This window comes from Cinclus cinclus, chromosome 9, assembly GCF_963662255.1.
Source record: "Cinclus cinclus chromosome 9, bCinCin1.1, whole genome shotgun sequence".
NCBI classification, from domain to species: Eukaryota; Metazoa; Chordata; class Aves; order Passeriformes; family Cinclidae; genus Cinclus; species Cinclus cinclus.
In genome coordinates this window covers 1,815,777-2,060,667 of record NC_085054.1, presented here as the reverse complement: position 1 = coordinate 2,060,667, position 244,891 = coordinate 1,815,777, and the positions used below count along the sequence as shown (strand labels likewise).

At 42.3% G+C, this 244,891-nt stretch overlaps 2 protein-coding genes across 2 annotated transcripts; one reads left to right on the top strand and one right to left on the bottom strand.

The window, feature by feature from the left end:
• Positions 1-3,028: 3,028 nt before the first annotated feature.
• C9H2orf69 (chromosome 9 C2orf69 homolog) lies at positions 3,029-5,768 on the bottom strand. Its single transcript, XM_062498593.1, has 2 exons — positions 5,469-5,768; positions 3,029-3,868 (listed from the first exon to the last, which is right to left on the bottom strand). The coding sequence occupies exons 1-2, from the start codon at positions 5,766-5,768 to the stop codon at positions 3,029-3,031; spliced, it is 1,140 nt and encodes a 379-aa protein (XP_062354577.1).
• A 100,724-nt stretch (positions 5,769-106,492) lies between these two features.
• Positions 106,493-234,461, top strand: SATB2 (SATB homeobox 2). The gene is made up of 10 exons (XM_062498186.1): positions 106,493-106,676; positions 126,092-126,268; positions 161,354-161,480; positions 163,575-163,698; positions 168,428-168,530; positions 180,848-181,320; positions 193,599-193,811; positions 198,374-198,529; positions 210,286-210,483; positions 233,431-234,461. The coding sequence occupies exons 1-10, from the start codon at positions 106,508-106,510 to the stop codon at positions 233,884-233,886; spliced, it is 2,196 nt and encodes a 731-aa protein (XP_062354170.1). The 5' UTR covers positions 106,493-106,507; the 3' UTR covers positions 233,887-234,461.
• The last annotated feature ends 10,430 nt before the right edge of the window (positions 234,462-244,891 follow it).

Here is a 244,891-nt window from a genome sequence, read left to right as displayed (position 1 = left end):
AAATCTGAAGAATGTCTTGTCTATTATACAGGCATGTAATACAAAGAATATCAGTCATTATTAGGTTGTACTAAGGACTGTGTCATGTTGCTCACTCCATTAAAAAACAGAAGTGTCTTGAACTACACCACTATAAGCAGGAGAGTCACCAAACTTCAGGCATTTACATCTAAGCTTATTAAAAACTGCCTTTACAGTTAATGCTGGAAAATGGGCATATGCAAAACTATGACCCATTTCACCCAAACAGAGAAATGTCCCACCCTTGGCTGCTTCATGCCAGTTTTCCTGTGACTGTGAGATACCAGTAAGCTGTTTTAATATTATGGATGCTGACTACCCAAATACAAATCCTCCTGGAAGAAAAGTTATCAGATAAATCTGATTTTTAAAACTAGGTCTCTACAAACACCTGATGAAGCTTAATCCACAAAACTGCACATTCCTTGCTTAATGGTTTTATACTCACATCAAAGTGGTTTCACCCATTAGAAATAGTTTATTTTCTACATAGTTTGCAAAATTTATTTTTAGCATGCATTGTAGTGAATGACAGAGGCACATTCCAACAGAGTACTACAGCTGTTTAAAGAATTAAAAACAACCAGTCAGTTTTCCCTCCACAACACGAGGTCTCATAACAAGATTAGTTTTACAACAAAGTGCCTATTCTACAAAGTAATGCAGCAACACTTAAACCTATTTAACAGTTGTTGTAGGCAGCCTCCATCAAACAGGTTAGTATTATTTTCATAGGACAGCCATCCAGAAACTTTTGAAGGCAATGTCAATATTTTAATAGCTATTTCCAAAAGCTTGCAACAACGTAGTCCTGTTGTTTCGGCAGGCACAGAATTGTTTAGAAATTCATCTCTGATCTGCAGTGTTATTGCATTGGGCAAGTGTTAGCATCACCAACTTAGCCCAGTCAGTCTGAAACTGAGGGAGCAAAAGCAATAGAATATTCTGGGATTTTTGTTGGTTTACTTTTGAAAATTTTATTTTCTAAGTGGATGGTCAAACACATTTCAAGCCATTTGCAGGCTTTCTATTAAAACCACGTCTTTAGGTGAGCCATATTTCCTTTACAGAAAGAAGTCCTTACATATGCTGCAAATGTTATCAAAAGGACCAAAAAGGGGGGGAAATGTTCCTTGAAACACATTTAAAAGTTGTTATAAGCCTCTTAAGATAGTAATCAACAGATAGGATTTAACAAAATCTCCAAGGAACAGCATAAAATAAAAAAGCAGATGGAACGAAATTTCAGGTTCTTTAGAGTTTGTCTGCATGTTGCACTTTTCTCCATCAATTAAAATAATTTCTTTGATGAACTAGGTACATGAATCCAATTATTAGTGATAGAGTTCTCTTTCAAATTGTAAGGTGCACACTGTATGCATAATCCTTTCTATCACCTTTAATATTTTGAGTGCTAAGAAAATTTTCTTAGGAGTACAACACACTTTTCTCATTGTTCAGTGATCTCTGATGTGCACGATTTCTGCCAAAAGTTTTCTACATGGAACCTTGTAAATTTTAATGATGCCACCAGAAGAAAGGAAACAAGGAGCAGGGCAGAGATTCACTAAACCATCAAACACAGTTGAATGAAATGCCTTTTTTCAGAACTTAGCAACAGTTGTTTGTGTAATCTTCACAGTGTTTTGCTAACTTGCTTTTGTATTCCTATACATCCAGGAAATCCAAAACCATTTGGAGTTACTGGTTTATTGTTAACAGCTACAGTTGTCTTTAAGAATGACACTAAGCTTTGTAGATAAATGGGAAGTTACTTGCAACAGTAGAAAAGTTCCATTAATACCATCACTGTCCATCTTTCAGTACTTCTTTCTTAAGAATACTCAGGTTTGGTGTCTGAACCAGATTACATCTTTTGCATCAAATCTGGCTGGCTTTCTATTTAATTAGGTTGTTTTTTTCTGTTGGAAAAATTAGGCTCCAAAAATAAGATCTTTGGATGACTCTAGAAGCAAATACTGCAATACATTTAAAGGAGATAACAGATTTTAAAACAGGCATTTTGAAAGAGCTACAGTCAACACAGTCTGAATTTTTGTTAATGCAACTTGTAATATATTATGTGTTTATGGCTCAATTTAGAGCAGCATCAATGCAGCAGTTACCAAGAGAAACCCTGCCACCCCAAGGTAGGGATGTCACCCCTTGGTGTGACAATAAAGGTATCATTGCTGGTCCTTACAGAAGTTAGCAAAGCAGCAGCAAGGTGTGTTGAAACAGGAACAAGCTACAACCTTGTCAACATTCTTGGTTACTGAACATAGCTACATCAAAATTTTCAAGCCCCCAGGTAAAACGGCTGTTCACTAGCAGATACTACACAATTAATAAATCAAACTTTAGAGTGGCAGAAATGGCAAGGTGCAGGTAAGGAAGGAAAGGAAGAGAAATGCATTGGCACTGTTATTCCAAAGGTGAGTATTTGTGACTTTGTTTCAAACAGGAGAAATGTTAAAAAACTGGAAGATTTAATTAGCTAATAAAACAGGTCTCAGCAAAATATATAACTAACATTCTTCTTAAAATTAATTTCCTTAAGCCAAAAAACTAACCTTGCATCTGTTACTGAGAAAAAAACCAATACTTTTAACCCTGGAAACCACACTCAACTGAAGTATCTACACATCTGAAATTCTCAAGTACTTTAAAGTCCCATTAAATGCAGTATATGGTATTAGACATCCAGGACTAAAAATTCTGCCAACAGTTTAAGAATAAACATTCATATTTAACAAAAAACATATATAGCATTGTTTTTCATAACACTTTTTTTTCCAGGGATCAAAAAACAACATCTGTTATAGTTATGAGGTCCCAATATGCCTTTTTTAAGCTACAGAAATTTATATATAGTATCTATTAGCAACACAGAACTGATTTAGTATTCTACTTAGAAAGCATCTGCTCAAAGCTGAAAGTCTAGATGACAACATTTACAATGTTAAAGTGCTTCTACGAAGAATATACTGTTCATACACATACAGTCTCAAAATACTTCATGAACTCTGAAATGGTTGTCTAAGGAAGGAACTTCATCAGCAAAATGCAGTTGATCATTTATTTCCACACCAAATTCTTCAAGTATCTGTACAAATTTCTCATGCTCCCTCCCAATCCATGACCTCATTGTGTCAAACACTTGGTACGGTGTAACATGAGCATGAACTTCAATTCCTGTCACTGCGAGTTCTTTCAGCATTTCAGGGTAAGTGACCCAAGTATTGCTTCCTCCTGAGTGACCACCATCGAGCCAGTAAATTGCTTTTATGTTTCTTAAGAAGGCATCTGTATTCTTGTCTTTTTTGGCTTCCTTCAGCTCATAAAGCAGCTGGTTCAAAACCACACAACCTTTACTGAAGCCAATCAAAGTAAACGATGCTGCACCTACAGCAGATGGTACCATGAAGTTCACAGCAGAATTATTAGAGCATTCACAGTCTCTCTCCCTTTCTTTGGATGAGCAGCCATTTGTTGTAGGAACAGACTGCGGCTGTGATTTACAAGCAGCTATTTTTACATCCTTGCTGACACCGTGCACACTTTTCTGGGACAGCAGAATATTCTGAGAGAGTCTGAATGCATTAACTAGCAAAGCCTGGAGATGCTTGAATGCTCCAAAGTCAGTGCTGTGCTCTGGTGCTCCAAACATGTTACTTGTCACAAAATTGTCGTAACAACTGAATTTGTGCAGGTGCATTCGAGAACACTTTATGACCCAAATAAAGCTGTTGGGGAACCGGCCAGCAAGTATGGTAGCAACATTTTCAAAACTCCAGCGCTCCCACTGAAAGTTTTCTGGGTGGCAAGACATGATGTCATGATAGTTCTGAAAAAAAAAATTAAATAGAAAAGATGCATTACTACATTATGAAAATATTCAGCTCCAATGTACTCATATTTATAAGAAAGGACTGTAAAAGAAAAACATGCATTAGAGGCTCTCATTAGGTTTGCAGGACAAGAAACACATTAAAGAAACTGGTATATTTTGATTTGCTTGCTTTTAATGTTTTCACCACATATTTTTAATACCCCCAAGATCAATACAATAAAACCAGTACATGAAATTATTCATAGTTTTTGTTGACTTCACCCAAAAAGAAAATTTAAATATTTCACTTAGTATGATACATAATTTTACTGTATTATCTCCATCTACAGAAATACTGATTATCTTATTACAAAACAAAAAGACTTAAAACTTGATAGCAAGTTTTCTGGATTTTATACAGAAACAAAAATATCCCCTCTCATTCAGCTGTAGGAAATTTTTATTGCCTTATTCACATCCATAGAGGGCAGAAATGGAAAGAAATTAACCCCCAGGTCATGAATGAACCTCATATCTGAAATCTTAATGGCAAAGAATACTAGTTCTTTTTTTTTTTTACCGAGGAATAATGAAGCCATATGCAAGAACAGTAATCAGACAAATCTTCACTGGCCATCCCAATCCTTAAAATAAAAGCATACAAAATTCTCCACTTTAACCTGACAGAAGGGAAAGCCTTCTCCCTTGAAGAAGGCAGCACTGCTTTTGAGGCAGGAATGACAATTGATATTAGCTGGCTACCAAAGCATGTTATGTTACACATGTTCAGGACAGCACTTCAGAGTCTCTGCAATTTCCTGCCAGCTCAAGAGAGCACAAATGCCTTCTCAGGACAGGCTGAGAAAGCGTCAGTGCCTGTTGAATTCCCAAAGGACGGTGTCCGGGATGTCCATACACCTGCACCAGGCACCTCAGGTCTCCTCGTCTTGTCTCCATTGCCACCCCCTGCCAGCGTTCGGACACCGCCATCCCTCTCACAAATAAATGTCACCCTCAGGCAATGCTAGAGGGCTGGAGTGAGTCCAGAGAAGGGCAATGGAGCTGGTGAAGGAGCTGGAGCACAGGTCCTGTGAGGAGCGGCTGAGGGGGCTGGGGGTGTCCAGCCTGGGGAAAAGGAGGCTCATGGGGAGCCCTCCCTGCTCGCCACAAGCCCCTGGGAGGAGCTGAGGACACATGGGGGTCGGTCTCTCCTAGAGGACAACAGGACGTGCCACGGGAGGTTTACGCTGGAGAGCAGGAAGCACCCTCCACAGAAAGGATGATCAGATTTTGGAATGGACTGCCCAGGAGGCGGTGGAGTCACCGTTCCTGGAGGTGTTGAAGTCAAGGCACTTAGCGCCAGGGTCTAGTGGCCGTGGTTGGATTCGATGATCTCCGGCCGAAGTAAGTCATTCTGCGAAGACGACTCTCCTGCCCTCCACTTCTCCAGCCCAGCTTTCGGAGGGCCCGTCCCCGCTCCCGGTGCCCGGCCGAGCGGGACAGGGGGATGCTCCGACGGCCGCGGCGGGGGCCGAGCAACGCCCGCCCGCTCAGCCCTTCCGGGGACGGCGCCGCCTCCCCGCTCCCGCCCGGAGCCCGCATCCGCACGCCGTACCTGCACGTCCCCCGGGAAGTACACGACGTGGTGCTGCGGCGACGGGCCCGGGCCGCGCGGGGCCGGCGGCGGCAGCAGCAGCAGCAGCTCGTTGGTGCGGTGCGGCTCGGCGCCCGGCACCTCGGGCAGCCGCAGCCACGGCGGGCTTAGCCGCGCCGCGGAGATACCCCCGCCGCCGCCGCCGCCGGCCGCAGGCCCCGCCGGCGCCCCACAGAGGCTCATGGCGCTGCCCAGGCACAGCGCGGCGGGGCCGCCGAGCCCCCGCAGCAGCGCAGCGGCCGAGCGGCAGCGCCGGCTCATGGGAGCGCCGCTCCGCGCTCCGCGCATGCGCGCCGCCTCGCCCCGCCCACCGGGCCCCGGGAGAGCGACCGGGCAGGGGGCGGTCGCGCGTGCGCCCGCCCCCGCGATGACGTCACGAGGCCGTTCAAAAGGCGGCGGCGGGAAGCGCGAGGGGCCGTGAGGGAGCGGGCCCTGACGGGAGCTCTGAGGGGGAGACTCGACTCGAGGGGGAGCGGGGCCGCAAGAGGCCTTGGCATGGGGGAGCGGCCGCACAAAACCGGGTCCGCACTGCAGCAAAACCCCGCGGCGTGTGCCTGTCGAAGTTACGGCACCACGAGGGATCCAGCGCTCCACGTGAAGTAGTTAAGTTTCCGAACTAGAAGGTACCCCTTATTTCCGAAAGGTGCTGGTTGTATTAAAATAAATAAATAAGAACGTAGCTTTGAAATGCTGGCTTTGATTACGCTCGTTCTGCTGCGTTGGAAGAAAAGCTTTCACGTGCAAGAGACCTCTATATTTTACACGGCAAACAAAGCAAGGAAACAGCCTTTAGTTTATGTCGAAGCACTCAGGGTTACTTTTTCTAGAATTGATGTTTCACATTTTTATTCCGGTATTAAATTTTCCTAGTCCACTTAAAAACACTTGTATGCAAACCTGCAAAACTACCAAATACCAAGCCTGTCTCCCATTAGCTGAGGCACTCAAGAGAGGAGAGTAAATTGAACACTAATTGCTTAATCAAGTAATTAAACTATTTGCTGATTTCATCTCGTTGCAAAATTCAACAAGCTGAAGGAAATACGGTGGCATTAAGGCTATTTGTTAGTGTAGCAAGCTGGAAACCAGCAGAATACTTCAGGCTGGCTTATTTTCTTGAAGCGCGAGTTCTATTGTACAGGGGTTTGTGGGGACTGCCCACGAAGGTTCAGTTCGAGCTACGGTGTGGTCATGGTCTCTTTGGCACATTGGTGTTGTCTTTGGGCTCCTGCTGAACCTCAGCGATTCTTCTATTCCAAAGCTTGTCCAAATGCTCTTCCAGAGAGTGCAGCTGCACCCTGTCATTGAGGGTCCCCTTAGAATCGCAGAAGAAAGTTGTGATGCGTCCTTTGAGCTTTCACGCCTTGTTTAAGTGTGTAAGCAATAAGTGTTTTTCTTCAGCTGCAGAAATCAGAACGAGGTTGATGCGTGTCCCTCTTCACTAAGGGAGAAAGACATTGTGAAGGGTTTGTTTCACTTCGTGCGTTCATGGGAATAGCAGAGATTAATTCATTTTTTCATTATTTAAGTTTGGTAAGTTTTTTATTAAAATATCTTTTTTTAAAGCTTACTGCTACTGATTTTTTTTTGTATGAAAATTATCCTTGGTATGGTTAGGTTTTCTCAGAGACTAGAGGAAAAAAAAAAAAATCCAATTTTTGACCACCAGAAGATGGCACTGTGCGGCTCGATTTGGAAAGTCTGTTCCAGAACAGCCAGAAACATGCAGGTGTTCACTTCGGAATTTCCCCAAGCACATCCTCTTTCTCCTTGTTTGAAATTTTGCGGCATCGTTGTAGAACGTTTTTTAGATTTTTCACTGTGAGCACGCCCTAAGGCTATGATACGAGTGGAAAAATTTCACAACGCCTCTGCTAATGAAGCAAAATTTTGGAAAAAATCTCTAGCTCCTTCATTCAACTGCTAGTTTCAGTTCATGCAGAAAGATTTTCTCAATCCAATTTGGAACAGTTCAGGTCCGTGCTAACACTAAAACTTAATTAGATAGGCTAATGGAACCTTCTCACTTCTGTTCCCTGTTATGTACTGTGCTGAAGAAATGCTAGATAAGATCTACTAAATGCATACACATAAGAAGAAACTAGTGCTCTGCTTTTTTCATATGAAGCAGATAATTTTTTTAAAAAATGCCTACAGAAATAGAGCAAAATGGCTGTGCTCTGAAAATCTGAGTATTTGGATGGCTGGGGTTTGCTTGCACATGCACAGCTCTATTACGGTTATTGATACCTGATGAAGAAGCAGGAATGCACTGAAGTGTTCAGGCAAAATAAAGTTTTCCTTTTAGTAATTATTGTTGAGAAACATGAATGATTACTCTCAAGTCCATGAAAAAAGAAAAAAATCTGTGCTCTTCTTCTCTTGTGGCTTATATTCTCTCCAGTGATTTCTGCAGATGAGAGATTAGCTTGCCCAGAAGGGTTTGCAGACATTATTCACATTGTGGGGGTAGTTATGGTAACCAAAAGGGATGTTGGTCCTTCTGCCCAAAAATACTTATTTAACTGTAGTGTGTTCTTGGTACAATTGGTACCAGGTAAATAAAGCTAATACACAAGTTTGTAGACAGGCTTTCATCTTCATCCAAAATGCTACAGGAGCCTTATGGGAGAGCATAGAAATTAGTCCATATCTTAGTCAGAATTCAGACACACACCACCATGACCAAAATTGTGAAATGGACTATATTATATGAAATAATGGTGTATATGACCTGTTTTTCTCTCTTTAAATAGAAAACACCAGTTTATTCCTATTCTCAAGAAGGTTCAAGAAATCTTCTGTGGCATACTTATAAATTTTAATGGAGACTGATTGCACTGACTTTTCTTCTAATCTTTGTTGTGTGGCTATTGCAATATGTAAGTAGATTCAATAATTGAGTGTATCAATTCTTAGACATATCACCCAATGGAGGGACAAAATACTGTATTTTTAAGAGAGCTTTTTCAGCCTTCATGTTTGTCCTTTTCTCTGTGGCACCTCATGTCTCCACTCCTCTATTTCCTTATTCTTTGCTATCTTCTCCATTATTGTAAAAGGAAAGACCTTTTCTTTTTACATGCTGCTTCTCTTACATCATCTGCTCTTCTTTCCCCACAGCAGCCTGTCCTGGTTTGAAGGACAGGTGTTTGCCAAGGAAAGCAGAAGCTTCCCCTTGGACTGAAAGAAAATGTGATTCTTCCGATTATTATCATTTTGGAATTAAGAGAGCTCTCAGGCAAAGATATGGGGGTAGGAATAACAGTTCTTTACTAGTATATTTAACAAGACAAACAAGAACAACAACAGCTATGAAATTACCCACAAACAGAACAGTAACTCAGTCCCAGTGTTTTTTGGCTGCAGGCACCTTTTCCCTGAGCTGCAGTTCCCGGTGCTGGGGGCGGGCGGGTCCCGCAGAGCCGCAGGAGGGCTGGGGGTGATGGCAGCGCTGTCCCAGGGGGAGAGAGAGATGGAGAGAGAGCTCTCCGCTCACGGTGTGGGTCCCGGTGATCAGCAGAGTGCTGGATGGTGGTAGTTCACAGCGAGAAGACAGCTGGGCAGGGTCTGATAGTGGTTTCCCGACGCTGGGATGGCGGAGATGGAGGAGAGGCGGTGATCGTCCGTCTTGTCCGAATTCCGCGGGGGAAATGGGCCGAGGCCCAGCCTTCCGCTTCCTCTTCTGGCTGTTTGAATCTCGCGGGGCTTGCTTCTTCCCTCCCGTCCCCTCCCCCTTGTCACCGGGGCCCAGTCAACAGGTATCTTAGCATGACAATGGGGAAAATTCCACAGAGGGAAAAAAAAAGAAAGAACTAACCCTCAACATTATCCACCCCAAATTTTCCCCTACCGTCATGCCAAATCAAATTAAAAATCTTCAAATTATAGACATCCATACAGTTACAGATACAGGCACAGTATTGTAGGTAGTTCACCCTAAAACAAGGTCTCCTTGGGGTATGCATCTGGTCTTTCCATCCCTTTGCACGATCCACCAGGTACACCCTGGCCCTTGAGCAAAAACCACCCCACGAATTGGATTGTCTTTGCTGGAGGCAGGGTTCACCCAAACAGTTTTTCCTAGCATACCTCTCATATGCACCACTGGAACCTTGTCCCCATCTGGTGTTCTCAAGGGCTCAGACTGGGCAGGGCCTGCTCGATTAGTGGAACCTCGGGTGTTCACTAACCATGTGGCCTTTGGTAGATTAATCTCCCAGTTTTTGAAAGTCCCCCCACCCAGTGCCTTCAAGGTGGTTTTAAGCAGCCCATTGCACCGTTCCACTTTCCCAGCCGCTGGTGAGTGATAAGGAATGTGGTACACCCACTCGATGCCGTGTTCTCTGGCCCAGGTGCTTATGAGGCTGTTCTTGAAATGAGTCCCATTGTCTGACTCAATTCTCTCAGGGGTACCATGTCTCCAAAGGACTTGTTTTTCCAGGCCCAGGATGGTGTTGCGGGCAGTGGCATGAGGCACAGGGTAGGTCTCCAACCATCCAGTGGTGGCTTCCACCATGGTCAGCACGTAGCGCTTGCCTTGGCGTGTCTGAGGCAGTGTGATGTAGTCAATCTGCCAGGCCTCCCCATAGTTATATTTGGACCACCGCCCCCCATACCAGAGGGGCTTCACTCGCTTGGCTTGCTTGATGGCAGCACACGTCTCACAGTCATGGATAACCTGGGAAATACTGTCCATGGTGAGATCCACCCCTCTATCTCATACCCACTTATAGGTAGCATCTCTGCCTTGGTGACCTGAGGCATCGTGGGCCCATCGAGCCAGGAACAACTCTCCCTTGTGTTGCCAGTCTATCTGTGACACCTCTATCCTTGTAGCCTGATCTACTTGCTCATTCTGTTGGTGCTCCTCATTAGCCCGACTCTTGGGGACATGGGCATCTACATGACGGACCTTTACGGGTAGCTTCTCTACCCGACTGGCAATGTCTTTCCACTCATCAGCAGCCCAGATTGGTTTTCCCCTACATTGCCAGTTAGCTTTTTTCCATCTTTCCAGCCAGCCCCACAGAGCATTGGCTACCATCCATGAATCAGTGTAAAGGTAAAGCTTTGGCCACTTCTCTCAGCAATGTCCAGGGCCAGCTGAACGGCTTTGAGTTCAGCAAGTTGACTTGATCCACCTTCTCCTTCAGTAGCTTGTGCAACCTGTCGTGTGGGGCTCCATACAGCTGCTTTCCACTTCCGGTTCATCCCCACGATGCGACAGGAACCGTCAGTGAAAAGAGCGTAGCAAGTTTCATCTGCTGGCAGTTGGTTGTATGGCGGGGCTTCATCAGCCCGGGTCACTTGTTCTTGCTCCTCTTCATCGGCAAGACCAAAATTTTCACCTTCTGGCCAGTTTGTAATTATTTCCAAAATCCCAGGGCGATTTGGGTTTCCGATACGGGCGCGCTCTGTGATAAGGGCGATCCACTTGCTCCATGTGGCATCGGTGGCATGGTGGGTAGAGGGGACCTTCCCTTTAAACATCCATCCCAGCACTGGTAGTCGGGGTGCCAGGAGGAGCTGTGCTTCTGTGCCAATCACCTCTGAGGCAGCTTGAACTCCTTCATAAGCAGCCAAGATCTCCTTCTCTGTTGGGGCGTAGTTGGCTTCAGACCCTCTGTAACTTCGGCTCCAGAATCCCAGAGGTCGGCCTCGGGTCTCACCAGGTACCTTCTGCCAAAGGCTCCAGGACAAGCCCTTGTTCCCGGCTGCAGAGTAGAGCACATTCTTCACCTCTAGTCCCGTTCTGACTGGGCCGAGGGCTACAGCATGAGCGATCTCCTGCTTGATCTGGGCAAAGGCTTGCTGCTGCTCAGGGCCCCAGTGGAATTCGTTCTTCTTCCGGGTGACCAGGTAGAGAGGGCTCACGATCTGGCTGTACTCAGGAATGTGCATTCTCCAAAAGCCTATGGCACCTAGGAAAGCTTGTGTTTCCTTCTTGTTGGTTGGTGGAGACATCGCAGTGATCTTATTGAAGACCTCAGTGGGGATTTGGCGCCGCCCATCTTGCCACTTTACTCCCAGGAACTGGATCTCTCGGGCAGGACCTTTGACTTTGCTCCTCTTGATGGCAAAACCAGCTCCCAGCAGAATCTGGATGATCTTTTCTCCTTTCTCAAATACTTCCATTGCCGTGTTCCCCCACACAGTGATGTCATCAATGTATTGCAGATGTTCTGGAGCTTCACCCTTTTCCAGTGCAGCCTGGATCAGTCCATGGCAGATGGTGGGGCTGTGTTTCCACCCCTGGGGCAGTCGGTTCCAGGTGTACTGCACGCCCCTCCAGGTGAAAGCAAACTGAGGCCTGCACTCTGCTGCCAGAGGAATGGAGAAAAATGCATTGGCAATGTCAATGGTGGCGTACCACTTTGCTGCCTTGGACTCCAGCTCGTACTGGAGTTCCAGCATGTCCGGCACTGCAGCGCTCAGCGGTGGAGTCACTTCATTCAATGCACGATAGTCCACAGTCAATCTCCATTCTCCGTCAGACTTGCACACAGGCCAGATGGGGCTGTTGAAGGGTGAGTGGGTTTTGCTGACCACCCCTTGGCCCTCCAGCTCACGGATCATCTTGTGGATGGGGATCATGGCATCTCGATTTGTCCTGTACTGCCGGTGGTGCACTGTCGAGGTGGCAATTGGCACTTGCTGCTCCTTCACCTTCAGGAGTCCCACTACAGATGGGTTCTCTGACAGTCCAAGCAAGGTGTTCAATTGCTTAATGTTTTCTGCCTCTACAGCAGCTATTCCAAAAGCCCACCTGAGTCCCTTTGGGTCTTTGTAATAGCCATTCCTCAGGAAGTCTATGCCTAGAATACACGGTGCCTCTGGGCCAGTCACAATTGGATGCTTCTGCCACTCCTTCCCAGTCAGGCTCACCTCAGCCTCCAGCAAAGTCAATTCCTGTGATCCCCCTGTCACCCCAGCAATAGAAACAGGCTCTTCCCCCACATGTTCTGATGGTATTAGGGTGACCTGTGAACCAGTGTCATCTAATGCCCTATGTTTTTGTGGCTCTGACGTGCCAGGCCATCGGATCCACACCGTCCAAAAGACCCGGTTTTCCCGTGCCTCTCCCTGGCTAGAGGCAGGGCCCCTCTAGCACTGGTTATTATTTCCTTCCTGGGCATACATGTTGGAGGTTCCCTCAAGGGGATCTGACAAATCATCCTCCCTTTTGTAATACCCTGCATCTTGGTTATGGGAAGTTGAGGCTACCTTCAGTTTAGTGGAGCTCCTTTGGTTAAGTGTTTCCCTCCTTGAGTTGACGCACCCGCGCTGCCAGGGCAGAAGTGGGTTTCCCATCCCACCTCCTCATGTCTTCCCCATGGTCACGCAGAAAGAACCACAGGTCAGCTCGTGGGGTGTATCCTCTCTCCTTAGGTGGGGGACGTTGGGCTCTAACTCTGGGATCTGTGACTCGCACTGGTGCTGCATTGACCTTCCTCATCTCCTCCCTCACCCCTCTTATCTCCTCCTTGAACTCCTCTCTGAGTTCCCTAATCACGGCAGAGACCTGAGCCTGCATTGGGCCATTCATTATACTCTCAAAATTTCTGAGCTTATCGGCAACAGAACCCACTGTCTCGTGGTTGGTGTCAGCATTAATGGCTGCAATGAATGTGGTGTATTGAGATGGCCCCAGGTGTGCCAGATTCCACAATATCTGCCCTGTGCACCTGACCTTGTCGGGGTCATTGTCATGTTGTCCACCCCTCCCAAAGAGTACCTCCAGTATTGCCACTTCTCTCAGCTGTTGGATCCCCTCCTCAGCGGTCTTCCAGCGCATTCTATGGTGGTGCTCCTGCATTCTCTCTCTATGGACAAACCTCTCTCTTACACTCATTAAAAGCCGCTCCCAGAGGGAAAGGGGGCCTCGTTCCCTTACGAATATGTGATCCACACCTGAGTCCTGGGTTAGGGGTCCCAAATTCCTTGCCTCAGTACCATCCAGCTGCACACCTGTACCCATAAGGTCCCAGACCCGCAGTAACCACGTTGTAAAAGCCTCACGGCCCCTTCGTACAACATCTTTACGCAGATTACGGAGACTCTCGCATGACAGGGACTCTGTGACGATCTCAACCTCTGGCTCCCCTGCTGGTTGTGAGGGCCCTGCTTTCTGATCCTTATTATCTAGCTGCTTTGTTTTCACCTTAGACTTTCTAGTTTCCACGGGGGCAACTGCTGCTGGCTGTGAGTGCCCTTGCAGTTCAGCTGGAGCCTGGAGAGATGTAACATTTGTGGGTTCCACTGCTGCACCATCAGGTTCTCCCTCTTTAAGGCAGAGGGAGAGTTTCTCAAGAGCTGGGGAAAGGTACTCCTTCAGCATCTGGCCCATCTCCTTCACTAGAAACCCCACCCACTCTGGATGGTTCCTTTCTGAGGTGAGCTCTGGGGCAGAATCAGGCTCAGGGGCAACATCCTTAACCTCTGGGGCAGAATCCTTAGTCTCTGGGGCAGAATCCTTAGTCTCTGGGGCAGGGGCAGAGTCAGGCTCTGGGACAGAATCCTTAGTCTCTGGGGCAGGGGCAGAGTCAGGCTCTGGGGCAGAGTCCTTAGTCTCTGGGGCAGAGCCAGGCTCTGGGGCAGGGCCAGGCTCTGGGGCAGGGCCAGGCTCTGGGGCAGGATCCCTATTCCTTGGGGGACGTATCAGGGTTGTCATCCAAGTCAATCTCCCCTCATCTCGGAATGTTAAATAGAACAGGTTTACAAGGCCTATTAGCAATGTCATCCACTGTATGATATCATTACTGCTTAGAAGAGATTTGAACCCCTCAAAAGCTGGTGGAGCAGACCCAAAAAACTGTGTAAGGGGTTGGGACAAAATTTTCCCTGGTGTTATATCCTCACAGTATGTACCATTATTAAAGTAGCCCCAAAAACATACAGTTAGAGTGTGATAGCTCCGAATCCATGTGCCCACCTTCCAGAGGAAGTTAAAAATCCATGAATTTCTCACATTATCAGCCCACAAAAGGAACTGGATAATAGTTACAGCAGCCTGAGTTATAGGACCCATGTTCAAGTAAGGGATTGCAAATGGGAGAGATAAAGCTGTGGCCACATGGAGCCCAAACCACGGTAAGCTGGACAACATGATGCCACCTAACACAGAACTGAGGTAACTCAAGAGCTGTTATTCCTTTTCATCCTTTCCTCTCAATGCCCTCGGGCCCCACGTTGGGTGGCCAAAATCTGTCCTGGTTTGAAGGACAGGTGTTTGCCAAGGAAAGCAGAAGCTTCCCCTTGGACTGAAAGAAAATGTGATTCTTCCGATTATTATAATTTTGGAATTAAGAGACCTCTCAGGCAAAGAGATGGGGGTAGGAATAACAGTTCTTTACTAGTATATCTAACAAGACAAACAAGAACAACAACAGCTATGAAATTACCCACAAACAGAACAGTAACTCAGTCCCAGTGTTTTTTGGCTGCAGGCACCTTTTCCCTGAGCTGCAGTTCCTGGTGAGGGGGGCGGGCGGGTCCCGCAGAGCCGCAGGAGGGCTGGGGGTGATGGCAGCGCTGTCCCAGGGGGAGAGAGAGATGGAGAGAGCTCTCCGCTCACGGTGTGGGTCCCGGTGATCAGCAGAGTGCTGGATGGTGGTAGTTCACAGCGAGAAGACAGCCGGGCAGGGTCTGATAGTGGTTTCCCGACGCTGGGATGGCGGAGATGGAGGAGAGGCGGTGATCGTCCGTCTTGTCCGAACTCCGCGGGGGAAATGGGCCGAGGCCCAGCCTTCCGCTTCCTCTTCTGGCTGTTTGAATCTCGCGGGGCTTCTTCCCTCCCGTCCCCTCCCCCTTGTCACCAGGGCCCAGTCAACAGGTATCTTAGCATGACAATGGGGAAAATTCCACAGAGGGAAAAAAAAAGAAAGAACTAACCCTCAACACAGCCCTCCTAGTTTTCATATACCAGATCAGTCATGAGCTGACCCCTGAGTTGCCAGTAGAACAGCCTGTCCTGCATGTGCAGTTCACTGCTCATTTTTCCCTCCTTCTGTAGGCTGGACAGGGAAGTGAAGTGTGTAGTATTTTTTTGGACTTTGGGGATGTTTACTGATACATCTCGGGGAGTTTGGCGGAAAGAATGTGTATCATGATAGATTAGCAGTGATGAGAGACATGCATGTAAAAACTAATTCCTCTGGTGAGAACTAATGGCTGAGTTTCCATATAGACCTTTGCCTGCAGGGTGATTAATTAGTTTAACTTGTCAGAGGCAGCCAAATCTGCAGTTTCTGTGTAGAAAGGATGGCACAACAGAAATCGTCCTTACTACAATCAGAGCACTTGTTCTGAAGTTGGCTGTGTTTCATTGCCTTTATAGCATGTATGCTAGTCCTGAACATTTTCTTACATCAAGAAAACACTCTGTAGCTTGTTTTAACCAGAGCACTTAAAGCATTTTAATAGGTGCTTCACCAAAAGTCTAGGCGAAGAGCATCTATCTGCTGATGTGATATCTTTAGCCAGGTATTTAATGTATTTGAATTTCTGCCTCTTCATATGTAGCAGCTGTAATATTTCAAAGGACAAGCTTCAGAAAAACATGCTTCCTGCCCAATTAATGTGCAGTTTACATATACACATATTTGGATATCTCTATATTACATTTTAGTTTCCTTTTAAACATTTTTTGATGCATATGCATTGAAATTGCTGGTTTGTGTTTTGGCAGAGGATGGGAATAGCTGTGAAAACACCTGTTAAATACTGATAGGAAACTCCTTAGCAGTTGATATGCACCTGTCTTTCACTGTTGAGGGAAAGTGCCAGGCCTGGCTTGTCATTCTTTCAGATATAGTAACACTTCCAGGACTGAGCTACCTGCATCTGTGGTGAGGTGTGCACAGAGAAATTCCCAGTGGCTGCACAGTGATGAACTCTTAGGTCTTGGCGTGTAGTTTTATTAATGGCAACAGTTGAAATGAAATTCCAGCTATTATGCTGCACTGTAGGTACTAAACAATTTCCTTCTGCTGAAATTCCTACTGACAGCTCTGCCTGCCAGCATCCATGTTATGTGTGGGTATAAGATATGCAGGAGATCATAACTGAGAATAAATCACTCTCTGGGCAATTTAATGAGTTGTATGAAATTGAGAATAAAAGCTTTTCAGCATGAAAAGTAAATTTATGTTTCCTTTATGTCAGCTGTGTGGAGAAGCTGCTAAAAAAACAGGATATAGGATTATTTTGGTGTTTTTAATGCTGAAAAAAATTGAGTGTATAAAGTATTTGGAACTGCACTACTGTTTATTTTTTCTGTTTCCCTGTGGAAACTGGTTTTGTTTAATGTTGATTCTGTCTACCTTTCTAATACCTTTCTATCAGTCATTTTCAATGCCTGTTGGCTGCTATAAGTGAAGAGTAGAAGTTTCAGAGCAAATAATCTGGAAGGATTGGGAGAACTGCTGAATTAGTAGATTAGGATGATTCAAATGAATGCCTTCACTGAAGGAAATCTGGGGGGAATTCAACTTTTATACAGCGTGTTTGAACCTAATAGGTTGAAAATTCAGCGTGGTGGCTGTGCACACTGGAGCCTGCATGTGCTGTCTCTGTCCTGCTCCAGTGCTTAGATGACGTGGTGAGTAGAAAGGGCTGAAATTACTTCAGTAGAAAAATTAAGAGCAAAGGGCAGGAGTCCCTACAAAACAAATAAACAAACAAAACAAAACAAAACAAACAAAAAACCATCAGTAGTTCTGCTGTTTGTGGAACACATACTTGAATGACAAGTTTCTGTTCTTTGCAGTCTGTCTAAGTGTACAAGAAACTTAAGGAAGCTTAAAGAAGCTGTCTGTTGCCTGATGTGAGTTAATATGAATTAGGATATCTGTGTGGGGTTTAAAAGAATGCACAGTGACCCAGGAAGTGTAACACAAGGGAATTTTTTTGCTTAAAGAATTGGACAAAGCTCAGCCCCCAATCATTTCTGCAGTCTGAGGTTTGGCAGTGAAATTTTCAAATGTTGGCTTGTGTGTGCTTGTATCCCGATTTCCCATCTCTCTTCTTTTCCTTAGAATATTCTGGCTTTGTGGATGGGTACATAGCAGTTTATTCAGCATGACAGTAACTTCTGCCGTTCCTTTTTTTTTTTTTAAACTTCAATAGATGCATGCAAAAAAAAAGGTCAGAATTTGGCCAAAGACAGTATCTTTGCACCACGGGTTTCTGGAATTTATACCACATCCACTCTAGTTTTTCCTTCCAAAAGTGGTTTGAGATGCTGCTTGCATGGTACATTACACAAATAGTAGGCAAGTAGGTCCTTAACTTGAAGTTCCTGTTTTGTCAGAGAACAGTATTTTCTTAGGAAGAACACTGCATAAGCTCAGGACTCTGTGCTGGCTCATTTGTTGATGGGATGCTGTTCTAAAAAAATATTATTCAAGTAGAATATGTTTATATGAAATAAGGGACAGACTTAGCCATATGATATCCAGTGGACACAGATTATTCAGCTTCCAGGTATGTTCTCCTATATGTAATGACAATGGAAAGTATGTACAAGGCAGTGTTTGTTACTTTACAGTATCAGGCAATTCTTCATTGCTCTTAATGCAAGTAATCTTGTCATAGTCAGTGCTTCATGGGGATGAGGAATATCCCTTTTATTTGGAGAAAGACTTGGAAGATTTTAGCACATGTAATGCATATAAGGCTGTAAGTAAAAGTATCTCTAACTTAAATTATTATTAATCAAAGTATTTAAGCACCTGCTTCTGTTCATCTTTATCAAAGACTTGTTTTTAAATACAAGCAGAAAGTGATGTGCTTGTGCAATATGGAGAATTGAAATCATTGTTATTTACTTCATACTAAAAATCTCAAATTTATATCTTCCTCTAGAGCACAGTAGTCAAGTAGCAGTGGTAAGTACATCTCCAGATGAAGCCTAGAACAATCTGTTTTAAAGCAGCTCCTTTTGATATGTTAAGGATGTATCTTATTTTTTTATGTTCCTAAACAGTTTTTAACTCTTGTCCCAAAAGGAACTTCTGGGATTAGAAGATGAGGCTTATTTCCCACTTGTCTGATGTACAGAAAACTATATTTGAATATAAGGAAAGACTTCTTTCCTGTAAGGGTGATGAAACACAGGGCCAGGTCTCCATACTTGGAGCTATTCAGATGTCCTGAGCCATCTGCCCAAGCTGAACCTGCTATCAGAAGTGACTTGGTCTGCATGTCTCAGGATGGCCCTTCCAAATTCAGCCACGCCGTGATTCTCTAATTCATCTCAAGCAAGTACATGTGAAACCTAATGAAAAGAGTTTTGCAGGCCTTGTTGACCTGAAGCTAAATCTGCCTGTGGTACAAAACTTCTCTGATCTTCTTGCTTGTTGTTCTAAGGCCTTGTGATGTATGTGCAGAAGGATGTTTTGCTCTGTCAGGAAGTCCATATCCAGACTTTACTCAGCTGCATTTGGAATAAAAATCCATCTTCAGAATACCTGGTGACATTCTGTGTTTCTAGCTGGTATAGTTTTGCCCTTTTGTGTTTTTCTGAGGAAAAATAACCAACTAAAACCACAAATCAAACAAACATTAAAAAAAACCCTATAACATAAAACAAAAAAACTCTCACCTGATTATCAAGATTTATTTGGTGCCACCTTAGGAAAACTTTCTTTTGTTGAATCTGCCAGTGGAAGCAATGTGACTGATAGCAATGTGAATTGACAAATTTTGGCAGGATGCTTTGGCAGAAGTGGCTGCTAAAAAACCCCTCACAGTGGGATAACAGGGTGGATGTTTTTTGCCTTCCTGGATCATGGTTTTCCAAAGCCTCTAGTTTGGCTGTGTTCAGCCTTGTACGGCCTTAAAAATTCAGAACAATAATGACCAGAATATTTATATCTACATATCTCACAAAAAAGACTTAGCTGTAGAACTGGTTTTGTACAGCATTAGCAAACACTACAGAAGGCTTCAATAGGAACAGGGTTCATATAGTTTCATATCATTTCATCAGGTTTCATATAGTCCTGCTATAGCCACTTGCAGCAGACAGCTGAAATCCTTGGATCCTCAGTGAAAGGATGTACCTTCAGATACTGATTTAGAGCCAGAGATCATTTTGAGAGACTGTCTAGTAAATAGATGCCTCAGTTTAGTTTTGAAATACTTCTTTAAGCTGCAGACAGTTTTCATTGTGTTCCTTACTGAACTTAAGAGGTCTCAGTTCTGCCATGTATTTTTTAGAGATATAAAGTCTTAAGCCTCAGTTAATAAATGCCATAAATGCATCTAGATTCCTGGACCATTTAGTACCAGTTTATTTAAAACTGAAAAATGTTTGACGAAGATAAGCAAAATGGGTATTGAACTGTATTTCTCCCTTTTAATAAAACAAGGACTTGGATATGCTTTAAAAATATATCTTCTCTGAAATTTAGTTTTTATTGAGAATGGCAGTGTTTGGATCCATTTTAAGAAATGTTATACATAAACAAGTTTCTGAGAGGAGAATACACGATTTTCTTCTGTAATCACTGCTTTTAATTTTCTTAATGCACTTTTCACTGTTGCTTTGTCTGAATGCATTTTATTTTTGTTCCTCTAGACAGGATTCTGCCACAAGCATTTTTAAAACAGACATTAATAGCATAGTTCACAGTTGTTACTGCCAGTGCTCAAACACAAATACTGCATTTGTGTTTGGAGGAAAAAGCAAACATCAGATCCTTGTTATGTGCATTTGTGCTTCTGTGCTTAAGCAAGCTGGCATAAGGAGTTTACATCACTATCAGTTAACTGTAGTCTGTAGCTATCAGGATCACCAGCTGGGTGGTTTGCAGTGGTGTGGGGGGGTTTGTCCTATTTTTTTTTCCTGTTTTTAAATAGCAAGATTGGCAGGGAAACTTGAAGCTTTGTGTTTACTTTATCTATAAGGAAATTAGTAGGACTTTAGTACTGAGTGTCTAGCTGAAATAATTTGATTTATTTGCAGGCTGTTTTCAAACAGTTTTTGGGTTTCTCTGTGGGATTTATTAGGTGTGAATAGGCCAAGTATTAGACCAGAGATCAGAATTGTATCAATCTGCAATATAACCTCTTGTGTTTTTTGTGAATAGACAAATTATGAGTGGATTGTCAGCCCTTTGGGGCATGGATTAAGTCTGTCACAACAGGCCTCTCCTCCTGGGATTTTTAGGCACATTTCTAGTGATAAGCTTTAAAACTTGAAAAATGTACATAGGTAATTTAGGCTTTGGATTGCTGGTCATTTATTAAAACCCATTATTGTGTTTCATCAGCCTCTGATGGATCAGAATCACATAATAATTGTTCCTTCTTCCACTTTATAAGGTGTGGGAGGTGCTGAATGTCAACATAAGTAAACTCTCATATAAAGACATTTATCCTTTGCAAAGCAATAGAAACCCAAAATCTTTATATGCTGAAAAAGATAAGAAAAGTTACACAAAAAGTTCTGTTGTAGATCTTGGCCAGATGTCATTTGTAGAAAAAGAATAGAATTGGGCCAAGTAAGAGCTGAGTGCCAGTGGGTGCTTAGAGAACCTCCAACAAGGATGTCTGATCAAACCACTGCTCAGAACCAAAGAAATATCAGCTAAACCTAGGAAGGATTGCATGCCATGCAGGACCACAGGCCTTTAGCAATAGAATTGTGGCAAATAAATCAGGAATGCTGTCACCTGAGGTTCCAAGTATATGCAAATTTTACCACTGAAAAATTAAAACTTCAGTGCATGCATTTGGGTCTATATAACTCCACTCTGTTAGTCTCTCATTTTAGAATCTGGTCTCCTAATGTGCTAGTATTTTGGTTTGGATTGATGCTGTACACAGTTGAAAATATTTTAAATGCTTTTTAAATATATTTAACTAAGAATATGAATTTGATGTAGTTGGCAATGAAATGAAGAACATTTAGAATTTGTTGACTTATCCCACTCTTCATATAAATAGGAGTCATCATTTAGTCTTTCAGTTAGAAGCTTGGTTATAATCTGGAGACTCTTGTTAAAGTGTTTGCTAAAAGGAATGTTACAAGCAAGATGTTTTCATTTTGTGTGCAACTAGGAAAGTTTTGTTTAATTTGCTGTTGTCCCAAAGCTGTAGGAATAGTTTATTTTCTGCAGTGTGAAGTTGAGTCCAGCAGACTGAACTTGAACATCTTGCTCTTGAGCAACAGGCTTTGGTGACTTGGAGAGAGAAGCACTCATTAATTGTACTTCAAAGTTTTGGAGCTAGAATCTTGAATATGGATTCAGTTTTGGTCATTCTAAAACACAGTGATATATCCATTTTATTGTTCTTGCCCAAATAAAAGTGTATGCCTGTCATTACTTGCCACTGGAAGGAATTGGGGTAGCTATCTCTTAGGCTTCATTTTTAAGCAGTGGAAAATTTAATCTTTCTGAAATCAGCTCATTTTTTTCCTGCTCTTTCCTGCAGAACACTGAACAGGGAGGCCAAGAGGAGGCCCATCTTCGGAAGGTGAATTATTATTTAGGTGTTACTTTGTAACATGACAATGAATCTGGTGTGGGTGGATAAAAGGGGACTAATGAAATACATCTTGTCTGTTTTCAATAAAGACCTTTGTATATGCATAAGGCCTTCGTTTTTAGCACACTGCAAGAAAGGAACAGAAAAGGTAGCAAAGTAAAAGAAATTGTGCACATATTGGATATTTGTGATTAAGATGTCACCTGGAGACAAGGAACTTAGAGAAAGTAATATAAACTGAATGTAAAAACCAATGGGGCAAGTGAATGCAGTATCAGTGCAGAAACTCTTAAATTCAGATGGATTGCCAAGAGGATAGGTTTGGAAAATCTAGAAATTGATTTTTTTTTTTTTAATAAAGTTGCAAGAAAATGTAGAACTGGTGAGGATTTTTGTTCTGACAAATCTGTTTCTCTAATGATGATAGGTATTGGAGTCAGCTCATATGTATGAGGTGCAGTATGGCTGTGGACACTCAGGAGCTGGCTTCACAAAGAGGAGATTGCAAGTGCTATCCAAGGCAGCACGACCGGTGGAGTGAAGGACCCATGGAAGATCACTTTTTGTCCCCAATGTGAAGATTCAACAAATGTGTGGCGTGGAAAGTTTAAAGATTAATGCACTGCTTTTGCATGAAGACTGAATATTTTAAATACTGTGCTCTTGAAAATACCTCCCACGTGTCTGTCCTCAGTCAGCAAAAGGGTACTTTAAAGAATTGGCCCCTGACCATGGAAAGAAGACTTGCTTGGATGGCACTAGTTGGAATCTCTCTGAAGGTCTGTAAGCTTTGTGCGCCTTAATGAAAGGCACCAGGTAATTTTGCACAAGGAAAAGCAATTTCCATCTCACTTTATAAGATGCATACATGTATAAAATAATCTATCTTAAACATATGGATTTTTCAATCTTGGCATTGAAAGCTTTCCTGTATTGAATTGTAAAGTGTATGAACATAAATAGTCCTAAATTGCTGTGTTCGTGGAAGCACAAATGAACAGTGTGATTCTAGAATCATTTCATGTTAATTACTGTGTTTTATTCCAATGGTTTAATTAGGGACTGGTGTCACGTATTGCCATGGAATATCACAATTTACCTGACAATCTTTTGGCTTTAGTAGCAAATGAAAGTGTAGTCCTTTTTGGAACGGCTTTGAAGATGTGAGATGAAAATCTTATTTAAAGATGGATAAAATTAATATATCCTTTTGGAAATTCACACAATGAAGTTAACTGACCTTCTCAGGATAGATTAGTAAAGTGTGTCAGTAGTCAAGAGCATTTAAATTCCTGACTGTGTCCCTCTTTTTAAATCATTCTTTCCAGATCAGTCTGCAGAATGGTGCTCTCACCAGTGACTGAGGCAGTCAACAGAACTGAATTACTTGGTATATATTTTTCCTACAATGACCTTTCTTCTTGTAAGTAACCTACCTCTTTAGAGTTTTTTTTTTTTGGGTTTTTTTTGTTTTGGTTTGGTTTTTTTCCTCTGAGAGGAAGACGAATGGGGTAGATAAAAAAAGGTGGCAAGTTAAATCTGAAAGTTTTTGCAATTCTTATTGATACTTATACTTCACAAGTAAATGGACATCACTGCAAGGTAACAAAATGAAAATGCATGTATATTAAAAGGAAATTTTTGTTGTTCTTGCCAGGAATAGAATGCCTTGACTAACCATAATTGGTTTCATGTTTTGGAATTGGGTCAGTGGCCAGGAAGAATTCTTATAAGAGATTTGCAAGAAATTTAATTTTCTTCTAGGTGTCTAAAGCAGGAGATCATATGTTACACCTTCTCCAAATAAACTCCATTGATGATTTACTTTGTGGGATGCAAGATTCAGTCTGTGCCTTAAGTCCATGCTTTTTGAAGATGTTTTTGAACCTTTGTTAGTTATAGTTTATGTAGCAGTGATGAATTCTCTGCTGCACAGTGAATTAAAGTTGGTGTCTAAAAATTAAAGTTTGAATTCTGGATGAATATCTGTGAAAGTAGGCCTCCTATGACCTGAAGTTCTTTCAAAAGATCTAAATTGCCTAGAATTACATGCAAGAATATAGTTTTGCTTTTAGAGACTCTATGCTGTGTTGCTGTCATTTAACTCTTGCAGGAGATGTTCTTGAATGCCCACGGAATGAAATTTGTTGTAAATAATCCTGTGTTTAGTAGTTGTCTAAACCAGAGAGGGATTACAGTTAGTCAGGTGAACTGGATGCTGTTTTAGCAAGGATACAATGACCCAAATTACATTTTCTATTGAAATACTATTAATGATTGCTCTGTTTTCATCTGTACAGCAAAGTTCAGACTCACTGAATTTGTAGGTACTGATTCCAGTAGTACAAAATTACAATTCACAGTATGGCTGGGGATTCTGACTTTCCCTTTAAGTACCTGTTACGCTTTTTAGTACTCCTGCTATTGATTACTTAATTTTTTTTTTTTTTTTTTTGGTTGTGAATGTTTAACCTATTTTTTATTTACATGTTATGTTTATTTTTATGGTAAATCCCTTTGCAGCTACTTTTTAGCAAGCATTCAGCAGACAAAGACCAAGTGGAGATAGTCCTTGTAACAGCCATGCAGGACACCTCCCAGCATGGCTTGGTGTCTGGCAAAGTTAGTGCACACCATGGCACAGGCACAGGACTCATTGATCCCACTCATGCTGATCTCTGTGATGCTGTGTCTCCTGTGGGGCACTCCAGTTCCATACCATTTCACAACATTGAGCTTACCTGCTTCAGTGTTGTTTCTTTGCCACAGGTACAAACTCTTTTTTTTTTTTTTTTTTTTTTTTTAACCTGTCTGGTTGTTTGCAATAAGAATCATATAAGGGGTTAAGTAAGAGACATGTTTCCTGACTTGATTTTGGCTTGCAGTTTGCTTTTTTGTCAGATCTGACAAGTATTTTTCTTGAAGTCCATTCTGTTTAAATGTAGCCATTACTCATATTTTCCACTGTAAACTTGGATAGCCACTGTGGAGCAAGCCACAAAAAATGTGGGTTTCATGACAAAATTGTAGACCAAGAATTTTAAAGGTCAGGAATCATCTTGAGTGCTTGACTAGCATTGAGGAGCCCAATTTCCAAATATTACTCTATTGTCTGGTAACTCAAGCACTTCTCATATAGCATGATATGCTTACTCCAAAAAGCATCTGAAAAATTTGAAAGCTAGGGTTGTAAAATTGATCTAGTTAAGGAATCTAAGTTTTATTTCAGAATTCAAAATTCATTGAGGCAAATATAATCTTCTCAAGACAAATAAACCTCTTAGTGAAATCATGCTTTTTAGAAAAGCACTGCCTTTAACAATATTATGCAGCTTCAGGTGCTTCATGGTTTTCATCTCCATGTGTTTAATAGTTAACAAGCTAACACAGATGAACAAAGGCTGATATGTGCTTTTTGACATCTTGGGATGAAGTGAGTGAAAAGCAGCATAATTCATATGAACAGGTTACAGGGAGATTTGGAGTATTGTCATAGCTGTTACCACTTGGCTGATCTCAAGAGTTATATCACCCTAACTTCAAGGGCTGGATGCATTTTGTGTCAGCCATTCTTATTCTAGAAGTAAAATGCAGGGTAGTTGGGCTCTCAGAGGAAATGAAATGAATGTGTGAGGGAAGAGCAGAGGAGCTTTTTGTTTATTAAATTCGATGTACAACTCCTAAATTTCTAATAACAGTTTGTTAAAGGGCTGGTCCCTTCTGATAGTGCTACATTTTCTGAATCTTTATTTCATGCATTAAAGTTGTCTTGTTTGCAAGTCATATTAATTTCAGTCATCTTTCAGTTTATACTTGGAACATGGATTTCTTTTAATTGGTTATTAATCCCTTCTAAAACTAATCTGACCAGAAGCATAATTTGTTGCTGTGATCTCTTGAGCACTTAAGCTTTTCAGCCTCTTCAGCAAGGGAAGCAGAGCCTGGCTTTTACCCTCTTATTCCCTAGCTTAATCAATTATACAAAGAAAAGCAAAGGAAGTGGTTACACTCACCCTAAGTGAATGCTGTTAACTGCTCCAGTACTTTTCCCAGTATCCTGGCCTGTGTGGCTTTCTCTAAAGCTGCATTGTCAGAGTTCAAGTCTCCAAAAATTGCTTCTATTTTTGCAGTCTCTACTGCAGGATGCGATTCCTTAGCAATACATAAGTTAGAGCTGATATAGTCCTGTGCTCCTGTTTCCTTCATTTTACCCTTTCCTGCCAGTACTCCTGACCTTTGTGTGATTAGGGCCTCATTCTGCTCAAGATTAGTCACTCTTTTGTTGGTTGGTTTTCTCCATTAGAATTGAGCATGTTTCTTGGAATGGAGAAACGTGTAGGGCAGCAGCAGTTGAGGTTGAACTGCTATGGGACCTCTCACTGAGAGCACACTGATGTTATAACCATGGGAGGAACTATTCTGTCTATTGCAGCATGGTATGGCTCAAACTTTAGAGGTTTTATAACAACATCTTTTATTTTCGGTGAAAAAGACACGATTAAATCTGTACTGAGCAGTTTGGAGCTCCCAAATTTTACTGAAAGACTAAAAAGAATAATAATCAAGTTACACAGATGGCAAAGCTGCAGTTTGGAGAAAGGAATTTAGCTGTTCCCTCTCTTGCCATGTTGTCATCAATTTACTTTCTATAGCTTAGTATTCAGAACTGTTAATGAAATAACTGTGGGCATTTGTTTGTGGTAGGTATCTTGCACATGGGCAATTGCATGCATTTGACAACTCAGATTCTGAGCTGACATTTTTGATTGGGTGTTTAGGCCATTCAATGTATTTCCTTTCTCAGACTGAATGACTTCCTTTCTTTAAATTAAAATTTCCTTAGTAAGTGTTTAGTTCTTAAATTATCTATAAATAATTCTTTATAAAATTCCCTGTTAATCACTTGCTGACAATTGAAAATACTGCTAAGTTTCTATAAGCAATGGCCATGACTGGCTGTCTGAAACAAATTTGAGCTAATATAAGTGGGTGAAATTAAAACAGATTTTCACTTGTCTCCACGTTAAAGTGTGCTCTAGTGCTGCAGTGCATTTTTATGCAAACAATTTGTTTTTCTGTCCTAAACCATTTTCTGTCCATGGAACATTAGTGGATTGTAATAATTTCATCGGAACCTTTCATCTTAGTATTGATTGAAGATTAAAATATTACTATTGTGACACATAAATGTGGTATAAATCTTGCTGTTATGCAGTCTGTTACATATATGCCTTGTTCATCTTTACATCTGCCACTGGAGAGATGTCTGATAGTACTAAGCTCAGATATGAAAGGTGAAGAATGTCCCCAGTTCCTCCTGACTTCATCTGGAGCTAACACTACTTGTGCTTTTGTAGACCACTGCAGGATGAGCAGTGCCAAGCAAATCACCATTCTGTGTCTCACTGAAAGTCATCACTGTTTCACTGCCTTCATAGACTACAAAGTCAAGAAAATTCTGGCAAAGTGTGTAACAATGTACTGACTCAAAAAAAAGAAAATCTAAATTTATATACAGCTTTCAGTTTGACTTGTCTTGCAGAAAGAATTTTGCACAATTTAGTAAATGTTTAAAAAAGAAATTAATGTTTCAATTTTATTCAGACAGATGGATACATTCTGATGTGTATGTCCAAGCAGGAGAGAATGCAAAGTCTCCATCTCATGATGACCTTCCCAATGAGATCTGGTCATGGAAGCAATTACTGTGGCTCTTTGTTTTCTGAGAACATGGCAAACAGCTGCAAATTTATTTTCTACCACATGTAGATGAAAGAAAACACTCATTTTCATATGCTACCTGATTTTGCTTGAAATTTTACTGTATTTCGATAATGAGCTCTGTCTGAGTACTTGCAGGGCTAACATGGCTTAAAGCAGAAAACTTTGTGGTAGAAAGAACCACTGTGTATTCCATAAAATACAGCATACTTTATTCTCCTTCGGGAAAGGTTTTTTTTTTGTTTCTCATTTGTATCTTATCAGGATAGGATCAGGTGCACCCAGCTTTGCAACTCTACCTATTGCTGTGATTACTAATTTTGAGGTTTGTGGAGTAAGGAAAAAAGAGATGAAAAGCACTGTGCACAGCCTTGTACTTTATGAAATCATTAGAAGATTTCATGTGGATTAGACCAAAAGTTGAAGCAGTTTTGCAGAGGTTAAAGTAAATGTAATGGCAGTGTCTGAATTAAACATGGGTGTGTTTGCTGTTGTTGCAGCAAATTGTTTGCCACATTGCACTGCAAACAATGCTTGAGCATTATGGAAGAAATCAAGGGTTTAAGGAACAAGAGGAATGCCAGTTATATTTGTATTCTATATATACAAATAGAATATATCTTATAAATATATAACTGGCTGGTTACTTTGAATACTATGGCCTGTGAGGGTAGTGCATCTAGCTTGAAGTGCAAGAATTAAGTTTTTCTAAGAGGAAGAATTGGAAGAAGAATATATGCCCAGCTTAAACTGGGCATATTTTAATGCTGAATTGTAATAAGAGGCTGGATTACAATAAATCTTGTGTATAGGCACTCCTTTTGTTGTTATCCAGTTTAAAGGTGATCAGATTTTCTCTGATGAATCTGTCTTTTCTTTTGCAGATATTTAAGTCTCATCCACACATTGCACATTGTTATGCATAATGGCATTGTAGAGCTGTTTCCAGTGTTACAGTAGTACAACTTGAATGATTTCTGCTTTGCAGATCTGTGCAGTGAGATCAGACCTGGGTCACTACTCAAAGTGTTGTTTCTCTCTGTGCTGCCTGACTCATTCAGTACAGAATAAGATACTGGAAGTAGCTCTTTAGCATCTATTTGGAGGGAGGTTCATCAATTCACCCTCTTTGTTCTTCCATTCCAGATAAGATCTGACAAAAACATCTGAAATCCAAGATAATTTACTTCTAGTAAAGGCTTTTTTTTGGGTTTGACCTTGATTAGTTGTGCCTTACAGAACAATGCTGGTAGCAGGGGTCTTGGTGTTAGTCACTTGGTACAGTACACTGTGGCTCTGGGAAGTGGAAGAACAGATGGGGAAGATAGCCCTCTAGACCAGAAACTTTGTATTTTAGAGTTTTTTATTGAAATAATTCCCCAAAATTATTATTAAGAATATCTTAAAGTTTTTGGTAGCAAGAGGGGTTTTGTTTTGTTTTTCTTTTAGAACAGATACTCTCCTTTGCAATGACAATTAATCCTTTCTTATGTTTTAGTTAAAATAGGAACCCATGGACATGGATTTCATATAAAATTTCACATTCTAGGAGTAAGCACTTAGACAAGTTCAGCAAGGATTCTTTGGTAATTTTTCCCTTTAACTCAAATTTTGGCTTCTGTTTTGTCACCTGTATTTTTATTTACCTGTCCTTGTTCTATTTCTGTAAATGAATTTACTTCAATGCCTCCTCATTTATATCTTTGCAAATGAATATTGCGACAGACTTTGAAATATTTTTGCCTATGTTAGACTTCATTAAGGCCCTGAAAATTAGGGTTTCCTCCTTCTCATTTTGCTCATTCGTTGTGTCCTTTTTGGAGCTGAGCAGGGTGTGTGGGAAGATGAGTAGCCTGCAACTTCGATCACAACACAGGCTGCAGTATGAAAACCTTGCTTGCTTTGGCAGTCATTTTGTGAATTGGTTTGTTGAGCTGTGCAACTGTAATTACTTTCAGCTTCTCAGCATTTAGTAAATCTAGAAAATGTCATTATTCTGGGGTCTCAGCATTTGTGGAGCAGCCTCTCCTTCGGTTACATCAGGAGGCTGCAGCTGGCTCCTCATGTGAGTCCCACGGGTTTAGCAATCCTGCCTTTCCCTGTCTGCCTCCTTCCCACCTGCTGGCAGAAGGTGGAAGCCTGCAGCATGTGGAAATCAGACTTCTGCTTTTAGGGAAAACTCTCCTGCTTTCATTGGGCACAGTGGACCGACTCCTACCTATTTACCAACAAATCTAGGCTCTTTGTCTCAAAATAAAACACCAAATTGAAAATCCACAAGGATTTCCAGAAAGATTCAAAGCTGTTAAGCCTTCAGCTTGAAAGAAAAGAAAAAAAACAAGCTTTCCTGTCTCTTTCCTCAATATCAGCTTAAAATGGTATTGTGTTCTGTGTTTGAGGGGTGGGTCTATTTGCTGATGGCTTTGTGCAATTTGCATGTATTAAAAAGTAAAGTAAATATAAAGTTTGCTTCTGGCAACTTCAGTGTTGTGCAGTAAAGTGGTCACATTATATCTTTTCTATTTTTTTTTATGTTACCACACATTGGAAAGCATTGAAAGTTTCTGAGAAATGAAACAGACAACAGTACTGTGTGAAGGATACTGTATGCTGAGTTTGGAGGTGTTCTTTTTAATGGCAATCATAATACTTTAATGCTCATAACTATTTCTAAACTACTTTTAAATGCAGCCTTCACTTCACCTTCAGTTCTTTATAGTTTAGTAGTGAATTGGTCCTTTCACACAGTTGGAACAAATTCTGTAAATGTAGAAAAACTGTTCCAGCATCTCTTGTGACATATAAAAACTTAGTGTTTGTAAAAATGTGTGCTTTTCTTTTTTTTATTTTTTTAATTACATTATCCTATTTTCATGTAATTTCAACTGCTGTTCATGCAGGGAAATAAGCTATATTATTTTAATAATCTGTTTTCTATACTACTTGACTATCACAAAAACCTTATGGCTTCCCTAAGGATGGTGTTTCTAAGGCAGTTACAGGACATCCATTAGTGACTACCAGTAGTAAATATATACTTATCTGATGCAATGTAAAAGCAAGCATGATGCAGCTTCTCAACACTTTCCCATAAGGAAGGCTGCATTCTTAGAAATTTGTAATATAATGAAATGCATGGTGTAATATAAGCAGAACTTTTGGGTTATGTGTATGTATAAATACAAAGCATATGGGTATGCATACAAATATTCAAGCATACCTCCTTCAACGAAAACTATTGCTTCATCATATGCTCAGAAATGCTGTCTTTAGTTAATGCTGTTTTGCTGTTGGTTCTGTTATGATGCTTAATTTTTAATGAAATTTAAATGTAGGTTTCTTTATTCTTGGACTATTTCACATTGAATTACTCAAGGAACCCTGCAAGGGCAACATTAGGTTTGCATTAGTGTTATTTTTCAGATCATGCACATTTTGCAGTCATTGAGGGTTCAAAGCCCATGACACTTTAAATAAGGTGGTCATTTAAATTGTAGACCTGAGAGCCTTTCAATATTTAATGTTTGGTTTCTGACTAAGAAGATGCTGATATAATTTGAGTTACTGGATGAAATACAGTGAGCCACTCACAATGAAGTAGGTTTCATTGAGGTAACCTTGGCAGTGGGGCTGATGGGATTCATGCCAGTTAATCAGTCTAAGTATATGAGTTGGAATCCCCAGTTGTGTGCTGAAACCTGGACATTGGCTTTGTATAATTGTGTCCAAGATCAGACAACTGGATAACAATTACCAGATAGACAGGTTTTCTAATTGCAAACAATTGCTGCCAGAAGGACATTAATTCTTCCAAAGTATATAGCCAAGCTGTTAATCTGTTACACTGTTTGAGCAAGGCTTTCCTGACTTCTCAAAGATCTGAAAACATCTTCAGCTTGCAAAGTAACTTTGTAATTCCACAAACTGCTTAAGCTGACGAGAAGCAATGCTGCTGCTCGGAGGTAATTAAACTCTCATCCCAACCATCTGATCATTCCAATCATTTCTCTCTCCCTTGTTCTATTTCTAACCAACTGTTTATGCACAAAGCTCTCTCTGAACAGATTTACTATCTTTAGGAAGAGTGAACTGGCTGATCCTGGAGTAAAAGGATCTGGAGAAATTAGAGCTGGTAGCATGAATGAGGAGTTGCATTCATCATGTGAAAAGAGTGATATGGCCAATTATTGAGTCATTCGTGTAACCAACAACCTAATCTTCTTTCTAAGAAGATGGTATGATGATAAAACAGTATTCATACTGCTCTTCAGGAGACATGTATTAGCTAAATCACCTCAACATGAATTTTCAGTAAATGCATGCAATAACTGACAGTTCACTTTAGTGCTGCAACTATTTCATTTTGGTATAGCAGGTCAGAGCCCACTGAAGGCATGTGTTGCACTCTGTCACCTTAATAATCTAATTAGTCCTCACTAGCAAAATTAAAATTTTCTTGAGCTCCAAAAAGCATAAAAGCAAATAGATGTTCTGTTTTTTTCTTTGGATTTGCTGAGGATGGGATGAAAACAAACATACATGATGTACTACAGACATTGTACACTGTACTTTCAGTGGCCATATTTTTCCAATATCCTTCTAAGTACTTAAAACTGGTGTAACACCAATCCAATGACAAAACTGTCTAGTTCACTGCAGCTCACTGAACTGTACACCTGTTAGTTAAGGGAATAGCTCTGCTATTCATTTCCACTGTGATTAGTTGGAGAATGTTGACTACTTTCATTTCAATATCAACTGCTCATTGTGCCTTTTATGGGTGGCAGTGCAGTAAAATCCATCTTTAAATATGGCTGAAATACTTTTACAAGTCATTCCCAGTTGCAGCCTAGAGTGAATTTGAAAAGTGAACTGAAACCTTGCTCATTGTTGAGCTGTATCCCACAAAATAAAGGAAATGTTACATTGCACGGAGAAGAACAGGATGTAAAGGTTAAAATGACATTGTAGAAAACTAAGACTTGCATTTATTTGAATTGCTGTGCTCTGCTAATTTTTGCAAGAGAAAACTTGTGGGTTTGGAGACAAAACAGTTGGAAACCACCAAGTTTTTAACAAGAGACTGGAAAATAATGAAAATACTATCTTTAGTTTCAAATGTGGATGAATAAGAAAGTATGTGGTAGTCTGAAAAGAAATAACTGTCATAGATTGATAAGGTGGAATCTTGTTTCCCATTTCTCATATTGAGAGGAATCCACGTAGTGTTAAGTGAAACTCTCACAATGTGTAAGAGCAAATTTATATTTAAATCTTGGACTTATGTCACACAGTACCAAACAACTTGATTCTCAAAATTTACAGCTGTTCTGTGACAGTGAGAATTATTGTTCCATTGCAGTGGGCAGGGCTACAAAGAAGAGATCCCCAGTTTTTAGGACATGAAAAGGATTTAAACTTTTACTTCAATCATCTTTTCCCAAAGTACTTTGAGTTCCAGCTACTACTAAACATAACTGCTTGTCCCAAACATGCTTGAATTATTCCTATGGCAGTTATACATATAAGCATCTCATTTTATGGCAATGTGCCATTTAATTCCAATTGATTGACTTTATCTCAACCCAAGCAATGAAAATAGTCTATAAAACTGCAATTTTGTTTGAAAATTCATATTTTTCTTTATTTATATGATCTGACCCAATCCCATTCCTTCATAATTATGTGCATGTGTGTGAATATGCAATTATATTTGTTGCACATTTTTGTGTGTAAATTTAGTGCATATGTGTTTTTATGCATGTGTGTATTTATTTTCTTGCAAGTTATTAATGGCCTGTTTAGCATAGCAAAGTGAAAATGAAGAGAGAGTGTAACAGCTTTCTATATGGAAAAACTAGAAATGAAATAAATGCTAAAGGGAAAATCTTGTTTCAACTGACAGAAAATGTTGGTAAAGAGCAAAAGGACAACATGGAGACAAGTTCTGTCAGGTACTTTGCAGAAGGCTACAAACTGCCATTAGAGTGAGGCTTTGGAGTAGTGAGGGTAAGGAAACCCTGCTAATTTTGAGGACTTGATGAATTCAAGTAGGATAAGATTAAAACAGCCATAGATTGAACCTCTAACTTAAAAGGTCCTCTCCCCAGTCCTCTGTCCCTGAATGAATAGCTTCAAGTGCTTTGATATTGTGTGGATCTAATATTAAATTTACATTACATATTATAGTACTCTTAAAAAAGTTGATACAACATATTGAAATGACAATCTCTCTTTAAATTTAATTGCTCAGCACATTTTTGCTAGATGAGAGAACTGTTAGAACCACTCTGTAAAACTTCTGTGCAAGTTGCCATAGCAATTAAATCAGAGTTCTCTGGTATTCCTTTCTTAAGTCTTATTCTGTTAATGATTTAAAATAGCAAGCCAGTATCTCATATTTATTCTCACTTTTCTGGCTTGTTAGAGAATAAATTCAGAAATTCTTGATTTCTTGTGTTCCTTGCCCTAAATGTGCTAAAATAGATCAACTTTTTAATTTGCATGTAGTTTAGATTCTTTGTCTGCTTAGATTGTTGGACAACACGGGGCAGAGCCAATGATTTCCAAAGATCTCTAACAACTTGGGGATCTGTTCCTGTACTTGTAACATTGTCCCTCAGTATGGCTCTATTTGGCAGTACTTCTAAGCTGTGTTTCTAATTAAAAATAATAATTGACAGGCCTTTTTATCCTCTTTACTGTTGATCCTAACAATTATTAACTTAGAAAAAAAATACTGACAAGGTTTTGCTTAGGTTTTTACTCACTGTAGCTTTTCCCAGAGGCTAAAAATTAGCACAGAATGAAAGATAATTTCTCTCCTGGAGTGTTTAAAATCATCTGAGAGACTGAGAGGGAGAAGGGAGCATGATAATGTCTGTATTCAGTATTTCTGCTTAGTGACCAAGGGGGGAAAGGGCTTCTTTAGTTCAAGCCATCTCCTATTCTGAGTCATGCACCCTTGTTCATGGAGACATGGAGCCCTGTGTTATGTGGACAGTCACTGTGATATGAATGGGACACAAGCTACAACTGAGCATGGCCCAAGGAGACTGAAATGAGAATTAGTGGGAATTCAGACTTTTTGTTCTGTGGAACAGGTATTTCAGGAAGCTGCAGGAAGATATGCTCTTTGGGAGAGGGGAAATTATAAAGCTTTTTGCACAGAAAGGGAATTCTACAAAATTAATATTCTTGAAAACCCTGAAAATATAAATTGTTTTTCTCTTGTTACTGAAGGGGAGCAGACACCTGTTCCCAACTCTTGTGAGACTTCTTATGAAATCCCCTTGCTTAAATAGATCCTCATAGCAAAACTGATTCTGAAGATCCTATTCTTGTCAGGTCAGCTGACAGCAGAGTTATCAGTGTTGCAGCAGAACTTGGTTGAACATACAATATGTTTCAGGAAATTGTTTTTATCAGTCATTCTCCAATGAAAATCAATTAAATCAGAAACTATCTAGTTCTAATTAATTCCCAGCTGTAATTGGAACTTTTCCTAAAGGCCATTCAAGAAATTTCTGCCAAGGTTGAGAACTGAAAGGAAACCTTTTTGGGGTCCTTGCCTTATTGGCAAGACAAATTTCAAATCATGAGAAAATAGCTGCTTCTCTTTTGTACTCATAAGTTGATTAGCAATGACCTTTGTTAGAAAATGTGTTTAATAGAAAACCTTTCCAATCTTGTGTGGTAGGTAAGCAATATTAGATTTTTTTCAGTAATTTACTTTGTATTCAGTTCTATTTAGAAGTTACCTATGCTGCTTCTCAAAACATGAATGGATTGTTCAATTTCTCATCCCATAGGTTTTTGGTTGAGAGATTGTATCTTTATAGATAACAGAACTCTAATCTTGTTTTCTCATAAGCTATTCTGTGTTAGTCATAGCCTGATGTCTTCTGGAAAATAGAAGTACTTAATTTTGGATTTTGATTTAGAAATTTTTCTTCCCATTGAAGTGAGAGCCTGTCTGGAGAAGAGGCTTCCTTGTCTTCCTCTGTCCTACATTTTGGAATAGTTCAGATGGAACTTCCTCTGATTTCCTTAGTCACTGATAATGGCCTGTGTATTCTGGCATGTCTGTGGAGCCCTTTTTGGCTGTGGAAAAATGATTGCACTTTGCTCTTTTCCTGAGCCAGGCAGAAATTGCTATTTTTTTCCCCCGTTTTGAAATCTCAGGAGCTTGATATGAGTGGCTTTTGTGGTTTCTGGCTCGAATATTTCCAGGTATGGGCCTTTGCTCATCAATAGGAAAGATGTGTTTTTCTTGGATGATGTCTTTAGGAGGAAGGATAACTTGTGCAAACCTCAAATTCTAAGCAAGAGAGTATTACATGCCCCCTGCCCCCTTCTTCCTGAGAAAACAGGTAGGGAAAAGCACTGTGTTTTGCCTTTTGGAGAGCCTTCTTTGCAAGGCTTTCAGCTGCAGCTGGGAATCTTGGAGACTAAGCTGAAGAAGCAAAAGTCTCTTGGTGTGTTGTGATTGACTTTTGTAAGGTTAAAAATAGAAACCCTTTGTAAGGTCTGAAATGGAAACCCTGCATACTTGCCTATTTCTAAACTTGTTTGTTGTTGGGCTTTTTGGAGTTAATATGTATTTTATCTGTAAAAGTCATCTGCATTGCACACTGTTTTTCTAGAGGCTTGTGGTACAGATGTGTAGTGTTGTAAGTATCAGGGATATAAAAATAAACAAGCAAGGAACAATTTCAAGAGAACCATATGTACATTACTCTAGCAAGAGTCTCATGTATAGGATGGGTCTTGTTTATATTGATTGCATTTAGGAGAGAAATGGGCTCCAGCTGGAAGCATTTGAGTAGTCATCTCAACAAGTCTTGTCTGACAATATTTGCTTTACAAATAAGGCACATGCCTCTTTTCTAGCATTGAGTGATGATCAGCACCAAAAAAAAGGGGCAATTCAACTACTGATATATTTTTAAGAATAATAGCTGTTCTTTTCTGTCAGAATGAAGAAATTTCCCCATGACAATGCCAGAGAGAAATTATTTTCTGAAGTATGGTAAGTGGCAGTCACCAGCTCAAAATTGTGCTTCTATCACGTAGCCTCTGCTTTTGCCATGCATTTCAGAAGTGCCTCTTGCTGACCTTTTTCAGAGAATGGCTTAGCAGCTTCCCCCAGCTCAGCCTAAGCATAGCTGGTGTTGCAGTCTCTGCCCTGGCAGGCCTTCAGCCAAGACATGCAACAGCAAAATTGGTCTGTAGAAGTGGAATGCCCTGTTAGCAGAAACCAGAATATGTAGTTACAAGACATCTTATCAAAACAACATTGTCTTTTAATAAAATATCTCTACTGAATGGGGAAAAATTCTTTGTATGAAGTTTGGTTTTGGGAGGGTCCTAGACAGCTGAAGAGCCCAGATACCTGTGCACTGCATGTTGCTCATGTGTGCATGATTGTACCTATACAGACTTACACGTGTGCCTATATATGCACATGCATACAAAGCCAGATATAAATTACCATGTATATATACTTAGGCATCGTCCCAATCTGTTTTCTCAGACTTTTCCTGGGAAGGAGTGAGAACTGAGTATGATTCTGATACTGATGGCTTGGAGAAGCCATCTGTTGGCTCCAATCCATTTCGTAAACACTTTTGTATTGTTGCTGTGCCAAATGTAAACCATGTGTTAAGAGAGTGACAATTGATGCATTTACAGCACGGGCATTCTTATATGTAAACTCTGCTTAAAGTTTAATTTTGAAATGTAAGACAATGTCTCTTCAGTCATCCAATAGAATTTTCTTAATCTAAATGAAAAAAAACATGCACTCCTCTATTTATACGGACTGTCAAAGAGCAGCTGATCCTGCAGTACAAAGCTGAGGGAGACGAGACGTGTTGTACTGGCTGAAGACCTTGACTTCAATTTGATGTCATTCCATTTTGTCCAAGAAAAAAGTGGCTGTAGTCAGGTGAGGTTTGGTCTCTTTCTCCAGGCAGTGTCTGACAGAAAGAGGACACAGTCTTAAGCTGTGTCAAGGGAAATATAGGATGGTTATTAGGAAAATGTTTTTCACTGCAGGAATAATAAAATACTGGAATGGTCTGCCTGGGGAGGTGGTGGAGTCACCATCACTGGATGTGTTTAAAAAAAGACTGGATGTGGTACTCAGTGCCATGGTTTAGTTAAGATGTTAGGGCATGGGTTGGACTCGATGATCTTGAAGATCTCTACCAGCCCAGGGAAACCCTCTTTCAGCTACCACCTCAGGAAACATTTTTTCTTTTTCCCCCCTTCAGAATCATGAAGCTAATGGTTATTGAGAATACACTTGTCTCTAGGGCTCTTTCCTTTACTCATTTTTCATGCTTTGCTTGTCCTATACCTTTGTTCACAATTCAAACTCTGGATCAATTTTTCAATTTCTCTTGCTCCATATGATACCATACACTAAAGTTTGAAAAAAAAAATTCATTTTGTAAAGAAACATTGCAGTCTCATAGCATGAGAGCAGCAGTCTTAACTTCACCACTGTTGCTCATCTCCCACAATGGCAATGTATTTTTGCAGGAATTTCCCAGCAATGGTTTGACAGTGGAATGGGAGATCTGGTGTTTCTGAGGGGTTTACCTCAACTCATGTTAGACTGCAATGCCCTTCTATATATGAACACAAAGCTTTGTTTTAAGGGAAAGCCCCTAGAGTATACTATTTGAGACATGACCTAAAGCCACGTGGCTTGAAGAAGTAGCACTTGTCTGCAGAAGGCTTTGGGTCATGAACTTTAGTATCTTGGAAGGGTTAGAAACTTGGTGCAAATTCTTAATTTGGAATATTTGGTTTTAATGGATTCCTAAAATCTCCTTGGTCCTTCCTTTGTGCTACTGTAACGAAGTTGTGCTTTTCAGTACACATTTTGTATTGATAGCATTATTTTTCCAAATGGAAGCTTAACAGCAAGGCAGTGTTGCATCCTTCAATGCACAATACCATAGTTATTAAGCATTTTCAAGGTTTTTTTCTGTGTTTCTGCACAGTTCAGTGATGTGAAGATAGGAATTGTTGCTGGCTGTAGAATCAGTGGTGGTAACATTACAGACAGCAGTGCCTTCAGCACCAAGTGCCTTGTTGTTGGACTGGAACTGTCATCTCCATTGAACAGCTATTTAACTGTGATTAACAGCCACTACTTGACATGTCGTTCAACTCTATTGTGTTGGACTTATGACTGGCACTCTATTTATACTGAATAAGCAAGTCTATAGGAAAACTGTCATGGCTGGATTAATAATTTTTCTCCCAGTGAAGCTTGTGCTCTTTCCAGTGAACAGAATCAGGTGTTTAATGATGTGGAATGTATGAATGACTAATTTGTAAGGCAGGCAACCCTGGAGTGCTAAAATACCATGGGCTGCTTATGCTGTCAAAATACTAGGGAGTTTTGTGGTGGTGTACTCTGTATGGCTGGATCACATGCTTGTAGGTCTTATTAGTATGCTTGGTCTCCTCAGCAGAGTGAAGAGAGAATAAAAATGATACAAATAATGATGTACTCATAGCTGGTATTGAGAAGGGACTGAAGCAGTATCAATGACCTGATGTGACAGTAGCTTCAGAAAGAGCTAATGTGTGTGATTGTTCTACTGCTTGGTTTGTCATTCCGTAGCAACAGAAGTGATCTCCCAGTGACCTGTTTTAGTTCAGATTTTTGAAAGACTATATTAGTAAAATGGATTGCATAATGACAGTCCTGAAATGCTGAGAACTGAAGATAGAAATGAATATTATATTTTTACCTTTTTAAAGGCCATCAGTTTCAAAACATAAGATATTATTTCTCTGTTCCAGTTCAAAAAAAGGACATGCCTGGTCATTTTCCATTTCCATATCTTGTCCCAGTTTTGAAGGGTTGAAGGACTTTCAACATAAAGAATTACTGTTTTCTATGAATTCTGAAGAGCAAAGGACAATGTAGGTCTTACCATCTGAGTGATAAAGGGTAATTTTCAAAGTTGGCTGGGGATGGGAACACTATAGGAAAGCTCCTTGTGTTGTCTGGTGCAATGTAGCTCTTCCTGTCAGTCCATCAGGCACTGGCCTCTGGTGGTTTAACCTCAGCTGGCAACTAAGCACCATGCAAGCATTGGCCACCCACCACTGGGAGGTGAATCAAAAAATGTACAACTTGTGGGTTACATAAAGTTTAATACCTGAAACGAAACAAAACAATTCTAATGATAATAATAATAGCCATGAAAAGGAGAGAGAGAAGAATAAAACCCAAAAGAAACAAGTGATGCCCATCACGGTTGCTTGCCACCTGCTGGCTGGTGCTCAGCCCACCCCTGAGCAGTGATCAGACCCTCTTGGCCAGCCCCCACAGTTCTGTGCCAGGCATGGTGTTCTATGATATGGGATATCCCTCTGACAGCCAGTCACCTGTCTCAGCCATGCTCCCTCCCTGCTTCTTGCACATCTCCTCCCAGGCTGAGCGTGGGGAACTGAAGTGTCCTTGATTTGGGTAAGCACTACCTAGCAACAACCAAAACATTAGTGTGTTATCAGGGTTGTTGTCATACTGAGTTCAAAACACAGCTCTGTGCCAGCTAAGAAGACAGTTAACTCTCTTGCAGCCAAAATCAGGATGCCTCTCCCAGTGGCTTGCCCTTCTAGGGACTGTTTACCTTTTAATTTGAAAACTACAAATTGTAGCCTGCTTCTTCTCCATACTTTCACACTGAAAGTAGGAAAACTTCAGCAGGCCAGATCCTTGTACAATATATGCTGTTAAAAGCAAGCACTATAGTTGTAAATGGGTCTATTAACTTTTAGGTAATAATCTGTGAATAATACAGCATTTACCTGTTCTTCCACATGTATGTAAGGGTTAACAGTGATCAACAACTGTAGAACTTTTTCCTAAGGGCAGTAAAGGTTTCAGTATCTAAGCATTGCTTGGATGAAAGTGGTCAGAAAGAAGTCCCTAAGTAAATGTCCTTAAAAGCCACTTTCATATAGGTTTATTCACTTTTGAAGCATTATAAATAATGCAGATTTAGTGTCCATCTGGACACTAGGTTTTTGCCAACTGCCACCAGACCAGCTGCAAAATTCACTGACTAGTTTTGCAGCTGCCATGTGCAGTCAGTGCCAAGAAGGAGCACACTGCAAATTATCTTTTGAGTGCTTGGACTGGTATGCTGGACTGGAAAACAGGTCAACGAGGAATGAGACATCAAACAGAAAAGTTGGGCTTTTCTGTGGGCGTTTACCTTTGTTTTAAGAAGGCTGCTTGCAGAGAGAAGCCAGCTGAGATCTCATCACCTTTGTTTGCAGTGGCCCTCATGATTCTTGTTTACTTGTTTCCTACTGTAATGCATATTATCTGCATTTTATATGGCATGTTGTAATAACAACAGCTACGGAAATGCATAGAATCTCTGCGTACCTATGATTTTACCATCCTACATCTGGATGCTTTTGTTTTTCAGATTATTTTAGTCTTCCCTGATTTGTAGGCTGCTTATGTGAATTAACTGGTAGACATTCTCTCTTAGGGACAGTTTCTCATCAATATCTTCAGACTGTTTTGACCACTATGGTTTTGGATATACAGGACACTCTTAAATTTTGAGGAACCCCCCAGTTTCCTTGAGCAACTAGTCTGCTTTGTTTGTCACTCAGGATTTGTTAATTTTGATTTGTTCTTCCAACTGCTCAGTATTTTGGAATGTGTGTCCCAGTAGGCCTGAAGATGCTGATGAGGAGCCTAGGGCTAATACTGTGTAAATTGAAACCCAGAGCTCATAGGAAAGGTGATTGAAACTCTGACAACAGGGGAAAATACAAGGTCTAAATTGAAGATGGATCTAAGATTATTGCAAGGTTTTTCTCATTAAGAAGATTCTTTACCTTCAGGGAGAGTCCATACTTTTTGGCCATTGATATTAAGTTGGCTAATATATTTAGATCTCTCCAAACACAAAGCTTATGCTTTGGATAACCACTGTATATATCAGTTTTATAGAAGTGTGTTCAGTTAATCAAGGAATAGAGCTTTCTAATAAAGAGCTTAGCTGGACAATGGTAGGTACCTCAAATTTAAGGCACCTGATATTCACCTATGTTCTGAAGCTACTTTAAGGTTCAGAGCAGATTTTCATCTGGCAAAAATCAGTGTGAGCTTTTTCTATTGTATTGGACCTATGAAGGTTAACATGAGTTGAGAAGCAAAGCATTACTTTGCCCTCTTGGTGTATGTGTTTGGGTGACTGTGGTGTTCTGTTCATGTGGTCCAGCAGCCCTAGCACTTCACTTGGTAATTTTCAAGAGAAGGAGCAAGGATCTTGAATATTTATTTTGTCTTCTTCCAGACCACAATGCATGGTCTGATGGGAATTAGCCTTCTCTGCTACAGAAAAGAGCATCATAGAACATTAGTGGGAGGGCTTGCATAAATATATCTACTTAACTGTGAAATTCATAGCTAGCCTCTTCAGCACCAAACTTTTCAAAAAATCTGGATTCTGGGAAATTGGTATTTTATTGGTGAGTGTTTCAAAATTTTTCTGAATGTCAGCCACATAGTTCATGAAAAGGGATTTTATGAAGGGCACTAGGATAGGCTCACATAAAGTTCTGAACATCCCAGGTTTTGTGTTCATCTCTCAGTTGCAGTGCTCTGGCTTTTCATACCCTGGTTATGGGGGCTACCCTCAGTCCTAGACTTCAGAAAACACAGATCATTACCTCATTCATGGTTTGCCTCATTTCCACTTTTCTTTTCCTTTGGAAAGGTATTAATATTTCATCATGTAAATACTTTACTGTGCCATAGTAATATTAATCAAATTATTTTTGGTCTTATCTGGGAAATTTTACATATAATGAATCTGGGTTTATTAATTTTAATAAACCTCTTATAGCTACAGTTGTGTCCTGAATGTTTGTAATTGATTTAGATAAATATTTTATTTCACTCTGACAGCAGGTGTGACTCAGAGCTCAGGTGTTCATGCAGTGTCAGTTGATTAGCAGAGGTGTAGCACAAATACACAAATATCTGACTTTACAATACACAGAGAAAGAGGACACTGTGGGAATAGCTGAGCTGTGTCAGTGTGAGTGCCCTTGGCTTCAAAGTTCAGGATGTGTTTGCCTGCTGTACTGAATGGGAGCTCCAGTCCTGCCGTACAGCTCAGGCTGAAGGATGTTGACCTCTCATTTGTGCAATCTCAGCGAGGAGAGCCTGTGAAGTATAGTCTGGGTAATACAAAACACACATACCAAAATGGAAACCAACCAGCATAAGCAGGAGTGATCTGTTGTCACTCCAAATAGTGCACTATGGAAATATTAAGAAATAATTTCAGTCAAGGCAAATCTTTCATTAACTCTCTGTGAGCATAACTGTAATGTTTATTTTTTGTGAGCAGAAAAAAGGAAGGTGGAAAAGTTTTCTGTATGCAAACTGAATTGGGCCGTTTCAGGTGAACATGAGTCTCCTGCAATATGTATTATACTTGCCTATTGTAACATTAATGACTGTAGGGAGAATGTTACTTTCTAATGGAGACATTATAAAATTTTAGTTCTTCTATTGCAGTCAAGTAAAAGCATCATACAGAAAATCAACAGAATTCTTTTAGAACTGAACTCAACCTGGAAGCATTTATCCCCAAAGAAAGGTGCTGGAGTGTAGAGGAGATGGATTCCTCTGCAGATACCCCTGTGAGGTCCCTTGGTATTCTCTTTGAGATAAGAAAAACTACTTAATTAGAATGACTAATGCTAGAAAAATGTAGAACCCTTGGCACTTTTTAGAAGATGGTTAGTTAGAATTGATTTTTTGTAATTGGTTATTTTACACAAAGAATCTTGATGTAGCTGGATGGTGCTCCAATCCTGTACCTTATTGGTCTACTTTTGATCCCCCCCGCACCCTATAAAAGTATCTGCAGTAACCCATGTATTTGGATTTGCTGCCTGACCTCCCCTTCGTGGAAGAATAAAGCCTGTGGAAAAAGTCTGAGCTGCTTTCCCAGTCTCTTTCCATCGGCTGAAGAAGGTCCCTGTGAGCAAAGATGAAATCACAAATTGCTGACTGCCTCAGATAGGCAGTGCTCACAGACCTTGTGGCTGAAATCTGCCCAGAGAGAAGAGCAGGGAAAAGCTACACTGGAGCTGACTGCCTTTAAAGATTCGAAACTTCAGCTACCTCCAGGTTTCTGGTGTTCATGCTTACCTGTCCAGTGTATATGGAAAATGAAATGCACTTCGAGCTGTTCATTCAAGTAGTTTGTTAACTGCAGTTCAGTGACAAAACAATTCAACCCTGCAAACTGTGCACATCAAGACTTTATAAAATCTTCCCATGTTTATGAGGGACTCAGCCAGCCCTCAGAGCTGAACTTCTCCAGATGCATTCAGCTTGGCCCCATTTCTATTAAAATCCATTTTGTGAGAACAGGTGCTAGTATCAGCTTGTTACTAGGTACAGCTAATTAGTTGGAGACACCCATCATGATGATGGGGTGAGTGTTGAAGTCTAGTCATGTGCCATTATGGCCTCTAATATGTGCCCTAGAGGAATTTATTGCAGCTGTGAAAATAGGACTTTTAAAATGTGAAGCTTATTTCTAAGAATTTACAATTAGTCAAAGATTGCTTTTGAAGAAAATACTGCAATATAAAATAGCTAATTGAGCAATACAAGCCGTAAACACCTCAGGGAAGCTCTTAAAGGACACTTTTAAAGCTGACTTTAGAAATCTGCTGGGCTCTTTTAAAGTATTCCTGCCTCTAGCAACACTTCTTTGAAAACTTGACAGGCACTGAGGGGGCTGGAGACAGAACTTTGTTTCCAGGAAAGGAAGTGGTAAATTCCCTCTGACTCCTAGGATCCGCTTTCATAAAAACAAGGAGTTAGGGAGGAGGACTGACAGATACTGGGGGAGTGGGGAATAGCTTTGGGAGCTTCAGGAGGCTTCCTTTTTACGACTTTGTAAAATGACTTTTATAAAGTTATTTTCACACAGGTGGGGTGGCGAGGACAAAGGATGTATTTTTCTCTGCTCATTTTTGGCTCTAGGTCTATATGGCAATAGGACCAGAGATGATAAAGAGATTCATACATCGATTTGAGGAAATCTTGCCTTCATTGCAATCGGTGACGAAACTGGCTCTTCATCTCTGCAGAGCCAAAACTTTACCTTTAGTGTTTGCACCTTTTATCAACTTATTTAATATCTGCCTGCACCATATGCAAAACGGAACAATATTTATGTAGTTCCCGTGAACTAGTTTTGGTGGCAACATTCTCTGCAATCAGTAGGTTGAGGGTGTTACATTGTTTGCATTGGGGATTTTTTACCAAACAGACCATTAATCCAAGTCAGTGAACTCTAAAGCTGCTCTAGGTTACCTGCTATTTTCCTCAGACTCTCTGTTCAACAGAGTATATTGCAAAAATGAATCAAAGTTTTTAACATGTTCTTGTTTTTAACATACTTCAAAATTGACTTCCTAGCTTCCAAAATATGTTTGCTAAAGTTTTGCACTGTTTTCATTTTTTTTTATTGCTTTAAAGTTTCCTAATTTTATATATTATTCCTTAACTACAGTAGGCTTTAAAAATATTTTTGCAAAGCAGTTTTGAATAAATTTGAGTTTTTGAGTTCTGTTAATGGCGAACATTTTTGGACCAAATTTATTCCGTTTTCATGTAATATATGAAAAAAATAGCACTTCTACATCAAGTAATTTTTATGATACTGAAACATGATGGGCAAAAACATATTTTGAAAATGTTGACTGACATTGCTCTTTTCATGGAAAAGCCTTGTTCATTGTAGTGTGCCAAAGTGGTTTGACCTGACTGCTTTTCAGGTGCTCAATGGGGCTCCTCAAAGGGACTTGTAAGATCATGGCATTCCCTGGTGAAGCAATTCTTCCAATGTTATTGTTATCACTCTTAAGGTTGAGATGTGCAAATCATAGAACACCCAGTTTGTTTGCATTCTTCCAGCTTTTGCTTAGTTCAGGAAAGCAAAGGAGGTCTCTATGGAAATCACTATTCACACTTTAACAGCTGCCATGGGTGTATTCAGAACACAAATAGAAGCTATTGAAGCCCCTGTGATATGTGGGCTCTGGTGTGGTGGTTAAATAATTCACCATCAGTTTAAAGACCTGATTTGATGAACTTGAGGAACTATAGGGAATTGTGTGAGAAACTGCCAGTGTAATTTGACCCATGTAGTAGGATTAATTATAAATCCCAATCAATGTCTCTTTGGAGAGGATACAAGTTTCAAATGGGCCCAAAATGAGGCCAGAGATTTGGGTTGAGATTTCCAGTGCTACTTAAAATATTTGTGTATTCAAATCCCATTGAGTTGAATAGAAACTGGGCATCAAACACTGTCTGTGGCTTGCAAATCAGAGTCTTGAATATTAACAGTGATCTTGCAGTCCTATTGAGACTTATAATAGGAGGTATTATAAAGGAAATAAACGGGCTCTAACCCAAGTCTGGCATCTTTGTTAAGACAGGCTATGCCAGAACACATGTGCAAAAGTGCAGGCTCTGCAATCCACATACTCTGCCTAATGGGTCAGTCCTTTTGACTTCCAGTGATGTGCTGTCTTTATTGCAAAGTTACTGCTTTGGCAAGGAGCTGTAATATATTAATAATCAGTGCCTTAGGCCAGGTATCAGGTGGCTTTTATTATGGCAGTCTGTGTGGTCCCACATTTAACTCCACGGGTCAAGAAGTAGAGAAATCACTCTCACCTTCATTTATTTCTCCTATCAGATAGCTGAACAATTTCAAATCTCTGTTCCATTTCTTTTGGTAAGAAATTCCCTTCTGCATTATTGCAACGAATTTCTGTCTGGAAATAGATAAAAATAAATGGTTAACCATAAATGGTTATTTGAATGCAGAAAATCCTGTTGTTAGCATCAAATAATTATAATTATTCTGTCTATATTTGTTTTTTAATCCCCAAAAGCAACTTTGTACTGTTTGATTTTAGTACCTGCTAGTGTTGCAGTGGTCCTCAAGGATTTATATCAGTTATCACTGCATATATCACGATTAATTTGCACCCTGAAGGAAGCAGATAATGCCTCCTCTTGATAATATTTAATTAGGAAAAATAGTAGAGACAATTAGAAGTAAAGTTTCATTTTTCAATTAATGGAGAACAGCAGAAAGTGCTGACATGCTTGACTACATTGCTTAAGAACCAATTTTGTGATGTGGGGCAAACAGGGGATATTAACACGTTTAAAATGCTAATAACTTAGCACTAGTAAAATAAGAGAATTTTTAAGCAAGACTATTTCCTTTTTATATTTACTGCTCTGGGCGGGCATTCAGCTGGGTGAACTCCACTTACCTGTTTTACTTCCCTAAAAATACAATATTCCATTGCTGGTAGTGTAAAGATCTCCTCCTCCAAGTGCTTGCTGTGAAGAAACTGCTCCAAAGAGATCAGTAAGCATTGGGATTATGTGGGATTGATGGGGCTGAGTCCACCAAAATAAAAACATTTGCATGCTTTATGAATAGCTCCCATGACTCTATAGCCCAGGGCATAAGAACCTTGGTGACTTTGGCATATTATCAGTTTAGTTGTGTATGAAACCCAAAGCAAACCTTGGAGGGTGTTAACACAGAAACGAAACCTTCACAGTACCTTTACAGGGAAGAATGACAGACATTGCATTTTAAGAAATAATTGTTAATGATATACTTTGAGTGGTCAGAGGACCTCTAAGGAAGGATTAGTGTCAATTTGGGGTCAGGAAAGAATCCTCTACAAATTCGAGTGAGGCACTCTCGAATTATGATTCACATTCATACAAGTCTGCTTCAGTTTAAATTCTTGTGAACGAGAAACTCAGATTCTGGATGTTTAAAATGTTGACATTCCAACTGCAAACTGGACCAAAAATAGTATCTTAGCCTAGTCCTTTCTAATAAATGCTGATTAAATTTATGCGAGACCAAAAAGAAAAGTAGGTGACATTAAAAATGAAAAGTTTTTTGTTTTTTTTCTTATTTGGAGATTGCTGTATATCTGATCGCCTTCTTTCTGCGTGTCCTGAAGTTTCTGGGTAGTGAATGTCATGATCTTCTATGTTCAGAAGAGGGCAGCATCAACCTAAACAAGTGAGAACACATTTTAATTGAAGGATTTCAATATAAACGGGAGAAGTTCCAAAAGGTGACACAAATACAGTTAAGTTTAAAAGCAGAATTTAGCTTATGTTCTGATATTGTACCAAATCAAATCCTTAATTCACAATTATTTGAGCATTATAGTGTCTCTGCAATAACATACTTGTTGTCTTCCAATAGTAACACATTTCTCAGAATATTGGTTACTACACCTTAGTTATTATGACACTTGCAGCTTTCTATTTGCAGGTATTTTGAAATAAAAATGGAACAACGTTTTAAAAAAATCAAAACTCTGAGCATTTTGTGACTGAAATGCTACTAAAGTCACAGTTTATACAAATTAGGTTTCAATACAGGTCATGGCACACTGGTCCTGAGGATCTAAGTTATTAGGAAAACTGAAGGATGTCAGTTTGCCTTTGGATCAAGGACTGAGTCAGATGCAAGATTTGGACTAAAATGGGCAAGTACTTGAGTGATTATATTATGGCCTAAGGCTTAGGGAATTTGCTTGAAGTTTTGACTAAGTACTGCACTGAGTGCAGAATTATTAGGTTAGCTATTCCTCACCTAGCTGCCCATGACTAAATTCTGTCCCAATGGACTAGGCCAATGGCAGATTTAGTCATTTTACCACACGATTTTACTTAAAATGCTTGCAAAAATTATGCACAAGTCCCACTGATGTCAGTGATGCTTCTGTGTGTGCTGGCTTGTTTTGCTGAGAGGAGAACTGTGAAAGGAAGTTCAAATCATTAGGTGATCAGTGCAGCCAGGCTGTCAGCTTGCATAGTGACAATAGATGATCCAGGCAAAACATGTGCAGGGGCTTTTCTTCTAAGAGTTAACAAACTGTGTTCTGAATCAGGGCACCAGGAGATAAAAGTGGGTATTGCAAACACTGTTTTTCTTCCTTCTGACAACATTTTTAAAGTATCTGGGTGATTACAGCTTTTTTCCCTGGATGTATTTGGAGTTCCTTGGTTAAGGAAGATGCATCATATTTCACTTGATTCATTTCTTACAGGCTAAAAGAACTGGAACACGTAAGCTCTTCTCTTTTGTGAATCTCAAGGTGGATTATTTAACCTTGTATTGTGTCAAAATCCTGTTTCAGCATAAAGACTACATGTGCATATGCTTAATGAATAAGACCCTAAAGATTTGTAAAGAGCCTAAGTTTATATACTCCATTAAATATGATCTTCACTGGCTAATTAGTTAGAAATTTTACCCTTGCTTGTAGTATACAACATTTTATGGTCAATAACAGTAAAATCTATGTAAACCATGCTTTCTATTAATAAACATTATATGCTTCTGGCTTTCAAATAAGGAGATTGATTACTTGTTTTTCTCTAGTGACTGGACTGCTGGCAGAGTAAAATCCAAGCAATTAACATTATGGATAGATTGCTTCATGTGAGACATGAAGGCATTACAGATAATTTTGCTTTCTATCAAAATAAGGATACTAGTACTGTGAAGAAAATTTATATCAGCAATATCCAAACTCAGAGATTTCAGGGAGGGTCCAAGGTCTCTGGGGGTTGATATTGCATGGTATTATTTCCCCTGTATGTTACAGGTTTGTGTCCACCAGGATCAGTACTAGCTAGAACTGGTTAATAAGTACTTGTAGTGGGATAGCTTCTGTCCTTTATTTAGCAGTAATGTGCATACCCCTAAAACCTCCCCTGTAAATGGCACTGTTGACCTTTTCAAAGGAGGCATTGAAATGGAGTGATCTGGGATGTGCACCACCCTCCCCATCCCTGCAGGGGCCTCTCTGGGTTAGCATTTGAAATACAATGGTAGATTGAATGATCTCTATGGAGCTGTAAGCTTATGTGATAAACTGTTGTTCTGCCAACACACACAGACATGATCATCTTCTATTCCAGTCCAGGAACTCCCCAGATGATGTGTACTTTGAGGACGTGTATAAACAAGCAGCTCACTTTGACTTTTTGGTTAATAGGATTTGCAGTATAAACCAGGAGAAAAAACCTGCTCTCTAACGTTTATATCCCTTACTTTCCCATAGAGGCACAATGCTGAAACAAAACGGCCTCTCATCCTAGAGTGACATTTTTGATGTGTGCATCGTTGTATATGGAAGCCTAAAAGCCCAGGACAGAGAACAAATATATTAAATAAAGGTCTGCTGTGACAGGGGTCTCTTCTTTGACCACACTCAAACAGATACTGAAAATATTTTATTTAGTTAGAAAAATCAACCTAATGGGTCTTCTGTTTACAAATAAGAATTTAGTTTGCCTTTGTACTTTTTACTTTAAAAATGCAGTTGTTTGGCTCCAGAGGAAGGCTTTGGACTGAATGAAGATCAATCGCTTTTTTACAAAGAGCGTGTCCTGTACTGGTCCTGTCTGAAGACAGCAGAATTTTCAACTGATTTTGTTTAAAATAGAAAGGCTAGCACACAGTGCAGCTCCCTTCTCCTTCCAAAGCTGTTCCCTGGGCACCAAGGGATATATATTTATATATTCATAAATATATTACAAGTATCTGGCCCAATATCCAGCTGAAAACTAGCAACTTCAATGATTAGAAATGGAGCTGTTATTTGTAGGAGGCTTCCCTCTCTGCTGTATTTCATTCTTCCATTTCTGTTTTTATCAAGAACAAAGAATATTTAGAAGGAGAGACGTTCAGGAAGATTTTCCTACCTTTTTCTGTCCTCTAGAAGTTCCTCCAAAATACCTATGCTGAATTTAATTCACAGGTCCCAACTATTACTGAGTTAGGAATCTTAGAAAGTATGAAGGATAAACTAGCTTTTTCTATGAGTGTGTCTCCCTAAACAACTTTTCAGTCTCTGGAGCATCTGAGGATAATTTTTTGCATTACTTTTTACTAGGCTGTACAGTGGTCCAACTTAGGGCAGAACTGACTCATGTAAAAATGAAGATTTCAATCCTGGGTGCTTAGAACAGTGCCTAGTCGTGAAACCAGAATCTGGTTTTTGTATGATCTGTTCTCAAATTGGAGTGAGTCATTAACCAAACTGATTCCATGCTCATCAGTTTTAAAGGAAAGCTGCTGATTCTGAAAACTTGTTTCCATAAAATCACATTTTCCCTCTAGAGAAGCAAAGGGAGGTGTTCAGAGCATGGAGTTGAACTTCCATCTACAGTGGAAGTTCTCTCAGTGTGCTAGAACCTGAGGGTTGGGAGCTTGAGTAAATGTGTATTTTTTCTGAACATGAAAGCAAAATCCTATTGCTACTTGGAGGATGGAGGTCCCTTAGTAGGTGGCCACCATCTTGTTTACAAGGAAATCTCAACCATCAGGGTTTGAGCAAACTGCTTATGGCTGGCTTTTAGCAGGAATGACACATAGAACAAATGAGGCATATATTGGATTGAGGTAAGCAGTCTCTGTTACCACAACTGTATTACTAACTCATGTTTAATTGCTCAGCATTTATGAGGTTCATAGTTTATTGTCTTTCTTGCCACACAATAGGTTGGGCAAGTCAAAAAAGCTCCAAGTTTCAAAGGCTAGAGTTTTGGGTGCCTGCCAGCACTGATCTGTTTAGCAAACAGGCAGCAGGGTGCTTATTAGTAGGTTGTGGCTTGCAAACCATGAAGCCTGAGGAGCCAGAGGCACTGATCAAATAGTGAATCTATAGATCAGTTAGCCCATTAGATGAAAAAGGGGAACACCACTGAGTATAAATATATTTTTCATAGGCTTCAATTAGCTACCATAAATGACTTTTGTGACTCTTTCTGTTGACCCAGCAGTCTAAATATTAAACATTAGTTTAAGCAGCATTTGTTCCAAATTGCTTCTCTTAGAATTTCCCGATGACTTATAATTATGTACTACTTCATAGTAAAAGAAAAGTGCCAAATTGCTCTTATTATTTCTGTTTATCTCAGTGCAACAAATAGTGCCTACTTGTAACTCAAGGTGCTTATATATTATTCATAAAAGTGCAATAAAAATTGGCAGTGAATCAACTGTGTAAGATCAGGTGATTAGCTGGTCTGAATCTGCGTGGTTCTGTGGAAGCCAAGATAAGTCTAGGAGTTCCCTGAAGTCACAGGGGTTATGAAAATTTTCTAGTTGTTAAGGATCCTACTGCAAATGACATTTCACCCACTGAATTTTCCTGCTTCACTTGGAATGAATGAAACATCCGTTGCTGTAACTTCAGCTTGAAGTTTCCAAGAGCAGTCTTTACTATTTTAATTACTTGAACTTCCGTGACTGATTTTTTGAAAAATATGTTTCAGCCTGTGAATCACTTATTAGTTTCCTGGAATGGCTACTACTAAAAGTAGCTGAAATTTATGGTGTACCTCACCACTTCAGCCAGGTTGCAGGATTCCCTCTTCCTGCCCATTTACCTGCTGAACCCTGGAATTACTTGAGCATTCCTGCTCCTGTTGCTTTGTAGCAATATTCTTGTGAACACAGTTTTACTCCTATAAATGTCTGCAAGGAAGAAGTGAAAGATGTCGTGATGCCTCTAAACCATCACTTTTGTCATGCAAAATTCTGTGAATTCTTTTTGGAGAGAGGACCCAATTCTGGTTTCAGTTGCCTCCTCCAGGAAAGATCAATAGGAAAAGAAATACCTGAAAGAGTATTTTGAAGATAAATCTGAGATTGCTTATATAATAAATAGGAAAAAGAAATTAGTTTCTACAGCTGAGAATCTTCTGTTGATAATTCTCAGAAGCATAGAATAAACCTTAAGTGCACTCAACCTCTTTCCACACTGTTGTCAGCATCTTCTCTTTGTTTCCTTTCTGTTCAGTGACTTAGTGCTGCTCTAAATTCTGAGGAAAAAAAAACACAAAAGGAAACATGATGACAGTATTTTGTCAATGATTTTCTCAGGTCTTGCATGGTTGATGTGAATCAAGTTAGTTTGAAGGTACTAGACATTGGCAACAAAAGTCTTTCTCATCTGTGCTGTCCATGTGGACAAAAGTGATGTGCGGCACCAGTTTCTTGAAGAATTGTTATAAATTTTATTATTGGTAAGATATTTAGTTTCAGGCCTTTGCACACTGCAAGAGAAGCATATCTACCTATTAGAAAAAGCGATCAGAACCCATGAATTGATTTTGAAACTTATCAGGTTGAATCTGTTTAAAAGTGTGATGACCTTAGTGGCATGCAGCTTTATTTTGGGTCTTGCACTGGCAAGGTGCTTAAGCACATAGCAAGTGTTATATATTTCAGTTCCATGCTGACATGCTGAAGTAAATGATGTGTATAAAATTCAGTGTGTTCTTGTATTGCTTAGGCGAGTGCAAACTGGGGCTTTGCACTAGTGGAAGTGAGAGCGTGTTTAGCCCCAGCTCAGCAAAATTTGGAAGAAAAAGTCAGATTGGCATTTTCAGAATGTGTGATTTATTTGGATGTTTCTTACCCTTCAGTTACAAATCTACTTTAAGTCATATCATCTAAGGGCTATGCTAGCTCCTTATAGGTGGGAAACCGGAGTCTATTGTTCTGAGACTAAATTAGGACTAGAGGCCAGATTAATAAATAATATGATTCACTTTCTGGAATTCTAAAATGTCACTAGGCAAGCATACATCTGTGAGGTTTATTAGCCTCATTATTCCTGTGTAGAACTGACATCTAAGAGCATAGACAAGAACAAAGACTAACTGAAAAAGAGACTAATGCTAATGCAGAAATCTTACATACCGTTGAATATAGGGCAATCTAAAATCTAGGCACCTACATTACAAGCATCTTTAATTTTCAAGCAGTAGCATTCCAGGGAAACACAATTACTCTCTGACCCTTACATAAAGTTGGTTCTTAAACTAAGGTATTTTGATTCCCATTTTCTCCTTTTGAGGGCTCAAGTCTATAACCCAGCCAAAGAAAGTACTCCATTGTCCACGTGCTTGAACACTGACAACCCTGTTCTTCAGTCCAGTTTACAAGAAATCTGTTCTCAAAGCCTGTGAAGTTTCAGATGCATTGAGTGGGGGAAGGGTAAGAGCCAATAGGCCTCACTGTGTTGATATCCTTTCTTACAATATTCCCAAAAAGAACTGGAGGAAACAGCATTCTCTTTTGTTTATATCAGAGAGTATCTGCAGATGGAGAGACTTTCTGCTTGTACAGCTGGAGTAATAGCAAATCCTTACAAAATGGCTCTGCAGGAGTGAACATTTTCCAGTTATTCCGGCCCACTGAAAATATCCTAAAGAAAAGCAGTAGCAGTTTTTCTTTGCTAGAATGTCCCTTCAGAATGAACAGGAGAACACAGTCCCACACCTCTTCGTGCTCATCTCATGCCTTTGGCTGTGGCCAGCAGTTAGTCCAGTATGAGAGCCCCAGGTTCAGTAAGAAAGTGGTGCAGGAATTAACCCCTAGCCTCTCTCCCTTCTCAGGCTTTTTGTTCTCAGGCAAGACCCCACACCAGAAAAGGGACAGAACTATTGTGAGGGTTTGGAGAGGAAAGTCTAACACCTGTAAAATTTGCTGTAGCATATACTAACTCAGACTGGCTCAGCCAGGTGAACTACCTTGATTTAAAATGCCAGAGAAAGTAGGCATCTTGGTCTTTATCTTGGATAGTGCTTGCTTTGAGCTGCTGTAATTTAACTGATACCCTCAGTTTAAATCTTAGTTGTCTTGTTTTTGCTGCTGTTCTAATCTCAGGTAGGAAGCCATTGTAGCCTCAGGCAGGAAGTTTCAGCAACCCCAGATAACAACCTTTTCTATTCCCTGACCCCAAGGTTTTGGGGTTTCTTCTGATTTGACACATCACTTGAACCAAACTTGCTGAAGGGTATGTGTTTGCTAGGTTGGAGATGCTCAGAATTTCTGAACTTCAAATCTTTAATGCTGCATGGGAAAACCAAGGAAAACATTGACACTCTGAGAATGCCACATGCTGCATGTCTATAAAGAAAGATGAAAACTTTTTTCTTCTACTAAACCAGTGGATTATAGCTAATGCCATGAAACTGGACCAATGTTTTCATGAAAACAAATATTCTTTTTTTGAATTCATGCCATCTTGCTTTGCCTCAAATTCTCTGTTTGGCTGAAATTCAGCAGGGGTATTAGGAACTGCTGCTAGCTGAATGCAGAGCAAACTCTTACAGCCAAAATTAAGAACAGTGCTGTCTTCTGCAGGGTCTTTAAAACCTAATTAAAGTAAATACTTTGGAATGATTAAAAGGCACACACCATTTTAAGATAAAAGTTTATTATAGTTAAAAAAGGAAGCTCTGTAATTTAAAATGGAAAGTTTATGAAGCTTCAGGATAAACCTCAGCTAGGAAAAATAACAGGTTTCAGATGTTGCAAATATCATACGTTAACCCCAAATGAACGTTCTGTAACACCAGTTTCCTTAGTCCATGCTGGTTGGAATTAGAACACCCACTCTGCTTAAAGGCACAATGCTCACTGCCATCAGCCATTAATCACCCTGTTCCTGTCCCTTGTCAATGTTCCAGGCATCATGATTTAAAAAACGGGTCGCTGTGAATCTATCCCAACTAGATCTGGTTTAATCTTATCTGGGCCTGCTTTGAGCTGGAGCTTGGACTAGAGACCTCCTGAAATCCTTTCCAACCCAAATGATGCTAGAGTTCTAATAAAACAAATGGCTGCTAGAGCAGTATCTAGTGACACCAAACAGCTAGGAAATGGCATGTTTTGTAAGTAATGCTTATCTATGACAGAGAAAGGGGGAGGATATTCAAATGTTACTTACTTAAAGAGTAGCTGTTATTTAATACACAGAATCGGATTTATTTGGATAGTTGCTATAATTGAATTCCAACTCACTGCTAGAAACACTGAAAGTTAACAACTATGTAATAAACTTTCTAGGCAACAATTGTGTTGGGGAGACAAGTCTACAAATCTTTTAAAGATACTATGAGAAAGAAGATGGAAAAAAATATCAGAAAGCAGTATAGTTTAAACTATGAATTAAATTTTGAAAATCAGCCCTTGGTTTGTCCTTATGGGAGAATCTTCCTGATGGTATGAAATGAAAGTGCAGGAGGGTGGTAATAGGTGAACCTGCAACCACTGTTTGAGACATTCTGGTGCTGTGATTGAAATCTCCTAACAAGTCACTACTTCCTGTAAACAAAAAGGAGTAGTTAACAGCAAATTTCTGTTAAGTAGGCTACTCTAGGTATTTCCTGGATCAGAGTTTACTCCATTGGTTTAGACCACTAGTGCCTGGCACTTTAGGTTGCAGGAAAGTGCACACCCTATTTCTCTTTCTTCACCTCTTCTTCACACTGCTTGAGCAAAAAGCACCTCTCTGCTTTTAGCGTCCTACCTGCTATTCTCTCAGGCCTGAATGCTTCTGCTTCTACCATGACACTCAATCAAAAGCTCTAAGGAGGACTTCTTGTGACAGCCATTTGGTTTGATCTTGCTTTGACAAGAGCTGGTAATATACGGACTTTGTTCCTTTTCCCATGTACTGCTGGGATAACACTTGGCTGCCTAACTCACTTGGGAATACTTGGTGTTTCTGTATGGTTTTATGATTGCCACAAGTGGGGTTTTTTTCTCTACTTTTGAAGTGGAGAAAAATGCCTAGGCTGAGAGAAGCTTTTGCAAGAGTGGGATTTTCTGAGTTACATGCCAATTTTCAGTACTTTTTTGCATTCATTTTTATTGTCCTTCATCATTGTTCCTTCCATTGACTATGCCTAACTTAATCCTGTGACTGCTTGGCATTGGGTGTTGTACTAAGTGTTGTGAGGGTCTGTGTGAGTTGGCCTTCAAAATGTGATGTCTTTGTGGTTGCAATGTTGTTGTTCCACCTTTTGCTTCACACACTGTGCTGTTTTTTTAGTCAGTAATTCACAGCAACCCTTGCAACTGTAGAATTCAATAACGCATTTTCAGTAATCAATTACAGAAACACAAAATATTCAAACACACTATTTGTGTTATTATTAAAATACAGTAAGCTTTCCTGCTCAGAGGATAGTTATAGTAATGGCTTATTTTTGGTCCAGCCTTGGCATTCCTACTGTGTTTCTTCTGTGCTGTAGTCCCTGGAAAATATGCTGCAAATCCATCATCTTGAAGAAAAGGTAGGCACTGTGCCAATACAAACTTTATTTCAGGATCAGACCTTAGTTTCTGAATTTTCTCATTCAAAGTTTTAATTAAATGACCCCATTTCTGTCCACAGTTTTAAACAATTAGTTAAGATTCTTAACCAGCATATCCTGACCTATTGTAGCAACCTCCCAACTGAAATGTATGATGAACCATGATGAGTATTTGTTAAATGTGGGTATCAAAACACTTTCTAGCATGAGGAACTTGTGTGGTGAACCCCAGAAATAATACAATCACTTTGCAACAGACTCTCTTAACATGATGAAGTTACCTGTTAAGACAACAATTCTGTGATTATCCAAGACTAGTCATTATTTGACACCAAAAAATTATCCCTCCTGAAAAAGAAATAATCTTATAAAGCAAAGGAGCAAGCAGGCTATCAGACATTTTTCCATACCTTTATGGTTGATTTATTTTACAAATAAAATTTTCTTCTGTTTTCAAAATATTTTATCATGGGAAGATGTTCTGTATCGTTAGTACACACAGTGAATGGCATAGTGAAGGCTAGTACTGTGTGAATGAATCTACATAAAAGAGTGGAAAAAAGATCATCTGCTTTAATTTCAATTTAGAATAGTTCCTTATCAGTCAGATAACCCTGCAAACTTGTGTCGTGTACCCTTGTTGCACAACTGGCATAGTTATTTATATTTAAATGTTGTACATAGTATAGGGAAAGATTTAATCCTCTGCTTTGCTGAAAAACATGCAATATTATGACCTCTTATTCTCTCTCAGCATAAAGGTTATACTAGTATCACAATTTCGATGTGCCTGTCAGAAGAAATAACACTGAGAGAACATTTATTATTCTATTTTTTAATTTGACCATTCTCAGTTAAAGTAGGAACTTTGGAAAATTGCTTGCTTGTCACTCAGCTACATTTTTTAGGAGGTAGGAAGTTAATAATTTTCAAACCTGCTTTGTAAGCTCCACTCTGAGGCTGTGCATAAGCATGTTTAGAACAACTGGTAGGTTAGATGAAATTTGGAAGTAGCTTTCTGTTTCTCCTATTCACAAGAGAGCAGGAGGAATTCACATGGAAGCACTTTCCAGCTTATGAAAAGTAATCAGTTTGTTTTTCAGCACCTATCACTACATATTTCTGTAGGCTGCTGACTTGAATTCTAAAATCAGCCTCTTCGTTTTTATGTCCTTAAAATAAGTCAAACTTCTCTGTCTCTTGAAAATCCACTTGCAGACAAAAGCCTCTGAATCTTTCTTTAAAGAGCAGCTGCTGTGCTTTCTTTAGTAATCAAAGAAATAACTAAAAACTAGAGGGAAGAAAAAAGCCAATCTAACTAGCCTACTTTGACCTAACCAGTCCCTTCCCACAACTGATTCCTTAGAACACAGTTTAGCTGTATAGAGTCTAGTTTAATGAAAACGTGAGGAATAGAGGTTCCTTACAAATTGTTTTAGATTAAAAGTATTGTTTGATGAAAAGTTAGTATAACTGTTATAGTGTCTCCCCTTTTTGTTAATTTCCTGAAGTGTTTGTCTTGTTAATGGTAACTTGTGTTTGTAGTTGTTGGTATTAGATTTTTTTGGGTACAGAATTTCTTTTCAAGTAGGTTATCTGTCAGCGGATGTTGCATGAGAGTATCACAAGTTAGTTATGATTCTCTTAGGGATCATTAAATTTTGGTACTTTGACACTATAATGCATCTTTGGTGAAGCAGCTTAATAAATAAGATATGAGCAAATAAATTTGATATAAAAAGTATCCACATTAATGAAAACAGAGCTTTTCTAGGTTTATTCTAATGCTTGCTGAAGATGGGCTGGATTGGCTTTTTTGGACTGTAACAACCATAGCATTTTTTAGGAATTGTCTTCCTGAGCGGTTTGGCATCATTCATGTTGAATTAACTAATGAAGTGTAATTTTCTCTGCATGTAATTTTGTATAATCTGATAATAAGCACAGTTTAAAAAAATTGGCGCATGCATCATTATTTCAGGGGTGCAAGTAGTTTTAACAGCACTTCATGATCTGCCATGAATTCCTGTGTGTCTGAATGGGACTGAGGATCATTTTATTCACAGGAGCTCAAAACACTCTACAGTGCAGCACATTTTTTAAAGTAACTTGATATGAAGCGGGAGCAGAACGCTAATCAACAGGCTTCTGAGTGCTCAGCTTTATCCACTTGACTTCTGTGTCTCTCATGGCCTTAAGCATAAGGAGGTTTATTGATTTCTTGCTAAGAGCTTTGACAGAGTTTGTGCTGTCAGGAGTGCTCGCTGTGTTTGGAGCGGACATCAAAGTATTGACCTGCAGCAGAAAGAGTGGAAAAGGACAGTCATTTCTCCAACTCACAGATTCATAAAGAGAGCTTAGGTTAAGGTTAAGGCTTACAAAGTCTTTCTTCCTTTCTTGTTGGAATCCTGGGGTTTATTCTAGAGTCAGAAGAAGGGGTAGTATTTCTGTGTCAGGAAAAGATCCTAGGCAACCCTGTCTGTTGGCCTTGCTTTGATAAGCAGGGTTGGACTGGGTGGTATCCTGAGGTGCCTTCAAGTAGGAGTGATGAGTCAAGAAAAAGAACTTTGAATAAGCAATGATCTTACTTTTGAGAGATGCAGTAAAAGAGAACATTTCACTGCCTGCAGCCCTCAAGACTACGAGATAATGTAACTGGAATCCTTTCTTCATGCAAAAATGCTACTATTCTCCCACTCATTAAGTTACCAGTTTTCTGGTGCAAGGCTTCTTAGGGTGTTTTAATTCAGTTTATATTTAAAGTGCCAGAAGTTCGTTTGAGATGTTTTAATTAAACTTGAAGTGGCCTATATCAAGCTGGCTAGAGAAAAGTGAACTCCAAAGGAGAAGCAATCTTATGTTGCTCTGTTTCCTCTATAGGAAGATAACCCTTGCAAAGGCTGAGCTTCACAGCCTTGAGCACTAGAAGTAAAAAGCAGAAACTCTTGTCTGCCACTGCTGACAAGGAGTATCAGCCATTATTATTTGTGATGTCTTGTGTGTTAGAATCTGTGTAGCAAGAGTGAGATGGCAGCTTTTGGGCTTTGCTGCCACAGAAAACTCCATCTAAATACCCACAATTATGTAGACCAGTGTCTGCAGGGTATCGAAAGGGTCTTGCCATTTTTGTACTAGTTACATGAACTAAATATATGTCCTTTCATTATAAATCTGTTTTTATTTCTACAGTGTATTTATCAGAAGAAACAAAACAAATACCATAAAATAGGTCAGAGGAGGAAAAGGAAGCATTCCTAATCCCAAAAGGAAAATAATTATGGTTTAATAAAGACTAGGGCATAAGCTAGTTATTTGTTTGGGGATGTTTTTTAAGGAATTAAACGTTTGAGAGAATTCTACTTTGAAAATTTCATGTTTTTCCATAGCAGACCTCAGCACAAGTGTGACTATGGAAAATTTGAAAAAAAAAATATTTCTACCGCATTTGTGGAGAGAGAGAAGGAATTAATATATCTCTATCATCTCTGTCTCTATCTCTATCTCTATATCTCTATCTCTATCTCTAATGAATATAAGACAGAAATTACTGGAGTACTTTGACTCATTTACAGAAACATAATGTCCTCAATAATGGGGAAGGGGAATTATGAATTTCATGGTGACGAGGGTAATCCTAAGTCCTGATAAATCAACAATAGTTAGAAGTTTCCTTCCATCTCTAGTCCTCTGATCCCTGTAATATTACAAAGCTAATGCCTTCGTAATTATCTATTTTACCTGCAAACACTAGCAGTAGAGGGACATGATCTGTTCCAGACCAACTTCCCTTCTTATTTCCAAATGGGATGACACAGCAGGAGACAGACAGCAGCAGTGAAAGGGTATCTAGATTGCCATATAGAGTTGTGCTGGTGATTTTGATTTAAATAGGAGATGGTTAACTGACCTTAAAAAATAGCCACAAGTTACATCTATGGAAGCTTATGGTTTCTGCCTGGTTGTTACTGTTAGCTTATCAGTAATTGTTTTTTTGTTGTGAGCCTGGGAAGTTGTGAAGTTTTAAAAGTTCGTAGCTACATCCTTGGCATTCCTTGAAGCAGGTTATTGGTTTTTTTTCCTGAACCAGTTCCAAACCTAACACACCAGCGATCCCATACTTTGAGATCCTTACTGACATGGCCATACAAATGAATAGCTGACAACAGCTGGTTTGCTTGCATTTAAAATTAGTAGTTAGACTTAGTGGCTGGGGAGTTAGTATGTAGGTTTGTGTGAAAATACAGGGCAGGCAAGATGGACAGCTGTTCATACATTTACAGTTTTTCAATGATACTGGGTAAGAAGGCATAAGAAGACTGAGCAAAGCCATATATTCAAATTTCTGAGGCAAGGATGAATGAAGCTTGCCTCTCGTGTGTGTAAGAGCATTTGTATTTTCCATCTGCTAATGCTCTTAACTAATTTGAAGGAGTAGTTCTTAACTGTGCTGCTGTTGAAAAATGTAGGGATTTTTAAAGGAGAGGATATAGTTATGAGGCTGTGGTTAAAATCTTACTAAATACTAGTACAGAACTGTTTTTCTGGGTGGAAAGAGAACTGAGAGTACAGGCTGTTTGTTCTCACTGGAAACCCTCCAAAATCCAGGGTCAACATTTTATGGCCTAGGGCCTGTGTGCAATCAGCGGACTTCAGCTAATATGGAGGTCATGTTTTTTGGCAGCATGGTTTTGTGCTGCTTCCTTGTGTCACGAAACCTATGTAGTTCCTCTCTAACTCAACTTAGCAGGAAGGAGAAAGTCTCTGTGGTTTTAAAATACTTTCCACTATTAGAGTTTTCTTACTGTATAATATGAGCCATTGGTAGCAGCGTCTATCAGCTACCAGTGCAGCTACAAAAGACATAGCTGCATTCTTTGGCCAGAATGCACCCAGTTCAGCCTCATTCAATCCTGCTCCTTCTGTCAGTAAGGGTTTATTGCAGGTCTGTGCTTATGCTTATCAGCTTTTGATCTGTGGACCCTTGTGGGGGGGGGGTGGGTGGGGTGTGTCTTTAAATATATGAAAAAGACCTGCACAGATACCTTTGCCCAGAAGGGAAAAAAAAAAAAAAGAAATAGGAAAAGAGAGACAAAGAGTGAACCCTTTCAAACCCTTTGTAACCAGGAACAAGGTAACTTTACACAGGATGATGCTTGCTATTCCCACAGCCCCAACCCAAGGGTTATAAGATTTCTATATTTTGAGGAATCGTGTGCTAGAGTTTGCTGGTATTTAAACAGCCCTTTCCATCTGTGGATACTTTGCCAGAGAGATGATATTTTAAAAAAGGTGTATGTATGCCAGAAGGCACAGAGATTGATATGACAAAGAGCACCTTGCACCTCAGTGGCAGAGAGAGGTTTCCTAATGCTTGCCACTAAAATGCCCCATTTTTCCAAAGAGGATCTGTTGGTGCTTTGTCTTTTCATTGATCACTCAGTAGACCCTTAATCTGTCTGCAGACTGATCGGGTGAAGAAACTGCAGTCCTCTGCCTGCTTCAACAAACAAAAGCATTTCCTTACCCTCAGCATGCCCTTAACCCTGGTGTGGAGGGGCCATTAAGGGAAGTTCAATCTGCATTGTGGATTTTATTTTTGGTGTCTCAGATGAGGCTGACAAAGCAGGGAACAGTTAATGCCAATTATAGTTAATGCCAATTAGAGTCGTGGCTTTTGTGTGAAGAACATTAGTGCAGTAAGAGCTGTCCCAGGACCACCAAGCTGTTTTACAGAAGCCAGCAAACAAGCCACCCAATGGAAATAGCTTTTAGTTTTGAAAGTACAGCATCTTGCCAGAGTCTTTGAAAAAGCTGTCGAAAGCAAGAAATTCCTTGGTAATGTCTCCACCTTGAATTTTTTTCCTCATAATGCACTTCTGATTTTTCACAAGTGCTTTAACATGTTCTTCTAAAATGTGATTAACTTGTATACATGCTTGAGGCTCTCATGGACAAAACATGTTTGAAAGTGACTTTTCCTGTTAACATAAAGTTATGTGTAACCAAGAGGCTGCCACAGATATTGTGAGAAAGCTGCTGTGCCAGGTATGTTCACATTTCACCAGGGTAGCACTGATTTCTTTTCACTCCTCAGTTTACATTTCCAAACATATCAATATACAAGTACTGGAGGATTAACTTTACATCTCATAAACAGTTGGCATTGTTCATGATAATGCACAGCCTTTGGTAAAATTACAGCAAGTCATGAGGAAGCTCAGTTGTTTCATTAGCTGACTGGAAACAACGAAGTCTTGTGTTTCATTAAAATCAGATGTAATATATGTGTTCCAAGATCAGTTGGAAACTAGAAGGAATAATCTAACCCAACTAAGGCTGAGCTGTGCTAATCCCAACTGGGCATCATAGCTCAGTGATCTACATTAAAATGTCATATCACAAGCCCAGCTTCTGGATGTAATCTCCTGGAGATGTGAAGAGTGAATGCAAGATGATGTGGGCTTTGCTTATGGAAGCATGTCTGTGGAGCACTTTCCTGCCTGGCAGGTTACCTGGAGATGCACCAGCACTTTGTGGGCTCCTTACTTTGGAGGCTGCACAGAACTGATGCAGGTTTAACCCCATGACAGAGAGGGAATCCCTGCATCAGATCTTTATATTTGAAAGTCTGGACCTCAGTAGCAAATCCTGATGATAAAGAAAGAGGATGGAGGATCTGATTGCTGTTACCCAAAAAAGACAGGGTCACTTGAACAGCAGCAGTGCTCAGCCCTAAGCTTGTAGCTCCCCTCGCTGGACAGGGAGTCATACCCTTCACACAGGAAGAGGGATGAACAACTGAAAGATTATGATGGACTCTTTCAACTGGATTTCTCTTGTCAGTGTCTACTAAACTGAGGAAAGATATATGATTAGGGGTTAAGCCAAAAAATTAAACAGATAACGTTTGATTGGTTGCTATAGAAAGAGCAAGGTCCAGTTTCCCCATCCCCATGGTCCAAGCAATATTTATTCACCCTTATAGAAAGCTTGGCCTGTGAAAAGGCAAGATTTTAAAATAAAAAAAGCAAAAAGTTGTGGTTTTGTTCCTTACATTTAAAAAATGTCTTACCCAGCCTGAGGGCAAGGCTATAATTGTGAAATGAATAAAATAACTGCATATAATCTGAGAGGAAAAAAGAAAGAGTCCTTTAAATGTTTTGCTTGTTTGTTTTTTTAATATTTATTTAACTTTAGTAGCTAACAGTGGAGAAAAGAAGCCCTTGTTAGAGAGTGGAGAACCATTATCTCTTGAGCTAAGTTGTAAAAGCTTTCATTTTACATGTTCTGAGAAAATTCAGAGAAATAGGGAATCCTAGGAAATATGAATTAAACTGTAACATGTTTAAAACTAACAGTTATTCTGATAGGAAACACAACAGTCATAGCAACAACACAATGAGATTTGAAACACAAAAGCCACGAAGCTTATGACCAACTTTTATCTTTTAGGTAAGCTTTTAGCTGTTCCTCTCAAAAGGTTTGTATGATTTAAGGGTTTGGCCTTCACTATCTCTTTTCTGTCAAGTCTCAAATCCTGAAGCAATGGAGGACAACACAGTCTATTGCCTTTTTTTAGAAATAGATTGAGAACTCAGAAAACTGTCTGAAATTAAGAGAAAAAATTCTGAAGAACTGCAGCGGCTTGAATCAGATGCAAAATCACTTGGGGTCTTTCTTCCCAAAATGTAGGAGCTGCAATCTTGTCTTTTCATTAGTTCCTGCTAGGAAAAAGTCTGTAGTGAAGTGGAATGAAACCCAATAGAGCAAAAAAAAAAAGCAGCCAGACACCCCCCTTTTGGATCCCAAGGGAACTTTGATGTGCTGGTGCAAAACCGATTTGTTAGAAAGTGTGGCTGTGAAAAAGGCATTTACATAGTGAAAGAGGTGCGACTGGGTTAGGAGAGAGCTGAGAATATAAAAGCAATGCAATGTAACCTGTGTTTTGATTTGAGAACCCTCACTTGCAATGAGCTGAAGGAATTAAATTTCACAAAGTGTTAGTTACAGCCTTAGTTCTGTCTTGGTGCCTTTCATCACACAAAATTATATTCAGGCCAGAACTAAAACATTAAATCGGGAGATATGAAATGAAAAAATAAGCAGCAGAAAACATAACTTTTTGACTAAATGTATTGGCTGTAAAAACAGGGGTGAAAATGTGGTATAAAATTAACAAAGCTCGCTGCAATTTTTGCAGCATTTTCTCAGCCACAAATATGCTTTCCCACATAAGACAGTAACTTGTTTCTTTGTAGAGCTATCATTAAATACAGTAGAATGCCAAGTCAATGTCAAAGCTTTGAAAGCAAACTATTAGTGTTTTCTTTCGTCCTTCCTTCCTTTGGAAAAAAAATGAGAAATTTGTTTCAATTATGCATTTTTAACAGATTCAGATTACAAAACAATATATTCTACATACATATGAAAATGAAGATGCCAAAGTTTTCTTTCAATAAGATCTTTCCAAAGGTCTGAAGGAAAGAACAGATCAGCTGTCTCTGAAAGCAGAATAAGCCCAAGTCCCATTTGAGTCTCATTTAAGTCATGATTCAGGAGCAGAAGAACAAAGCATCAATGTTTTGTCCTTTTTCATTGCTGCAAATGCCAAAGAAAGTTTAAAATTAATAGCAACCAGAATAAAGGAATAAGAAATAAATATTTACTGCCTTAGAAACAGGCCTGTACCCCTGACACCTCCATATCAGGGCAGCATTGTCTCTGCTGCAGCAGCAGGGAAGCATAAAACATGCCCTGGAAACACAAAAGGTGAAACCTTTTATTAATGTTCTGTTCTCTTGGAACTGAAAAATCAAGCTGCTTTATTCACTGCTGCATGTGCAATTTCAGCCATTAGACAAGGAATCACCCTGCTGGAGAGCAACCACTTTGGAACTTGGGGGGTTTTATGCATCAGGTCTCATCTGGAATATTTTAGAAGAGGATTAATCACTTCCCAGTTTTGTTGAACCTGAAACAAGACTTTCTGACTAAAATTCACATAACTTAATTTTCCTGTGGCTGCCTATAAAAACCACCAAGAAATCATGCCTTCCAGCAAGGCTACTTTAATTTGGTTTTAGGGAGAAAGAGACTCAGTTTGGCACAGAGTCATGGTGTAGTGGAAATGCACAAAAATAATAGACTGACAATTTTTTTTTCTCTACCATACACCCCTTATGCAATAAGCTTATTTTCATTTGCGTGGACACTCTCCTTGTTCTGAGGGAAGGTAGAATCAGTTGGCAGCAATAAGAATCTTGCTTTTTCAGTTCCACGTTTCTCACAAAGGAAGAAAAACAACACTGATTTAACAGTAGAGTGAAGTAAGTGATTTGAGTATGACAACGAGGTATAGAAAAGAGAAAATAATTATCTTAATTTGGGAATAGAACCTGAGTAACATGACAAAATGGTCTGGGAAAAAGATGTTTTTCCACAGATTATTTGCTGTAGCCTGTCCTCCTGCATGTTCACTGAGGAAAATGAGGGCCTGCCTGAATATGCCTTGAGTTGCTGTAATCCTGGAGCTGATTTACCCTCCACCCCTCCATGGAGATGCACCAGCACACGCAATAAGTCACACACACCAAGAAGCAGGTTAATTTGATTCTCTCACCTCATGTTTTTGTGTAGGTAGAATTTTGTTTCTCTAGGGGTGCAGTGTGGAGGTGCAGCCTTTTCTGAGCTGTGTTCTCATGGGCAGAGCACAGCTAGTGCAGGTCATTGAAACCCCCTGCCCCATGTGCACTGCCCATGGAGCTGTGGTGCAGGAGAGAGAAGCAAAGCTCTCCAATGTCTCAGGTTGGAGCCAACTATCAGACTCTACTCAAAAGCAAATACTGACTAACACAACAGCCTTTTCTTTGTTACGTGAACTAATGTATCAGATGCAGTGATCAGTTCAACAGGATATGTCACTGTCTTGTGTTGGAATAAGAATTCACTTTCTTTCTAAAGAAGGATTTTAAATCTGCTCTTGTTAAGAGCCATCATCATTTCATCAGGTGAACAGGCTTATCTGTTTATCCTAAAGCTCCTCTTGTCCCCTACTCTTGGGCTGCAAAGAGGAAAAACATATCAGAAGCATCAAAACAATCTCTCATTGCTGAAATGCTCAGCTTGAGGCAGAAATTACTGCTGAAATGTGCTGAGATACTCTTTATGCAATGAAGCACATTACAAATTGCTGGCAGCTCTCAGACAGCAAATTCTTCACAAATAAAGGATCAATAAGCTTCTAGGAGTAGACTTGGCCAACAGTTTCCTGTCAAAAGATTTTTAAACCTAGTACAGTCTATTTTTTCTTAACAAGAAATTTCAGTTTCTGTTAAATGTCTGTTGTTTTTACCAAAGAGATGTGGGTTTAAGGAAAAAAAAAATATAATCTTGTTTTCCTGAAACAAGTGAGTACAGAATGTCAGAACCTTTTCAGGGGAAAAATGAAATAAATAAAAAAGACAAATTTGGTTCTTTGGTTTCCCCTAAAAAATAGAATTGAAAATCCTAAGAAAATTGATTCTTCAAGTAAGACGAAAAATATTTTCCATATTTCAACTTTTCCTATTACTCTGTGTTGGGAGCAAGTCTTTATTTAATCATAAAAATCATCAACAGCCACATGTTGATGACCAAAGTGCCTTAAAAACAATTGATAAATAGTTATTATAGTTGGATGATATGTCATTAACATGACAGTATTTAAAAAAATAATTCTTTTTTAATAGTTTTCCATAATGTACCTGCTTCCATAAAACCCCAATGACATGTCAGTAACTCAGTTTCCATCTCTTAAACTACTGGGACATTTGTGGTTTAGCGTTAATAGCTTTATAGGCATAGAATTCTGACTCAAGCAAAGTATCATGTTAAAGGATTTATGCATTTAGTGTACTATCAAGTGCAAATACTGGCATTTAAACCTAGTATTTTCCAGACTGCCAGCCAAACCTGTGTTTAAGATGTCTGGATAAAGTCATGTTGGGGTTTTCCTGCTATTCTATTGCAGGTTGGCTTCTATGACTGACTCTTCGGCTTGGTGTGTCAATATGAACATTTCTCTTTAATTTTGGAATATTTGAAATAATTTTCTTGTTTTAACCCAGCTGGATTTTCGATTTCTGAAATAGATGGGTTCACAGTGGGATGCATATGAAGTGTCACAACATTTATGCCTAATCAGAAGAAACTTAAAATGTTTCAGATTGGCCACCACAAAACTGAAACATTAAATTCAATTCATACATTTTCCATATAAAACTTTACCTTGATTCACCATGCCTTGCTTTGAAAAGTCCACCTGGAATGAAAAGATAAAAGTGGAGCTCATTACCCAAGGCAGTAAATGTTGTGACAGCCAAAGGGCACATTCCAAACATAAACAAACTCCTGTGGCTCAGGATAATCATGGTTGAAACAGGGACAATTGAAGAGAGCACTTATGAGAAGTGAGCCCAAAACACAGATGTGTCAAGAATTATACATATATAAATGTTATTCCTTGTGTGTATCCCATCAGTAATGAGGGCCTTCCTAGCTTTCCTGGTGGTGATCCCTTTCCAGAAGTCCAGGACTGCCCTGTGAATGTATCTGTGTTTATCACTGCATCAATATAAACTCAAAATTCCTGCTTTTCATATATCTGGTATTTAGGTATGTAGGCACCTTTAAGCAATTCAAGCAGATCATGATGTTAAAATAAGATGCATTTCTTGATCTGCTCTCTTTCCCAGAACAATGCAGTGTCTTCTCAGTGGTCATGGGTCCTCCATATGATAGTTCTATCAGACTCCCATCTGCCCTCTGACTTTGCATAGATTATTTGAGGTACAGATATACATGTGAAAGTATGGCAAATATTCTTATAAATAGCATGGAAACTTCTAATTCTGCACAAAAATAAGAATATAAATTTCTGTGGGATGTACCATATGTTTGCTTTGTTTCTGCCCAAGCCTCTGGACAAGGTTGACTGTATTCAAGAATGCAACAGATGATATTTGGAAAAAAAAGTTGTAGCATTTTGAACACCAAGGATCTCTGTATGAATGCAAATACGCAGCACTTTGTTTGTTCTCTGCCCTTTTCCCAAAGTTTGTAAGAGCTGTTCCTTTAATAAGTATTCCATCAGTGTTGTTGTAGATAGAAACCAGCACTTCAGAAGAGGATTATTTATCTCTTTTTACAGCATGTAATGAACATGATTGTTAAATGTCTTGATGTAGAGCCTTAGTGTGTGGCTTCCTTACTATGTTACAACAAACCCCTTGCATTTCTAATCCATCACTAAGATGAGCAGGAGCAGGTACTGTGTGACTGCCCAAATGATGATCACAGCCACTTAGGGAGGTAAGAAAGCACCTCTGCCATGTTCTCAGCTGTAATAGCTGAAGCATGAGTTTGCTCATGGAATTCCTTCTGCAGCTGGTCCCTCAGGGATAAGTGAGGCCCCCTTCAAATTTGCTAGTACTGACACAGATGCTTTGAAAGTGGTAAATTTAAAATATCTGCATGGAGTGGAGACAGCTGCCACCAGGGCACATGGCCTGCATGTGGTGATGTGGTGGTCTTTGAGCCCACCCCACCACCCCAGAGCATTCTTTTCAGGGTGGTAGCATGGGCCAGTCCTCTTTAGGGCTGATGCAAGCAGGAGCTTCTAATGTTTGCCAGACAGCTAAAAGGCTACAGAGAAATAAAAATGTCTGTGGCTTCCTGGAAAGTTTTCTGCAATGTCCCTAGCTGGTCTGACAGACCTCCAATTGCTCCCTGGGAGGAATGGCAATGTTCTCCTTGCATCCAGCCTGCCTCTGGGTTTGTAAACTTGTGCTAGAGCCATTAGCTGAATAGGAGGCCTCTAGAAAGTGCCAAAACCAGGATTTTAAAAAAATCCCCATGGTTGCAGATACTGCAGATACTTCTTCTTGCTGGAGGGCATGAGATATTGTGATACCAATTCAATATTTTTGTAACACAAAAATACTTTAACACCTAGAAAATATCTGTCAATTACTTGTTGGAAATGTGTTTAGTGTCAAATGAACTGTTCATGACAGTTCACCGCAGGTTATTATATGTTATTTGCTGCCACTGCTACATTGCAAAAGCCTCACTGGTGGCAGAGTAGCATGAATTCATAGCACTTGATACAAAGAGTCTTTCAGAAGAAAGACATGTAAAGACTTCCAGCTTTACATTATTTCATTCCTGTCATTTCCTTAAACAGATATATGAGATGAATTAATCCATCAGTCCTCATCAAATCATTCTTGCTGTTCAGCTGTGGAATTTTAGGATATTAAGAAGCTTGTGAGACAGGGGTGTTGATTGCCAAGCCAGCAGAAATTTTAGAAGTCTTTGTCAAAACTAAGCTTGTTTGACATGCAGGACCAAAACATTTGCAGTTGTATAATGATGAGAAGGCTTTGGCTTTTGTTTTCAGTTTATTTTTAAGTAGTTCTGGATAGCAGTTGATGTCCTGTTTTGCAAGGCACTAATATTAGAGGTCTCTTTGATGTGGGGAGGAGACTGCACTATTTCTTGGGCTGAAACACTAGAGGTTGTTGGTTCATGATGATGATGAACAAAAAGGAATGAAAACTTTAGCAATCAGTGTGCAGGGGTGGAGGTCTCAGACATATACAGTTCATGAACGAGCATGTGCTGCTTTGAGCATTGCTTGTTATTGTATGTGCACTGACTCACACATTCCATGTCTTCGTGGCTGACTGCTGGGCTGTGGAAGCTGGGCTAACTGAAGGACATGGCAGTTCCTTGATTACATTGCTTAGGCTGCAGGTTTTTAGTAAGCAGCCATGAGGTGTTTTTCAGTATCCTAAACCATGAGGATTCCTAGTGACTGACATGTTACCAGGAAGGCTAGAAAGTAGTCTGGCAATGGCACAAGAAACTCTGGTTTTGGAAATTTTGGCCTGCTTTGTTTGATTTTAAAATGAGTGCTTTTTAAAATTGTAAATGGTTACAAAATTGTCTATCATAGCAGCTACTCATGAGACATTACCTGGATTCCTGCATTACAGGAAGGACATTAAACTGTTGAAGTGAGACCAGAGCAGGCCACCGAGATGATTAGTGGAATGGAGCATCTCTGCTTTGAGGAAAGGCTGAGAATTTGGTTTGTTCAGGCTGGAGCAGATAAGGCTTTGGGGTGACCTAATTGCAGCCTTCCAGTGCCTGAAGGGAGCCTACAAGAGAGCTGGAAAGGGACTTTTTTACATGAGCATGTAGTGACAGGACAAGGAGAAATGGCTTCCAACTGAAAGACAGTAGGTTTATATGGGATATCAGGAGGCAATTTTTTTACTGTGAGGGTGGTGAGATACTGGCACAGAGTTGATGCCCAGAGAAGGTGCACAGAGTGGTTGCTCAGAGAAGTTGTGGACGCCCCACAGAGTTGTCCTTGAAAGTGCTCAAGGCCATATTGGATGAGACTTTGAGCAACCTGGACCAGTTGAAAGTGTCCCTGTCCAAGGCAGGGGAGTTGGAACTAGATGATCTTTAGGGTCCCTGCCAACCCTGATTCCAGCCTGTAACAGCAATCAGACCTGAGACTTATTTCAGGTGACTCATGTATTCCAAGGGGAAGATGTTCTGGGAAAAGGAAATGAGTAGAGGTGGGTGTTATCCTGTCTGTTTTCGTTGTTTCAAACAATGCTGTCTTCAGACATATGATTAGTGGGATTGTGCTGCTGTTTTTATCTTCTGCCTCACCCTCTGTCCTCTCCCTCCCACCTCCTAAGGAGCCTTCTCTTGGTGAGAGACTTGTATGAGGAAATAGGAAAATCTATACCCAGCATTTGTTCCCTTGGCAGCTATCAGCTGTCAGTCCAAGGAAGCCACAGTCTCCTGCAGGGCTCTGCTTCATAGTGCTAGGAATAGAAAATACTGTCTACAGCCTTTCAAATATCAGTCACAGATCCGTAGATTCTGGGTTTGAACTCTGTGTTTTCTGGGTAGGGGTAAATCTTATCACTGTTGGCATCAAACTGGTAAAACCCTACAAAGCAACATGGCAGAGAGGTCCCTAGAAATGGTATTCCATCCACCACAAAATATATAGTCTTATATAAGCATTTTAGTTAGTTTGCAAATGGATAAAAAATCATGCTGGTACAACTGCTTCTGCAAAGCAAAGAGTAAAGAAGATATGCTTGCCTATGAGTAGTAGCCCTTTCTGAGTCTGTGTGCCTAAATAAATGCCTAACATTTTTAGAAATAGACATTGTATTCGCCTGTAATACTGATAATTAGCACTTGATCTCCTGCCTTCAAAACCTCCCCATGTCTACTATTTAAGCAAAAGCAGACATTGCTGTCCAGGATGGGGGCTTTTTATTTATAGTCTTTAGTCTTAATCCATTATCACATTTCCAGGTCAGTCTGTTAGAGAGGAGTGTACTCAGAACAATATGAAACCAAGGTCTCCTATGTGTACATCCTTTTACCTTCTAAGCACAAGCCAAATAATTTGAAACTAGAGAATAGAAGGGTGGGCATTTTATTCCTACTTCTTCATTTGTATTAAAAAATATGCAAATTAGCTAACGGCAAAAAGTATTTAGAGGCTCTAAGATATTAGGATGAAATAGGAAGCAGTTGAAAATCTGCAAGTCTGAGAGAAGGTGTGGTGCATTGAAGAGTGCATTCATATTTCATTTTAGATCCATGGAAATTGCCTCAGCCTGTTTGGCTTCACAGTGGAAAAAAAATGCTAAAGATCTCATTCCAGGCCAGTCAGAAAGCCTGTTGAAAAATCATATGTGTTCAAAGCTCATTGATCAGTAACTCCTGCCTGAGAGAGGAGAGAGTTGGAGAAGAGCGAGCAGGTGACTATGGGTTTGAAAGGAAGTCTGCAGGACTGGCTTCTGACCCCAAGATCAAAATAAAGGTGAATTTTAAGATGCTGAATCTAAGCTTGTGGAGCTTGGTGATTAGTCTGCACACCTTCAACGTTCAAACAAAACCAGACCATTGCTGCCAAAGTTGTAACAACAGGAGCAACCTCCCTGGAGCCACAGATGGCATTTCATGGAGGCCACAGACTATGTTTGGGCTGAGGCTTGCCTAGTTCACAGTGCTGACATCAAAGCAGTAACCTGCAGGTCCTGTTTTCTCCAGTGGGAGATAAAAGGGAAGATGTAAGGAATAAGAAATTACTATTCTTGACCGGAATCCAGGATGTTAAATGAAGGTCTTTCAAAAAGGAAGTTTTTCTGTAGGGTATAAGAGTACACTCCCCTGGAGGGGATTCTGAAAGCTCTTTCTGGTGGTGAGGGAACCTTTGGCCCTGGGATGCTCACTAAGAATCAGACAACCGCACTGTCATTCTCTGGCCAACTGTTTTCTTATTTCTAAATTACTGACTGGGATGACTAACAGGCAGAAGCTTCATTACTGTGACTTTCTTTTTGTCCTTCCTTTCTTGAATGATGACATGCAACTTCTAAAGCAGCTAGCAGTGCTGCTTTAAGGTGTTGAGATGATGTGAAGTGCTTTCTGACCCTGAAAGTAAAAGCAAGGTGTGCGAAGCCAGCCGTGTTGGATGGGCTTTTGACAGGTGCTCCTCACTCAGATCAGAGGAAGAGTCTGTGGCAAAGCCTGAGATAACTCTGGAGCTGCAGCGTTTACTGCTGGTAGGAAAGAGGATGGAGAGGAAATGGCATTTACTACAGCTGGTAGCACTGAGGCTTTACGGCTCTTGGAGTGCGCTACTGCACCACTGCAAACTTGAACACAGCTGTGTCAGGCCATGCAAGGCATGTTCTGTACTGGTGGGGAGCATTTGCTGCTGGAGCTGCTGGAGCTGCTGGAGCAGCACCCTGGTGTAGAGATGCTGTCAGCTGGGATGGGCGCACACTCCCACTGCTGAGAATTTTTCTATAACGAGGCAAGCAACTATTTTATCTGTTTAACTACACAATGCAAATGCCTCTTGCCAAGAGCCTGTCTTCTCAGTTTAAAGATGTGTTAATTGAGTAATAGACAGTATTTGTCATGAGGGAGCTATATGTCTCGGGAATGTCTGCCACTGAAACACGACAAGTTCTGCAAAGTTATATTTTTTTTAAGCAACACATCCTTGCTGCACTGTGTGGGTTCTGCTGTGGCTATTGTTCCAGACAGGACTGGCCATAACCCCTGGAATAGATCAGCAGTGTGAGCTTTGTTTTGTTATTGTGGTAACCCTTGTAACCTAAGAAGTCAATAGCTGACTTTTTAATTTTAATTTATCTTATAATAAAGAAATGGCAATGTGCTTCTGGTAAAGAAACCAAATTCTGTTTACTTCTTCCAGTCCATAAAGAAACTTTTTGTTCACCAGAACTCATTCTTCAATAATTTTGAGACTACAATCTTGAGATTATGCTGCTCAAAAATCCTATGAAGGGTTGCTCTGTCTAAATTTTCACAGAATCTCAAAGTAATTATTGTATGTTTTTCGTGCCTGTCTCCATCTAGGATAGCAATTCACTAATCTTCAAGAACTTTTGGAAATCAGATTGGGAAAGACTGTCTTGAGATGTCTTAAGCAAGTTTGCCTCTGATGATAGGTACTAAAACATAATACAATCAGTCTCTTTCAGATATATCAGGTACTCAAAATCACTAGTCTATTCGGAAAGCTAGAGACATTCAGTGAGAGCTTTTCCATGATGTATCTTGTTGAAATATTACTTCCTAAAGCCCATAATAATTTAAGACATCTAGAATTATACAAGCCAATAGTTCATAAAAATGTATTTTAAAAAAATTAATTTAAATTAAAATTAGACTACTTTTGCTTCTGATATGCATTTTAAAAGCATCATGAAAACAATCAGACTTGCTTCAACATGGCTGATTGTAAAGCTGTTTGGTTATTACATATGTATTTGATTTTACCTTTTACCTAATGGATATTGTCCTAGAGGATGTAAGGTATTCTCATCTGCTTTCTTGTTGTCTCTAACTGAGGTAAAGTTTTGATGTAGATATTTAAATGTGGTTTTACAGAGAAAAAAAAAAAATCCCACAGTGCATGTCTTTTAAAACACAAGAGAAGAAAATCTCACTGCCATGTAGCTGGGTCAGCCATAAAAATGAATCATAAAAATTTCCCAAAATCAAAACTTAGAGGTTCACTTATCTCTAATATTAAAGCTCTGGTTGGTCCAAGGGTGAATGTGTTCCTGGTTTGTGTCCTGGCTGACAAATTGAGCAAGAGCTTTACAAAGAAACAGCGTTACCAGATGACAATATAAAATGCATTTAAGCCTGCATGTTTTATATCTCCTCTTTTTGAGACACACTGTTTTTCTTAAGAGTTGTCTAAACACCATGAATATTCAGTTAAAATAATTAAATCTAGAATGTGCTGATTATTTCTAGACTGCTCATAGCTGGACTACTCAGTTAAAGAATTATAAATTTGGAAGTGTGTAACCTCTCCCATTTGGTGTACACCTCAAAAGTGTACATACTGGTCCTAGTAACAATAGCTCCTTTTTGTTCTCTTTCACTTTCTTGTGCCTTTGACCAAATGGCTTTTATAATGCAATGGAGGTTTTAAAATAACATCAGAGCAGCACTAAGGAACATTTTGAGGTCCTTTCATTTTTAAATTCATTCTGAAGGCTTCCATGTAGGTGTAGCTGTTTTATCAAAATCTCTTTGCCCTTGATGGACTTTATTTTTGCCATCTTGATTATAGATATGAAAAATTTTGTGGCTACAGACACAAATGTGGCACATGGAGGAAGCAGCTTTAACTCCTTCTTGCCTTACATATTTCCAGTGCTGCCTTGAGGAATTCTCACTTGTTCTTTACTTCTTCCCTTGACAAAGGGTCGCTAGAAACCACAAATATTCCCTATTTTGTGGAGTGTTCTGAAAATAAATGCATGAAAAGTGGAAGGTGCTCAGACCCTGTGCTAACAGTGATCATAGTAGGACATTAGATAGATGGCATTATGAATAAATTTCTGCTCAGCAATGATGAAGAGGATTTATTTCTCTAATCCTTTTAGTGTTTTACTTAAGTATTGTGTTGTCTCAAAAATATGCATTTCTTTCCATCAAGACTTTCTAAGCTAAATGATTCATAGAGGAGAGGAACAAAACCCCATATTTTAATATGATTATAGATAATTCAATTTCCATGCTGGTGATCAGCAATTAATTAGTAGCTGAAAACATTAATCCAGTCTGTGAACCACAAAGCTACAGTCTATTCCAACGGCTCCAAGATAGAGCAAATCTTTGGAGCCAGTTTAGTAATATAAGTAGACCATAAATCTGACCAAAGCGATCTAATGAAAAGTTCAAGCACGACCCAATGGTCTCTAGAAAGTTAGAATTCCAGAATAATTGAATTCAGAGTAATTTTATCCATTTGTGTGGGCTTCTGTGAAGTGGGAGATGGACAAGAGTTTTATTTCATTCTGGCTCTTCTGAAGAAATCTTAGACGTTTCCTTACTGATCAGATTACATTCAGTTTTCTGTATGACATTTTATTGGAGTTTGTTGGGACTGTCTGCTATTGTTCCTCACATAATCTTAAGGAAATTCTGGGCAGCGGTAAGCACAATGGTTTTACCACCATGATTGGTACACATTTTCCACACATGATAAATGCAAGTGATTTGCTAAATGCCTGCCAATTAAATACTGTAACTTTCCCTTTTCACGCAATTATTCATATAAGATGGAGACTTCAATCATCACTAGTTCACAATTCTGCCTTTATAACAGTTAAACCAGTTATGGTATTGAAATGTGTTCTTGTATCTTCTACTGGCAGCAACAATCTTGGTTAAAAGGATGGTGAATATAATCTACAACAGTTCCAAAAGCAGGAAGTACTTCAAGCAAATTCCAGTATAGTTTTTTCGTCTGCTTATTTGTGAACTTCCCAGCAACTTCCATCTGTCTCCCCTGGCTTCCGTGTAATAAGTTAATAGTGCAATAATAGCTGATGAACGGAGAGGGAGCAGAGGGAACAGCAGAGTTGTGCTAAGAATGGAACGATGTGCCCTTATGATGATAAACTGATCCCATTCCATTAAATCACAAAGCTGTCTCCACTCTTCTCCTCATCCCACATGAGCGGCTGAAGAAAAAATCATGGAATTGCTAGCGCTCACTGCAGCTGTCAGGAAACGATACTAATTAGTTTAATTTGCAATAACACAAGCACTTAACTCTCCAAATAATCTAAGTTAGTAAGTCAGTTTTTATATTATGACAATGACATGTTTAAGAGCCTCTGGAGCAGTGATTTCTTTAACCTCTGACTCAAATGTCTTTCAAAGGAGCACAACAAAACTCTTTGTCCCGTGTTATTCCAGTACCTGCTTGTGAGGGCAATTACTTGATAGGAAATTGTGGTGGCAGTGCTTAAAGAGAAGAAAACCTGACAGCTGGTATTCACTGGTATTTTGCAAGGCAATGTAATGAAACATTGAGGAAAAAAAAACCAAAACAAACCAAAACAACAACAAACTTGTCCTGTGGAATTAATTGCCAGAGGATGATATAAAAAAAAAGGTGATCAAACTGCCTTGGTTTCCTCCTTTCATAGTTTTGTGATGTTCCTTGATTTGGTAATTGCTTACTTGCTTCATTTTCTGGGATTCAAACACATTTCTGTTATTGTGTATGAGTCTCTAATGCTTCTGGACAAGGCAGAAAATGTTGATGAAACCCTTGAAATACTATGAAATACTATGAAATACTAGTCAGTTGCAAAAGGAAGAAATACCACTCCATTGGCTTGAAAATAATGAAATTTTAAACCCCCCCACCTGTAAGTAAAGTTGGATTTGCTTGCTTTAGACGTCTCATATTTCACCCTGGACAGTCATAGGAGGTTGTTCGACCTTCTGAAATTCTCTGATATAATTAGCAATTTAATGTAACATCAACATGCTAACTTTCAAGTTGTGGAGTAATCAAACATTGGAAATGAATGGGGCATTTGTACCTCTCCCAGCTTGTGTTTCAGTCTCTATGTAAACTCAAATACTACATAAAGGCACTGCTCTGTTTTTGGTGATTATTTTGTATAGGCTTAATATATTGATGATAATGATGGTGTGGAGGAAGCCATGACAGTGTATGCCCTTTCCTCTCCCTACATTTTTAAACAATGGCTTACATTTTGCAGCAGAGCTTTTTACAAAGGGGAAAAAAAAAAAATCAGTGGTAACTTCCTCAGTGATGGAACTGTGGAAAATTGGTGTTTCCTGAAAACAAGTGCATTAATCTGACTTAGAAGTCTTGACTGAATTGTCTTTTAGAGGTTTCAGCCAGGTCTTGGATTTTAAGACCTTTATGTAATCAGTACAGTTCCATTGTACAGAATTAGGCATCTCTTCTGCTCCCTGGACTTTATTTCAAGACATCACTTGGAGTTATACTCATCCCAGTTTTTATAGTCCAGTGAGGGTCCAAAAATCCTGAGTGCCAGGAACAATTGTACCAGTTTTAAAAGTGTATCAGTATATTAAAGAGGAAAAAAAAAAAATCTCTGTAATTGGTGGGGGGGGGGTGGGGGGGGTGGGCAGGAAGCAAGAAAACAAAAGCCTATTTACCAGGAAAAAAAAAAAATCCTAGAACTCCTTGTTTCTTCAAACCTCATAATAGAGTTTATCAACTGTCAATAACCAAATACATGTTTCTCTTTCCAAAGAGCTGATTAAAGCTGTGGTTGCCTCCTGTAATTCACGGCATTCCATTGTGTTTGTTTCTCCTGGAATTTTCAGGCTGAATTACTGTAACTAATATACCACTAACTCTGTACTGCAAGAACCCTGACCTTCTGAATCTCTGCTTTTTAGCAGAAAATTGGCATAGAGAATTTCAACACAATACATGCTTTTAATGTTTTACTTTATTTTGATCCAGAAATACTTATACACCATCTTATTAAGTTAGTTTGCCACCAGTATCAGATTGGATTGGAGAGTTCTAAAGATGAGGAGATGGGAAAAGACGAACTATTCCATTTGCAGTGGATTAGCAATAACCAGGAAAAGACCAAAAACTTCGTGCCTTTGGCTTCACTCTGAAATGGGATCATACTTGTATACAAATATCCATACACACTGATCATAACTCCTCCCAGAAGTTCCTTCCCTTTGGAAATATTCAAATTTTCATGTATTCTTCAGAAATGGGGAGAAAGGGTTTTTAGTTTAAAAACTTAATTACCTGAAATGCGGTTCTGATTATTCCTCGAATTCAAATCATTGCATTAGCTCAATAGACCCTGCACAAATTGAGAAATTATTCAAATGACAGGTGCTAACTATCCTTGCCAGGCAATCAGATAGCATCTTCTTGTGGTCACTGGTACCATGTCAAGACTTCTGCTTACAGCAGAGCCTTAGTGACAAGATGCTGCATGATATGAAATGGAGGCACTAGAGTTTGCAGAAAAAGAGACTGAGGGTTGTTAAATGACAATCATTTCAGGATGCTCATGTGCTGGCTGAATCTATTTAGGAAGTCTGTTTCTTGAGGCTGCTTTCTTTTTTCCCAGGTATGAGGCAAATATTGGTATTTTTCAAGTAGTTATGTAATACATTGCTTTTGCAGACACATCCTACACTGAGACAAACACAACAAACTTTTGATAAGTGTGGAAAATACACGAAGTGAAATTTCCCTTGGCCAGGGACTTCAGTGATTTTTTTCAGGCACCGACCATGACCCATATTTTCCTGTGACTTTTTGGATAGACTGCAGGCATGGTGTGTGGAGGAATAGCCAAATTATCTCCGTATGAAAAAGCAATAGACAGATGACTCTGGCTCTCTGTGGCAGCATGAAACCACAAGATCCCTGTGAGGAGTTAAACCTGGCTCAGCATTGACATGGAACCTTCAAACTAAAGGTGAGCTGCCACTGGAGGACCTCACTGCACAGTACCAAGAATAACAATATCCTACATTTTTCCTAAAGAAGTAATTTCTGTCACCATCCTCTTCAAGCTGAAAATAGTAATTTCACATAGTCATATAGATAGGATTGCTAGTTTTCCCTCACATCTCTTCTTATCCATTGTTGCTGATCCTCATCCTCAGTATTTGCCATTGCTGACTTCAATCTTATAAAATATTCAGGTTTTGATGCTAGATCAAATAGAACAAATAAAATACAGCTACTTTACAGCTAGACTATACAAATTCCTGTACAGATGGATGTTACGAAAATAAACAGATAAATCACTCTATGAAATTAGAAATAATAAGATTGTTGATCAACAACAACAAAAAAATCACTAGTTTATTACAGGATTTTCAAAATTCTACAATAAGAGGAATTGGGTATTTCAAAGGAAAAGCGTTTAGTAGCCTTTGTGTTGTTTCTACATTTAGTTAGAACCAAAGTGAAAGGCAGATTTTTTAAATGAGTTTGCTCTCTGAGGACAGCAATGTAGCTGAATTGAAATACCCACATTTTTTCTGGTGTTGTTGGGTCTTTTTGGTGTTTTTTTTTTTTTTAATAGGCTGTTATGTTCTAAAACCACAATGAAAATATCTTCTTCTAAAGTGTGTAATTACATTCTGTCACTCTCAAATCTCCTCTGGTTTCAGAGTTCATTTAATAATAGTGAACAAATGAGCAAAAGTTACAAATGAAGGTACTATCAATTTGATGCTCAGCACATAAATACCTGTAATGATAGTGTGCTTGTCAGCATCCATTGTTTCCAGTTCTGCACATTTTCTATTTCTACAGGGATTTCCACCCTCTTATGTAGACAGTAAGAGACAAACAGGGATTTCAGGCTAGGCAAAAATGGCCCCAAGTATCACGAGTGTGTATATTAGTCTCTGCATTCCCGGAGGTTTTAGACTGCTAAATCAAAAATTTTACCTTGGAGATTCACATATGCACAGACCCAAGTCTGGCAAGTCCAGTCTGATTTGCCTGCTAACAAGAAGTTTGTTGAGTGAATTGGGGCAAAAGGTACGGACTTACCTCTACTTTGTCAAAAGCACAAGTCTATTTTGTACGTCACATTTCACTTAACCAGTTTTGTATCTAAATGGACACACCATGAGGAAATGTTTGCAGAAGTGCCAGTGGAAACAACTGAGAAGATGACTGTGGGGAGATTCATGGACAGCATTATGTTGTATGGGAGTGAGGGAATGAAAAGATTTAAGTCAAAAACAGTATAAAACAGATAATCCCTCATTATCTCCCTTACAGATATTTTCACCTGTGACTATTGCCTTGCTCTTGCCATCTCTCAAAGCCTCCTGGCAGCCACTATGCAATTGTAGGAAGCAGTCAATTGTAAATATTAGACTAGTGGTTTTGCTCTAGTAGCTGCTCCTCTGGTAGCTGTAGGCATGTTTGGTTTGTTTTGTTAAGTGCCACTACAAATTAGAAAGTTGCATGGGCATATGGAGTTTTTCTGTATGCTCAGTGCAGAGCTGGGACACTCTGTGGTGGGGGTACCATGCTGCCTTGCAGATTATCTGTAGGAGTAATGCTTTAGCCAATAGACAGACCTGGAAGGTTTTGTCAGAACAAGGTTTCCCATATCCCGTTTCAAGTGTCTTGGTCTAAGAGGGAGGCCTGATTGAGGATCGTGGCCTCTCTCCTCATCCTGGGAGTGCTGTACAGCTTTGAGTTTATTCACCTTTTCAGACATGCTAAATTTGCACCCATATCCTACAGACTGTTCTAAGAGGAAGCCTTAAGCTGCACTCCAGCATTTGCTGGAAGAGACATCACAGACCAAATCATATCTTGCTCTTATACTCTAGATCCAGTGGGTTTTGTGGCAGAGGGACCACGGGGTGCACATATGGGTGTGTCTGGACCCTACCACATCATGGGCCTCTCCTGCTGGAAGTACTTCTTGTGCCAAACCTCACATCTCCCTACATCCAGTAAGGAAACAAGGTGGGCCAGGCAGGGCCGAGTTATAGGCTAAAATTCTAGTAGAGACTGTGGTTTGTGAGATGCAAAGTCCACTCATCATTTCTCCTGTCGATTTCCTGTTTTTCTGAGCCTTTTCCTTCAAATGTAAACAGGCTCTGCATCTTTGCTGATCTGGCCCTGCTACGCATTTATTGGTAAAACACCACATTGTGCTCTGCTTTTAATACATTCATTTCTTAACATTTTAAGTGGGGGGAAAAAATTGCCAATGTTCTGTGTGACGTTTAAACATCACTATTTACAGCACAGGCTTCTCCAAATGGGTTGAACTGATGTTGCCCTGAGAAAGCACAGTACAGATGGAACAAGGCTAGGCTGTGACATTTTTTATGAGCAGTGGGAAAATCCCCTCAGGGCAATCATTAGCATTGCTACACACAGACATTCCAGGGCAGACTCAACGGCAGTCTCTAGAATACCTTCCTCTGGAATACATCCTTGTTATTGGCATGTAAAATGGAGGGCTTCATCAGCGCTGTATAGGCAGTGCTCCCATAAAAATATTTATCCATTATATTTATCCATTGTTTGTTTCTGTAGGAAGATACCCTATGCATCTTAGCTCTGAAAGGAAATCCAGGTTGTCTTGGGTTGTTTGCCCTACTGTGTTTTCCAGAATTGAAGGTACTTTTGTCTTGCTTTTATTAGTAGCCCCTTGAACTGTTTGCTATAAAACCATAATTCTGGAAGTTAAAAAAAGGGCATGCCTGCCTTTTGCTTGAATCTGAACCTTCTATGGAAACCTGCCCTTATTCCCTACCTGTCCTTTCTTTGTGTGTCAGAGCTTCAAGCTTGTGATTTCTATTGCAAGACTAAAGAAGGGTGTCTCAAAGAATCAGGCATTGAATAAATACTTGAATTTAATAAGAGTGAGGACAAGGGTGAGCCCTTCCAAGTAGCAGTCCTGCTCACAACCCTTGCTTCTCCCCCTGTTCTCTGAGGGTTCCTGTGTGTGAGAATGTACACTCTTGCATGTACATGTGTGTACCTTCACAGGAAAGTGAAGCTGTTGTGTTCTTCATTCACTGTATTCTACCAGCTTTAATTTAATTTAATTTCATGATGTCCACAGAACTGATATGAATAATAAACTATAAGCTGTATTCACAAGAGAAGGAGAAATAGCAGCCTTTATTCTGTTTCTCTGACTTTTATATTTTCTCTCATTTTGTATCTTTCTTAATTTTGTTCAGATCAAGTGTCCTTTGTAAAGCACCCTCTGCTTCTGTTGTGTGTTAGTTTTACAAGAGAATAAGCTCCCTGGGCACTTAAGTGAGTTGGAGTGAAGGTTAAAAAAGTAATACTCTGTTTGCCTAATGCAATAAAGACCTGTTTTCATGTCAATTGGATTATCATGCATATCTGATTAGCCTGCTGGGACTAAATCCAAACTCGAGGCCTTGACATGCAATCCAAAAGCAGCCCAGGTTGTAAATTCCTGGTCCCGAGGCCCAAAAGCCACAGATGTCGAGTGCTTCCTGCTATGCAAATACTCCTTACTGGTCCACTTTCTCCACCCCCTCTTGTTCCAAGTTTTGACTAGGAGGAAAATGCCTGTCACAAGCTCTTATCACAAGAATTTCTCATTCAGCATCTGTCCCTGCTGGTTAGCACAGCAGCACCAGTGGCACAGCTCAGAGTGTGGAAAAAGTGATAGAACCACCCTTTTCTTTGCACATTGAATCATTCCTGCTGCAAGCAGCATAAACTGCAGTTTATTCAGAGGTAATGTGTGGGACAACAGACTGTGAGACTAGATGAAATAAAGGAATGGGTTATGGTTTTTATTGATTGAATAGATGTTCAATCAATATAAACCTGAGGCCAGATTCGTGTTGTAGCTGAGCACACTGAATAGTATCACAACTGTGAATGCCACAATCAAATTCTCACTGATTTTAGACAGTCCTTAAAAATAACTTGTAAAACTACAAGGTGATATTAGCTTCCTATAGATCTTTCACCTTATTAGTTTTTAGGTTTAATTATGTTCTTACTTGTTCTATATCTCTCCCAGGCCTGCCTCCCCCATCTCATAAACATGTGTACAAATGATGTACACAGTATATTGAAGACCCAGAGGTGCTTTGCAAGTTGTGAATTTTATGCTCTCTTTTAAGCCATTACCTTCTCACCTGTGAAGGAATGTGATGAGCCAGCTAAGCCAGTTGTCTGGCTGTGTCACATAACTGCAGCAGTTCAAGGCATTTGAAAGCAAGAGAAGATTTGGGGCTTCAAATCTTCATGTCCTTTTCTCCAACTAAAAGGTCTTTTCCATTCCCATCACAGAAATGTGCCTAAAGAAACAGCTAGAGTTAGCGGCCTTTATATGTATGCACACATGGGAGAACAGATGCAAGGTTAAAAAAATAAAAGAGCAACTGTGAAAAATGATGGGAAAAGTCATCTGTTTCAGTGACCTTCTAATTCTGCTGTGCTGGTCCTCCAGAGGAAATTACTGTCAGTGGCATTTACATCTCTGAACTGAAGGGGGTGTGTGGCCATGAGATGAGGGCATTCATCTCCTCCTTGAAAGTGTTTGTTGACTTAGTTCCCCCAAATCCTGTTTGCAACAGAGGAATACTGCTTTCCCAGAGCATTTGTAGGATCGAACTTCTATTTCCTGCAAAATGTAAGTGCATGAGAGACAACTGTCACTCTTCATCGTGGTCTTACAATTAACAACTGACCAGCAGTTCTGGGATGAAAATAAATCCGTTCAAATGAGGCTGGGGAGAGCAGGACAAGACTGTCCTGGCTACATTTCATGACACAGGCATGTCCCAGGCTGGCCAGTGCTCAGCGAGGACAAAAGTGTCACCTTTCCCTTGGTAAAACTGTTGTCAAGTGCTAGCCAAGACAATGCACAAGTAGATTTTCCATCTTTCAGAAAGGAAAAGCAAAAAGTAGAATTATCTTTTACGTGCAGTTTCAGCAGTGAATTAAATCTGTTTCTAACGATGTATTTTATTTTTCTTATAATTGTCCCACAGTTCTTATGTTATGTATCCCTGTCTTCTGTGCCACAATGAATTCCTAATATTCTCTTTTAGATAATTCTTTCAGAAATCTTTTTTTCTCATATAAATAAATCACCTTCTTTCCATCTTCTGGGGTGGAAAGTCCAAACTCACTATACCACTCCAGGTAAGGCTTGTTTTGTAACAATGACCAGATTTTTCCAGCTGAAGCTTGTGTTGTGTTCAGTATATCTGTAAAGAACAGTTCTTGCTATTTAGAGTTGATACTTTGACATCCCATTTTACTCCAGAAAGAAAAACGGTTTAAGCTTTATTTGAAAAACTCTTCAAATGTGATTTATCAGCTAGGAAAGCACTCAGTTATCATTTGAGATTATAAGGTTTGTGCAAGTTTGCATATTAATAAATAATAATACATCTGCCATGCAGGTCTTGTTTCTGGGAGTTGGAGTGGAAGAGCAGATATTGTAACCTCTGCAGTTTTGCTTTTGCCTGAGGCAAGATCTTGGCTCCATGGAAAGCAGTGGCAAATCTTGCATGGGTGTAGGGACACAGGATTTCATCCCAGATTTTCAGTATTGTAGTGAGCATCATGCACCACTGGACCAACGTCTGTCTCAGCTTCCGTAATATTTACAATTGTTATCTATTGGGATGAAGCTCCAGTGCTCACATTACCACAGAAAATCCTTCAGGTAGATTTATTAACACTGAGGCTGAAGATAAATACTATGGTGCCTTTTGACTCAAGCACAGCATGCAGATGTGCATGTACTCCACATCTCACCTGGTCTATGCACTCAATGAGTCCTAAAGTACACATAGCTTCTGGAACATCAAAATTTCTTTTTCAATTTTACTTTTCAGTCTCTTTCCACAGTTTAGTGCTAGAGCAATAATTGTCAGGGCTCTGAGTGCCAAAAGGGTCTAGGGACAATGATCAGCTTCACCTGAGGCTTCCCCTTACATGCCCTGCCCAGAGAGACACAGAACCATAGCATGGGCCAGGGGCTCTACTTAAGCTCAGCCCTTGCTAGTTCAGGTTGCTTCTTGAGAATAATAAATTTTGTGAATCAGGAAACAAACACTCCACTCGACAAAAGAAGCACTTAAGGCCACACTTAAAGATTTTTATGGTGGTTAAATAGAATAAAACTTATGGAGAATGTTAGCCTAATGTATTACAAATGAGATATATACTGAAATAAAAGAGTAAATATTTTTGTAGGGTTTTTTGGCTTGGTTTGTTTGGTGGGTTTTTTCCTTCTTTTTTCTTTTCTTTTTTTTTTTTTTTGTTTGTTTGTTTGTTTGTAGCTGTCGGCCTCACTTTTAAATAATTTGGATTTTAATTTGGTCACATTTTAACTGAAAAAATCACATCAGAATGAAAAGTGATGCCTAGAATATATTGTGAAGAAACAGTTGTTTTGAGAATGGTATTTGTCTACAAGTACATCATCTGGCTGGGGAATATGGGGAAAAAGCCAGCAGTGCAAAGATCTCTTTACCTTCCCTGTTGTTCCTACCCTGACCTGCACACTGAATTTTTCAAACTGAAGGCTAGATTCAGCTCACTTCTTTAGAAATTCAAGAATATGGTGTATTGTACATTCTGAATAATGGTTTCTCTAGGAGTGTTTGAGCTTCTGTTATTCTTCCTATTTCTTCATACTGTTGCTTGTAAGAACAATACTTTGCAGCACTCTCATCTGTTAACTCCCTAATTATAATTTAATAATCTTCTTGCCCTTTTTCAATAGCAACCAAGTATTTGTTAAAGACCCACTGAGAATGGAAATAAGATGGGAGTATAAATACTTTCTTGAAGTAAGTATATCTCCATTTTTCACATGAAATTGCTTTAGTGGATGTTGTTCTTAAAATATACAACTGACACAAACCCAAAGCAGTTACAAGAAATAAATTTCTCACAAAGAATGCCAGCCTACAGAAACATTACAATGAGCTAGAGCATGTTTTTTTAATCACAAATACCCCAAACAGCATGCATTTGCCTTATTTTTGTACAATGCTTATAACTAATGCACTGTCAGGAAAAAGAATCCAAATTCCTAAAAATAATTTTGAATAATTAATTATAGCCACCTGTTTAAATGGAACGTCTCAAACACCTAAGGCAGCAGGATCTGCAAGAGAATAATTCAGCAAAACAATAGTATCCATCTAAAGTCAAGGTGAACACATACTGGAAACTTGCAAATGCTGAGGAGTTTATCCAAAATCTGCAGCTTGGCCAGTGGGACAAAAAAAAGAAAATTGTTGGTATCTTCTAGGCAGGTGTCATAGTGAGACCTAGTGCTGGCTGAATGGTGGCTGAGTGGCTTCACTTATTACCCTACTGAACAGTGCAGGGGAATAAAACTCTGCACATGTCTGCCACAGAGCCACCCTTTTGAAGCCTTGGATGCCAGGCTACGTTCTGCCCATCTTTCTGAGTTCATTCATAGCTGAACATCATTCATCTTGTGGTACAGATTGCTAAACAAGTCTCTTCATTATGAGGAAACAAGAATTTCTTTGTTGTGTGAAAGATGCCCTTTCTCCCCTCTCCCCAACCCCCCAATACTTTGCATCTAGTCAGATTTACCTGATTTTTTTTTTTCCTTTTTATTTTCTTTTGTAGTGATAATGTTTGTTTGGTGTCTTCAGAGTTTATGAGCTGAGGGAAGGGAGGATGGGCACAGCAGACAATGTGCCTGCAAATTTTGCTTAAAATCTCTTTTATATTGGCTACTGCTATCGCCAGTGCAGAAGAGAGTGCAGTCAGTGATACCTACAGCTCATTAACTCCCTTGATTTAGTAACAGCAAAAGTACTTTTGTGCTAGACAGAAATGACTCATTGACTTAAGGAGGCCTGATGGAGTAACCCAAAATACAGCAGAAGGCAGAAAGTTTGGGCAAACCTTTTTTTTATAGTGTTCCTTTTTCTAAATTCTAGCTGACTTTATCAACAAGTATATTTTTGTTTGTATCAAAAAAAAATGCAAAAATTCAAAAAAATTCAAAATCTGCAAAAATTCCAGATTTTGGAAATAGAATAAATGAGAAGGGAGTCATCTGAATGCTTATTCAAAGTCTGAATGCTCTCTACAATAACAATTGTCCAGTGTAGGAAAGGAAATAGGACTATATTTATTGTCAATAAATCTTCAGTAAATTGATTCTTAGAATCACTGAAAGGCCAAGTTTAGCTTAGTTACTTGTGTAACAGTACAGAAGCTACTCCTAATGCAACTGTAGGAAGGGGACTTTTGGCATTGATACATGTAAGATTCAGTCCTGTTTTTGAAGCTTCTTTCCTGTGTTGACTTGATCACTGATTCAAACCAGGTAATGGACCAAATGAATTTTAAAACATTTTAAATGTGTGAAAGAGGAGATAATAAGCACATATTACTTTTCTAGGGAATTACTATATGTTGCACATTTTATCAGTCTTTTTTTATAATAATCCAAATACCTGTGTCCCAACTAACAGCTAAAAATGATCCTAAATGATCTTTTCTTTCCAAAAGAAAGTTTGCATATAGTTCAAAATGTTCTGAGAGTCTGCATTCTGCCTTGCGTTTTGGAAATGTTCTCCCCGTCTGGGAAGCAGACTGGTCTGGAAGAATGCATAGAGCAGGGAATCAGGAATGACTGGGGAACCTTGCAGTGACCCACTGCATGGCCTTGGGCAATCACTCCCCTCCTTGCCTCTTTTCCTTCTCACACTAGATGACCCTCGGTGCACGAGAGGGCAAGAAGCTGGGAAGCAGCACAGCAGAACCCTTGGTGTCTTGCTCAAGTCTGCCTTTATGCAGAACAGAAATCTGACCATTCTGCAGGCACTTTGCTCCTCCTTAGGCAATCAAAGGGTAAGAGCTGCCTTAGCAAGTTCAGTGGCAAGACTTTACAATTTCCAGCTAACAGATCCTCTCTGATTGCTAGGTGGGTCGGGTTTGTTTCCTTTTACAAATGCAAAAAAAACGAGGTGACTTGAGAGGTTCTCAGCTGTGCTTTTGTGTCTTAGGAGGATGTGTCTGGAAGACCATTAGTCAGTCGTGTTCTCCTGGATCAATAATATAGTTCTAAAATGCCACTCAAGAAATCTCTCTGAAGAAAGAGAACTAGAGCAAAACTATGTCTGTAGCCCGGGCTTCTAAATAGCTAGGTTGTGTACTAACCTTTAGAGCATATCTTTAAAATAGGAGCTAATGAGGCTTGGGCTTCACCAGACATTAGTAAGTGTTCACGTGAAAATTGTCAAATATCTCTACTGCATCTCAGAAGATAAGTTCTGTTATTTGTTTTGTAGTTTCATCCCTTCTAAGCCATAACCCATACCTGGTAAATCTTTCCCAGACCACTCTGGCTCTTCTTGTGTGGGGCATATACAACCTTTCATATCACTGCTGACTGGATCATTCTTCATATCTTACGGCCAGATTTCAGTTGGTGTGAGCTTGCTATCTTCAGTAACTTGTACCAGAGAGGGGAAGAGTTGGTCCAAACTTGGGTGTGTGGAATGCATTTCATCTGGTCTTATAGCATTGGAAGGAAAAATATGTCATATGTGTTGTTCCTAATTCTTAGCATATCTTGCTTTACTGAGAATCGCTCTGCTTTTAAGTATCTGAGATACCATGCACCTCTTATCTCCAATCCCTTCCTCATCCACCAAATTCTGAATCATTCTAATGAGCAATAAAATAACAGAATAAACAGAAAACAAACAGAATGAAGAATGAACTGTATGTGGTGAAGATCAACAGCAAAGTCTCTGCACCCTTCACAATCAGGCCCCAAAAATGCACACTAGTCTGTCTCTTTTGGTATGGCAGGAGAAATAATATATTCTAAGTCTCAGAGACAATTTTAGAATGGATAAGTTTATAAAAAAGATCTGATTATGTAAGTGGTTGCCAGTGATTTCTGAATGTGAGAGCATTGACAGAGAAGTGAAGTCCAATGAAGCCTTTGTCTTGTCCATGTCTGATGGAAAATAGAAGTTTTGGAGTTTTACCCATGTTCATAAAACTACTGAAGTAGGTGTGTAGTCTGTCTTCTCTAAACATACATAACTGCTGTACCTGAAAAAGGATAGATGTTGTAATGACATGAAGAATTAAATATTGATGGCACAACAAAGAGCAAAATTCTGACTTCATCTGCTTTGGGACAGCCATATAGAAGCACATCACAGCAACACTGAGTGGCAATTTTTGCTCATCTTCAGCCAGTTTATATGCATGGCACTGCCCTTTGCATTTTTACACACTGTGAGGGAACTTGGAGTTCAAAAACCAGCACTGATGTTTGCTTTGCTGCTCTCCACCTTTCTTATGCAGGACTGGCAGAAGCACTGTCTGCTGGTGTGTCAGAATGGTTCTGCCCCTGAGGTTCTGTAACTTGCCCACAACAGCTCCATTAGCACTGCTTTAGTGTCTTGCCCACCAAAACAAGATAGCCTCAGGTGAACTGCCTATTGACACTGAAGTCTGGCCTCAGACCACTCTGGAGATATGTCCAAGAGCTGTTTCAGACAGTGCTTGTTGGCTTACTCCAAACTCATGCCAAGAATCAGTTTCAAATGTCTGGTGGCCTAGGAACATTCCTAAAAATGCAAGGTATTTCCCACAAGCTGGTCTAGAATTTGTCTTGATAAAGATGTTTTAGAAGTATTTAAAGAGTATTTAAAAATGTAAAATGTCAACAAATTTACTTTTTATCGCCGTGGAGATGGACAAGTGTAGCCAGAAAATTGAAATATGATGGTATCAAGAAAGTAAAAACGCTTAGAGCTTTCCTGTCACTCTCAAACTCAAATGGGCATTGAAGCTTTCACCACCTGAGCTGATGGTGGGGATAACTAGATGTGCTGTTTTATCATGGCTGTGCAGTGCTTTTGCAGGAGTGGCTTTGTTCTCTTTTCCTAAATTACAGGAAAAATTGAATGGATAAGGAAGGATATGTAATTTGGAAAGGATGGGCAGTGAAAATTACTTTTTTCCCTTAAAATTATGAAATACTGAAAATCTCAACTTTCTGTTGAGATTTGAAATGGAAATTGGGTTTTGTTATACTAAAACTTTGTTAAACCGGGGAAGCGTCTTCTGCCCAACTCTAACCAAAATATTGTGACAAGCCTTCAAATAGAACATCACCAACAGGCCAAAAGTGATTCTGCAGCCCACCAGAAGTCCTAGAGAAAACTTGGTGGTACAGAAAAGGTTGACTTCAATTTTCAAGAAAGGAAAGTCTTCACGGCTTCAGAAGTGATGAAAGATAGCTGAGTAAAGGCTCAAGGAGCTGTGTCTGCAGCAAGGGAAGTGGGTGGACAGATCCCTGTATACAATAGTGCTATGAGATGTGAAATTGCTAAAATAGCCCCTGCCTAATGTAATCACCTTTCAAAGAATATTTGAGAGGCATTTTGTCAGTGAAATGTAAACAAAAGCTATGTTTGAAATTTGAAACTTGTCTAAAGTAATTTTTCTTTCAAAGGCTGTTTCCCCTGCTTGTGCTTGTTCTAGTGCTTTGAAAAGGCATCTTTTTAGAGGACAAGCTATTTTTAATTGTTTATTAAAAAAAAAAAACAACAACTGAACAAAAACCTTGTACAAAGCAGTAAGGAACACCAAATGCATCTCTGAACAGCTTTACTTTTCTAGCACAATAGAAACTGCATAAAAGCAGCCAATACCCAGGAACTTCTAGGGACTTTTTCTAGAGCAGAGATCTCATGAGAATATAGAGAGAACAGCAGGAATGGTACCAATAATTTTTTTGCCATTTACAAATAGGCTGTATCAGGACAATAACTTTAGATCTTAGAATGATTTCTCATTCTAAGACATTCCAGCCTGCATTACAAACTAGTAGCATGATCCCTTAACTGTGCCTGTGTAAGACTCCTGTTGGCTTCAAAGGCAGTGCTGTGTTCAGGTTGACACAGGATCATGACCTTGACCCAGAGACAAATTATTTACTCTGGTCACTTCAGCTTGTGCAGAACAGGAACTACTGAAAGAAAAGGGAACAAACTGCCTAATATTGTCTGTATTAGCTGTTGCTTAAGGCAGGAAAGTGAAAACCATAAACCACAAAAAAACCTCGTCTCTTTCTGCAACTAAATTTTGTTGGGTGTTGAATCATGGAGGATATAAATCCACAGCTGAGCTAGGATTCTGAATACAGTTTAAATCTAGGGTACCTCAAGAATCCCCTGATATCTCTTGCAATCCCTCACTAATGATAACCTTTGGCATCTTGAAGTTTATGAACACCAGGAAAAGAGACGTGTGGTTTCTCACAGTTTTTGTCTGGTGTCGGACTATGAATCTCGACAAGGTTTTTGCTGCAGGTGGCTCATTTTTATCTGCTTTTCCTCTCAGTTTATTCTTGTCTAATGAGACAGCTCATCTTGCAACTTTTCTTATGGCAGGTCACACTGGGGGAGAAATGACAGGACTTCCCTCCCCTACTCTCCTCCTTATTGTTCATTGCTGGCAGGAACTTACTGATCCCTTTCACCTCTGTACTTCAGGTATTTCTTGTAAATTTTAAACAACTGCTTGTTTCAACCATCTCCCACACGTTTTTAAACGGAGTTGTGAATGTATCATGAATGTGTGTGATTTGATTTACAGGAAACTGAGGGGGCAGAAGAAGGCACTGGTGCTATTTGCAGGCATTGGTAGAAATTATCTCAGAAGGAAACCTGTTAATTTATGGGCACTAGCCCACAATAGTTTTTCTTTGTTGCAATGGGAATCATCAAAAGGTTTCTATTGTACATTTTACCCTTTTTGTGCTTGGAGAGTAAAAAAACGTAGGAGTCTAATTCCCCCTGAGAGGGCACACACCACAGATCTCCTCAGACCCTTTACCATCTTCCTAGGAAGTCCTTGATTATACAGAACTGGGGGGTGGGGGAACAGGGACTGAACTGCAAGCTACCAGGGGCTCCCACTGCCATCTCCAAGAGAAAAGTCATCCCACTGCCACTTGATGGCTTTATCCTGCTGTACATGCCCACTCAGATGGCCAGCTGCAGCCTGGGCTAAATCTTTAACAACTTGTGGAAATGAGTTGGTCATTATTCATCACTCACGAATATATGAAAGAGAAATCCATCCTGGCAGTTGCACAGTTACTTTACATGCCTGGTTTCCCATGAAGCCTACCTTCTATTTCGATTCTTTGTTAGCTCTTGTTTCTAATTTTTTGTGAAGGTTTAAGGAAGCTTGTTTTAGCTGCAGTGAGTGAATTGTCTTGGCAGAAATGAGGGAAAAGTTAAAAGGAGAGTCTGCTACATTGTGCAGACGTTGTATATTGACTTACTCTAAAATATATTGATATAAATAGACTTCCTCTCCTCTCTCTTTCCAAGCTGAAAGCCTCCCATGGCTGCAGCAATGCCAAGGGCTATTGGATGGCAGAGGGGAGGTGGCAGTTCTCAGGGTGATGCCTTGAGAGGTGTTCCAGGTGATACCTAGAACAGAGGCTAGACATTGTTAAAGGAATAAAGTAGGTATTTATTAAAAGGTCTTCAAAGGATACACCTTGGGCAGCACAAGAGCCTGGCCAAGGCTACACCCAAGGTGGATTTCAGATCACACGCTTTCACACTTTTATAATTTTGGTCCATTTACACGTTTGGGTTAATTGTCCGATTACAGCTTCAGGTTATGAATTCTCATCCTCACCCTCACAGTTTGCTCTCTTCATTCAATTCGCTGTTGTTTATCCTCTTGGGGCCTGAAGCTGCAACAGTGTCCTTGGCTCTCGGACTGGAAAAGGATGGTTTTGTCTAACTAAACTGTGAAGAGAACTTGCTAACACTTAATATGAAGTTCAGAGTTATATACTAATGCAGTACAAAATCTGGAAAACATGAAAGCTAAAACTAAAGGCACCAAAGGTGCAGCCCGTGGGGTCGGGCTGGCCTGGCCCAGCGCTGCATTCCCATGTTTGCTTTGTGGGAGTGGACGGGCGCTGGCAGTCCGTTGGGATTTTACTGTCGAAGCTTTCTAAAGGGGTGTAAATGTGTGCGCACAAGCTTCCGGGCAGGCCTATAAAAGCAGGACCATATAATCAAGGTGAAAATTGGGAAAGTGATTTATATGGTCCTCGTCCTCGTCACTGAGGACGCGAATCCCCTGTCCCTCCCGCCCGCCCGGCCGGCGCTCAGCTTCCCACGGTGAGCGCTGGTGGTGAGGAGCGGGAGCCCCTGTGCTGCTGCGGGTTCGGCCGGGGCACCCGAGCCCTGGGGACAAACCGGACTTGTGCCGGCGCTCGGGGTCCGCCCCGCCGCACATCTGCTTCGGTTCGTGCGCTTCAAAGTAGTCCGCAAATATTTGTTTGTCTGTGGGCGCCCCACAAGCAAATGCGCCGGGAGTTTCTCCCAGGGCCCTCGGTCCCCGGCCTTTGGCTGGGCTTGGGAATCCCGCAAGCTGGAAGGCTCCCGTTCCTCCTGCGCGGAGCACCGCAGCACAGCCGGGACTGTGAGGGCGGAGGGCTGGACCGCCCCGGTGCTAGGGCCGCTGACAGCTGCCTGCCACGGGCACGGGCCAGGGCCCGGCAGGGAGAGGACAGACGCTGGGTCCGGGAGGGTTGTGTGTCGTCTGTTCTTGAAGGCAGACTGGCGGTGCGATGGCCCTGCACCCCTCACCCCGTTCTCCAGCTGATATAGATGCAGATCCTGCGGATCGCAGGAAAAAACCCGGCGGTGGGGAGGCCGGGAAGGGCCCGTGCCCCGGACACTTGACAGGGTCGGGCCGGCGGCCTGATGGTGCTCGGTAGTTGTGATCCGCGGAGCGGGGAGGTTGCCCCGGTGCCCGGGTTCAGCCCTTCGGTCATACACAGGTGCAGCGGTTACCTATCTGCGGAGGCTGGACGCTCTCCCGTGGCCCTGGGTTGTAGCGGCGTGCGAGGGGAAGGGTGCGGAAGGCCCGACTCGTCCGAGGGGAACGACGGAAGGGACAAGCGGCGCTCAGCGGGCCGGGAAGGGTTCTTGAGCTGTCCGCGCCACGGCCCACACCCTTGGGCCACATCCGACTCTGTGCTGCCTGAGAGGGGACGCCAAGTGCAAGCCGGGCCGAGGGTCACCGCCGGCACCGAAAGGACTGGAGTCGCCTCCAGCCCTGTGTATCGCCGTGCTGGCCTCTGGCCGCGCCACGTTTCGCGGCACCTGCCGCCCTTCCCAGGTCCGGCTCCCGCGGGCAATCGTGTCGCTCCGGTGCCGCCGAGAGTCGCCGAGGCCAAAAGTATCAAAATCCGGATGCTACTAACACTTCCCTCCTGGGGTGGCCGTGCCCTCTCCCCATATCGTAGGAGTCGAATGCCGGCTCCGTCTGCGTGGAGGCTTCCCCGTGAGTCCGCTGCCTGACCAAGCTCCGTGTCCCCTCCTTTCTTACGGCGGCAAACCGGCAGGGCTCTGGGCTCCCGCCAGTAGGAGCGGCAGGGACTGTCTGGGAAGGGATCGCTGCCCGCCTCACCGCCAGGCTGTCGAGAACTCGGCTCGGCTCGGCTTAAGACTGGCCCGAGTGGGCGCCTGGAGCTCTGGAGTGGATCAAGCAGGGCTGGAGCAGCCGGGGCGCGGGGTGCCGTCAGCTCACCCCTCCGAGGCGTGCGCGCTTCGCTCGTGTCTGGGTCGCGGTCCCTCAGTCGGGTCGAGTCAGTCCTGTGGAAAATTCCTCGGGGCTGACCATCAAGATGCCCGGGCTCTCTAGAAAGCGACTTAGGTAAAGCACAAGGCTGAGAAACTTTGAGAAAGTTGGGCAAATTCGTCCCTTTTGTGTGAGAGGAGACTAAAAAGCCGCACGCCGTGACCCCCTCCTGAGTGAGGGCACGCACGGGAGCCGCTGCAACTCCGCCTTGTCCTGGCTGCGGAGGGAGATGCTGCAGCCCGAGAAATCCCGCCGTATCTCGTTCAAAATAGGTTGATACAAAGTCAAGACGCTGACAAACAGGCTTTCCCTGGTAAACGCGTGCAAAGACGCCCCAGAAATCGGGAGGCTGTCGTTGTTTATGTCCGTCTTAGCGAGGAGGGATGTGCAGAACTGTTCCCAGGGACAGAACAAATGCCTGCTGAGAACCAAAGGCGCCATCAAATTGTTGCACAAATGAATCGACCCAGTAATCGCTGGGGTTATAACACCCTTATATATGCTAAAGCATGTGACACACTCTTCAAAATGTGGTAGCTCCAAGTTACCATCTCTTTATTACTAGCTATGTGTATAAGTACTTTTCGGTAAGAAGTGACTTTTACCTTCTTTACTCGAAGGAGGCACAAAGAAGCAGACAGGTAATTCCGCGCTGCTAATTATTGTGATGTGATGGGTAGGGAAGGGTGAGGTTGTAGTGAAAAATGGGAAGACCGATGATGAAATCTCGCAGTTTAGCTAGTAGTGACCATCTCAGACCTCATTATTATTTTTTTCTTAAACTGCAGATGCCAATATGTTAGAAAATCTGGCACCTTATCGGCTAGCGAGTGAACCCGTTTATTCTGTCTGAAAGGATGATTTGATAACGGGCTTCTTTTTTTTCTTTTTTCTTTTTTCTTTTTCTTTTTTTTTTTTTTAATCTGTGACTGATTTGAATTCTCGCCTAAATGTTAGCGTTTTAAATCGAGTGTTTAGCTGTTGTGCTTCAGGGTGTGGAGAGAGGGAAGCGGTAGCTCTCTCTCCCGCTCCTGGGTTTGCGGTACCGAGAAAGATCGCACTCAGTGCCGAGAGCGGAGCGCGGAATTTTGCCGTCTGCCGCGGTGAAGTTGCGGTAGTATTTCAGTTCCGCTTGTGTGAGGCTCGCCAGGCTTAAGGCAAAAAGTGTCCCGTATACAAAACGATCAGAATATTTACAGGTAATTGTGACTGTCAAATACTCCGTTGCGTTGACAAAGCGCAGAGATCTTGGATCGTTTCGTCTTTCGGGGGGTGGGAGGTTGCGGGGGCTTGGGACCCCTGCGAGGGGCAGCGGCGCGGGCCGGTTCGGCCGGGGAACTGGGGGGCTTCGGGATCCCAGCGAAACGCTGGCAAGGCGGAAATAACAGCGTCATCCCGCAGAGACGGCGTGGCTGAAGGGCTCTTCCTGAGGCAGAAGTGCAGTGGCTCACGGAACAGAGTAAGTGAGAGCTGCTGTCCCCACTGGGGACAAACTCTCTGATTTAGTTGGAGCGATTCCGTGACGAGGAGCACACGAGCACTGCGTCTGCTCTGGTTCTATAATGGGATTTCAGCCGGTGGATAACTCTCACTCGTCCCTTTGCAAACCTGGAATTCGTCACGGGAGCGCGCTGGCTGCGCGCAGGCCGGCGGCCCCTCCGGAGGAGGGGGCGGGGGGAGAGGGGGCAGGGCGGCCGGGGGAGACGCAAGGGCTGGAGGAAGAAGAGACTCCAAGGTGGAATTGCTCTCGCTGCGTGACAGCGGCGCTTGGCGACAGTGGTGCCTTGCCTGGGCGCGGTGGCCGCGCAGCTACCGAGGCCACGGTGGCTCTGCCGGCGGCAGCTGAGCACTTGCTGCCGGCCCCCTCCGCTCCCTGCTTTGATTCACGGGAACGGGCCGGGGGTGGCATGGAGACAGCGTCGTCAGAGACTGTGGAAGCAGAGGGGGTTCAGCTCCGCGGAGCCCAGCGGGCGAAAGGGGAGCGGGCTCAGGGTGGTGTCCCCAGTTCCCCAGCTGCCTCCGTATCTGCCTCATAGCCTCGTTCCGCCGCATCGATAAGCCACGTCCAGGTTGAAGGACGCCGCCTCGGCAAGGCTACCGGAGCTGCCTGGGGCGTCGGGCCACCTTTTGGCCACCCTTTAAGGTGCCGGAGCGGGCAGACAGCCCCGAACCCCGAAGGGGCCCTTTCACGGCCCAATTACGAACTCAACCCCGAAACTGTTTTGAAGTGTTGGCGCATATTGGCTGGTAAAGTTTTGAGGTCACAGGAAAAGGCGATAGGATTGTTTGCAGGAGGAAAAGCGACAGGCAGGATTTGGCCCTTTCGTGCCCCTGTGTGACCCCTCTGCAGAGAGCACCTAGCTGAGCCCCGTAGGTAGCAGTACAGGGCTCGCGAAAGCCTAAAGAGACTGTGCATTACACCCTATCAGCTTTCCATCTGCGGTGATTCTGCCAGGGATAAGCCGGGTTCGTGGCGCGGCCGGGAGGATCTAAGCGACCTTCTTCTTGCCAGCCTACGGGGCATTTGAGGCTCCTGTGTATTAGGATGCGTTTCCTCGATCTGTTCAACCGCATTTGCATCCTTTATAGTTCAATAAACCCCTGTTGTTTATCTTCACTCGAAATCCCCTTCACTGTCCGCCTTTTTTTTTTTTTTTTCTCCTAAGAAGACCCACAGCCTTCAGTTACTCGCACAGAAAACTCTAAGCCTTCAGCCGAGCACCGCAGCTGCCGGCCGGGCTGTTCTGTCACAGGCTGCGCTGCCTTTGGCTCCAGCCTAACGGCGGAGCGAGGGCGGGAGCTGGGGCCGGCACCGGGCCCCGTGCGGCCCCGTCACGGCTCTGCTCCCTGAGCACCATCTCGCGTGGCAGGAGCCGGCAAGGACTGCTGCCTTGTGCCGCAGAGCTGAGGGTTCTCCCTACGCATTTACCGAAGTTTTAATTAACACGGGCGTACGAAGATAAGCAAGGGTGTCTGTTGAGAGGCAAAGTTAGGATTTAGGAGGAAAGTGGCACCCTGCTCTGTGGGAAGGACAGTTCCTAATGAGCACCGCGTCCTGAGCGCGGCGGGGCTAGGGCTGAGCTCAGCTCGTTGGGAAGCTCACGGGGAGGGGGCTCGGAATGGGCTCTGTCCTGCTGGTTCTGTTGAGGTCTTTATTCTCATCTGGTCTCCGCCGGCCGTAGGAACCCGGAGAGCGCTTGAGCCCTTGTGAGGCGATGCTGTCCAACCCGGGCGGGTGATGTTTTGCTTCTAGATCGAAGCCTGGAGAGACAACAAGGACGCTATCTTGCTAATTTACGTAAATCGTTGTAATTAAAACGACTCGTGCCTCGGGCTACGAGTCCTCAGCCCTGCACGCTCGGCATGTCCTGCAGAGCTCCGCTGTCACTCGTTCTCACGCCGGGCGAGAGGGCGGCTGGAAGGGAAGAGCGGGCTTCCCCGGCCCCCTGCGTCCCGTAGGCGCGTTAGGGCTGTAAAGGCAGGCGCTGGGCTGGCTCCTGGGCCGACGGTGGCGGCTCTCTGCTGCAGCCCCTTCCCGCATTCGTTCACGCCGCAGCTCGGGCAGTGCGCGGCAGGAGGGACGCTTGTTTCCCGTCCTGGCGCCGCTCGGAGCGGCCATCTCGGGGTGAAGCGGGGGACACCGCCCGGCCCGGGGCAGATGGCACTGGCGTGGCCTTGGGTTGCGGCGAAGGAACAGCCGCAGTTGGTGCTCGGGTGGACGGGCTTGTTAGTTACTTCGCCCTCGGATCTAGGGAACTTTCCTTAATTGTAACACAGGTGGCAAAACTCTTCCTTCATTTCCAGCTATAAGCTGCTAATTTGAAGGAAAAGAGCCACAGGGCACAGGAGCTTCGGTCTATGCTCTCTGCTCCTGACAGCTTACAAATCTAAACAGAACTATTTTAAAGAAGCCATGCGATACTGAAGAGTCTCGCAATTCTGTTAAGGTGAGGTGGGTCGATAAGCACGGTATCTCACGGAAGAAATCCCTTGCGGTTAGCGCTGCAGCGTGTGATTGCGAGAAAACGTAAGCCCACGGCCAGAGGGAAAGGCAAGATCTGGAGACGTGTGTAAGGAACACGGGGAAGCTGTAGATTGCAGTGGGAAGCCGGAGGGCAGGAGAGAGCCTAGCAGGACTCCGGCAGCGGCCAGCTCAAGCCCGCACCAGGCATCCAGCCGGCCCGGCCTGCCGGTGAGCCCCGCTCCCTGCGCCCGCCTCGGCCGGGGCTGCGCTGCCTCCCGGGCGCCGAAATACGGTGCGATAGCGTATTACGTGCTACTCGGCTCCGGCCGAGTCGTTCCCTTCCCTGTATACGTCTGACTGTAGAGATTGCTTCTCTAGTGTCCGCAGCTCCTTCTCAATATAAACCAGCGTTAACAGCAAACGGCTCATTAATAAAACCACTGGGGGGAAGGATGAAAGCGCGGGTAGGTCTGCAGAGATACTCCTGTCTTGAAACTCCCTTTGGTCGGAGCTCGGACGCCGTAAAGACGCTTTGGGTTTGTTTGTTTGTTTGTTTGTTTTTGTTTGTTTGTTTTAATCAATTTTCTTATTCCATGGGCACAGCACGAACGAGCCGCGTGGATCCCGAAGGGGCTGGAGGCAGCCGGCGGTGCTCAGGGGATGCGGACCCAGCTCCCGCAGGGCCGAGGCGTTATGCCGCGGAGCCGGGGGACTCGCCAGGCGGCCGCCCCAGCAGCCGCCGCTCTCCCCCTCCGGACAGCCGCCGTTTTAGGCTTGGGTTGCTGGGGGAAAGCAGCGGCTTGTAGCTGGGAAAGGACGATGTCCGGCGCCGTGCTCCCGCCGGCACTGTCGGCTGGAGCCAGAGCTCTCCCCTCGAAGTGCTGCGGGCAGAGCCGGGCTCCTCCCGCCATTGGGTTCAAGGACATTTTCGTTTCATTTCGGCTTCCCCTCGCGAACCTGGCGCCGAAAGAGGAATCGCGGTAGTGCGGAGGGACGGGAACCCCTCCTACGGCGGCAGGGTTGGATGGCTCGTGCCCGACAACGAGCGCTCGATGGCGGGGCCGCCCCGCAGAGGCGGCCTGGATCCTCGGCTGCCCAGCGCCTTTCCCTGTCCGCGAGGAGAGCGCGGAGAAGGCGCGGCTGGACGGGAGGTCGGTCCTTACGCGCTGCCCCGGCCGGGCCGTGGGAGAGGAGAGGGTGTCGGAGCCTCGACGGCATGCGGCGCGGCGGGCAAGGTGGCAGGGCGGAGCGGCGCCGCAAAGGCCGAGGGCGCAGCGGAGGGCGGCGGGAGGGGCCCGCTCGGCCCCGCGGCAGGTGCTGCGCCGCTCCTGCACCGCCGGGGCCGCGGGCGGGCGGGAGCAGCGGCCGCCTCGGGCTGCGCCGGCGCCAGCGCCCGCGCGATGGCGCTGTGCAAAGGCGAAGGCGCCGGGACGGCTCGGGCGGGTGGTCCCGGCCGTGGCCCGCAGGAGCGGCCGCGGAGCTCGGCTCCCGCCGCGATGGAGCCCGGGCCGAGCGGGGAGACCGGAGCCCAACCCCTGGGGGATCCGCTCTCCCCTCTCCTCCTGACCCGGCGTCCTAGCAGCGCGGGCTGCAGCCGCCACCCCGAAGGGACCCAGAGCTGCCTCGACGGTGCTGGGGGCCACCTCGCCCCGAGCCCGCCGGCCGCCGTGCCCTCGTGGCAGCCCGGGACCTCTGCGCTTCGAGGCAGTGCCCGCGGGCGGTGGGCCGACGTCCCCCGGAACCACAGCGTGCGGCGCCGGGGGCCTCGCCTCGGCCCGGGCCATAGCGCTCAGCCCCGGCCGAGCCGCGCGGTGCGGCTGCCGTCCCCGGGAGCCGCGGCCCCCGGGAAGTACCGGGTGCAAGGGGGAGAAAGCAGCCGGCGAGGAGAGCGCCCGGCGGATCCCGGCACGGGGAGAGCCACGGGGGCCGGCTCTCGGGCCGGCTGCGAGCGGCGAGAGCCGCCTCGGCCCGGGGGCGGCATCGCGGACAGCGGAGACCCGGGAGGTCGCGGCAGCCCCGGCTGCAGCCGCCCGCCTCTGAAGCCTGTGTGGGCACAGAGTTGCGATCGCTTCCATGCGTTTTGGCTTTAAAAGCGGTAGTTAATGAAAACCAAACCTTTCCAAGGAGGTGTTTTTGTTCAAAATATTTTGGCAATCAACGACTTAAGGCGTCCGCAAACTTAAGTAACAAGGAGCGCCGGGCACTCGGAGCGCATCTACTCCTGCTCCCATCAGAGTGAGACAGCAGAAAATTCTCGTACTGGAGTTTGCGTTAGAAAAAGAAAAATATATTATTAATATTTTTAATAGTTGGGTTTTTTTAATAGCGACACTGAAGGCGGGTGAGGAAAGCAATGGGAAATGATCGTCTTTTTTTTTTTTTCCAGTGGAAATAAGGACAACATGTGAAAATCATGCAACGGGGGAAAAAAGCGTTTGTAATTCGAAACAGAGAGAAAAGTCTTTTATTGGGAAAATATGTAAAAGAAAAATAAGCATCATGCTTCATAAAATCCGTATAAATTAAGCGATGTTTACAAAACAGAAGTTACCAAACATTTATACGAACTCTGTTAAATTTCCCTCAGTTTCACTAACAAGCCCCTTTGCTCCCGCGTCGAAATTTTGAAATTATTACGGCTCCCGATTTCAAAGCTATTTTCTGAGAGTATTTTATGTAAACATTCAGTTTATAAATACGGACTATTCCGTAATCCTGATATTCCAGTGAACGCGCAAATGAAAAACCAGTTGCCGGTGGAGAAAAAAACGAAAGCAAGAGAAAGGTGCGGGGGGATTAATTGCAAATGAAGCAATCGCAACATATATATTTAAATGTATTTAATTGTATGCATTATTCAAATGCCCTTATGACTATTTTAATAATTTAGAATCGATAGTTTTCCTAAAAACTTTATAAAATATTTACACTTAATAAAATATTAATCTATTAACAAGCCAGTTGTACTCTTATAGGAGCTTTACTAAAGTCCTGTAATCGCGCTGTCGCCACACGTCTCTGCTGTTAAGGAAAGGATCACTAACAAAATGTAAATGAAGATCTTCAGACGGTGGTGTTTATAAAATACCTCATTAATGGGCTTGGATTGAATCTCTCCATCCATCCACATCATCAGATATAATAATAGTAACGAATCAGACAGGGAAGATCCTGGCTAAACCATTGGCATTTTTTTTCCAGAAGTACCGAAGTCCTAAATCACCAATTCTTCTAACTTTCTGGCCATTGATCCGCGGGCATTCGTAGTTCAACATCAAAGGTAAGAACAAAACATTATTCAATTATTTGATAGCTGGTGGAAAACGTTAACTTCCATGTAAGAACGTTAACTTCCGTGCTGCTGAGCTTTATCAAAGCGGGGGGGGGGGGGGAGGAGAAAGGGAGAAAAGTTAGATCGGGTTATTAAAAAAGAAAACAGAGAGTTCTGCAAACTTCGCGGCTCCTTTCTGGGAGGGAAGGCAGGAGACCTGGCTGGCGGCAGCCGCCGCGCTCTCTGCTCCGCAGCCTGCTCGTTCCCGGCACCGCCGCTCGCTTCTCCGACCGCTCCCGGAGCCCCGGCCCTGGCGGTGTCCCGGCCCCCCCCCCCCCCGCCCTCGGCCTTTCGCTCTTCCCCGTATCGTCTCTGGCACCCCCCGACTTCAGCCGGCGATGGGACGCGGCTCCCACCCGCGATCACAGCTTGCTGTCCCGGGGCAAGGCTGGCACCGCGTCCAGACTTCGGCGGCGGGATCCCGTGCCGAGGCGGGGACAGACACGAGTGCTCCGGCCGAGGCGGGGACAGCCGCACTTGGCACTGCTTTGACACCTCGGGCCCGGCCCGGTGGTCGGATGTGGAACGAAGGGATGATTTCTCTTACCCTGCCCGGGGATCCTCTGCTTCTCCCGGCACTATTTTCAGGGGCGGCCCGGAGCTCACCGGGACACCCGAGCGCTCGGCGGGCGGGCGGGCTGTCACTGCCACTCGGAGGGAAGGAGGGACCGGCGGCAGCCGATCTCCTGAGGGGGACCTGACCCTCCTCCAAACCCCGAGGCAGCACTGGGACGGCTGCGTGCGGGCTCGGGGCAACAACTGCTGCCCACTCCATTGTCCCCGGGCGCTTACGGGACGAACGAAGATCTGTCACCAGGGCTGCCCCGTGGCCGTGATGCTCCCGCCGGTCCCCAGTGTCGCCGTACCCGACATGGGGGGGGGGGCTCGGTTTCCCACTAACCCCCCCCGGTAGCCCCCTTTTTTTGACCCTCCGGCGCCACCGTAAAAGGCAGAGCTCTTAAGGGAGCACGGCGGGGAGGGCGGCGCCGCGCTGGGAGCCAGCCGCGGACGGGCGGCGGGGGAGGCGGAGGAGGGGGCTGTCGGGGCGCTTTGGGTGCCCGCCGCCGCCTCCTTCACCGGCGCCCGTCTTCCGCCCGCCCCCCGCGCCAGAAGGGATTCCCTCGGTCCACCTTAACGCGGGTCTCGTTCCGCCGCCGGGCGGGCGGCGAGGGCTCGGCGGCGCGGGGCTGCCGGCTCATTCCCCCGCGCCCCCCGGGCCGGGCAGGGGGCGCTGCGGGTCCTCGGGGCGCCCGCGGGGCATGGCCCCGCTGGGAGACGCGCCCACACCGCCGCCGGCCCCAGGGAGCGGCGCGGTGCACCTTGCATCATATAGAGAGAGAGAGAGAGAGAGAGAGAGAGGAGACTGCCTGCCTGCCTGCCTGCCGGGTGACCGCTCGCCGCCCCGGGACTGGTGAGGGGCTCCATCCCGCTCCGCTGCGACTTCCCGGCCGGAGTTTTTCTCGCACTGCTAGCTGCACTTAGGTAGCGCTGTCATGCCCTACCCGGAGCTCCGCTATTAAATAATTTAGCGGCGGCAGCAGCAGCGCTTCCCTGCCCCTTATCACCTTTTCCCGGCCCCCGCCAGTTATTCAGGACCACCCCGGTAACTGCCTGGAGCCGGGCACGGAGAACAGGGCGACGGCGGGGCCCTACCTGGGGCCGGTCGCTGGCTCTTGGAGGCCTGGAGGAAGCGCGACCGGCCCTCGGGGCGGCAGCCCCCACCGCTCCGCGAAAAGTTACTGTCGCCTCGCCCCGGCGGAGAGAGGTTGCGGGAGGATCCCCGCTGTCGGTCGGTTCCCAGGGGGACGGGGGTGGGGGGGCGGGTGGCAAGAGGCGGCGAAGCCGCACGCGTTGCATCGGCGGTCTGGACTGAATGCCGGTGGCACCTCTGCTCCTCTTCGGTCGGACCGGCGTCCCCAACTCCCACTTCCCCACCATCCCCCCCCACCCCGCCCTTCCCCCGGCTCCTCCTCCTCCTCTCGTTCCCTCTCGGCCCTCCCCCAGCCCGACTGCCCCTGCCCTTGCGCCTTTCTGCCCTGGGTCTCTCCCGTCACCACCGCCTCGTCCTGCCACGCTTCCCCTTCCCCACCCAGCCGTCCCTACGCCCTCCCTTTGCACGGCACCGTGTTCCTTTTTCGTGTGCGAGATGTATTATTTATTTATTGGTGTTTAATTTCCTGCCAGGTGGGTTTCTGCCTCCCGCCCGTGCGCGCGGCGGGGCCGGGACTCTGCGGGGCGGGCCGGCCCGGCCCGGGGGAGGTGGGCTGCTGCGCGCCCGTCCGTGCCCGACTCCGAGGGAGCAGCGAGACTTGATTTTTGCGGGGGGGCGGGGAGGGGGAGGGGTGTGAAGGCGAGGAGGGGTGGCGATGTTTGGGATGCACAGCCCTGGGACGGGAACGCCGCGCAGACAGACAGGCAGACGCACACACACACACACGAGCGTGCATATACACCAAACCCGAGAGCAAGGACAACCCCAAAAAGGACTCACTTTGCCTCGATGACTCAACGCAACTAATAACCGTTTCTCCGCTTTCTGTGGCGAGTCCCTCCTGCCGCTGCTGTCGCTGGCAGAGGAGGGAGCGATTGAAAGTGACACACGGGGGGCCGCCGCCGCCACTTCCCCGCGCCGTCAGGCACTCGCCGCCGCCGCGGAGCCCGGGAGAGCGGCGCTCCCTCCTCTTCTCCTCCCCTTGTTTCCCCCGGTATTGATTTTCTCCGCTGAAGGTGTGAGAAGTCGGCTCCCTCTCCCTTCTCTTCCGCGCCGCAGCCGACGGCTCCGCGCCTCCCCGCCCCCTCGTCCCGACCTCCCCGCTCCGCTCCGCTCGCCACCGGGGACCCTCCGGGACGGGGCTCTGCCCTTGCCGCCCCGCGGGCAGGCGCCCCGGCCCCGCCGCCCCAGCACCCCCGGAGGAGGACGAGGAGGGGGCTGGGGGTGGGGGAAAGGAGTAGAAGCGAAGAACGCGGCGTGGGAGAAGGAAACAGGAAAACTTTCCACCCTGGATTCTCTACTTCTGATCCATGGACAGAGCCCAACTCAGCCAACTTACAGACAGGCTATAAGCAGTAAGTACAGCGGCCGGCTCGCGGGAGCCGCTCGCTAGAGGCTTGCTCGCCAGCAGCCGGCTACTCCGTGGCGGTACAGCTGGCCGGCGCGGGGGGGCCGTGCCGGCGGGGCCGTCTGGACCGGCAGCCTCTTTCCCGCGGGCCCCGGGGGCGGGCCGGGGCTGTGGCCGGACCCGGGGCACCGCACCTGGCTGTGGCAGGCGGGCGGGCCGCTCGCCTGCCGAGCGCGATGGGAACCGGGGCGCAGCACTGCCTGCCCCCGTCCGCGGCAGCTCGGCGCCGGGCGGGTGAGGCGAACCGCTCGCTTTCAGCGGGGCCGGCTTCGGCGGCGGCGGCAGCGGGGCGGCGTCGCACCCGCCTGCTATTCGCCCGGCTTCACGGAGCCGAAGCGCCCTGGAGACGCGCAGCGGGGACCCGGCCGGGTGAGCGGGGCCGGTACTGGCCGGCGGCCACTGAAGCGCCCCTTGTTTCTCTCGCCCTAGGTCCGTGCTCCTTCTACTGCGACCTGCCAGCGGGAGCAGCGTCTCCGAGCATGGAGCGGAGGAGCGAGAGCCCCTGCCTGCGGGACAGCCCCGACAGAGGCAGCGGCAGCCCCGATGTCAAAGGGCCACCCCCCGGGAAGGTGGCCAGGCTGGAGCAGAACGGCAGCCCCATGGGCACCCGCGGGAGGCCCAACGGCGCCGTCACCAAGCCCGTGGGAGGTAACCGTGCGGCCGCGCTCGCGGCGACTCCGCCGCCCGGGGCGCGCAGGGCGGCGGGCCCGGGGGAGCGCGTGGCGGGCGGGTCGGCACCGTGCGCGGAGGGGCCGGCAGGTCCGAGCGGCAGCTGGACGGCTGCCGCTCGCTTTCCCGGCAGGCGTTTGTCTGCTCGGCACCGCTGCGGTGATGGGGATCCGCGGGAAGATTCGGACCGGGCGTGCGGCGCGCAGCGCCCTCGGCGTTAGAAGGCCGCCTGCCGAAAGAGGCCAGCCCGGCCGGGTGACTCTCGGAAGGCCAGGGCTGATCGTGCCGGAGGGTGACGGGGTGAGAGCGTATCCTGCGCTCGGCGCTTTCTTGGTGCGGATTGCCCTGGGCTGCCCCTGGCCGCCGGCGCTCCGGCACGGCACGGCACGGCACGGCACGGCCGGGCAGCGCCTCCGGGCTGGGTGCGAGCGGCCCGGCTGCCTTCGCGGGTGCGGGTGACGCCAGATAGGTGCATGAACAGCCACCGTCACAGCTCTAAGAATGGGGTCGCCAGGGTGGGAGAAATGGCAGCGCTTATGGTTGCGCTTCGGGGTTTTTCTTTCGGTAAGTAGCATTTTGCTGTAAAAGAGGGGAGGGCATGTTGAAGGTTTAGCTCTTTCAGCAAATGTATTGAACACTAGTTTTGCGTTTTTCCTTCATTTCTCTGGAATATTTCATCTTGCTTGCTTTGCTATCAAGTTGCTGGTCAGTTTTGTGTTAAGAGCATGTTAAATGCATAGTTGCTTTTTTCCCCCTCCTTTTGTTCCAAGCAGATAAACTTTTCAGTCACTTCTTTTAGATGCCTTCTTTTTTCTTCTTAACTCTGATACTGTCATGCTTAAGACAGTACAGCCTCGTGTTAGGAAAAATATATAAAGATCTTTAAATAAGCCAGATGTTGTGAGCAGAGTACTGCAGGAAAGCCCACTAATAACTTTACATTAAAAAAACCTCTGTATTTTTGTTTCAAAATGAGCAGAGCAGTAACACATAATTGTAGTTGTTTACACACAAGGAGTTTGTGTAAATGGCATTTTGAGAGATACATTGAAATGGTCGTCACATGACTCTGTATTACGTGAGGTTTATTTAGCGATTTTACCATTAGATGCTCGTTTTAGACCTCTTTGGCTCAATAGGCTTCCTAATTGCTGAAGTTTGCTAAGGAGCTGCAGATTTTATTATAAAAGCGTAGGATTCATTTTTATACCTAATGAAGGGTAAGAGAGCTCAACTAGTTTTTTATGTTTCTGTACATCTAGTTTTTAATTCTCTTCTCTGTGTTCTTCCAATGTATGGAAAAAGAAGAAACAGCTTTGTACTGAAAGACTTGTAATACTGTTCCACTTAGAAACTGGTGAAGAAATCATTTGTTGAGTAATTGTAAAAGGGAACTAGTCAATAATATGAAAAGTAGCATATGTAGTTTTAGATGCCTTTTTGAGACTCGGGCATTAAAGCTGCTTGATTTTTATAGGAATGTTAGAATTAGAACTGAAATCTTTTTCCTTGAGGCATTTATAGAAATATATTTTAAGAGAACTCTTAAATGTTTTGGAATATATGTTTGCTTTCTAGTTGCAGCTGTGTTATCCAAGAGAAATTCAGTGGCTTTTATAGCTGTATTGGTGTTTCAGCCTAAATCTGGCCTATTAAGCTATGGAATATTTCTTCCACCTAAGAAAAGTACTTTCATTTCTGAAAGCAAACTTTTAAGAGCCTAAGTCTTCATTCATTACTCTTCAGCTCATTTATAAAGGTGTTGTAGACTAGAGTGTAGAAGTGTGGGGGAATAAGAAATGCAGCGGTAATTTTTTTTCCCCCTTAGCTAGTGCTCTTTAAACAGTCTTAGTCTCATTGGTTTTAGCCTGTTCATAATAAAGGTTATTCATTACTCCTTATTGATACTGAAAGCAAGAAGAAAATTATTCTTGTCTGAATACTTACCTAGGTTCTATAATACTCAATACTAAATTAGTTAAGGCAGATTTTTTTTAATAAGATAATGGTGCTGTTTAAAATTGATTTTTTTTTTCTCCTGGAAATACTCTCACAATAAATCAACATAGCTAATTTCCAGATATTTTTCTTCTGTTCTTTTTCAAGTTTGATCTTTAAGAACCTGCTATGATCAACTGATACTCTCCTGAATGCAGATCACACCTGTTTCGGGTATTTTTTGGAAGTCTGTATCTTTGCAGTGATTACTGTGGTGTTAGTAATTTTTTCACTGAGGTTGTGAAATGCATGTGTAGACATTTGTGGAAGGGCTTTCTTTTAATTTATTGGCAAATTAGTATAAAAATAATTTGAAATAAATATTGATAGGGACTCTCCTACTATTGTGCCTAGAGTCTGACAAAAAGGAAACTATGGAAAGTCACAGTGAAGTGACATCCAAGGCTTCAGTTGTCAGTTTTCTGTGTATTCTTATTTCTTGGGCTTTAACAAGTGCTAATAATTACTGAATGTGGATTGCATTTGGGACAAAAATGGAAACGCTGTACCGAAAACTAGAGACCATTTTAGTTTTTGTTTGGTTTTATTTTTAATTCCATAATGTGTATCTAAAGATTTTGAAAGCAAAGCCAAATGCTAGCAGTTCTTTTTCTCATCTCATTTTGGGCCTTAGATAAGTAAATGCTGAAATTCCTTCCTATTTGTCAGGTGGCTTTTTGTTGTAATTATATCAGTTTCTGAAGTTAATTTGTGAGAACAGAGCAGTAAGCTCTCAACTACCTGCTGCTATGATGAGCCTGATGACCTTTGGTAGCCAGTTTTATAATCGTGCTGTTTGCTGCAATTATTTTTCTAGTGACTTCCCTGAGAAATAGAGAAATACAATGCTGTTGGTGTTTCTCGCTTTGTCTCTAGTTTTATAAGTGAAAAAGTAGTTTAAAATAAGCTTTTGTAATGCAGACAGAAAATCAGTTGTTCTCATGAGAAATTTTGCCTTATGACTTTCCTTTTTTTATCTATTCCTAACATGAATGCACTTAATTCAGAGGGCCATTACAGCAGCTGTAATAATCTAGTGAAGGTCACTAAAAAGATAAACGAGGTCTTAAAGGTTGTATTTAATAGGGGATTTAAAAGTTTTGGTACTGTTTACAACGTTGTTAGCGTCAGTCCAATGTATTAGAGTCCAGTTTTGGTTTGCCTGACTAACACAGTGCTTTCTATAATGTTTCAACAGTTATCTGACCAATCTGTTTTAAAACCTGTATGTAATAAAGCACAAGTGCTCTGATTTTAAGCAGAGTAAGGTTCCTTGGGAAAAAAAAAAGGCGAATATCACTTTAAAAAACATATGAAGCCTGGGAGAGAGTTTAGAGCAAGCAAGAGCACTATGGTGTTGACAGCTTTATATCCCTGTTGGGTAACATTCACTTACTAGAATTGGCGTCTCCGCTCAGTTAGTAATTCACTCCATAAGGATTAAAAAAAAAAGAGGGATGATTAATGACTAGGAAACTTATATTTACAGAATTGTTGATTGCAGTTCGTCAACCTGTTTGTGTAAGAGTGGATGTGCCTATATATATGTGTGTGTGTTGATTTGAAGAGCATAGAAAATAAGCGTCAAAAGCCTCTGAAATGAGCTTAAAATGCCAGTATGCAGAATGAGCTGTTCTGAAGCTTGGTTTTGCTAAAAAAGAAACATAGAACCAAATGATAGCCAAGGGAACATGCTCAAATTTGGAGCAGGAAATGATTGCAAAATATTTTTTGTTTAGATTAGTTTGATGCAGTCTGGTAATACGTTCGCATTCATTTAACTGTTAAAAACTGTGATTCAATTTACAAAATATTATTGGAGGGGAAATCTTTCAGGCAGTTCAAACCAAAGTGTATGGTCAGGATGTTAACCAGTAGCTGTAGTTACGTTGCTTGTACAAAGTCAGATGTACCAGAAATGTGGATACAGTGACTCTTCAGAGCGCTGCTGCTGACTGCTGTGAGCTCCCTAAAGTTCAGTGTGTCCTGGTCGTGGCAGGTTAAGTGTAGTTAGAAATCAGTTTTAATGTATTTAATAAAGATACATTAAATAGATCTCTGGGGTGACAGAAACACGGGCTGATGGTTAAAGAGCTATTTGTCAAGGTCCATTCTACATATTTCTGTAAAAATATTACAGGGTTTATACATCTTTCCACGGATTCAAGGTACTTGACTAGAGTGAAAATTCACTTCTGTGCAGAAGGAAGAATACAGCCTGATTAAATTTATCCCTCTGTTCTAAATGGTTAGTTAACATGGCATCCTAAATGCAGTAAGGAGGTATGTTTCACTTAGGAACTGTCCTTAGGAACTGAGCAAAGCAAAAGGTTAAGTGTTAGATTCCTGGCCAGATCCTAGATGAAGAGTACCTTCCTGCTGCCTGAAAGAAATATGTAGCTGTTTGAAAGAGCTAAGGACGTTGAAATACAGAAGTGTGAAAGCTGCAAATCCTTATTAGTTTCAGGATCCAGCACAGATATATTTTGATGTTTTGTGTTTTGTGTATTTTGTTTTATCTGTGCCTGCGTAGTTGGAAAATGTTGCCTTGCAATTTGATATAATTCAATAGGGATTTGGAAGAAATATAAAATCTCGCATTTTACGTGTTTTGGTACGTAATGAGGAAGAAACAGTAAGGAGAGCATGACAGAGATTTTTGTTTTTGGGACTGATTGTTAAAAATGGGTTTCTGTTTCTTTTTTGATCTCCACCTCTCTCTCCGTTTTCCAGTCAGGTTATGTCAGTAAATAGAGCAAACAGAGCAGTCACTTCTGAAGGGTCATGCAGTGTATCAGCTGTATTTTTGCTGAGGTAGAAAAATAGTCTTTCTTTATGTGTTTTAGGTACTTGCTCTGTTATTAAAATAAAGACACTGTTGGTTGAAGTACGTGTGCAATTGAACATACGCATTAAACAGAAAATAGGGTATCCACCCATTCAATGACTTAGACATAATTTGATGTTTAAGATAATTTTGGAACTCTTAAGTTGCATCTGCAGAAAGACACCAACAATTTTGAATTCAAGATTTAAGATTAGTGGTAGTAAGAATTTTTCTTTACCCCGCAGCAGTTCTGAAGTGTTTCAAGTCACCTCCCTGCTTCCTCTCCACACCCATGGCCGTGTTACTTAATTGCATGCTGTTATACTTATCATAAACCACAGGAAAGAAAAAGCAACCAACATAATTGAAATAATCCATATTAATTCTCTGTTTACTCCTCCCTTTGTAAGTTGGGTCCTGCCTTTTCTTGGTTTCACTGGGATAGAACCTAGTATATTTACTGTCAATTATTTATAGGACAATTCTTTGACAAACTCCCCTTGACCGGAGGTTTCAGTGACTCCCCAGAAATTGTTTTTGTGCCTAAAGAAGATGGCAAAATTAAATTAAAAACTATAAAGATGCCAGTGAGGTAACATATTTTCAAGAAATTGAATAATGTCTTATCTTCTACTCAGAATTTAGATGAAGAATTCAGACATTGAAGGAAGGCCAAGAGTATTGAAATTTTATTGTTATGAGTAAACATTTAGAGGTGAAGTTTGAAGATTCCTTTCCCAAATAGCTAATTTTGTAGAATCCTTATATTCTATTTAAATACTCTTATTGTGCTGAATATTTTATCTTGATTTAAAAATAGAAAAAACCTGGCATAATGTAACTGTAATCAAGTCGTCATTTCAACAGACAGCTATGTCATGTTGAAACTTTCTGGTTTGTAACACAGACTTTCAGATGGTATCAGTTACTTTAAAATTCCTTTAAAAGTATTTGAGTTTAGTACTCTTCATGGAGATGCTAGCCTGAATATTTATTTTTGCAGTTACTTTCTATTATTGATGTTTTCTTTAGAGCTGTCTGTGTGGAATGGGGAGGAAAAGGACCGCAATGGTGGTCTGGAGCTTTTAAGTAAAATACTTGAACCACTGAAGTTTTTGTCACTCTCATTGACACAGAACATGGTAATATAATACGGCAGCTATGGTGCTGTAAAATGAAGAATTTTATTGCAGTCATGTATTTATATTCACCAAACATCTGTGTGACCTGTTTTGGAAAATTCTTATTTTTGTGATTGAGCATTCCCCAACCTGCTTTTAAGCCTTATTTTTAAACTTTTTGAAATAGCTGAAAATCTGTAAAACTTGAGAAGATTTTCTTTTGAATCCCAAATTGTAAGGCATAGCTAAGTTAGGCCTTTAATTACTGCCCCCTCATAATTTAGTTAAATTAGTAACTACTGCTGTGTTTTTAAGATTAAAGGCCCAGTTTTTCAAGGCATAAAGTATTACCAAGTGCCTTTGAATTGATAGGGTGGGGGTTTTTTGGAGATAACCTGTGCCTCTGTAACTACCAAAGAAGCGTGCTGTCCTTTTGAATCTCAGAGTGGCTTTGAAACCAGCCCGCTGTGTCGAGCAAGGAGCCAGAGCCCTTCCTTGCTCTGACAAAATTGCCTTGTAATTGTTTCCTACTGTACCAAATGTCCGGGGTCAGCTGCATCAGTCCCCACGGTGGCATGTGTCACTAGTGCAGATGTAAGAAATAGTCACAGCAGACAAAGGGCAGCTGAGTATTTGATGGCTTTTGAGAAATGTTTTCTAGCCTCTAGCGATACTAAAAAAAATTGCCCTCCAAGAAGCTTTGTACTTGTTGCAGAATGCTCATCAGCAGCGTCTCTGCTGCGGGCTGCAGACAAATGAGTTTGCATTGATTAGTGGTCTGAAAGACAGAAAATGCTCTTTGCCATTTCATTTGGGGGCAGTTGTTAACCCATCTAGTTGAGGTTCTCATGGCTGTTCCCAAGTGTTGACTGCTTTAATGTGTGATACGTTCTCAGCCAGCCAGGCATGCTGTCCATATTGTCACTGTTCTATAGTTAGGGATGGTTTTTTTTTAAATCCAGAGTTCCTGCGCTTTGTATGAAAGCACGTACTGCAGCTGTTGAGTATATTTTGTCCCCGTCTCCATTTGCATTGATCCAAATATTGGTAAGGGAAAAAATATTTTACATTTCCGGTGTTATTTCTTCTATTTCAGGGAACGTGAAAAACCCCCATGAAATAGTAGGGGTTTTTTTTGTTTTTTTTTTTCCAATTGCTAGCTCTGCGAGTGTCCCCTGAAGATTTACAAATATACAAGATTTTGGCATTTGTCTATTAGCAGTTTAGGGTTGCTGACACTAAAAAAACTCTTATAAAAGATATTTGAAAGGGTTTTTTTGTTTGTTTGTTTCGTTGGTTGGTGTTGTGTTTTGCTTCTGGTTTTTAAAGTATAAATCTTACTCTGAATTTTGAAGGTGTGAATGTTGATGTTGCTAGTATCTGAGGACTTACGTAAAACCTCTTTCCAGGAGGCAATTCTGTTTAGAATAAAACTATGCTAAAAATTTACAGATTGTTTAAAAATGAAGTGTGAGCTCTGGAATCGATGTTATGGTAAGCTGGATGCTAGGGCAGGAATACTGTGTTTGAACTCAAGGTACATTTTCAATTTCTTGTCAGATGCTGAATGATTATTGGTGTTTCATGCAGTGATGTTTGGGAAAAGAAAAGATTGTCATTTTTTGTAGAAGCTGTATGAAGGGAACAGAAAGAACTTGAAGAAAAAGGGCAGGTAGCTATAGATAAGTGTCTAAGCAAATGACTTGTTTTCTAAATAGAAAATTATCTGGCTAATTCTGCCACTAAAAATGTTTAGTCCTTGTGCTCTAATTGATGTCCTTCTATCAGATGGACATGCAATATCAAAAAAATTTGAGCACAACTGTACCTTGTTAGTAGCAATGTCAGCAAGGTAAAGAAGGTCGGAAAAATCTTAATACCTGTCAGATACTATTTTATATGAAGCTGCAGCATCTCTTGAGATAACTGTATACCCACTGCGTTTTCAGAGTGCAGTAGAAATGTCTTCCACTTAAACATGCTCCCTCATTTATTCCCTAAAGACACACACTGAGATGAAAAGACACACTATTGACAGCAAATCTTTTCACTGGTACTAAACCTGGCATGAAATGTCGGGAGGGGAGTTTCTTTTATCAAAAGCATGATTTGTGTGGCTGCCTACAGCCACAAGGTAACTTTGTCTCTCTCTCAGCTGTTCCATTCTATTTGTAATATTGGGAAGGGGCTGGATTGGTCTGTCTTTACTTGGGTATCACTGACACCTCACTCTTGAGAAGTTGCTGACTTTGTCAGAATTTGGACAAAAGCTTCAGATAAGTGAGGAAACTCACAAAGAAGTATTTACCATCTTGGTAATCTAAATTCATGGAGAATGTTTTGCCATAAATTTAACTGACAGGCATATATTGGAAATGAAGCATGTTATTTTCAAAACTATAACCAGCCTATTTTTTGAGAGTAATATAAATTCATATTTTGAGCATATTTTGGTTTATATGCATTTACATTATTTATATATTAAAATTAGATGTGCACAATTTCCAGCCTTATTATTTTGAATGGATATTAAGAAATGTAGTTATAAATTATGAGTTATACAATACTTTGGAGTAAAAGGTGATTTTCGTAATGTCTTTTCCCAACTTACAAATAACTTCTTTGCCGTAATACAAACATGATAGCGGAGCAACATGATAGATGTTTCTTTAAGTATTGTAGTAAAAGAAAATGACTTGTATTCTGAGACTGTGGATAGTTTATGTTGTTTTGGACCCATTTCCCAAGCAGTGATCGAAAACAGATTACAATAACAATTATACAGTCAGAAAATGCAATATCCATTTCTGTTTTAATTGAGTGAAAGAATAATAAAAACATCATTAAGAAAAATGAGGTGGACCTGTCATACATGGTACCAATTTTTAGACTTAGAGAAAATGCAGAGTAACAGAAGTGTGAGCTTTTTATTTTTTTAAATTTTCCTTTTTTGTTTTTTTAAGTAGTTTGTTTCTTGAGCTAGAAGTCTGGGTAGTAGACTTCATATGGGCTCCTGTGAGCAAGTATGCAGTAAGTAGGTGTATTGCTTTACAGTAATGCTCGAGTTTAGGCATTATCTGAGTGTCTGTGTCTGCCATTATGGAGGTATTGAGCCTTTCCGATGGCATTGACATGATCACGGTGTCATATTGACCTGCCAGCTAGATGAGCTTTGACAATGCCATGGACAGGTAGAAAGCAGTAAAAATTACTTGTTTCTTTCAAAGTGAAGAGCTGTGCTACTTCACGTAGGGGGGATGTTTTGGGTTTTGTGCCTTCTTCAAATCTGTGGACAGGAATGCAAAAAGGAGTGCTTGGTGTGTTAAACCTTCACTAGCTGGGACCGACTCTGCTATGGCCCTTTAGCTACTTACCATCTCAGGGTTCAGATTAAAACCCCCAAGGCAGAAAGGCCCTGTGCCACGGGGCCGTGCATCTGTGTGCCTCTTGCAAAGGGACCAAACCGTAGCTGAGGGCCCGAGGGATCCTGGCACTCCATTTTCTCTGCCTGCTAGAGCCCTAAGCAGAAGTGTCCTTTCTGCTGTACCCTACCTGGGAAGAGAGAGCCTTGCCACAGAAGCCTTGGCTCTAGTCCTGTATCACACAGCTTTGCAAATCAACATTTGGAATGGCATCCAGAAGTGGACTGGGAGCCAGTTTGGCCTTTGAAGCGCAGATGTAATCTGTGTTCTTTGGCTAACACCTCTCAGGGAGCACATGTATTTGCACTAGCAGAAATATCTAATTCTTTGGTGTAGCTTTGTGTACCGTAATAATATAGCAATTCAGCTTGTTGAGCCCCAAAAGCATTGCTGACTCTTCACAAGTGAATCCACACACGGTATGTCAGCCTATAGGTAGGTCTTTTCTCCTAACCTTTTACCCTTGCCCCAAAACATTCCTAACTGGATGAGGTGTACTGTGCATACCTGAGAAAGAGAATGTATCTTAACTTCTGTTCCTTGACCTCATGACTTGTTTGATAGAGATCTGGTAGTTATTAAACCCATTAGATTAATGTGAGCTGCTGGCAGATAAACGTAAATATTCCTAAAGGAGTAATGTTCAAACTGATAGCTGTTAAATGTGTGGTTTGTAGAGTGTTGTCCCCACAACTCTACTGTAAGACAATGCAAGAGAAAGCCACTCAGAAGTTGCCCTGTGTCCACAAGGGTGTGAAAGATTGGAGTTGTAAGTAGAGGCCAGGTCCCAGTTGCTGACCCAGACTGTCTGAAGACTCTCTGGTGAAAAGGGAGGCAGAGGCAGAATTTGGCTGTCTTCTGAAGGACAGAATGGCTTCTACATTTTCTTATTTGTGATTTTTTCCTCTGCTTATTTTCCTGCTGAAGATCTGATGAAGATTACTGTGGTCTCCTTCTACCAGAAAAATACCATCTAGTGATGATATTGCTGCAGCAATAGCCTTACCCTTGCTGAAAGTGAAGATAAAGAGCTTCATCAGTTACCACTGAGTTTGACAACATTTATTCAGAGAGTTTAATGTGGCTTGTCCTCTTGCGTGCATACTTGTCACTTCTGCTCGTAGCCAGTTCTGCCATATCTGTTGACATTGTCACTTAGAAATGAGGTTTTCTAGTGCTGCCAGTATCTCTAAGATACCAGGGAAGGAGGCAGTGGCTACAGTGCTTTCAGGTAATTCAGCTTGTCTCACTGCTGGAGCCTGCAAGGGGATTTGAAGGCAGAGGTGTAGGTTGGCAGACGTTTATCTTGTTGCATGGAGAAGGGGTGATAAGATTTCTTTTTCTTGCCAGGTAGTGGTTCACAGAGGGATGGACCTGAAGGAAAAAAGAACTTGCTGATGGGTCCCAATGGAGACCCCAGAATAGGCCTGAGTGTGGTCTGCAGCACTTCTCCAGAAATAAAACCTCAAACCAGCTATGAAAGCTTTTCTGTTTCATTCCAGGGGACTTACCCCAGTACCAGGATACTAGTTAATAGGAACCTTCATTAAAATGCTTTTGCTGGAAGATGTTTTTTTTCTTCAAAAATTACATTATATGGTGGCATCTGCTAGCACCACTGAATTTAAGGGCTTATTAGTGGTTCCAGTTTTCAGGGTTTAAAAATGTTGGTCATTAAAAATAATTTTGGGTGGAACTTGGCATAGGGAGTCTTAGCCCTTTAGGCGAGTTCTGTTAGGTTTTTCAGAGAAAAGAAACAGAAGATAGTCCCCCAAACTAAAAACCCCTCATGAACCCTATACTTGTTTTTAAGTTAAAGAAACGAAAACCTAAAACTTACAGGAAATCAATGGCTTAAGATGATTTTTTAACAAAAAGTTGTCTGATTTTGGAAGTGTTCATTCCACTGATTTTGAGTGAAAGGGGAGTATATTTTCCATTTAGTTCATATTACAAAGTATGGCTGTGGAGTATTTTTTCTTCTTTTAAAACTGGGAAACAAGTTGAAACAACTAAGCTGTTTTATTTAGGAAAAATGTACCTATAATGTCTTCACCTTTTTCCTTTCAATGGGAGTAGCTGGAATCAATTATTTTAAGTGTTCTCTTTTCCAACCTAACTGATTCTGTGGTTCTGTTCATGGACTGGAAGGTCTGTGTGTGATTTTGGTGGGCAGTGTGCTGCTGGTACCCTGCAGGATTCCTGCATGTTGGGGATGCTGCTGGCGTGGGGGGCTGAGCTTTCTGCTGGAGCAACCTAGGCAGCTGTTTGTGCTGCCTGCTCACTCAGGCCCCCTCAAAGCAGTATTTTGAGCTCTGGGCTATGATCGCTCTCAGTTTTGCTCGTTTAATTGGAGAGGTGGAAGTGCTTTATTCTCCCGTTTAATTGCTCTTGCCTCCTGGCTGCCCTGTGCGTGGCTGTCCCGGGGCTAACAGGGTGGCACAAAGCCCCAGTGGGGCTGCTCCTGTTCCTACTCTGTGAACTCAACTGGTGTGACAGATCCAAACTTCGGGTTGAGCTAGTGCAACTGGTTTAGCAAGGGGGATTTGTTGCCAGAAACAGCTGATTCACTTTGACTGAGAAAAGGTCTCATCTCCTGCAATAACACTTCTGTCGCAGACACGCTGCAGGAGAGGCTCTGCCAGAGGTAAATGCTGGGTGTTCTTCTCTTTCTCACGTCTTGTTTGTCACAGCACATGCCCTAAATATGGCTTTGCTTTTATACTGGTTTTTTTTTTTAAGAAATTCAAGCATTATCAAATCAAGTTACGAGTTTCATAATATGTTTCTGTGGTGGGATAGTGGCCTGAAATATTTTATGTTAAACAGTAAGACTGTTATTTCAGCTAGGAGAAGGATTCTTTGGGTAGTTAAGCTGTCAGAAGCAGAGGACATCTGCAGAGATGGTAGTGACTTATTTATAAGACTTCCTGAGATCTCAGATAGCTGCAATGGCTGAGAGACTGAAGCCACAGAAAGGACTGGAAGCTGAAGAAAGATGTAAATAATACCTTGTGGTTTGCATTCGCCATTGGCTAAAATATAAAATGTAGAAATGCATTTCCTGCCTACAGATTTATTGAATATGTAAAGCCAGAAAAAATTGCCGAGAAGGAGTAGAAAGATCTTGTCCTTAGTTTTACTTCCTCTGGCCCGCCTAAGAAGAAAAATTCTACAATGTAATGTTGTTTAACAGGATTTTGTTTCTTTGGCAAACATTGTATTGAAATCATCTGTGGACTGAGCGCTTCTTTACCAAATTGCATCCTGGAACAAATTATTTGCAGCGGGCTTATAAACCCATGAAGAGTAGGAGTTTAACAGCATCACATTACTGCTTATAGGCAAAATCAGATATCTTGCATTTTGTCCTGAACACACTGGAAAGCAGAGGATTAGCAGAAAGTAGGGTCCTTGTTTTTAAACAAAACCTTTTGCTGTAATGAGGTGCTTGATGCCACATAGGATTGTACAGTTGCAAAGGTCTTGGTACAGTCTGCCGTGTTTGACAGCGATTTCCCGCTGGCCGCCGGTCAGGGTGTGCGCACGGCTTTCTGCACGTGGTTCCGAGTGGTTGGTGACAAACAACTGCAAAGTCATTCCTTCAGTCCCCATTAAAAAAGATTTACAGTGAAAGAGTTCTCAGCTTCCTAATGAGACTCCTGTAAGCTGATGGGTGATAAGGAAAAGGCTGAAACGTAGTCCATTTACCCAAACCAAGCATTTATTGTAAATAAGTTAAGTGCCAGCAACTTATATTCTGTCCGATTTAACTGTATGCATAATTTATGGTGTAACTTGAAAGTGAGCCTTAATGGACATGCCTAAATGATTTCTGAAATGAGGGAGCTCTGTCTCTTCCACCTTATCATGGAATTGCATTGCTGTGGGCTGAAACCTGGGATCTGCCTCAAGCCAGATCCTTGTTGAGCGTGAATGGTCGTGCACGTGTGGCCCTGTGGAAATGATGTGACTGTGCTTGCTTAGGCTGTCCATGTATCCCCTGCCTCTGCAGCCCTCAGCTGGACTCTGCAGGATGGTCTGCGGAAGATCTCGCGTCACCATCAGCTACAGCTCCGCTGTTATTTAAACAAAAGCGGTGTTGAGATTTAAAAAACCCCACTTTTTGTTCCAAATACTATTTGATGTCTTTTCTCTTGAAAGAGCCCCATCCAATTGGACAACATACTCCACATTTTGAAGCACAGTCGATTTTCCTATTTATGAATTTATCTCCCATTGGTACATGTGATCTTAAAGGTCTTTCCCAACCGAAATGATTCTCTGATTTTATGTTTGTTCAGCTAGTCAAGTCTTTAATAGAAACCTCTTGATTATTAGCATGTGAACTAGATTTTAATTTCTGACCACTTCAGGATTTGCAGTTGACGCTCTTTTGAAGATGTGGCACACTGAGGCTTTACAGCTTCCCTTTTTCTTTTTATTCTTTCTTCTTTTTTTTTTTTTTTTTTTTATTAACTTAGTGGTGGGGTTAAGTTTTTCAGAAAGGAAATTATGGATTTGTGTTACACTTTAGAATGCAGTATGGAATCTTTGCTGCAGATTTCAGGTATTCCTGTGTTACTGAAAGCTGTCAAACTGAATTGGCTTCTGCCTTTTCAATTAGAGCTGCAGGATGTGAAAAGAAGAACTGGCAAACCTCTCCTGTGCCGATTTCTGCCTTTGAAAGCATTTTTCTCAGTTTAGGTTCATTTTTCAAATTTGTTTAGAAAAAAGGGAAAGACAGTTAAAATGCCAAATCTGCGTATGTAGGGTCAGCTCTACTGCAGTGCAGTGAGAAATAAATAAATGGACTGTTTTCCCTTGACTGCCTTTGCTGGATAAAGGTCTCTTTCTAAAGAAAAAACAGAAGCAGATTAGGTTTTAGGAAATGTTTGTAGTTTGATTGCTTCCTGTGGTTACTGCCAGTTGTGGAAGCATGCTTTATTGTTAAATATATGGAATCTTTATCTAGATAATTTCCTCAAGACAACCCACGCTTTGCTAATTGGGCTTCTTAGTTTCTGTTGTAGAGTAAGGGTCTTATCTTAGAAATCCAGCCAAAGTTGCTTGTACTTCAATGGTTTTTAGGTATGTGTGGAAATAAGTGTTTGTGGATTCTGTTCTTGCTATTGCCTTGATATTTTTTTTCCCCCTTTTTAATTTTTTTTTTCCCTATCTGGTGGAAAGGCCAGCTTAGAGAGTGGCCCATGTTGCAGACTCTGCTAGGGAAAATGTTTTCTGCATTAAGTAATGAAGAATTTTCAGTAGTTTATGAATTTTCAAGTAGATATCCTGGTTTCTGAACTCCAAACCATAGAAATTTGCTTTGTCTTTGAGAAAGATTACTCTGCATGTGTGTCTGTGTTTTGTTTAAAACAAAACAAAGAAATAGCCAACAAACAAAACCTAAAAACCCAAAGCATATCAGCAACAACAATTTTATTTTCCACGTTCTTCACTTGATAAAAATCTCTCCACTCCAAAAAGGATGATTTCCTTTGGGTTTGACACCACCATTTGATCTCAGTTTTTAATAATTTTGGTGGGTTTCACTCCCAGGAGAAAACATGCTTGTGCTGTGAAGTATTCCCACTAGAAATCTGGGAAGTCTTAAAACCTCATGTTACTCAGGGCAAAGAACTGGCTTCTTTATTAATTCCTGCTAGACAACCCCCATACAGTAAATCTTTCCATAACACCATGCTGTTGAAATTAATCAACCTGATGTTTGGAAATTGTTCAAGTTAGATAAAATTAAATAACACCTTGATGGGACTCAAAACTTGACCTGATGGAAAGAAGTTTTAATCTAAAAAGACAAGAATTTTATTGGTGCTTTTTCTTTCTGGTTGATCTTCATTTTACACTTATTAGGACACACAAGCACTGCTCCCTTTTTAATGTCTGGAGAGGTGAGTGGCTGTTAGAGCTCTCTGCCTGTGATGATTCTGTGCAAGCAGACCACGCATAGAAGTTGAGTGCCAATAGTATCAACATCTGTTACTTAAAAAAGCATGTTCTGGACAAAGTATTATTTGCAAATGAACAAAAGAAACAATCCAGGACTTTTTAATAACTGCTTTCTTCTCTTCCTTCTAGTTTGTCACTAGAAATCTGCAGCTTTTACTTGGAAGTCTTACAAGTGAAAATGTTTTCCAGGGAGCTATATGATTGCAGATTGATAATACTTTTAACTGGCTCTAAGTCTCCTTTTGCAAAAATTAATGCTTTATGTGGCAGAGTATCTTGGGTTTTCACTTCTTCTGTGAATATCTATTTATCTTTCCTTAATTTTTAAAGAGTTGATTACTTCCCAGTGAAATAAAACTATAGATTAAAATGGGCAAGGAGGAGAAGATGTGCATTTGGTCTCTTTGATACATATTTAATTTCTTCTTAATTTCTCTGCCCTTCGTGAGAGTCTTGGCAAGAAATACAAATGTGTTTACAGAGACTGTCTGTACATTGCAGCTTTTCTGTGAAAGCAGCAGCAGAGCTTGAATCTCATCTCCGATTTGCTTTAAATGTGTGTGCTATATAGAGGTACTGTACTGTGTGTTATACAGAGGTACTTCTGCTAACCATCCTCTTCTGGGTAATGGTGGGAACAGTTTTTCTCTGCTCTCTTTCGTTGGTTACATGGAATTCTTGCTGTGTACGGATGTCCTTATAAAAGTCTTTCTGTATATCTTGGTTTATGCTCCCCTGGCATTTTATGCAGATGGCATCTATATGGGGTCAGAGCTCTGCAGGAAGCATGAAAGAGCTGTTCATGAGTCAGTTACATTAATCAAAATCAAGGAGAAAAAGCCTTTAGTATGATTTGCGATTGCCGGTGATGTTTTGTGTGCACGCTAGCATCGTGTTTGTCCTTTAAGGAAACAAACTCTTTCCTTTTTAGCCCTCAGAAAACTCCTTGTTTTCTCCCTGTGTGGAAAGCAGTGCCGTGTGCCATGTAGCTGTGCAGCATCACTCCGTGCAGCCTCTGTGAAGCTGGGAGAGGAGTGCACACGAGTTCAGTGCCGGGGCACCTCAGCCCGCTCCGTGCGTGTGCACAGCGAGGGAGGGTGACGGGGATTCTGGCTGATGGCTCCTTAGGGAAGGAGCTGAGGAGTTCCAGGATTTATGAGTAAGGCTGCCTTGCACTGCAGTAGCACCGCATGTGAGACTGTTATGGATGCTTGGTCTGCAGCTCCCTGAGTACTGCTCCAAGTTCTTCAACTGGAATGACAGTGAGTAGTGACTAACTTGTGTTGCTCTTCTCTAAGGGCCCTGTAGTGAGCTGGAGGTGTAATATATGCATGTAGGAGCAAGCCATGGTGTATATCAGCGTGTAAAGAGCATGTTGGCGTCGGCAGATGTTTTTTCTTTTGATTCCAGCATACTGAAAGTACATTTGTTTTCAGATAACATTAAGAAACAGAAGTTTGAGGTCGTAAGTTTGTTGGAGGTACAACAGTTTAATTCTCTAATGCGAAATAGAGAGCAAAGCAGTTGAAACTTCCTTGGAGTGAGATTGGCTTGGAAATAAGTTTGATTGCTGTTGCTTTTTATTCTGTTTTTAAAATCAGTATTAAGATTCCAGGAGCTGTAGTGAGAGGTGTGAGAATGGGTCAGTAATGATGGATGTGGTAACCTGCCCTTTGCTCTCTGTTTTTAAGGTACTAATAGCAGCTTATCATCAATTGCTCTGGGTCACTGAGTTCAGAGATGTTTTTTCAAAACCATGTTTTTTCTTTAGCAGGGTTCCTGCAAGTATGGGCAGCAGGAAGGGGCAGGAAAGTCATCATGGGCAGGAATCCTGTAGGGTCCTCTGTTCTATCCATGAAGTGATATAATGGATGGCATCCATTCTAGCATTTGGGATCCTGTTTGTACTCAAACAGTAAAGGATGAGTGCAGGGAATAGGTGCAACTTCTGTGCTTAAAAGTAGAGACTGTTGTATGACAAGGAAAGCATCCTGCAAGAGCATAAAAGACAGTGTGGCATCCCTCTCATCAGTTTGCTTCACCACGTTTTCTGTCTTGCCAAAATGTAATTTACACAACTGATATTACAGCCTCAGCATTTGGCCAATTATCTTAATCTTTTGCTAAGACATTAATAGCCCCATCAAAAGTGCTGTGACAGCCTGTATGTTCGACAGGACTGGAAGTTTGTCACTTAAAGAGACTCACTTTCGTTTTAACTTAATGGTATATGGACAAATCAATTCAAATTCTAACCTTTAATAGGAAAAGAAATTTTGTCACAGATTCCAGAGGAACATGATCACCCATGCTATCTCTTCAGGAAAGCACCTAGAGATTTTTTTTTAGCGCTGTGTGTTAGAATTTGACTGCTTGAACTTGCAAAACGCATCAGAATGCAACCAAGAATCAAGCAGTGAAAAGGGAGCAGTATCAGTGTTCTGCTGTAGTCTTCTTTCATGTTGCTTTGAGATGTGTTTTAAAACAAAGAACTGAAACACATCAAGTGGGTGTTGCACTGTGTAGCTCCTGCAGTTAGAATGTCAAATTGAGAACCACTCTGTGCTAGATAAGTTGCTAAGAATTATGTATCTAAAATATATCTTAAAGTAGATACAATATCTTGAAATTCAAGACAAACAGTATTTAAGTTCCTTAGCAGATACTGATATGACTGTATTTATTTCAGGGCAGGGTGACTCCTCTGAAGGGATGTATAGCTATTGGTTTGTAGATACAAGGTTTGAAGCTACTGACAGTAGCTCAAAATATAATATTATAATATAATAATAGACTTCATGAAGGACAACTGAAATATGGCTTTCTCTTCTTTTTCCCTTAAAGAAGTGTCTGGTCCAGGAATACAGTGATTTGTGTTTGAAATTCATAAGTATTCTCAGATTTTTTTATAGTTACTGTATACTGGAAATTATTACATTTCATACTGAAGAATAAGATTTAGAACTGAACTTGCCGGTGACCTTGAGAGCGTTAGATGGCACATTTTGAAAACAGCTTTAGGCTGAGATTGTTCTCTGCACCAATATTTTCTAGTTTACCTAGGGACTAACAGGTTGTATGTAACCAGTTAAAAAATGTCTGTGGCTGGAGGTAGACTGCCCTGTAGCAGGTGGTGGAAATGGCCGTGCAGTTCTGTAGGTTTTCTGCCTGTTCCCTCTTCCTTCTGGGAATGGACTGTAGGGCTGTTCCCTGCAAATCGGCACGTTTCTCTACTGCCTGTAGTATTGAATCTCTTTAAGTTCATGCCTCACAATTTATCTAATGCCATAGATAGCTTGATCCTGTAACCACAAAAGTAGATTTACAATAAAACACAACAAAAATTGAATCCAGACCACCCCCTGAGTTTTCCACTTATGTGGTTCCTCCTCCTCCTTGATCCTTTTTCCAAAAGAGTTGTTCTCATACTCTCCATGGATGCAGTGGAAAGACAGCCATAGGTCAGTCTGAGTGACCATCACCTGCCAACACCTGATTATAATTTTCAACAAAATCAGTGCAAGAGTGTTTTCCTTGTACAGTGAGAAGACTGGCTGTAGTCTGAAAATGCACAAATATCCCAGGGTCCCTCAAGGGGACTAGCTTCTGCTGATTTCTCCATGAGCTCACTGTAGAGAGAAGCAGAAATGGCATTTATGTGTCAGGGTTTCGTATGGCTGAATGTGGAGAAATGACCTGAAAGAAATAGGGACTGTTCATGGAACTGTAGAGAACTTCTGCAATGTTGAAAAAGTCTTATTTGGAAATCTTGCTCATCTTCCTACTGGCTGTGATTCTGTTCCTGAACTGTATTCTCTAGAGCTTTTAGTGTGGTTTTTAAATGAGTCAAGTGATGAGACTTCAGTATTTTCCTTGGAAAGAAAACAAAAGTTATCCCACAAGGAAGAGTGGCAGATTTCCACTTACAATGAGTTTTCTAGGAGGTGTTTTAATTTACAAGTTCAGTCAGACATGTGTGACACAGTTCTTGTTCCTCTTATTGATGCTTTGTTGGTTTTTGTTTTTTTTTTGTTTGTTTTTTTTTCCATGTAGGTTTGATGATTCCAGTCTTTTGTGTGGTGGAGCAGTCAGACGCCTCTCTTGAATATGATAATCGAGAAGAGCACGCTGAGTTCGTTCTGGTTCGCAAAGATGTGCTCTTTAGCCAGCTGGTGGAGACAGCGCTCCTGGCTCTGGGGTATTCCCACAGTTCTGCAGCTCAGGCACAAGGTATTCAATAGTTTTTTCCCACTTCTCTGCACTGCAGAAGACAGCACCTGAGGTTGTTTGATGTAAGGAAGAAGTAAGAAAACTGTTAGCAGATCTTGGAAGCGTTTATATCAATTGTGTTAATTGCTTAATCCTAAACTAGGTGTACAGCAAGCCCTACATTTTTAGCCTGCCTAGAAAGCATTAACTAGATCTTGCTGACGTGTGAAATCTGGTGATAATGATCAGTCAGGATGTTCATGACACACTGGTTCTGTGCCACGAGGCAGGTGGCTGCTTCGAGGAAGTCAGCACAAAAGATTGAACCTTTAGGTACAGCTAGATGCTATCCAGAATTCTTCTTTGTATCAGGGCAGTTTTGAACAGCATATTGTAGTCTTTCATTTTTTTAAATTGTGCATTGTAGATAATGGTTACATATATATGCATGCTGTCTTTATGGCAAATAGTTGTAGGACTAAATGTGCAGGCTGATTTCTGGTTTCACTTACCTACTATATTGCTGCAAAACCCTTTGTAAAGCTCAATAGTTTCTTCCACTCAGAGATGATTCTGTTAGCAGCAAAATCTTAAAATAAACAAAGCTTTCCTCTCTCGACCCAAAATATAAGCTTAAAAAAACCAAAACCTAAAATCATAAATCTTGAGGGAGATGGGCAGGAGGTGGTGGGTTGGGAAAAATCTTTCCAGAATGAACTTCAAGTTTCAAGAGGCTTTTTTATACTGAACAGGTTATTTCAGTGCTTATTCTTTTGGATGAGAAACCTGTTAGTTTGTTTTATCTCCATATCACCAGTAAAGCTTGTGCACATTTAGAGTAGCTTAATGGCAATTTGCCTGGGGATTTGAATTTTGTCTGTTGATTTGAGTTGTTTTGTATAGTTAGATATTTGAATGTGGGAGCAGAAGGAGCAATGGTGGTGTTGAATCCAGGAGTTCCAGGCAGTGGTCAATCACATGGGCTCCTTGTGCAACCTTCCTTCCAAGCAGGGTGATAATGATTCTTTTCCTCTGTCAGACTCTGTGAGAGAGGCTCAGGTTCTTCGTACAGGCAGAGTTTATGTGCATGTGTTTATTTACACAGTATGGTAGTAAAAGCCCTGCAAGAAGGTATTTGTTCTGGTTTTTAATATGAAATGCTTTGTGTCATCTTAGGGACTCTTTTCTCCCGAGTGTAAAAGGTCAGCATATCCCACTGTTTCCATCCTGGTGATCCAGCTTTCTGTTTGACAGCACTATCCATCTCAGTTAACACAGTTGCTCAACATGTTGCGAGCTAACATGTGGAACATGCTGCATTAGGTGGCCAAGATTTGATTCTTGGCACTTCTGAAGGGGAATGGGCTTTGCAGAAAACCTGCTCCGAGGGGGCACGTCATCCAGTGCAGCGACCCACACTGGCTGAGCATCTCACTTGGGGGAACCTTGCTTTCGTGGCATCACTCTGTTGTGAGAATAGAGAGGAGGAGACAGATTAACTCATGAAGGAAATTAGTCACTGTGCAGGGAGGAAATGGCCACGTTTCTGAGCTTTAACAATGAGCAGGTTCAGATACTGATCTGTCGCTTGATGTGCTGCAGGAAGAACTCCACTACAAAATAGAAGTTGAATCTCTAATTATTGCAATTAGCCTAAAAAAAAACCCTGAAGTATTTTCATCTTTGAGGCAGCAATTACATTCCTCTGGGCAACATCACATGGTATAATATTTAGACTGGCAGCAAGTACCTTAAAGATCCATCAGCTAACAAATATCTTGGTCAAGTTATTTACCTTCAGTGAAGGGCCAGTCCACCAATGTCTTTTCAACATCTTGAACAAATACTGCAGGCTGTGCCAATCTTGAGATATGAAGCTGAAGTATGCAGCATGTTCTGTAATATCTTGCCTCTGTGCTAGTTGTCTGTAAGCTGAGGGGTGAGGTGCAGCCAGGGACAGCCAACAGATTTCCGAGATTGTTTTGTTTAATGTGAAAGTTTATAGAATATAGGCCCCTAATTTGTTAAGTAGGGTTGACAGAAGCATGCTACTAAATTGCTATTGTAAGGATTTATTTGGGAACACAGCTTTCTGCTATTAAAAAGGTGGGAAAAGTAAAGCTATTTACTTTATTTGTTATAGTTGTAGGACAAGTCTGCTTCTGTTCTGTCTGCTTGGAATTGATTTCCATTAGCAAAACATTTTAATAAATGGCAGCATAGTTCTTTTTTATGATCAACTGAATTACAGGATCTGCATGAGCAGTTGAAGGTCCTTAGGTGAATTTTTCAAAATACTCTGAGCATCATGCTTTGCAAAACAGTGACATGGGTAGGTGTCCCCACGTCCTCTAGGGACAAAGTAAACAAGTTTATCAAAGCTTTGGTATTGTAAAAGCTGTCTAAGCTTTTACTTGGCATGTAACAGTTGTCGCCTTTTGAGTTGGGAAAGTGTTTTATTTCACCCCAATCTTTTTTTGGATGACTGAGAGGAATGGCAATTTTACTTCATCCTGCAAGAAGCATCTTGCCTTCACCTGTTCTTTTTAGACCAGGGTCTTCTGTGGCAGATAGAAGAGCTAGTTAGGGGGGAAAGAAGAGCTGTGGCAGCAGAGAGAAGTGCTGTAGGATTTCACGCTGCCTTCGCCGCGGTTCCCCGCGGCAGCCCTGCAGAGCTGCCGAGTTGGCGTGCGGCTTCCCAGCTGTACAGCAGCACAGCAGAGCCTGGCTGGCAGCAAGGAAACGTGGCACAGAGTGGTAGGTGCTATATGCCTCCCTGAGGGGGCTGTGTGCCCTCAGGGACCCTGCTGTAGGGCTGCCAGCCTGGGCTGCAGCCTGGAGCTGCAGAGCTCCCCGGGGAGGTGATGCTGTGTCTGAGTGTTTGAGCTGTAACACGCACACACAGCGGGCACCTGGCTGAGCCTCGTGTACTGCCTTGTGGTCACTTGGCTTATTATGGAACATTTTGATTCCTGGTTGCTAGGAATGGATATGTCTTAGTACAAGCAGTGTTGAGACAAAAATGTATCAGGAGGCGTACATTAAGGTAGCCCCGTGCCTCCCTGGAAGAAGCTCTTTTATTCCCATGCAGTTTGGGCAGGGCACATTTGTTCTACAAACAGCTGGTTATGACTTTTTGGTGGTGGTGGTGGTGGGAGCAGAGACTTTTCCAGCAAGTGCTGCCCTCATGAAACTTCCCTTTTCTGACAGGAGCTGTGAAATATCTTCTGGAACAGCATGGGAATTTGTTAACAGCTTGGCACTGGGGTGTGAAAGTTGGTGGTGTAAATGGCAAACAAAGGTTTAATAAACATTTATGTATTTTTCTTTCATCACTTAAGTCTACACCTGACAGTAGGGAACCTGCTACATGTGCCTTTTAGACAGGAAAAGAGTCATGCTTTAAAGGGGCACCTGTTCGATTTGTAGTTTAATAACATTGATGTGCCCTGATGAAAATTTTTTCTTGTGGGTAAGGTATTCTAACAGGGCTATGCAAGAGAAGGGAACTGGTAGCAGGTACATAGAATACACAGTGCTGAGTGCTGGGACCAAAGGAGTATGAAAGTAGCTGCAATCTGATGTACCCTGTGTGCAGTCCTCTGGCTTTGGGACCTGCTGTGAAAGCTGATTCCCTCCTCAGTGTGGGGTGGAAGAAGATGAGTGTTAGTTTGATGTTCTTAGTATCTACCTTCTTAGAATCCACCTGAAAAATAAAATAGTATGATTTCCTGTGGATATAAATTTTTTCTTTTGACCAGTTCCTTGTTAGGTGTTGTGAGTGTGTACACAGAAGTGATGTGCATTGTCTGCAGAAGTTAGCAGAGCTGAATGGGTCATGGAAATGGAGTTTGCCTTCTCAGGTGCTTGAGCTCAGTGTGTTGGCAGGGCTGTGTGGAGTGCCTGCTCTTTGGGAACAGCTTTAGCCAGGCATTGACAGGATGGTTGCTTGGGTTAGTTGCTGTGTGTGACCATGACAAGGAAAGTGGTGTACAGAAGAGTGAAATGGTGCTCAGATGTCAAGTTCAACAGGAGGAGGAGTGAGAAAACAGCAGAGGGAAGTTAACACAAGAGTGAGAGATCCTTCCCATCCCTGTCACCCTAGAGATTGTCAAGCTCTGATTCTTAAGCAATACCTTACCCTGAGCAGGGCCATTGCAAGAGGCAGTGCCTTGCATTTCTGCCTCAGAGGTGTTTCTGTGCTGTCTATAGACTGGAGAGGGGGGAAGACCTGTGCTTGCAAAGAGCTGTGCAGGGGGGTCAGTGTGGAAGGCTGGAATGAGAGGTTGGCAGTGATCAATGGGGAAGGTGTAGTACAAGAACAAGAAAGGAACGAGGTTTTAAGTATTTTACCTTGCTGTGTGGAGTTGCAGTAGCTGGACATGGAGGTGAGTGGTGGTCTGTGGGGTTTGTGGCTTAGTGAGCAGAGGTCAGACAGCTCAGCCCTGTCAGCCTTGCATCACTGGAGTGGGGAAAAGGAGAATTCTGTCGGGCTGATCAGTGCCTGGCCAGAGTAGCTGACACCCAGAGGTACCTCGGGACCTACTCTAGTCCTACTCCAGCTGCCTTGTCTGTGAAGCTCTGATACTGCTTGCAGCCACGGGACAGCTTGGCTTCTGTGCTTCTACAGAGAGCTGTGTTCTGGAGCACTGATGGTGCTGTCTTTGCAGTGAGCTGCAGTAAGAGAGAAGGGTGGCTCTCCTGTCTGTAGGAAGGAAACCAAGGCACAGACGTGTTAAGAATTCTCCTCTGGACTGATAGTGCACATGGCTGGGGTGGGAAATAACCCAGACTGCAAGTGGCTTCATTTTCTTCAAGGGTTTAAATGTGTGAACTCAGCCCTGCTCTCTGCTGTGAACTGGAGGCCCCTCACACTTGTGGCCCGTGTTTTAGCATTACTTCAAAGCACAGCCCAGCTCTGTATGATATGGTGCTGTTCAGCCAGTCGGTCCAAGCCCAGGCTGCTGTGTGTAAGAATGTGGCAGCCAGAGTGCTATGCTCCTTCCCTTAGACTAGCCTTTGTGAGAGCAGCGTGACCATCTTGCCCCTTACGGGATCATAACCATGTGTACAAATATTTGAAGGGTGTAAATACTGATATGAGAATGGATTTGTCTAAGCTGGTACTAGAGGGTAGGGCTCTGAGGCAATTGGAAGGATCTGAGCAGATGATTAGTAGGGAAGGATCCTGTGAAATATTCCCATCTGTCTCCAGAATCACAATAGCTTCCAGCTGAATGTCAGGTAAAGGGAGAACATACCAGCTGGGGGCTGTATTGAACACACACGCACAAGCTCCTTTTATGTTTCTGTATCAAGGAAGGTACAGTAAAAGTGTGGTGAAACCCTGCTGAACTGTGCTTGGTGTACACAGCCAAGTTTACTGTAGCTGGGAAGACCAGACGTGCTATTTTCTACTCAAAGTGCAAGTTAGCAGTAAGGGAAAAAATGAGAGGAAACCTGAGTTCAGGCTTCTCATGTGAATAATGTGCAATAAAGTACAAGGCTGCTGTAATCTGGAATCTTCTGACCCTTCAGCCACTGTTATTTGTGTCTGAGTCGTGGGTCCCTATTCATGTGATCAAAGATCTTCTGGTGAGATGAGTTTAATAAATAAGAGACACATTGGTGATATAATACCTTTAATAACAAGACGAGACAGTAATCAAGCAGCTAAATATTGGGTCATTTCCTGACTATCACTCCTCACTGCTGCACGTTACCTTTTCATTTTAGTAGAGACAGCGTGTTGGTCTCACCTAACAGAGTTGTCAATCCATGGAAAGCCGCTGTATTTCTCTTTAAGTTCAAACTCTTTTGACACGGACTATTCTCACCCTGCTAAACCGATAATGTTTAAAACAAAACACCCCAAAACAAATGAAAGAAACCCACCCAGCCCTCTTCACACCTCTTTTCATCGATTCGGTTTTACACGTCTCTAATTAACAGCTCCTTATCTTTGATAATCCCCTTTGTTCCCCTTGCCTCTACTGGGAGTATTTATAATGGGTAAACTCTTCTTTCTTCTCTCCAGTTTTGCAGGTGGCATGATGAAAAGCCCAAATCAAATCATTTAGCAGTGGTATGTGTGAGGGGTCCGGCTAGTACTGACATCTTGCAGTAAACTCTGCCGAGTAATTCCATGCCAATTTGCCTGAGATTGATAAACAGGCTGGATTTCTTGCAGTGATACTCAGCCATCCAGATCAAAGTTTTCCTTGTGAAAGCTGCTCCTTCTTGAACTGTTCATTGCTTGAGTTGTACTCTTTGTCTTTCTCCCCATGTTTGAAGAAAGAGGGCTAAGAGCTTCTCAAATATTTATTTCTCTCTCTATATATAGTTTAACAGCAAATCACTGTTTTGTCTACCCTGCAAAACCTCATGACAACTGTAAGTGAAATTCAATTAGCCGGAACTATGAGGGAAAGTCACATTTTAATGAGAATATTGAAAACCTCTTCGTTTTCTGTGGGTTTTGATAGGCATTTCAGTGCATAATGGACACAGGGTTGAAAGACACTGTTGTTAAAGGTTCAGTATCTCAAGCCACTTCAATTAAAGCCCGAGAATTCTCTTTAAGAGTTCCTCAGAGCTCTTAAGAAATTGTATGTAAAAAATAGAAGAAGCAACAAAAATTGAGGCTTCTTATAATTTGTAGGCTTTGCTAAAATTAGTATTGCATTTTTTTATGGAAAATGTGACATATAATGAAATGTTAGCATGTCATATTTTTAGATACATAAGTGGAATCTATTTTAAGTTTTACTTCGGTTTATATATATATGAACACATATAATATATTTATAGTTTAGTACATACACATTTTATACATATACATGCATGCAAATGTATAAAAGTATATATGTGGAAGCAGAAGCTCAGAATTCAATTAATGAATTAATCTCAGGTCTCGGTTTGTGCTGTTATTTTAAATAACCTCATTATCCCAACAGCGTGAACACCAGTGAATACTTGAATTTTTGATAAGCTCTCTGTGAAAGTTCTTAACTTCTGACTAATGGTCAGGAAGTGTGTGTCTTTCCTTTCCTTTTCTCCCGTGTCACCCCCCTAAACTGGTGTACAAAAGTTAGCGTGTGATGTTGACGTTCTGATCCCAATATATTATTTACAGGATTCTTGTGATGGAACAAAACCTTCTACAAATATTAATCTATTTTTCTAAATGACAAACATCTGGGTAGTATAAGTAAATGGGTAATTTATTAATGTTTGAACAGCTCGAGGGGGGGGTTAGTAAAGGTAGTCCTGAGCAGCTCAGCACTTCTGACGCTGCTTTCTGTCTCATTTGCGGTCTGTGACTGAGCACAGCAGGCTTGTAAGCAGGAGAGGGGCTGGGGGGAAGGAGGGAGCAGAGTGGACACAAAGGGCTTTGGTTGTTCCAGTGAGACACCCTTTCATCCTTCTCCCTGGGAGACCCCACGTACCTGCAAAGGGCCTTTGGTGTGCAGTGCTGTGGAGTGCATGGTGGTTTGGTGACGGCTCCGTGGGCTCCAGTGGAGCTGCTGCAGTGGAGTGTGTGTCATTTGTTTGTTCCACGGTCGTAATGGGCCAAACTCAGACTCTGCTATGGGAAGAAATCATTAAACCTTTGTTCTTGTCTTCTTCTTCATTTTGGAGCAGTATTGCTTAGGCTGTAACGATGAATCGGTGCTTTAGTTTGATGAGGGCCACGTTTTTTAATGCTTTCCATTCACTTTTTGTTGCAGGCTGTGTGCAAAAAGTAGCATTGCAGGACAGAGGTGTCTTGAAGCTTTGTAGTCTTCAGGGAAAGGTTTGCCTGTATTCTGCCAGTGTTAGAAACCAGTGAAGAAATGCTGGGGAAATGGAGCCACAGGCTTTTTTGTGTTGCAGCAACCATTACAGTAGTTTGGGGTGAAATAAAAATCAAGTTCACTCTGAAATGCCTGGGTGTACTCGATTAAAAACTTACACCAGTGTATAATAAATTCAGATCTTTCCTGTCTCACTTCTTTCTCAGCTAAACCCACAAGTCTGAGAAATTCTGGTGATTTTAAGTAAAATTAAGAAATGGTCTTTATTAGTTTTAATTAAAAATAAAATTTTGTTATCTCCTTTTTTTTTTCCTTCCTCATGAATCTGATAATGAAGCCGTGCTCTATTTAAAAGTGGAAATAAATTAGCTTAGGCTAGGTCTTCCACTGTCCAGAGAAGGAAAATGAGGTGCAGTTAACAGCTTGTTAACTAACAAGCTAAATATTTAAACATTCAGTAGGATGAGCAGAGCAAAGCTTGGTGCTGGTTAACATGTTACGGTAGCTATTTTTTTCCTTCCTTCCCTTTTCCCTTTTCCTTTTTCCCTTTTCCCAAATATTCTTATCTGCTGAATTTTTTTTTTCCCATTCTGCCCTCTAGGTAAGGGAAGCAGCATTTTAACCCAGTGGTGTGAAGGGCTTATTTTTTTGTTCCAGCTGCAGATTGCAGTGCCCCATCTGCCTTCCCCACAGGCGCACAAAGCTGAGCCCAGCCCCAGCTGCTTCTTTCTTAAACCTAACCGAGGTATGGCACATCCCTCACCTCAGCTTCTGCTTATTTAGAAGTAAATCCCACCTTTCAGAATCCCTGGTTTGCCTTGGGTGTAGTTTCCCTGTGCAGCATTTATAATGGCTATGCTGCTGGAGAGAAAGCAGAGCTCTTTCTGCTGGCTGGTCTGTCTGAAATCTATTTATCATCAGTGCCCCAGTCTGGATCTTGCTGCTTGTGTTTGGGGAAATGGGTCTGAGCCTTTGGAGAGCAAAGGTGTTTGGCTCCAGGGCCTCTGGCAAGCTTATGGTGTAAAGCAATACTTCTCAGACCCCTTTAACCATGTAGACAAACTGAGCATGAAAACAATTTTGTTTTTAAACTGAAAGCATAACAAAGTAGGTGTAGAAAATCTGAGGGGGGCTAAACAGAAGGTGTTTCCTAGTTTAGAAAGCAAAAGAGAGGCCAACACACTGAACCCCTGTTCTGTGTCTTCATCTCTTCAGGAGAGATCCTCCTGGCAGTGACAGCAAAGGGTCAGTTCAGATGGTTTCTCACTGCTGTACATGACCATTGTAGAAAGGACCTGGCTTTAATCCTACTGGTCCTTATTGGAATATAAATGGAGCTGTCAATCAGCAGCTGTATTTGATGTTTCCTTTCATACCGGCTGACTTTTACAAGGGCAAGCTGCCCTCCTGTATTGTTTGTCATCGGGGGTCTGCAGCAGATTAAATGGCTACATTTAATGGAATGGAATGGGGAAGGATGAGCAAAAGACAATGCTATTAGTGACCTCCTTTTACCTACTATCCTGCTCACTGAAACCTGCTCGGTGAGTACAGATGAAGGTTCAAATTCAAGCTGTGTGTGAGAGAAGTGGGTGCATGTACCCTCCTCCCATCTACTGAGCTGCCTGATTATTCAGGGTGGTGTCTGTGCCTTGCTTTACAGGTTTGTGGAGAGTTGCTAGTACTCTCTCCATCTTTTGCCCAGTAAATACCTTTGATTTATCCTGACAGTTTAAAAGAATATATGTTTATACAAGTATGATTAAAAGAAGGAATTGCATGAGTTTGGATGAGGTGAGATTGGGGCATTTTTCACTGTGTATTTATGGGCAGTTTTACTTTCGACTTTATTCCAAATAAAAATAATGCTTCTAGAATGAAGTGACTGTCAATAAAGTTAGAATAGCCTTGGGATCTGAGGTCTGTATTTTATTCTGTTTTTAGTTCCCATACTGTTTTGTATATGCAGCACCTTTGTCTTCACCTGGCTGTTTCCAAGTTACCAACAAAGAGTTAAATTCAAACAAGTATGCTAGGAGAAGGATGCATGTGCCAGTCAGGATTTGCAGCTAAATTGCTTTCATACTGTGTTTTTATAATATATTTGCTGCTTAGCCACATTTTGGCCTTTTTCCTTTCTCTAACAAAAATCATTATGTGGCGCAGCTAGTAGATAATTCCTACTTTTACAGAGATGACACCATGCTAAAAATGTCCCTTGGCATAGGGATCATTAACTGATGGCAATTTGTCTGCCTTTCTGAGTGCATTATTCTTTGTCACCAGCTATAGAATCTATGAAATAGTCTGTGGGGGGAAAAAGTGTTTCTCTTGTGTTGAAACTGAGGATGGACCAAACGCTTGAGGAAAAAATTCTATCAAATAATGAGCTATAGATAATACTGCATTTTTTCAGGATCCTGGAAGGAGATGCTTAGGCAGTATTATGTGGCAGTCAGCACGAGAAAATTGGCATTTTGTGAAATGCTACCATAGAATGTGCTTCAAACGTCACTATTTATATATCCATGTATATAGATAACATCAGTTACATAATTTTAAATGCTGGTGATGGCTCTAAAAGCTACATGCGTTACAAACATAAAAGTTTCCTTTTCCGTGGCATAACCGTGGAGATCAAGTCTTAACTTTTCTCAACCTGAAAGCTGTATTTGTTTGAATAATAAAATGAAGAGTGGTATTTTGTTGGTAATATTAATAGAGATTCATTAATATTTTATTGTGGCACTTTCAAATAAAGGACTACACCTGCTAGGGTTCTCTTTTAGGGGGTGGGGTTGTTTACTTTTTTGATATAGCTATTAAAAGAGCATAGCAACACCATATATTTGCAGTTTCTGATCACTAAAAATCCTCCCTACCATAAATGTGTATATGCTATTGAGAAGCTAATTAAAAGATTAACAGCATGTACAGTAATTTACCCAAAAGGCATGTGTTAATTTGTTAAAACACTAAAGATCTTTATGCTTTCTTTTTTGATGCTATCAAAATATTTTCTGTGGAACTGGTTGAACCTGGTCTCTTCATTATAAATTCTTCTGCAGAGTAAGACAATTTCATATCTAATTGCATAAGGAATTATAAATTACCTTTTCTAAGAGACCTATGACACTAAAACACAGAATGAACAAATAAAATGGATTTATTCTAGTACAAATGAAGATACATGGCAGTATTTTTATTACAGACACCATTTGTTTGGGCTGAGTGTTTGAATATTTTACAATAAGATGCAAAGTGCTATTTGTCGAGCAGTCATTCTAGCAATGCATCTTAAGGTGTTTTGCAACTAATTGCCATGAAACGAAGAAACCCAAATCAGCAAAACCCAGGCCCACCCATAAAATATAATCCTATGTAGAATGAGATAAATCTGTTCCGAGAGAAATACATTTTATGTGCATTTTTAGCAGCGGGATCTTCTTCCTGGCTAAAACATACAACTTTTCTTTTGTTCACAGAGGAAAGACCTGTTGATTCCGAAAGTGTGCTTTAGCTCAGCAAAAAGGTCACTTGCTGCATGTAAAGTGATTTCCAGCTAGGTAAGAGGTGCTGCAGTGTAGACTGGAGCACACCAGTGAAGGATTTAATGTCTGGTTTCTCTTGGGGATGGATGGTGTGTAGAACAGTTCAGTGGATGTGGGGCATTTCCCTGATGCACAGGGAAATGTAGGTCCTGCCCTGGCTCCACTGGTGTCACACAACCTGAGGGGAGGCCATTGCTGCACAATTAGGGGTCCCTCCCTCTTGGGGACTTGGGGGGAATCCTGGACCACTCTGCCTTGGTGGCTTGAAAACACAGTAGGTTGTCCTTTGGAAACAACAGGATGTTGTACAGTACCAAGTGACAGAGTATTCTGAGAATTGAAAATTAACCTTCTGACAGAATTCAGTAGAAACTAGCATTTATTAAAGATCTGTCTTTCGTAACTTCATTCGTAACTTCTTGCCAGAATTGTATTCTGGCATTGAGAGTTTTAAATATTTTACAGTACATTTACCATTTTGTACTGCACTGTGTCAGTGTTGGTGCCAAGGCTGTTTTAACGTTGCTGAAACGTCTGTTTAACCAGCTTAGATTAAATCATTCTTATTAATACATTATTTAGTATAAGGAACAAATTAATATTATACTGACCTTTGGAGGGTTGAATTAATAAATGTATCACAAGGATTAGTTTGGAATTGCATATTAGAGACATTATTTTGTTTATTTATCCAGAAGTACTTCTATTTTGAAGTTTACTAATACAAAGCTGCTTCTGTTAAGCTGATTGTTATTCCTAGATACTAAAAGATCAATGCCAAATTGTCTAAATCCCAATGTATGGATGGACTTGTGAGTTTTTCTAGAAGGTTGCCAAAAGGGTAGTGTGTCACTTCATAAAAGTGAGTAGAAAAGAAATGTAATAATTTTAGCTAGAGAAAACTGTGGTTTGGTTTGAGTGGTATGAGATAAAAAAATCAGCTTTTATGGTGAAATGTGGGTTACCCTTTTATAAAAAAAAGTGCCTAATAATCCAAAGTGATTTCAATAACAAGGTTAAGGAGCATTTTTGTAATAATACAAACATGAGATTTTTCTTTTCCCCTTAGCTTTTTGTAGTTCTGTATTTAAACTTTATTTTGCAAGAACTTCTTTTGCTTCACATTTTTGAGTGCGTGTCAGTACAGGAAAGTAGGGAGAGAGAGCAAAAAGGAAGAGAGACAGACAAGTTTTTCTACACTGTGTGTAATAGTAATGTCGTGACTTTGTGAGGGACAGTAGTGGGATTTTTGGTAGTGTAGTAAGCACTGGCACCAGGCCACTGAGGTCCAGCAAATCCCAGTCTTGCTGACCAAAATTGGGATGGAGTTAGAGGTACGGCCATAGCCCTGGCATGGCACTGTGGTGCCCCAGGGTTGCAGTGTCAGTTTTGTAGAAGGAAGGGCTATAGAACAAAATTGCCATTATGCATCTTCAAGGCTTCTCCTGAGTCCTTTTTTTATCTGGGTCTGTTGTGCAGAAATTCACATTTTGCATGTAAATGTGAAGGAGATGGAGAAATCTTAGCTGCAGATGGGAATAAAAAAAAAAAAACAAAAAACCAAACCACCAAAAAACCCTTCAGTGTCTTAATGTTTAAAAAAATTCCAGAATTAGAAGAAGATAAATTTATGTAGCCTTTGCACCATAATAATACGGCAAGACCTGACACAAAGCCATAAGGCTTTTTTCACAGATTCAGTTGTCTGGAAGTTGTGCAATGCTGTTTAAATAGAATGTCTTTTAATAGATCACAAGAAATTAAAAAAACACATTAAAAAAGTCATGTTTTCACCAAGGATTACATGATGGCAGTGTTAACTCCAGTGCAATTAATAGAGAGCGTGTACTTTGTTTTCCTTTGAGTGCTTAGCATTTTCTCTAGATTTTATCTGGTCACGTATCCAGGAACTGGGTATGGATGCAAGCTGCTGTTAATTGAACTGTATTTAGTCCTAATAAAACCATTGTATGTGCAATATAGCAAGATGTGTATCTAAATGTGCATTTGCAGCTACGTAGCTGTGGCTTGCATATCTTGTCGTAGGTAGGCAGCCCCTTGTCCACATATTTTTAGATACAAAACCTGACTGGCTTATGACAAAATAAATGCTATGCCAATAGAAATTATCTTTTACAAAACCTGCAGTTATTTTCCCAGAACAGTTGAGAGGTGCAGTTTGTTGCTGAACAGGGAGAAAGATGGAATATGTTCTAATTTTGTTGTGGAGCATTGGCCCATTGAGCCAGGCATTGTGTAGTACAGTTTCTCTGTCTAAAGGAAGGCTGGTCCTGGTTTCCCCTCATACACCCACTGAATGTCTTTTTTACATCCAGCTACTTGTGTGATGTAGTATTGGGGGGGAAGATGCTGTTTTATATGAGGAGTGATCAGTTCAAGTCTGGAAGCAAAAAAAATCCCTTATTTCTGTGCTTGATGGATTAAGTCTTTTATATAGCATGTTTTATAGCAAAAGGGCTATGTTTGTACAGAAGGAGGTGCCAGAATGCTCATAGAAGTATAGTAGCTCATCTGATGGGTGGGACAGATTTCTGCGTGCTGTTTGGGGGGGAAAAAAATTAACCCCGTGTGGGAGTATAATATCTGGCATTGTTAATTCTTGACATTTTGTTTCCCATACTTCTGGGGCTCTTGACAAGGGTAGCTTCATCTTCTCTGTAAAAATTTAATTTGTAAAGATGAAAAAAATTCTTAGAGGATTCCATCAGAAGCTTGTTAGCATGATCCTGTCTTTGGCATGAGAACGTGGAATAGAAAAGAATCCAAGCTTTTAAATTTGCTGGGAACAAAAAGAAGCTGGTTGGTAACTTTGGGATGCAGTCTTGCTCTCTGAAGCACATTGCTTTGCGGGCATGCAGGCTTGTGACAGTGTGATCCTACATGGGGCTGGGTTGGTTTCAAACATGCTTGGGGCCTCCTGTGGCCCTTTTGTTATTTCTCAGCCTTTGGCACCGAGTGCTGGTGGGGGATGTGTGGAGATGGGGAAATGAGAGAAATGGATATTAGAATTCAGTAGCAGATTTAAATTAAGCAGAAACCTCAGTATGTTATAAACTTGTAAGGCTATATATACACTATGGCATGTGGCTGGACCATAGTTATGCTCAGCAAACCACTGAATATTGTAGGACAGTTCATACATTTTCTAATTCTTCCCAGGAAAAAAGAGGATTTCAATACTAAGTAATACCTTGTTATCATATTCCTAACTGTTGGCAGCAAAGCAGTTTGGACCTTCAAAAATAGCAGATGAGATATTTCCCTAAAACTATGCTACTATTTAGCATTTTATTGATGTTCTGGCAGAACAGCACAAGGATTGACAGAAACTGGGTCTGGAAGCAACTGAAGGGAGCTGCTGGAGTTTAGCAAAGGTTATGGAATAGCAGTGCATTCCAGCAGATGTCCTGAGAAGAGAGATGGGAAAGGACCAGAGATGCCAAAGCAGGACCTGCTCATCACGGGCATGACTTTTTCAGCCAAGAGGAGTCCAGGCTGACAATGTCATTTGGGACTTTGCATCCTTAAGTGGGAAGCGTTAAAAACAGGCGTGAAAAAGCTGGTAGTCGTAGAGATAATGTCTGACCTCTTAAAACATAAGCATGAGGTGTGTATCTCAGAGAAAAATATTCCTTGCAATGGTGGAAACTGAAATTGGGGTTCTGCTATTATTATAGTATGGCCAAAAATGGAACTAGAAAGTTTTGTCTTGGTGTGAAGATGAAGTGAAATAAAAGAGTTACATGGGCATCCAGTGCTGTGATGTAGGGTCCAAAATCAGCTCACACAGTGCTGTCAGTGTTCATAGTTGTTAGTGCTGTAGCTTCAATAATGGCTTCTTTACCAGAAAATTAAGCCATGTTTTCAGTTATGGAACTGTAAATAAAGTCAAATGCTTCTGAAGTCAGTGGAGTTTTTAATTTTGACTGATGCAGTTGAGGGCAGAGGTTGAAACATGATTTTTTTTGTTTCCGGGTGTATTTTGAGCTATATTTCGAACTTGTTTTATATGAAGAAGTAAATAATGTGTTGTGGGATGGGCTGGGATCATAGGCAGCACAGGTTCACATAATTTTATGTGTATTAGTATGTGGTTCCTGATCCTATACTTGATTGTTTGCAACGAGCTTGTTTGAGGTGTTCTATACATGTAATTTTTCAGCTGTATCCTAATACATCAGTACAGCTATTCTGGAGTCAGTTCTTTAGCTACAGGAGATACAGGCCAAAGCTGTTTTACTACAGAGGATTTTTCCTCATATGAAAGCCATCCTTTTGCAGGATACTTTTTGTTTAATGAAAGTTTACTCTGTTGTTACAGAGTAAATTGATTGTTTTTTCTAATACATCATCAAAGCTTGGGTTTGGTTCTTGCTTGCTTCTGGGAATATCTGAGACACAGTGAGTAAGACTGGGACAACAAAATTGGGATTGCTTGTAGGAATCCTCCTACCACTTCAGAGTCATGGAGAAAGACAGCCTGTGTCCTCAGAGGCCAGAAATGTGGGAACTGTAAGACTGAAAGTAAGAAGCCATGTGTGTCTTAACATATGTAAGATTTGACTTGGTTTCAAGTACTTTACTTATGACTGGAGGAAGGAGAAAGCTGCAGAGTGGGGAGACACATGATGCCTGAGCTTTAAGAGCCTTAAAGTAGGGTAAGGCATTGCTTTAATTGTGTGTGTGTGTGTCTGTGTTGGATTGGAGGTGAGGATAGCAAATATCCACTGTTTTGGCAAGGACTGAGAACTTGGTCTTTAACTTGACTAATACATATGTGTATGTAGGAAGGATTTAAAACAAGAGGAAAATAGTCATTAATTTGGACTATTTGTAGTAGAAACATGAATACTTGGCTGTAATAAGGAGAAATACAGTAACTTCTTGTGTTCAGAGAAGTTCTTAAAAATGCTAATTCAAATTAAGATTCGTATATTTTCTGAGGTTTTCACATGGGGTGGAAAGCCCAGTCTGACTGCATCCATAAATCAAGATGCTGCCTTCTTTTCTGTGAAGCCTAAGGTAAAAATAGTTTTGGTTTTAAAGCCCAAGGGTGTTTAGTACTTGTCTGTAGACTTCTAAATAATATACAAATGCAAAAGGTTTTTATTTGATTAACTCTTTTTTCTTTTAAATTTATTAACAAGGTGCTTATGGAGAAACATTCATCAGAAGCTTTAGAAATTGTGGGAGATTTATGATGTCATATGATGTCATTACAGCAATACGCTGCATTGTAAAACTTCAGAGCAGCCCCTGCTGTACCACCAGGGTGAATAATGGAGCTTTCATTCACTCCTACCAAATCCCAGCATCAAATATTACACAGGCTCTCTTAAAACAGAAATTGTGCCTGTAGGAACATGTACTGAGAAGTAATGTTTCAGAGGGTATAATCAGAGTACCTCAAAAAGAGGGGTAGATGTTTTAATTCCCAGAAGTTTTTGTGTTAAAACTGCACACAAGAGATTCTTAGAGGTAAATGCTCTTCATATGGAAGTGGCTGAAAAACATCCTAGCTGTCTCATGGGGAACTGACTGGAAGGAGCACTAGAGGCCAAATGCTGCTCAGTTCCACCATCCTGTGCTTGGGGTGGTGCCAAAGACGAGCGCTTTCCCTGCTGCGACTGCGCTGCGGGGAGTACATCTCTCAGGGGTCTGAGCAACCAGTGATTCTACTCTAAACCACACATAAAACAAGTTTAGCAATCTTGGACTGTTGAACAATGATTCATTTTATAATATGACCACAAAATGTAGCTGTGTTGGTAATGATTGCTTCAAACAGCTCGAGAAGCTGAATGAGCAAGGAGAAGTTGGGATTACCCTTAGCCCTACTAAGTGTCCTTGTTGGGCTGGCGGTCAAGGCTTCAGGGTGTAGCTTTTGCCCTGGGCTGCACAGGCAGGCAGGGCAGAGCTCTGCTTGCAATAGATAGACAAAGGTCTCATTCTTTAGTGGCAAATGTGCTTTAACAGCCACCACTGTATAGTAGTACTTAAAATGAAAGGAAATGTTAAGTCTGCTGCACAGTTACTTGTTTAGGATGTTAACAGCTGTATGGCAAATACTTCTATAGTAGACGAGGGAGAGGAAGATGCAAGCAACTTTCATAGCCATCCTTTCATATCTGTAATTACATCCAGACTTGGCAGCAGTGTCATTTCATTTTGCAGAGGAGCGTGGCAGCCCTTGAAGTGAGATTTGTTGGTGTTCAATCCCACACGGTAGAAAAGGTCCATTGTGCTCTGACCTGCTTTAAAACAAGCCATACTAAACCATGCATGCATACTCAAAGAGTCCCCCCTTTTTGTAGACAACTGCCATTTGTTGCAAGGGTTGCTATGGCAAACCAGGGCAGAAAATCCTGTCTTCATGTTAAAGCAAAGTACTTAGAAATTGTAAGGAGACAGATTTTGAGAATATAAATTAATTAAATGGCAGGAATTGCATTATTGCACTATCTTGCCAGTGAAATAGTTATTCCTGTGAGAGTCTATTACTGTGTTAGGTCTTGGAGCAGAGCGTAATTTTTTGAATGTGCTCTAGGTTTTCAGAATCTGTCTTTTTGCTTTTATTTAACTCTAACTAGTGATAAATAGAAGCTTAGCCTTGCAAAGGTAGTCATCATCCAACATGCTTGAGTTGTTAAATCTGTACAAAGACTAAATAAGCATTTGCAGTTTGGCCTTTAAACTGATAGAAATAGCTAACTATAACCTCACCAATCTGGCCTACATGGCTGCTGGATAGTTTGCTGGATTGGGATCATTGTTTTTGGATTTGGACAGGAAATGTTGCATTTTTCCAGATAGAAGTCCTGCAGCTGTCTAATGTGCCTTTTACTCCTTGGCTGTTGGAGGTGCGAAGTGTCAGGCAAGAAGGTGCCTTCTGTAGTACATTACATCATTTGAGAGAAAAAGCTAAAAAACAAGGCTGTCCAATATTCTTTGTTTTATTCAACGCCCTGTGTCCTGGGTACCTAACAGGTCCAACCTCACTGCAGTTGTGTCCTTCTTCAAATCAGCAATGAAACAATTAAGAATACACTTGAGAAACAGAACTGCTAAAATGGATGCTGCCTAGTGTCTTTTTTGTGCAGTTAGAAAAGCTGCTTGGACTTTTTTATTTTTGCTTTAAATGCTGAAAACAAAACAGTTTTGTCTCCTTACATCTGTAACAGTTATTCACTAAAGTATTTCCTTACATTCTTAAGTGGGACTGTGTTATTGTCCTTTGATAACATTTGGGGAGAAATTAAGATTAAAATGCTCATTTCCCACATCTGAAATAGGAGATTCAGATTTAAAAGGAGAAAGAGAACAAGCCACTATGTGGGAAAAGAAATGAGAAATGTTTTCTGTGAATGTGTCACCTTGGACCATGAAGAGCCTTACTCAGGGTGCCCTGGTGAGTGGAGGTAGGTGTAGGTTTTTCTGTAGGTGTTCTCCAAGCCTCTCTGGTCTTTGCTCAGTAGATCTCAGTTGATCAGTCAGCCTCTGCTTGGCTGAATGTGGCACAGGCCAGTGGCTCTGTGCTGATTGTGCCAATATTGCTGGTCCTGTGAATTGACCATCTGTTATTTGCTTTTGTATGCACTTAAGAATCAGGCACGAAGAGCACTAGAAGTAGCCTAGGATTAGTACCTACATCAAAATTCAGGAACTCTAGAATCTTCTCAGTTTTGCCACTGCCTGTTTGTCTTCAGAAAGTCATCATTAGCTGTCCTGCTTGCTGCAGGTGGTTGTGCTGGTTAACAGATGTAAACACGTGCTTCTGTCAAACTTCCAGAGTTCATTTTAGTACAGTGACAGTGTCGTTCTGTATGTTCCCCTTGGGTTCCTGAGTAGGCAGTAGACTGGCCAGTGCATCCAAGGAACAGAATGTGACAAGGCTACTGTGTTGTGGATTGAATTTTGTAAGTTTGGAAGAGGGACCAGCAGCTTCCCAAATGGGAATTTAAAAAAAGAGAAATGTAAAAACGTTTCTAACTAGTTCATGTCAGCATCTTAATCTGGAACTGGCTGTGTCTAATGTCTAATGCAAGATGCTTTTCATGCTATCGTGTTTGCCAGCTACCTCTTAGACTAAGGCATCTGTAGTGATTCAAGAGTTCAACTTCGTGTTAGAAAAAGAAAGGCACTTGAGCAATATCATTAAAAGCTGAGCCAATTTTTTTTAAATACACTTACTTGACTCTACTGTCTTTTCTAGTATTTTGTGAGGCATTTTTCTTTCTTGTTGTATTTATTGTTACTCAGTTGAGAGTTTTTCACTGCATTACCCACCTTAAAATGATCTCATGTTCAAGGTTAAAATTAAGGAGCTCTGAAAACCTGGATATTCTGATGGTCACTAGTGCGGAGATTAGGTATAGATCACTGAGTGCTTTGAATAGGAGTTTTGTATCTACTTAATAGCTTTTCTTAAAAATGACAAAAAAACGAAATAATTTTAAAAATACAAAAAAGGTTAATTGAAAACTATTTTTTCATACATATTGCAGTCATTCCTTACAGGTAAACATATGCATAAAACACTGTAGCTACCACTACAACGTTCATGTTTATTAGATGCTTTTTTATACTAACTGCATTTTAAATGAATAATATTTATCTAAAATGCTATCTTTTTCCTCTGTGGTTACAACCACAATTAAACAGATTCCCTCTGTGGAGTTATATCTCCAACTGCTTACCCCCAAGGTATTTTTAAACTTTTTGCCTAAATGATGTGCATTATTTTAATTACAGCACATGCTAATTATCTGTAAGGTATTGGTTATTATGTCAGTCTGAGGTGGCACTTAATTCCTTTTTTTCCTCACAATTAACAGAATAATATTTGTTTCAAAGGTGGGCAGGGATATGAACCCCAGTTAAATCCTAGCAGATATGTTATTATCATAGCAGGGGAAAGCAAAGGAGCAGGGCCCTCCCTGGGCAGAAGCATCAGGAACAAATGGGTGGCTGTATTTATTTTGGCAGGCTGAAGCTGTTGTGAGCCTGGAGTCCCAGCCAAAACCAAGTGAGCTTGGAGTTGACTTGAGCTGTTTCTCAAATGTTTTTGTGAACTCTCACTTTTTTTTTTTAATTCCCCATGTTGTTTTAATTGTATTTCTCAGTGCTGGGAACGTCACACTAAATCTTCCATGTTTCGGGATTATTTGTGAAGATTTCTCATCAGCTAATGGCAATTGTTTAACAAAAAATCTTCAGTGGTTAGGCTAAAATCTGAGCTCAGATGTGTGATCACATAAGGGAAAATTCCACTGAGACTTGGAGTGGAATGAAGCCCCCTCCTTAATACTTTTGTCTAACATATGTCACTGTATTAAAAATAATTACTTTGGTTCCTTGGAGGGGAAGAAGAAGGGTTTTTTTTAAAAACCTGGAATAATATATTGAGTAGGCAAATAAACTCCTGAGATTGCTTTCATTGGAAAAGGATATTTTAAATGATACCTTTTATTTGAATGTTGGCCAGTTTAATTTAGATTATTGCTTCTGACAATTAACCCAGTGTTGGGCTGCATTTGTCTCATTAGCAATGTGGCCATTGATGAACTTGGATCCGTGAGGGCTCAGCTCTCACCTGGGAAACTCCCCCACCAAGGCTGTGCCCCTGCTTATTAACAAAGTATTAACAATTTATTAACAAATCCACCTAAAAGCCATCTGTGGAGGGCTGCGACTAGGGGATTAAATAAATATATCAGTAGTTTTATAGAATTCTTAGAACAGTTTTGCCAAGTAAGAAAGTCAAACAGCAGAGGTGGCATGGACATAAGTTCTAAAAATAGGTTGTTTCAAGATGATTTGGTTTTGATGTTTTCCTTTTCAAACTTTTTGTAGTTTGAGACAGAGTTTCTCCTTGAAAATTTGCCTCCTTTAAAAACCAGTTTTTAAATAAAAAGGGAATAGAGTGAGAGAAAGAATACGCCTAAATAATTAAAAAATAAAATTCTTAAATTCTGTGTTAATGTAATGCTTCATCTGCCAGGAAATGATTAGTTGATTTGTTTTTCACTTAAGCAAAACCAGTTACGCAAGTTGTGGTTTTATGAACTGATTCTCTCTCTTTTTCTCCTGATTTTTACCCACCAAAGCAAAATATCTGTTACTTCCACAATCTGCTGCTCTGTGTTACGCAGGGAATATTCTGAAATAATGTCATCTTTTGGTGGTGGTTTGGCGAACAAAAGGAGTGAAGAAAATTTTGAGCAATAGGAATAATGACTTCACCAACTTTGTATAGCTTGAAAGCTTCTCATATAAAAATTGTCAGAGAATGATTACTGATGTCCATACCCCAAGATGAAATACAAAGAATTTTCTGGCATTTCTAGGAGAAATAGCTGAAAAAAACTTGTTTGCTTTCAGTGTTTTTTTTTTTTTTAATTCTTATGTACTTTATTTCTGAGTTTTAACAGCAAGCCGTGTACTTTTGTCTAAATTTACATATATATCAAATGTATGGTGTCCAAAGTTAACACAGCTACACATATCTTTATGTGCAGGAAGGGGGAAAAGCCCCTGAAGTAAGTTTATTTTTAAATTTTAATTCACTTTTTACTGTATTGCATCAGCTCCCTACAAATACTTTACGACTTTTACTGTGACAGTCAGTAAGGGAAGCAGGATTTAAAGCGACTCCTCTGTTCTCTCCCTTTACTGTGGCTATGCACGTAATATTCGCATTCACTTAAAAGACACCACACCTGCTAGTTAGAAGCAGTTAATCCATTGGATATCTCATAACGCATACACGAAAGAAGAGAACACATCACAAAAGATTCGTTGTGGCAGTAGAGTGGGCCATTCTAGTGGAAATGCCACTCCGTGGCTGCAGTGAGGGGGGGTGTGTGCAGCTGCCCAGTTGGCTGCGCAGCCCCTGTGTGCCCAGGGAGGAGGCCAACGCCGAGGTGTGAATTGCCATCGCCTTGCCTGCCATCCTCCGAGGCAGCTTCCCCTGCCCTGGGACAGCACCTGGGTGTTTGCTGGGCTGCCCCTCTCTGTAAGGGCTGGGTGGGCACCCTTGGGCATGGCTCTTGTGGAGCAGGCATCCTCACTTGTCCCTCTTAGGGCACCTCTAGTGCTCCCTTCCTCTGTTTATAAATTTGAGTAAAATGCATGGGAAGAAGATGGGAAGACAAATAGTGACTCGGGCTAAACAGAGTGTAACTCGTAGCCTTGGGGGTCGGAGGAGGGAGGGATATTAGAGGTTTGTGGTCTGGAGATTTATTCCTGTAGAGCTGGGAGGTGCTGGCCGTCATTCAGAGATGGGAGCAGCGAGGCGTGCCTGGGGGGAGGAAGGTGACAGCGATGTGGCCCTGGGTGGATGGGTGAGCAGGCACTGACCAGCAGAGCTGCTTGCCATGAGGGATTCTCAGACAGGGTTGAAAGCATCTTATTCACTATGATGTTTCCGAGGTGCATTTTAGCAGGAAAGAAAACCTATTCATTGATTTGCAAGCTCAAAATTGGTTTTCTTTGTACACGAGGAGGGCCTAAAAGGCTGGTAGCAAGGCTGAGACCATTTTCTGGCCAGGGGCAGTTGTTGGTGGAGGGTTCTGCTGTCTTGCTGAGGCTGAGGAAGAGTGTGCATCGTTCTTGCCCATCAACCTGTCAAGCCTTCCTGTCTTTTGTGAGACACGGCACTGCAAATTCCCTTTCCTCTGCTGGCAGAAAACTCCTCAGCCATAATAATAGCATAATTTTGCAGTTCTGCCAAGATTGCTCAGAAGTTTTGGTTGTGATGCTGAGTTACATTGGCTTATATTTTCTCTCAAGATAAAAATGACTCAAAAAATGCTTCAGGTATGACATTGCTTTTGTTTATGTAGGGCATATGGAGCATATGTAGGGCACAGCTCACCACAGTTAATGGAATATGAAACCCTTTGTACACTACATACCTGGATAAAAGCTGGCTTAAGTCACTAAGTGTCCACATTTCATTTGTAAAAAGCTTGTTATCTTAGCCTTAACACAGAGTATTTCGATTTCAAACTCTTACCTTACTTTTTCTAAATTAACAGTGTTCTTTGACATTTCCAGATGAGGGGCCTTTGTATCTTCAGTTCACTTTTATGAACATGTGACGAAAAACATTTCACCTGAGAACATTTCACCACTGTTCAGGGGCTCCAGCAATAAAATTAATCCTGATTATGAAGATTGGGTAGAACCTAATTTTAAGCATTGCTTGACTGAAAAACCTCTTGAATTTCATCAGTGCAACATGTATTCTAGTCTAGAATAGTTTATGTAGACTAAGCTATTTCTCACAAAATCCTATAGATTCATCTCTAATTTATCAGTTTTGTTTAATATTTAGTTTTATTCTCCTAGACTGCAGTTTTAATGGTGTGACTTTGATCTTTTCCATCTACACTACAGTGATGACTGGTCAGACTGATTGGGACCCTTGCTGCTTGTGCTTTTCAAATGAGTTAATTTGTGATAAACTGTAAACCAGAGTCATCACCTGGGGAACATGAGAGCTGTTTTAGTGCTGGTGGGCTCCCTGACTGGATTTTCATCCACTATGAACTTAGATGTCAAATGAAGAAAGGAGGGGTTTGATTTTTAGGATAATTCTTTAGTTCCAAAGTTTTTTCTTACTCAGAAAGTCTTTATTTCTTTGATGTGAGTACCTGTCTTAAGACCTCCAGTATGAAACAACCAGTAATGCTCCACGCCTCCAAATGAACAATAGCTTTGAGGGAGTAAAATAGACTGTCATTGAGATGCAGATACCCACAGTGCAACCCACCTCCTACCACCTGAGTGAGTGCCAAGAGCAGAGAATAGATACTGGCTGTGGGAAACAACTGTGTCGGCAGGAACCAGATTGAGCCTTTTCCTCCAGGGTGACCTTTGAAATCAATCAGATTGTGAACATGATAAACTTTCCAAAGCTGCCTTGGTGTGTTGGGCTAGTAATGCTGCTTCAGTGATGAGGTCTGCTCTGCTTCCCTCTGCCAGTAAGGAGAAGAGAATATGTCTGGATTACACGAGGGCTGTTCAGCCTATTCTTTGAGAAGATGTGTGCAGTGTCTTCATTTTCCTACATAAGACTTTGCAAAGTAGTTCTTTATATCTTGTTTTCTCCTTTAGTACAATTTATTAGTTGAAATCCCCAGTCACAAACTCTCTATTTGTGGTACAGAGGAGAATGCTGGCAGCAGTATAGGTTGTGCCTTATGGTGAAATGGTGTCTCTGGTAGATTCCAGGGATTTTCCAGTGTTGGTGCCATGTTCTGAATAAGGCATCATCCCACTGTGTCTTTCTTTAATTATATTCCCCAGGACTGAGAATGGGACTCTAGATTTCTCTTCTGCTTTCACACGTAGAAGCTGTTTGTGTGTGAGCCCAAGACACGAGGGGCTTTGGCAAATGATTAGAAATTAGTCTTTCCTCCCTTTTCTCTTGAAATATCACCACGCAGCATTTTTTCTCTTTGATTTGAACATGACATAGAGTTTAGGAAAGAGAAAGAAGGTGAGAGGAGGTACTAGAGCTCTCCACCATCTCACAAGGGTATTCACAGTGCCACCAGCACTTGAGGCTGTTGAGGCTTGGAGTGTCTGTCCATTAAACACTCATGCTGGTTTTAGCTGGGGTAGAGTTACTTTACTTCATAGCAGCTCCACAATTTCTGTATGCTCTGATTACGTGACAATCTTAGCTGCTACTAAAGAAGTGGGGAACTGGAAAAGCTTCTGAGCATTTCCAGTTCTGAGCATTTCCATGGTGTGTGTGTGTTGCAAACTTCCAGATCCAAAATGTGAGTAACTCTTTCCAGTCTTTTCCATATGCACAGAAATTTATCGTTTAAATTAAAAAAATAGTTATTTCTGTCTTTTCTATTTTTTTGGTCTCTTCTTCACAAAATGACTAACGTGAAATTAAAATGCTAACAGGATCCGAAAAGGATCTGGTGGCTTAGTAAGAAAATAGGTTCAGTTCTAGGAAGATGTGGGCTAAGAAAACAAATCTAGGTTCATCTCGGCATTAATGTGGGCTCATCAACGGTACAAGGGAAAGCTGTTTTTTCTAAGTCTGGAAACAGTTCCTGCTTGCTCTGAGTCATCTCCTCTAGTGGTGAGCTAGTCTCGTTTTTTTTTTTTCCGCTTTTGTTTTCTGTTGATAGGAAATGTAGCATAGTTCAGTAACCAGCAAAGCTTTATTTAGACTTGTCAGAAATGCAGAATTTTTCTGCTCTTCCTGGGAATTAAAGAAAGAGATGGGGAACTTGAGATCAGATTATAACTGCAATAAGTGTCAGTAAAGGAAAATTTCTTATTTAGTTTATTCAAATTCATCCGAATTTGCAATGCTGCTCAAATTAAGAACTAGGGTTATTAAAATGTGTTTTGACAAGAAATATTACAACCTTAAAGGTGCAATTCTCTCTCTCTCTTTAGTTGATCAATTTGTAAGGGAAGGGTGAGGTTTAGTCCCTTACCTTTTACCTGTTTGTGCTATGAGTGAGACCTGTGCATAAATACCAACAAACAGTCTTAGGTCTGCTGCCTGTTCTTAAATGTACATGTGCATGCAGATTTTCATGGATACTTCTGATTCCATAAAAAATTTTAATATAAAAATGCTGAAATGCAAATGTTACCTCCCTTGTTAACTGCTTTGTGGTGGAATTAGTTCTGAACTGAATATCATTAGAGATTCTGGGATCAAGCTTGTGGATGTTTTTTGATCCTGTATGGATCTGGATATACTCTTACATTAAGGCAGCTACAAAGAGCAGAGGGCTTCAGGATTGAATGGGAGAAATTTCAGCAGCTGTATCTTCCTTTATTGCATTCATGTTGAATTAGTGGAAGCAGTCATTTGCGATTATCAGTGCAGTCCTCAGTCCCTCTGTTTCCTCAGCAATACTTGCTCTTCTATCCTGATAGTTAGATGCTGTCCTACTAGTTTTTCAGTTGTTCATGTTGTTTTTTTTCTCATGGAAGTCAAGAACTGAATGTCTGGTGGGAGGAAAGAAAAGACAAGGCAAACCAAAAGTAGTAATTTAGGGGAAAAAAAAACATTCTGATAGTCTTTATAGAACTAAGGAAAACCCCAAGACACAAATCTTAAACTAAAGAGATTAAGCTGTTAAACTACATAGGCCAGAATATGAAACTGCATTAGTTTAGGGGTTTGTTTGTGCAGCACAGCATGCTGTATGCCCTAATTTTTCTTTGGACTTGAGACCCATGAATTTTCAAATCTACTTGTAGTTGACTCAACACAAAGATATTGGCTACTGTATGTTTGCAGTCTGAGCCAGACTTTCTGTGCTCTGTAGCGTTACTGTGAGTGGGCAGGATATTCAGATTCATACAACGCCAAACAATGTCTGTAAGCTTAATTTTAAGCTTATTTTCCTCTACAATGTCCTGTTAGCAATGCTCCTTTATAACCTTTAAAACGTGTTTTATGTATTCAGCTGGAATGCCGTGTTATTGTGCTGTTTCTACTGCTCAGTACTGACTTTCCATGTGAAGCTTAAAGGCAAGCATTGAAGCTGGGTGAGTTGAAGCACTGGCATCTTTTTAAAAACAGATGCAGGGTTTTCCCCAAAGAGGGAAAATGTCTTCTATCTCTCCTCTTCTCCATTGGAAAACATAATATAAAATTCAAGAAAGGCTTTTGGAAGGCAGGGACCAAAGGCTGTGTGCCCAGATACCCTGCTTTTGCTGAACGTGTCATGAGGCAGGTTGTGTTGGTGGCAATGGGCTAGCAGAAAGCTGACAAAGAAGGTTGGACAGCAAATGATTGTGGAGCTCTGGTCCTTTTACTCATGTGCTGCCCTTTGTAGGTGGTGAGGTGGCAATATGGTCACGGGGTCCAAAACTTGTGGCGAGATGATCCAGGCATTGTTTATGGCTGGTCAGGAACATGTGCAGTGAAGGAAAGCACCACCTGTTGAATACACTCGCATTCATGTTTCTTAGCGACTTAGGCAACTGCACTAAAGCCCCAGTTCTCAGTGTGTGAGGCTGAGCTGGAAGCACGTTACAGGTCCCACTGGCTGTATCTGCTTGTGTTGGCTCTCTGGGAGGCCCTAAGTTAGAGACAGGTCCTGGTGCCACGCTGGGATGACAGAGAAGTAGCACATTTTGCCAGGGACCCTGGGACTCAAGGAGAGACAGCTGATGTCGAAGCGAGAGGAACAGCTATGGTTTTAAGATGGCAAAGCAAACCTCTAGTCATGGCAGCAGCTTGATTGGGGAATAGGCTGAGTTGAGACTGGGTTTCAAGGGCATTCAGCAGGCACTGCTCCCTGGCAGGAGCCTGTGCTCCTGTGCAGCTGAGCAAGCTCAGGTGTCCCAAGACTAAGCTGGGAGCGACCTTGCCGTAAGAGCACAGATTGCCCAAAAGACAGAACTGGGGGAGTGCCCTGCTCTGGGCATTACATGGGGATGGCATCAGTGAGTGCTGCAGTCCTATGGGCATTGGGTCTCCTGAATAATACTGCTGAGAAAGCCCCAGTGTGAGGGTGCCTCTTAGGAGAGGACAGCCTGGTGGAGGGTGAAGCTGAACTCCTGGCTGCAGGGTTATGAAAGAAACCTGGACGCACTAGCCTTTCTGTCATGAGTTGTCATGATTTAAAAGACTTTGTATTCCGCCGTGGAATTGATATTTAGAGGAGTGGTTCTCTGTCTCAGATGAGAGAAGTGGACTTCTCTGTCCTTACACATATTCTTGCTGTCCAAGGCAAGTGCACACTTACCCCAAAAATGACAAGAGAGAGATTTTATGCAGGACTGAATGTGGTTTTCCTCAGTGGAGGTGGTAGTTTTATAAGTAATGTAGGAAACGTAAAAAATACTTCAGAATCACAGAATATTCTGAGTTGGAAGGGACCCACAAGGATCACTGAATCCACTCTGGAAAATTCAGTGAATGGCCCATTGTTTTGTTTTTTTTTTTTTAGTAGTACTTCCTTTGCTTCCTTGCCCTTCTATTTATTTGTGGTATTTCTGTTCTATCATATAACAGTTTTAAAAATAATCCTCTGAAGTAAATAACATCAATTTTTTTTCCTGTTTCCTTACCAATTATTGACTGTTTTTTCAAACTGAATAGAGGTTGGAAAATTAAATAAAGACTTCCAAAATAACAAGCTCCAGAAAATTTTATTTAATTTGTGGGTTCATTCTGTTCACTCTCTCTCCCCCTCCTTGTTTTTTTTTCTTTTTTTTTAAGAAGATCTTTATTAATTTAGTCTAGTAACTTAGTGCCTATATTAAATTAATCTAATAAAAGTCAGGGTCCTCACATAACGTTTCCCAAATGTGAAGCAGCATCTATTACATGAGGCACAATCATTTTACTGTAAAATGTAAATCTGATATGTAGAATTAGAAGCCATTAAACTGTTTTGTGTATGTTATTTCAGTCAAATACTTCAGTACAGTCATGCTGGAGGAAAGGAGGGGGCAATGCTAGCCTTCAAAAAAATCAAAAACGCAAAACCAAGCTTCATGTATCAAAGTGATTTTCATCTATGAAAGTACTCTGAAGTTTGGCATTAAACCTTGAAACACTAACAGGCTTTCTATTGATAGTTGCCCCCATGATTCTATAAAATTTTTAATGCATATCAATATCATATGTAATCATGTAAATGCATAGGCTACATTAAAGTCTGTGTACAGATACAGATGTGCAAGCCAGAAAGTGTTTAAATTAACTATCTCACAGATGTGTTGTTTTGTGCTGTAAACCATCGCGGAGACGCAGAGTTTATGAAAGCATTTTTAAACAGCAAGAGCAAAGACTTCAGAAGCAGCAGCAATTCAAGGGGGTTTGAGCTGCCAGAGCTTCGTGTGGCTCAGCTGTGCTTTCCCCTGGGGTGAAGGTCACCCTTTTGTGCAGAGCCCTGGAGTTGCACAAGTCTCATGAGCTGGGGTGGAGCATTCTTCATTCGGGGATTGTGGGTGTTCCTGTTGATTTGTGGATGTGTACATCACAGTGTAATCACATAGTTGATTCCTGTTCTCTCACTGAATTATTTATTATGGACTGAAACGAGGAAGGAGGGGGATTCTTTTGTATTGGCATAAACATAGGATTATGTTCATTGTGTGCTTTCAATCACTACGTCACTGGTATGTCAATTGGCAGAATACAGTCTACCTCACATGTAGGATGTTGCAAAGTTCAGTTAATTAATGTTTTTAAAGTGCATTGGGATGCTCTGATGAAAGTTGTTTTAGAAGCACTGGAGAGGATTCTGCTGATTATTTTTTCCTATTACCCCAATGTGTCATTGATTGAAATTCAACAGAATAATATAGCCACCCTTGTAACAATGGGCAAAGGCCATATAATATTTTACTAGATTTTCCAAAAGCTGGAAAAAAAGGGCTCAATAATATAATACAAAAATTAATATAATCGGTTTATTCTCTTGTAATTTTTCCTGTTGCTTTTTTTTTTCATCCTTTCTGCTTGAAAAGTCGTTCACTTTGCTGGATTAACAGTAATAACTACAAATTATGGCTTTATGTTGTTACAGTGTGATGATATACTACAGCCTTTGTAGAGGTAAGAAACACAGGCTGAGTCGTTATGTACCGCAGGGTAGTGATTTTCTGCAAACTGATTTATGAATAAATAATTCTTTGTACTTATTACATGGGACAGGCAGATGTCAATTTCTTTAACAGCACAGCTCAACAAAAGAAAGACTGCATGCTAAAGCATAGGGACAGGATGCCTTTGAAGGGGATAAAACAGTCACTGTCACAAGAGGCTGCTCATCTTGGAGGGAAGTCCCACAATAGTGGCTGAGAGAGAAATGGCTTGGTGGTCTCAGAAGTGGGGCTTTTATTGGGGATCTCTTTGAGGTCTTTCATTTGGAGCTGTAAAAGAAATCAGAAGTGTTTGCGTGTTAATGCTAACCTGCAGTTTCTCCTGAGTGTCTGTATTGATAAGAGCTGCTGTTAAAAAACCACAATGTTGGATCAAAACTACTTGATTGAAGTCATAAGGCAGCAGCAAATGTTGGTTTTGTCCTTCAGCCAGCCTCACGTTTGCAGTCCACAACTCTCAGGTGTGGTCCTGGGATCCCTGGGATTCAAATGAACAAATTCTAGGACACCTGACTAACTTTTAACCCTGGCAGATTAACATTTAAAACAAATTGCATTAATGCTGCATATGCATTTGTATTAATACTACGAGTATCCATTTAAAATGTAATTCAGGTATGCTCATAATGTGTGAAAGGCAAAATCTAGAGTATAGCCATGGTGGGAGCAGGGGGTAGTTTGAAGGGAGCCAGTAACAGGGTGAAGCACATTCTGGTCCTGTTTGTTTTTTTAGCCACAAATAGAAATTTTGAAAATTTCTAAATGTCAGTCATTTTAAGAGTTTGATTATATAGCAGTGATGCATTGGGGAGTACTTGTGGTGCTCCAGTAATTGTTGTGGGGCTATCCAGATTAAAAATTACCTGTGCAGGTAAGTGGGAGATGTAGGACCTGGTCTTCATTCCCTTTAAGACCAAGAAGTGTCATAGCTAGACTGCAGTATGTACATTCTAAACCACAGATGTGGCGTTCTTAGAATGAGTGTACTGTGTGGCTGTCTTTCCATTTGCAATGACAAATGATGTCTCTAGCCCATACAGATAAATAATTCTTATGGGACAGTGTGAACTACATAATAATGAAGAGGGTTTGCCATCTTGGCTGCGTTTTTCTAGAAAGCAACTTTCTGCCTTCTGTCGTTTTATGCTCCCGATCAAAGTAGTTATTCTGGAATTCTGCTTTAGCCCCAGCCTTGCATCCATTCAGTTCTCATCTCAGTAGGGTAACATCCTAGGAACAATCCCAGGGCTTTAGAAGCATCATTTTTTCAGGTGATAAAATAGAGCTTATGAGGATTTCTGCTGGGTATAGAATGGGTCAGCTGTGATATAACAGGGCAAGGCTTCTGTTCAGTGTAGTGTTCTGCTGTCCCTCATGTAGTTATCACTTTCTTCTCCAAAGGAGCTGCTTTTTGAATGAGACTCAACTGGAAACGTGCTGGCAGGGTGGCTCATCATTGGCCTAAATGGAGTGTCAGCAATAAATTGCAGTGGTTATGTACAAACCTGACACTCAAGCTCACAGAAGTTTGCACTGGTGTGTTCTACCCTTGCTGTAGGTAAAGGGAATTACACACACTTTACACAAAGTTACTCTGTCTTTTTTCCATGTCTGCATTCTGATGAAGCTGAGGTTTAAAGTTAATAAAAGACTTGACTATAGAAGTACATGCCATTCAGAAACCAACAGTCAGTGTGGATAGAGAATCTCTTCTAAAACAGGTTTTCAAAAAGATCTTTTGAGCAAACTGGTGTCTATTGTTTTTAATTGACAAAGCTGGCCTGGGCTGCATTCAGTCATTTCTTGGTGAGTTGAGAGCTGTTCTAGTGTATGGCCATTTCTTGAGTGTGTGCAAGCATTGAAATCTGTTAGCTTTCCCTTCAAAAAAAATTCATTGGAAAAAAGGCCCAATAGGTACAGGAAAGAGAACCAGATTTGATAACAGAAGAGTTTTGGGACCTCAACAGAGGTGTGTTTTTGGATTTCCTGAGCTTTCTGATCTGCTGTGCATTATCCATGCATAATTTTGAGAAGGCCTGGAGCTGACAGAGAAGTGATACTCCCAGAGCAGTAGCATATTCATTAATAACACAGTGACCTTTGCTCATTCCTGTCCCCCATCCCAAGTGTCAGTTGTGGTAGGATAAAAGCTCAGCCAGGTTAAAGTGATTTCTGTACCATGTGAAGTCAGCGAGAGGAGCAATAAAAAATGTATGTATGGAAGTGACCCCTTGCTATCAGGCTGTTTCCATCTCAGGGTTGTTGTTATGCTAGAAGCATCCAGTCTGGATAAGAAGGGACCTTTTTAGGGGGAAAATTTTGGCCCACACAGTTTTCACTGAGTAGTCATTCAGAGATGCCTTAGTATGCAAAGAGCACATTTGCTCAACAAGCTGGCATCATCTTCCCAAACATAGCCCAAGAGTTGCCTTAAGTACAGTGTTGGTGCCATGAAATGAGCACCTGTGAAGCCTGCTGAGGAGCTGAATGGAAACCATGGCTTCTGGCTATCGTTTGGACCAGCTTAATATGTTCTGGAAAAAAATATTTTACACGTCATATCACACCGGCTGAAAAAACAGCGTGCATCAGCAGTGCTGTAACTGAGAGTAAAGGACTCTCAGCAGGTGTTAACGTGCAGAGGCACTGAGCATTATGGTAACACCTGTGTTTGTTTAAATCCAGCCAAAACAATTTCCTTTCCAGTTGCAGAGGAGGATTAAAAAAAAAAAAACAAAACCAAACCTCCCTAACTTCCAGTAGTAGCAGACATTCCTGTAAAACAATTTGCATAGTATTTCCCATGGTGCACTCTGGCTTCACTGGGTTTTTTTTCTTTAAACCCTTTTTGTCTGGGGACACCTTTAGTAAGTTCAGTGCTTCCCAGCCATCTCTTTGTCCTTTGCCAGCATTTGCCAGGCCCGAGCAGTTGCAGATGGTGTGCTCTCTAAATGCTTTCCTTAATTGAATGAAAAATAAAGCCTCTTGTAAAATATTACCAATTTAGATGTGACTTATGGGGCACATATGATGCTTATTTTTTCAATTACATGAAAATTTGGCGAGGTTAAACATAGGAAGCCAAGTGTTCTGTGAAGTCGGTATAGATTTCTGGATTTTTAGGTGATTTTACTTTAAATTATTATATAGCAAGAGGAGGTGAAGGAAGTCAGCAACTAAATTGTGTTTTTCCAGCATGTATTTTACTCAGTGGACCCTTGATGCTCATTTCATGACTAATATATACTGTACTATATGCATTTCTTCTTGTCACCAGAGATAACATTAAGTAAACTATCCCCTTAAGAAAAGCAGCTTTTCTTGGCAAGTGGAATATGACTCAAGGAGCCAGCACTGGAGACATACGGTGCTGTGAATGAGTGCTGTGTGTTACTCTACTGGATCTGAGTCCAGGCACTATTTATACTGCAGCATATTCAGCACCAGATTGTTAAATCTTAATACTGAAACAGTGCATCACTGAAATGTTTTTGTTCTGTTTATGTCCCATTTTCAAGCATTGGATACCAAGCACACTTACTAACTTTTTGTTTTGTTTGGACAATATCTCTCTTTGCCATTCTTATCTGCTCTTGAAGTATTAGCCTGCCTGTACCAGTATGTTGCAGGGAATTGTGTCACTGAGGATGAACTAGGTCACTTCCAGCTTCCTTCAGTACGTGGTGACAGAATGCCTTGCAAAGCAGTATGTTGGTGGTAAATGCAAAGATTTAAGTGCTACAGAAAAGGAGTTGTACTAAAATTACTTCCTCTTCAATCTGTGTAAGAATGGGGGAAAGTACTCTGTAGCAGGTACTTCGTGGGCTTGCTGTGTTCTTTTAGTGTCTCTGCGAGAAGCTTTGTTTCACTGTTTCAGTGTGGTGTTTATTTCATGATCATTTTGGGGAGATCAGGATAAAGATTTTTGTCATTTATTGCAGTTCAGCTAGTTCCAGAGCTGGTGAAGAGCTGGGAGTAGAAAGTGAGGAAGAGACGGTTGTTTCTTGGCATCACAACATCCTTCCAGATACCCAAGAGGAGTTCTTGGCGTGCCTGTTATCTCAGAAGTCTTCCCATGTATTAGTGTATTAGTTTTTTTCCTGGTCTTTTCAAAGATCAAACAGTATATAAAGAAACCTCAGAAGGCATCAGTTTGAAGGGGAGAATGGTGTAAGGCTGAGCTGAGGAAAGTTAAGTGAGCAGAACAGTGGGGCAGTGGGAAAACAACGAAGGAGGGAATAAAAGCTGCAATAGTGCAGAACAAGGGTGAACTGCTTTGCTGTCATATAAGATGACACTGTGGCTTTCTTTCTTTGGTGTCTTCCTGGAAGTTGTTCCTCAGATTAGTCATTGTTTTGGTGTGGGTGGGCCCTCTGCAATTGTCTAAACAGAAATAATACCTCTGCACCAAATGGTTTACCATCCAAGTTCACAGTCTTTGTGACAAGCTCATCCAGAAGAGGTGGTGATCCCTATTAAAGAATGAACAGAAGTAGAAATAGAACTTACAGCACTCTCCCCCACCTCCAAAAAGCTATTTTGGATCTGCGGTCAGCAGCTTGCAGATGTTTGGGACTTTTTTTTTTCTTTTTTTTTTTTCTTCCACAAAGTATAACAACCCTCTGCATAGTGCAACTTGTATCTGGGAGTGAACTCTTCCTGTTTGGTGGGTTTCCAGTGGCATCCATCCACACTGGGAATCCTATCATGCTTAGATTGTAACAGTGCTGAAAGCCCACACGTAGGAATTTTTGTGTTCAAGTCAAAAGTAATGCATTTATTTACTGAAAAGTTTTTGTAGGCTGCAAAATCAGGACTAGAGAGTATTAAAGCTTATTTTAACTTCAAGAACTAGGCTTGAGAGCTATGATGAAAGATGTGAAGGAAGTCTCCTGTGTTTCCTTGAAGTAATTTAAGAGTCAGGAATGTGTCAGCACCTGTCTGCTCAAAATTTTGAATCTATTCCTGTTCTTCCCCACTGTTTGCCTCAGGAGTCAGTAGAATACGTCTTTCTGGGCAAGACTGCACTGAACCTCAAGGCAGATCTTGGGAACAATCAACCTTGCTGTAGGGTTTAATAAATGGCTGGTAAAATATAAAGTATGGATTTTTTGTTCTCTCTTCAGGAATAATCAAGCTTGGGAGGTGGAATCCCCTCCCTCTCAGTTATGTGACTGATGCACCAGATGCGACAGTAGCCGACATGCTACAGGATGTCTATCATGTTGTGACATTGAAAATCCAATTACAAAGGTGGGTGTTTCTGAACATCTGTCCTTCCCTATTCTCTGAGCTGCTCTGTTGGTTACTGCATTACTACAGAGATTAGCACATCCTGTCTTCATTAATTCCTGGGCTTTTGATGACATGAAAAGAAAATGGAGAGAAGGGTGGGTGTCAACTGGCAGCTTTTTGGTGCATGTTCCAAGTGATATTGTATGTTTTGTGAAGTAGCAATACAGTAACAGAGAGGGGAAGGGCAGAAACCCAATGAAGTAAATATACAGGGTTTTTAGAGGCAGACCTTTCTACAGTCCATAATTTAATGGATTCTTAAGTTCTAATTTTGTCAAATGATAAACTCCTTGCCTTTTTCTAAGGGCTGCGCAATGGGAAAATCCAGGTCCTCTGCAGCCAGTTTCTGAATGTGGAGGAGGGGAGCTTTTTTTTTTTTACTTTTTTTTTTCTCCAGTGGTCTTTGCAGCAAACAGAAGACAAGGAAGGAAAGCGTTTGGCGTTTGGAAAATATTTTCCATCCCTGAGGGCTAGATCTGATTAGCAAAGCAAAAGCTCCCAATACTTACTTACTTACCCTCCTTTCCTCCCACTCTTCTCTCCTTTTTTCTTCTTTCTCTCTCCTGGCCTTCTAAAGAGTCCTCAAAAATGTAAGGTCCCTGGCAGTGCATGGCATAGTCCAGAGCTGCAGATAAACCTACATTGCACAGCCTCCTGTAGCTGTATGACCTGAGCATGACAGAGAAAAGAGTAAAAAATAACAGACAGCCTGGAATAACTTACTTGACAATTCTTTGAAGCTTTGGCTTGAACAGAAGAGAGGCCCACAGGGATATGTGTGTGTCCTTTGGTGACAGGTACATACCCTCCAATTGTGCAGTTTAGAATTTGGAAGTACTTGATGCCTCACTGACATTAAACTTCCAAACAGCAACATTTCTTTCTTGTTGAATCTCTGATGGTGCTTGGGTTTTCTGATTTCCATGAACAGGTCTTTCCTTGGTTTTATATACTATTAAGATTTTTCAGCTGGGCTGCATCTCTGCTGTGTAATTGTAAAAGAGTGTCTAGACCCTATAGCTGCTGTAAAATGAGTGTAGTAACTAATTTCCTCAGAAGTGTGAGCTGCTTGGAGTACATGTAGTCTGTTGTCAAATCTGTATTAGCAAAGACTATGAATCTGAGATTAAGATCTCATTCTTTATCTTCAAAGTGCCTGAATGTCTGGATGCCACATAAATAAAAGATGGTCTATGACTTTGAGATAAAGATGAACACTGACTACTAGAACTCCTGAAGCACAAGTGTGTAGGTTCAGCTTTGAGGAAAAAACCAGGCTGTAAGGGCAGAAGGCAGAACCACCTTCTGGGACTCTTGGACAGCATGCATTAAGGCTCTGCAGCAGAAATGACAATGACAAGCAGAAATGACAATGACAGAAATGACAACTGATATGCTTCTTGGGTCTGTCTCCGTGCATGTAGACACAAACCATAAGCTTGTTAAATGAAAAGAGGCCCAAGTCATATGAAGACGAAAGCTTCACTACATATGCAGTTCTTGTGGAGTGAAAGTGAGAATGAACTGCACGTGACAGATGTTGGGCATGTACCTTAATGTGTTTCTGAAGGGCCCTTGGATACTTCAGTGATAAGGGTAGCATCAGAAACTGTACAAAGTGAAACTAATTTTTCAAAGTCTTGCCTCCATGCACTGAGGACCCTCACTGTTAAGGGATTTTGTTAGTGGCAGTGCAGCATGCATGTTTATTTTTCTACCCCAGCAGGGGTACCTTTGTTGGAGATGATGGCTTTACTCAGCCATTCCTGGGGCTCGCTTTATGCAGTTTCTTTGCTCTGCATCAGGCCCCAGCAGGAATGGTTATGCACACATATGCCATAGGAGGATCAGCAATTGCATGTTGAACTGCACATCTTCTGGTGATTGTGCTTGGTGGGAGAGGGACAGAGAGGAGAAACACCTTGATGGGCTGGCCAAGCAGGAGACTCCAGGCTTGTGCTTCTTGCTTAGAGGTCTATAGCACTTGCAGACAAAAAGTAAGTATTTGTGAGGGTGATGTTTCTATCTGTTTCTTGTTTTCTGTTTTAACAGTTGTTCTAAGTTGGAAGACTTGCCAGCAGAGCAGTGGAACCATGCCACAGTTCGCAATGCCTTAAAGGAACTGCTCAAAGAGATGAATCAGAGCACATTAGCCAAAGAATGCCCTCTCTCACAGGTCAGTGCTTTCAGCAGGCTTAGAGAAAGAAAGATTTGCAAGAACTAAAGCTCATATTTGTCCTGTGAAGAACATACACTAAGCAATTCCATAAATACCAAATTAATATCTTGTTTTCTTTAGAAAGCAGAAATTGTAATTAATATGTTAAATAGTATCTTTACTATGTTTTCTTAGTGGGTTGCCAGATAAAAATTATCAATTGACTGTTTTTTCATGGAGATGTAAATCCTTTATTTAGATTTTTATTCGAATCTATTGGAGTAGGACTAATGATTCTCAAATGCAAGATTAGAGTGGCTTCTTCCCACTAGCAGACCCTCACCCATGGGTCGCTGTCATCAGCCTGCAACCATGATAGAAAGTATGCAGGTTGAACAGTTGTGCCCCAATTTCTAGGAAACTACAACAAAAAAAAAGTATATGTAATTATGTTAAAAAAAGAACAAAAACTCAGCCACATTCTCTGTGACTGCTTTTTAAAAAGCAGTGATGTCATGTCTAAGACACAGGTTCCTACAGATGTCACAAGCTCTATTTGTACTTCAGATTGTCATAATGAGGCAGCCATAAAATTTTTATGACTTACTTCTGCTTGCCTCTCAGAAAAAGCAGAGTAACACTTCAGCACCCAGACCAGGTAACTTTGCTAGGCTGAAAAATACATTACTTTCAAAAATGTGTACTGGAATCAGGTTAATCTGTCCATTGTATCTTTTAAAAGTCAAAACATGGATAATTCCTGCTTCCTAATATTCCATTGCTTTGCTTGCTCATATCCAACATTTTTTCTCCTGTGATTTCTGTCTTCCATTGCACTGTGTGTGCATCCTGCAATTCATAATCCAAAGCCTCCATGAACCAAGAGAATAATCTCTATTCACCAGAAATTTGACTCACTGTGTTATGATTGCAACTCCAGAGAAAGCACAGAGGTGAAATACAGAGCTGGTAGGAATCACATTCTTCAACCTCTTTAGCCATGTGGGTTCTCCAGAACTAACAGGAATTGAAGGGTTTTGTAAGGAAGAGCCACTGAACTTGCTGATTTAGTAAAGGGAGTAACAGTCACTGTAGATATGCAAAGTGTGGAATATGCATTGAATACGAAAGTGTTTTCACACAGTTTAAGTGTAATTTCTTTAAATAGAATTATCTGTGGAATCTGGTCAGCTAATGATGATTGCAGCATATGGTTGTCTCTGCCCAGTCTTCTTCAATATCCAGCACAACTAAACTATGCAGCATTTCATATGCAGAATTCATTTGTTGTCTGGGTCTGTTTCCTCTCACTTCAGTTTCAAAGCCTACCAGGTGGAAACGCTGCAGTTGGTTTACTCCTTCCATAGCCTCAGTCTGGCATATATTTACAAAATTACTGATGGCAGAAGTGTAGCAGCCAAAATCCTTGCCCCAGTATTTATTTAGTGAACAAAGCAAAGAGATCTTTCTGTAGGAAATTGAGCTTGCTTACTTTTAAACACAGGTATAAAGCACCTTAGGTAGTGACTAACCCTTGAACTGAGACTGCAGAATGCAGCTTGTATCATTGTTATTATTATTGCCATAAAAAGTTTCAGTTTGTTTTGGTTTAGCTGACAAAATGCAGAAGATACAATGGAAGGTTGTATAGAAGCTGTCTATTACCATCATCTGAATATGCCTCTAATACAATTCCTTCTCCCAAATCAGTTTTAAAAAAATATCGTGCCAAATGTGAAATGTCATTACAACCCCCTTGTGGTTAATATATTATTGACAGCAGCAAATTGCAGAGTGGTCTCTTAGGAGTCAAACTGCAGAGTAAATGCTGCTGTTTATTAATGTGTTCGTAGTGCCTCAAGTACAGAAGTGGAGAGGGGCAGCACGGGGAGCTCCCGTTCCCACCAGTGACAGGGCTCCATCTCTGGTTCTCCGTGCCCGAGCTCTCCAGGCAGCCCAGATGGGGATTCTGATTGCTGCTAATGGGAAATGTAATCATTCACTTTGATTTAAAATTGTTCTGTTTTTTTTTTTTTTTTCTGCTAGGTGTAATATATGTCTGCAGCTTAGCTACCCTAAGCATACGGCTCCTGTTCAAACAAATAAGTGTCAGTTAACCAAGCTGGGGAGAAGGAGGGTAGGTGGGGGGAGTGTGTGTGGCAGAAAGAAATCCAATTAATTCAGCATTTTCATCTTTTCATAGAGACCTCTGTCTTTCCTGTGTCGTATAACTCCTTTCAGCCCTGACCATGAATTTTGTATCTTTGCTGGGATGTGAGTGTGTCCCATGTTTTTCTCCTTGAACTTTCTGCACCAGATTTTCCTTGTGTGGATATTTCTTAGCTCCTGGTCTAAGTAGTTTTCATTCCACATGGCTGTCATGGCCACACACACACCCCAAACATATCTGCTGCTTTATTCCTTCCCTAAGGATTTTTCCAGAAATATTATGCCTTATTTTGAAATTTGCAACTAGTGAGTTATTTTTTTTTTCCCCACTCTCTTTTAAATGGATATTTCCTTTCTGCAGATGTACAAAGATTCCTAGCAGAAATACCCCTAGTGTTTCTTTACATATAATAGTGAGGATATGTGTTGTGAAAGTTGTTAATAGTTCTTTCCCCTGCAGAAGAGAATGTGTCCTGGGATATTTTCACCAATGGTTGATTTACTGTTTGATTTTACTATTTAGTTTAAGCTTTTCTTTCTCAAATAAAGGTTAATGGGTTAATATATGCTGTGATATTTAATAGCCCCATGATTTCAGTAATGTTGATTTCTTGTAGAGCTAGATGATATGGAGAAGGAAACCCCCCACCTTCCCCCTCCAAAAAATTAAGAGAACCAAACTTATGTGTAGACAGAGTTCAACAATTTCCCCACGCTTCCTTAGTGAATGGAAATTTAACTGAAGTGATGCAAAAAAGCCCCAGCTTAGCTCAACTTTGCTCAAAAACCTTCTTCAGCAGAGGCTATTGCCATGTCAGGCTTTCAGAATTCCATTGCTTGTTAAAATGCTGTAGAGCAAGGGAAGATTTATAGGCAGGGAATTGCTGCTGACTGCCACAATGCTAGGTTTATGTCTCAAAATATTGATTTTAATTAGAAAATTGAATCTCCGTTTTAGAAATTGGAGCTGCTACTTAACAAGGCTCTTACTTCAGAGCCTTCAAACTCTACTGCAGTGTGCCATAGGACCCTTTGAATGGAAAAGATAGAGTGAAAAGGCAGAAGAGCCTGTTTAGGGGAAGTGAAATTACCTGTTGAAGACTGAAAGCCATCTGTATCTCCCAGTATCTTAAGTCTCTCAGTTTTCGCTCACATTTTTAAGTTCCTAAAACTCAAGCATTAGGAACAGAGTCCTATGATGCTGCAGCGAATGGGACAGGACAGACAGTCCTGCAGAGGCTGGATCAATCTGGAAGAGGGCAGGGATGCTTTCGTTTTTAAAGCATTGTTAAATTCAGTGAGCCAGTGAAGCCACGTAGGTTTCCAGAGTTGGCCAAGAGCCTGCAGGAGCCTGTAGGCCAGAGCTTGAAGCCATGGTTTGAGCTGTGAGATCATCCTTGCTCTCTCCCCAGTGCAGAAAGGTCTCACAAATTGTCACAGCTGTCTCTGAGCTTTGACAGAAGTGCAGGAGCAGGGCATGAAGAAAATGAAATAGTCTGTGGTGAAGGTGTGTTGGCTCCTACGCGTTGGTGCTGTTAGGTTGCATTTCCTTGCTCACAGTGTGCATGTGCTGGGAACGATTTGACCCTAGAAGGGTTCAGAAAGGGCAAAAGGAGAGCAAAATATTGTTAGAAGGATTCCTCCTTTCTAGCGTGGTGGAAGGGAAGGGAAGAACAGAATGGCAGTAATGAGGCTGTTTGCCACCCTATGGGCAGAAGCACTGCAGATATAAAATACCCTTTTTATTGGCTATCAAAAGGTGCTGGAAAACCAGTCTGCAGCTGTCTCTTCAGTCAGCTTGTATGGAGTTGCTTAGGGGGTATTTGCAGAGTGGGGAGGGGGGCATGCTGGTTAGGTAAGGGGTGCTGTTATTCCAGGTTTTTTGAGCTTCCTTGTGGGTTTTGGCTGCTCTGTGTTGTAGTATGCGTAGTTCCCTGTGCTCTGAATGGCACTGCTAATTTCTCTTCTGGGTGATTTTTCACACAAGGGCTACTCACACGTTTCTATAAATTACATTAATTTAACTTATTTGCCTAACTGTTGTTCTGCAGTGAGTAGCACGAATGTTCTCCAATTCTTGGCTGTGCGGTCTTGCTGCATTTGGAAGCAGAACAGAGACATCTGAAAAGCATTATTTGGATTATACATGCTGCAGCATCTAATCTTACCTTTAGGATCTGGTTCCTAAATTGTGCTTGGTGCAGTGAGCATGTGTTCCCCAGCACGGCACTGCCTGTTGTTATGCAATTAAAGTTCAGCTATTGCAATATCACAAGTACAAAGCAAAGTAGAACTTCTCCCCAGCCTGAGCTGCAGGTCTCAGTGTGGGTTAGTACTACATGGCTTTTTTACATAATTGTGCAACATAGTTACTGTTATTTGGTGATTTTATTCATGTCCGGGCTTATGGACTAGAGAATAAAACCAAGTTTTTGTACCTATCAGATGGTTCTTTTGGGTTTAGAGTCACAAATGGATGATCATTATGCACTCATATGTCATTTGCTTTTCCTGGAAAAGACTTCTAATTGTGGAAGATATTTTAAATCATTTTTTGCTTTTCTTTCTGTACTTCCAGAGTATGATTTCTTCCATTGTAAATAGTACATACTATGCCAATGTGTCAGCAACCAAGTGCCAGGAGTTTGGGAGATGGTACAAAAAGTACAAGAAGATTAAAGGTAAATTGATTTTTTTTTGTTGCTTTCCGAGTTCTTGAAATTCTGCTGACAGTTTGAGATTATTTGCTTTAAATGAAAGTAATAATAAGCAATAATAATATTTGTGAATTTGTCTACAAAGAGGACACAGTCACAGCACATTTGAAATTAAATCTGATACTTTACGAACAAGGCTGGCATGAAAACACAGGACACAAAGCATGCTTAAAATATCCCATTTAGCTGTGCTGAAAGATCAGCTATGTTTTGAATTAAGTGAAAACATTTTGGAAAGAAAATGTTGTAGTATCATAGGATTTAAAAGTTAAATTACTGTGTAAGTTGCCTTCGTTTCATTTTGTCCCTGAAAGCTAAAATCCTGATTTTTAAAATTACATGTGCCCTTGTTCTCTGTTTTCAACACTGCAAAGTACTGGCATTCCTGCTGTATTTTATCCTGGATATCTGGATACAGAGGATTTAATACTGGTTGTTGGGAGACACTTGTAAATAACAAGGTGCTGCAGCCACTGAAGTTAAGAGAAAAGGAGCCCATTGTTTGTATTTTTTCTGTGATGAAAGTATTGCTAGGTCTGCAGTGCCTGAGGCAGTAAAATTATTCAAAGTAAGTTCATCCCATTCTCACCACTGGACTGTCTGATCACCTGTCAGTGGTGCACAAAATGATATGACAAACATCCATCATGTGTGGTCTGTTCTTTTATTCTCCCTTTCCTTTGACAAGGGGCTTAGGTGTGCACCAGACCATTTGTTTTAGTAGGGTTTTGGTCTTTTTTTTTTTTGTTTGTTTTGTTTTGGTTTTTTTTTTGTTTTTTTTTTGTTTTGCTTTGTTCTTTTTTAAAACACTCACGTGGTTTAAATGCTCGGGAGCTAGAGAATAGTCAAAAATTTTTTCCTAATTCCACCTGGCTGCTTTCTCCCCAAATATCCATCACCTTGGAGATTAGCTGTATCCTGGGATAGGGTTTCTCCATAATTTTTCTCCCTTACACACCAGTGAAAGGAAGATTCATAATCTGAAAGAAGGCACAGACTGTTACTGTCATTTCTATCTGTAATCCTTTCAGTAGCCAGGAAAATCATAACAGAATTCACAAACACAAAGAAGTAGGGTAATGTCATGTCCTTCCTGAGAAACCATTGTATTTTTAGTTGTGTGAAGATTAGCACCTTTCAAAAAGAATGTGCTGTCTTTTCCTCATAAAAGGCTGGCAAACACAAGCTAAGAAAGGTTGGTTGTTTTATTTCCTTAGGACAGACTAGAAATCTGCATAATAATACCATAAAAAGTCTGCTGCTTGAGTTAGGAACACATGAAACAAAATTGCATGAAACATCAGAACAAGTTCAGAGGCATCTGTTTTTTCTCTGCACATCTGGCTTGTGCAGAACATACCTGTAAGACACTCATGCCTGGCCTCTGCAATGATTAGATTTTCACCAGAGGAAAAAAGAAAGAATGTTCTCTGGTGAAATTATTTGTATCTAGAAGGAAAATTGTCCAGGCAGGATTGGTGTAACAATGCAGGCAAGGAAATGGATATATTGCTTTTTACCTACTAAAATGGTTTAGGCTAGAAGTAAAACTGTTGATTGGACATTTTAGTATGTGGTTACCCTCATGCCAAATAAACTGGATATTTTCTTTTCTTTCTAAATTGCCATTGTGTGACTCAAGTGTTTCTTTTCTCTAAATGCTGTCTCTTAATAACAGAATTTTATTCAAAGTGCTTTAACCTCTTGGTTAAAAAGCAATCAAAGGAATCAAACAGCTTCTAGGTCATCACCATTTGCTTTTACTTGCTGTTCTGGGAGAACAGAAATAGGCTTTTTTTTTTTTCCTCATTTCTCTTTTTCTTTTTTCAAAACTGGGCAAGGGTGCCAGTTGCAGAGGCACTGGAAGCCCTTAATTGTTGTGTTCTTAGCTGTAGAGACACTACTACAGCTTCTGAGTATTTCTAGCACACTGTTATCTTCTACTTTCTTCCATTCTTAGGGCTTACGCTTTTACTTTTTTTTAACTTAGTAAGTGCACAGTTAAATTGTTAAGCGCAGTAAAAGCAGAATGAAACCTCAATCAAAAGGCCAAGGATCCAAACCTGAAGAGTTTGCCAGATAACTCTGTATCAGTGCTATTCAGAGACACAGCCAGTCATTGCTGTTTGGAAGTTTGTGTGTGTTAGTAGGAGGAGAAAAAGGAAGGTTAAGGTATGTGTGAAATAAACACAAGCTGCTATAAAGCAGTTCAAGTAATGTTGATTCATCAACCATATGAGTGGGAGAGAAAACAAAGAGTCTGTGGCAGGTACAGTGGTGCATGGAGAATAAACAGTCATGCGACTTCGGAGCAGTCATCTTAACCACCTGAAACAGTAAGACTTGGGCACCTCTTTAGGTGGTTTAAATTTCTCATCATCTCTCATTTCATGTTGTTTTGCTTATTTTCTGTAGCCAGACAGTCCTTCAGGACAGCTCAGTTAGTGTGCAAAATCAGTGACTCAAGTTACGTGCATCAGTCATCACGTACTGCTTTGATAATATTTTAAAAAAGGGCTTCCATGAAGGTGAATGGATGATGCAGTGATTTGTATTTGGGGCTGTAGCTGGATAGATTAGGTAAAACTATGGTTTAGAACTAGCACTCGTATCCTTGTGTAACTCCAGAGCTGGTTACTAGAAAGTAAAAGCAAAAAACAATTCACATGAGCTGCGGTAAATACAAAATAGGAAGGGGCTTCAAAATAACTTTATTGGCGTTGCAAACTAAATGCAGCCTACAGTGTTAAATGTGTTTCCTATTATCTGCTAATGTCTGTTTTAATAAAACAGTGGGAACTAAATGGTTGCTTCTTAATCAAAACCATGATTTCCTAAACATAAGCTATGTGATTCTGTTACAAATAGCCACATATAGATTATTAGGTCAAACTTTTTTCCTTGCTCATAGAAATAAATAAACAGTAAATTAATTATACTCTCTGGAAGATCAAAGTAATTACAACCAAAGACAGAAATAAAACGTTCTCTGGAAAAAAGAAAAGCAAAGCATCAGGTTGCTGAGTGCATAGTTAATGTTTAAATAATATAAGAAAGTGAACGATCAATAACTTGATATCATTAGCAACAGATGTAAAAGTTGTACACAAGTGGAATTGCATCAAATCTCAAGTAAACATTCTCAGTGTGCATTCTGTTGAACTCACCAAAGCAGCTGAACTACTTCTGCTCATAATTCTAAAAAAGTTTTCAGATAGCTCAGCTCAGCATGGCAATTTTGTCTTGTGTCAGATGATGCCAGAAGAAAATTCTTGATTTTTTTCTCTCCCACCCTGCCCTATCCCCTTGAGGTTTTAAGATGTTCACAGTTTACTCAGCAGCACGAGAGTTGGTATACAGCCAGATTTGGAATTGGCAGGTGTGAAGATGGAGGCTTTTTGTCTCTTCCTGGCCCTGGGTCTGCCACTTGGGGTGTGTGTGAAAACATGAGGGAGATTATAATGGGATGTCCACTCTTTCCAGTCTCTTTGGGATACACATATATATATGTCTGAAGGAGAGCTTGTATTAAAACAGTTGTAATGGAATGTGTACATTGGTTGGGAAACAAAAGGCTTAACAGTTCTGCTGTGGACATTTTGCTCTCGTTGGTGTCTGTAATCACTTGAGGTGGTAATTAAGATTGTAATTTTGTTCAAAATACGCACTGTGAATTAATCCAATATCACTATGTGAAGCCTCTTTTATTTACTCTTTTCTTTTTGAGGGATGCGAGGCCTTTTAGTACAAAATTGTGCATACATGACAAGGCTTATTATGTTTAAACCTGCCTCAGTGAAGCATCTGAGATACTTTTTTTTTTTCCTAAAGAATACATACTAATCAATGGCACCTATAGACCAGTGACTTATTGCAGTGGTTCTCAAACTGCCTTTCTCCTGTGCAGTCCCATGGGGATGCTTCTCTCAATCTGAGAATTACTTGTCTGATTTCTCTAGAAGCTGAACGTGCTGAGGCTGGGAGAAGACATTCAGCATTGTTGAAATGCAGGATTTTAATAATTGCTTGAAAGGTTTGGATTCATTTTAAATTTGATTAACACATAGATACAGGAATAAAAACAACACTTTGTAAGTAACTATGTACATGTATATAGGTACATGTGGAGAGAGGTATTTCAGGACTTCATCATGCAATTCAGGTAATTGTCAAGGGATCAAACTCGTACCAGTTACCTACTTGAATCCCAGTGTTTTGGGTTCGTAGCATTTGGAATATTTTTTAGCTCTCTTTCTCAGTAGATATTTCACTTCTCAGTGTTCTGCTTTCTATTTTTATCAGAAGGACTATCACTTTATCAGAATTCTTTCACAACTGAAAAATCTTAACTGGTGTGAATATTTTTTTTTTGCCTGATGACCCAACTTAGCTCGGTGGGAGGAAGTTAGGAAGGCAGCAGGAAGAAATAAATACATTGTGGACTTAAAAAGACATACTTTTTTTGTCTGTGTATGAAGAACATGTCATCTTTGCTCCTGCCATCAGTGTCTGTCAAAATATAGCTTTCTGTGGATGTGAGTTTTGAGTCTGTGGCTGTCTCAAAGTTTTTCTGGAATGATGAGGCTTTTCAGTTTAAAGGAGGAGGCCTCGATTATTTCTGTTTCAACAGATCAAGAATGTAAGAAAGAGCTTTCATAGCTTCCTTAAATTGAGAATCTGCTTTGGCTCCTCTTTGATTTTTCCAGTATTACTGATTTGTTGTTTATGTGCTCTTTTATTCTTGAAAGTTTGTTTGCTCACTTCCAATAATGGATAGACAGAGCAATCTGTTTCTCTTTTAGTGTGTTCCTAGAGGCCAATGTATGTTCAGAGGGGTTAGAAAATGATTCGGAAGGGCTCCCAGCTTTCTTATTTCCAGGCTGAAGGAACTGAGGATTGCAGCACAGTGATAATGCCAGTGTGAGCCTGGGGAAAACTGTCATTATGTGCTTTGACAAGGAAGAGTTTTTAATTGTTCCTCTGAAGCAGATGTTGTGGCAGTCTCATGAAAAGAAAGGCACACCAGATCTTTCCCAAACAGTGGTTCTGACTTTAAAAATACCCTCTTTACTGATACATGCTTGTGTATTTACTTCCCTCTATGTAAGTAGAGGGATTTATTTATGTATATTATATATTTATATGCATATATCTTGACCTTTTGCAGAAATGTTGAGTTTTTAAAGGAAGTACATTCCATATCTTGTTTGGATATTAGTTGTGACTCTGGCATTAAAGTATTCAGGGTTGACTGTGGGGCTCTTTGCTTACTTTTACACTCCTTAGTGTGTATTCATTTCACTAAAAATAGGACTTTCCTCACTTCCTATAAAAAGGAAGGAAAATAACATCAGTCACAGGCAAACTTGTCAGCATCTAGGTAACCTCCATGACCTGAAGATCATCTCTTGACTTGGAGACACCCTCATAGTCAATGGCCTGCTGTGTGATTTTTATGAGGAGAGTAGTTCATCACTAGTTGCAAACAATGAGGAAAAAGTGGCCTCTCTCTTTAAATACAACTTAAAAGTATCAAGATTCAGGAAGAATTATAGACTCCTTGACTGCTATTTTCCCCACCCACATTATCATTTTATATTTCAGCATTGTCCATGATGTTACGTGCCAGTTTGGGGGATTTGTGCATGTGCATTGTTTAAAACCAGTTTAGCTGCTGCTGTGCGTTCCAGAGGTGTATGAGTTGTGGACCTCTTGGCTATTCCTCTCTGTAAAGAGAATTAAAACACACCCTTTGGGTTTTTTTTTTTTTTAAATTAAGAGTACTTTTTATCTAAGGTCTCAGCTCTGCAGAATGTCTTCCCTGCTTGTGGCTGTTGTGGGGCAGTAGTTCTCACTGCTCACAGTGCCTGTGCTGTGGCAGAAGATATGGGAGATTTGCTGGGTGGCATCTCCTGTGCCTGTGTGTGGCTGGGGCTGCAGCCAGTGCTGCTTTAGGCAACGTAGGCTACACAGTAAAGATTGGAAACCCTTCTGTGGAGAAGCTGTCTAGCCACTTGTCCCATATCTTGCTCAAACAATGTCACTGTACTTTTTTTTTAAATGTCCCCTGTTCCAGTACTGTGTTCTTCTCAGTGAGGACCAGTTGTGTGCTGCAGCTGGGACTTCTGCCCTTTTGAATTCTTAGTAAAGAATGGTAATCTCCATTTTCTAAAACACAAACATGTTTTTGTTTTCACCTTCAGAATCTCAAAATTAATTTCTTTTCATATTTAAAAAAATTGTGTGCTGCCAAATGGTGACATGTTAACTCAGAAGAAAAGTTACTTTTACAAAGTGAGCATTAGTGGAGGTTAGTTTGAAACAGAAGGATGACTTGAAGCTTAGGTACAGGCATAAGCTTTCCTATGTGAAAGCTGCAAAATATCTCTCTGATCCCATGGATTTAATAGAATATGTAACTCTAAGAGCAGAATGGCATTCTTTTCACTTGAAATATCTGAAGGGTTTGCATATCTCACTTAATGATGTTTGTGTTCTGTCTCACTCCCTTCACCATCTCTGATGTTAGGAATGAGGAAGAGACACATATGTATCTCCCAGAGGGATTGCACAATTGACTGGGTCATCTAGGAGGTTTGTACCTCCCTTTTGAGATGCCCCTTTTGAGATGCCCACAAAACATTGGGTCTCCTGTTACAATAGGTTGACAGGAAGGGAGATATTTTTATGTCAGATGATATCATCAGTCCATCTAAAGCAGTACTACCTGTGTTTCTGTCAGACAGTTCTAACTAATGATTCTGCTGCTTCTCCTTTTCCATTCACCTGACCAGTATTCATGGGTTTGAGAGGTGGTCACTAGAATACCTTCAGTGTAATGGTTTTCTCTGCCAGATGGATCTGGCATGTCCTTTTGACAAAAAATGTTAGCATGATCATGAAGAACTGAGCTCATACTTCTGTACGTCTCTTGAACCTATACACAAACCCAAAAATAAATCTAAAAATAAGATGATGATACTTGTCTCCTGACAAGCATCTTTGGAAGCAGTGCAGTCCAGGGGAAGCCCATGTGAAGAATTTGACTTCCTGTGTTTAAGCAGAACTGGCAGAAGACATGTTAGCATGGCTGTGTCCCAAGGGATGACTTAGAGCTTGTTTTGAGGATAAGGGATGAGAAGGTCAGCTGCACAGAGAGCCTCAGCAGTGTTAGAATACTCTGCTCAGTTTACCTCAGGTTGGTGGTTAAAGGCCCACTTTTAGGGATGATTCTAAGTAAAAAAAAAAGTGATTTGTGCTTTGGTGGGAACTGAATGGTTTGCAACTCAACAAAGAACAGACAATGGCCTTTCCTGTCTGTTTTCCATTAGGCTTGGATAAAGGCCTTTGCTACCCACAGCCAGCGGCCAAACAGTTTCTGTATGTGCTCTATAGCTATTTCTAGGTTCTGTGCTGTCCTGCAGGAGTAGGGGAAGGGAAAGGTTTTAAAAGTCACAGCTTTCTTGTCATGTCACCCTGCTTTTCCTCCAGTGCTGAGTGAAGGAATAAGTGGCCTAGGCAGAGATCAGGCACCGAAGCTGGTAAATGACTACGGGTAAATACAAATATTAGGTGATGTATAAAAATGAGACTCCTCAGTTCGGCCCTTTGCACTGAAGTGGATAAGTGGGCTGTGATTAAAAGAAATAAGTAATTATCCCAATTGCAGATAAAAAGATACAGAATTACCACTTTAAAAGCACGTCCTGTGCTCTGGAGTGGTTCTGTTCTTTACAGACTGGTAGTTCATGATTCTGTAGCATAAGCAAGTGGGGCACCCTCTGGGTGTAGTGCAGCAGCCCAGTCTCTCCATGGTGGAGCTGGAGCTGTGCTTTGTCCCCCAAGCATGGCTCCAAAGGTCAGGTCTGGCTTCAGTGAGCAGGATGGTGCTAAGCCAGGAGAAATTGTGGGAACCTTTCTGTCTCAAGCTTAGTGCAGGGTATACCAGAGTTCACAGAGCTCTCCCAGCTTGGCCATGACCACTGCTAGAAATGGCTTTTATGATCACCAGGTTTTAAATAATAAATAAAACAAAGAAGCAAACTGAAGCACTGGAGAACAGCCCTGGGTGGTGACATCCTGTCACAATTGAAGCGTGGCAATTCTGCCGGCTAGTAACTTATTACAAAACGTTTCTTTACCAGCTTCTTCTTACTCTGGGGCAAAGTGCCTGTGTGCCTGTGGGACTGAAGAGTTCCGGACACGCTGGGTCATGGGTGCTGGCTGATCCTGCGTCCCCGCTCGCAGTGCACTGCTGGGAGACGTGTTACACTCTTGCTCTCCCTGCTGCATCCTTTATTGTGCATAAGAATTTGGTTTCCAGTGCTGTCAGTCAATTCAGTGCCACGCATAAGCCCTAAATGCCCCACGGGCTGTTTGTCAGAATGTTCCTATTAACAACTCAGTGCAAATAAAGTGTGAGGGGAAGGGAAGGTGGAGAAATAAATCTTATTTTAAATCTTTTGAGCTGGTTTTATTTTAAATGGAAAGTTGCATGCAGACCACCCCAAGCTATTGTGCTGTGGTCTGTGTCAGCTGCTTGACTGTGCAAGGAAGATTGGGCTAGAGGTTAAGAGCATCACACAGGGGAAGGGTGCACTGAATTCCTTTTGTGCTGTATCCAGGAAGTTTTAACTCAGTATGGAGTTGAAATACATTGACACACATGGTAATCATTATAGGATGAGAACGGAATATTCAAATACAAGAATTTGCCGCTCCCATTCTGGGGATTATGTTGGGTCCTGTCTCCTGTTGAGGTAGTGACGTGTTGTAGGGAGGTACAGAAAAATGAAGGGAAGATGCTATTCTAGAGTGCTCTCAGGGCTAACTGCTGAGCTTAGCACAGTACCTGTTGTCCAGACACAAGTCTCTGTCTACCTAGTGATTGGCTTCAGAAGGGTGGGTGGCTCTGCAGTATGACAGTGCTGTTGTACTTGGTTTCAATGAGCTCTTCAAGCAAAGAACTGCAGAATTGTATACCAAAGTGAGCGATGCAGAGAGAAAACGAAAACACTGCAATGTCTTTTGCTGTGGTCACACCACAGATGGAGGTAGGTAACAGCCTCCTTGAACCAGCTTTTATTTAACTACCACAGGCGTTGCTAGCAGAAGTAGTTTATCAGCAGCACTTGAATGTAGAAAGCACATATCCATGGAGCTCCTTCCTTCCCAGTGTAAGGTCCTGTTGCTCTGTTGTCAGATACTTATATTCCAGTCAGGACAGGGCTACAGGAGCTCTGTATCCCCAGTTTGTGTAGAACAATAGCAAACAAGGGAAAGACTGTAATTGGGTATAGGCATGGAAAATGGAGGATGCAAAGGTTAAAGCCCTGTGTCAGGAAGATCTGAGGCAGAATGCTGGTGGCACAGAAGCTTTGTGGCTCCTGTATCCCTTTTTTCTTAGAGAATTGCTGTCAAGCTGGCCTGTCTCTCAGGCAGTGCCAGTCTCCATCTCAAGGCTGTCTCAGTCTTGCTGCTGTTCAGCCCTGCAGATTTGGTAACCAGTTCATAGTTACCAAAGAACAACAGGGAATCAGATACAGGCAATGTGTTAGAGAAGGAAAGAGTTTTGAGGAGTTGAGTAATGCACATTTTTTCCATCCAGCGTAACTGCTAATGGTAACCTTTTATTACTAAAGTGGTCAAAGTGACTAGAATCTGGTTTGTTTATAGGGACTACATGCATGGCTCTATAGTCTAATGTGATCAAAAAAGGAAACTGATAATAAAGGAAAAATATACCTATGGAAGCAAGTCAGGTGATGTTTCTGTGTAATTCCAAGTAGCACTGCAGAGATTAACAGCCTGGCAGATTTTTCATCTTAAGCTTTATTTTTATAGGGGTTTATAACTTGGCATTAAAGTCAAGAGTGGGTGGAAACTTGGCAAATGTGGTTCAGCCCAGAAAGTGAATGTTATTTATATTTATTTCTCACTGGGTTTTCAAAAACACTTGGTTACTTGTTTTTGTGTTCTAACAAGTAATAATTTGTTGGTTTCAGTGACTTACTGAAACTACAAATAGTTCAGAACTTTTTCAGCTCTTCTGAAGCTCCTAGTGGAAGGACTCTTTATTTTTAGGGTTGTCAGTAACGTAGCAGGATGCTCCAGGTATTCCATTACACTGAACAACAGCTTTATTCTGCTTACACCTGCCAAGTAGCTATTGTACCATTGGAATAATTGCATTTGGCTAGCAACTGTGTGCATTTAATGGCATTACTCAGGTGCAGGCAATAGTATGGCCATGTTGGCTCTGAATCATCTGTGTTGCAGAACATGGTCTGAGGCTGTGACAAAGCAGCCCCTGCTCACTCACCTGCCCACACCTCTGCACTGGTGATGGAATTAGCACTGCTCCTGTTGCATGTTTCACATTGATTCGACGTCTGTTCCTGAAGTGGTATAGAGCTTTCTGTGCTGCATTTCACAGAGGCCTACTGACATCATGAGGAGCAGCTTTTGAATAGGGATTTTCAGTATTTTCAGCAAGATGAAATACTGCGTTATGTATGTGACAGCCTCTGAGTAACTCAGCAAAATGGTCATTTGCTCACAATAATATTTGTGTATCACGTACCTTGCATTGCCTTTCACAGCTGAAATATAAGTAAACACTTGTTTAGAAATGCAGTTGGGTTGAAACATTGTGGAAAAGTGGAATTCACAGTTGTCTTTGAAATTAATTTTTATTTTGATTTTTTTAAGCAATTATTTAATAGCAGGCTAAAGATGTTATGGGATTTTCCTTTTAAAGAATGGGGAGAGTGAGTTAAAACTCCTTACAAGGAAGTCCTGGGTATTAGTTCACCTAGTTGTAAAATTCAGTACTTGTGATGTTCCAAAGTGACAGTTCTAAAGATAGTAACTGTGTTTGTATGTGTTCAGGGCATGACTCTCTCTCTGTCTTAGATCAACTATGGAAGGTGAAAAGAACTGTCTATTTAGAAGAAAACAGAGGAAGCCATTAGTAAGCTGTCATTCTGAGTATTAGATTTTTAAAGCTTCAAAGCTTTATAAAGATTAGGTTTTCAAAAAGAGTTCAAAACCTCATACAATTGTTAATTGTTGCACAAGTTATAATACTATTATGATCTTTCTGAAGTGAATCCTATCTTATTTGCTGAGAACAGTACAGGGATGAGGTAGTAGTTTTCTATGATACGTGTTTCTAAACACTTTTATATCAGACCAATATAAAAATGCCTGTTCAATTGCATGTAGGGAGGCTTATGGAATCTGCAACCTACTGTAAAATGACTTCTGATTGCTTAAAATTATCTAGGTTATGTTTATGCAGTTGCTAAACTTAATTTCCTATTTTAAACGGTACTTTTAGAGAAAATTTAATTTTGTAATATGTGCATTTAGTTTTGCAGTTACCTGAAAAGATACTGTGATATTCCTGACATAAGATATTTAACAGGGACAATGCACATCAGTATATAAAACTACAGTATTTGCATTTAGTGTGTAGTGTTTAATTTTTTGTGACATGGTGTCACTTAGAGATCACTGTTTTGCTAAACAAAGATTTTGAGGAGAATGAAAGCACTTTCTTTCAAGTGGGCATTTGTGCAGAAGTGCTTTAAAGCTTCTGCCCAGACTCATGGCAGTGAGGCTTTGGCTATAGGAGCCATTGCTTTAAACTTTCCTCACGTGTGAAATTCACTGTTTTGTAATATACTTTCACACAACCAACAGGAGTCTGCTGGGGTGCGTCTGTGTGAGCTGATAGTACCAGATAGCTTTATCCACACACAGTGCAAGGTAGAGTGCATGTGAAAAAGATAATAGCTGCCAAGTTTGTAGTGAGAAGCAGTGCCATGAGCTGCACAGGTAATGGCCTCGTTTTCATTTGGTTTGTGTGAGTGGATACCAATTGGAGTTTCTTTCCTTTACCTAGATGCCAGTGATTCTGAAACACTGACCACTTTTAAAGGTTAATCAACTTGCTGTGACAGATTCAGGTGTTAGTATCAGTATAAATGGAAGTGTCCAAACTTATTTCTTTAGGGAAGGAAGCTGGAGAGGATACCTGCAGTTGGTTTATAAGGTGTCTTCATGAGCTGTGGGTGAAGCCTGGGAAGTCCAAAAGAATGTTAATTATTAGTTTTGCTTTTACTCTGTGTTCCTTTTGCTTATGTTTCTATGATATTTCTACACAAGTGTAGACTTACAAGGTAAAGCAGGTGCTGTTGTGTGCAGTCACCTGCAATGTAATTCTTGCTTTAAGTGCAAACTGAAATGACATCAAGCCAATTTTTCTCTTTTAACAGTGGAGAGAGTGGAAAGAGAAAACCTTTCAGACTATTGTGTTCTTGGTCAACGTCCCATGCACTTACCAAATATCAACCAGCTGGCAACTTTGGGAAAATCTAATGAACAGTCTCCTCATGGCCAAATTCACCACAGTACTCCAATCCGAAACCAAGTGCCAACGATGCAAACAATGATAAACCCTGGGCTCCTGTCTCCTCAGCTCAGTCCACAACTGGTGAGGCAGCAGATAGCCATGGCCCATCTGATAAACCAGCAGATTGCTGTCAGCCGACTGTTGGCTCACCAGCACCCACAGGCTATCAACCAGCAGTTCTTGAATCATCCACCCATCCCTAGAGCTGTCAAACCAGAGCCATCAAATTCATCGGTGGAAGTCTCTCCAGATATTTACCAGCAAGTCAGAGATGAGCTGAAGAGAGCCAGTGTGTCTCAAGCTGTCTTTGCAAGAGTAGCATTCAACCGCACACAGGTATCAATTTCTATTCTATAACCAAGAAGGGGCAAAGCTGTGGCTCTTGTGGGGCTGTACGGTTGTTGCAGATCAGGGCAGGGGGTGTGCTATAGAAGCATGTCAGACCATTCTCAGTCTTTCTCCAGTCTCTTTGTCAGTTTTGAACAAGGCTGTTTCTTCCTGGAACAGCTGCTTGTTTGCATTTGGCCACTCCTGTGCCATTACCTGAGCTTTGTTCTCTAGCAGTCATTTTACTCATGGGAGTTCTTCCCTGAGCTCCTCTGTGTGGCCATAAACTTCCCTGTTTGCCCCTGCCTGATTGCCAGGAAGAGGTAATAAGAGACTGAGAGTCAGAGGTGTTTTTTGCCTTCCTTCTGATGCTTCCTTCAGTTCCTTCCTGTGGTACAGCTGATGTCACACCTAGTGCCAGAGGCTGCTCCCGCAATAAATGTGTAAGGAAAGCGTGCTGGGAAAAGTGTGTGCCTTTTGTAGCAGATTGTGTTTGCTTTCATACATCTGACACGGGTTTTCTCCCTCAGTCAGTGAAATACAGATGTTGAAATGATTACATGATAGTGTCACCTTAAGCCTGGCACCTGGAGTGCCCAGGGTGAATGTGTGCTCGGAAAGACAGGCCATTTACATTTATCCTGCAGGATACAACATGTGATCTCTCAATTGTGGAACTCTGTAGCAAGGCTTAAGAAATGGAAAGTGGCTTATATTTAATAGTGTTACAAATTCCTTTTATGTAGCTGGAGTAAGATTTGTGTAGCTTTGAGGTAAGATTTACCAGCAAGAGAAGAAATAGGGGAGTGTATATCTCTAGGAGGTCTGTCCCTTGCCCCATACAGTACCTTCGTCTGTTCTCCCAGATTAATGATTTTCTTTGGCACTGCCATTTTGGAAATGCCATGTTATGAGGGAACTAATTAAAGTATGGAGCACATTTTATTACTTCCCTTCTTCTATTAAATTCATAAGATGGCTGCACTCAGAAAAAAACACTTGAGTTCTGGGGTTAGCCTTGAGGATATCAAATGAAAACTACATAGGAATGTATGAGTATTTCCTCTTTAAAATGCTGCTTTTAATTTGGAAAAGCTTTTCATCCCTCTGGGATCATAACCTGTTGTATATAAAGCCTGGTATAATCAAGGTGGATGGTATTGACAGAATGACATATTCTGAACTGGAGTGAGGGGTTGACAGTAACATTGCCAGTGAGGCTTTTGTCACTGCTGATGAACGTGATGCTCTCCTTTAGCCATGCTGGGAGACCTGGGCTGGTAATGCCCAAGTCTGCTATTAAATCAAAGGCCCATTCCCCAACAAGAAAGCTATTACCTGCTTCTTAGCCCTCCATCATAAGGAGTACGATGTACATATGATTCCAGAACAGTCCTACAAGTCTTACAGCATCCATAAAAGATTTGCTCATCTCACACCAGTGTTTTGTTAGTCAACAGTGCCCTGATACAGAAGACCAGTGGTCTTACATACAGTGCATCATGTCCCCAGGAGCCATCACTGTAGCAAAAGAGTGTAGATACACACTTAATGTTTCCTTATCCTCAGCTGTTAATTCCAACTCAGACCAAACTCCCCTCACATCAGGGACTGTTCAGGGTATTAAGAAGAGGGCTCGGGCAGTCAGTATTGCACTGCACAGTAGAAGGTGTGGGATATTCCCACACATCCATGGTGGAGAAGCAAACTCTGTAAAGGGCTCTTGGAGTGGAAAGTCTACTCTCTATTCAAGTCTACTCTTACCTCCTTGCATCTCCCCTGCTGCCTCCAAGGTACAGAGAGGTATGTGTTTCTCTCTGGAAAGGTTTGGGTTTGTTGCATTTCACAGAAGTGTCAACATTGGAAACTGGAGGTCTGTTGTTTCTCCTGATGGTACCAAATAATAGATGCTGTGTGCCAGCCAGCTAATAATGGTATTAATCACTGCATTATGGGCCACTGCTTAATCTTTCTTCCTGGTAGCTCTGTGGTGCACATTAGCCTATAATTAAGTATAGCTTCATGAAATATGTACTGTGAGGCTTGTTTAATAGATAAACTATTCTCTAATTTATTTTAAAGTCCAATGACCTACATACTCAGTGCTGAAAAGCCCTTTCTTACTAACATTATTTCTCCCCTGGGACCTTCCATCTGAGCAAATCTGTTAAATGAAGTAGAGGAAGCTTTGATCCAAACTAGGCTAAATCCATAGGTACAAGTGGCTGACACTTGTATGTATGCATGAGTGTGTGGGAGGGAGAACGTGAGGAGGGTCGGAAGGAAGAGACATGAGATTGTATGGTTTGTGAAACATTCAAATCTTCCTCTTGAAGTTGGAAATACGTAACAGAAGACGACAATATTTGCATATACCTGTGGGCATGTTGTCTGCACACCTGAAAACGAAGCACTTCAGGCTCTGTGACAAGTTCTGTACACTTTCTGGATCTCAGTGCTCCCACTGAAGTGCAGACTGAACATCAGGCAGTTTAGTACCTGCTGCATGCCCAGGAGAGCTGCACAGGCTGTTGGGCAAGGAACTGCTCCATGCTGTTAGCCACGAAGAGGGTTTCTTTCAAACAGAAAGTTCCAAAGTGATCATTTTCCTCTTCATTTGAAAGTGTGAATGAAGAACCCTCAAAGTGTATATGCCTGATATTTAGTGTCTTGGGCCAACCTCTGCTTCTTATATTTAGAAACTCAGTGTCATAATTTTAATTCACACTATTGTGGGATCTAAATACATACTTACTCACCACATGGGATGGGTAGAAGCACACACAGAGGCAATATAATTATTGCATGCAGGTGGTTTTAATGACACTTTTCTATAAGAAATAAATTCCTACACAGCCTTCAAAATATTTAAAATGGTGGTGCACACTACCATGTTTGTCTAAGATGGTGTTGCCTATTATCTGCTTAGCAATGATAAGAACAGTGCCTGTTGGAATGAAACCCTATTGAGCTCTGCATAGCTCTTGTGGCATGGAGAGGGCTTGCCATGGCTAAGGCACTTAGCAGTATCATTGAGGCACGAGGTTCAGTTTCTTGCTTGTGTAATTGTATTGTTTGTGCCCGAGTTTTTTATGGCCAGGATCCTTGGCTTTGGCTCCCTCTTGCCTCTGACCCCTAAGTCAGAAGAATGCGTTGTTTACTGAAATAGTTTGTTCCTTCTGCTCTGGACCTTAAAAACTGCATGCAGGAGTGTGAGTGGATTTGAACTGAAGGCAGACAGCTTTTTGAGGCCCATCAGATGCCTGAGAGTTATATAGTTAGAGAGTTAAATAGTCATACCTGATACCTTTAAAATGGAAGGCATCTTCCTAAGGCACGTAGACATGAAGCCAAGCTGAAGTTGTTATTGAAACTGTCATTAGTGAAAGGTTTGAGTTCCGTAAGACTTCGGTACTTTGATTGTATAAAGCCATTCAATCCTGAGGAAAAATAAAACCACAAGGAAAATTCTGATTGATACTGCAAATCTATAAGAGAAGTACAGCTTTCAGAGTTAGAGTACGTGTACCTCACACTTGGTATTGCCCTGTGCACATTTTTAAAAGCAAAGCTCATGAGTGTAGGAAGTGCCTGCAGTATGCAGACTGTAGAGGGTGAGGAGGTTTTAGTACATGTCATTTAGAGCTCGTGTCTCTCCTTGGTCTCAGACAGTGCAGTGAAGTCAAAAGGCTGTCAGTACAGTGCAGTAATGCTCCAGTGCAGGCTGGAGTTCTCAAAAAATGCCTATCTGGCTGAAACCTGCATTGTCTTTACATCATGGTAACTTCTAGGTGATGGGTGGCCCCTGAAAGTGTGAGCACCACGTTGGTCAGTGGAGATACTCTGAAATGGGAGGCAGGACAAGGGCTGTGGACTTCTTCCTGGAGGAGAATACTCACATGGAGTTTGGCCCAACCTTGGGGCAGAGTCCTTGTACCATCCTGCAGTTTATTGTCTCCTAATATAGCATTCAGATTGCAACCAAAAGGTTGTAATAATCAGAACTTGCTTATTGCAGGTTGTAATGTTTTGATAAATTGGTAGGTGATGTTGGTTACAGGAAAAAGTAGGACTAAGAGGAGTATTTTAAAGGAACTAAGTGAAAATTTACCTTGTGCTTTGCTGGAAAGCTTTTCAGCAAATCTGGAGGGGCTGAAGTGATTCCACTTTTCAAAATCCGAACTGGAAAATAGGTGATTTGAATCCTGTTCTGCATAAAGAAAATTAACGTATTATTCTTCTTCTCGTTTGCTCAGCATTCTTCTTTGCTGCAGGCTCATGGAGTTGTAGTCAGGACAGTTTATTGGGCTCTTTGTAAGGGTCCAGACAGTTTAAATCACTTGATCAGTGAACTGCTGCTCTCCTTAGGAGTACCCAGTGGACTGCAAAGCCTACAGAATGAAGGACTGTTTCAGCTTGTATCTTTCTCGTTTTTCAAGCATCTTTTATTTTTTTTTTTTTTTTGCCAAAGTTGTGACGTAATAGCCAAAACTAGTAAAATGTTTGGGCGAGTGGCCATTGCTTGTTTAACTGAACAGGCTCCGAAACTGGAAATATCCTTGAATCTGAAGCTTTTTAAATCATTGTGGGGCCAGATACAAAGAACTGGATAAAAACACTGGTGTGTTCAGGCTGCTGCTAACTTTCTTCCCAAAGAACAGGGCTCCCTCCTTCCTACCCTGAGTAGCTCCATGTGGGAATGTTGGTTTCCCAGCCTGCAGATGGGAAAGCAGCACACACCCAGCACAGCTCCTGCCTGGGTAGCTGGTGCCAACCATGTCCCTTTGGATTAAAGGAAGTAATAGCCTGAGAAGGAGGAAACTCCACCAGCTTCAAGATGTAGTGAAGTTTATGATGAAATAATCTGCACTGATCCTCCTTGTTCAAGGGGTTTGGTCACACCTTGGCTGCAGGTGTGGGTTGAAGCATAGGGGAACCCAGGATTGATGCTGGGTGTTGTTCCAGCTTCTGGTGCAACTGCAGGCAAGTCCAGGCTTCTGCAGTAAGGAAGAGGGAAATAACATTTGTTGGCATACAAAAGTGTCACCTATTTGGTGTCACCCAAATAGATCACCTATTTGGGGTGGGTTTGGGGGCTCTGACAGCATAGTCTGGTTGCTAAGGGAAGTACGACTGTGGGTTGTGACTCCTCGTTTTAATTCTGCTTTCTTTGGCAAAATTCCCCCAAATGGAAACGGGTTCAGAAAAGGGTCCTCTACAAGGCATTAATATCAGAAATATGGTTTGTTGAAATAACTGACTCTTCCACGTTTATTTGCCTGTGTGCCAAATCCTGAACAGAATTCCTTTTGCAAATGATTTTCCCTTCAACTCAAATGAGAGGAACACAAGGAGCTTTAATTCTCTGCCTGGTATCTAGTGAGACAGTCATGCTGCATTCATCGCTATGGTGTCTGCCCCATTGTGCACAGACTTTCAATTAGCAAGGCTTCTGGTTTGGGTTTTTTGGGGGGATTTTTTGTTGGTTTTTACCCTCTTAGAAAACTCTCTCTTATGGCATGAAACAGTTTCATGCTGCCTGCTTGTTTTGTTCTTGGGTGTAATGTGGCACAAGCAGTGTTCTGTTGTACTCACAGGAAAGAAGGCAGTCTGTAAGGGAAGTGCTTACTTTAATAAATTGCAGATTTTTGGTACATGGGATATTTGTTCCAACAGTGGGTTTTGCACTGCCCAAAATTTCAGTTTCAATTAACTTAATTGTATTCAATAGGCTGAATGAAAAGATCTTAAGTAGCATGTGAGTCAGGCTTTCAGAATGTGTGCTTGTAGGAGGTGGCTGCTGCCTGCTCAGCTGATGCACAGGAGTCCTGAGCCTTGGAAGCAAGGGCACAGATCTGTGGCACAGATCACACACACAAGCTGTGTGTCTTTGCTCATTTTCCAGCATATTTCAGGATAAAGGTCTGAACACGCATGTCATATAAATGGTATGCAGGTGGTTGGTCTTTTTCTGCCTCCTTTTCTGCATGCATCCGCATGCACATCCTGTCTTCCCTCATAAAAACAGATAGCATAATAAAAAAAGAGGCTTTATTAAACTAATGCAATAAAGCAGTTTTCTTTGAGGATTTAAACACTTCATTTTTAATAATAAAAATCAAATTGTCATTGTTGCACCCCGTATAAGTTTTATTCAAATCAGCCTCTAAATGCTTTGTGCCTAAGCAGCTCTCTCTTGAGATGTATGTATTTTAGCATTAGTTAAATGAGTTTAAGAACAAGGCTCATACTCTGGCTGTAGGCACTCAATCTGGGGATCAGAAGATTTCTTCTAAATGAGGGACTGATGTGGTGTGTACACTGAAGTGTACTGGGAGACTGTTGGTCTCCCATTCACAGAGTTAACCTCGGAGTCCTTCAAGTTCTCAGGTTTGTAAAACTGATAAAAATGTAGCACCACACATTTTGACTGTTGAGAAAGAAGAGCTGGTCAGGGAACAGGGTACAAAAACACTTCTTGCCTGATGGAAACTGTGACAGAATGGATATGAAGGTGCTTGGTTTGGCTAACCACTCAAAATTTTCCACTGATTATCTGAAGCAATTTTGTTCAGCAAAATTGGACTGGACACATTGCCAGGATAAGCATTTCTGATAGACTTCCAGTACTTCTGCTTCATATCCTAGCTGGAATTAGGAAGAGATGGAAGGGAATGGAAACAAAGCAGCAAGCATTTGAAAATGAGCTTGAGTATCAAGAAGCCTACAAGTACTTCATCTAGAGGTTCTTGGTGAGTGCTGTATGCTTAGAGGCAAAGAGAAGTATTTCAGAATTGCTGAATGCATCTTGTTCAGACCAGAAGACAATGCTGAAGGTGAGACCTGAAGTAAATACAGAGAGGCAGAGAGGTGTTGTGGTAAAATCCTGCCTTGACGTGAGAAAAACACAGCAGATGGAAATGGAATGGAATTGGAATTCCTTGAAGGGTTGTGAGAAGTTAGTGCTTCTGCTGCAGAGCTCCTGGACTGACCTGCTGCCTCCAGCTTGCTGCTGCAAGTAGCAGACAACTAACTGTAAATTTAAATGGTCATTTTAGCCTGGCAAAATCAAGCTTGTTGTATGCTCAAGGTACAATTACGATGTAGCTCAGCAGAAATGTGTGGCTAACCAGGGGTTCCCTGGGTGCTGGAAACAGGCCTTGTGGGCTGAGAGGGGACAGGTTGACATCAATGACCTTTAAGATCCACATGTTGAAATGGACTAAATCTCTACATTTTCTCATCCTGCTCAGGGTCACATCTATGCCTGATGGAAAGCAGAATAGGTTTTCTGTTGAGACTTGTCAGTACAAGTGCAGGGCTTAAAAGTATTTGGAACTTTAAGCACTGCAGAAGCAATATTTTTCTAGTATTTCAGCATTTTCTCTGTTGCTTTTGGCCATGGCTGAAATATGGAGAGGCGCAAATAGACTGAAAGTCTGAAAAAACGTTCATGCTTTTTCAGTCCTTCATATATATAATTTCCTTACACAGAACATATAAACTGAGGTTTAGCACATTAGATGCATTTATTTAAATTTTTGCCTTGGCCAGTGTTTTGATTGTCCAAACCCTATTCTGAACCTTTTTAACATTAGTGCCTGTAGTCAAATGGCTTAGGTCTGTAAGAGGGAGAGCATGACTTCTCTCCAAGCCATCGAGCGTGCTGTGTGTGAGGCCCTGTCCAGTGCCTGGCAGTCTCCTGCTGTCTGATGGCCCTCGTTCTCCTCTGTCCCCAGGGCACGAGTGCCTGGGCTGCGCTCCAGCAGCACCGCCTCGCCCCCATCCAGATTACTTTTCCAAAGTTCCAGTTGCAAAATTATCCTGCCTTTGGTCACTGGTAGTGCAGTCTGCTGTCCCACTGAGATCTCAGTGATGCCTTTCCAGGCCTGAGCAGCAGCCCTTTGGGAAGAGGGCACAGAGGCTTTGCTCACCTTCCGTGTGCTTTGGTCAAGCCTGTGCTTGCCTCGGAGGCTGCTCAGTTGGTCAACTGGATGCTGGAGTCAGTTGGAATAACATTCACTGCACATTGTACTGCATCATCTCTCAGAAGCTGCTATAAAAAAGATTAGGTGCCAGTGAGGTTGGGTTGTTTGTTCTGGGGAAATCCTGTAGTTAATAAAAGTAAAAAAGTTTTCAAGTGGGGTTTCATAGAAAAAATGCAAAGCAAGCTCCTGTGACAGTGACTTTGCTGGCCTGATGGGGCTGCATTTAAGCTGGTTTGAAAAAACACGGTCAAAATTGCTCCTTCTTTAAATAGATTCAGTGACGTTTTTGTTTTGATTGGACATGTGCTTTTTTCTCCACCACAGGTATTATTTTCATAAAGTCAGTTATGGATCCGGCGTGTAATTTTAAAAATAGTGCAAGTTCCAAGGGTAAACCAGGCTGTGCAGAGCCCTTGTCTCAGGGTGATCACACCCCTCGTTTGCAGGCACAGCCTGTGTGAACATTAAACTTCATCAGTTGCCTCTTCAGCAGCCGGTTTAAAAATGATGCAGAGGAGTGGAAAAGCAATGATATTATCAAGCTACATGTCCTAAAATGTATCCTGGGAGCTGTGTTCTATGTAGAAGATCTGTTTGGCTATTTAAAGTCATACTGAGACTTTCTAGTCCCTGAAGATGATCTTTTAGGTTTGCAGAATTGGTTGCTCTGCAAACTGCCAATTTTTTTGTTTTTATTTTCTAATATGTAAGTCGGAATGAGCTAATTTAGCCAATGGAATTTTATAAGAAATCTATTAATGCTGTGGGTTTCCCTCCCTTACCCCCTCCAGCAGAAACATAATTTGCAGAAATGAAAACAGTCCCTGGCTGGCTTTAGGGTTTTCTTAAAAATAGAAACAGTAGGGTTTGTCTGGCTGGGCCAGTTTCCTCACCACACACCTGGTGTATATCACTTTAAAAAATACATTATGCCTCATTAAATTACAATTAAATGAAATCATGATCATTTGTTTTTCTGGAAGGAAGATGTTTTGCATATTGAAAGCCTAATTTGTTGCAGGTGACGAAAAGGCTGAACAGATTATTTAACATCGCTCTGTTTTTTTATAATGTTGCTCACTGGTGAGTTTGCGTACACTTCAGTAGCTCAGAATTATATTATTGTAAACGTTATTGCTCTCAAGACACTTTATTTTATTGTCCTCCCCTATCACTCAGCTATCTGCTGCTGTTTGCCGGCGTTGTTGTTTATCTTCAGTTGCAGGAGGACACATGAGATTTGTCCCTCGTGAGTCAGTTCTCTTATTAGCTCTCCTGCTGTTTACATGGTCCCTAAGCTGCCAAAGCACTTAGAGGAGCTACAGAAAAACCCTTTTGGCAGCCAGATTTCCTACCTGTGGGTCTGGAGCACGGGGAGCAGGGCTGCTGTGTCGCGGTGCTGCGGAAGCGGCGAATCCCCCCCGGAGCGGGTGGCTGCCTTAGGAGAGGCTCCCAGCCTGCTGATGGAACACCAGTGCTGCAAAATACTGCTGTGTCCCTGCAGCAGGGCAGGGTGAGAGCCTCGTGGGAGCAGGCACCAAATCTACCCCATGATAAGATGCTTCTGGGGATAAATCAAGAGCCCTCAAGCACAAGGGTTGAAAGGTATCACTGCCTGAGATACCTCTTAGTGCCATGAGCAAGCCACTCATACCTGTGAGCCTCTGATTTACATACAGAGGCAGTGACTGCATAGAAAAGTAATTGCTGGCATGCTTTCACATATGTTTCTGCTCTCCATTTTTGAAATTGAACCATAAATTTAGTGAGGCTAAAATGGGAGGGAGAAAAAACTGTCTTGGAGTCAGCTCCAGTAGCTTTCAGGTCCCTTTCTTTTCATACTAAACTCATTAGTTTTTGAAGTTGAGGTTTTCTTTTAAAAATAAGTTTTACATATATATCCTTTCAAAGACACAGGGGATTAGAAATTTAGAGAATTGGTGGAACCAATATTTCCTTTCTTTATTGCATTTTAAGAATTTTTCACTTACTTCAGGGGAAAATGTTAAAAAGGACTTGTTGGTCTTGAAATTGTGCAGGTTGTGGCTTCAAGCTCCTGTTTTGGTTAATCTCCCCCAGTCTGTCAAAACTTTAGCCTTTCAAACTTTAGAAAGGTTTTCAAAAATGTCTTTAGCTTCTCTGAGAGGTGGTAAACCCTGAAGAAGAAGCCAGGTATGAGCATGCAGTTGTGCTGAGGTTGCACAAAATACCAGAGGACAGCCCAGCACTGCAAGTTCTTCAAACTTCTTCCCAGAGAGCAGAGCTTTTTCATCAGCCAGCTTCTGTCTGTCATCCCACTTCTGAGTGGTGCTAACAATGATTGCATTCCCAGCTCCAGTCCTTCTGGTGCCCACAATGATCATTGCAGAAAAATGTAACTGGGAGTGTCTCAGCTTGATTACGTAGATGAGTTGAAAAGATGGAGCCTACCTTCACGTTGTTTGTGGAACTTGCTTAGAGCACTTGTGGTATAAATTCTGCTGAAGTAGAAGTTTCACATGTGTATTTTCGTGTAGGTATTTAATAGCAGATAGATACAGATACAGGTATGTAATTTGTTGGTCAATTGGTTTTGTCAGGAAGACTGGTAAATAAGGTCAATGTATTTTAAAAATGTTGGCGTTTGGTTAATTGGCCAACTGTAGTGACCGTGCTCTTAGCAAGGATTTTTGAAGGAGGCTCTCTGACATGGAGGAAAATAAATGAGAACTAAATTGGGGTATCTGGTTGCTTTCTAGTAACATTTTCCTGACAAGAAAGGAGTAAGCCTTGCCTGTCCTTGGGAAGCAGCTTGCCTGGGTGCTGGCTGTGAAGTAACTGCAGAACACTGCTGTCTGCAGCCACGGCGGGGCCTGCGGGGTCCCTGTGCGTGTTCCTGCCGACCTCTCCTCTCCTCTCCTCTCCTCTCCTCTCCTCTCCTCTCCTCTCCTCTCCTCTCCTCTCCTCTCCTCTCCTCTCCTCTCCTCTCCTCTCCTCTCCTCTCCTCTCCTCTCCTCTCCTCTCCTCTCCTCTCCTCTCCTCTCCTCTCCTCTCCTCTCCTCTCCTCTCCTCTCCTCTCCTCTCCCAGAGCCAGCCTAGGTGAGCCCTCCCAGCTCCAGCTGCCATTGCACATGCTTCTTTCCCAGGCATTCCTGGTGCAGCCAGCCAGCCTCTGGGTTGGGACAGCGGGGAGGCTGTTGGCAGGATAGCCTTTTGAGATAATGAGCATATAGAATTGCATGTTAATGTAAGATGTCATTTCGATATCATCGTGATGTGTTGCATTAAGGTAGAAGTACTCTCAGTGGGCAGAAATGCTCCCTCTCAGCCTCCTTGCACACCAGGACATTTAAACAGGTATAGTTTGGGAATTTGCTGCTCCTGCTATTTGGAAGTCCCAGTTTGTGAAGTGTCAGATATGAGAGGGTGCCTGGGAGAAGCTGGTGGTGCACACTGTGTCTTTAGTAGTTTCTCTAGGCTCTGATCCAGACTTGTGTGCTGTGCCTTTAACCTGTAGGTAATCCATGGCACTGTTGAGTGCGAGTGTGTAGTTTTGTGCATAAATTTAATCCCATTGTTAGATTTGAGCCTCTTTTAATGACATTTTCATCACTCCAATTATTTTGGTTTTTTACTCTTTATGTTTTGGGAATGCTGTGTAATGGCTTTTCTAAAAACTAGATTAATATGGCATTCATTCACAGTTGCAGTGTGAAGCCTGTGGTATTTTAAAATGAGGCATGAAAGAATGGGTTAAATCCTAAAGCTAGATTCTAAGGTTTTATTATTGCTTCATTTTTCTCCTTTCAGAAATGACTGTCCAAACTGAAATGAGCGGACTGTAACATAAAAACCCAGCCAAACATTTTTCTTTATAAACCTCCTGCACTGTTTAAATGTCGAAACTAAATTTACCAACCTTGGCAGATTTGTCAAAGATGAACAGGATTGCCAAGTGTTCCCAGCTTCAAGTAAAAAGAGAAAGAGAGAGAGAGATCTAACAGCTCCGAAAATATTTGCAGCAAGCACCTGGTGATAACTGCAATTTCTTCTAACCAGTGCACCTACCTTCCTATCCAGCATCTCCATACTCAGAAGCTTATTACTGTGCTAGAATAGGACAGTCCCAAAATAAACCCCAGCCCCCAGAAGACAAACACTTTCCTACAAAACATCCCCTCAGGGAGAGCCCATGAGATTCTGATGTAGATTCTCAGTACTGCAACCCAGCTGGTTACACTAAACAAATTTTTAAAAACCAAAGAAACCCATCAACGCATGACTGGCTTTTTTTTTTTTTTTAAAAAAAAAAAACCCCAGGGTTTGTTGTCAGAGATACTGCGTAAAGAAGAAGACCCTAGGACAGCTTCCCAGTCCCTCCTGGTGAACTTACGGGCGATGCAGAATTTCCTCAACTTGCCTGACTCGGAGCGGGATCGTATCTATCAGGATGAGAGAGAGAGAAGTATGAACCCAAACGTGAGCATGGTGTCTTCAGCTGCCAGCAGCCCAAGTTCCTCCAGAACACCCCAGGTAAGATGCAGTCCCTTGCTACCTGTTTGTTGTCTGGGTAATTCCAGGAAAGGAGTTTCTTTCCATCCTTCCCCCTGTCTGTTGCTCCCCTTGCCCAGATGAGTTGTGGAAAATCTTTCATAACGTTTTGGAGTGGCTGTTAAGAGACATTTAGTGGATGTCAGGAAGACACTGTGATGATCATTCTTATTTAATCAATGCCATAAATGCAGAAGAGTATGTAACATTAGTGCCTGGAAGAATGCATGTGGGCATTACAGGCTGTTGATATATGTCCATTAATTGTAGAATATATTATGGAAAGACAGTACATGTAGCTTTTTACCTGTGTCCATAACCATCTTCAGAACACAGGAAGTTTCTGGGTTTCTGGTTCATATATGTTGCCATAAAAAGTGTCTAGTGAACAGAGGTCGATTGTGCATTAGATAAATGTTGTTAGAAAATACTGTGCACCATATTCTGCACAGGAAATCACAGTCCTTGAGTTAGAGGTTTTTACAAGTAAATGTTTGAGGTACAGAAAGTGGAGATGGACAGCGTGCTGGGAAGGAGGATGATGCTTAGAGCTCCCAAGCAGCTGTCACCTGATTGACTTAACTGCATGTGTTTATTTATGTGCTGTTGCTGCCTGCTCTTCTCTGAGTAGGTTATTCCTTTGCACTAAGAAAGAGCATCCCAAAACTACACTGTAGCAGTCATCCCCCCTTGTACCAGGCTGATGCAGTCCCACCTGTGTACTCTGCAAAGTCAGGGTGCTTGCACGGGGCTGCTGATGAACTCCTGTCATGACATTTGCCTGACTTGAGTCTGAACTTTCTCGCGGTACAGACATGATGCATCAGTTCTAGCACTTTACTAATCTTCAGTAAATGGGCCTGTGTAACCGTTCTAATAATACCAGTGATCACTTCTCGTTGAATTCTGTAGTCACAGCTGCTAAAAGTAGTAATAGTAAGCAAGCAAGCACTGCTGTGGGGAGTGGAGTATTCCATTCAAACTGACCATCCTTAGGGAAGTTGTGTTGATTTTGTACATACTGTTGAGGTTGTTCAGTTTAACCCAGACATGTAGATGCACTTCACCGAATAAATGATGTAAAGAACTGTTTTCACTGAAAGAAAACTTATCCTGGCGACCCAAATCTGACACTGAATTTTCATTACACTGGAAACTCACTGTATTCTCCTCATCTTTTTTTAGTTACCTTTTTAGTGAAAATAAAAATACGTAGGGATTTTAATAGCAGGTACCCTATTTTACTATTCAAATAGTGTAGCCACTTTCTGCATCTGTATTGTTTCATTAAAGAATTAGCTTGCTCCTGCTTATATTTACTGCAATAGGTTTTGTACTAGAATCAAGCACTGAAAGGAAATTAAGAGTTTAGATGTAATCTGGTGAGAATAAAAATTGGATCTCTAGCCCCGTTTCATTCCTGTGTTGAAATATGCCATTTTCCCATACTCTAGCCACAGCCAGAACATAATTTAAAATAATGAAATTTTTGCCTGCCTTTGTAAGAGCTAGATGTTGCTAGAAAACTGTACTCTAGAAGTATAAACCAGCTCATACTTGCCTTATTTCAGCTTGAACAATCCAATAGAATATTGTGAGGTTTTTGATCAGCAAAAGCAGCACACAAAGGTTTGTGTACCCAAGCGCTCGCCTTGTGCCCGCTGTGTAACATTTCCCCAGCCCTCAGAGGGCCAGCACCATTCAGCACAGGTGCTGTTTTGACAACTTGGACACCTCTGCAAATGAGGCTCTTCCCAGCTCCCAGGCAGGCAGCACAGCTACTGTGCTTCCCCATATGCCTGGTATTAGTTCTGACAAGACAAATGCCGTCCTCGCAGGCGGCGCCGCGATTCCGGCAGCGTCAGCTCCCCAGGCAGCTCTTAGCTACCCTGGAGCAGGGTGCTTTGGGGCAGCAGGGGTAGGTGCTGTACCAGCCTTGCAGGAACTGTGTCAGTGTGCCAGAGAAGGTGATGGAATGGCAATTGGAAACATGGTTTCCATAGATACAGATATCCTGCAGCAATGCTTCTGGGATTGAGTGTGCTGGGTCGCAGAGGAATGGCAGATACCTGTGGAAATGCTTGTGCTGGGGCTGTCATGCAGGGCAGAGTAAGCCAATCTCAGCTCTCCCCGACTCTGAGCCAGCCCCAGGGCACCCTTTTGAGATATCCCTGGCTCAGGACCTGCCTTAAGATGAGAATGAGATTGATCCAGAGAATGGGGTACAGTTGCTATGGGGAAGATGATCTGAGCTGTTGGGAGTTGCTGTGTGCACACAGAACCCCAGTAAGGGGCTGGGTGCAGTGCTCTGGCACTGTGGTTGCAAACACTTTTTCTTTTTTTCCTCACTGTTGGGAGTAAGATGTTTCAGTAGTGGTAAACTCCTTAATATCAAGACCAGCTTTGAATCAAGGCCTTTACCATTAAATACTTTATTTTAGTTATTTTTGGTTGGTATTTGCTCTTCCTCTTTTGGTGATTAAATAAAAAATGGTGCAGCTTTCAGGGTGTACAGGGCAGGCTTTTTCCCGACATGTGGCTGTGGACCTAGAAGTTTAGGAGACCCATGCGGGATGGAGTTAGATTTTAAATCTTTCCTTTACATGCTAATTTTGTTCTTCTCAGGATCTCAGACATCCATAACAGCCTTTGAGGCCGGGGTGACCTCGGCTGCTGTGCTAGCCAAAGGCTGCAGTGCCTGGGAAGACTTTTTTGTACCCGACAAATCTCTGTTAAATCACTCCTGACAGACTTGGACAGTCCTTTTCCTTTCCATGAACTCTTTGTTGTTTTCTTACATTTCCCACAGTTTCCCTAGCTCTCATCTGTCTGTAAACAGTGAATTCCAGAGCGGGGTGTCCCTGTTGGGCCCTGTGTGGCACCGTACCCAGCTCCTGGTGGCAGAGGTTTAGCCCTGGCCTCCCGGGGCATGGTGGCCGTGCTCTGCCCCAGCTGCTGTCCAGCTGCTTCTGCCTGCGCACGGGGCTGGCCTTAAGGAATGGGAAAATCTTCTTTTTGCATGTGTCCTGCCTACGACAGGCAGGGAGCAAGCCCAGAGCAGTGCCTGCTGAGCCTGCAAAGGGAGAAGATACAGGTTGGTTAAGGCTTTATCTGGAAGTCATAAGAGGAAGAATGAGTAGTCCAGAGTGTTGTCTTAATTGGATTTTGGCTCCATTATTAATGTGGCCTCAGTACAGAAGAGATATCAGGAAGAGGAAGATTTGGAGGATGACAAAACAGAGGAAGAAGTTCAGATGGTTTGGTTTTGCCTAGTTAACCTTCCTATTAACAAAAAGACATTTGGGATGTCTGCCTAGTTAAAAATTAACATTAGATGTACTCTAACAGATTTCAACTCTGATGCAAAAATGGGATCCATCTGAAAAGGTTCATAATTAGGCCAAATAGGAGTGTCACTGGGTGGTTTGGTTCTATTGGGAAGTGTGAACTTTGCCATTTATGTTGTGTTCTTTCCTAAGACCTTTAGGTCTCGAGACAAAGCAAAGATTTTTTTATCAGTAACTTGCATTTCCCTTAAAAGGTGTAAGGGGTGCAGTGATCAGCCCTGGTAGCTCTCTTCTTTGAGCCCAGGAAAGTAAGTGAGATCTGTCTCCAAGGGGCAGCTGGTGCTGGGAGCACTCAGTGAGCATCAAAAACGCCCTGACTCCCTCTCCTGCTGTGCATTCTGGGGACCACCAGTACAAGGGGCTTTAAAATTGATATCCTGTAGCAGTCTTCTGAACTGTACTGATAGAAGCCTTGCAGGGGTAGGCCAGCCCAGGGAAAGTGCTGGCAGCGTCCGTTATTGTCCTTCATTTGTCACAGAAGCTGATGGGAAATCATTCAATTAAAAGGAGTGCAGTGGAATACACAAAATCTCAATATGAGTTTAGGAGAATGAGGGCAGCACATCAAAGGCATGCCAAAGCCCAGCTTTATGAAATGATTTTTTTTTTCATTTCCACTGATTTCCTAGGTGAAATTAGGTGACTGTCTGGCTAGCATAATGATGATAAGGCTGGGAAACCATACGTACTCAAGTGACATACGTATAGTTTTAATAAAGAATGAAGAAGACTTGAGGGAGTGCATTAAATTGAGTAATAATTTATTATTTAGAGACCTCTACCCATTTACTCATTTTTTCTGGGAGAATTGGCTCTTCCTCCAAGGTGTAGGCCACTTTTAGATGGGGGGGAGAAGGTAGAGCCTGGTGGCTGTGCTGCAGTAGCTGGCTGGCAAAGCCAAAGTCAGTGTGTGCCTGCAGCCCAGTGCCCCAGCTACCTATCTTGTTGTTGAGCTGCTCAATAAACATGCTGGGAGAGGGAGAGGGGCAGACTTGACAGGGCCTTGCATGTCCTATAGGAATGCACTGCAATTATTTCCAATCACAATTAACCTGATTAGAATAATGGACAGGAAGTGTCCCTCTGTAGCTAATGCAGTTTGGCATCAGCTGACTGAAATCCTTTGATAATTTCTGCACAGATGGCTGGGCTGAAAGCAGCACTTTTTTAATTATTATTTTCATGGTCTCTTGGTAGGCCAAAACCTCGACACCAACAACAGACCTCCCCATTAAGGCGGACAGTGCCAACGTCAACATCACAGCTGCCATTTATGATGAGATCCAACAGGAGATGAAAAGGGCCAAGGTATCTCAAGCTCTGTTTGCCAAAGTGGCTGCCAATAAAAGTCAGGTGAGTGGTATAAGGGATTTCATTGTTGTGGGGCTTTCTGTTTGTTTTTTTGTTTTGTTTTTTTTTTTTAAAGCAAACTCTGAGGTTGGGACTAGGTCCATCTTTTCCTTCCACCAATAAAATTACATCTGTTCCTACCGTAATAATGATAATTTTCATCTCTGGGGAACCTGTCATGTTTGGCTTTTGCCTGCTTAAGTGGTTTCCTTTTCCCTTTTAAAAGAAGATGAGGAAAGGGTCAGTTCACAGCCAAGCTTTTTCTCCCCTTTTGTACAAACATGTCTGTCTCTTCCCACGTATGATACCTAACTTACACCTCTGCTAGTAGGACAGGGAGCTTCCAAAATGGTAGTGTCCTACTCATTCAGCAAGTAATGAGATTGCTTTCTCAAGTGGTTAACTGAGGGAAGGCAATGGGAAACAGCATATTAGGCAGGTGCTTCCTTTTTAGCATGTTCTATGTGCTGCATACGGTATTGCCATGTGAATAATTCACATTGGATCCAATCATTTCTACAGAAAGGCATGAGAAGGCACTGCAGTGAGTTCTACTGGATTCATTTCTACCTAGGGTGTAAAAAATACATGCAGGCAAACCTAGATCAGGGTAAAATTCTTGAAGAGAATCCATTAATTTAAAAATTTCATCCAACTATTTTAAAAAAATATAATGCACCAGAAGGGATTTTGTGGAAAGGAGGACAGACAGATTTTTTTGAAGGGCAGCAAGTGGATTGGGGACTGTTGGAAGGAATTGTTTACTCAGTGAAAAGAGCTGCTTCTGATCCTGGATGAAATTACTCAATTCAGCTAGGAGAGGGCATCAATATGCACACAAAAATGCACAAATGTTCACGTGACAATGAGAGAGTGGGATAGAAGTATCTAGGTGCATGCACTCTGAAAACACACTTCCCTCTGTGCAGGGAAACAACATTACAGTCATTAAAGTAGATGTAAAATAAGAGGTTGAAAGGCATAAAAGACAGCATCAAAAGCTATCAAAGCACATGGGAAAGCCGTGTCCTTGTGACAGGTATTTGTGTCCTGACACATGGAGATCTGATTAATTTTTCCTTCTTCATGTAATCGTTGATTTTCTTTGCCTTTTGCTTTCTCTTGTCAGGGTACAGGGGTTACAGTCCCTCTACCCCCCAAACCAAATCCCAGGCTCAGTATGAAATACATAAAAGGAAAATACCATGGAACCCTCTTAAACTGTTAAATGCATAAAAATCTCATGTACCACATGGCAAAATATAATGAGAACTGGAGCTGTTAAACGAATAAAGCTGTTAAAAGCATAATGCCACTTGGCACAACTACTGTGCATTTAACGGTTTTCCACTGTGTAATAAATGACATATGTGGTAAACGTGCAGTAAATATAAAAACTGCACAATTGATTTTGCAAACGTGCCCCTTATTCTTTACTCCATGCAGATATCAAAGTTCCACCCAGAATCCGGACTGGACAGCTTTTAATAAGGAGTGTTTAACACAGACCGAATGCCAGCCTCTCTGAGGTTTGGCTTAAAATTGCCTGCAAGCTTCCTGTCATTATACCCAGAGGCTTCTTGAAATAGAGAGGGACTGAACCACCCAACAATAATTTGGGTGGCTCACCAGCTTTGGGCTGTGCCAGCTTGAGTGCACTTCTCTGGCAGCATTGCACACCAGCGCCAAAACAAAAATAAGATCTGTAGTCTTTCGTGTGGAAAAAAAGCAGGGCAGATTTTGAACACCAGATGCAAAAGGTTAGGAACAGGATCCACAAATGTTATTGTTTAAAGCAAAGTTACTGCACATAAAGGTTTTGTTTCTTCAGCAGCAGCGAATAAAGCAGCGTTTCTGAGCTGATGTTTCTTTTGTTTCACAGCCCTGCCAAAGCAGTGCTGGCTCCCTGGGATGGCCCAGCATTCGGCAGGCTGAGATGTCACAGCGCTCTGCTGGAGCATGAAAATGCTTTGTGGGGACACTAGAAAGCAGGGACAGAGGAAGCCAGAGCCAAGAACCACAATGGTGCAGGGCCTCCCCTGCCTCAAAGCCCACCTGTGTGTGCCTGTGGTGTCCCACCGCTGGCTGGGCTGTTCTTTGGCCCGAAGGAGTGCCAAAAGCAAGGGCACAGCTGCTTGCACGGGGGAGAGCCACGGTGTCATGGTCAGCCTTAGGTCTAGCTTGTCTGAAAACTAGCAGTTGGGTGTTCCCAGTGCTTTGCACAGGCCAGCTGTGCCAGTTGTGGGCATTTTTGGTGAAAATGCTGCTGATTTCAGCAGCTGTGTTACATGGTGGGAAGCGCTCATTGAAAACTGCCCATGTTTGCAGAAGAGAGAGTTTGAAAGGGGGGAAAAAAGAGCTAGTCTGAGGCTTTGCTTGGACTCTCCGCCAAGGTTCGTTCACTTGCTATTCTCCACAGGCCTGGCTTGTGTTGCATTGGCTTCCTCTATTATTCCCTCACCCCAGACTACTGAGAGGCTTCCAGTTTGCTAACAAGGCATGTGTTATGTTGGGCGCTGCTGTTCTGTCAACAGCAATCCACGGTGCTGTGAGATCTTCACAGTTTTAGCAGGCAGTGAATCTCCGACAGGGATGTTTTGACATTTTACACACAGGGCTGCATGTCATGTACCCGAGAGAACATCCAGAGGCAGTGGAGGCCTCATTTCCTCTTCTGTCTCTGTACAGGAAGAGTGGTACCCACTGAGAACAGTTATTGCAAGTGGCATCATCTACTGCTGGAGTTAATTGACCTCTAATTTAACAAGTAACCTTAATTCTTCATTCTTAAGTCATGGCAGAGTCTCAGCAACTGAAGAGAAGGGCAATTTCTAGAAACTGAGGTTGCAAACCACAGAGCTCACAAGTCAACATAAAGGCAAGTTTCAGAGCCTCATGGAGGTACCAAGGTAGTCTGGTGAGAATTCTCTAAGGGAATCCACTTTTGTGAAGATTTCAAGCCATTCATTTTAGACATTGACTTATTCATCACTTATTTACCTTAATTTGTATTTTATTCCTTGCAACTTATATCTAGATATTTTTAGCCTTTGTGAAGTGCTGTGCATCCCTTTTGAAATTTGAAGCCAGCAGGAGCTGAGGGCTCAGTGCCCTGACAAGACAGCCTCTAAAGCTGCCCTCATTTTTTAGTTGCCAGCTGTTAGGGATGTACCTGATGGACAGCAGGATCATCTGGGGGTGCTAGCTGCTATTGCCCTTTTAGTGGCTAAACCTGGGACCTGTATTAGCACATTGGGGATGTTTCTGAGTGTGGCTGGAGTGCCAGGGTTTGGTTTCCAGTCTGCAACTTGAATTCCCCTGGTTATATTTAATTCACAAGAAGACAGGTTTCTGGTGTGCTGTTTCAGAGGTTTGGGTGGCCTCTGTGTGTGCAGAGCTGGGCAGTGGGACAGGCAGAGACTTTGGCCTTGGATTAGTGCAAGTTTGGACTGTTGGTCTTTACAACTGGCTTCTACATTCAGTTCTGCAACTGCTCTACAGTACAACTTGAGAAAACCATTTCCCCCATGACTGTGTGCCTCTAATGCTGTACAGCAGCATCACCTCTTTGACCCCTGGTAGTGTAAGTCCTGTCAGAGGCTGTGCTGTGCTCGGCAGACATTTTTTTATTAGTCTTTGCAAAATACGATTAGGAATGTAATTCTGTTCATAATAAACAAGTGACTAGCAAAATAAATAGTGGGCAGAGCTGGTTGGAGCCTTTGTTGACAGTCTGAGGGAGGGCAGAGTTTGTATGAACATAGAGATCAAACTTCCCACAGTTCTTCCAGGGTCTTCTTAATCTGCCTGGGGTTGCATGGGGAAGCACATTGCTGGGGATCAGCCCTGGGAAGGGCAAACAGAACCTTCACAAGTCCAGTGAAAATAAAAAGTGTAGCCTTGAAACTGAAATTCTTTTTTCAAGAGACTGGAGTTTATTCCAGTTGCAGCACAGTAAAGCAAGAGAGACCCCTTGGAGCAACATTTGAAAAAAAATGTTGAGTTACCAAAGATCGATCTGTTGGAAAGTAAGCAAACAAACAATAAACTTGATGAGGGTTTGAGTTTGGGGGCAGAAAAGCCCTTTAGTTGAGGCCCTTCAGGTAAAAAAAAAACAAACCCAGGCCTTTGAATGAAAATCATTACGACAGTTCCTTGCCTTTCTGTCCTTTTTCACATCAAGATCCTTTTCACATCAAGATCCTGACTGTCCTTTTTCACATCAAGATCCCTGCCTCACTGCCAGTTCTCTGGGATCCAGAGAGGATCCACGCTAGGATTCCATGCTAGATGGGACTCCATACCATGGCCACCTTCCCATGCCCTTACCTCCTGCTCGTCCTCCAAGAAGGAAGTACAGGCACTGCAAGATGAATGTCACTTGAAGGAAGGATTACCTTTAGAGACCCTTAATTTCATCCTTTCCTCTCTTTCCTTCCTAACTTAGATTCCCTTGTACTCATTTGATAGGAGGGGATGCATTCTCTCTCCCTTTTAGCTTATAATAGGTGTTTTCTGTGGCCTTACACTAATTAGCTTTCAGTGATGATGAACAGCAGCTAGAAGAAGCAGCTGGTGGTGAAGATGTGTAGTGTATATATAGTGTGTGCATACAGGGCACTTCTTACAGCCTTATCTCAGTGCCTTCATGGTGGCTTGAACCTCTACAGCTAAGGCATATCTGTGGTGCTGATATTTCGATGTTCTTGTCACATACGGAGGAAATGCAGAGACATTTCTCTCCTTGACTGAACTTAGAGTTTCTTTGAAGTACCTTTGGACTAGGGCTTCTTTTTTGCAGATTTGTTTGTGCAGTCAACAGTGTGACCCCATCCAGGACAAGAGAAGTGGGTCCGTATGAACCTTAGGGGGCCAAGTACAGTGTCCTGCACCTGGGTCAGGGCAACCCCACTATCGGCACAGGCTGAGGGATTAAGGGATTGAGAACAGCCCTGCCAAGAAAGACCTGGGGATGCTGGTGGATGAAAAGCTGGACAACAGCTGTCGAAGTGCACTCTTAGCCCAAAAGGCCAACTCTGTCCAGGGCTGCAGGCAAAGCAGCATGACCAGTGGGTTGAGGGAGATGATTCTGATCCTCTGCTCTGCTCTGCTCTGCTCTGCTCTGGTGAGACCCCACCTGGAGCTCTACATCCAGCTCTGGGGTCCCCAGCCCAGGAAGGACTTGCACTTGTTGGGGCAAGTCCAGAGGGGACCACAAAAATGATCCGATGGATGAAGCACCTCTCCTGTGAAGTCAGGCAGAGAGAATTGGGGCTATTCAGCCTGGACAAGAGAAGGGTCCTGGGTGCCTTCCTTGCAGCTTTTCAGTACTTAAATGGAGCTTCTTTAGCCAGGTCTGTTGTAACAGTGCAAGGGCTGATGATTTGAAACTAAAATAGAGTAAATTCAAACTAGATATATAAGGAAGAAACTTTTTACAATGAGGTGGTGAAACACTGGCACAGGCTGCCCACAGAAATGGCAGATGCCCCATCCCTTGAAACATTCAGGTCACTCAGAGTCCAACCTGATTATTGAAGATGTCTCTGCTCATTGCAGGGGGCTTGGACTAGAGAACTTTAAAGATCCTTTCTCACATAAACTATTCTATGATGCTGTGACAGCAGCTGCAGCAGTGCTTTGGCCTCTCAGCAGCTGAATGAACAAGGGACAGTTGTGGAGCTGGGGCTTTGCTCACAGTCCTTGGCAGACCAGAGAGCTGAGGGTGGGCTGCTTGCCCTAACCACAAGCCCACACTTCCTCTCTAGTGTGAGGAGAAGCTAGTTTGAACTTGGAATACTGGAAATACCCTTAGTGTACAGCATCCTTCCCTCCGAGGCCAAGAGCTCTAAGCAGACCTGGTGTTCCCATGAATCTTAGGTACTTCAGGACTCATGTATTTTTTTTTTGTATAGTTTCATGCTTCATGGGGCTAGTGAGAAACTGGCCCTCATGAAAGTGTCTTGCATTTTCTGGGGAGGAAAAGAACCAGACATTTCAGAAAATCCAGACTATTGAGTGATTAACCTTGAACTGCATCAAAATTCTCCAAGTAAAGCTTCTCAGGTTCAGTCCCCCTCCCCCGGCCCTCATCAAGAATTCATTGAAGCCATGACAGAACTCTCCATTACAGTTAGTCTTTTATCCATTTCAGCTTTCTTGATTAGGTTATCTTGAATCATTAGGGGGTTTATTTATTTTAATAGACACTTATTGGATTCATGGTAAGAGAGTTTGGCGACTAAGGAACAAGAGCTGAATATTATCTAGCTCATTTGGCACTGTAGAGTCCCAGACTAAGCAGAGAGAAGAGATGCTGAGGAAGTTTGTCCAGAGGACTCCTGTGATCCTACATGGGAAGGGAAGGGAGCCTTCTCTGAGGAATGCATTTCTTTACAGATCTTTCAAGACTTGCATCAATCATTGCTGCTTTTTTTTCCCCTTTTGTCACATATGTTGACATTTTCTGCACTGATGATGTGGGTGAGGAAACGGCCTTTTACATTTATTTTTGAGATTTATTCCTGAATCACTCTTACTAAAAACCTCTTCATTTGCCTACTCATGCTTTCGCTGGAGACCCTAGAAAATGTCAGCGCAGAAATCTAACAGTATTATTGTTATTATTATTGTTATCAGTTTTAATGTAAGTGCAGGGAAACACAAGGTCAGTGAAGCTGCAGGTTTATCCATGCTCAAAGCAGAACAGCTGCCTGTGACTAAGTCACCGTGGACACCCAACTGCCACCTCCTGCAGTGGCTTTTGGCAAAGTGTAAACATGGGCCTGCACCCCAGCATGATGTGAGCCTGAGCTCTTCCCATGTGCCTTCTTTGTCCTTGGTCAGAAATGTGGTCCTTGGCAGACTGCAGGGCAGCAGATCTGCAGGAAGCAGTTTTGGGGGTCAGTGGGTCTGTGCACACCTTCCCCGAGTGCTGGAAAAGCTGACCTTGCTGTAGTCTGGTACGTCTGGCTGCCCTGCTCCAGGGTAAGCCCAGCAAAAGTGAAAGGATCAAGCTTTTAAACAGGGCTCTGGGATAAATGACAGAGGATATGGCTCAGGATTGCTGCACCAGCTCGCTGTCCTTGAGGGGGGTTTGGTGTTCTAAGCATGCTGTTTCTTTAACAGCTTAAAAGCACAATGGGAATGGCTGGCTTTCTGCAGATTTCTGTTGTTGTTTGCTTAGCTCTGTGGAAATGTGTTTGATTAGAAGACAGAAAGAGAGGTTAAAAATAGGACATTAATATGATACTATTTTTTTATCAAACAAAATATTAGAAAATTTTTATCTCGTCTCATGAGAATAACAAAAATAGAGGCCAGATCTTCTCTGCAGCTCTCTTTAATGAGCTAAATTGGGCTGCATTCTCGATGCCTCTAGAAGTTTTGGGGTGAAATGAAGGAAGTTCCGAGCAGAATTCCTTGTAACCACAAGGACTGGGTGTGCCTGAATGTAGAGCCAAAAGCATCCTTTAATTGTGCTGTTTTTCCTCCTCTTATTTTTAATGGAAGACATTCCCATTTGTGAACCTTAGAAGCTGACATTAAGGGCTGGATTCTGCCACCCATATTGACACTGGTGTGTATCAAACTCTCTGGTAAATCTGGCAGCCAAGGGGGCTGTTTGTGTGGTGGAGTGAGACCTGTGATGTGCAGGGGAAGCAGGAGCAGAAACACAGCATCTTACGGGTCTGGAGAAGGGGGTGTTATTTGTTAGATTTTTCAGAATGTGTTCACAGAAGTTGTATTTACTTGTAATGCAGTGAGCTCAGATGCTGTGGATGAGTGGGGGAAAAGGTGGTGAGATAGTGTCTCCTTCACTTTTCCTTCTTCATGCCAATAAATGTAGCTATAGATGAAAATCCACTGTGAATGGCTGTAGCTCCAAAAATTTCTGTGTGTTAGCATTTCTTAAATGAAATAATTCTCCTGGAAAGCTCTGTGTAACGTACACAGACCCCAAAGAAATAAATAAAAGAAAATTTAAAAAATTGTAACCAAAAAACGCCAAGTTGAGATTTTTAACAGTAAAAGGAGATTTTGTGTATTAATAATTCATGAGTTCTCATTGAACATGCACGAAGAAACGGTGCTATTCAATAGAGAATACTGTCATCTGTCACTGTTTTATTTGACATTTACACTTTTTTTTTTTTTTTTTTGCCTGGTACTGCAAAACTTTCTTGGATGGCGTGCTAAGATTATTTAAATAAATAATTTTAAAAAGCCGATGCAGACTTTTCATCTGTGCATGGGGAAGGCAGTTACTTGCAGCCACAAAGAATGTGTGAGTAAGCTGCGGCACTCTGTGTTTTCTCACATATTAGTCAAAGCTATTGCCTAATAAACAGCCCCATAGGTGGATGGAGAGGGTCTTGAATGAATGCTTGAATAAAGAGAGGGAAGGATAGAAAAACAGCAGTGAAAGGACAGATTTGATGCAGATAAGTGTACACATGCACACAGTGGGTACGCATGTGTATGTGTGGGGGTGAGCGAATAATGGCTCTTGTGAAGAAAGCTGACACAAATACACTGCAAAAATAAATATTTATAGATGGCGTTGGGGGAGATCCAGTCCTGCACAACGTGAGGGAAGACAGAGCATTTAGCACAATGACAATTCAGTTAGGCGAACCTCGCAATTTCTTGCTAATATTAGGCTCGTGGAAATCTTTCTGCTCTGTAGGTTAGTTATTATTTATAAAAATCACAGAACCAGCTGATACATTCATAAGCTAATTATTGTAGCAGCTGGGTACACATGGTGCAATATGTCTGAGGCTGTGAAGTATCACAGATTTCTTGGGGCCTGCTGTGGTGGGGGTGTGCTGTTGAAGGCTAGATCCCTTAATCTGATCAGCCAAGCAAATACTTAGTGGGGAAACTGGATTAATATCTCTCTAAATACCATGGATGTGCTTCACCTTCAGAACCAGGCTCCTTTAAACGTGCCATTAGCTTAGCTCCTTTGGGGAATGGAGAAGTTCTCAGGTGTCCTCAGGATGGCGGGGTCCTTGCCTGGTGCCTCCCTTTGCCAGAAATTAATTTGGTTTGCTCACGTCTGCACACATGGTCACGCTGCAGTCTAATCTTTTCCCTAATAGCTCCAAGGTCAGGACCTCGCACGCTGCCAGGCAAATTGAGCGCTGTCCTTCTTAAAGACTAATGGCAGCGAGCGCCTGGTCCGTAGCGAGGCCCGGAGCGTCGCTCTCGGCGGCTCTGACGAGCGCCGATGATGACGGGACACATCAATCTAAGCGCGGCCGTGGCCGTGGGCCTGCCCGGTCCGGCCCGGTAAGGGGAGGTGACCCGGGAAGGGGAGGTGACCTGGGAAGGGGAGGTGACCCGGGAAGGGGAGGTGACCCGGGAAGGGGAGGTGACCCGGCCCGGTATGGGAGGTGACCCGGTGTGGGAGGTGACCTGGCCTGGCCATGCCTGCTCGTGTTCTGTACTTTCTGTTACACCACGGGGCTTTGTGCTGCAGCATCCTCCAGCAGGTGCTAAACATACCTGCTTGAAACATCTTGAAAGAGTTCCTTTGGAAAGACTTACTCAGATCACTGAAAACGGGCAGCAACAGGAGCTGATTTTTTCTACAGATGGTTTATTTACCATTTCAAAAATTATTTCCTCTGTATGGAGGAACCCCTGAGAAAACATTGTGGAGCTGAGAGATTTTCCTCCTATATTTTCTCTAAAAGAGACAACATTTTGGGGGATTTCTCGGCAGTGGAAGGAGGAGAATTGAGGGTAAGGGATGTGGTCAAACCACATTAAAATGCAGACTTCACCTGGCTGAAGGATTACCCAAATACCAATCAAAACACTTTGAAAATACAACAGAGTTTTTTTTTTTTCCCTGAGTAAATTATTATATATCTTGTTTTCATCCTTGCTCCCCCCACCCCCCAGCCCTCCAAGTTTACTGCAAGAAAAGATCAGGTCTGCACAAATGTGGCCTCTCACTTGTAAAAACAAGGCAGTGTTGTGTTACAGATTAGTTTATAAATCCCTGGTGGCTTCACAGTTCAGTGCCTACAGCTGCTGCAGATGGGCCTGGGTTTTTGTCTCTTCGCTGTGCTGCAGCCGGCAGTTGAAGGAGAAAATGGAATGATCAGGTTATTAACATGTAGGCCGTGAGGAAGAGGCTGCACAATGAGAACAGCTGGTGTTGCTGTCTTGGCTGATGCAGCGGAGATAATCAAATCTTGCCTTTTTGGGGGGGTGAAGGCAGAAGACACAGTGGAGAGTAAGATAAACAACAGCTTATGATATTATACACGGGTTTAGAGTGCACGGTAGAAGTTGTCAATGGCTTACAAGTTGTTACACAAAAAAAGCAATACCAAAAAGTCCCCCTGTGGGCTGGTAATGAACCTGGCTGTTCAGCTTGCTCTGGTCACTGTTCAGAAAAACACAATTTTGGCTGCTTCTTGTACCGAACATTTTTAACATCGATCAAGCTATCTTGTAGGTATTGTAAGGTGCCTGTCAAAATGGTGTCAGAATGCTGAGCCGTAGCTTGAAAATGATGGGTTATAAAGCTACTAGGTAAAATATTTTGACAGGAGTCAGTAAGGCGCGTTGACAGCATCCTCGGCGTTATCTTCTCGTCTTCTGTCATTTGCATTGCGTCTCCTGTGCCGGCACAGGAGGGGAGCCACTGTCCCCAGCCCCGAGCGGGCTGGCTTCTGGCAAGCAGGACAGGCTGGCTGTGTCCCCACACCGGGCAGCAGCAGCAGCAGCAGCAGCAGCAGCAGCAGCAGCAGCAGCAGCAGCAGCAGCAGCAGCCACGATCCCTGGCTCACCTGCTGGGGACTCTGGGTCGCGCTCTGCACACGCGGGGCTGTCCTCACCCCTACAGCTCCTGCCTGCCCTTGGGGTGGGTGCAGGGTTGTTTGCTCTTCCTGGAGGCTGATGCTTTCACCTCAGAGGTCTGAATGGTCAGGCCCTGTGGAGAGGTCCTACAGCTCCTTACATATAGCAGTAACCTTTTAAAGGCATTTCAAACTTGCCTTAAAACAAGACGGCAGAAATAAAATCTGCTCTTACTACGATCTGTAGTTGGGCTTAGAATTACCTCTGCCTAGTATCTTGCTATCTCTAGTAACTTCTGCGGGATCCTGTTCTCTGCTTTTGTGCTAGATACTAGAGGATTCCCTTTCTGTAAGGCTGCATCTTTTCTTAGATTTTACTATTTAAATTTGTAAAATCCTAGTGGGGTTCAGAGCCAGGGGAGTCAGTGCAACATAGTGTCAGCATTTCAGAAGTCTTGGTATGATAGTATATTCTACTAGACATTCGGAGTAGCTTTGAATTTCTGGTTCTGCAGCTGCAGGTTGCAGTGAGGGTTGTTAGCAAGTCTCAGGAGTTACGTCTCCTTTTCTCTTGCTGAGAAGATGGATGAAGAAATGGAGGGGTTCTGAAATGAAAGTGAGGCTGGATCTCTGTTTCATCTTCTCTGTAGAAAAAATATTTATATCTGAGCATTTTGAACATGGTGTGAATAGGATGAGGACAAGACACTAGTTTTTGCTAAGCACTGCTGCTTGTTTCAGTTTCTCCAACTTGCAGGAAATAGAATATATCACAGATTTGTTGACACCAAAGGGCATTTTGGGGTGGCGGGGGTTGGTTTATGTGTGAGATGAGACCAGCAAAACTTTCAGCACAGAGCTTTAAGTCTAGCTGACCTTCCGCTCACATCTGGTTCCTCGGTGCTCGGTGAATTGACTGTGCTGACCCTACTGTTGCAGGGCTGGCTGTGTGAGCTGCTGCGCTGGAAAGAAAACCCAAGCCCTGAAAACCGCACCCTTTGGGAGAACCTCTGCACCATTCGCCGCTTCCTGAACCTTCCCCAGCATGAGAGGGATGTGATCTATGAGGAGGAGTCCCGACACCACCACAGCGAGCGCATGCAGCACGTGGTGCAGCTCACGCCCGAGCCCGTGCAGGTCAGAGCGCCGTCTGCCTTCTCGGGGTGTCTGTGTGGGAGGACTGGGTGACACAGGGCCTTTCAAGAGTGTAGCATGGTGATAGGCTTTTTGTGTATTGATTGAAACTTAAAAGTACTTCTGAAATGACCACGGTGAGTATTTTGTGAGGAGCGAGCCTTCATTTAGCAGCCGCATTGGGATTGTTTCGCTCCTCGAAACATTTCTGACTAGTATGAATTTTTTGGTTGGTACATCCTTGTTCTACTCTTGTCTCAGGTATTAGTAGAATGAGAAATAAATAAATACAAATATGTGTGTGGAAAACAAAGTGAAAATACTGCAGGTTCTCTTCTTTGCAGTTCCAGCTTCAGTCAGAAGAGAAAGTCAGCTTACTGTATATTCCTAATAACTGATCATGCACGCAACAAACTTAAACATGTATAGATAGTCAAGAGAGGCTCAGCAGATATTTCTTCAATCTAAAAAGATTCTTCCACAGCAGCCCTTCTTCCCTTCAGCCCTCCAATTCAGCCCCTGGCATTTGGTACCATTCACTTGATGCCAGATTATGTGACCGCTCTGGGGGTTGTTTGTACTGTGCATTTCTCTGATAATCTTGCAGTTCCTCCTCCCACCTTCACTCTCCCCATTGTTTGATGGTGGATTGCACTGCTTTGCTACTCTTGCTGTGAACCCTGGCATTTAGCCTCTCTTCTTTTTTGCTGCTCTTGTGCTGCTACCACTGCTGCCAGCTATCTAGTCACCTTTTTTTTTTTAAAGGAGAGAGGTTTCTCTGTCTTGTTGTCCTGCCCATTTGAAACATGTAGGTCTCATTCAGATTAATTATTACCTAGTTTAGTCCCTTTTGTCTCTTCTGCTAGCTTCTTTCTCCTTGCTTTCCTTTCTATCTTTGACTGAAGGTAAAAAAACTGCTTCCTGGGGTTCAGGTTCTCAGGGCTATAAAGAAGGGGAAGCACACTAAGTAATTAATTTAGCAAGTTTTGTCTTCATATCCCAAAAAGTTTATGGGATCTTGGAAGCAAGAATCTACAAAGAGGTAAAGAAAGGGCCAAGCTAACATGTGGGAAGACAATTAGACCTTTGTAGACTTGAAGATATTAATTCAGTTCTGATGCCCACAGCAAGTGGGAATATCCTGTAAGGGACAGAAAAAGTTTCCCTGGGATCTTGTGAGTGATCTTGATGATTAGCCTACTTTCCAAATCCTTCTGCACATCACTTTTCTGCATCATGCAGGTTGGCTCTTGTGAGTGACACGTTACACTGTGTTGGAATGCTGTGCATTTGTATTTGTCAGCAAGTTACAAAGCCATGGATTAATTATTTATTACAGTCAAAATATGAAAAATGAAGAAAAATAAATGGAACCAGCTGGCAACTACATACAACAAAACTCTGGAGACTGGTATGCAGTTGATACAGTAGGTTTGTGTTTTGGGGGTGCTGCGTTTTAAAGCTATGCTTGCCCATCCAAAAACCCCAGTAGGTTTCTGAGTGACACGCTACCAGTGCCAGGCACAGGAGGTCTGCTGTCCACCTGCTCCCTACTGTCAAAAGATACCCAACAACATATAATTTTTGCGTAGTTTTCAGTTTCTGGGACTTGAATTGTTTCAAGAAACAAAGTTTGTTTTTTAGCTTTGCTGTAAGGGTCACTATTAGGTAATTAGCCATGAAGAACCAGTGACAGCAGCCAGAGATGTAAAGCTGGGGTCCTCATACTTGCAGTCACTGGAGATTTTGTGACACTTTACATAAGGGTAGGGGTCTTGGGCCCTGCTCCTGGCTGAACTCCAGGCCAAGTAATTACATTCTGCCTGTCTGAAATTCCCCCTGTAGTGTCAAGTGGGAAAGCAACTCTCATTTCCTTCTCAAAGCAGTGGCGGGTGCAGAATGTCTGCCACAGTGCCTGGCTGCATTTTAGCAGGGGGTAGAAACATCCAGGAGCTCCAGTCACCGACCTACTTTGCTTTGCAGGTTTGCTGGTGGGAAGTTGCTGTAAGTCAAGCCCTTACTTGCAGCCTTGATAGCGAAATGACAGTCCTTTGAAGAAGATACAAGGAGCAGTGCTGTGAATAACAGGAGGTGCTGAACTAACATAGAAGCAGGCAGGATCTTACCTCTGTTCTCTCTCTCTGCCCAGCCCATCTTTCTCTTCTCTCTGATGGCTTAGGTGTATGTGTGGTAACTTCTGTCTGATGCTTGATTCACCTGCTGCTTCAGCTGAGAGACTGGGAGAGCCTGAAAACAGGCTGTCCCACACTGCTGCCAGAGTTCCCAGCCACCATGCCTTAACCCCGTCTGGGCTGGGGACATCCCCCGTCAGACTGGAAGAATATCCTAGCTATCATCACAAGAGGCATGACCAGGCAAAAGATTTGGCTGTACTGTAGCCTTTTCCTCAGTATGGCTTCTTGGAAAAGGCAAAGATATCATTGTGATGTGTTTTGTGTAGTTCTCTTGCTGCTTACAGGGCTGGGGACACTTCAGTGAGGGTATTCCCCCAAGGCTGGGTATGGTTTCTATCTTCTAAAAGACAGGGTGTGCTCAGTGGGCCAGCTGTACTGTAGGAGATCAGCTGGACACAGGCTGGTTCTTCATGTTTAAGGGATTGTCGTTTCCTTTGTGAGAGCTTGGTTCTTGCCCTCACTGGTTTGGTATTACTAGCCTGCACCTCATGGTTTAGCTTTAGGTTCAGGGCTTTAAAAACAAAGATTTTTATTTTTCTCTCTTCCATTTTTTTTCCCATCAGCCATATATTAATCCATTTAATCAATTATTTTACTGTTTCTGAGATTAATAATGTTTACAGTAGAAGCCGAGTGTTTAAAAAATTCCTCCCTGCATACCTGATTTGTTTGTTATTGTGCTGAAGAGTCATAAAATGTGAGCCCTGTGGAGGGCTCTGTGACATGGCTGTGTTCTCTGGCAGCACTGGGTGTGACCATATGGACACATGTCAGAGTGGGGATTTTCCTTCACATGCTGGTTACGGAGCATCCATGCTACACCTACATGTTGGAGCATACAGGCTGAGCTTGCCACGGCCTCTCATTCAATTTTTAAGGAAATTGAGGTGCCTATTAAGAGTATCTCCCTCCATTCTGTGCCATGTGGTGTAATAGCAAAGTGCTGCTAAGAAGAGCAGTGAGGTTGTTGCTAGCTGAGGTGCCATAAGGATATCACCTCTGAATTACAGAATGCCTGAGCCACAGGTTCCTGGAGGGTGGGAGGGTGTCCTAGAAAGCATTATTACATTTTTGCTGTGTTCTCCTCCTCTTCCACCACCACCTGCAGTGGGATCCTGGCTGGCCCTTTGGTCTGGCCTGGCCTGGCTCCTGATGGTGTGCAAAGCATCCCTTTGGAGAGGGTGGTCCATGTACTTCTGTGTTTAGCTCCCTGCTCTGCAGAGGTGAGCCTTCCCTATCTTACCTCCTATCCCTTGCTAAATCCCACCGTTCCCTGGCTGTTTGCTGGCATTGGACCTTTCTGGAGTGTTAATGCTGACAAGTGCCTACAGCTGCTTCCCATTGCCAGCCAGGGATTCCGTGTTTGTTACAGACATGCTGGGACACGGTAAATCTAATTTCTCTCCCTTCTACTACTATTTGTGTGCTGTGTCCAAGGTGACCACTCCAGAGAGTAACCATCTTGCCTGGCACTTTAATGTAGTGCTAATTCATTGTTAATTGCTGGGGCAGAGAAACCTGCCTCCGTTGGGAAGGCCATGAATCAGGCTGTTGTCTCTGGAGTGTCCGGGTGGATAAGACACTTCTCTGGAGTAATGAGCCACCACTGCAGCAAAGTACCTTCTCTTCAAAGATTGTGCAGACCTTGCCTCTCATTTTCTCTTAAGTTGACAAGTAGATCTGAAGCTCGTAGGTACATACTTATTTAAGAGCAATCAAATGTTGTTTTCTGATACACTGTTACTTTTGTCACTTTTTTAAAATGACATCTCTCCACCCTTTTATTTCTCAGAAGCTTTGATTTAGACAAATCTGACAATATATAATAGTTCAGATCATAAATCATGGAGGAGCATTAGTAAATAAAACACAATATTGTAAAAAGCTCTAGGAAAGCTCTTCTGTATTGTGTATTCACTGCAAACATTGTGATCTCTTTTTAAATATGCAGAAAATAACATACCACAGAAGTAAATGAAATACTAATGTTATAATTTTATGAGGAATAGAAGGGAGTACTTTAAAAGTGACAATGAAATACAAAAAAGCAGAACATGGAGCCCTTGTAAAAATGGGTCAAGGCAAGTGGCGATGGCAGTCCAGTGAAACTAATTTCATATTCTCTTTCTAGAAGTAGTAAAGAGGGGGGTGAGCACCACAGTAGTGCTTCCTAATGAAACATCTCATTCTAAATAACATCTTGGAGTTCATGGGTTACATAATGCATGGCACACAGATGAAAAAAACAGTGAGACTTGAAATTTCTTTTAAAATAATATTAATTAATAATAGTTAGGCAATCATAGGTGATGAGCGAAGCAAAACTGTGTTATTCCATAGGGGAACATGGTGTGCTTAATGACCTATAGGATGATGTGCACAGTGAGGTTTTGCTGTGTTTGTGTGACTTACACCAGGGGATTTTGCGCACTGGAAATTAGGACTGAGTTGTCTGTGAGACTTGGACAAAAGTCACTTTCCCAGACCATGCTAGCTCCCTGAGTGTGGTCCTTACTGTTTTGAGACACACTTTTTTGTGGGGATGCAGTGCCCTGTGATTCATTCTTAATCACTGCACCGTGATAGTTTTGCTTTTTGATCATTTCTCTGCACCCAAAAGACAGCCCAGAGATTGATACCCACTGCTTTTGGACTCCCCAGTTCTTTAATCCATGGCTGGATGTGATGTCTGCTCAGACAGGGGTGGTCAAGACTGGTGACACATCTTGTACTCAGCAAACCCAGATGGACTGTAAGAGAAACCTGTGTTATAGGTTATTCATTATACTCAAAATGCTCAGAGCTTTGGTTTGGGATGGTTGCATGTGGATTATTTTTTTTCTTTGCTTTAGAACTACAGAGGGAAGTGTGTGTCAGAACGATTTCTGTGAATTTTGTGGGTGGAGAATACCTGTCTTTCTTGGTTGTTAGTTACCTGGAGTTTCATTCTTTCTCTTATCAAAATTAGACAACAGTCAATTTCAGTATCACCTTCAATCTAAACTATTAAAAACCACTGAAAAAAAGTTTTAAACTATATAACTTCTCTTTCTATGCGGTGTAAAATCTGAAAGCAATATTTATTGCAAATGCCATTCACACTGCATTTATCTCTGTTGTGTGTGTGACTGTTTTTGGGTCAGGGTAAAGGAGCTGTCTTTAAAGCATGTGGTACATGCAAAAACCCAAAAATCTCAGGCATCTTCCACTTCTGAGCTGCTTTCTCATGCTTCTTCAGTACCCGTGCCCCATAGCCAGAGATGGTGCATTTTGAAACACCAGCTGTGGCTGCATGCTCTGCCTCTCCATCCTCTGGGTGCTCACCATTTTTCTCATGGGTCACAGTAGTTCAGGAGCTTCGCACAAGTTTAACAAAGGCAACAGGGGCACAAATCAGACAACAACCCCCTTATATTTGACTCTGAAACATCCATTAGATCTTCTTGTGATTGAGTTACCACAGTTGCAGGGAAAGGAGCTGAGCTGTGCCTGCTACAGCCAAACCTGCCTACTGCGCCATCTCAGCTGTTTCTGTTTAGTGTGGGTATCTAATGTGGCTGAAAATGCTGCTGATTTTTATTAACGTTAGGCCCGTTATTCTCCTTGAATGATAGTGGGGAGTGTACTTGCCAAACTGCCTCTGTTCTGAAATTAGTTTAGGTTTAGTGCTGTTCCATTTAACCCTAGAAATGGGAGATCAAGTAAACTGCAGATTTTCACGTTTTCCTGTGGGCAAGTTTAATATTGTCAGAATAGTACATCGTTTTCACATTTGCACAAAACTTGAAACCATGAGGCCACTTCAGTGACAGCTGTTCCTGGACAGCTTTCATTTGGCCTGGGATCAGCTGAGGACAGGGCAGGAATGAGGTGGAACTCTTTACATGAAGGAGTCCTGAGAATATCACCGGTGCTTTTCTTCAGCAGCATCTTACAATAAAGATGACTCTGAAGGTACATCTTCTGTGAGACTGCCCCAGAGCAGCTCTGCTTGGGCTGCCCTGGCTCCCATGGCAAAATGCTCCAAGCAGAAACTTCCCTTGAAATCGGAATGTGCAGATTTAGCGCTGCTGAGACTTGGCAGTAAGCAGCAGGGTGGTGGCTTGTGTTGGTGTTGCTCTGACAAGTTGTCGTTTTAGCAAATGACATCACTGTAGCTCTGGCCCCTGTTGTCTCACCCTTTTGCCTTTCACACACAATTTGACCAGATTTAGCCCTCATTTCTTACAGTCCTGGCCCCATTGTAAATGCTAAGCTGTTAGTGTTATAAGGAGCCGTAGTAGGTTGAGGATGAGCAAACATATAGAGCAAGATCACTAAATAAAGCTCTTTAAATTCACATAACCTTTCAAGCTTGCCAGCAGCAGGCAAACCTTGAAGGCTGAAAAGCCACTAGATGAGCCTCTGTTCCATTTACACTTGAAAATTTTTGCAGTTAAAAATATTGCTCTTTTTAATTTAATTTTAATGCTCCCTAATTACTTTATGTCCCCCACACTTGTTCATAAATTATGGTATCAGGCTGCAGAGATATGTAAATGTTTATAGGCTATTGGTTGTATGCAACATTTTATTTTCAGGCTCTCTACAGAAATATTAGGATAAAGTTAGAGCCGTGGATCATTGCAGCTGGTCTTTTTCTGCAGATAGGAAATCATGAAAATTACATGGGGAGGGAAACCATTGAGAATAGTGCTACCAGAGCACTTTGCACTGCTTGACCCTCAAAGAGCAAGGAGCTACTTGTCCTTCTGTGTTGTGTAGCATCCTCCAGGGAAATGATGCAGCCTCTGGACAGTGCTGGGAGTTAGGCTGTGATAGACCAGGACATAGATGGTCAGTCTCCTTGGCCAGTCTTTTTTTTAGAAATTCTTGTTTTGTTTTGTTTTGGTTTGGTTTTTTTTTGTCTTTTTTTGTTTTTTGTTTTCTGTCCCCTGAATGGTTGGAAATACCCAGAGACTGTGACGTGTGCAGAGATATGGTGGATTTTTCAGGGTCGGTATATTGGGCGTGTTGTTCCATGTTTGTATGGACTTTTACAGGAATGGCAGATTGAAAGGAGAAGGCTTTTTGTGTGCATGCACTATTCTCACGCATCAAGTATCCAGAAGTACAGTAGCACATATTTTTTCTCACAGTCATCTATGCTTACAGTGTTTCAAAGAATATTCCAAAATATCTTGGCACAGACAAAGCGAAGCTGTTTGCAAGATCCCTAGCTGTGGAACAACAAAGGCTACATTCTCAACACACATCACACATGACTTTTATTAAAGTCTTAAACAAAAATCAGATAATGTATTTAGAAAATTAAACTTCACCATTTATGATGCCACTCACATTGTGAAAGGAAGTCGGTGTCCCCTTGTGCCTCCTTTCCAACGACTTCTCTCCCAGTTCTACTCACTTTTTCATGTTGCAAATGAGAAGATGAAAATCTTAACTACAAATAAGTGCATTTTAAAAACAGTAATTTGGGACTAATTAATTCCCATTGTGGTGCCTGACTTTAAAAGGATTTGCTGTTCAGAAACAAAGGAATACAAGCATGTATAAGGTGTCTCTGGTGGAACATTTGGAAATTTGAATAATCTAAAAATCATTATTAACATTTTACCTTTTACATATGGCAAAAAGGATGTGGTAAATCACAGAACACATCCTGGATATTACAGTCCCAGCCATCTCGTTACATTTTTGTTAAAAAAAACATTCCTTTATTTCCAGTGGGACTAAATTCAGTTTTACATTATGGTGCCATTAGAATCCAAAATAGTATTGACACCCTTGAATTTTCTAGCTGCCTTTTCCTCAGATTTATGGTTTGAAGCTCTACATTTTTCGCTTACTAGGCCATGCCCATTTGATGTGCCACACTTGATTCCAAGGCACGTGGGCAGAGAGAGTTGTGAAGAGCCCCTTCCTTCCTGCTACAGGTCCTGTCACGTGGATGCTGAGGAAGGTGAGCACATGGTGCACAAAGTCTTAAGGCAGAGCCATAATTGTTCTGGCTTTTGATGAGCGATGGCAACGTCTCACGGTTAGGTCTGAGAAACCCTGTTATTCTCAGTCTTGCTTGCAAAAGCTTGTCAGCCAGGATTTCTTTTGTTGGAGTTCTGGTAGTTCTTAGGGTTGAACTGTGCGTGGTATCACAGAAGTCCCTTGTACCCATAAGAGGTAAAAGCTGTCTCCTCTTTCTGTGCTATGTTGAGGGAAGCTGTGGTAGCAACTGTGAATCCATCCAGTTGTAGCAGAAAGAAGGAGACACACTAAAATTTCAGGACTCAACAAGCCCCATAAAAAGATCTGTCTGGACAGCACTTTACTAGTTAAGTGCTAAGTTATTATTATTATTTATTATTTATTTCTCCTCCTATTTTTCCTCTTACTGAACAAGGAGGAAATATCTTTGTTCTTTAATTTGGGAAGTGAAATAAATGTATTCCCTGCAGCATTTGAAATTTTAATAATCCATAATAAATAAAATCATATCTAATAACATAACTGCTTGCAATTGGCAACACGATCTCCTAGATGCATTGCAATGGCAGAAACATAAATAGTTGCAGCCTCTGAAAGCCTACTTCCTATTTGCTAAATATACTTGGCTTGCTTTAAATTCCTTTGTGTGCAGTCATTAATACAATCCTCTTTGACAGCATTTAATTAAAGTGCTTTTCTCTATTAAATTCATTAAAACTTTTTTTTTTTTATATATACAACTGTTTCCCAGACACTGAATGTTAAGGACCTGTAGGCCTGTCTTTAAATAACTTCTTTCTCCTTGTTGTAAATTGTTAATTAAATTTAGCTTAGACTGTTTAAAGATGGCTTGGAAAAGAAAGCCAGATTTCAGGATATGGTCTCAATCATGGCTGATTTTTTTTAACACAATTTTTTTCCATGTAGTTATAGACTGCGTGTTATATTGTTTATGAATGTTGCTGTACTTTCAGCTGGAACCAAGCAAAGAAATACCCTAAAAAGCTCATTTCCATCTCACTTCAAAAATTTCCATCTTTTTAGTGCAGTTTCTTAGCCTAAGAGGATTTGCAAGGGGGGAGTGAGGAGGGAGGAGCTGTTTAGTATTAATAGATTATTGACAGCTTAATGTCTTGGCACCTAGACAGCCCATAAGGTATAATAAACAGGAAGCTGTCTGATGTGAGCGCAGTCAATAGTGTATTCAATCAGAACCTTTCAGTTAATTGCTGGTTGACCTCAGACATTTCCTTTAAGTGAAACTGTCCTTCGCTCAGATCTCATCTGGGTTTCAGGGTTTAATTTGAGAATGCCCTTTCCATATGGCAGCTTGTGCATGTACATTCCTGGTGGAGTTCTGCTTTGCTCCCATGCACAGCATGAGGAGAGCCAGTGTGTGTGCCTGGAGCTTTGCAGATCTCATAGCTGTGTGCTGGGAACACACCATGGAGCTGTGCTGGGGACAGAGCATGGAGCTGTGCTGGGGACAGAGCATGGAGCTGTGCTGGGGACAGAGCATGGAGCTGTGCTGGGGATAGAGCATGGAGCTGTGCTGGGGATAGAGCATGGAACTGTGCTGGGAACACACCATGGAGCTGTGCTGGGGATAGAGCATGGAACTGTGCTGGGGACAGAGCATGGAGCTGTGCTGGGGATAGAGCATGGAACTGTGCTGGGGATAGAGCATGGAGCTGTGCTGGGGATAGAGCATGGAGCTGTGCTGGGGACAGAGCATGGAGCTGTGCTGGGGATAGAGCATGGAACTGTGCTGGGAACACACCATGGAGCTGTGCTGGGGACAGAGCATGGAGCTGTGCTGGGGATAGAGCATGGAACTGTGCTGGGGACACACCATGGAGCTGTGCTGGGGACAGAGCATGGAGCTGTGCTGGGGATAGAGCATGGAACTGTGCTGGGGACACAACATGGAGCTGTGCTGGGGATAGAGCATGGAACTGTGCTGGGGACAGAGCATGGAGCTGTGCTGGGGATAGAGCATGGAGCTGTGCTGGGGACACACCATGGAGCTGTGCTGGGGACAGAGCATGGAACTGTGCTGGGGATAGAGCATGGAGCTGTGCTGGGGACAGAGCATGGAGCTGTGCTGGGGACAGAGCATGGAGCTGTGCTGGGGACAGAGCATGGAACTGTGCTGGGAACACACCATGGAGCTGTGCTGGGGACAGAGCATGGAGCTGGGCTGGGGATAGAGCATGGAGCTGTGCTGGGGATACACCATGGAGCTGTGCTGGGGATAGAGCATGGAGCTGTGCTGGGGATAGAGCATGGAGCTGTGCTGGGGACAGAGCATGGAGCTGTGCTGGGGATAGAGCATGGAACTGTGCTGGGAACACACCATGGAGCTGTGCTGGGGACACACCATGGAGCTGTGCTGGGGACAGAGCATGGAGCTGTGCTGGGGACACACCATGGAGCTGTGCTGGGGACACACCATGGAGCTGTGCTGGGGACACACCATGGAGCTGTGCTGGGGACACACCATGGAGCTGGGCTGGGAACACACCATGGAGCTGGGCTGGGGACACACCATGGAGCTGGGCTGGGAACACACCATGGAGCTGGGCTGGGGACACACCATGGAGCTGGGCTGGGAACACACCATGGAGCTGTGCTGGGAACACACCATGGAGCTGGGCTGGGGATACACCATGGAGCTGTGCTGGGGACACACCATGGAGCTGTGCTGGGGACACACCATGGACCTGGGCTGGGGACACACCATGGAGCTGTGCTGGGGACACACCATGGAGCTGGGCTGGGGATACACCATGGAGCTGTGCTGGGGACACACCATGGAGCTGTGCTGGGGACACACCATGGACCTGGGCTGCGGACACACCATGGAGCTGGGCTGGGGATACACCATGGAGCTGGGCTGGGGACACACCATGGAGCTGGGCTGCTGGCAGCACCAGCAGCAGGGTTACAGCAGGCTGGGCTGTAGACTGCCCTCAGGGGTGTTTCCCAAGCAGCCGGGCTGTTGCTGAGGGTGTTTTGCATGGACTCAGGCTCGGCTTTGGTGCCTGGAGGGGCACGGGGCCATTAAGGAGACCTGGCCCAGCCCCTGCAGATGTGCAGTGCTGCAGCCCCACATGGCTGCCCCTGCAGAGGGGCTGGCACTGCTGCCTCCATCCCACCCGCAGGCATAGATTGTCCTGCTCTTCTGCACAAGTGCAGAACAGAGCTCATTTGTATTTCGTTTCCCTAATTCCTGTACTTAGCCATTCTAATTTTTTTGGACTGTATATCTTGATGAGGCCCAGATAAGCTACAAAGGCAAGCAGGCAGGAAACCACACGGGCAGTCACTGACCCTGACTAACTGGAAACCATCTGCTTGTTTGGGGAGGAAACCTCCGTGGAAATCTCTTCTAGCGAGTCTGCCACATTTGGGTTTTTCTTCCTTTCCCTCCAACTGTTGACTCTGAGTGTGTGTTTTCCACAGGCGAGATGGGGAGGGTCAGCTGTGGCAGCTCTTGTTTGCAGCAGAGGGTCTGGATTTCCCCATGGCAGTGATTAGCTGCCATGTGAAGGAAATGCTTCTGTATCAGAATAAGTTTAGTTCACACTTCGTGCAGCCAGGAGACATTTTTATGTCTCTAGATCTGCAGTGATTGTGTCTTTTAGCCACTTATCATGCATTCAGACTGCGGTTTGCTGGAAGGAGTATTATTACTTTTAATCTTTAATTTTTCCCTGATTTTGATTCATTTCTTTGGTTCTCTTTGTCCCTCTGTGTCCAACAAACTTCTTATGCCTTCTTTGCACCAGGGAAGCACTGCTGAGTTGGGGTAATGTATTTCTTGGTGTTCCCTTATTTAAATGAGATGAGGAGTAAGAATGCTGCATTGCTATGTTCAGGATCTCTCAAAGTCCAGTCTGGACCCCCGCCTGAAGCAGGTTGTAAATCTTTTGCCTTCATTCATGCTTGCTGGAAAGGTTAGGGGGAATAGTTTTGAGATGATGCTCCCTTTTCAGGAAGATTAAAGGATAAGAGAGGTTTGGAATAGTTATTTCTGGAGGGAATGGAATAAAACCATGGCCAGACAGAACAGAACCAGTGAAGAAATCCCAAGGTACATGTGTGACCCTGGGGCCATCAGCTGCAACACTCACACTTCGCTCCCAGGTGTCTCTGACTAGAATATATTCAGAAGTACTTTCTGGTTTATCAGACTTACTGGCCAAGCTACTAATCAGTGTTACATTGACCAAAGGACTCCCACATGCAATAAAAATCATAAGCTTTATTGGATTTTGAGATAGAAAGGATTCACATCCATCTCTTTTTATAAACTGCATTACATTTTGTTCTTTCAGAGATCCCATCAGTACAACCCTTAGCAAATACGATGGTGAAAGAGGTAGGTGGGTAGATAGATGGCTCTGAGCTGCTCTTTCCTGGGTGGTACAGCCTAGAGCTATAGAACTGCTTGAGCTGAATGAAAGGGATTGCTGACATTTCTGAAATGCTGAAAGAAAAAAAATATGTTGGTCCTTTCTAAATTATTATTTTCAGTTCAAATTAAAAAAAAAGGTTTGCGGCAGTTTAGAGCAACAAGCAACATGCTTTGAAGGAAAATAGGAAGAATTCGAGGAGAAAAAGTTGTTCTGAATAAAAGCAACGAGAATATGCTGTTTCATGGAAAATGCCTAAACAACTGCTTGAACTTTGTCAGATTATTCACCCCTCTGCTGCCCCAGGCAAACAGTTTGGCTGAGTAGACTTTACTTAGTCAGTACTTTGATGTCACTCAGTCAACATTTTTGACCAAAAGATTTTTGACTGAAAAAAGTACCCACACAATCCCAACCTTACTGAAGCAAAGAATGGTGTTTTGCATTTCTAGCAAAAGCCTGGGGCTCCTTGCACACAGACCTACAGTAGCTGCAGCTTTGTGTTAAGTGTGAGCTTTACCCCTGCAATGACCAGTGTGAGTAGCCAGCTGTGGACAGAGCAGTCCATGGAGTTCCCCACAGCAGCCAGCAGCAAAGCTGGATGGGACCAGGGCCATAACAGTGTCCTCTTCTGCTTTGTTCTGATACTGCCTCTCTGGCCTTACATTAAAGTGTTTTATTAAAAATGTACTAAAAAACTGTGAATATAAACTTCACGTGCTGTTGACTTTCTGTAATTTTCTACCAGCATCCAGAGTCTGTAAAATAGGTACAGGTCAGAGACATGGAGCTCAGCAGCATGGGAGTGAGGTGCCAGGGTAGCTTCCTCTGTCTTTTACACATGCCCACCTTTTCTAGAGCCTAATCAGGAAGATGAAGGATTTCAGATCTAATTCTCTGAGGCATCCTGTCTTCAGTGACCTAATCTCTGCAGGAAACTGTACTTTGGTCATTTGATTTTTATTTACCCAGTTTCAAGCTAAGGATATAATAAAGCACATAATGCCAGTTGCGTGTGTGGTAATACTGAATATTTTGCTTTTACCACGGTAGTTGATTATAATGCACTTTTTAAGACTTGCTTTCTAAAAAAAGGAATATTTATACTTTTATGTGTTTGATTCACACAGTATAGTTTGCACAAGTCCTGTTATTAAGTGCATTGGTGGTTACATCTCAAAAGCCAAAAAACATGCTGAGTAGTGTTTTATCAGCACAAATCTGCTATTTTCACTAACCATAACAGTCAGGTTCTCCTGACTTCTAACTGCTCCCATTGTAAAAATTAGCAGTACAGTTGGGTATTCTTGAAACCCCAAATAGCCATCTGTAAGGACCTAAAACAGTTTGATGGGACAAATAATTACCTCCCATCAGAATCCAGTGTCTAATCCAAACATATCCTTCCTGAAATAATGCTGTGCCTACTCCTGGTCTGAGTAACTGGAAAACAGTGTGATTATAGTGGCGCCATTCGTGCCATCGTAGTTAGGGGTTTAGAGCTTGACCTTAAGCATGGCTCTAGGTTGGTGCTTGTCAGGGAAGATCTTGCTCACACTGCCCACAAATACTCTTCTGATTTTCAAAAGAAAAGGAGACCATGTGTAGTGGTAATTAAACAAGAAAGCATAGAGGACACCTGAAGTGTTTTGTCTGCAGAACACCAAACCAAAACCCCTTTTGTTGCCTCCTTAGTTGCTGTGACATTCTGCCAGCTCCTCATTAGGATTATCAGGGTTGGGATGGGGAAACGCAGAACTGACCTGAAATCTTTGGCAGACCCTCTCTTCAGCCACAATCAAGCTCAAGCTCTATGTGGGAAGTGCTAAGCAAAGCTCTGCACACCACAGCACCTCAGAGAGCCTTGCTAGGGCTGTGAGAGAAAGCACAGAAGAGGCAAGTCAGAGGCCCACAAAGCTCACGGTCTTGTGTTGGAGAAGGCGAGTGCTAACCAGAAGGTTTGTGGCCCTTAAGGTGCACACAGACGTTAAAAGTCCCACTTGAGGGGACTCTATTTAGCATCACCACGAAGAAGGGCGGTGTTTCTGAGCCCGTTGCTGTTACTTTTTCCCTCATGGATGAGGCTGCCTTGCTACCACAGGTTACAGGCAACAGAGACTCATGTGGCTTCTCCAAGGCCGGCACAGTCCTGCTGCCTGCCAGGGGTGCAGCAAGCTGGCCCCTGTGCCAGCTGTGCTGGCTATGCCCCATCCCCAGACAATGGAGCCATCCATCACCAGTGCCTTTAGGAGAGAGTCTGCAGCGAGGTTGTGCAACACTTCCTGACTGCATGGGCTGCTCTGTCACCAGCGCCCTGGTTTGTGCCAGCAGCAGCCGGAATGGATCCGCCCGGGTGCCCGTGGACGCGGGAGGTGTGCGCTGGCTCCACCTGAGGGCTGGGCAGGGGCTGCTGGCTGAGCTGCAGGCTGCAGCCAGAGGGGAGAGAAAGACATACCCGTGCTGCTTGCAGCTACTCCGCAGTGAACCTAAGGATCTGGCTTGGGCCAGCCCAAGATGGGAAATTCAGAGCTAATACATGAATGTTCGTCAGCGTGAGTTCATTTATGCTGCCCCATAAAATCAGCCAGTTCTCAGGCACTTGCACAGCAATGAAAGTTGTGCCTGTGCTTTTGTGGGAAGAGTTCAGTTAGCATTCGAGGGAGAGCAGTTACCCCAGGAAACACCGGGACACTGTTCCGCATTGTCAGAGTTTTCTGATTTATTTTTTTAACATTATACAGACAAAATAGTGGCTATTGTGTAGGCACGTGCTGTCTATTAACAGAGATCAGGAAAGGGAAATAAACCACGCATTACTGAAGAATAAGATCATGATTGTGGTCAAGTGGTGGCAGAAGTTTTTTTTCTCTTTGTCAAGCTGATTTGTAAACATTCTTCAAACAACTGTGCAGACAGCAATGCCACAGCTTCTTGAAAGGAAAGCAAAGGCAAGGAAAGATTCCTCTGCACAGATGTTTTACAGTAACTTCTTAGACCTGTCCCAAAGTTATCTGGTCATCTGAAGTTGTCATTGCAAGTTAGGCTGCACATGTGGCCTCTTAGCAGGGCAGTGTAATCAGGCTGTAATTTGAATTTTATCTCCGGTGATGATAGCACTTAAAAATGTTTTGTGGTGGATTTGCTCTGATGCATGGTGAGCTCCTGTAAGCATTAATGGGAGCAGTGTGTGCTGGGGAGGGGGAGAGACACCTTCCCCCCACCTTCCAAGTCAAGAGTAACTGTTCTGCTTATGCTTACCCCTCTGTGTGGGATGCCAAAAGCAACATACAACTGAAAGTTTTTTGGCTTTTTTCTTCTTTTTAAAATTTCTATTGTCTGTTTTGTCACCTTTTTGACTGTTTTTGATAGTTTGGTTCTGGAGAATCGCAGGATGGGGCTGCTGTTTCAGAGGCTGGGTGTTGTGTCTTGCCATGCTTTCAAATCCCTGCCTATTTCCTGCCCTTGAGCAAGGCAGCTGCCATAAAGCAAAGAGAAGCATGTGGCAAGTGTGCTGCAAAGATGTTGAAATGAATCACTTCAACCAGCTTACATTCCAGCCTGGAAACCGAACTTGCCTTTGACTTTGGTTCCCTGTGGAACTCATTTCTCTCCTCAAGAGTCCTCTCTAAGTCCCTTTTTGTGAAGCTTGGAGTGGGACTTGCGCCTCAGAGCCCATAGATTTAGGACACAGGATTTGTCTGATCTGATATTCTGGCTCCACTGGTGGTCAAGAGCAGATGAAGGGTGGCAGGAAAGGCATGAATGTTTGTTTGGTTGGTTGGTTTGGTTGTTGTTTTTGTTTGTTCGGTTGGTTTGGGTTTTTTTGGTGTGTGACTGCTTTGTCTTTGCAGACAAAATGAATGGGACCCAGGGCTGCTGGCTTACGAGGTGGTGTAGCCACCAGTTCTCGTTGGCTGGTTTGGTCTGGCGTTCATGAGATGGAGTACATCATATCACAGACAGGTACTGTAATTATCTCTAATAAGGGTGTTTACTCTTGTGAAGCAATTACTAAGCTGCAAAGGAAAATGCAGCCAGCATTTGGATGTGCGGCCAGCATTTGAGCTAGAAAATTAAAAGAAGCTCAGGCTGAAGTCAGATGAAAGTGAACGTATTTATCCATGTCTGACTTCCTACCATTTTGCACGCTCATATTGATTTCTTTTGACACGGTCTTCTTTTATTGAGTACCATATATTTTTTTAAATCCCTTACCGATAACAGTACCTGCTAAGGGCAATTGTAAAAGGAAACTAAAGTATATTAAACCTGCCTGGAGTCAAAATGTAATGTAACACCTGTCGTCTGCAATTTGTCATCACTTCATAGATACTTTTTCTTTTTTAATAACGGTTTTGGATTTCCCCGAGTTTTGACCTTAGGATACTGTATAATCCAAGAAAAGCAAGGAAACTAAACCACAGTCTTTAACACAGCTTTATGGTGTCAAGGTGTGAAATCACTCTGAGAATGAGCCCAAAGAAAATACTTCCTTTGGTGCTGTGACTAGTGCTGCAGTGTTCACACAAATGAATATATTTTTGCAAGGGAAGAAAAAAGAGTAGTCTTAAAAACCACATTTTTAATAGGAAAGAAATGAACACAGGTGCAAATTGTAACTCCTGCTACAGTTTCTTGTACAGACATTCCTAGAAACCTGTAAAGAGTCTTGGCACAGTGACTGTGTGTAATTAATGTTCTTACCCCTGTGAGCCCCGGCCTGGGAGGCTGTCAGGGTGGAGGCCTGGTTATGGCAGCTGCTGCCTCTCTTCTCTTCTTGCACGTTTCTATATGTGAAGAGAGACCAGGGCTAGGGTGTGTAAGGCTGTTTTTTTCGAATAGATAATCTCCTGCAGATTATTCCTGCAATTCTGGTGAGAGGGACATGCAGCTGAAGCCCTTGTTTAAGCCTCTCTTCTGCCCTGCCTTTGAGTTCAGCTGGCCATGGGGAAGGAGCTTTTCCAGTGGCTTGCTGACAGGAGGGGTGTGGTGAATTGTTTTTGCATGGGGTCAGACTTGTGGCAACTCCTGCTGATGAGCCCTGAAGGCTTGTGAGGGCAGTAATAGATGACTGGTGTTAGGTGTATGGAAATGAAGGTTCTGGACCTATATTTTCTAGTATGTGTCTGTTCTCTCTGGCTTTATTTTGGGATCCTTAAGCAGGCTAAAATCTTGATGTCTTTGGCATAGAAGTCCTTGATGTGATACAGTGTTGTGGTTGGCTGTGAGAACAATGTGAAGGAGAAGAAAAGCTGAAAGGTGAGACCCCTTCCCACCACGAGAATAGATTGGTAGAATGATTTGGTTTGGAAAAGACCTGTAAGATTATTGAATCCAGTCATTAATCCACCAGTGCCAAGTCCACCACTAAACCATGTCTCTGCATGCCACATCTACACATATTTTAAGTACCCCTAGGGATGGTGACTCTACCACTTCCCTGGGTAGCTTGTTCCAATGCTTTGCAACCCTTTTACTAATATCCAACCTAAACCTCCACTGGCAAAGAGGAGAAGGCCAATCCATTCAACTTTGCTCCTTGTGGGTTCAGGTTATCAAAACTGATGTTGTCTACCACATGCCATCAAGGTACCTGTCAGTGCTCGTGCTGTCTGTGCACCGAGCCAGGTGGTGTCTGTTCAGCAAGGGCAGTCTCTGTTGCAAATGCAGAGTCTTTGAAGAATGAAACATTTTTGGTGTTTCTCTTACCAAGGGGCACCTGGTTGTCTCAGCAAATCCCAGTGGGAAGGAGCTCACATGACTGATCCTCTCTGCAAAGGGAAGGACAGAACCACACTAGGAAATGAAAGAGCTTGGGGTTTTCACGTAGAAATGCAGCTCCTGATTGCAGTGTGCTGAAAAGGCTGTCCAGGGCAGTGGAGGGTGATGTGTCACAGAGCCAGTGTTGTCAGCTGGTGCCTCACTGCTGGTGGTGCCCGAGTGGGTGGGTGGGTGGGTGTGTGTGTGTGTGTGTGTGTTCCTGCTCGAGCATCCTGCTTGGCTCCCTTAGCCACTCACCAATGTCACATGTGTAGTTCTAGCTAGAAAGTGGGTGGAAATGGAAACAAACATCAGTGGCATAGTGAATCCAGCCAAAATTAAATGCAGTACAGGCACAGACTGCAATTCCATGACGTTCATCTTTCAGCTTGGGTTCGCTCACCTCTCTTTTCTGTGGGAATGCCAAAGTCAGGTTTCTCCTGTGGGGGCAGATGGAGGCATGGGGAGTGGGTACATGTAAAACAGTGCAACAACCCCTTCCCCCCGATAATTCTTGGCTTTGGATTTTAGATAGACCACAAACCCTTAGCTTAGTACAAATAATCCTGATCACTCCCATAATGATACACTACATTATATATTCTCCTGAATTTAATCATTCAATATCTCACTTCCTTCCCTGGAGGCATGTACTATTATATTTTACATATGGCTTCCAGCTGCTTTTCATTGTGGCCTTCAAATCATATTTCAGTACAGGGCGATCTAAGACCAGTCACTTTATCATTTAAAGTCAACTTCATCACTGTCATTTTTCTTGCAAGCTTTCTACCAGGGCTGGTGAATTTGTTTCAAAAAGATAAGTTTGTCTGTGAGGAGAAAGTCTACCTGAATGAGCCTTCATGAAGCAGCATCTTCCAGGGATGCTCTGTTCTCAAATGTTGAAAGGTACCCATGCCATACCATGCCTTAAAGGTACTTTTAAACCCATATAGTTTAAAAATTAAATCTCTTGAAGGAATGAAAAGAATAAATCCTCTGGGCATGGAAAGAAATCTGTATCTTCACATTTGATTTGAAAGTAGATGAGAAGTCAGGAAGGGGAAGGGAGGTCAGCTCCAGATGGTGCTGACTGTGGAGGAGGAGGAGGAGGAGGCTGCTCCACCTGTGTCTGGGGAGCAGTGGGGAAGGGCATGGGGGATGGAAATGGGAGTGGGGAAGGGGAGAGTGGAGCATCTGTGCTACAAAGTGCACCCTTCTTCCCTTTTCCTGGGAAAAGGAAAGACCCAAACCCCAAAGCGATATGGCAGGGTGTGCACAACTATTTGTGAAGCTGCTGGAAATTTTACCTGCAAATGTAGGAGCCTGAAAATGACCCAAGGTCTGAAAATCTGGAGCTCCAAGAATGGTCCATTTCCTCTGTGAGGCTGTGGCATGCAGAGCCAGACATGAAGTAAGCCAATCACTCAAACTGGCCAGCATGCTCATCAGTCAAGTGTAGTTTAGAGCAAATACTTAATGTAAAGGTAATTTAGACTTCATCTTGTACTGTGTGCTCAGCAGTTGATCTGGTTTGCATAGAAAAGGCGTAAATAGCCTATCCTGTCAGAAGGAATTGCAAAACTGATCACAGCCCAGATCTGAAGGACATCCTGTGCATTTATCCATCTCTCTGTATACGGCTAAAGTTCTGTTGCTGAAAAATATAGTGTGGTTGAAATCCTTTGTTAATGCTACTGGCCATCCAGAGGAAACCCCCAGAAGTTAGTAAAATAATGAGATTCATCTGTTATAAGAGATGATTTCGTTTCTTTCATTACCTAAGTAACCGGAGGTGAAATACAATACAACCTTTTTCTAGTATTTTACACTGGTAACGCCCAGGTTTTGCATTTTCTCTTCTCAAAAAGGTGGAGAGGTCACTCTGGAAAAGGAAGGGTTAATTGAAATTATTCTTGCCTCCTGTACTCAGCCTTCTCTTTGGTTGATTGCTTTATAGATGCTGTAGGCATCTCTTCGTCTCCTTCAAATTAAACATTTTACTGCTGCCGATCCCATATTGTTGGGTTTTTTCATCATTATATTTGATTGGAAGTCTTGTAACATTTTTCAAGCTGGATCATTTCTCATGCTATTTGTCAATTGAAAAGGGAAAAAAAAGCCCCCTTGCAACTCCAGCAAGAACGAACTGAATAATTCTCACCCTTTCTGGATGTGATTCTATCTCTGTTAGATGCTACTTGAATCCAGCTTCTGATTAGCAATGCTTGCAGCTTTCTGTGTGACGCTGTCTGTAAGTTCCCTGGCAGTTTATTTGTGGTGTTAGATCCTTGTGATTTTGGCTGTTCTGGGCCTTACTTTGTCAGGGGACAGGACCAGAAAGCCACAACAGGGGGGGATTAGGTAGGGTCTGTGTGACAAATGTGTGGGGCTTGGTGCCTGGCTGGAGCCAGCGATCCTGGGCTCTGCTGCTTTCAGTGCTCCCTGCTGACGTAGGTACGGATCCCACCCTCATCTGTAACCCTCTATTTGGAAACGTCAGCCCTGCTCTTTGAAAGCAATCCATGGACAGAAAAGAAATCCTCAAAGAGCAGCTGAGCGATTCCATTCATTGGAACGCGATGCTCTTTTATTGCAAGCGATGTAATAAAACAAACCAGAGTATCTGTCATTTCCATTTGAGCTCCCCCTTTCCCCCCGCTCCTTGGTGAGCCATTTCTATGGCACCCTCAGTATTTTACGTGCTTAGGAGGAAAATGTTCATGTTGGCAGCGAAACAAGTTTGCCGTGTTTCTGCCCAGCCTCAGCTCTTGCCCGCGGGGTGGCCGGTCCCGGGCCGGCACCTGCTCCGGGCTCTCGGTACGGAGCTGCTCCTCGCTGGGATGTGCCGGCACGGCCGTGCCCGTGGGGACAGCGGGCAGCGCTGCCAGCAGCAGGATGTGCGGCCGTGTCCCTGCGCTGCCAGCCCTCGCTCGCCGGGGCACCGGGACGCGGTGCCGGGTCCCGCCTCTGTGCCCGGGGAGCTGCAGCCCCGCGGGGAGCCGGGGCCGGGCCGGGCGCAGCCGGGTCCCTGTCACAGCATCCCCGCGGGCTCAGCTCCCGGGCACGCTGCGCTGGCCAGTGCCTGGGGACTGCGACCCGCTTCCCGAAAGCTGGGACTGGAGAGCGCTGATGTTACAAATCGTCGTGGCGGGAGCGTTTGAGGAAGGAAATGATAAAGGCTCTTCGGCACAGAGCCTTCTCATTTACTCGTGTCGCGGGCTGATACTGCACAGCGGACTTCCCTCTTGCGGTAATAACTTGACTAGTGTAGCATTTTACTGGGGGCTCGCTGTGTTGTGTGTGAAATTCAGTGCAAGTTCTCAGCACATTTACATTATTTATCCTCGGTTTTGTTGTTTGGTTTTTTTTTTGTTTTTTTTTTTTTTCCTTTAGAGTACTTTAATGTAGGGTTGATTTTCTGGATATTACAGTTTGCAACAAAGACATTTTCTTCCTGGATAAAGAGCCAGAATTCCCTCTTACCTGTGGAAAAACAGAGTTATCCATATTGATTTTGTTAGCTTTGAGTGTCAAGCTCTAATAATTATTGCCCTGCATCTGAAGAAACCTCTGGGCAAATACAGCCCTCAATTCTGTAAGGGATTTTTTCTGTTAATCTCCCTTGTATAGGTTTGGTTTGAAAGAAAGCATATGGAGCTCCTGTGTGTTTTGAACAATTCAGAGCAGGTATTTTTTCCCCTGGAATAAGGGCTGCACGAGGCCTTTTCTTAGTCATTTTAAGTGGCTGTTAGGAAGATTAAGAGCTACATATGCTTTCTTTAAACTTGCCCAAAAGGAGATACTGTGGGTGAAAATCTGTTACAAGACTGCAAAGTGTGTTTGCCCAGAGGGTGTCTCAGAATGGAGGGCTATTATTATTTGAACTCAGAACTCCTCAACTAGTGAAATTACCACAGATGTAATACAGAGAAATCCATTCAGGAGACACATTAAAGCCACCTATGTCAAGCAACTGAATTGACTATGCTGTCTCTCTTGAGAGAAGGGAAATTTTAAATCTCTGCATTTCTGCTATTTATTTTTCTTCCATAAAGTAGCTGTGATGGGTTTTAATGCAAAATCATTTTTCATAAAGTAGCACTTGACAATCCCACATGTGTGTAGGCCTTTGTGGTACTTGAAATCTTGAAGAAATGGTCAAAGTGTCTAGCCTGAAAAGATGAGAGGGAACAAGAATGGGGAGAAGAGGAGCAAAGCAGGAGAACGACTTTTCTGAGATGTGACAACTGGCCAGTCACCATGGCGATAAGACTGTAATACCTTCTGACTTAATTTTTATTATGGCTATTTTATATTTCTTTTTATTACTCACATTTTGTATTTCTTTCTTATTTTGTGGGTTTACATTTATTTTATATTGTTTGCCTTTTATATCACTTCTTCCTTTCAGTTTGTAGATGTGCAGATAGATGTAGCCGTCTTACAGGTGAGAGGGGCAGTGGACAATGCATATTAATTGTACTTTTCTTGACCAGAACAAAGTAGGTCCTGTGTGCAGACCTGTACAAGTGCCCTTATGTCAGCCACAGAGGAGGTCAGCATGTGAAGTGTGTGTCTGTTTGATCTTATAGGTGCTGCACAGACAGCAGTCCCAGCCTGCCAAGGAGAATTCCCCACCTAGAGAAGAGGCTCCTCCTCCACCTGCAGAGGACAGTTGTGCCAAAAAGCCAAGATCCCGTACCAAGATCTCCTTGGAAGCTCTAGGTATCCTTCAAAGCTTTATTCACGATGTGGGTCTCTACCCCGACCAGGAAGCCATCCACACCCTCTCTGCTCAGCTGGATCTCCCCAAACACACCATCATCAAATTCTTCCAGAACCAGCGTTACCACGTGAAGCACCACGGGAAGCTAAAAGAGCACTTGGGAACGGTGGTTGATGTGGCAGAGTACAAGGATGAGGAGCTGCTGACGGAGTCGGAGGAGAACGACAGCGAGGAAGGCTCTGAGGAAATGTACAAAGTGGAGGCTGAGGAGGAGAATCCCGACAAAAGCAAGGCGGCTCCAGCAGACATCGACCAGAGATAATGTGAGATAGGAGTGCAGAAAGCAATACATTGATCCAAGGATTTTCTGGTTTTATTTTTGATTTTTTTTTTCCTCGTTTTCCTTTTTGTTTGTTTGTTTCCGTTGCGCATGATCTATGTGCAAAGCAAATGAATTCAGCATTGCCCAATCAGACATTGCCTTGACACAGACACTCGAGTGTTACACTTCCTACATCTGACTGAAGCAATCGTTGTAGTCACATAGGATTATGCCTTCTTCAATCTTGCACTTATGAGAGGGACAGCTAGCAAGTAAATGGGAAGAAAAAGTCCTATGAAATCAGTGAAAGGAAATTTACAACTTTGTGTGTGTATATATATATTTACATAAAATATATATATATATATATATATTAAATTGCATGGGACGGAACTTTTCAACCTGAAAGTATAGACTGTGAAATGAGTTCTTTAAAGAGGAGACTTATTAAAACCACTTCACAATGAGTTGCTTTGGCTTTTTGATAAACTGCCGCCTCCTCTCAGGGTGTGGTGACTATTTTTGAATTCCTATTTATTTTCTATGTTTATCCCTGATTTTTTTTTTTTTCATTATTATATGGCTTCCTATCTGGCAACTTGATGGGTAATTTTTGAGGTATTTAAAGACATAAATCAACACTGCCAAAAACAGAAAAGAGAGGGAAAAAAAGAGAGAAAATGGAAAAAACAAATCAGGGCACCTTAAAAAGAAAACTAGTAAGTTAAAAGTACTTTGAACACAGTGCACACTTTAAAGGATACAGCATGTTCCACTCTCCAGATAGACCTTTCCGTAGTGAACAGATGAGTTTTCATGGGATTCAGAATGACTAAAGCTGAAATGCAGTGCACAGAAGACTTGTCCATTAACGAGGTCTTTATAGAAAGAGAAAAAAGATAAATGTGTTGAGATTCAATGTATGGAATTCATACTATCAACCACATTTTACCGTGGATTTTATTTACCTGTTCTCTGTTTCAGATCTTAAAATTTATAAGCTTCCTTGTTGTTGTTGCTTTTTGTTTATACTGAAGTGAAACACACACACGCACACAGACACACAATCACACAGACACACAATCACACAGACACACACACACACACAGACACACACACACACGCACGTGTAAAGTTACATTGCGACACAAAATCCCACAATCCCGAGAATCCCGCGCAGGTAAATCGCTGAGAGCCCCAGGGCTTGCGTTGCTGACTTGCCGCTCGCCCTCCTCGCAGCCTGCCCCGTGTCTGTTTCTGTCGTAGCTGGGCTTCCTCGTGTCCTGTGCCAGTGCAATGAAGCGTTTCCAGCCGCAGGTCCCCGCTCCCTGCGGCCCCGGCTGCCCTCCCAGCCCTGCGGGGCGAAGGCTCCGCAGCACCCAGGCAGCAGCGACGGAACTTAGAGCGGAGCCAGCCCCGACTGACTCTCGGATGGCCTGAGCGCTAGAGCTGCGTTCTGCCGTAGCATCCGCCCGCTCTGAGGCTCCCTGTCCAGAGAGACGCCAAGTAGCATTTGCTTTTCACTTCCGTGCAATGATTTCTGAGACAAAGACCTCACCTTGCAGCTGGATTGATTTCAGACGCCTGTACACTGCGGCTGTAATGGTACCGACAGAGCTTCTGGCTTTTTTCTTCCTTTTTTTCACATGGGCTTTTCTTGTCATCTTGACAAAGACCTCACGCAATATCACTTTGAAAGTTACTTTCTGTTTACTACACCAGGCAATGTAAGATAACTGTTAATACTATTTATATATTTGAAAGGTATAAAAGGTAGGAGTTAAAAATGAAAAACAAACCTCTACGTGTAGATATTTACTCAGAACAGACAATATACAGGGAGAAGACGTTGCAATACAAGCTAATTCTAGCTGCTCAGTAACCTCTGGAGTTTTTATGAGATTTTTTCAGAGCTAATGTTTGAAACATGAGAATCTCTGCATAAATTTCATATACCTTTGCAAAATTATGGTGGGTTGCTTACTTAATGCCCCTTTTGCTCTTCATCCTTTAGTTCTGTAGTATGCTGCAGCTTTAATCAGAATTTCGATGGTTGCTGCTTTATGTTTCTCTCAGAGCTATGCTTTCAAAACTGTCTTCTTATCCTGTAGCTGAAATCACTCCATACATTTGAAAGGAAACTGAATTTTGCCAAGCTACGTGAGTTGTTCATCTGATGATGGCATCAACATTTGGTATCTTTTACACTTCAACCAAAAATTTTATTAGGTATTTTTTCAATGCTGAGTCTTGCCTTTTTATTTTTAATTTCACTGCCAATTTTGCAGTGGTTCTAAGTGAATCTGTGGGCATTTTAGCCTGTGGTCTTGCCAGAACTTTGCGAATTACAATGCATATATGTCTATTTATTCAATATCCATCATATAATATCTATTTGGAGAAAGAAACTTTTCTTGTAGTGCCTCTTAACAAAGCACAATTTTCCGCCTTTTTTGTGAAATAAAAAATAAAAAAAACAAATTGTGTTTTATTGCGGTATCAACAATGTGAATAAGGATTAACATATTGTAAATGTTCATTTTTTCCATGTAAATCAACTTTATCTTCGTTATCACTAAGTGATAATTAATTTTTAACTTATGTGCATTGTTAGGCTGTTAGAATTTTTTGGTTGTTGAAATAAAACGCATTCAATAAATATGACTTAATTTGTCAAGTAATTTACTGGGCCTTTTTTCTTTTCTCCTGAGTTCAAATGGAACAAGGTCTGCAAGAAGGATGGGGCATATTTGCCTGTTGAAAACAGGTTTGATTGGTGTTACTGGGTCTTGAAAACCTGCAGAAGCCCCCTGGAGTGGCACAGGTGACAAATGTGTATCACCAGGACTGACCTGTTGTGTTAGTGGCTTTCTGTGCACGCATTGGTGCCTGCACAGGGCGTTTCTGGTGGGGTCAGGAGGGTGGGGGTGCCCTCAGCCTGTCAGAGAATAAACTCAAAGCACACCCATAAATATCCACTTCCAGTCTGCTGTCTTCTTTTGCTGGTAGATTTTTTTTTCTGTTTATAATTAAAAAGCCACAAATGACTGCGTGTCAGGAAACTTTTGGAGCACACATGTCCATAGTTAATGGACATAATAAAAGGCTTTATTATATTTATAGCAGGGCATCCTACTGAGTGTGTAGAGGAATGCCGGAAGGATTGATGTATCTGAGAAATGTGTGAAATGTTTTTGGGGAGAATACAGATAAATGGAAAAAATTGCTCAAAATTCTTAAGCTAACAAAGTGGTAAGTGGCTGGATTCAATCCTAGCCAACAAATAATATACTGCACATCAGACTTGAGTTGTCCAGGAACTGAGGTAGAGCAATTTTTAAAAGCATTTACTATTTTTCTATAGTTCCAATACAACAGTTCTTCCCTTTTTTGTGGGTTATTTATATCCTATAGAAAATATCTATGTGTTCTCATGAGAAAAAAAAAAATAAGGGGGGGGGGGGGTGAAGAAATAACCACATCTTTGTGTACCCAGCCACCTGCATACCACGTGTATTTAATCCGAGACCAAATAAAACCAAGCATCTTCCTGTGTGTTCAGGGAATGTCCGGGCACCTGAAGCTGTGCACTGCAGCATTTGTGGAGTGCTGTTCACCGGCGGGCACAGTGCAGTCCCTGCACTCACCTCTGAGGGGTCCTGGGCTTCCTGTGCCCTTCCCACCGGAGCGCTCTGCTGGCACGGCCGGATCTGCTGCCTGCCTCTGCTGCCTCTGCTCTGAACCCTTATGCCCCGAGGCTGGGGCTCCTCTGGCCTTCACGGGCATGGGAGGTGACAGAGGGCATAACCTGGCCTTGAAAACTGCACCTGCAGGTGCTGATGGTGTTGGATTGGGTGTCCTTTCTGCCTGCCAGTTGGACAAGAAACTAAAGGAGAAGCAGCTCTCACTTCACTGGTAGAGAATTTTATACATCAGCCCTGTGTGTGTGTGTGTGTGTGTGTGTGTGTGTGTGTGTGTGTAGCTAAATAATATTTAGAGAAAGACACACTCATACACACATATCTTAATTGGGGGGAAAAAATCCTATAAACATATGGGTTCTTCTTCCAAACCGTAAAAAAAAAAAATTAAAAAATCATTTAATAGCTGCTATAGCATAAATATTTCTATTAATGCTTCTACTTCTCTATAAATGCTGCTGTTCCTATTTGTTGTTCATGTTTTAGTCATCCAGACATATGTACTTCCAATTTCAAACCTGTGTCAGTGAAAAATAAACATATTAAGATTAGTTTAAAATGAAGATTAGTTTTAAGATGATTAACGTACTGACTAGTGTCTCAAGTTCATTGTTGCTTAGATAAAAGTATCCACTCAATACCTTTCCACTTACTTAATAACCAGTTTTTTGGTCTAGACTAAATGGATTCAAATGCCTCATTGATGAAATTTTGTTTCCATCCTGAACCTGTTAAACATAGAAGGATAAAAGCTGGATACATCTGACAGTGAGCAAATGACATCTTAAAATCATACACGAATCATTACAAAAAATCTCCACTTACAATATAAAGTGCAGTGATTAATTAAAGATGCAGTTTTAACTTATTTATAGCCATTAAAAAAACATACCAGTTTTAACACAAAATAGCACAAGCCAAGTCATCCAGGGGAGAGACTCTGGCAGCCTTAGACTTGGGGAGCAGGCAGTGTGACAAAGCCTACAGGGACCAGCAAATGCAGGCCACCCTTGAAACCTTTGGAAAAGTTCACAGAAGCAAGGATGGAGAGAGGTGGCTCTGGCATCACTGCCAAGACCCCCTTGGTTTGTGCTCTCATACAGACAGTGCAGGAGTGTGAGAGCCCTGTCTCTCTGGGATGGCAGGAAACCTGCGTGCTCACTCCTCGGCGGTGGTGCAGGCGCTGGGGAGCTTGCCAACTGCAGAGCATGCTCTGGGTGAGTCAGCCCTACCTCAGGCAAAGAGAGGATTCGGGTGAGGGAGAGACAGCAGCAGTTCAACTGCAGATTTCTGCAGGCTTTCCCCTCCTTCCAAAATTTTTGGTTGTTGATGGGTGGATGCCGGTCCTGCTTGACTGGCAGGTATGGCTCGCTAGAGCCAGGGGGGATGAGGGTGGTGAGAGGCAACGTGAGGCTCACCTGCTGAGCTGTGAGTTGTGGCAGCTGCTCCCTGGCAGCTCTGCCTTTGGAAGGCTCTCCTGAGCTCCCCTCTGCCAGGGTCAGGGGCACACACCAGGCTCACCACTCTTCAGCCCCACAACGGCTGCCTCTGCAGGGCAGTTCCTCCTACGAGGAGTGGTGTAATTTACCCTTCAGAAGGGATCTGGTCTTGTTTTGAAGAACTCAGGAGCTGGAAAATCATTGCTGCCCTCAGTATTTGTTTGAATGGTGGTTTCTCTCCCTACTAAATATGTACCATATTCTAAGGGGAATTTGGCTTTCCCTTCCTGGTTTTGTCTTTTGTTAGGCTTTTCTCTTCTGGGTGAGAGTTCCAGGTACTGAAGGATTTTTTATTTTCCCTCAGAAGTAGCTGTCCTGATCAAATCAATTTTCCTGAATTGAGGCCTTATTGTTCAGCTGAGGCTTTTTCAAGGAAAAATTTGTTTTGGCTAGTGATGGAATTCCCCTTTGTACTCCTTTTGAGAGTCCATCGAGATAATGACAGAAAGAAAAGCTTTAGAAAGAAAAGTCTGCTGCTAGTGGGCCAGGAATGCTCACAGATAGTATCTGTCACAGCTAAGGTATCCATAGTTCTATTCTGCATAAATGCAACATAATTGTAGATTTTCATCTCATAGCCATGAGGAATGACATTCCTTGGCATGGGGTGAAGATCTCCAATGAAATGTTCTCAGAAAAGAGACTTTATTTTATCACCAATGTTAACAGTTTTGATTTGCAAGAGCAGAAATGCAGGTGGTGTTCACTACTCCTGTTACAGCACCAGACTAAAAGTGCCACCAGCCAATGTCTCCTCCCTCAGTGACTCTGGGCAGGACTTTCAACCTGGGGCTTTCTGGGGAACTGACTTCCTTCTGGGTGTGAAGGACCAGCCAAACACGATCTAAGTGCATATGCATGGACCACAACCCTTCTGAGAGAGAAAGTTAATGTTCCCTGTGTGGACCCCTCCAGAGGCTGGCACCAGTCTGAGCCCTGTTTTGAGGTGTTGTCGCAGGCCTGTGCCTGCCTGCTTCTTAACCCACGTGCTGCAGGTCTGTGATCTTGTGTTTAAATGGATGTGCTTCATGCCAGGACAGGACTGCAAGGTACAAAATTAAATGCTGGCATTGCCCCAAAGGACAACCACTCACACAAAAGCTGTTTTCTATTGCAGCGCTCATCCATTTCCTGTCACACTTCTCTGCGCTGCAGAGCTGTTGAGGCAGCAGGACACAGCACTGCAGGGGATGCTGCACCTTCCTCAGACACCCAAAAGTCAGCTGAGCCATTTTGTCCACAGTTACGGGGACACGGCAGCCCCTCTGTCCTACTTTGATGCTGAGCTTTTCTTTACAAGGATGGGAGTGGGGAAAAGTGGAAGGACCCCACAGAAGCTTGCAGGATCTGGAAGGATGCTGAGAGCAACAGAGCTCCTCTGTCATGGCCTTGGGACATCTGCTCCTGGGATGAAATAATCGAGTAGTCTGAGCATTAGCTGTGGTGCCTGAGTAGCAGCAACAACCACCACGATGTCCCCTAACAGCTTCCTTACAAGTACACTTAAGAGGTGACCTCTCCACGGCCCAAGTTTGACCAAGTCAGTGGGACCACATTCCCTTGGCTTTGAGATGAAAGAGAGAAATCTTTCATGCCTTAACAGACTGTTCCCTGTTTGTCCAGCCTTGGTCCCTCTTTACCATGTGATGAAGTACATGCTACACTCATCACAGTCTCAGCTATTTATGACCAGAGATGACCAGAGAAGTGTTTGGAATGTGTTAGCCCTCTCGGGGAAAAAATGCAGCAGATTGGTCTCACTGAAATGAAGGAGATTCTTGAAGGGAAGCGGAGCAGGACATGACCAGGAAATGCAGTCCTTCACCACAGGGTTCAGCCTTTGGTTTCTCAAACCGACCAACTATCCTCTGTTTGTGTTTGAAGGCCATTTGTCTCCCCTGTTTGTATTTAAAGGCTGTTGCAGAATATCATTCCCTTAATGGATCTATTTTCACAAGCCATTTAGCATCATTTGTTCTGTGTCAACATTGTCTTTTCATTTAGTTTCCCCCACCCAGCGTCCCTTCCTGACCTCTGGCCACCCACCACCCAATATATTCATAGACAGCAACTGCACCCCCTGCAAGCTGGGTGTCCCCGCACCGAGCCAGCCCAGCCCTGTCCCAGCACGGACATCTGTGCCTGCCTGGGCCCGCAGTGACAGGCACGGCTGCTGCTCCCAGCGCTGCTGCCGGCCGCGGCCAGTCCCCACCGAGCTGTTGTGGGCCTGCCTGCAGGCAGGAGGCTGCCGGGCCCTGAGGAGCACTGACAGAGCCCTTCGGAGGGGATACTCAGCCCCAAGAGAAAGAGAAGTGCTTGCAGCTGCCCCGGTAATAAATGGCTGCGACACAATCCAGGCAAGTCCGTACTCCCACAGCCCCATCAGCACACAAGGGAAAAACCAGAAGTGTGCCAAGAGAGGTAATGAAAGACCACAGCGAGTAGCAAGCAGCAAGAGAGGCACGTGGATTGATCACAACTGACTGGGAAGGTAGCTGGAGCCATTAGCTTCTCTCTTAATGCAGGGAGATGACAAAACAAGGGCTATGAGCATACAGGAGGATACAGAGCATGGCACAATTCCCCGGTGGAAGCAGCTGCTCCGGGAGGAAATAAGCCCCAGTGTAATGCAGGCAGATGAACAGCACTGCTCAACCCTATCATGACCACGGCTGCAGGGTGCCCTGCCCAGGCAGCTGTGGCTCCCACACCAGTGAGCCTGGAGCTAAGGAGTTTCCATGATGGAGAGTGAGCAGGACTGTGGGGCTGAGAGAAGTAATTGGGATCTTTTCCTTTTCTTCTTGTTTTTCAAAATACTTGCATGGCAGTCGGGTGAATGCTGGTTTCATAATTAATGGACATGGTCTTGGCAATCTCCTTTTTAAGAGCCATTCCTTGTCACATAAATATTATCTATCAGTGCCCATTGTGTTTATAGTGATCTTGAGCAAACAGTTTTATTTCCAATCAGGACATCACACATTGATCTAAACACTCATCTGTAATGGATCAATTTACATTAGGAGAGCAGTATTGTAGCATTGTTGTTCATTACATTGAAAGAAGTATATGTTTAGTTACAGGCTAAAATCAATTAAACAGCCTTGTGCCTTTTGCTGTGAGAAAGTCAACAAGACAGTCTATCTTGGACAATTATCCAGATACAGCTCCTCTAAAAAGGGCTTCAGCATCATCCCCTTCCTCCTGAGTTCTCCATTTCTTCTCCAGAGACTTATTTTGCAATGTTTTTCTTCTTGTGCAGTCTAGTAAAACTCTCAGCTAAAATGCACATGGAGAGAAATGAAAGCAATCTTGCTCTTCTGTTGTGGACTTTCCCAGGGCCATGCAAAGCCGTGTGTCCGAAAAGGAAACCTGCATTCTCACCAGAAGGCTGCTTGATAACACACAATGGAATATGTTGGAGATGCTGAAAAATGTAGATGATGCCGTTTGATCTCTTTGTAGGTGAGATAATTTTCTCCAAGTCCCTGATTTCACCGGAGGAGAAATGGAGGCAGTGGGAGGCAGGGAGGAATTAGTACATTGGGCTACTGTTTCTTGCCTTACTGCAAGAGATAAGACTGCAAGGAGTGCTGGAGACTTTCTGACAAAGGAAACATGATCTGAACTGGTGGTGTAGCTGCAGAGAGAACAGGAACCTGCAATTTCAAAAGCAAAACACATAGGGGAACTGCAGGGATAGGATCTGAGGAGCACATCCCTTGGGGCTCTGGTGGATGCAATGGAGGCAGAGGAAGCTATTGCCTGCCCCAGCCCCCTGCAGAGGCCTATGGCAGAAGGGTGCATGTCCTTGTGCCCTGCCTGCTGTGCTCTGTCACCGCCACAGGGCTGCCGTGCAATTCCCAACTGGCTCCCACTGCTTTCTGTCTGCTGGCAGCAATTGACCAAGCCCATGGGACAGTGCAGCAGTGTTGGGAGGGCCAGCCTAAACCATGACACTGCAACACTTGATGAATGTAATCAAGTTTTTGCTTTTCCTGGTGCAAAACCTGATGAACTGGTAAAAGTTATCAGCAGCGGTGGATTCTTATTTTGAGGTCAGAATCCCCTCATGACCTGGCCTGTGCTATGAAGGGCTTATACAGCATTCCTGGTTTATATATATGTGTGTGGATGTGCATATGTTTTTTTGGATTGAGACTTCACCTACTCCTTTGCTACCACTGAGGCCACTCGAGCTCATCTCACTCTTCCATTATATGCACAAAACAGTGCTGCAAAGCTAATAATAATAATGAGAAGGAATAGCAGATATTACAAAGCTTATTAGGAAATTGATCTTTGATTTGCTCTTGAATAAAAAGGCAGACCTCAAAACTGCTGGAGCCATTCACTTAATTGGTTATTGGCTCTCTTGAGTGATTATATCCACCCTGGTTCCACCAAGTTCAGCAGGTCTCGTGCTGGTCAATTAGCCTTTGGCATCCATGAAGTGAGATGCTTAATTCAGGTTTTCTTGGAGGCTGTGTAGCATAAGGTGGACTGAGCAGGAGAGGTTCCCCATGGTCTGAATCCTTCTCTTGAACTGGCACCAAAAGGATATTTTTGCTGTACCCCGGCCCTCCAAAAAGGTGGATGCTGGTAAGTGGGAGACTGCCCCAGGGACTGCCCTGCAAGAGGACAGCAAAAGCCAGAGGGTTTTGGGAGGAGCACAGCAGTTTCCTCCAGGGTGACCTTCACCCAGCGTGCCCAGGGCCCGGCTGTCCTGTAGGATGAGCAGTGCCAGTGTACCAGTGCTTACCAGGCTGTGCAGATGGACGCCCTGGTGCTTGGTCACAGTGGGTCTGCAAACTCACTAATCACTACTGCTCAGATTCCTCCATCATTCCCAGGGCTGTGCAGGGCTGCACAGCTGATGCCGTTTAGTGGCTTTTCCTCCAGAATTCTCCGTCCTGTCCTCGCTGCTTTGGCTTGCCAAAGGGATCCAACACTTGCATTGCTATGATGCATACCCTGTAATAACAGTTGGTTACATCCAGAGAATTCAGTTCAGATTTTAAAACCTCATCAAATAGTTAATGACTGACTATTTCAACATAGCAGCTCCTGCAAAGAGAAGAGAGAGAGGGAGATGGAAAAGTTATTCATGTCCCATCTGTCTGGAATGCTTGTCCCCTCCCTCCCACCCACTGAGTCACTTCCACCCTTTATATATCACTTAAATTTTTTCCTTTCCACTTTAGCTTATGATTAACAGGCATTTACCCTCTGCAAATCATTCTTTTTTTATGATGCATGATCAATGTTAGTTAAGGCTCTGTGGATAAAAAGAATGTATTGTCTTGTAAATGCACATATGTGGTAAAATGCAGCATATACTGCATGTATGGCCATGTAAAGGAACACACCGACCACTGCAACATCCAGCCGCTGATCCAGCCTTCCCAACTGAGCTACAGAACTTGCAGTGTAGTGCCCTGGTTATTTTGTCCCCTGGCCCAAAGAACACTGGTGTGCAGGGAGAGGTACATTGCTCAAATTGTGAGGTGGAGGTGTTTTAAAGCATCAGCTCAGACCAGGGAAGGGTTCACTCAGCTCTAGGACCTGACGCAGGTGGATGTGTGGGATGGGGCCACTCACTTAAACGCCTCAAGGAGTGATTGTGAGGAAGCTTGGCTAGGTCAGCTCACTGTCTTGCTGCCAGGGCTTGAGGCAGCTCTCTTGTCCTTGGTAGGTGGTGAAGGGCTCAGAGGAGAGTGGCAGGAAAGAGGGAGAGGTGGTTTCCTGGGGTCTCTGCAGCCTGTGGGTATGTATTGACCAGCCACTGCAAACAGGGGAGACTGG

Bases quoted from the DNA above. Each gene is read 5' to 3' on its own strand.
- C9H2orf69 (XM_062498593.1), bottom strand. From the start codon at position 5,768: ATGAGCCGGCGCTGCCGCTCGGCCGCTGCGCTGCTGCGGGGGCTCGGC. The intron at 3,869-5,468 runs GTACGGCGTGCG...TTTTTTTTTCAG, and splicing joins ACTTCCCGGGGGACGTGCAG to AACTATCATGACATCATGTC.
- SATB2 (XM_062498186.1), top strand. From the start codon at position 106,508: ATGGAGCGGAGGAGCGAGAGCCCCTGCCTGCGGGACAGCCCCGACAGA. The intron at 161,481-163,574 runs GTGGGTGTTTCT...CTGTTTTAACAG, and splicing joins TTGAAAATCCAATTACAAAG to TTGTTCTAAGTTGGAAGACT. The intron at 168,531-180,847 runs GTAAATTGATTT...CTCTTTTAACAG, and splicing joins AAAGTACAAGAAGATTAAAG to TGGAGAGAGTGGAAAGAGAA.